The sequence below is a fragment of the Trachurus trachurus genome (assembly GCF_905171665.1).
Source record: "Trachurus trachurus genome assembly, chromosome: 5".
NCBI classification, from domain to species: domain Eukaryota; kingdom Metazoa; phylum Chordata; class Actinopteri; order Carangiformes; family Carangidae; genus Trachurus; species Trachurus trachurus.
Window position 1 is genome coordinate 13,810,464 of NC_139896.1, and position 288,358 is coordinate 14,098,821.

The 288,358-nt window shown below is 42.1% G+C and overlaps 4 protein-coding genes across 4 annotated transcripts; 2 read left to right on the plus strand and 2 right to left on the minus strand.

Moving 5' to 3' along the window:
* Positions 1-3,930: 3,930 nt before the first annotated feature.
* Positions 3,931-44,764, minus strand: shq1 (SHQ1, H/ACA ribonucleoprotein assembly factor). The gene is made up of 12 exons (XM_083972522.1): positions 44,704-44,764; positions 43,430-43,596; positions 43,252-43,316; positions 40,453-40,581; positions 40,181-40,344; positions 39,974-40,086; positions 39,784-39,881; positions 33,119-33,276; positions 32,528-32,581; positions 25,773-25,896; positions 14,793-14,913; positions 3,931-5,037 (listed from the first exon to the last, which is right to left on the minus strand). The coding sequence occupies exons 2-12, from the start codon at positions 43,570-43,572 to the stop codon at positions 4,359-4,361; spliced, it is 1,848 nt and encodes a 615-aa protein (XP_083828648.1). The 5' UTR covers positions 43,573-43,596; positions 44,704-44,764; the 3' UTR covers positions 3,931-4,358.
* A 1,302-nt stretch (positions 44,765-46,066) lies between these two features.
* On the plus strand, positions 46,067-70,930 carry gxylt2 (glucoside xylosyltransferase 2). The gene is made up of 7 exons (XM_083972523.1): positions 46,067-46,443; positions 53,486-53,684; positions 63,623-63,754; positions 65,922-66,173; positions 66,518-66,641; positions 68,327-68,499; positions 69,770-70,930. Exons 1-7 carry the CDS (start codon positions 46,142-46,144, stop codon positions 69,944-69,946), a joined length of 1,359 nt encoding a protein of 452 aa, XP_083828649.1. The 5' UTR covers positions 46,067-46,141; the 3' UTR covers positions 69,947-70,930.
* An 896-nt stretch (positions 70,931-71,826) lies between these two features.
* Positions 71,827-79,234, plus strand: ppp4r2b (protein phosphatase 4, regulatory subunit 2b). Its single transcript, XM_083972053.1, has 9 exons — positions 71,827-71,957; positions 72,629-72,710; positions 73,058-73,228; positions 75,947-76,040; positions 76,137-76,174; positions 76,290-76,364; positions 76,502-76,642; positions 76,741-77,045; positions 77,679-79,234. Exons 1-9 carry the CDS (start codon positions 71,924-71,926, stop codon positions 78,047-78,049), a joined length of 1,311 nt encoding a protein of 436 aa, XP_083828179.1. The 5' UTR covers positions 71,827-71,923; the 3' UTR covers positions 78,050-79,234.
* A 17,638-nt stretch (positions 79,235-96,872) lies between these two features.
* pdzrn3b (PDZ domain containing RING finger 3b) lies at positions 96,873-201,150 on the minus strand. The gene is made up of 10 exons (XM_083971309.1): positions 200,309-201,150; positions 192,905-192,991; positions 191,446-191,550; positions 103,737-103,987; positions 101,608-101,695; positions 99,676-99,774; positions 99,432-99,494; positions 99,174-99,275; positions 98,901-99,017; positions 96,873-98,572 (listed from the first exon to the last, which is right to left on the minus strand). The coding sequence occupies exons 1-10, from the start codon at positions 201,020-201,022 to the stop codon at positions 97,061-97,063; spliced, it is 3,138 nt and encodes a 1,045-aa protein (XP_083827435.1). The 5' UTR covers positions 201,023-201,150; the 3' UTR covers positions 96,873-97,060.
* Between the last annotated feature and the right edge of the window lie 87,208 nt (positions 201,151-288,358).

Consider the following 288,358-nt stretch of genomic DNA (forward strand, 5'->3'; position numbering starts at 1 on the left):
TGCATACGCTTACCTGCTTGTCACTCCATGCAACGAGGCCCTTGATTATACAGAATTTTATGTTTTAAACACAGTACAGTTGTGGAGAAGAAGGAATTCAGCCATAAAGACCATAAAGCATGTTTCCTACTAGGCAGTAACCTTGTTGAATTGGAACATTTTAGCATGAGAGACTGAGTCACTTCTGGAGCCAAAGTAAAACAGCCATTTGAAGACTTGCAGTTTTTGTTATTTCATTGTTGTCATCATTCTCCAGCCGCGGAGGTTTGCTGCTCGGGGGCACTAAGTGGAAGATTTTATAATGTTCATTCAGATCTCAGCAGGTCAGGGTCTGTAGTCAAGGCTACTCTTCCAGGTGATTCTCCTCTACCTTAACACTTTAACAATGTCCCTCCAACCCCCCTTGGTGCACTTAACAAGGTGGTATAACGATGAGAAGCGTTCCTGCTCGGTCTCTCTCTCTCTCTCTCTCTCTCTCTCTCTCTCTCTCTCTCTCTCTCTCTCTCACACACACACACACACACACACACACACACACACACACACACACACACACACACACACACACACACACACAGCTCCAGCATGGCAGAGGCAATTTGCAGCATTAAGCTGCCTGATAGCACATGTCCACTGAGAGTTAGGGAGTGATTTAACGGACATTGCTCACACCAATTAGAGTGAATCAGCCAGGCAACGCTACCGACGACAAGTGGATGCCGACGCTGTCAACACACACATGCTCCCACAAACTGCGGATAGGGGCTATTTCGCTGTTTCTTTTGTGATTAAGAGCATGAAAATAGCCCATTTAGATAATCCCTCCCTGTCAGCACTGTCAGCCCGACAGACACTGACACATCCCATGCACTCGTTTCCCTCATTACCATACACCAGTCATTTCAAGAGGGCCGACTACAAAGCGCGAAGAATGGAGCCGAAGGGAACGGGCCACCTGCTTCTCTTGCGTGTGGCACCGGAGCCGCTGTTCGTCTCTTCGCCGGCCAAGCCTGGAGCGACATGACACAGCACCAAGGCCACAAAAAGAAAGGGAGAGCTGAGCCACACCGGGCGACACAGCTGCTGGAGAAAGAGGGCACACAAAAGGATTTTTTATTTGCACACCCATTGGACGAGTCAGGCCCTGGAGAGCACCTGATTCATTTCTTCTTGAGGGCTATTAATCTCTTCAAGCACCAGAATCACTTTGCCTCTCAGGAGCAGGAGAGGAGATTGAGTTTTCTATTACTATCAACCAGAGGCAGTGTGTGGCGGGGAGAGGGGGCGGTGACGACACCGTCCTTGCTGCTCCCCCTCTTGCCTAAAACAAACACAAAGGAGGGGAACGCATTTTCCCATCAGTGAGATGATTCTGAAATTTCTATACACAAGCGAGGCAAGCAAGGTCACAGTGTATACGACTCCAATTAATCTTCACACACGTCCAACCTGAATGATTTCAAATGAGTCCATGTGTTGGTCCATGTGGTCAAATTCCTCTTCCTCTACACATACAGCAGGTGGCATTTTTATATTAAGAGAGATTCACATGCCTTTTTTAATTATTTCTCTGAGAGTGTAAATTTACCAGAAACCTAAAATGTTTTATTCAGTCACTCAGGAAACATTCAGCCAATGAGAGGAGAGGTTTAGAGTCTCTCTTCTGATTGGGTCTCAGACTGGTTGTTAATAGAACTGCAGAGAAGCCTGAGAGAGGAGTAAAACAACATTACTGGTGGTTTTTAGTTCTTAAAGCCACACATATATCTTCTCATGGATCTACACTTACATAGGAAACACCTAAAATAAGACAGAAAAGTATTAAATATGGCACCTTTAAGTTATATTTCTGTCATATACTGAACTGCATTTTTCTTTCTTGATTCTGAATAAATAACATTGGTTGAAACTGTGTTGCTTTTTACTTCAGTTTACATGTGTAGCTACATGAAGTCATTCCATGAGGTAGAAAGCGACTAAAAACTAGAAAGATAGACTAAGAAAGAAAACTCTCTCCTAGATGAATTAGATGGGAAGATCAATATACTCTCCAAACCTATCTGTTGAATATGAAGCATCAAATTCAGGAGATGGTTGCTTGGATTGCTGTGAAGACCAAAGGAAAAGGAGACACTTACAGTTAAAAAAAAAGAATGGTTTGCCAATAACAATAAAAGATTAAATTTGTTGAGGCTTTTTAAAAGCTGATTTATTTATGGTTATTTTTTCAAACTAATATTTTGGATATTCATTATTGGCTCCCAAATGCAATTAATGATTTTATTTCCACTGTGCAAAATGTAAAACCCTCAGAAAAGAAAGACATTGTGATATCAGCCAGAGATGATCTACGTCAGCTTCTCATAAAATACAGACTCCTTTGTGCTGCACGTATGGGTTGCTCAAAAGGGAATATATCATGAGGCTTGGTAGAGCTCACCCTCATTATTGGACAAGTGCTGCTGCTAATGGGCTAATTTCCAAGGTGGCCTACATGAGTCCTGGACACATTAGTGCAGTTTCTGAGATCCTTGAAGGTCAAAGGGCACACTCAGTACATGGATAAGGAGCTGATTTATCAATCTGAGTCAAAATAGAGCATAAAGATCACATTAATTACTGCCTTGTATAATTTATCAGCTACATTCATTAAAACATGGCCTAGTCTGTTGGAGAATGTCAGCTGCTGAGGGGTATTAATTGCAGGAGAACCAACTGAAGTGCCGGGCCCCGACCGCGCATCCCCCTGGTCAGGCTCCGAGACGGCTGCGCTAATGGAGGAATATGGAGGCCACTTTAAGATGAAAAACGGCAGTGTAGCCCAGTGTCACTTAATCAATGTGAAACCCCAGTGGGGAGAGGGAACCACTGCCTGCGGGGGAAGCTCAGTCCCCGGACTCGTGTCCCCAGGAATGAAGGAGGGGGGGTGGGTGGGTGGGTGTGTGGGGGTTTAAATGGGCTGACGATCGCAGCGTAACTCATCTCAGTCACAGCGACGATGACGCTCTCTCCTGAGGGGGCTGGTGCAAGGAGGTTGCCTCTTCTTGGGAGGTGCTTAACAACACCATCCATCTCAGTAACACAGAGCTACAGACAGTGTCTACCTAAGGAGCCATCATCCCCGGTGCCTCCCCGAGCTGCTTTCACTCACGCTGGATTGAAAATTCCCTTTTTGAAAAGAGCCTGAAGCAATGCAGGGGCCGTGCTTCATCAGTGGCTCCCTCTGCCAGTTATGACCCATTTGGATCAAAAAACCTGACAAATCCTGCTAATTTGGGTCATTTCTGCATTTCTTTTTTCTTCTCCAGGGAACACAGAACTGTGCACCCACCCTCTTGCAACAGAGGAGCTGCTTTCTGCCGCTGCCATCTCCAGCAAACATGGACACGAGTGAGCTGGCCGGAGTGTCAGTTTGCCTCCGCTGGCTCTCTGCTGGCCTTCTGCTCTTCTATCTCGCGGCTGCCTCAGGCCCCAGGGTGCTCTTATCTCTCAAACAAACGTCTGCCGTGCCGCAGCCCCGCTCGCAGCCCTCATCTATCTGCCTGACATGTGCTTCCTTGTTCGTTTTCTCCTTGCCTGCTAGACGCGGCCGATGATATTGAGCTGTGTCGACGGCGCTCCTCCATTCATGCCAGATGAATCAATCACTCCGGCGTGCTCTGCGGCCCTGTTTAGTGCCGACAAAGTCTTTTCCTCTTCAATCAATGCCAGGGCTTTAGGAAGGGGTTAGTGCATTTCCTACTATTTATTAGGAAAAGAATAGCTCTTTCAAAGTAGCACTGCCAGCCTCCTTGGCTGAGTGATATACGGCAATGAACAATGACAAACGTTTGTCAGCTTCCTTGAGAAGACATTCCCATTTGGTTTATTCAACATGAACGTGCAGCTTGAAATAGCTCATGAGTACAGAAATGTAGATGGATAGTGGATAAGTTTTACGTTATTAGCGGATGTTCACACAGGCTTTTCAGTTACTTTGAACAATTAAAGAGAAGAATGAATAATTCATACAAAATCAAGCAGAGTGTGTTCAGAAATTACAAGTGGAGTTGTAGCAATCGTACAAAAGTCAAATAACACAAGGCGAAGAAGAAGGAGGAGGGAAACTAAAGCTTACACATGCTTGTTAAAATCATCTAAATATGAAATAAGATTTTTAATGAGGCTTAGTTAGTGAGTCCATCAAATACGAAAATATAATCCAAGATGGAAAATAAGGTCCTTTAGAAAAGAGATAAAACAGAAATCATTCCCTTGGTCTCTCAACAAGAAGCAAAAACATTAAAAAATTTCCAAAAGTCCAACACATTTTCTAACACGGAGTCAATAGTTCATTCCACGGCTGTCTCAGCTCTGGATCAGCTGATGAAGTCGCTGTCATCAGGGTCATCCTGTGTCTGGACGATGAGCAGAGGGTTTCTTCGAGGGCTCAGCTCTAAAAAAGTCCCACTGCTGCTCCTCCCAGATGTTGCTCCTGTCTTTGCCTCGCCGGTGCTCAGCTGTGAGCCGTCTCTCTCTGCGTTACAGCCCGAGTCATGAGAGATTTTCAGCTCCTCCGCCACCCGCTCCCCCAGCTCCTGGATCAGCTGTCTGGTGCCGCCTGAAGCCGAGGGGAGGGCGTCCACTTTCCTCTCCGCTGAGAAGGCTGCGCGTGTTGGCTCCTGGGGGATGGGAGAGGCAGCAGTAGTGGAGGTGGGCTGGGGCTGGAGAGGGCTGTCCTTAGACGTCTCTCCTCCTCCTCCTCCTCTTCCCCCCTGCTTGGATTCGGTGCAGCCTTGCCCTTCAGCCTCAGATTCCTCGCTCTCATCAGACGAGCTGCTGCTGCTGCTGCTGCTGCTGCTGCTGTCACTGGAAGCGCTGCTGCTGTCACCGCGGGATACCACAGCGCTACTGGAAGCTCCCTGCTTTTCATCTCCTTCTTGTTCCTCCACCACCATTGTTGCTGCCTCCTCCAGCTCCTCCAGCTCCAGCTCCAAGTCTTTCTTCTGCAGGGAGGCTTTTTGTAACATTGCGCCAAAGGCTGTCACCTTCTTGGACCTGTGAGGATGAAGAGGAAGAAATGGAGACAAGTTAGGAGAGAAGAGAAGTTGTTGAATTTTTCATAGCAAAACTGGTGAATGACTACACAGAGAAGGAAAAAAAAAAAAAAGACATCCAACTACAACTTAATCAGTGGCACTGGAGAGGAGTGAGGCACAAGGACTGACTGATCGACTGGCTCTGCGTACTAAAGACATAGCCAGAGGATAACCATCTACAAATCTAATACCCATTAACCAAATCCCATTCTCATCTGAATGCTAAGTAGACCGCGATTTGCCGAGGCGCGGGGGGCTCAATGAAATATGGAAATATGGATGTTTAATAATGTAGGGAGAGGAGTGCTGCTGATACACAGGGCTTCTCCTCCCCCTGCTGCTGCCGCTCTCCCTGCGAGAGGTGATAAGAGCCTGAGAGGGATTACAGAGAGAGGCACACCCCTCCTCCTCCACTACCTCGGTCCACACACACACACACACACACACACACACTCTTTCACCTCCGCTTTCTGCAGTGTGAGAGGAGATGTAACGGTGATTGGTAACAAACAGACTAGGCTTGTGTGGAGGGTTGATATCAAGCAGGGAAACCTTTCACACCAGACAAGAAGAATGCGTTTCAAGAGCAGCCTACAAGGACGGTGAATGTTTTGACTCAGAGATAAAAGAAATAAAAAATAAAAAGATTCTCTATTAAACTTTGGATGTATTACCCAACTATCGGGGGGGGGGGCAGTGGGATGTGAGAGAACAAACGGGTACAGAGAAATCCTGCTCAATAGGAGCAGAGTTGGACAGTGGACGGCTAAAAGAGTTTGTGCTGCAACACGGTCAATAAAAAGCCTGGACGGAGAATGGCTGTGAGCTGCAGCCCCACAGCTAAATGTCTCCACAGATTAAGATTAAGAGAATGGCCTCATAGAGCAGTACATTACACAATGTTCCTCTCCCGTAGCCTCCCGTTTTATAGCTGTGTCACCGCAGAAGACACAACAGACTCCTTGAAGGGAGAGAGGTGTTTTATTGCTGATGAATGTCCTCCTACAAGGCCCCATTTGTATAAAGCCATCAGATTGTTGGGAGGCCCCCGTCTGCACATTATTCATGCTGGGGATGCCCGCCATGCTGCCAAAAAAACTTAAGTGGTTGCTATTCGTCTCCTCGGTTGCGGCTAGGGCGTGTGTGACGCCCCCATTGCCATGGCGATTATGGGCTGACCTCTGTGGGTCACCGCGATTCAGACGACGTCCATTCAGGGTGGGATAAAAAAAAAGTGCGCGGAGCTGTGCTGGTGTGTGTGTGTGTGTTTATGTGTAGGGGGTGGTGTGTACGTGTGGAGAGGCTACTCCTTCCGCTGCCATTCACGTTTTCACACTCGGCTCCAGTTGCCCTCTCTGGCCCAATTAACCCACTGCTGAGCACCGGGATGGCTCCTCATTACCGTGCAGCCCTAATGAGCTCCCTATTCTGGAGAGTAAAGTGTTTATGGAAGCAGCATGTGGAGGCTGTGCATTCATTTAAGACCTCAGGAGAGGCTGTGTAAACAGATCTTATAGTTGTGATATATCATCTGGATGCACATTCTTCTCTGTTTACTTAGAAACAGGAGAGAATAAAGTGGGGGAGGGGAGGGGAGGGGGGGGAAGGGCTCCTGCATGCAAAAAAATGTTTTGGCAGTTTTCTCTGTCACTGTGAAGCAGATTTTGAAAACAGTAGCTGAAGTCCATTTTCCTGCTAAGATGCTTGGGCAGCTTGCCAGCTCACAACCTTTCAAGATCTCTAAGAAACTTTTCCCCTGTGGTTTCAGTCATGGAGTTGTGCGTGTGGCTGGAATACACAACACTACTCAAGCAAAATACACTCTGTAAGATCCTATTAAATAAAACCAACACGACACATCAAAGAATATGATATATAAATTGAAAAGGAGGTGATCACATTGATTGATTTATTGCATTAAGAGATAAGTAAGACATTCTAATTTCTCTTTACGGTCAATAAATCACCAAAAACCATTGTTCCTATTAACAAGTGGAGTTTTACATACATTTTATTCCTATGTCGCTGTTGCTTGTTCCTTCATTACCACAGTGCCCAGCTGATGGAGAAATAAATAAGTCTCACAACGACAAAGAAAATGAGTGTTTTTGGTCTGTTTACATCTTCAGTAGGAACCAATGGCCCTGGTGTTTAAGCTGCAAAAAATCCTCATACAGTTTGAAACTGCTGTGCAGTGGTTTGGCAGCTGTCAAGCCTTCACATTCACAGATATACGATACTCATACTGGACTTCCTGGATCGTATTTCATGTCTTTCACCAGTGCCTGAAACAACACGTCCCCTCCAACTCAACCCCAGGCATTGTTTTAACACGGGCCTGATTGAGGTCTGAATGCTCGGTGCTTCGGGCTAAACGCTGCTGTCGACAAGCAGGTACAAGCTTTACCAAATTCACCTGATGGGAATACCATTAGTTTTGTAGGAATTTGGTTGTAGATGAAAAGCTGATCATGAATGTGGCTGACTTTTCATGGCAAAAACATTTTTTTTGCCTAAAACTTCAAATGTTAACCTACATTTTAGAGTATGTTTCTAAAGAGACCCCAAGGAGTTTGCTTTTGGTTATAAAAGAGTGGATGATTCTACATTACCCACACTTGTTAATGGGTCCATTTTATAGTCATTTTGATATTATTATTTAGTGGTCGACTCGCCCAGCATTTCCTAGTTTCGGGTTTCCGGACACTGACCGGCGGGTCATGGGAATAACGCTGCTGGATCGCTAGTTGGCAACGTTTATGGTCGTAACTACGGCGGTATCTGATCGTCTTCGAAACTCCTCCATGGGAAATGTAGTGTGAAAACACTTTGCTTTCCAAAACCCCTCATAGTCCCTTTAAGGTAAGAAATTGTAAACTGGGTGCGGTGTGAAAATAACCAAGATTTATTTTCAGGCCACATTGCCCAGTTCTACTTCAACTTCATTGTGGTGCTAAATGAAAAGTCAGAAGTGTGTGGGCACCATGAATATCTACAGCAAATGTAATGTCAACAGTTGTTAGTTGCTGACGGATTTCAGTCCAAACACTACCATCCTTAGATCATAGAAAAGAGTATGATTGACACTTGAGAAGAAGAGGAATTTTCTGTTTACATACTCTTCAAACCGTGCAGTACAGAAAAGGAGAGTACTGGAGGCACTTTATCTCATGTGAGTGATGCCTCATCTCTACACACAATCAGATAATGTGTTGACACACACTCTGTCTGAAGAGGTGATTACATGTGAATAACAATAAACCGGTGCATTCTTCAGATAACTGACTGTGGCGCGTTTGTGAAGTCCCATGTGTGGATGTCGTTAAAGCTACAAGCCACAAGTCCGACACAACTTCAGCGAACCACAAATGACTTCTTCAAACATTACCAACAGGATATCAAGACATTAACACAACCTGGACTAATGATGATGACTGTGTGCAGGCTGCGTGGAGCCTGCCGAGGTCCCAGGCTCTATAAAATCCATGCGAGAGCTTCCTGTAGCGAGACTGGGGCAGAAGAGGCTCCTGCAGCACAGCCACTTCAAAGACCACCCCGTATTCCCTTTCCCCCGTGGGAAGTCATTATTGAGTTAGCATTGGAAAGGCGCGCTTGTTTTCTCTCCCCTGCCTTGCTCTGTGGTGGGAGAAGCTCGGCCTGCGGTGAATACAAAGGCTCTGTCCAGGAGGGGGGGGAGGGATAATGTTGTACACAATCCAGTCATTACTACACCACTGTTGTGGCTTGCCTTCATTAAACTGAGGAGGGGTGGTGTTTTCAAGGTTGGAAAACTTCTGGCGAGACAAAGACGCCTCCATCTGCCAGGGTCTTTAGATGAAAATGGGAAGAGTGCGTGAATGTGTGTGTGTATGTGTTTGTCTGAGTGTGTAGGTGAAAGAGGCGAGCTAAATTACAATGTGACATTTTTTCCATCAGGCTCGTGTTCAGTGAAAGAGCAACTCATTCGGCGTGTCTGTGCTCTTGAAAACATTTCAGATAAAGCTTGTCTTCAGATGTATAAATCTGTGTAATATGAGCACCAGATTTCCTCAGTGTAACTCACAGAATGCATCATTCACTAGCTGAGGGAGGATAAAAGCCGACACCGGGAGATGTGATCCGTCAGTGTGACTGAACACTGGAACGGTCCGAGGCACTGGATGCCACTCTGATTCCAGAAACGAAAAACACAGATGTATTTATTCAGTGTTGGAGGCTGTACTTATAGCTGCCTAGAAAAAAAGACTTACTGTACTGTAGGGCCGCTGGTTTTGAAGGAAGAGATTTTTTTTTACAACTTGTTTTTTTGTAGGTTTTAGTTGTCAATGTCATGAAATGAGGTGAGAAAAATACTCAAGATTTCTCTCAGCTCTTCTGTTATTTGTTACACAAACTGCTTGTGGTCCTACACATGTGTCTTTCATGAGATATTGTTCATAAAACAGTGCTGTTATCTTATCTCATATTATATAAACAGACTTGCATGGTGTGCACATCCATCTCTACCTAGTGTAGTGTTACATAGTTATAGTGTATCGTCTCTTCTCCCTTATATTAAAATATCAATTAGGAACGTCATCTGGCAAAGTGTGTACCACTTGCATCCAGACTGCTATGTTTCCATTTTATGAAGACGCATCTTTTTGCTACATTGTCTACACTGTCCGCACTTCTTTAGCATTTTAGAGCCTTGAAATCAGAGAGTTCTGAGAAAACCTTACTGACCCCCTTCGCCTTGTTTGAAACCTCCGAAGATCTTTGTCTTCCCTTGACCAGACAAAGAGCTTTGGAAACGATGACGTACGCACCCACGGTCGCTCCCTGATTGGATTTTCTCAGCCTGGTCTAAAGATAATGAGATAAACTGTAACTGACCTTGGTGTCTTGTCTAGCAACTGTTGTCCAGTTAAATTCTGCATTTTTAACACTGCAACTGTCTGCTGTTCCTCCCTCACAGTATTTTCTGCAGAGGATAATCTGCCCTGTGTCTACAGCGGCGTGCATGTGCCCAGTGACCATGAATGCTCACTGGGTATGCATCATGTATGCATTTCAAGGTGTGATAGTGTTGATGCAGATTGTCTCTGATGCGGAGCTAAGTCACATATCTAAATGGATGGACGGTTTTTAGGAAAATGTAGTTGTGTGGGTGGCGTGCAGTCTAAGGTTTAGTCCTGACCACAGAGGCCCTGGTTTGAGTCCCACCTGTAACCTTTTTTGCATGTCATCAATCTCTGTCTTATGCCAACATCCTGCCTCTCTCTCTCACTATGGCTATAAAGACAAAAAATGCATGAAAAAATAACTAAAAAGCAGAGACCAAATAAATGAAACAGGAATCTTAACCAGTAGAAAAAAGGCCATATCTACAAAGATAACACTCGCATTGTGGAAACGAAATTTTGCTTAAAGGCTTTTGTGGTTGTGGTGGAACTTGAGTCGGGTTGTAGTAGAACAGAGTATGCCCCAACTAACAAGGCTCTGTTGTATTCCCACTTCATCATTTAAGTTTAAAAGTTGAGCTGAAATTTTCATCAATATACAGTAGGTTGGCTAAAAAAAAGTTAAAGCCCCTCAGGCTTGGATTTGAGAGTTCCTGTTTTTTTCTTCTACTTCTTTTTAACAATGCAGCTTGAAAAGTTTAAATTTTCAGGTCTGAGCTACTCCACAGTTGAGATTCACTACAAACTATGTTCAGCTCTTCATCATCTGCTGTTACCGTCTCCTCTCTCACCTTTTGATCTGTGAAATCCTTCAGACGTTCGAGCCTTGAAAACTTGTCTTAGCTATTCAGCCCGCCTGCTTTATCTTCAGCTGTTACTCCCGTTACATCTCTAAAAAGGTTGTAGACAGTTGTTTTACGGGGCCTCGGCTAAATACGCGAGCCTGTGAAGCTGCAAAGACAAGGAAATCCCTTCACTCTAATCGACTGTAATAACTGCAGTGGGCACTTGAAATGTGCACAGAGGAAATTATGCAAACATACTGTGTAAGTCTGTGTTTAAGATGAGCCTGTGTACTCAAGACAAAAAAGCTGGAGTGGCCTCATGCTGGGAGGAAATCTGTACTACTTATCCCTGTTAGCTGGGAGACATTTGTGCCTTTGTTCTCCCCAGCGGGGCCTCGAGGATCTCCTTCAGGGCTGAGGCTAACATCAGATAGAGCAGCACCATTATCTTTCAAAGCCTCCAGTTGTGCAATGTTTTCCAGGGAAGTCCTTTCCAGCACAAGTCTGGATGTCGCATCAGCTGTGTGGACGGTGCTAGCGGTGGTGGGGGTGGAGGGGCAATCCCAGGAACAGCCTCCAACACCTCATTTTAATTCCCCAGAGAAAGCCCCCAGGCACAAGCAAAATGAAAACACCTATCGCGCTAAACAGCCGGTGGGAAATCGGGGTAATAAGTGCCTTGTGCCTTACAATCACAACATCAGGTATGCTGCGCTGCGGTGAACTGACCCGCCATGCTCAGCGGCGGGGGGAATTGGGGGTGGGGGTGTTTACCACGCCACCACGCACAAGTGCACTTTCAAGACGTTTTGAGCGCGGGTATGCCGACACGCTGACCCCCTACGCTCCGACCTCGTTGCCCTCGGACGCTCCCAGCTGTTGGAGCCCCAGATGCTTTTCCCTGCGGGGGGAGCTGCTGCTGACAGCCCTCCCCAGTGGCATTGTCATGCAACACAATGCAGAGGATGAATGAGACAGGCGAGGAAGAGAGTGTGTGGAGACCCCGAGGGCTGCTTCGTACTCCAAAAATAAAAAGAAGGAGGAAAAAAAAAAAGATTGTTGACAACTTCATCTTTGGCAGGTTCTTTTGTTGTTTTCATACAGAGCTGCGCACATTCTTCTTTCTGTCATTGTACTCCTTTTCTTCGGTGAAAACAACACCCGGTGTGTTTTTTCGGGGACTGCTCCCTTCACACATAACCCATTAATGATTATTTGAGTCTGTCAAATAAGCTGTTATGGTGCACAGCTCAGTCTGTCCCTAAACCATTTTCCACCCTCAGGAGCTACAGTATGTGCGATTGTCCAATTCACACATCTAGTAGACAAATTCACTTCACAAAAGGAAAAAGAAAACCCAGAGAGCCACTTTTTCCCCTTTAAACTAATGACTTCATATGGAAACATGAGTCTTGCCTCACTTTCCCTCCTCTCAGACTAACCCTGGAGCACTTTGCTTGAATGCTGCCATGTTATTTCTTTATTTTTTTTCCCCAGCTCGAATCTAATTGACCCAATTAATAAGGGTGGGTGGGTGGTTGTGAGTGAACCGCACAGAGAAAGGAAGTTGTAGCCCTTCTGATTTTAACCGAGGTACTGCAACACAACACTGGGCCTTATAAGCTGTTTCTGTACTGGCTGCCATGAATCTACACTGGCGTCTCTCCAAGCTTTTTGATAAAGGGAGGAAAAGAGCGAGGGAGAAAGTGAGGCAACTCGTGTCTTTCTCTGCAGTCCAGAAGCTCTGCAGGGGCTTTGGCATTTGAGGACATTCTTAAGCACACACTGAGGCTAATTGACTGGAGAGGCTGTGGCTCCATTTGGAGCAATGCTTTCTGCTAACAATCCAGGGATAATTAGCCCTGGACCAGGTTGCGCTTGGGACGAGTTAAAACCGTGTTGGTGTTGAATTCTGCAATGATGACACCAACAACAACGGTGAAAAAGAGAGCCAAGTTCCACGACGCTGAGCAATGTGTTTTGTGGTTTCACTTGTGACTCCAGTGCGCAGGGTCCTCCTCTGACTCCGTGTGTGTGAGAGTAAAGGGGAAGCGCCTGCCCTGTGGCTTAAATCACACTGAAGTCTTTACGAGGTTGTAAATTCGAGAGCCATGTCTCGGCAGTCAGAGGAACTTTAGGAGTAGAAATGCATGTGGGGACAGCGAGGAGATTAAATAAATCAACCCCTCTAGCCAGCAAACATCCATTAATCGCTGTGTCCATCATACTGCGCTGATCGCGTCTGTCTAGCCGGCAGCACGGAGTGACAAGATACAGGGATTGCATGGGGGTAGTGGGGGTAGTGGGGGTGGTGGTGGGGGGGGTATAGATTACATCTCATTTTACCCACCCCGGCTCCCAGAGACGACTCACTTAGCGGTGGATGACAGATCCAGCACGGGGGAATATCTCACACTGAAGAAAACAATGCCTCCGCGATCTGTCATCAAACCTGTCAGATGACACAAAAGGGCTGCCACAACAAACCGCATGTGTGATAGCGGAGGCCGGTCTGCGGAAACCGATCGTTCCAAAAACCTCACACAACGGGGCCTGGATCTCCGGTGCTGCTTTGCATTTTGACTGCAGGCTTCTTCTTCTTTTTTTCTTTTTTTTTTTTATTTTTTTACAATGTTTCACTCCAAACATGGGAACATAGTTTCACAAACCACAAGTGGAGACTCTATGGAATTTCTGTTGAGCCCGAAAAACCCCCACCGAGACAACGAAACGCTAAACAAGCTATGCCGTTCTCTCAAGTGGTTGGAGGTGACAGAAGTGGTTTCTGCTAATCTGAATGTCTTTTCCACAACATGACAGCTTTATATGGGAGGAAAAAGAAACCTCTGTGAATTTCACTCTCTTTATTGACCTGAGAAAAAAAAAAAGAAGCAAAAAAAACACAAAAGGGGAAATGTAACAATTCAATCACAGGTCAGACCTACACGAGTACGGGCTAATCCATCTAATGATCGATGCGGGGCGTAGTAGGAGTCAGCGCGTTAGGTCAAGTGTTGACATTTAGTTCCAATGTAGCGCAAAGGAAAGAGAGGAGAAAGAGTGCTCCAGTGCCCCTGAGCCAAGAAGAGACTGATTGAGTTTTTCAGTGAGTTGACAGAGATTCAACAGCTCCATGTGCTCACGGAGTAAGATAGAGCGTGTGTCTTCTCTCTGGTCACTGTCTGGGAGAGACAGAGAGAGAGAGAGGAGATCACACCAACACTAAGCTTATCTACTGATTTGTCCCACACACTGAGATCCTGGCATCCGTAGCGTTTTTAAGAGCAAAATTCAAGACTTGTGCTGGAAAAATGTAGAAATGAGAATGTGAGGAGGACGGAGGGGGGAGAAAAACAGCACTAAATCCCCGCAGACCTTTTATCGTGTCTGCATCTGGGCGCCGAGCCTACAACATCAGGCACACATTTTTCAACTGGGCTTTTTCCAGACGAGCACACCACTTGGCTGAACTCTGGCCAAGAGTAAAACAGAGCTCATTACTGAGTAATGCGCTTGCAGGCTCACATTTGAAATGTGTAAGTAATTGTAAAATATGTGCTAGGAGGAAGAGAGAGTCTTCAAACCTATATCATTTCTTGCAGCTTTGGCATGACTGGCTTGAAATGCTGGTGGACGGTTTCATCCATGGAGGATATGAGAAGCCCCAGCATATGCACACACGCACATGTGCGCTCTTAAAGTTTAATACAAAGCGAATCTGCTGACTGCAGCTGGCTCCTTTGAGAGTCAATGATGGTACTTTTGACACACGATAATGGAGACAAGGGGGATTGCATCTATCGCTGGCTTTGGTCGTTCAATTGGCCCTGCTGTGACAAGTGACTCGTCTAATCCTCTCCTCTAAAGCACCGATGCATCGTGGGGGCTGAGTGGCACTTCCCTTGGCTCTGAAGGTGGCTCTCTCTGTGTTGAAGGTCTCTGAGGTGCGTTCCCGCATGAATTCATGTGTGCGTTGCTGAACTTACTTGACCCTCTGGATCCAGATGCAGTAGTCTGTGACGTACAGATCGTTCAGTATGTAGGCCGGGTCGTTCTCTCTGAAGACTTGGTGAATATCCAGCAGGCATTTGAGGACACAGGCTTTCCCTGGGCACAGGAACACACCGTGGCAGGCAAATGGAAAAACAGTGTTATTCTCGCGCGGTATTAAGGATGACAATGTACTCCAGCTGCTGGCAGACGCAGCTTGAATCTAAAGGCTTGCACTCATTGTTCCATACATAAAAGCCAAGGTACAGGATCAGAGGAAAATCCCAGTGAGCAGCAGTGTAATTTGATCCGGACGGTTTGAGAAGAGTTCCTGGTTAAGAACTGGTTTATATGAGACAAAAGAACCATAGACTATGGCTCTATTTCTGGCATTCAATCCGTCAATTTAATGGTGGTTCTGTTCTGAATTTGTCAAAAAATATGGTGTGCCTTTATCTGTCATAAACAGGACTGTATGTCTCTGATGATCTTCCACTTGACATCTATTCTAGTCGGTCCATTCAGCCATTGTGCAGCCCCACAATTGTCCTAATCTCCATCCATTATTCTTGTGATCTGACAAACACGAAGGTCTGATTTACACACTTAGATGAGATCAATAATTCAATCCAGCAAGGAAATGAATGTTATTCTAAAGGCTCCAAGGCTGTTTCAGGTCACTTAACTACACAGTGTGAAGCTTTTAAAAAACGGCTTCATTTTTGTCTTTTGTTCAAGAAAATAATTTTCTAAAAGTGCTCTCTGGTCTTAGGGGCCTCATATTTTACTATTTTCCAGTATTTCATCTGAAGTGTTGATATCTGTAAGAAGAAGAAGAACAAAAAACCCTCTTTATATGGTTTTACATCTTAAGCTTCTCTCTGGGGTTTTTGTAACTACAGGGAGGGTCTGAGCCTCTCTTCAGATTGTTTTCTGAGAGGTGGAATAAAAATATGTCAGATTTCAGAGAAACTAAATCCTTAAAAGTTGGATTGTGGGTCTGGGTGGGCGACGCTTGGGGCCAGGTGGAAAGCACTGACTACTTTATGAGACCTTCCACGCCTTCATCACATCCTGCCTCGATTACTGCAACAGCATCCTTTATGGTACAACCTCCAAACTCCTCAATAAACTCCAGTGCATTCAAATCTCTGCTGCACGCCTCCTCACACACCACATCACCCCTGTCCTCCAGAACCTCCACTGGCTCCCTGATCCACAACCGATAGAATTTGAAATCCTCCTCCTCACCCATAAAGCACTCCACAACCAGACCGGCCCCCTGCCACCTCTCAGACCTTCTCCACCCTTACATCCCTTCACGTACCCTCCGCTCTTCTGATGTCATTCTCCTCAGACAGAGCCTTCTCCACTGCTGCCCCCTGTCCTCTGGAACTCCCTCCCCAAACACATCCAAGACACCACTGACCCCACGTCATTTAAGTCACAACTCAAAACTCACCTATTCCGCTCTGCTTTTAACATGTAGTACTTCTTGATATATTGTCGTATTTGTTTTAATCTGTATTCAAATGTTTTCTATGTTTTAATGAGTTTTCCCCATTTTTTCTATTTTACTTGTTTTATCTGCTGTTTTTATTGTCTGCCTGAAAAGCGCTCTATAAATAAAATGTATTATTATTATTAAATGTATTATGATGACATCACAACGTTACAGAAGTCCTGATGGCTCATTTTAAGGCTCAGTTTTATGAATATAAGCTGTGTGCATCCCCCTGCTGACTGAGGCTTTGATACTTTACAGTATTAATATTGAACCAAGACCTACTTTACAATTTAAAAAAATACATGGACGTAATCTACCTTTAGATGATATGAGACGTTTAATTTAGGAGGATAGATGTGTTAAAGTTGTTCCTTGAGTGTGAAAGCAGCTTGTTAGTGTTGAGTCAGAAGCTCTCAAATCCCCCACCCCCACAACTGCCTTAAAACTAATCTGGGTAATTTGAGTGTGCTTAATTTTCTACTTATCAGATACAGCTACACTGAATCAGTATGCAGTATGAAATATGGACACAGCTACTGTGTCGAAGTCTGGTGTTTGAATTAGCCTTTGTGATACTTAAAAACTGCCCCAGACAGACAATTGTGATACTACCGGGCTAATGCTTGATTTTGATTTCTTAAGAATGGGAGATAAAAAACTCTATGACAGCAATAATAATCAACAATGCTAACTTAACTTAAACTCCAGAAGACAAAAGGGCTTGAGAAAAAAGTCTGTTGCCCAACCCTCCATACTGTTTAATGCAAATGTATTCTGCCAACAGACACATGTTTATGTGTTTTCCAAACCTCCATTTTTGATGCTTTGAGCAGCATAAACAAAATTCCATTCACCTCAATGGAAGAGGGGTGGAGGCAGCGGACGTCAAGATGAATGTCTCTGCACAGAAAACTAGAACTACATCCAGAGTTAGATATCAATTACATGTGAGTAAGGAAATATGTCCACCTCAGGGACTTGGGTGAATTGATGCCTTAACAGCTTTAAATAAAAACAGCACAGAAACAACTGTGTGGTTTGGTTGAGGCAAAGACAAAAATGTGCAATACAATGTTAATAAATACCTACATGTTTTATTAAACTTTGCATAAAAGCTGTTTTTAGGCTTTATGAAATTTAAAACACGTATTAAGTCACCTTTTTTCTGAATGTTCATGTGCCTTTTGGGATTTAATAATTAGTGTAGAGACTGGAAAGAGGACAGGCCACAATTTACAGTCCTACAGTGGGTACTAGTTTCATTTGGACGTTTCCCTCACGGAAAGCGTGATTCACGCGTTGCGTGAAATTGTAGGTCACATTGTAGCCACTAGGTGGAAGCATCGTACTGAGATGCAGCTCAAAAGATTTGGGGGTAATTCCACGTTTGACCACAACGTAGCTGCAATGGAGAGTGGCGCTGTTCATATGCCATAATTTGCAGCTGTGGTCGAGAGAGCTAGAGAGTGGATGGAGAGAGGGACCGCTACGCCGGTCAATCAGATCAATGTTGTTTTTTTATTGTTTCACAGTGGTTACAGTAGCCTACGTTCAACAGGATCAGTGGTTCTCAGCCTTTTGGGGGTCCCCTGCATATTTTTGATCTCTCCTGTAGCCTGGCTGGGTGGCTCCAAGTTTGAGTAGTTTGAGTTCTGCAAGTTCTGGTGAATGTAACAATCCACTCATAGCCCACGATCGCTACGTCTGTGCCAGCAGCCTGGACCCGATGCTGCTGGACTCACGAGCGGAGCAATAATGCACATCTGTCAGCAGCTGCTCTTGAAGGGACAGATTAGATGCTGATTTTGTTAACAGTGACTTTGTTGCATCCAAACATTTAGCATATCTGTCGGGTGCTGTCTCTTATCCGGTACAAAGTGGGAGATGACAGAACTACTTTAATCGAGGGAAAGCTACATTGTTGCGAGTGACTCCGGCCGGCGTGTGCACATGCACTAAGCCTGTGAATATTCTCATTTGTCCCGGACTCCCGGTCATAGTTATCTCAAGGAAATTTAAATCGAATGCAACTGGACTTGGTTATTTGTCTAGGTTTCACCTCTCATCCAAGAGGCTGAAGCATCTTGGATTACAAGTTACAGTTGCATTCGATTTAAATTTCCTTGAGATAAGTGCACACTGTTTCTGCTGTCAATTCGGTCATAGTTCATTTGTAACGTGTTTTCTTCATTCTTCATTAGGCTAATGTTAACACTAGAACCACCCAGATGGTCTCACACAGACGTTTGTGTTTTTCTTACGTAAATGACTTTGTTTACATTAAAACTACAGGTCTCTCAGTCCGTGACTTTTCCATGTGTGATGGTTTCTGAAGCTTACAACTTACACAAATGAAACATTCGATTTCTGGGCATTTATACCTCGGGCCGACAATAGCTTATTTTTTTCTTCAATTATTGTTTTCATCTACAGTTATATTTATCATAATATGCCCAATTCGGGAGGGAGGGGGGGGGGGGGGGGGGGGTCACGTTACATAATGTAACAGTTTCCAGAAAAATACAAAACAGGATATTTATTCATGTTACCCTCTGTTTAGGTAGATAAAGGTCTCAGTCACATTTGAATAAAAATAATGCAATTAGGCTAAATATCATAGGATCTTTTTTTTAAAGATAGGCCTATTTTATTTTTAGTTCCATAATTCAGAGATGATTTTCACTTAACGAAATGAAACGAAACAATGAAGCCTACAGTTTTGTCCTCCGGCTTATGAAAAGTGTGAGGAGAGGTATATTGTAAGAACCGGTTTTTCTAAGCTGACTGAACAGCTGTGTGAAGTTCTGTGGGGGGCAGGGCTGTAGCCTACTTGAGTGAAGTATCCACAAGCACACCTATTGATCAGAGATAAATGAAGGTGCTAATGTGTCGCTGATGTGTCTATGGTCCTACAGACCGCTGCATATAAACCCCACTGTAGCGATTTTCACCTATAGCCTCACTTTCAATAAAACACACACTAGCATTCTATAGCCTAATTGCAATCAGTGAAATATATGAAATCAATATAAAACACAATTTAAATATGAGAGTTGCTGTTGCTCTAGTTTAATAGCGCTGCAGCTGCATTTGCCGTGCGCCCCTGTCTGTATGTGAACCTGTGTCTGTCTATGTGCAGGCAGAGATCAGAGATGGTGTTTTTTTTTTAATAACCATGCACCATCTCTCATCTCCGCCAGTCAGCCTCTCAACCTGCCGCCTCTCTCGCGTGCGGTGCCCGCACGTAAACACACGTGCCGTGGACACATGTATTTATTTATTTATTTTTTCTGTGGGAAACACTGATCAAGCTGTGCGTACGCACAACTCTCCGCAATATTCCATTGATACATCACACCGGACCCAAGAATGGTGCGGACATGAACACACCTCATATTCCACCCCCAGAATGCCTCACAACCATATATGGTCAGCACGTGCATAATTAAGTAGCCATGTGCGCTCTGTGGAGCGACAACAAAGTGACAACAAAGACAACGGGCGGAATGATGCTTCGGCGGACCTGCCCTCGCTTTTGAGGTTGGTTGTGAGAAAAATGCCTGCTGTCCAGACAACTGTGTTTTTTTTAAAGCACCCCTGCATTACACAAACACACACATACGGTATATATAGCCGCACATATAGGCTATATCAGTGATCGCCTCTGGGCTGGTTGCTCCTGCCCGGTCTGTACACTCCTCTCATCCTCACTTCAGCACCTGTCCTGGGCTGCACAGTGTCGGCTCGGCTCGCTCCTCGTTTTAAATGACTTTTAAAAGTAGCGTAAACAGCCTACTGTTCTCTGATTACTCATACGCATATTTAGTTAGGCTAAAAGTTGCATTATTATTAGTTATAGGCCTACTTCATTCAATCAAAGAAAAAAAAGGACGGTGGAGCGAGCCAACACAGATGCTGAAGTGGGGAGAGGAGTGGAGAGACTGGGCGTCCGCAGGGTTTTTGCAACATGCGGATCAGTAAGGGCGGAGGACCGACATGACGGGGGGTCTCAGTCTCCTGATACCTGTGCGGGCCAGGACCGCGGAGGTCAGCGAGACAGAGAACACGTCCGCCCCGGCTGTAGTAATGCCTTGAGGAACGCACGTATCATTCCACCGCCGCCTGCCGCCACAGAGTGAAGCCTCTTTCCCCAGAAGGAGGTCCAGGTTGAACACAATTAATAAACGCAGGTCCCTAATAAACGCCTGTTGATTTGAGCGATTTAAGCAAATAAATGCCCGGGCCTTTATTTGGTGTTTTACGGTAGGCTATTGCCCGTTCATTCATGAGAAATCATCCAGCTACACTCTCAGTCAAACAAGGTGGGGAATGAACACCTACTGTAGCCTACAGTAGTTGGCTCATTTTAAAAACACACCGGCAGCATCACCCACTGAGTTAATTAGCTGCTGTGTAGAAAACCACGCTGTGGTCCGTAATCGCGGTGCAGATGGGTGTGTTTGGAGCTGACAAGAGGATCGATAAAAGAGAGTGAGACGTATAGCTGCCGTCGTTACATTTTTCTCATGGAAAAACTATAGGCTACTGTATTATTATTATATTGCATTCCCCATTCGTGTTCACTTCTCCGTGCTGCTCTCTTATAGAGGCGCTCTGCTGCTCACAGATGCCACCTGGCGGTTGTTTGGGCACATTGCAGCTTCTGGTGAAAACACAATTACTCCTCCACAAAAAATCCGCGTGAGCCTCCCGTGACTCACGCGTGAATCTCGCGTGAAACCGTCCAAATGAAACTAGTACCCACTGTACATGTGTGCAGAAGAGGAGGTAACCCAAGAGGTTTGCTTTTCTATCCCACCATCAACATAAACAATGTCATGGAGATGGATAGACTTGAATTACTGCTTTCATTTATTTAAGTTCATCTAATTATACACATACAATGGTATCATAAGTATTATCATACCATCTACGTTAGCCATTGTGTGGTTTCCTTAAAATTACTCGACTCATTTCATCTATGCCTTAAGTTAATGTGGACATTGTGTGAACAGGACTGTATGGTAGATGCATTCAGCATGTGAGTTGAGCCAAATCATGATTTAAATAAATCATCATGGTAACTATCAAATGAGTTTAGCTGCTAAATGGTGGGAGCTTTTTAAGCTGTGGTCCATGTGACGTGGATTATGGTTGTCACCTGCACTTTGGCAACGTGTTTTGGAATTGTTTCAGCCACCATTCAACACCACAAAGGCTAAACTACACTACGCAGAGTCTCCATTTGTTATCCTGACAAATGACTTTTCCCTTAAGTATTCAACAAACCAAACTGCCACAGCTCCCCCCTCCTCCCAAATCAGGCATATAAATAGCCTTATGATGTGGCCAACAATCCACTGAGGGCAAGAGAAAATGCTGCTCTCCACCTCTGCAGGGCTGGTTGGCATTGTCCAGAGAAATTCCAGCCCAATCAAAATAAACAGCACACTTGCAGAGAGGAAAACCTTAAACAAACATTTGGTTCTCATTTAGACATGGGATCGTATGCAGGGAACTCTGCCCTCAAATTCAGGATCTTGGATCATGTGAAGAAAAAGCACACTTGCTTCCAAGATTTGACTTTTCTTTTTCCTCACAAGGAAGATTCATGAGTTGTTTGCAGAAAACCGGAGGAAAGGTTGCTCTCGACACCAGTCCACCTTTTGTGATTCTTGGTGAGATGCCCATGTCAAGTGAGAAAGTTATGTTAATGGCTGAGGGAAAAACGTGCCCACGGCTGCTGAAAAATCAGGCCTGCATTGATGCAGCAGTGGGAGTGAGGACGACCAAAAACAAAGGCTGCTGTTTCCCCTGGACAGAATTGCTGCAATGCCAAAAATGCAGAGGCAGAGAGTTGAAAATGACAGCTCTGAGCTCTGTGGTTTAAGAATTCATAACATAATCAGCATGACACACATGATAGGAGGACCAGTGCTGTATCATTACATTAAGTTGAGGATTATATTATGTGTACCAATAAATGTCTCATATGCCACTGATGTATTAATTCAGTCTAATGCGTGTGCCCATGCCTCCATTTACACTGTCTAACAGACACATATTTATTTAAGAGAGAGTGGATTCACAGTCCTCTGAGTGTCCTGAAAAAAGGTCATTGCAGCAGCTTCATAAAAGATGCAAAATGTTTCAGTAAAAAAGAACAGTCACTTTTAATTTCATTTTGGGATTTGATCATTTCCATCTGACTCTGATTCTGATCTGATCTCAGATTACTTTACAGTAAGCTTTACAAAACAAGGCTGAAGGGGACAAAACTAACATTTATTCTGGCTAGGAAATACATTTGATGATGATATGGAATAATACCCTCAGACTACACCTCAATGAATAGTGCTGGATTATTTGCCACAGTCTTTTTTAAAGAGAAATTTAAAGATGCAGACCCTGTACTGGGTTTGCAACTTTCAGACACTGCATTTGAAGACTGATTGTGTCACAGCGGTGTGACCAGGCTCTCACATTTTAAAGGCTCCTTCAAACGTGGCCAAGAAATGCAGCCTTCCTTTTCCTGGGAAATGAAGCCTCCAGCTCGTGGCCCAACTTATCCAAAGATTCATCCTGCACCATGAATACAATTTATATGGCGGCAAACAATGACAACAGAGCCAGAGGATTGCACTTTCAGTTGTAAGTATTAGATTTCAGTTGAACATTTAATAACATTTCTGGGACCATCTCGTGGTTTAGCTTCTCGGTAGGATACAGTACAACTACAACCAGAGCTGACAAGGTTGCTGGATGAAGGGCATGGCGCTCTGTGGTGGACATGGTGCTGCAGAGAAGAAATCCTCCATAGACCAGACTGTCTCATTTCAATTCCACCATTCTCTAGAGGATATGAACTCACAAGCTTTATCCCGTTGTATTGTATACAGATACTACTCTAGAATGTATGGATTTCATAGTAACCTAGGATGAAAGTTAAAGTACATCATCTGAAAAAAAGAAAAGAAAAAGGAGAGTGGAATATGTGCTTGTTGGTATAATAACTGAGCACTATCTCACTGTTTGAACTAGTGGCTTCGTTGATAAAATAACATTGTGAAGAAGGGATTGTTCTAGGAACAGATTGTTTTAACTCAAATGGACCACTTTAATTCTAACTTTTAAGTTTCTGAGAGTAAGAGCAGCAGCAGCCTGCAGGAAAAGCAGCGGGATAAAATCTGTGTCTGTCTGATTTTGCCACTAATGATGATGCACTTCAAAAGGCAGTAGAGACATATCTTCAGCCTCCGTCGGCTCTAACATCAGCACTGCCCACTGACAACACAATCTTCTTCACTGCAGTTCAATTTTCTCGACTGGCTGAGGGAACGTAACATGAAGGGAGACCACGTCGAGGTAATACTAAAACAGCTGCTTACAGCCAGACAGGCATCACAATAAAAAACGGGGGGTGTGGAAGTCACTGAGTTAAACTATAAAAGCAGCACATAAAAAAAACTGAACTGTGCCACATAACAAGCGAGAACATAGGCCAGCTCTTAGTATAGAAGGTGAAGTACATCAGCTGATGGCCGACTGCCTGTTAAGACAACCTCCAAGGAAGATGTGTGTTACCATTCAATAACACCTTCCTTCACACACATGAAATGTATCTAATCCAATAAAAGATCATTAGCACCCTAGACCTAAAGTGTTCACACCCAGACCCGACAACAGAATGTCATTACTCTCCCTTGATTTTCCATAAACTAGGTCAGAGCGCTTATTTGACCTAAAATTTGACTTCCGCTGATTAAATTCCCAAACTTTCCCTGCTCTCCCAGAATCCCAGAGGAAATTCCATGACCAGCGTGAAATGTCCCCATGTGAATGGCAGCGGAGAGAGACCCGTGGTGGATGGATCTGTAACAGAGGACCACGTGTGACAGTGCTCGTCTTGTCCTGTCGGCCCCGACGATGACAGCGATGGGACCCAGAGGCTTTCCTCCGCCGCTTTGTTGCCTGCGGGCTCCTCTGCCTCTCCGCCCCGTCTGTACCTGCCCAGTGGCTCTTTAGTTACAGACACTTAGGAGGCAGGTGGAGGAGCTCCTTGAGAATACTCGCCACACTGCCAGAGGCCTGTTCAAATATTTACCTCTGGATAACATTTCCTCTAAGGCCTTAACCTGTGCGCCGCCATTAATGGGTTTGTTTTACTAATTCCTATGAATGTTTGCTTTCACAGCCACTTAAATGGAGTGCCTCAAAAATGGAGCATGCATTTCCATTTGCCTTATCCTGACAAATTAATTAGTGCGTGAAGTAATGCTGGGAGGAAACACACCCTCAGACACACGCCGGCCTGAAAAACTGTGTTACAGTTCATTAAGGAAAAGCTCTATTACTCATACATCCCTAATGCCTGCAAATAATAACTTTTATGAGTTGGGAGTTACAATTATGAGCAATAATAGTGAAATAATTGCCCCACATCCTACCCCCCACCCTTCCTTATATTGAAACAAAAGAAGAAGAAGAAAAGAAAAAACAGCCTCTTGCTAGTTGGCTGTTTGGACCAGTGTGATGTGGTGAGTTGTCAGGAAACACTGGAATTTCTGGCGTAAGATGCACATAAAAAAATCTCATTATGTATGACAGGAGGTATGAGAAAGAAGGTGAGGGAAAGAGCGAGTCAAACTGCAGTTTCCCTGAATCTCCTGATCAACTCATCTTTCTACTTAATGATGCGCAGAAATGCTAATCCAGAGCTTAAAGGGCCTTTAATTTGCTGTCATTTACCAGCATTAAAACCATCACAAGCTGGATAATCTTGGCCCTCACACATCCTGAGTGTGTTTACACTGCAGAGTTTCATCTGTCCGCAGGGGCTTTTGATTTAAAGATTACTCAGGGCTTTGAGATATCAAAGTCAACAGTCCCTTTTCAACTAATCCACATTTCGCTCCCTGAAGAGGTGGGAGTCGGGCCACTCTCTTGCTTAGCTGGAGGAATATTACTTTCAAACACGCGCCACAGTACACTCGTGAAGCACTTTCTCCAAACTCGGTGCCTGTCCAGCAGGCTGTTTTTAGCGAGCCAATGAACCACGAAAGCATGCTGACTTTCAGGCTGTCTCACGATCGACCTGCATCCCACTGCTTACAGGCGGGCAGCAGGCGCTGTCCGACTCCACGCTCCAAAGCCTTATTTACATATAAAAACAGTGCTCGGAAGAAACCACAGGGTGGACAAAATCAATTAACACTAATTAGTGATGATCATGTGTTCTCAGTGGAGTGAAATGAATCCACACAAAGAGGATTTGATTTAGTTGAAGCTGCTAGTGTTTAAGCACAAAAAAACCCACAAAGCCCACACAGACTGCACACTTGTGAACATGTGGCAGACACTGTGGGGTCACGACCAGTCTGCAGAGGTGAAAGGTCACTGTGGTAATGTGTGTTTATGAGACTGTGTGTGTGTGTGTGTGTGTGTGTGTGTTGATGGTGGCCACACTCACCTGACAGAAAAATCTTAGTTGTGTCACGAATGGCGGCAGAGACCAATGCAAAGTGTCTGTGGAGCGGGAAGCACAAAACCCTCCGTCCAAACGATACCAGGACCTCCTGCAAGGAGCTGTACGTCTGCAAAAAAAAAAAAGAGAGAACATGACACTCAGAAATCTACCCAGCACAAAACCACGGGGAGACAAAGACATGAGAGGGAATCACTAAGAGTCTGAAAACTGAACCGCTTTCACATATGAAGTCTGGACAATGGCGGGAGAATCGGGTTCAGACGCTGTCTGGAGTTGCCCACACATGCAGCACAGAGCCGGAGATGAACCTACTAGAAATGGGCAGAGCGTGCTGAAGAAATGATGGCCATTAGTTGGCTGTGAATTCTCTGCACAGTGACCTATTCTATTCAATCAGTGAGCCTGCAGGGTGAAATCCATTTAATATTCGCTTCGACTGCTTTGTGCATTTGCGTTCACACGTAAAAGCCGCTCCAGGTAATGCCTGAAAAAAAAAAATCCAGGGTTGGTGTTGCATGTGTGAAAGCAGCTTGAAAGTTAACAGTTTGGTTCAGCAATAAATAAAAAGGAATTTTTCCCTCCTGTCTTTTTTGTTAGTTTGCAGGCTGGTCCCCATTGGAGTGCATTGCAGTCATTGGTGCTCTAATTACTCCTAACAACTCCTCAATTATAGAGCTGGCAAAATAGGGGCTCACAACTCTTAAACACCTCTGCAGCCCTGGCCGGTTAATTGCCGCTTGTCTTTAATCACTGCCTTTGCTTTCAGATTTTCTCCGCACTAATGGACACACACACAGCCCCGAGACAGAAACAGAGATTTTTTTTTTTATCCCTCGTTTCTTCTTTTCTTTGCAGCTTGTTAAGGATGTGTTGCGAGCTTGCGAGTGCGTGTCATTGGGGATCATGCTCTCCCCTGGGCTTGTTTAGTAGGAGTGTAAATAAGGTCTGCTGCTGCGGGGGGGAAACTCACAGTCAGTCACACCAGTGCAGTTGACTGAGGACAAGTAAACATACGGCAGATGGAAAGGGGTGGGGGTGGGAGACCGAGGGGGGATAAGGTGGTGGTGGTGGTGTTGGGGGGATGTTAAGAGAGGCAAGGGATAGAGACAGCGAGAGAATAAAAGAGATAGCGCAGAGGGAGAACGGAGTGAGGAAGCAGAGCCGATATCAGCAGTGACACACAGACAGGCAGGCAGGCAGTCAAAGACAGAGAGGAATTCATTGTCGAGCAGAAAGTGAAGGATAGGAGAGGAGGGGGAGGCAGGGAGCAGGGGATTAAGCGAGGTGGCCTGTCAGTTATGGATGGGAATCGGGAACCTGTTCCAGTTCAGCACTTGGGGTCGGTATTACAGAAACTTCCTACTTGCAGATCATATGTAAACAGTTTGGAGCCATGGTAATTAGAGTTAAGACTGATTTCGGGGAAATGCCATTAAAGAAGTTCTAAATGTTTCTATCCTTTAAAAAAAAAAACCTCCTGTTAGTCTGTCCTCACTTGAACTTTTCCAAAACTTTTAGATAACTTGTTAAATCCATATCTCTGCTCTTTTATTGCTTTCACGCAACCTGAGAAATGGATGCGGGCAGAACTTAGTCACTGAGAAGCTTGAGACACATCCTAATGATGTGTTTGTTCGATGATAAAATGCTTGTTAGTAGAAACCAGTTCCTTACCCTTTTATCTTCTGTGTTACAATTGTTGTAAACTTCCCCAAAAAAGAACATTTCATTATTTTTCCTCCTGATGTAACCAACACTTCTAACTTGTGCTGTAGCCAGGTGTCCAACATTGTTTTTGAGTAATTATTTTGGACGTTTCATTGAGATGAGAAAGGTTTTGTTGGTTGCTAGGTAACAGACATATAAGTGATGCCCAATTTCTGATTGAAAGTATTTTAGGATTTTTCTAACCTGAGATAAAAATAGGATGAAGTAAGATAGGATAGATGATGATTGTATTTGTTATCCCAAATTGGGACAAGTCACATCATACTCTTTCTGTCTTCCCAGGTTTCAAATAATCTGTACTACTAGAATAGCATGAGCTCATCGTGACCTTTTATTGATGCTGTCGAGTTTTTTCGGACAGTTGTAACATGTAATCAAATGAAAAAAAAAGCCAGTTTATGCACCATGAACTTATCTTCCTGGAGCACCATGAGGGTAAATATCCTGGTATCATAACATTACATAAACACCACACACTAGGCTCTAATGTTATTCCGCCCACACAGAAAATTGATAAGCAGAATCAATAATAGCAGTGTTGCCAGTAAAATCCTTCCAGCTTCCATCCCTACAGTCAATAGGAGCCAATAGCCGACTGACAAGCAGCAGCTGAAGACTGTTCTCTACTCCAGTGTCACGACAGTAGAACCACTTCCTCTTAAATGTGGTTGAGGTCGGGGGGAAGCAAACTCCTCCAGGCTGCTTCACTGACTTGTTTGTAATTAGCAAAGGAAAGCGTCTTGGGTGTTGCGATCACAAGTGGTGATCATGTGTGCACCGCCCCAAGACCTAATGAGGACGCCCGGGGACACATTTCCCCAAATCTGTAGTGCAGTGTGAACTCTAATGAGTCCCTAACAGGAACATGAATGACGGATTGTGTATTCGACTGCAGCGTCTGTCAAGGCGGCTGTATGTGTTCATGCACAACTGATGTCACTGAGAGTAACGAAGCAACAACCACAGGCCTCCTCGGCACCTAAAATAATGAAGTACAAGGTCTGTATTGAGCAGTGGTGTAGCCTTTATCAACTTCACAACTTTCAGTTCACAACTGTGTCATTTGAGCTTGAAGCTTGACTCATGGCTGTTCATTTGTCGGGGGGTCACTGTGTTACTGATGTCAGCCTCCTTAAAAATGTCACTACACTTTGGCTTGGCTGGGCTACAGAGATAGAGCTGCAGAGAGGAAGCAGCTATTTCGGTTGGCCCTAGTTCTAGAAATAAAGTCATGTTAACTTTCTCAAAGACGTGCTGTCGGAGCACTTACACAGCTCAGACAGGCCTAACACTCCTGGGTATTGTTTAGAATTTGAGGTACAAGTCCGCGCACAAATTGAAGGTAGTTTAAACAACTAAGGAATTGAAATAATCAAATGTATACGAATGTTGCATTGTTGGATATCCTAACTCTGGAGTATCTGAAACTGAAGTAGAAATACAGAATGTGTAAAACTCTACACCAGGAGACATTGTTTTGTTTCTTTTTTTTTACGCCAGTAGACACTGTTGATGGTAAGACTGTTCCTTTTCAATGCCACACATTGAGCAGAGACATCCGTTTCTAATGTTTCTGTGAACAGCTGTGTTGAGCTCTGTATTACAGTGAATAACTCAACTACTCAATACGCAATGAGACGAGTGAAATATTGAATAAGCCTAGCATTGAGGTTGAGATATCAATCCACAAAATCGCTGACGTCTGAACCTTCGATGCAGGTTAATGTGGAGGACCTCATGGTAACCCTGTGCATGAAGAATGAATGTTACTTTACATGATATGCAGTCTGATGTCAGATAGTCAGAGAACTGCATTATATAGCAACTTGTTAATCAATTTAATCTGCAGCAATGAGGTAATTATTAACGGCTTTCACTTCTTCAGGGAATGCCCACATTATAGGTATCAGTTTGTCAACAGTAAGATATTATCAAGTGGATAAATCTGAAACAAAGCTCAAATATTGAAGAACAGACAGAGAAGCCACATCATTTTATAAATATACCTACAAAGGTGCTATCTAACAAAAATATAAAATCCCTATGATCAACGATTTCGCATAGTAATGTGCTAAATTGTTCTCACAGTTCGATGCCCTGTTCTAAGAACCAGGGTAACAGAGTAATCTGGAAAACTCTGCTGAGTAAAAGGCAAAGTCAGGATCATTATCTGACGTCAAGTGTCCTACTCCTGAGTGAGATTTTACTCAGCAAGGTGGTCCAGATTACTCAGTAAAGATTACTGGTCTTCTTGGAACAGACTCCTCATCACATGTTACCCAAGAAAGAACAGTTGAACCAAGGACAACTGGACTTGGATAACCATGTGCAAAGACATGTCACCGCTTAGCCAAGTTTTACCTGAAGTCTAATAAAAGGATAAAACCAAATGTCTCATCAGTGATGATGAATAAAAATATCAAATGGAGCAACAGTAAGAGCACATCAAGCATGCTTACCTGAACAAAAAATACTAAAAGAAGTAAGAGCAGGAAGCAACAGAAGAAAGGAGCAATGAGACTGAATAGAGAAACTCTGTGTGTGTGTGTGTGTGTGTGTGTGTGTGTGTGTGTGTGTGTGTGTGTGTGTGTGTGTGTGTGTGTGTGTGTGTGTGTGTGTGTGTGTGTGTGTGTGTGTGTGTGTGTGTGAGAAAGTGGTGCATTTTTTAAAAGCACTTGTCCTAGATGCAGCCTTCATCAGCCTGGAGAAGAGGGAGAGACTGAACTATTTCCTGCCGTTAATGAGATGGCAAACTTTCAGCAAATTATCTAAAAGCACTGGCTCAGTTTATAGCAACATGTTTATTGTTCTCCCTGCTGTGGACATGGGCTAAGATGTGAGACTCCTATTTCTAATGTCATTCACACACACATACCCTCAAGTGGTTGTTCAGTGGCAGTTTGTGAGTGGACAGGCTACACACACACACACACCACCTATCATTTACTCTTTGAACTGGGAACACCTGTTACTGCTATTGTACATGTCCTGTGCCAAGTCCGACAATTGACAACTTCCTGTAGTTCACATTACAGGCTTGTGGTAGCGCCATGGAGAGAGCCTGGACCTGGACTGTTTTGTTTCAGAGCAAGTAGCAGTGATGGAGTCATCTGGAAAAATCAGCTGGAGTCTCTAATGCACCTTCAAACGTTACTGTTAACTGTCGACATATTTACACAGAGTGGAGCTATCTGCTTATTCACACACTGATAATCACCTCAAGTGCCTCTCTAATCACCTTGTAACATTGTCCGAGCTGTAACACCTATCACAGACACGCCGGATATAAACCTACGGTGAAAAATAAACACCAGGGTGTTTGGTGAGAAGTTTGAAATGGTCAAAATTCAAGTAACGCAACCAGTAGACTGGAACTACACTATAAATTCTGCTGCAGTTCTGACGCCTCCGCATTTACAATCTTCACAAGTCTTAACGGTTGTTGCTAAAAAAGGACAGATTTCAAACGGCTGTTCAACCATGACCTGTCTCTATATTTGTCTCCCCTCCGGCCAAATAAGCACTTGTCCATTTGCTGGCTTGTTGAAACGAGGGATGGGAAGGAATCAAACAGAACTTTTACTTGCTCCTTTTTCCAGTTCAGTAGGTGATGTGTCACACTCTGCTGAAATTTTCGGCGACCGGAGGGAAAATAAACAGAGCAAAAATATCCAGCACGTTTGATAAGGATACTCCAAGTGCAGTTACAGAGTCAGTAATAGCAGAGTGACGAACTTTTCACAGCAGGGTGGTGAAAAGACCTGACAACACGTGTTCTACATTCACATCTGTAACTTAATGGGAACCAGTCCCATCTGTTAATGAGCACCTGTCCTTTGTTTGCCACAGGCACTTTCAAAAGCAGGAGCACTGGGGCTGCTACTCACTGGCATTATAAAACCAGAAACAACATCCAGAGGAGGGATGACTGAATGCAAGATGAATGCTAAGATGAGAAACTTGGTAAACAGAAGCAGATCCACACACCACAGGGGATGTTTAGTAAAAGATACATAGCGTTTTGTAGGGCCCTAACTAATCAAACTGAGCCCATCCCTATTTCTACCAAAGGACAGCACTATGTTTAGCAGCACCTGTAAAATAACTCAAGCTGATAAATACAATGGACATCAGACTAGAAATTTATACAAACACCTTCAGCGGCTGATTTATCGCTGCAGACTGAGCAGTGCTGGCTGAGGAAACTGCATTAAAAGCACCGTAGCACTGCAGCACTGTTAAAGTGGACAGACACTCAGGGAGAGAGAGTGAGAGTGTTGTGAGGAGGAACAGTGAGAGAGACAAAGTGAGCAAGGAACCAAATTAAGACACTTTATAAAGTAACTTCACCAGAGATCTGCACAGAACACAGAACAATGGGGTAGCAATGTTTTTGCATTTTCCTGCTGGCTCCTGATTTATACTTTTTCCTAACTTTTAATGGATCTCAGCAGCTCCAGTGACTGGGCAGGTTGTTGTTGTTGTTTTTATACAGTTTTTTTGTACAGTTGAAAAGAATGGGCTTTTTAATATTTCTGCATATGCAGTTGTTTTCCTGTGGGGGAAATCCATACTTGCAGATCTAAAAGTATCCTATTTTAAACCAATTTGAAGTTGGTTTAAAGAGGAAAAGCTCAGAAGAAGGAAACACTTTCTATTACTTTCCAGACAAGTCTCAAAACAGCCCATCATCAGATCTTATTTGCACAAGGCTGATGAACTGCAGCTGGGTTTGTTTACATCTGTAATCTTAGTAAATGCTCTGCTACGCTGAAAAACTGTAGTGACACAAAATGATGTGGCCCTGATGTTGAGCTGTGGTCAACTCAGTAATAAGAAATCCCACTATGTGTCAGGTATTAAGACAAAGTGTTGGAGTCTGATGACTTCAATCCAGGAGCCACAGATGAGAAGTTATAAGAGGAGTGTTGGAATCTGTGCTTTCTCCCTATTTAATGAATAATATGAACATGCTGCACGTCTTAGTTCCTTGTGCACAGTGAACTCACCTCCAGCCAGCAGAGAGTCCCGCTGAGTTTCCTGATTGTCCACGGTGACTCCACCTGCGGGGAGGGAGAGAACTATTCATCATCACTGCAACACACAGGACAGACAGGAAATACTAGAAGAACATATAGCACCATAAATTCTACTTTGGACAAAAGCACGGAGAGTAGCTGCCCAGACGTCTGTCTGTTCATGGTAAAAAAAAAAGAAAAAAGATACAAGTTGAAATAAAGCGGGGGGACTTCTGGACCCTCTGCAGATAAGAATATCTCAAATGGAGATCCGAATACTCTCACTCGATAGAATTTGTTGGCTGTGATTCAACATTTACTGCATCAAATATCTGCAGTGTTTGACATACACATACGATGAAGTGTCTTTAACAATGAAATCAGCCTCGCTCACCTTGCCTGTGTGTAGCTACCGCACAGGAGTGACACAAAGAGGCCTGGACTGAGCTCTCGGATCGGCTGGTAATCTCTTAAGGCTCTGAATGGAATGGAAGGGGGTCTAAAGGATTTGAGGATCGAGGGCTTTGTCATCCAAGTCTAAGTGCCGCTCAGGAGGAGTTGCCTCTTCACACATACACTCACATTGTGCTCTCCCTCCGTCGAGCGCACTTCATAGGCGTAAGCCAGCAGGGTGTCCACGAGGCCGAGCCACGCGTGCTGACGGGACGCCTTGTCCAGCAGGTAGGAGCGGTTGGTGAATTTTCTCAGCTGCTCCTTCTCATCATCGGTGAACGACACAGCTGCACGAGAAGAAGGTGGATTCTACAGTTAGAGACGTGTCATTTCAAGTCACCACAAGTCACTGGTATATTTAGAACGGGCCGAGGCGCAGAAGCGCAAAAGAATCCAGCTGTGGGTGTGAGAAGCAGCGGCGGTGGTTAGGTGGTTGCATGAGCTCCTTTGTACACATACGTTTCAGAGGGAGTGTATGACTTGTACAAACTCTCTGTACCACCAGACCACCGTCGCTTGAGCACGATTTTCTGCCACAAAGTAGGAACACAAATCAATGATTTTCTTACTAAAATCATCCCGAAACCATCAAATGTCAAGATAAAGGGCACAATGATCACATTATAGTGCCGATGGGATAAAAGCAGCTTAATAAAGTGGGTTTAATATTCTGAGTCTTTAAGATTACATCCATACTAGTGCAAATTCCACTTACAGTACATTTGAAGTCTTATATTTGGGAAAAGAGAACCAAAAGATTACAAGGTCAGGAGAAAAATACGTATTTCGAATAATGCTGGTGGCAGCTAAAAAGCCATCACCAGAAAATGGCTAAAAACTGATGCACCAAAAATGGAGGATTGGGTAGAGGTAATGCTCAATATTTACAGAACGGAGAAGCTGACTTTCTCAGCTAGACTAAAAACAGAGACTGGGTTAATTTTGTGTCTCCATTGAGAGCAGACTTTGTGCAGTAAGGACACTGTATGGTAGATTATTGATCCCCTTGGTTCAGGCCACAAACTTGCTCATTGTTCATATGTTTATTTGTTATGTTTACCCTCCAACAGGAGAAAAGGGACAATGCAAGAGAGGTGTGAAAATAAGGATAGGAGTGAATAAGTGTTTCTTTTTTCTTCACATTTACTCTACTGTAACTTTATCTGAGAATGTATGTCTATCTATGTCTCTGCTCCCCGGTGGAGAAGTATAGGAATGTTCTGTACTGTTGGAAATTTGTATATGTAAAATGTTGATTGAATATTGATATGTGGAATCAATAAAAAAAAAAGTTAATTACAAAAAAAAGATTACGTCCACACTAAGTCACTTGAATCTGAAAATGCATAATTTTCTCTGCATTGTGCTACCAGCCTCATGTTTTAGTTAGATATGAGAAAACAGACCTTTTAAAGTGTGGTTAAATGCTGAAGATAAAGATCCTGGTATTTCCCACAAATTCTTGCCAAAACTTGTTCCCATTTCTTAGACAAATAAGTGCAGGAGGCTGAGGTTTTTAAGCATGTGTGTATCTGTGTGTGCTTGTGTTTCTGGGTGCGCCTGTGTGTTTGTGTACCAAAGGCTATCATGTGTAACGAAACGAAGACGCCAGAGACATTTGAGGCCGATACCGACAATGATGATGATGTACAGTCAGCCTAATGTTCTTTTCAGTGCAACAAATATTATAGAAAATGTTGATACAGAGCTTTTAGACACACTACACATTATAATGGGGACAGGTCATGATTGCATTTCTCTCTGTGCTGACCTGCTTTGGCATTTCTTGTAACTTATGAGCCAGCACAAACACCAGCACAGACATGGCTACAATAAGCCAGTGTGTCAGCCTTGTCAATATATCAAGTACTGTACCGTGGCGGGAGAATATAACCTTTAACCCCAAACATCAGCATGCAGAGCGTTTTCAATAATTGGCCATCAAGAACCAATTGAAGTCTTAACATTTCAACTACACATCGAGGATCTAGTTCCTCAAACTGAAGAATAAATGCGCCGAAACAGCTGCATGTAATGGCTCCACCTCACTAGTTCTAGTTCGCAGTAACATAGTCAGACACCATTTCTATTGCAGATGCATGACAGAACAGAAGTTATGTCACTGTTTCTTCTCATAATTAAATCAACATGAAAGACGGACACCTGAGGAAGTCAGATCCTGCCAAATCTGTGATGAATCATTTTAAAATCACAGGTAATCTGTCATCACCACTTGTGTAGGGGTATGTTTCCTCTGATGAGAATGTGTTGTGTGTGCGTGTGTGCGTGTTGTTGCAGACCAAAAGGAAAAAGAGAGGACTTGGCCATTTTCCTGTTGTTAAGGTGTTTCCACTCTTGGCCAATGAACTGTTATTCTAGAGCAGTTGGGGGCAAAGTGCCTTGTTGCAGGGCACCTGACTGAGCTTGATAAGCAGCAGGAGCAAAACAGGCCAAACATTCAATGGACATCAAACCAGCATAAACGAGTCAATCAGATACCGGGTTTTTTTTTTTTTCATCTGTATGACAGCTCAACAGCTCTGCGTTGAGAAAACGCAGAGCTCTATCATGAAAATAACTCAATACCTCTATTTCCTGCTCTTCGTAAAAATTCACTAACTCCAGCCTTTTGAAGGAGACATCTGCTTAATGAGGATCTGTGGCAGGCCTAATGGGGCAACACAAACAGACTTCAATCCCATTTAAGCTATCTGCATCGTTCAGTATTGAAAGGCACAGTGAATGTCTGCAGGAAAATGCTGTAACTCAAACAGTCTTTTTTTTTTTCCTTCTCCCAGCAGCTTATAAAACAGCTGAAAGCAATTCCTCTCTCTGCATGAGGAGAGGAGAGTCCCTGCACTGAGCCCCTGATGAGCGAGACGTACCGGCGTGTACTGGCTGGAGCAAGTACACAAATACACAAACACACACACACACACACAGGCGCACACACATACACACACACGTGCAGCGTTTCAGAACGATCTCTCTGGCTGCAGTGGGAACTTGGCTCTGCTGGGAGGGAGATTCCCACTGCATTACGTCAGCTTTTTAGCTCCCTGCAGATGCTACCTGAGTCCCGCGTCGATGCAGCTGCAGCGGGAGAGCGCGGCCGAGCAGAACACACACACAGACAAGATGCACAGGCACGCACGCAAACCAGTGCCCCCACACATCTGTCTGCAGTGCACGCACTCTTCTTCAAAAGACACAGAGAGGAGGGATGAAAGCGTCGTAAAAAGCACACATGCAACACACAAATCTGCAGAGTCACAAGCAACTGATATCCAAGCAAATGTCCACACACACACACACACACACACACACACACACACACACACACACACACACACACACACACACACACACACACACACACACACACACACACACACACACACACACACACACACACACACACACACACACACACACACACACACACACACACACACACAGTATGAAATGCACAGGCACAAATGAATAAAAAGACAAGAGAAACAAATGTTACTACAAAGCAAATGTATGGCTGCACTGACACACAAACAGTCCTGGAGATTTCTGTGGATACATGGGCCATCTGTTTTAAAACAGAGCCGCTGCACAACACCATTAAAAACTAAATGCAGAATGTAAAACGGAAACAGAGCACTGACTCACCCCCTTGCAAGGCCACGGCGGCCTAATGACGCTGATATATTTTCTATTAACTCTGCAGCCGAAGCGGTGAAGTGAGGTGAGGTGAGCAGACCTGATAGATTTACCCAAACGCCGCGCTCGTTCGTCTCCACTGTGGAGCCAATCAATCCTAGCCAGCGTTAGCGAGCGGTGTATGAGGGCTTCTCCTGATTGCAAATTAATTTCCGACCTAATTCCACCAGTTGGAAAGGCAGCCTGGCTCGTCGCTGCTCTCTACAGGTCCAGATGGCCTGATGGCATGGAGTAAATATGCTTCGTCAAAACACTGTGGAGGGCTGGAGAACGCGCCCAGAATTTCACCGATGCAAAGGGGGTCACCATGTGACCTTGGCATTGGCAGATATGGTCGATTTTGTGTGTGCATGCTGTGATCATGTCAAGTGGAAATCACAGGGATATTTAACGATGCAGTCTCCTCAAAGTGTAAACTTTTGGTGGTGCATAAGGAACCTGAAACAACAGCAGAAGACGATCTTGGTCAAAAGGTCGGATTTCTAAACTCAGCCGTAACAAAGTGCAGCAGGTAGAGAGACCGAGCTGTCAGAATCACTTAGCCTGAGCCAGTGTGTGAATTCAGGCCTCCAGTGGGCAGCTGTGGCCTGTCAGCACGCTGGCCCCGACACTGGAGAGCACAAAGGGGGCCAGTTTCTACTTCATTAGCACTTGTGACCACATCCATCTGTCACTTGACATATATATCAGACTTAGCAGAAGTGAAGGCGCAGAGGAGGGGGGGGGGGCGGGGGGGCACGTGGAGGAGTTGTAGTTCTCCGTTTGAAATTTATTACAGTTAAAATCACAAGCACGCTTTCGAAGATTTGATGGCAAGCCGCTAAAATCTCCTGACCGACGCCATTCTTCACACTCAGCGGAGGCTAATGCTATTCCACTTGTCAATCAAGCCATTAAGTTTAATTTGGCCCATTTATCTACGCCGGGGCTCCTGACTGCAGCGCTCCGTCTCAGAATGCAGAATGAGGCGAGGGAGCCGGCGGGGCTACAGAAAGCCGTAATGTTCTTGGGGAGGCTAAGCTCGGAGTGCGGCTAATGGCCTCTGCATTTGCTGACTGATGGCTGCTCGTCAGCGGTCGGGAACCTTGGTGCTGGTTGGAAAACGTGGCTGCCAGCGCTCCCTCCTGTGATAATGCTATCTGTTTAATCTAAATCCTCTCTCAAGCGTACAGCACCCATGCATTACACATATGGCTGTGAGCCACTCGCCCCGCTTAAACAGTGGAAGTGCTGGAATTAGCAGGTTGTTAGAGGAGCTGGGGTGGCACAATTAAATCGTCTCTCGCAGTGCTGAGGCATCATGAGCTACTGCGCCTGTACGAGGGGCTGGGCTAAGATGTGAAGCTGCGAGGCTCCAGCCAACAAGCAGAAGTGCACAGGTCATTTATTTGAAATAGATAGGGAGGAAATAACTGCAAAGAGGAAAGCAACAATTGGGGGGAAAAAAACACTAACACTGCTGCAGGAAGGTGGAAATATAGGCCTTTTAAGTTGTGACATTCAAACTCAGCAGTTGCTGTTGTTTAAATTGGTCAACAGGCACCAGAGAGATGTAGTGATTAGGGTAGGTCCAAGTTCAATCTCTCATAATGGCAAAGTGTCTTTCCTGTTGAGGAGCCCTGAGGCTGTTTGGCAGGGAGTGCAGCTCGGGCCGACTCGCTGAGCTCTGACCTTCCTCTGGAACGGGGGCAGCAGAAAGACTCATGTGTCCTTTGGGGATTAATATACTGTCAGAGAACAATGTCTGTGCCTGGCAGACAAACAGTCCAGCCAACACATTCCTGTTTGGATCTCCGCGTACGCACTTTTATTCTATTCATTATTCAATTAGTGGAAGTTTCGGAATTGGTGCAGTGGGAATAATAAAATGGTCATCAAGAGTGTTTTCATTTCGTCAAATCAAAGACAATGCTCGATTGCCCTCTCAATGTTTGCAACTTCATGCCACCTTCTGGTAGCCTTCAGTCACTACTTTGTTGGTTACTTCCAGTTTACTTGAAAAACTCACATTCATTCACAAAATCAACATTGTTAAACATGTGTTATATTGATGTAAGATATAAGGTTTATAATGTGTTTTACTAAATCATTGAGCATTTGTGACAAATCAAATTTAAAACAAGTCCCATGTGATCTTCCCATGTTTACTGTGAAAACAAACACACAGACAGACCTACTGACCTACACACAGACGTACTGCTCAGCTCTTATCAGTGCTGGACTTGAGTATAATTTTAAACTATATACTGTATACTTCACTACTATACCATTTTTAATTAATGCTACTTTACGATTATACTTCGCTATGTCTCAGAGGGAAATATTATACATCAATTGTACTGCATTTTCCTCAGGTAGCAGTTAGATTGCAGGGTTAAGACAACAATAACAGGTGTGCTTCTCAATGTTTTATAAGGTCATTTTAACTCATACTTAAATCTTAAAGGGATAGTTCGGCTTTTTTGAAGTGGGGTTGTATGAGCTACAAATGCCCGTTAAGTACACCAGATGCAGTAGAAAGGTCTCTGCTATCCCCAACTGAGAAACACCGGCACATCGCGCTGCACCGAGACACAGGCAGTACACTGTTGTCAATGAGGGACAATTAATCAGCATATTTTTGCCGCCTACGAGAAGTCCCGTCTCAAAATAATACACCGGTTCAAGAGTACGATCTAAAGTAAAAATTTACAATGCATCAGTTGGAAATACGTTTTTCTTTTTTATCTGGAACTAACTAACTCACTCAGTACTCCTCGGTACTCCTTCGCACAAGCAGGCTCCACACCGCTGATCCAAACAACTGAACAGCCTTTCTACTGCATCTAGGGTACTTAATGGGCATGTGTAGCTCATACAACCCCACTTCAAAAAAGCTAAAAAAAAAAAAACACGTTTATTTCTATCTTTCTCTTTTTCCGTCTCATCATTTAGCGGATCATCTTTCTGCCCAGTGGGAAATGATAATATAGAAAAAAGAAATAATCGTGTACTGATTTTAAGGAGGCTAGTCTAGCAACACTAGTCAGTCAATAGTCCACACAGACACTTTCAAGGATCATGGCAGGAAAACGTGAACTCACCAGCTTCTCCCTCCTGCTCTGTGGAAGGACTCAGCTTTGTCCACCACGGTTTAAACTTCAGCAGACCTTTCACCTCATCATCCTCAAACAAATCAGCTCTGCAGTGACATATAAACATAAGCTGACAAACACAGCCCAAAAAGTAACATTCAGTAGTGTTGGCGTTTTTTTTCCTCACTGATAAACTCACAGATAGTGGTCAGGTGAAAAGACAGATGCCTCGGCCTGCAGCCTCGCCTGCCTCCTCTCTGCTGCTGTTGTTCCCTCTGGGTTCTTGATATCAATCACATCACTCAGTTCCTCCTGTGAAAACAAGCCAGCATCGTGAAAATAAACATTCATGAGGAATGTTGAGTACTTCAGAAATCAGGGAAGAATCTTTTTTCCATGATCTTACCTGTAATCGGACAAAAACGCCAGACCTCTGATTCCCAAAGCCGTACTTGTTTAGGGCTCTCAGCTCCTCTGCAGAGCCCTCCGTGTACACCTCCTGCTCAACCTGCCAGTCAAATTCTTCCTCTTCTTCGTCTTCCCCATCATCTCCTGTGCTTTCACTGCACCCTTATAAAACATAAAAAATGTATGGTTGGCTCTAGGTGTACACTGCACACTTTCCATGTTGCTTTGATTGATTTTCAGTTAAAAACCCACGTGCAAAAATCGACATACCTGGGTTTAAATCCTCTACTAAAGGTTGTGCTGAACGGGAGCCTTTTGGGGCGAGGAGACTTGTCAGCATCTGGAGACCTTCAAAGTGCTCCCCAGCTGTCTCCTTAGGGACCCTAAGTGTGAAAAGACCTACAGCAAGGTAGGACATGAAGGGATGGTTTTTAAACAACACATAGGGATTTCATGCATTGTTCACCCAGCTGAATCAAAGTCTTCTAGATCACAGAATTTCATTTAAAACTAGTTTCGTTATCATATCAAGCACGTATGGAAAACCAGGCCAGATAATATTGGCATGAATTATTTATTTTTTCAGTTAATCCCAAGAGAAAATGACAATAACTCCTGATAATTAAATTAAAGTGACCTGGAGCCTACAAGAGGGACTGATGGATATATTAACCAATTAAAAATGATTAATGACATCTTTGATAAAATCAGCTATTGCTCATTTTGTGAGACACTGATCATCTGAGTAAATGTGTCGAATGGTAATGACAGTGTCTGGTGATGCTGACTGAAAACTGGACTGAGAAAAGGACTGAAGAGCCTCCTGCAACACAATCCACTGTCACAATCCCATTTTTCAGTTTAAAGGAGTGTGACATCTCCCTACAGCTCACAATTACACACAAAGACGTGTGATAACTAACACACCTGCCACCTGCAGGTAGAGGAAAAATACTCAAAACTTTCTAAACTATTTAAAAAAAAATAACTTTCAACAGAAAAGAGAAGTAAACCACATATGCAGTTATCAAACAACTTTGTGGTTATTAATCAATACAAAACTTTAATTTATTTCCATATCTGTAGCTGTGAAAAGAGAGCGGTCATGAAAAGTTTATGAACTAATGCTTGTTCTGACCTGTCATGACACAATTAAAGTCCAGAGTCTCATCCTCATGTTTCACATTAAATTAATGACTATGAAGTCATTGACAGATTCAACTTCACTACTCGTTTAAATCCCACAGGAGAAAAAAAGTCAATGTTGATTGATCAGTCATACATTTGAATTTGAAAGTGAGCATCTCTTTCTACAAGCAGCAGCCGATAAATCAGACCACCCGCACGTGCAATACTTCAAAATGAAGTAGTTACTTTATAAACTGCTATTAACACTGAACAGATGAATACGAATGATTTGCCTTCACTACACATAGATGATCTGATGGTCGCCTAAAGACCTCGTAAAATTTCAATGCACCCAAGTGTAAAAGCTTACAACCACTTTACGATAGAAGCTGATTAATTGCTTGAGTTGCAGGCCTTGCAGAGTGGAGAGCCTGAAAGAGGGATCTTAATGATTGCTCATTATAAGTCTAAACAAGGACACTCATTAGCGGAGCTTTATTAGCAGATGTTACAGGCTTATTTAGACACAGCGTGTTAACCGGGGCCATGCTGACAGACGGGCAACGAGGTGTCAGAGTCCATAAGGCAGACGTCTCCATAAAGACAACTTCATTACAACTGATTATGGGCAATGGAAAGTCAAAGACAGATCACAGTGACAGAGAGTAGTGTCTAGACAATCGTGCCAATAGTCATTATCATGTTTCAATTGCTTGTTATATATATCTAAAGTAAATCCGGTGTGAGCTCCCTGTCATTGGGAGAGGAGATGTTACAGGGAGTCTGCAGGCTGTGATCATTATAACGTTACAGATGGTTCCAGTGGCCCTTTCAATGGGATGAAATAACATGATCAGTAGGTTCATTTAGCCTGGCTGATTGACTCAAGTATAAACTAAAGACACCCCAGGGATCAATCACTAACTGCAATTAGAAACAGGCTTCAGTGTCTTGCAATAGTGCAACTGGTCACCAATACCATGCAAGGCCAGCACAGCCATCTGCTACAGAGATCTGCTATGTAACAACATCAGTGTATGTTCTCATTTTCACCAAATGTACAGGTTTATAAAGAACCACCAATGTTGGTTTTCAAATGCTTTTAAAAAAATGTTGGTTTCCAAATACTTAAAAAAAAAGTGTGTTTTTTTTTTTTAGATATGCAAGCATCCTTCTTCACGCCTTTAATGCTTATCTTCCTTCGCTACTATTTACAAAATGCACAGTGAATTTAAACATAAAGCTTTAAAGTTAAACCAATGTAGGATGTCCTAGACATCTAGTACTGCAATTATGGCTAAGGACTTTTGTTGCATGTATTTTTCTGTCAATATGTTCACTTTCAAACTAATAACATTGAAAATTGAAAAAAGGGGTCTCCAGTTCCAAAAGTTTACACACTTGAAATAAACTGAATGAAAAGTTAAAAACCCTGTTCAGCATTTCTGTGGATTGTACAACTCAGCATGTTGACATAGCATCTGAAACAACTTAGTTGTAAGATCCTGGGAAGTGTTTTCCTCTGCTGAAAAAAAAGGTCAGCACATTCTGACAAAGGAAAAAAGAACAACAGTTTTATAAATAACAAACATATCCAGGAAAACAACTTCTTACCTGTTACCAAGTCATTATTTTGATTAACACAAGTAAAATGCAAACTGGTGAGTAGATTGGATCCTCAATAAAAAATGTATTCCCTCTCAGGGAATCTTTTGTATCACTGTTAGTTAGGCTAATTATAGAAAAATAAATGAACTATGGTGCCACCAGATTATACAGACTGCAACACAATATTGTCACAATAAGTCACAATATTGCAAACCTGACCTCCCTTTAGTGAAATAAACTGATGACATGGTTACTGTAAAACATCAACAGGCAATTTGCTGCTTTTCAGCCGTTCAGCACACATTGTTGTCATCATATAATAATATGACCTACCTTTATCAATGTCAAATTTGGCCTTTTCTCGTCCATCCTCCACTATTCTACCAGGAAGCGTTAATCTGGAAATGATATAAAGATATCAAGTGTGAGGCAGATAGATGGTACGACTTCCCCTCAGTCATCAAAGCTAGGTTTAAACACATTAACATCAGTCCGTGGATGGTTAACTCACCTTAGGAAGTATGGTTTGGCGTAGAACTTGAAATCCGTCCCATCAATATACAGGTCAAACTCTGATGTTCTGGTGTATGGCACGCGGATGCTGAGGATCAAGTAGTCGGGGTCTTGGCTCAGGTCAAAGGCAGGAGTTATCATTTTGGACAGTGCTGTAGTACAGACCTGGAAAAGTCAATGATGGCAACAACTTTAATTCCAGTCAGTATGGGATCACAGTACACAGCAGTGTAAGCAGTGGCCGTAATGAATCGTGGCCCAGCTGACTAGAGCATGCCACCTTGTGGCTGACTCTATTAGACGTTGTTGCAGTTGATCACATGTGTCCACGAGCAGGAGCCCACATGTGCCACATTGGCGGTGACAACTGTAAACACAGCTAACAGTTTCATACAATACTGTTTCCTACTGCAAGAAGCTAAATACAGTCTCCTTTAAAAGGGACCCGACTCTCTCTCTCTCTCTCTCTCTCTCTTTCTATTGCGGTATTTCTATAACGTTATAAACATCTTTATACCATGGTTTTAAAATGCACCAGTTTTTTCTTATGTAGTTTGCATAGGCTACATATATTAAAAACAGGTTCAGTAAAATTAGCGAAATGTACACATCTGTTTCTAAGATCTGTCAGACCTGACGGTCTCTAGGCAACCGTTAGGTCTCTAAGCAGCTCTAGACACGTGTGCATTTCGCTAATTTTACTGAACCACTGTTTTGATTGATTTTAGTTGATTATAAATCCATGTGTTTATCTCCGGGATCGCCCCCACCTTCAGGTATGTCACTTAAGTCGTAAAATATTCACTTGAAACTAACAGTGTTATTATTGTGTGACTGTTTCGTCAACATTGTGGAGCTGGAATAAATTAAAAGCTACAATTTCAAATTGATAAGAAAAACAAGCTTGTTTAATGGCGTCCGAGTAACGTATCCCCATTTATCCAGACGCCCTAAAACCGTACAAGAGGGTGTCGTCTTTTGCCGCGAACAAAAGTTGTAGATAAACTAAATGCAAGGCTGACTTAGCGGCTGTTTCGAAGTTTTGTTTTACTGCTAACTCGCTACCAGGCTGTGTAGTGAGCTAACACATGACTGCTCTCCTCGTGTGTTTCGGCTAACATAGCACAGTAACGATGCTAGCTAACGGACACTAACAGCGGCTATTTAACGCTACTTTCCATTGTATCCTGTCAAAACTGTCTGTTTGGATATTCTAAATGACAGCCGGAGAAACGGGGTACTTAGGCTACATCTAAAATAATATACACTCACCAGGAGAACAGTATTCCCACACACCACAGTCAGCTCTGAGATGTTGCGACCATGTTTTACCGTAAAGTAGACACAAACTGCGCAGTTACATTTTATTCTGAGAAAATTCAATTAGACACTGACGTTTGTGGCCAATACCGATATGATATGTTTTGTGTTTTAGAATATTACTTGTGATTAATGTTGTAATATAATAGTTGCTGGATCATTTTTGTCATCTACAGGGAGACGGGCAGGCATTGCACAAGAACAAGTTTGAAAAGTTAGACTGCATACTGAAACATACTTTGGTGCAACAGAGATGACTATTTAACCCTATCAATATCTTTTCTCCATACTCTTTATGCAAACACATGCAGCACAAGTCAGAAATGAGGCTTAAAACTTACAGTAAAGACAAGGCTGGGCTCAAGATCAGTATGGAGTTAATGCACTGAACACCTGACATGACACCTCAACTTGACTTGCTGTTATTTGGACTCTGCTGCTCATTACCTTAATGCATAATATGCACCAATATAAAACTTTTTTTTTGTTGCTTTTAAAATAATAATAATATCTCCTTTACAGCATACAGCTATATTTTTGCATGCGTATTTTAATTATCCTATGTCATTCTCCTCTTTTTTTGTTGTTTTTTTGCTTGTTGTTTTCAAATTGATGTCATGAGTGCCTATTTATGTGTGTTGTATCTAGGCCTACCCTATGTGCCTTGTTTAGTTTTATGACAGGATTAACCAAAGAAACAATGCAACTCTGCAGCTCTGCATAATCACTTGACCAGGCAAATGGTCAATACTTTTTAGAAGTCTACTTCAATAATAAATGCTGCTTAATGTAATGGGAACTTATTGTGTTTCTAAAAAGTTTCTTAAAGAAGTAGTGAAGTAAACTTAATCATCTTCAAGGTGATATTAATATGGCAGCGAGATAGAAGAGATTTTATTCTCCATATGTGCACAAACCTAACAGTCCAGGCACCTAGTAGTAAAAGACACTGAAAGGCACATAGGCCTATCGTCTATAATAAAAAGTGCTTAAAACAAAAGAAAGTAGGCTAAGTTAATTTTTGAGTGCTACACTGAAGTGTGAACATTTGTAAACATTCTTGCCATTATACCAGAGATATAATGACGCAGGTAAAAAAATAATGATAAAAAGATTTAAAAAAACAAAGAGACACATTTCAATCTGAAGTGGTGTTACAAAATAACCGTGCGTTAATAGTCCCGTCATTACGGTAGCGCTGTAGAAGCCACGCCTCTCCTGTGTAATCCTCCATGGACGATGAGGAGCCCCTCTCCGCTCTCCATCATCATCTGCAGAAAAATGCGAGCGGGGAACGGTAACAAAATGTCAACTCGAGCTGCTCTCCCCCACTCGCAGACATGAGCGGAGTCCTCTCTGCCTCCTGCAGCCGCAACAAGTCGCCCTCACCATGCGGATCCACTGCAAAGTAGTTGTGATCGCCGTGTGTTTCGGAGTTTTCCTACTTTTGTACTTTTTGGGGGGCAACGCCGCGGACGATCCGCTGTTGAAAGAAGTTGTAGATGAGGTAGATGAGGAGGACAGCAGCAAGTCTTTCCCCACGTCGCCCCCCAAGCTTCTCGGACGCGATGTTGCGTCAAAGTTTGTCAGGAAATCATCCGCAGGAGTCGGCGGCGTGCGTGCGGAGGAGCCTCTCAGGGGACGGAAAGAGGGGAAAGCGATCAATAGAGGTGCCAGCGTGAATGCAAAGAGGTGAGGGGAGTTTCTTTCTTTCAGCCTTTTTCCTCCACGCCTTATCCCTTTTTTTTCTTTTTCTTTTTTTGCTCAGACAAAAGCATCGTTAACTACTTGGCACTGGCTGATTCTCATCTTTGCCGTGGCCGGGAAGTTAAAAGAGTGAGTGTGTCAGCGTTTAATCGCGCTTTGAAGCAGACGTGCTCCCTCCATCAAACTGCCTACATTGTGCTCAAGGACGCTGGCTTCCACAATAGCCCTAATCTGTCAAGGGACACTTAAACATGCATATGGGCTCGCATCTTGCTTGGCTGCATTTTTATAACCATTATTTCCTCATCATTTATTGAACTGTGAATCACACTGTTGCAATCAGAGGGGGTGACTGCTGAAATGTGAGTAGAGAGACTGAGAGCATGACTAATGTGATTAGGTGCAAATGTTGACAGTGTTTCCAGAGGACATCAGACAACAGCACAACAGAATGATAAATCATTACCTGACCTCTAAATCTTGATCATTTGACCCCTGGTGCTCTCTGCCTTTTTATGAGCCAACTCTCAGCTGTTTAAAAAAGAAGGGCGGGGGGCAAAGGTCACCTTGAAAGACATAAATGGCAATTATTCATGGTTACAAATGTGCCCAGAGTGGTTATGGCTGCTTGTTAAACAGTTTGACTGGAAATGACACAGAACGGAAACCCATCCTGTTGACTTTTCTCCCGTCAAACTCACTAACAAAACACTCGTTACGTAGGAGTGACAAGATTGTCAGCTGTGATTTCCCTTTTCTGTCATTAAAGGCAGGCTGCTCTCTGACAGATGATCTGATTAAGTCACCATCTCCTCAAAGATTTAGACAAAGGGTAGAGTTTTTTTCAGGTGCTATTTCGGTCCAAGGGATGGGAGCATGTTATTGTATCTTCCAGGTTTCCAGTTCCAGCTTCACACATCCCCTTGTGTTTTTTTTTTCTCCTGGGTTGAATGCCAGTGATGCCACAACCGCCATGTTGTGTGCTTGTGGAGAGAGATACCCACTCCACAAAACCAGGCAATAATATGTATTCTACTCCAAAGCCAGACTGAAGGTTGAGGACACTGTTCGCTAGATAAAAGCCATCAAGGCGTTCCACTGAGAAAGGACCTTTACATCCTCCCACAAACCACACTCCTCCATGTGTGCTCAGCACTGATAAGGCGGATGGGGGTTGGAGGGGGTCATTCGTTGCTGTTTGGGGAAAAAAAGAAAAGAAAACATGAACAGGTTTGGAAAATGCTCAGAGCTGACTGCATGTTTGCCTTCAAAAACTTTCTCCTCTTAAAAGCATTACCTTATCAGATGTGTTTTTTTTGTGTGTGTGTGTGTGTGATGTTCGGTGTCGTTTTCTGGTGGTTAGCAGACAAACCTGGGCTCTATGGTCAACACCAGTGCTCTGATAGTTGTATCACAGGGAAGACGAGGATACGTGTTCAAATAAAGAGCTGATTTTGTGAGTTTTAGGGCAGATGTTTTCGCTGTTGTTTCTCACATCCGCTAGTGTCGACACTGTGGTGGTCATCTGTGAATCTGGGCGCTGGACAGATTTCCTGTGCAGCATGCTAATAGACAAACATCCCTGTTTTTCCTAATCATATCATTTCCTCTTGACACATCACACTACTTCCTGTGGCTAAAAATAGAAAATAGAGCTCCAGCAAACGTGTCGGAGACAAATGATCCGTCAATTAGTCAAGCGGTTTATGAAAGTATCATCTGAAAAAATATTAACGATTAATTAAAAACTGTCTCTGGTCCCAGATTCTCCATGTGAGGTTTTGCTTACATAGAGATTTTGCTTTCTCTATTTTGTATCATTTCAAACTCAATATTTTTGGATAATCTTGATCAGCATATTATTCAGTATCAACATAATGACAGTGTTTCTTAGTTGTGTAATGTTAATTGCTGGCAAATTGTCGGTATGTATCATAAAGCCGTGATGTTCTTATCTGTAAGATTCACATTCCTCCTCTCTTTATTGCCTTCAGCATGTGTGTCAAACACACCATAATACAGACATATCTGCAGTATTCGATGCTGTTGATGTTTTGTATTGAAACAAATCCCTTGGCCTGTCACTTCAAATATAGCTAAGCAGCATTCCTTGCAGTAAAAGAAGTCATACTCTCGCAGGGGCATTATGCATAGCTATAAAAATGTCATCTTGCATGAGTGAACACTATCTCTGCTCGCAGTTTGAAATCTCCCTTCGTGCCTGTGTAGCCTGACCTGGCTGGAGAGGGTGTGCTTGTGTGAGCCACATCAGGAGCAGAAGTATTTGTCTCTTACATTGGATGAGTAGCTTTTAAATTACTGGTGAATGAGTCACGGAGGGCGTGGAGGGAGAAGCCATGCAGAAATGTTTGAAAGACCTCCGCTGGGATAAAAGCCAACATTGCTGAGGAGCAAGATTTGGAAGCCAGAGCATAGCAAGTGTCAGATCATGCCTCAAAATGCTAAAAGGTTTTCCGGGAAGCACTGAAGATAACAGCGAGTGATCCAGTAAATGCTGAAGGAATTTGTTTTTCAGTTTAGTTGTGTTCAGCAAATCAAGAGAAACTCCAACTTCAGCATTGAGGTCATCCATCATGTAATTATATTTGGTTTTTCTGTGTTAGGTTATTTTTGGAAATGACAGAGTTTTGGGATGATGCACCAACACAGCAACCAACAGATGTCAGCTCGGTGCTATGATTAATCGGGAGAATTTTTAACACACTTTTCACATTGATTTATCGAACAATGATCAATGACTTAAAAGCATAGTTGGAAGACTAATCATTGTGGAACGGTTATTAGTCATGAACATTGTGTGTCTTAAATTCTGGACTATTAGATCACATGGCGCTGGTGCTGTGAGGTTCACAGTAGTCTGATGCAAGTTTTTGCACATTTGGAGCTTGTTTGATGAGCTGGCACAACAGACCGATGCAAATGTGAAGGAACACTGAAGTGTGGCCCCAATCTCATAAAGGGCTTCTCTTAAAGATTTATAGCAAAAACGTGGGAAAGCTGCTGTATGGGAGAAGAAAGCAGGGAAAGCAGAACACAACTGTCTAACTCATGTGCAGCATGTGTCATTTTCCCATGCATCCCTGTTCTTCTCATCTATGGGTTATTTAACAAGGTGTGACTTCTGAAGGGCAGAGGAAGTAATGGGGCGAGGGGGGTTGCACAGACCAATGAGTGAAACCTCAACAACGATCGGTGTGCACTCAACAGATTGTCCAAAAGCCGTGCGTAGTTGCACAGCTGCAGAGGTTTGCAGGTTTGCATGCATTTGGTAAGGAGCATGTGCAGGAACCATACATCTGCCCTTGGGATTTATTAGGCTAATGCAGCTGTAATTATTGGGTTTACAAGGTGTAATAAACTTAAGAGAGTTAGGTATCAGGCCATCGTTTAGCTCAGCGGGTAGAGCAGGCACGCCATATGCAGAGGCTATAGTTCTTCTCGCTGCAGCGGACCCGGTTCGATTCCACGAGCCCTTTGCTGCAAGTCATTCCCCTTCTCTCTGTCTCCCCATTTCCTGTCTCTCTACAGCCGTCCTAGGCATACAAGCCCAAAAAACACTTAAAGAAATTGAGAGAGAGTTAAGTATTGACCTAAATAAGTTCCAAAGAACAGGTTGGGCAGAAGAACCTGTGTATCATAACACCTTTGATATCGTCTGATATCCAAGACACTGGTCGATGAGTCGATGATTAGATCTTTTTGTTATGTATTTCAGTAATGTGAATGTTACTTTATTCGAAACATGCCTATAAAATTCAATCAGGTTCTTTCAGCACATCTTGGGTGAATTATGATTTGGACCCGATATCACACGTTTGCTTGAGGTGATTCAGCAAGAAATCCCGATGATTGCAATTTGCAAGTCATGTAATGGGTCGACTGAGATAAAAAACAAATACAAAAAAAAACGTTTGATGTTTGATTCATTTGGCTGCAGCCGCCTCGTCGACTGTTGATTCGCATATGATCTGCAGTCAGTTTGGAGAAGGATCTGTAGGTTTTTTTTCTTTGTCACACAGTCTGACATTTTAAGGTTGTTATGAAGAGCTGAATTTTGTTTGCACCCACCTAGAGATGAAAGGCGTAATGGCAAACATGTTCAATTTAAAGGCTCTGCTATCCACTGGGCCAAACCAAAGCGAGCAGCCAAAGCAATGACACAGTTATATGCCTTCAAGGTTCCCTTTGGTCTCGTTTTAAGTCTGCCTCTTTCTTTCCTGTGCATGTACTTTTTTTTCCTCTTCGACATTATCTATTCTCTCTCCTTCCGTGATTTCAAAGCATTAGCTGTGGTGTTTTGTAGGCAGAGGGCTCCTCTTATGCTCACTCTGCAGCCAGTAATGAATTCAGTCCTTTTGTACCTCGTCTGTGCTTTTTTGACTGTTTCCAGATGTGGGGAAGGCTGCCATGACACTAAACATCATGTGCGCAGGCCATGCTTTATGCAACAAAGAAAATAGTTTGGTTTTTTGTTTTGTTTTGTCGTCCAATTTCATGCAGATATCGTTTCAAGGGCTTTTATTTTGCATGACTAAGTGCAACATAATTACACTTGTGTAGGGAGATATGGATTGCATTTTTCTGCCGGAAAATAAAAAAATTGCGTGTTCAACAACCTTGACAGAGCATCAGCCTTTGAAGCGTGGCAGACAGATTTCTCAGCACCTTCTCATTCATCCTAATCTGCGGTTCATCATTGTCCCGTAGCCATGCAGAAAACGAAGTGTCACGCTTGGAGACAGCCCTGTACCCCACCTGTCAAATTTCACTCCTCTCTTCTTCCCATCCGTTTTATGGTAGACCCTTTGCCTCCTAAGGGCTCAAAGGAAATCCATGCCTTTATAGAATGGCGCAGTCTTTCGATGTAAAACCGTTTGCCTTCTACTGTTCTCTCAGAAAACATTCCCTGCTCTGTGTTTTTTTTTTGTGTGTGTGCCAGTCTTCTCTTCCTATAGGCTATAATTTCTTTTTTTATCTTGACTTGAACATGTTTTATTATAAGCAGCCCCATGTAGTTTCTGCATGTACACATAGGGGACAAGGAGATGATATTGGCCGTAGCTTGAGGCTCCACCGTTGTACAAATGTTTCCTCGTCGTAGCGGGAGATGCTCTGCACTGCTGAGTGTGTTTTAACTCTACACAGCAGCACAATGTCTGCAGAGAGCGAGTTTTAAACATCACATAAAAGACCTCCTTGCCTTTTGAGCATGGAAGAACAAAGTCCAGTGGGAACTTCCAGCGCTGCAGAGAAGAAGTATTTGTGTGTCTATGTGTGTGCGTGTGGAGGAAGTGTTGAAGACAATGCAAAGGCACAGATGTCGTGCCCTTCGGAGAAATCCTTGACATGGCGCCATGTCTATCTGACAGCAGGGTGAATGTGGTATTTTCTTCAGACGTTCTTTCCTCTGTCTAGATCCACATTTTTGAGTCCTGCGCCGTTGACATATTCACGAAATGACGGGCCATTACTGCTCAGCGGTGACATGTTGGCAGGTGAGGAGGGAGACAGCTCGCATGTGCTGCTCTGCTCTGAGACAACATGCATTCAGCCGCCGAGGGAAGTGTAGCTGATGGATAGATTTGCTCAGTATGTGATGCAATACAACCCAATCTGTGTTTACCCAGTGTTAATATTTGTTCCACAATGAATCAGAATTAATTTTGTGAATTGTCTTGAGAAAGGCTGATCTGAATTCATTATACTGCAAGACACTGGTCAGATTCTTGATAAAGTATCTCATGTCATTAAAGCAAGACTGTGCAAACTAACATTTTTTGATTTCATATTTCAAGGCAACAAACAAGACTGTTCAACTCTATAAATTAGGGATGCACCAATGCATCATTGGTATCAGCCAATATTTGCCTCAGTGGCCAATGTGTTATGTCTCGTGGCATATTGTGCTGACTCAGAGGAGAAGCCTGTTTTTTTTTTCTCTCTCTCTTTTTTGGAGGGACGTGACTCTGCCGAGACACCAGAGGGCACGTGTCTGTTCAATTTTTTTAACGTTAAGTGAGTGAAAATGTCATATTTTTTGTGAGTAATGAAGATTTTTTGGTTTCCTTTACACAAAAGAGGAATTGACCACAAGAGAAAAAAACATTGGTACCACCAGCATCGGCCATCAGCCAAAGAGTTATTTAAAACGTCAGTGTCGGCCCAGAATTTCACAATCGGTTCATCACTACTATAAATAAATGGGTGATGCAAGCTAAGCCCATTCACCCAGTTATCTGAATAATAATCACATGGTGTTGAAATGCTGTTGCACAGGCTTTTTCACCATAGTATCATATAGTGGGAAATGCTTAATTGCTATAGCACAAAAAATGATATCATGCAAGAGCGTATAATAGTGTCCAAATAAATATGAAATGTTGGTGTCAACATTCAAAGTTACGTTTTGGTCAAACTTACTATGGACGTTTGTTTCAAATTGCACCATATGCCTCAGTGCTTTAATATCCAATGTATATTTTGGCTTGGCTGTTAGTCCACTACATCTGTTGTGGGGTACAAATTGCTCTTCAGCAGTTCTGCAGCACTTGAGCCAATTTGGAAGCGACGAGTGAGGGGAACGAGGTTTGTGTAATAAGTGATTGTCAGCGGGTCCAAACCCCGTCCGCATCCCCCACACACGGCCTTGGCCCATTTAGATCTGACAGCGCCGTGGGGTGGAGGCCAGAACTGCACATCCTGCTGCACATCATTTGCTTGATTAATGGAGCTCATTTTGCCCTTATTGTTACGTTGCACTGAAAAAGATGACATACCACTGTAAAAGTCGTCAGGTTAATTACTTTTTTCCACCTTAATTTAGCAGTGAAGCAGCTCCTATGGGGTAAGGCCTTGCTCAAGGGCACCACCTCAGTGGGCTTTTCGGGGGTTGGATAAGTGCTGCTGCTCTTTCATTTTTCTATGCTTAACTGTCTGTATTCTGTTTTCTTTTGTGCTTAACGGTCCGTTCACTTTTCATCCTTTTGTCTTTTCATGTCTTTTCTAGTAAACCACGGAGTAATGTGGCCCGACCTGTGATCAAGCGCACCCGGGCTGAGGAGGTCATGCATTTGGCCGTGGTGGCTTGTGGGAACCGTCTGGATGAGACCCTCACCATGGTCAAATCGGCCGTCCTGTTCAGCCTCAAGAAGATCAAGTTTCACATTTTTGCTGAGGACCCCTTGGCCCCAAAGTTCGAAGAACGGGTAAGACGCTTTGAGTTTCCTGACACCTGAATGTATGCAGTGCGCTTTTTTTTTTTTTTTTTAACAAATGGTACAAAATCATTCCTGGCACGGCTAAACACACAGTTTATTTTATGTATACACCTCTCTAAAGGATGCTGTGATTTCTCTTTTAATGCAGCACATATTAAACATTCCCCCTCTCTTTTGTAATGGATTACATCAAGATCAGAGCACTTTCAACTCTGCCTCTCTGACTCCCTCTGGTACAGTCATAACCCTTTTATCTCAGGGCTGCAGTGTAATATATCACCAAGACACCCTGCTTTTTCTCCAGTAGCGTATATCACTTCAAAGTCACCTTTACAAAGGTTGCTTGGCATGTTTTTGATTAGTTCCACTGATAGTGTAAGGAACAGTCTATTAAAACTAGAAAATTTCCTCTCGGGAAATTTTGAATGGGCCACGGGAGCTACTGCGGGTTGTGCCATCTCTGTCAACATGGGAATCAAACCCACGATCTTAAGGTCAAGACAGAGCTGATCAGACAGACACATGATCATCTTTCTATAAGCACTGATATGGAGGAGCTGTAACCACATTAGGTTAACTGTGTGTGTGTGTGTGTGTGTGTGTGTGTGTGTGTGTGTGTGTGTGTGTGTGTGTGTGTGTGTGAGTGTGACTGTAATCACATGAAGCTGGCTCTAGAGTCTGTGTGTGTGTGTCTGTGTGTGACTGACTTGACACATAGTTAGTTAGTAGCTGCATCCTGTGTCAGTCTGATTTAGCTGTGTCTCTGTTTATAAACATTTAAACGAGCGCCAGGTGGATTGTTTATGAAGTTAACGAGCTCTGGCCTGAGGATCAAAGAGGTTACCACGGCGATAGGGGCCCCCGCAGGCTGAGACAGACAGAAACGTGGAGAAAAAGAGCCATTTTCTGCCTCTGCACTGGCCTCACAATTAGGTTTAGCATGACAAAACGGTAACTCCTATCAGAACAAAACACAGATCAACGTTGCTCTAAGGACTTACTGAAAATGTTGGTACGATTTGGTGTTTCTACAGTAAATATTTTGGCGACGCTGGCAGTTTTAAAACATCAGGCCGTTCTGCTTCTCTCAGAAAATATTTATATTGGAGTCAATGAGGAGCAGAGACAGACGTGGCCGCACTTAGAGGCTCAGAGTTTAAATTCTGTAAGTCTCTCTGATATTTTGAGCAGATGATAAGAGAGATAACAAGTTTGTCTTACAAATTCTGAAAAAATTATGTGTGTAGAGTGTAAATTGTGGCCGGGCCGAGTTTGGAAAGAGAAAAAATCTGGAGTTTTTCTGGCATCTCTCCCACTCTAACCGATGATGTCACGCACTCTGACACGAACATTCCATGCAATACACACCCATTATAATCTCATAATTTCTCCAAAAATGATCATGGTCATTGATCAGGGATTGATCAAAAACTATATGACCTATCAAAACGTGGAGTAATACGACAATACACAAGACTTGTGTCTACTGTTTAAAGTTTAAATGGAGTCTCTAGGTGAAAGTATGCCTGAGCAGTAGACGTTTGTTAAACTCCAATGATTGGTCTTTTTCGCTCTTTTTTTTTCGCCCGTCCCATTGATTTACATGCAAAATTTTGCGTAGTTTTTCGCGACTTACGTCGCGAAAAATTCGTACACTGTTGAGAAAAGTAATAGCATACCGATCCCGATCAGACCGCACGTTTTGATATATAATTTGGCCTGCAACTCTTCGAGTTGCAGGACTAGTAGCGAATCGAAAATCGTCCGGAAGAGGAAGGAGAACTAGAAAATTTCCTCTCGGGAAATTTTGAATGGGCCACGGGAGCTACTGCGGGTTGTGCCATCTCTGTCAACATGGGAATCAAACCCACGATCTTAAGGTCAAGACAGAGCTGAACAGACAGACACATGATCATCTTTCTATAAGCACTGATATGGAGGAGCTGTAATCACATTATGTGTGTGTGTGTGTGTGTGTGTGTGTGTGTGTGTGTGTGTGTGTGTGTGTGTGTGTGTGTGTGTGTGTGTGTGTGTGTGTGTGTCTCACATGAAGTTACCTGTGTGTGTTAGAGTGTGGGAGAGGAGTGCGCGCTTCCGCGCGCATTTGTATGTTACCTGTGTGTTTTGATGTGTGTGTAACTGTAATCACATGAAGCTGGCTCTAGAGTCTGTGTGTGTGTGTGTGACTGACTTGACACATAGTTAGTTAGTAGCTGCATCCTGTGTCAGTCTGATTTAGCTGTGTCTCTGTTTATAAACATTTAAACGAGCGCCAGGTGGATTGTTTATGAAGTTAACAAGCTCTGGCCTGGTTACCACAGCAACTCCAGGTGGTTACCATGGCGATAGGGGCCCCCGCAGGCTGAGACAGACAGAAACGTGGAGAAAAAGAGCCATTTTCTGCCTCTGCATCGGTCTCACATTTAGGCTTAGCATGACAAAACGGTAACTCCTATCAGAACAAAACACAGATCAACGTTGCTCTAAGGACTTACTGAAAATTTTGGTACGATTTGGTGTTTCTACAGTAAATATTTTGGCGACGCTGGCAGTTTTAAAACATCAGGCCGTTCTGCTTCTCTCAGAAAATATTTGTATTGGACTCAATGAGGAGCAGAGACAGACGTGGCCGCACTTAGAGGCTCAGAGTTTAAATTCTGTAAGTCTCTCTGATATTTTGAGCAGATGATGAGTGACAGGACAAGTTTGTCTTACAAATTCTGAAAAAATTATGTGTGTAGAGTGTAAATTGTGGCCGGGCCGAGTTTGGAAAGAGAAAAAATCTGGAGTTTTTCTGGCATCTCTCCCACTCTAACCGACGATGTCACGCACTCTGACACGAACATTCCGTGCAATACACACCCATTATAATCTCATAATTTCTCCAAAAATGATCATGGTCATTGAACAGGGATTGATCAAAAACTATATGACCGATCAAAACGTGGAGTAATACGACAATACACAAGACTTGTGTCTACTGTTTAAAGTTTAAATGGAGTCTCTAGGTGAAAGTATGCCTGAGCAGTAGACGTTTGTTAAACTCCAATGATTGGTCTTTTTCGCTCTTTTTTTCCCGCCCGTCCCATTGACTTACATGCAAAATTTTGCGCAGTTTTTCGCGACTTACGTCGCGAAAAATTCGTACACTGTTGAAAAAAGTAATAGCATAGCGATCCCGATCAAGACGCACGTTTTGATATATAATATGTCCTGCAACTCTTCGAGTTGCAGGACTAGTCGTGAATCGAAAAAGCGTCCGGAAGATGAAAAATAATAAAAACTAGAAAAAGCATTTCCAAGAATGGAAATGGTGTGACTGCTGATAGCAACTGAACGCTGTTGCAGAATTAGCAAATAGTGCAAGCAGTGATCACCATACAAATGTTTGACCAAGGTCGGAATCGAACCCACAACCTCATTGTCATTAGACTTCCACTCTGCCTCTAGGCCACAGTGCACACACAGTTGCAGAGACTGTTGTCTGTTAATGATCTGCACACTGTCAACATCAAGAAAGCTTGAGAGTCAAGCTTGAATGACTTAGAATGAAAATTTCTGTGAATTTCAGGCTGAGAGCAGCAGTTTCAACATGAAGCAAGTTATCAGAAGTCAACAGATGACGACTGGGAAAATAATTCACTATAATTGTTGTTGAGGCAAGATTTGAACCAGCAACCTTCAGGTCTCCAGACCAGCAAGCTAACCACTAGGCTACAGACAGAGACAGTATGTGAGGGGTAAAGAAAACCTTTGATACAATGAGCTTTATACTATGAGGAATCAAAGACTGTCCAATGACAGCTGAATAATTGGAATCAAAAGTCAAGCAATGATGTGAAATGACTAAGGCAGGAATCGAACCCATGACCATATGATCACTAAACCTTTACTCTGCCACTCAGCTACAGAGAGCACACTGCTTTCAAGACTGTTGTCATTCATTGTAATGTGATGATGTGCTGCAAACTGGTATGAGTAACTAGAAAAAGCATTTCCAAGAATGGAAATGGTGTGACTGCTGATAGCAACTGAACGCTGTTGCAGAATTAGCAAATAGTGCAAGCAGTGATCACCATACAAATGTTTGACCAAGGTCGGAATCGAACCCACAACCTCATTGTCATTAGACTTCCACTCTGCCTCTAGGCCACAGTGCACACACAGTTGCAGAGACTGTTGTCTGTTAATGATCTGCACACTGTCAACATCAAGAAAGCTTGAGAGTCAAGCTTGAATGACTTAGAATGAAAATTTCTGTGAATTTCAGGCTGAGAGCAGCAGTTTCAACATGAAGCAAGTTATCAGAAGTCAACAGATGACGACTGGGAAAATAATTCACTATAATTGTTGTTGAGGCAAGATTTGAACCAGCAACCTTCAGGTCTCCAGACCAGCAAGCTAACCACTAGGCTACAGACAGAGACAGTATGTGAGGGGTAAAGAAAACCTTTGATACAATGAGCTTTATACTATGAGGAATCAAAGACTGTCCAATGACAGCTGAATAATTGGAATCAAAAGTCAAGCAATGATGTGAAATGACTAAGGCAGGAATCGAACCCATGACCATATGATCACTAAACCTTTACTCTGCCACTCAGCTACAGAGAGCACACTGCTTTCAAGACTGTTGTCATTCATTGTAATGTGATGATGTGCTGCAAACTGGTATGAGTAACTAGAAAAAGCATTTCCAAGAATGGAAATGGTGTGACTGCTGATAGCAACTGAACGCTGTTGCAGAATTAGCAAATAGTGCAAGCAGTGATCACCATACAAATGTTTGACCAAGGTCGGAATCGAACCCACAACCTCATTGTCATTAGACTTCCACTCTGCCTCTAGGCCACAGTGCACACACAGTTGCAGAGACTGTTGTCTGTTAATGATCTGCACACTGTCAACATCAAGAAAGCTTGAGAGTCAAGCTTGAATGACTTAGAATGAAAATTTCTGTGAATTTCAGGCTGAGAGCAGCAGTTTCAACATGAAGCAAGTTATCAGAAGTCAACAGAGGACAACTGGGAAAATAATTCACTATAATTGTTGTTGAGGCAAGATTTGAACCAGCAACCTTCAGGTCTCCAGACCAGCAAGCTAACCACTAGGCTACAGACAGAGACAGTATGTGAGGGGTAAAGAAAACCTTTGATACAATGAGCTTTATACTATGAGGAATCAAAGACTGTCCAATGACAGCTGAATAATTGGAATCAAAAGTGAAGCAATGATGTGAAATGACTAAGGCAGGAATCGAACCCATGACCATATGATCACTACACCTTTACTCTGCCACTCGGCTACAGAGAGCACACTGCTTTCAAGACTGTTGTCATTCATTGTAATGTGATGATGTGCTGCAAACTGGTATGAGTAATCAAGGAGATAACAAACACCTGTGACCAATTGAAGGCGGGGGAGGAGAGCAGAATTCAACATAACATAACAAGAGTTCTTCCCTTGGATTCGAACCAGTGACCTTAGGGTTGGGAAGCGGCCACCCTAACCCCTACACTACAGTGGAGTTGTCAAGAAGACTGTTGTCTGTTAATGATCTGCACACTGTCAACATCTAAAAAGTTAAATATTTTAAAAAGTATAAAGAGTTAAAAAGAGAAAAGTAATGCCAATAAAGTCCAGAAAAAGCTGCACGTTTTGATATATGAATTGTTGAAATAGCACAAAGTATGAAGGACTAGAAGAAGACCGTAAAAAGGCGGAAGAAAATGGCCAAACAGAAGAACAATAGTGTGACTGCTCAGCAGTCACACTAATGAAGGAGATAACAAACACCTGTGACCAATTGAAGGCGGGGGAGGAGAGCAGAATTCAACATAACATAACAAGAGTTCTTCCCTTGGATTCGAACCAGTGACCTTAGGGTTGGGAAGCGGCCACCCTAACCCCTACACTACAGTGGAGTTGCCAAGAAGACTGTTGTCTGTTAATGATCAGCACACTGTCAACATCTAAAAAGTTAAATATTTTAAAAAGTATAAAGAGTTAAAAAGAGAAAAGTAATGCCAATAAAGTCCAGAAAAAGCTGCACGTTTTGATATATGAATTGTTGAAATAGCACAAAGTATGAAGGACTAGAAGAAGACCGTAAAAAGGCGGAAGAAAATGGCCAAACAGAAGAACAATAGTGTGACTGCTCAGCAGTCACACTAACTAGGAAAAAATCCACACAATAACAGTAGTGCCCGGGCTTCGCCCGGGCACTGGTCCCTGCAGCTATTTCATAGCTGTTGGGACCAGTGCCCGGTGCGATTGCCCGTGGCCCTAACTAGAAAAAGCATTTCCAAGAATGGAAATGGTGTGACTGCTGATAGCAACTGAACGCTGTTGCAGAATTAGCAAATAGTGCAAGCAGTGATCACCATACAATTGTTTGACCAAGGTCGGAATCGAACCCACAACCTCATTGTCATTAGACTTCCACTCTGCCTCTAGGCCACAGTGCACACACAGTTGCAGAGACTGTTGTCTGTTAATGATCTGCACACTGTCAACATCAAGAAAGCTTAAGAGTCAAGCTTGAATGACTTAGAATGAAAATTTCTGTGAATTTCAGGCTGAGAGCAGCAGTTTCAACATGAAGCAAGTTATCAGAAGTCAACAGATGACGACTGGGAAAATAATTCACTATAATTGTTGTTGAGGCAAGATTTGAACCAGCAACCTTCAGGTCTCCAGACCAGCAAGCTAACCACTAGGCTACAGACAAAGACAGTATGTGAGGGGTAAAGAAAACCTTTGATACAATGAGCTTTATACTATGAGGAATCAAAGACTGTCCAATGACAGCTGAATAATTGGAATCAAAAGTCAAGCAATGATGTGAAATGACTAAGGCAGGAATCGAACCCATGACCATATGATCACTAAACCTTTACTCTGCCACTCGGCTACAGAGAGCACACTGCTTTCAAGACTGTTGTCATTCATTGTAATGTGATGATGTGCTGCAAACTGGTATGAGTAATCAAGGAGATAACAAACACCTGTGACCAATTGAAGGCGGGGGAGGAGAGCAGAATTCAACATAACATAATGTTCTTCCCTTGGATTCGAACCAGTGACCTTAGAGTTGGGAAGCGGCCACCCTAACCCCTACACTACAGTGGAGTTGTCAAGAAGACTGTTGTCTGTTAATGATCTGCACACTGTCAACATCTAAAAAGTTAAATATTTTAAAAAGTATAAAGAGTTAAAAAGAGAAAAGTAATGCCAATAAAGTCCAGAAAAAGCTGCACGTTTTGATATATGAATTGTTGAAATAGCACAAAGTATGAAGGACTAGAAGAAGACCGTAAAAAGGCGGAAGAAAATGGCCAAACAGAAGAACAATAGTGTGACTGCTCAGCAGTCACACTAACTAGAAAAAGCATTTCCAAGAATGGAAATGGTGTGACTGCTGATAGCAACTGAACGCTGTTGCAGAATTAGCAAATAGTGCAAGCAGTGATCACCATACAAATTTTTTACCAAGGTCGGAATCGAACCCACAACCTCATGGTCATTAGACTTCCACTCTGCCTCTAGGGCACGGTGCACACACAGTTAACACCAAGAAAGCTTGAGAGTCAAGCTTGAATGACTTAGAATGAAAATTTCTGTGAATTTCAGGCTGAGAGCAGCAGTTTCAACATGAAGCAAGTTATCAGAAGTCAACAGAGGACAACTGGGAAAATAATGCACTATAATTGTTGTTGAGGCAAGATTTGAACCAGCAACCTTCAGGTCTCCAGACCAGCAAGCTAACCACTAGGCTACAGACAGAGACAGTACATGAGGGGTAAAGAAAACCTTTGATAAGAGGATCACTGGCTTCTGCTTAAAAAAAAAAGTAAGGAATCGTGGCAGAAAAAGTTAAATATTTTAAAAAGTATAAATAGTTAAAAAGAGAAAAGTAATGCCGATAAAGTTAAAAAAAAGCTGCACGTTTTGATATATGAATTGTTGAAATAGCACAACACCTAACACACTAACCATATGGCCACAGAGAACCTGAGTTACAATGAGCTTTATACTATGAGGAATCAAAGACTGTCCAATGACAGCTGAATAATTGGAATCAAAAGTCAAGCAATGATGTGAAATGACTGAGGCAGGAATCGAACCCATGACCATATGATCACTAAACCTTTACTCTGCCACTCGGCTACAGAGAGCACACTGCTTTCAAAACTGTTGTCATTCATTGTAATGTGATGATGTGCTGCAAACTGGTATGAGTAATCAAGGAGATAACAAACACCTTTAACCAATTGAAGGCGGTGGAGGAGAGCAGAATTCAACATAACATAACAAGAGTTCTTCCCTTGGATTCGAACCAGTGACCTTGGGGTTGGGAAGCAGCCACCCTACCCCCTACACTACAGTGGAGTTGTGGTGAAGAGAGGTTGAGACTTTGATGAATGTGAGATTTTTCAATGATGCTTAAAATAAAGAGAAATGAGTATAAATTAGCCACACCAAGTAAGAAGAGGACTTTTTTGTGACCTGTGACTATTTTTTGGTGAATTAAAATGAATTAAAAAGCACTTAACAGCAAGTTACAAAGTTGAGCTCCTTCTCCTGCTGATGTGAAAAAAATACATTGAGCTGAATGAGAGCAGAGAGCTCCCTGGCTGCATTTAAAAAATATTTAAAATTATTATCTAAGTCTCTTTGCATTTTTGACCAGAATTTTAGCCAGAAGACAAGTGTGGCTACAAAACTGGAGAAAATAATTTGTCTAGAGTTTAATTTGTGGCCGTGCTGACAGTTTAGCCAGAAAAACTCTAGAATGTTTTTTTGCCTCTATCCACTCTGACACCACTCTGGCTCTGCTCGTTAGACGCAATACACACCCATTATAAAGCTGAAAAAAATCAGAAAAAGTTAAATATTTTAAAAAGTATAAAGAGTTAAAAAGAGAAAAGTAATGCCAATAAAGTCCAGAAAAAGCTGCACGTTTTGATATATGAATTGTTGAAATAGCACAAAGTATGAAGGACTAGAAGAAGACCGTAAAAAGGCGGAAGAAAATGGCCAAACAGAAGAACAATAGTGTGACTGCTCAGCAGTCACACTAATAACTAGGAAAAAATCCACACAATAACAGTAGTGCCCGGGCTTCGCCCGGGCACTGGTCCCTGCAGCTATTTCATAGCTGTTGGGACCAGTGCCCGGTGCGATTGCCCGTGGCCCTAATTACTCCAATTAACAGACCTCAAACAGCACCTAAAAGCGCCTTAAACAGCTTTAAATCCAAACCCTAAACCTGTGAGCTTGCCGCCGTGTTTTGTAAATTATTGCCATATGTAGAAAATCCCCTCATGGAGGACGTGGAGTCGTGGTAGTCAAGGCCCTAGATAATGTAGCACATGTGCTGGGGTTTGTACAGCAAGGAGCTTATGTAGAAACACAGTGTTAAGAGACATGGTGTGTGTGTGTGTGTGTGTGTGTGTGTTTTTTAGAGAGGTCGCTCACAATCTCTTTTGATCACTCATCCTCGTCAGCATCATCCCTGCCAAATGCTTGCAGCGCTCTCACTCTTTCCAGGGCCAAACTGTTAAATGATGATTACAGAGGGACTCGGTGTCTAACAGGTTAGATAACACGGACCTCCAGCCTTACACCATGGACTTTAAGAGGGTGCCTTGCCTTGTTTAGACTATTAGTTTCTTAATAAAACAACAGCTGGCAGCTGCGTAGCCTCAACGCAGAAACAGCACCACGAGACATGACTTCATTGTTTTAAATGGCCGGCTCTACCAACTATTCTATGTTGACAACTGTGCGAAAAGAGCAGGAGAGAGGTTAGCTTTCAGAATAATGATTGTTTATGATGGCATTTTCCCCCCGTGCTCAGCCTCTTAACAAGTCCATTAGACACTTCCTCTTTTATAAAGTGTGATATGTTGCTTTACTTCCAGCTGAAGCAGTGGCCTCGCCCCGTTGCGGCCAAGTTCCAGTACAACATCTACCCCATCACCTTCTCTGTGGGGAACGCTGACGAGTGGAAGAAACTCTTCAAGCCCTGCGCCGCTCAGAGACTCTTTCTCCCTGTAAGGCCTGCAGCACTTATCTCCCCTCATATCCTCAGACACCATGTATAATGTGATTAACCAGCATTTAGAAAAAAAAATGTCATTAATCCATTTCATTTTCTACTCAAACAGCGTTTTCCCACCCTTTTTATTTTACCCAACGTATGATTATGATTAATTACTAGCGTGGTGATTGATGATTTCACACCATCTTTTTTGCAGCACTTACTTAACAAATAAGCAGTCTCCAGAGGTTTAACCCAGTAATTGCATCAAGTGAAGGTTGTGCCTGACTATTGATTTTCCTCTTCTGCTGGCGTCGGTTGAAATAGCAGCCAGCTTACTTACCATGTAATGAACATATTGCAGGTCAGACAGATCCATAGGTTGTTTTCTCTCTCTGTTGCTGCAAGGCGATCAATGAGCATTTACTATTCACTTTATTAGCAACGCCTCCTGCTACTAAGCATCACCACAATACCCTGAATTATTTAATGGATGGGCTGTTCTATCTTGATTCAGTACCATCAGGTACTTAATCAATATTTGGGCATTTGATGCTGACATATTTTTCATAACTTGAAGCGCAGCCAGTTAAACAGGCTCTGCTTTTAGTTGTCTCCCCACAATGGAGAATGACTTTCTTGGAACTAAATCACTGCATCATTTTTTTCTAAGTAGCAGGAAAGTGCAACCAGATGCTCAATCACTGTATTTTATTTTCTCTTGAAATAAAGCAAATATATAGCTCAGAAATAGTTTCACTTCAACCCTTGTTCTGAGTCAGGAAAGAATCGTAAAGAACGTGAAGGTATCGAGCAGAGAGGGAGAGAGCAGAGCCTCTTCTGAAGGACGCAGCTGGCACCACAGATCTGTTCAGTGGGGTGGAAACTCTTGAGTCGGTTTTATTTGCTCACTTTGCTCCACTCTGTCGACTTCTGACTGTAACACGAATGTCATTGCATGTAAACCTAATATTAGAACCACTTTTTCCTTTACTGTTTGCCTCATGACTCCACTCTGTTCCCAATAAACAGGGCATTAAAATGGTCACGACATCCAGAGATTGTTAACTTCAGTGGATTTTTTTTTCCTGGATCAATAAAGGTTAAGTAAGAATAAATAAAATGGTGTTGGCCTCTCAATTGGAACATTTCAAAACTCTCTATTTATCAAACACGGTAGAGCCAGGCAGTTATTGGTAACTTTTGCTGCATAGCTAACATTAACATTACCGGTTGATTACTTACAGTACCAGTCTAGAGGGAAGTGATTTCAGCATCAAACTGTATTCCTTTACTCACCAAGAGCTGTCTCAAGCAGTGCAAAGCAACTCCAATATTAACTCATGTTGGTTTGCATGCTTACAAACCGGCCTTGGCCTGCATCAACACTTTCTCATTGTTGCCTCCAGTCTGCCTAAAAGACTAAATACCTTCAGATTATATTGTTACCAAGAGAGCCTGGCCTTGAACAATGAAGATTTCTGTTGAAAAGAATCATTTCTTGTCGCTAGCACACAAATACTGACACTGAGCACTACCCAGTTGCTCTCCAATTACTGACCATACAGTATGTGGTAAACATGTTCTATACTCCTTATCCTATATGGTGAGGATGACTTTGTCAGAAATGTAAAGTAAACTGTTAAAGTTTCTCAACTTTGAAAACTGTCTCCATGTCTACGAAAAGTAAGACATATTTTGTCTTTACCAGACTCTTAGTGTAATTTATCTGCCTTGCACTAACAGCGAAATTCATCAGTGGATACTGGAAGCAATTATCAGCGTCAGTGTTTGATGATGTGTGAGTCTAAGTTGCTCTTCTGCCGACCACCTCTGTCTCAATACTGACTCTTTATCAGAAACTGCAGACACAGTAATGGGAAAAAACCCCAGGTCATCAAATCTCTCTGAAATACTGGAACTGGGGCAATTGAATAATTACACTCTTCCACACTATAATTTTAGTTGCTAGAACAACCCAATTCTGCAAACAGGGAGGCATAGTGAGACACTGTCAGAGAAATAATTTACTGTTTTTTCCAATCAGTTTTGTTTGATTTTAAAAAAAAAACACTTTATTAATTAAAGATTGTTGAGTTTTAAGTAATTTTCTTCATCAGCTATTTCATTAATTAACTAATCTTTGAGGGTTTACTTATAAATTCCCATTGTACTTCCAGGTCATCCTGAAAGATGTGGACTCCTTACTCTATGTGGACACAGACGTCCTGTTCCTGAGGCCCATGGATGACATGTGGAGTCTTCTGAAGTCCTTCAACAGCACCCAGCTTGCAGCTATGGCTCCCGAGCACGAGGTCCCCAAGATTGGCTGGTACAGCCGCTTTGCACGTCACCCTTTCTACGGGGTCACGGGGGTCAACTCTGGAGTGATGCTGATGAATCTCACAAGAATCCGCAGCACGTTGTTCAAAGTAAGGTCAAATCGTCGCCATCATATTTCTCTACACACTCTGAGAGGTTGAAAGCTAAAGTGAGCTGTGGTGTCTCTTTTGCATTCTGAAAGGTTTGTTTGAGTTGAAGTCACAGGCTGAGCGCTCTGAGTGGGCTGTGATTGAAGCTCTCTGATTACCATGCTAGCATCACAGACTTCTGCCCTCAGAACTCAATTTAGCAGCTCTCCACTTCTTAATACCGCCAGCAGATTGGAAATGGAAGCTGGAATGTAAATGTGCTCCTCCTTTGAAGAAGGAAAAAAATGGCTGCTTGAGCTGTTTGTGAGTGTGTGAGTTTTTGATCATTGCTGTTGGTATTTCAGAACAGTATGATCTCCAATGGCCTGTCGTGGGAGGATCTTCTACATCCACTCTATCAGAAATACAAGAACCACATCACCTGGGGAGACCAGGACCTCCTCAACATTATCTTCCATTACAATCCAGGTACAGCCCCTTTTTTAGTAGTGTTTTCATGTCACCTACAGTTATCATAGGATGTATTACTATCACACTGAAAACACATTATGTAATAGCATAACACAAGCATAGTGAAAGGCATAACCAACACATCACAGTGTATATGAATGTAATTCAAAATATTGGTTAACTCAGTATCTGTGCATTCACATAAAATGTGTCTTATTTCACTGTAGACATACAAGTCTACCTTGTGAATGTTGATCAGTAAACACATGAGGATGTGGCTATAGGCAACAGCAGACTTGAGCAGCAGCCTGGGTTCCAGCTGCAGCGGCCAGATGTGGGCATTAAGGGCTCAGAGCCATCAGCGGAGCTGGCATCGCTGGTGTTTGCTTGACAACACAGCAGAGTGGAGTGTTTGTTTTACATGCCGAGGCTCTCTCTCCAGAGGGATAGTCATATTAGTCCGTACTGTAAGCATCGCTCTGACGTGTTTTTGCTTTCTACCACAACCAAGGGAAAATATCTGAAGACTTCAGATCTCTTCAGATCAGGATTTGAATCAATGTAAAGGGAATCAAACGGAGCTGGTTTCTTAAATCGTGTCCCATGCTAGATCATCAGCTCATTGAACTGTATCATACAGTATACTGTTAGACTGTTTTCAAATGAACCGACAAATCAAATCAACCACATACTGTATGTGCATCCATGCTATTGTTTAATTAAATGTTCACACATAACAGCATGTTCACATTCCCGTCTCCCAGCTGCAGTACAGTCACCAGCAGCCACTGAGCCGCTGCACTACAGCAGCTGGAGGTTGATTTCTTTGCTCAAGGGCAGTATAAACAGTTTACAGTGTTTGTAGATGTCCTGCTCATGGTCTTTGTTTGGTGTAGGTACATACAGAGATTGAAGAAACAATTCAATCTTTGCACTGGCAGACTATAATGTAGATATCATATAGAATGATGCAGTTCTCCTGACTACATAACTCCTAAATTTTCCATTCACTTTATTTTGTTGCTATTACATTGTTCTCATTGTTAATGTGCAGGACACAAACTGCTGGAACAGCACTGCAGGAATATGTTTTGTTATCCACTGTACACCCGTTACTGTGAGCATCGCACACTCATTGAACACTCATTTATCACTGAACCATCAGGTACACTATATATTTAAAATCCCATCAGTCTGATGATCATGTATGTGTGTGTTATGCCTGTGTGTGGCCAGTCAGAAAACTTAAGTCAGAGAAAGTCTGTGGAGCACCTATTGCAGTATTTACACAGCGTGAAGGACTTTAATTTGACTGAATAGGGTGGTACTGTAAAAAATATACATCTCTCCATATTAATACATCTGTTATCGGACAGCATATCCTCCCACTGCTGGTTGTGTAGTGGCCATAGATTCGGCTTCATGTTTTGTGTTCTCCACAGTCATTTGTTTTCTATAGAATCATTATATCATACATATGCAGTCTAGTTTGGATGGTGGTACTAGGTGAAATGTAGGTTCTCTTTTTCTTTCAAACCTCTGTTTCATGAGGAGACATTCAATATTTTTTTATCGAGACTCTTCTCTGTGAACTGGAGAATTACTTTTATCACACTCTATTAACCACTGTCCTCAATTTGTCCTCCTTGCAGTCGCGGAGTTGAAGTGCATGAGTCACAGTGTGTGTGTTTCTTTTTTTCCAGAGAGCCTCTTCATCTTTCCCTGCCAGTGGAACTACAGGCCTGATCACTGTATGTATGGGAGTAACTGTAAAACGGCTGAAGAGGAGGGCGTGTCCATCCTTCACGGCAACCGTGGAGTGTATCATGACGACAAGCAGCCGGCCTTTAAAGTAGTATATGATGCGATACGTGAGGTGAGTAGTCCAGGGGGGTACCCACTTCTACCTGCCACAATGTGGTACTGATGCATAGCGCCCTCTGTTGAAATCCCACTCCCAGTGCAAGATGGTTGATGTACGTATGTGTGTCAATGAACACTTTATTATGAACCCCATTCTGATGTTAAGACAGGGATCTGGTTGCTCTCAAAACAGCCTCATGTTTTCATGACATGGAAATACTTGTGGCAGATCAGGTCCATGTTGACATGACTGCTCTTATCTAATCTACTCTCCTTTACGTCTTTAATGTCTTTGAACCTTCTTGGAATATTTCAGGAATACCTGGTGGGAATTTTCTCAGATTTCATACAAATGCTCACTTGGACCTGAGGTTGAATTGACAGAGGTGTCAGACTCATTTTAGTTCAGAGGCCACAGCAGCGCAATTCGATGTTGAGTGGGCTGGACCAGTAAAATAATGGCATGATAACCTATAAATAAAAAGAACTTTGAATTCCCTTTGTTTTAGTACATGATTAATATGTTTACACTTACAAAACACATTATAAACAACCTGAAATCTTTTGATGAAAATATGTGCAGTTTCAACAATATTATGCCTCTTCTGTCTTCAATGTAATTTTCACACTTCACAACGGATTGGACCCTCTGTCGGGCAGGTTTTGGCCCACTGGCCGCACATTTGACGCCCCTGGATTAGAACAAAAGTCAAAGACACTGTGACCTCATATTTACAGCCATAACAAAATAATTTTAACACGAATTATGACAACATTTCACACAATCATGTAATAGGACAAAAATATGAAATTGTGACATTTTATATACAAAAGGTCAAAAGGTCAGCTTCACCATGGCATCATAATATTCTGCAAATGCATTTAATATCGTCTGAGTTCTTAAGTCTTTACTATTATGTTATTTGCGTCAGACCGACATAGATGAAAGCAGCAAAGAAGCACATTTCCCAAAATGTTGAACTGTTCCTTTAAATACATCACATTGCAAAAAGAGCAGCTTTGAATATTTTCTCTCATGCTAGTTGCATTAAACAATCTGGGTCAGTTTTTAAATTTAGAATTTGTTTTCTCCGGCAGCAGAGTCAGTTCCCCCTGCACTGTTGAGATAAGCCTCTTAAAGATGAGCTGTGTCGTAATTTATGATTAATAGAGAACCCACCCTACCCTAACCCGAACCCTGCTGACGAGTTTTGTAAATACCATTTAGTCTGTGATAGCTCTGGGACCAGAACTGATGCACAGTAATGTCTCTGTCTCTGCAGTTTCCCTTTGAGGACAACATGTTCCAGTCGCTCTTCTACCCCATCCAGACCAAGTTCCTGGACACAGTCAACACCCTGTGTGGCCGGATTCCTCAAGTCTTTCTCAAGCAGATAGAAAAGACCATGAAGAAGATGTTTGAAGAGAAAGTGGTCCGACACGCCAAACCGCACAAATAACTGATGGAGGAAGAGGACTCTGTCTGACAACACTAAGGACTCTCTTGCTGTGCACAATGTGTCAAACCAGCATCTTCCAGATAGAACTGGCGGCTCGACAAATGCAGTCTGTTGACTACATGACACTTCCTGGAAATATGGTCTAAATGACATTATGTTTCTCAAGTGATGGTATAAGTAACAAGCCTATGTATACACAGAAGCATACAGTGCTGGTCAGTGGTGCCATAGAGTAGGTTTGCCTTATTGCCATCTTACAACTTTCACATCCCCTCATGTAGGTGGTGATGAAATGTATGAGAATGTTGGAAAACTACATGGAAAAAAGACTGCATGGACCCTTTTTTGTCGAGAATAATTAAAGCATCAGCTCTTCATCTCAAGCGTAAAAGCGAAATTGAGGACATGTTCTTTTTCCAACCATGATTTTAACAAAATTATGTACTTTATTTTTCCTGATGGACATGGTATTCACTAAACAAAGTCAATTTTGGACTTTTGGAAAGCATCATAAACCACTCCTTTAAAAACATGTGAATGTTTTATCAGCAAATAACTTGAAATGTGAGCCTGAGTGAGACGATTTGTTGTTGTTGTTGTGAGTTATTGGTCTGTTCTACAGTTGCCAAATGCCACTGACAGTATTACGTAAATACAGTACAACAGAGGGAATATGGACTTCTATGTTACACACCAAATGTTGAAATGCACTTTCAGAATGATATTAGGACTGGATGGGTATTTGTACACATGTCCACATAAGATGCTACACTGAGTAAAACATCACCAAAAGTGCTAGTGTTTTTTTTTTAAAGGTGACATACTACATGCTACAGCTGATTATGTGCCATATAAATATTCACGTCATTCAATGTTTACTATTGAGTGATATAGGCATGTGTGTGTTTGAGAGGATATCTTAGTTTGTAATATAATGTATGTTATGTTGTGAGCAAATGAATTGAATGTTTTAGCAACATTACTTTAAATGTGGTTTGATTGTCGAAACATATCAAATCTTTCAAACTGGAAACTGAAATGGCTGTACAGTCATCACGTGTTTCTAAATAAAACAATGCAATGTACAGAGTCTGATTGAGCCTCATTTGAAAGTACAATTGGACGCCACTGCATGCACTTTGTAGGAATGGTAACTTGTGAAACAATTCAAATGGATGAAATGTATTTCTCTGAAACTGCAACTGCAATGTGGTACAAAGTCCTCCCATTCTACTCATTTAGGATTTCAAACAAATGTCATCTGTTGAAACCACTTTCAGTTGTTTCATCTATAAAATTACCTTTTATATAGTAGTAGTTTTTTGACATGGAAAGATGAGAGGAATTAGTGTAGGCTGAATGTGTAGCATTATTATTGTGTATTTACAGGATTAAGCTTAAAACTATTATACTGGTATAAAGGGCTACAAGTACATTTTTCATCTACTTGCGCATGTGCAACCAGTTAATTTGCGGTTGCTTTTAAATCTGGAATCTGTCATTACAGGTGGCAGGCCAAGGTGTAGGAGGATTTAAAAAAAGGATGTGAATACCGGTTTTTGCTTTGCAAGTTTATTTGTGTCCCTAAATTTTGCACTCCTAAGATTTTAAGGGCCAATGTACTCTTACACTTAGTCTGGAGCCCTGGTATAATTCACATATTTCGTATGTTTTATGTTACATTTTATTGTTATCATTGTCTATTTATTGTTATATTATTTCATTCATTTTATTTTATCTTCTATAGCTCCTATCTGTTTGAGAGAACTAGACTCCATTCATTGGGTGTGTGTAGCTCAGCTCTTCTTAGTGCAGAGCCTCGTCTGTTCCTGAACAGGCAGTGACCTCACGGCGCCATATTAAAATACTCCCTCCTCCTCCTCTTCGCCTGTGAGACCGTAGCTTAGCTGCAGCAGCTACTAGCCGCCAGCCAGTGTACTTTATACATCCACAGGACTGACAGAGGGCAACGGCGTGATGGAAATTGACTCGCTTCAAGAGGCGCTCAGAGGTTACTTGAGTTTATTTCGATCGCTTTTGCGTTTACTAAAAAGCCACGTGTTATACGCGTGCTTCCGTGATAGTTACACAATAAAATTGTTGTAGCTGACAGGCTAATGTCGCTAGCTAACGTTGGCTAAAGCTAACAGCTAATATTACAAGCGGGTTACACGGAAATGGGTTAGCTGTTCAATGCGTTAGCAAGGCAAAAGAAGCAAACTAAAATGACAATTCCATCGTTCTTTCCTCTTAATATGTATGGGTTTACTCTCTGTATTGACAGTTTTCTGATCGATATCTTTGGTTGAGAAGTAGATTAAGTCACTCGTTACTGTCACCGGCTGTTTGCCGGTTGTGCTACTGCGGCTAACTTAGCATGCTACACGGTGTGCTAAACTGACGCTAGTTGTTAATTAGCTTAATTTTTTAGCAACACTAGCCCGATGTGTTATGTAAATAGCTAGCGTTACTGACAGAATGTGGTTGGCTTCAGTTTAAGACTGGTCACAGACCTGCCAACAAGCTTTGCTCAGTCGGCTAAAGAAGCAGGTACCCACTGACTGCAGGTCAGTCATGAGCAACTGTGAACTGGTTAAGCTCAAAGATCAAAAATCAAAGCCTGTTGATCCCTGGTGTGGCTATAACCTAACTAACACTGTGGTTTATTGTTTCTATTTTCAGATTTTGATAAGAAAGCAAAGAAGGAGGCATGTCCTCTACTGGAACAGTTTCTATGTCATGTTGCCAAGACTGGAGAGACCATGTAAGTGAAAATTACAGGCCTGGAAAATGTCCCCCTCCTTTCTACTACCACTGTTACTTCTATTCTTACTACTACTACAACACAACACGCACACACAGACAAGCACATTGTATTTCTGTTGTTGTTTATTTATTATTTTGATGATATATGTATTTGTGTCTTTGTAATTGAGCACTCTGAGTATTTCTATAGAGCTGACTTTGGTTGCTTTTAATAATAAGTTGATGTTTAGTTTATGATACCTATGGGACCTTATTTTCAGGTCTCCTTTTTATAATATTACCGTAGCCTATGCTGCTATTTGATTTGATGTGAGCTGACTCTGGTGTGTTTACCGTTCCCTCCAGGGTTCAATGGTCTCAATTTAAGAACTACTTCCTGTTTAAATTGGAGAAGGTGATGGATGACTTCAGAGCCTCGGCACCTGAGCAAAGAGGTCCCGCAAATCCCAACGTGGAGTCAATTCCATTTGAAGACATGAAGGAGAGAATCCTCAAGATTGTGAAAGGATATAACGGGTAGGTGTTCAGACAAATGAGTGTGCTTCTGTATGACAGTGATAGTGACAGGCTTGACTGGAAGGACTGAGAAGTCGGGACAAAGCATGACTTCTCTCCACAGACATCTGTGCTCTATGATGTAGTGATTATGACATTTTCATAATCTGTTATGACTACAAAAGTCTATATTATGGCTGCTGTGTAATTTTTTTAGACATCTTATGAGGCTTTTCTGCATGTCCTTGCACAAGCTCTGTCCACATTGATTAAAGTTATAATCAATCTCTTTTATTTATGGAAGGCATACCTATGTCATACAACTATTCTAGATTCTAAAAGATGTAAAATTAAGTTTGACCAATGTTTCATTAGCGCTGTCTCACTATCACACACACACCGGCCTCGTTAGTAACAACCCCACCACTAGTAGATGGCTGTTGTAGACTAGAGTAGACTGCTGTAAGTTACTGACAGTCATGGGAAATTACCACATGTAAATGGCAGGGGTGGTTAATCGGTCCGATTGCCCGATTCAATTACGATTATTGAGGCCACCCGATTTTTTTATTTTTTCCCATTTGACAGTACCAGTAAAACAAAATACACCACAAACTTATTGCACCATTAAAAAACTGTCAGCTGCTGAATTACTTCTCTTTTATTGTGTTAGACATCACTGCACCTTCAATTTGTGTAGTATAGATGTAACTTCCAAATTATTATTATATTTTTTAATTATTTTCTTTTTTTGTTTTTTTAGATGTAGCCTTTCACAGTCAAAATACATAAATAAAACAAATGTCCACCCTTGCAAATAAAAGTCCATATTGAGTTTTTTCCTACAGAACAAAAATCTAGCTTTGTAACTTCAGAAATTTAACACAATAAAATCATCATTTGTGAACATTTAGTCCATGTCATCGGTCCTAAAGCTAAAGCTTACAGGACGTTATGGATGGAGAAAAAATAATAGTGGAGGTGGAAACATTTTATGATACAACACATCCGCTCTACAAGAGAAGGAAAAAAAAACATGGAGTAATGTTGAACAGCACATCGACCTCAGAAAGGAAAAGTAATCTGTTGTTTACATCTCACTTTACACACGGCTGTTATCACGTTAGCGTGTTCTCCCATGATATGTGATCTTGGGTCTCCAGCTGCTCTGGGCTCTGGAGACGGAGCGGAGAGGCAACGTGTCCAGCGGTCAAGAGTTTGTATTACAGTGAAAAAAACACAATAATAATCAATTTTTGGAAATTTAATAATCGACTCCATACAATAATCGCGATTACCCAATAATCAATTTTTTTTCAACACTCCTAGTAGACGGCTGTTGTAGAGTAGAGTAGACTGCTGTAAGTTACTGACAGTCATAGGCAATTGTAGAGTGCACCACAGAGGGGAGATAAGATCTCAGTGTTTTCCCTTCGGTTTTTTTGCAGCGGCAGGTCAGTGTGCACACTACAACCCCCTTACTCACTTACTTACTCACTGCGCTGTTCACCAAAGCAGCTACACTAGTCTAACTTTGAAGAACGGGAAGGTACGGCCAGTGGGACTTGTTGTACTCATCAATAACTCGAAACAGTTTCAACGTAACGTCACGTGTTGTCACGCTTACACAGTTGGCAAATATAATAATTTGTGGCCTGTTGATATTAATGGTCAAGTGTAATTTTAGCATTGATTCTCATAATCTAGCAGCAGCACTGCACAGCCGCTGAATGACTGTAGGGAATGAATGAAGCCATAGAACTCAAGGGAAAGTGCAGCGTGAGGAAAAAATTGATAGATTTTTCCACATTTTTCATTGTGTCTACAGTGAACGAGGAGGCAGTGTGTGCGCTGAGCAGAAAATAGTAATTCAGATTAACATTTATTTATTTCTACAGCGCATCCACACATCAACCACCATTGCACATGAGACATGATGCTGTACAACCCTCGTGTCAGTGCCACTTTGAGGCCGCCACAGTTGTCATTTGGTTGTCTAGCACCACCTTCTTTAAATACACGTCTGAACTCAATGGCACAGTATGTCGCTGATATCTTAAGGATGTAGTATCAAGAGAGCAATACGTGCGCAAGTCACACACACTTCTCAAAAGGCACTTGAGCTGTTTGGTAGAACACAGCCCACAGAAGGTCAGAGCACTTCTTGTTGTTAAAAAGAAATCCATGAATCACAGAGCTCTGCCAAAAAGTCTTCTTTCTTACTGCCCAGTAAATCAAGATTTATTCACACTTCTCACATAGGCATGAACCCTTCCTTGCTCCTCAGGGTTAATGTAGTAAGGAGACAAAAACAACTTATAGGATTTACACATAAATTCGAGGCGCAGATATGAAAAGGGAAAAACTGTGAATGGTGCATAGTGAGAATAGTGTTTGCTCTCTGACATCAGCTGCCTTTATGTTCTCTGAGGGAGAAAAGTAGAAACCTCGGTGAACGCCATTTTCAGCTTTTATACACACTGGCACTTTTATTGTGGGGCCTATGCATAGTCGTTGGGCTGTATCCAAAATCACTCCCAATTTACTATGTAGTAAATACTGTAAAATAATCAACATACAAAGTCAATCAGACCTATAACTGTAGGTCCTATCATTTACTATTGACCACATAAAAGGATAAACCAAATGTCAAGTTGGGGCAGTGTTTTATTTGAAGATTGCCTGAATGGGGTGTTTTGTACTTGCTGTATATCGACTCTGCTGCACTTCCCTCCCTAGAATCCCCTTTACGATCCAGCGCCTGTGCGAGCTGCTCACGGAACCTAAGAGGAACTACACAGGAACAGATAAGTTTCTTCGGGGGGTGGAGAAGGTAAGTCCAAACTGGGCAAATTATGTTTATTCCTTTTGTTGTCTCATCAACCTCAGACTTCATGTCACTCATATGGAAATCCTTGTTTCCTTATAGAATGTAATGGTGGTAAGCTGTGTACATCCAACCTCAGAGTAAGTGTCATGTCCAAATGAAGCGGTTTTAAATGAATAAATTATAAGTTTAACATGGATTATTATTTCCACTGGACTAAAAATTCTGTTCTTTTTCTGAACAACATTTGTACAGGAAAAACGGATGCAGTGCCGTCAATAGAATGAATGGAGTTATGCTTCCTGGGAACACATCTGCTTTTACAGAGAGGTAGCGTTGAGGACCGACTTAGGTTCTTGATTTGTAAAATTCATATACAGTATTTTAAATGACATTGCATGATACTTTTGGTTTTTTTTTTTAATCCTCTTTGCAATCCTTCTGTATCTCTCCTGGCTCTCTATTAGGAAAGTGAACGGTCCGGGAACTCCCCGGCCGCTGAATCGACCAAAGGTGTCTCTGGCCAACTCACTAGCAGCTAATGGTCTGCCAGACAGCACAGACAACAAAGACCTCAACACAGAGCAGGAAGACGACAAAGATGCCAGGTTTGTTAAGCTGCAACTCCTCACCAAATCTGTTTTTTGTGTTCAACATAAATGAAGCCTTTGGTGTCATATCTCTATCTGCCATTCCCTTTTGTCAGTGAGGTTTCAGCGTCGGGAGCCTCCCTCGGGAGCTCATTGAAGAACAAACATCCAGACGCAGAGGAGGACATGGAAGCTGAGCAGCAGGAGGTGAAGAGACTTAAGTTCAGCAAGGATGAGGAGGAAGACGAGGACGAGGAGGATGAAGATGAAGAGCAGGACGTGGACACACTGAGGCCTTCACATGCCGCCTGCCTCTCGAAAGAGGCAGAGGCCATGGTCCAAGAGGATGAAGAAGAGGAAAAAGTAGCATATTGCAAGGAGAATGAAGCTTCCAGCAGTGCTACTGCCACTGAAGACCAAGGCAGGTTTTATTTTTTATTTCTTGTTAAATTTATATATATATATATATATATATATTATTTTGCAGTTTTAATGGCTGCATATTATTCCGCTACACTGAACCCAAGACAGCCATCTCTGAAAACAGTTGTTTTATGCTGACACATCATAGCAGGTGTGTGCAAAAGTCAAGTACTAATGGAAGCCTCCTCAGAAAACCAGGTCAGGCAGGAGTGGGTTCAGTTGTTTATTGTGTCTGTGTCAGATAGATGCACAGACGACAGGTAGACTTGTACAACAAAACACATTTGCATACACATCAATATAGTTGACCAGTTGACCGGTGATCAAATTTTGTGTGGTCTTTCTTCATGCTGACATGAACTGTTGCCCATGATATAGGTTTAAAAGTATTTCCGTAATGTAATTATGAACCTGGCTTGCCTGTAGTAATGAAAGGGATTTGGGGATTCATTTTGTAAACTATTTTGACAAGTTTGTTTAATGACAAATTAAGTACTCTGTGTGAATATGCGTTTGCTTCTTGATTTTTCTTTTAAAAAGAAAGCAAACATACTAGTTATTCATCTGTTTGTAAAGATCAGTGTAAATACTTTTAAAAGCCTTTTAACATGTTTCCACCTTTTCTCCACAGAGCCGACAAGCAGCACACAGGCCGAGGTGTGTGCAGGCTCAGGTCCGGAGGCAGAGCAGGCTGAGCGGGAGGTGCCGTGCGGCTCCCAGGAGGAGGGCAGCGACATGGATCAGACGGAGCAGCAGGCGCCCGCAGGCGTCCTGGAGAGTCCAGAGACCAGCAGGGACAGTGAGGAGAGCAACAGCGACCCGGTCAGCAGCAGCAGTAGCAGCAGCGGCAGCAGCTGTAGCATAGAGGATAGTGCAGAAGCGGCCAGAGAAGACGTAGCCCTAGCTCCCTCCAGCAGTACGACTGAAGCTCCTACAGAGGGCGCCATGGAAAGTGCCATCTTGAACACTGGGACCACTGAGGAGCCTATGGAGCAAGACTAGACTGAAGGCCCCTCCCTGCAGCCACGTGTGACCATAAACCAGCTTGTCCTTGATTCCAGCTTGACTGTCACTGGGAACGAGGATAACTGCACCTCGAACACAAGATGAACGCCTCGTCCCGCTTTTTGGACACTCCTCCAAAATGGCTACCTGGCATTGATGTGGGCATAAAAATAAAATTTCATTTAAAGTTAGTTCTTTTTTTCTTTGTAACTGGAATATTTTATTGATTCTGTATTTTTAAGTTTCTCCCTAAGAGGGGGTCGATACAGCAGCCTTGAGTTTGTTTGCAGATTTTTTTTTTTTTTTTTTTTTTTTTGGCGGTCTATGGGGTTGTTTGAGTGCTGTGGTGGTCAGGTTCTTTTCTTATGCCACTCTCTCCAACTTTTCGGACATTGTGACAGGATCGGTGGTCTAGGTTTTGTACCCTTTAAGCCCAGTGGACCACACTACCAGGGTCAGAGCAGAGCCATACCAGCCCTCATTTGTTAATGAGGTTGTTCAAATATGAGCTAACTTACCACCACTTTCTGTTCCTGACAGGAGCTCATGTAAAAATATTCTTTAGTCAAGCAATGACCATTACACCCCACCACTGCTGTGTTGTAACCCCACCAGGCTGCTGATTAACACGCGTTGTTTTCAAAAATTCACATCGCCATCCCTGTGAGATGGGAGGCCATTTCGTTCCATTGTGTCTTTATATTATTTTAGCCATATTATTTTGCAAAGATACACTACCAATCCCACTGAACAATACTATGACATGCTACCTTGTAGAGGCGTCCTCTGTAAAATGATATATTTTGGATGCATAAAACCACCATAATTTATATGATCATTTCAATTCAATGAGTTATTTTGGAGAATGTTTTTTTTTTTTTTTTTTTTGGTTCTGTCTGCCAGTTGTAGTTTCCAAAACCAGCTGTAAGTACAAAGATGACCTCTGCTTTCTTTGTATCGTGATGTCACCATGTTGTTTCACCGACCGATATCCAGAGCAGTTTCTGGTTCCAGTTCTACACCTGTTTCTGCAGCTGTACTTTTTGATATTTAGAATTTTAAATTTCTGTAAAGTAGATTTTTGTAGATTGTAATACAGTATGTGTTCACTGCCTTTGTGAAACCATATATAATTGTATAATTTCTGTGTATACTCTGAATGCTTTTGCTTTCAATGCGGTATTCAGAATCAGCAATAAATGTTAACATTTTTATGCGTGATGGTCTTGCTTACTCGCACATAGCATCTCACCGACTCTCCTCACTGCGTGCATTACTAATGCCCTTGAATTTGATGGATTATACTAGTTCCCGCTGGATACAGTGCTTCTCCAGCAGACCAGATTCACTGCAGACATTTTGACTTGTAGCAGAACAGCACAGGTGTAATTAATAATTTTGGTCGCACCTAATCTACGCTGGCTGCTGGCTCTCTGGCTCTCTGGCTCTCTGGAACAGGAACTGGGAACAGAGCAGACCCATTCATGTCGTCTTTTCCTGCCATGAAAATGTCATTTCAGAGTTTGTTCCAAGTTTTACAACCATCTTTTTCCTTTGGAATTACATCATTAATGAGGAAATGCAAGAAAGAGAGATGGATGGAAAATGTTCGCAAGACCACAGAAAGAAGACAGAAGAGCAAGAAGACAAAAGAAAGAGAGGAGGGTGTTGAGTGCCTGAAGTTGGCACTGCCATGGGTGCAAGAAATCTCAACAGAAACCAGGCGGACGTAGCAGCTCTTCAAGAACTCAAACCTGAAAGCACAAAACAGCTCATGTCTGCAGGAGGAGGTGGTGGAGACATGGAAAAGGTCTGAGCTGAACCATCACAGGTGGTGAGACCATGTGTTGAGCTGCCTCACCTGCCAACAGAGGAGGACAAGGCTCATTTAAGTCTTTTCACTTGTTGCTCATGTCCCATTGAAGAGGATGAAGAACCTTGATGTTCCCTTTCTCTCTCTCCCTCCCTCTTTTACAGACAAGCTGCATTGAGAACAGATTTGGTCATTGATTTTAAACATTCATATATTGTAAATGACATTGGGTGAAAAAATACTTTGTGTTCTACTTGTCTTGGCTCTCTGTTCGATCAGGCTAAAGGTGTCTCAACACGGCAGGAAACTCTGCAAGAACTCTGTGGCTTGGCTTTGGAGTATGCTTTTGTCACTTTTCCAGTTTGAACACAGTGCAGTTTAAACCTGGTGGACCAGTATTTTATGTAGCATGGATGGTTCTGATACACCTTTTATTTATTTATTTATTTATTGTGTTTTGGCTTCACAAATTGGTGCCTAGATCTCAAGACTTTTACCACATCACAGACATTATTACTTGTCATGCCAGGAAATACACGGGTATTACAAGGATAGTTCAACAGTTTGGCAAATTTACCTGTTGCTATGATCCCTATAGTCATAGGAGTAGGTTCATTACTCATGGCTCATCATACACAATCCGGCAGCTCCAAAATGCTCTCGTGGAGAAGCTGTGACCTGCACATTCATCATGCTATGAAATAATCATGTATAATTCTGTAACATTATGACACATGAAGCAAATACTTGGAACTACTCGCACTTTTGAAATCACTCCATAGTTCCGGCTATGCATTTACCTTGAAAACAACTCTGTCGCGTAATGTTACATTATTATTTCATAGCGTGGTGAATGTGCAGGTCACAACTTTTGGTGTTAGTTGACCAGCTTGCGTCTCTGCCCCGCAGATCTAAAAACAACATGCACCGGTAATTAAAGGTAATGAATCTACTCCTATAGGCGAATTTGCCAAAATGTTGAACTATCCTGACTGCATTATAAACCACTGTGAGTCACACTGTGGTAAGAATGGCTCAATGGCGCCCTCCTGAACATTGTTGTCCCCTCTCCTCTCTCTCCCTTACACACACTCTCTCTTTTATGCAACAATATATAGTGTGCATGCACAACACCAGGAGGACCCTGGCAGTAGCAAAGCATTAGTGCAATGCAGCCACTTAAATCTTATTAGCTATACCTGTATGTTTGACAGGCTATTTCCCATTACAGAATGATATATATTATAGTATATCATCAGCTCTACACAAGCAGGTAGAATTGGTGCTACATAAAAATCCCATATGCATGGGGATGGATACTAGCTACTCTCTGAGGCTTTATCTCTGTTTGAAGAATAAAGTAAAAGTGTTTTGCTTAGATCTTCTTGCAGCATCTTTATTATTGCAAGTGATGAGCCCATCAGCAGCACTGCCTCAGTCACTGACAGAGGACAAAGGAAAGGTGTGAAAAATAATGAAGCACGGGCCTATTTGAGCAGAGGGCAGCGTGAAAATCTGTCGTATGGTTTTGGTCACATTCAAAAGAGTAGCTCATTAAAAAAAGATGACTTTAGGTGTCTCTTTGTACATCAAAGCTCAGAGAGGAGTTCCTGTTGGTCAGTTTACAACACCATCTGTCACTGCTGTTGTCAGACTGCTGAAATTTGCCCAGGCTCTCAGAGGAAATAAGAACTGGACCGCATTAATCCACGCGGTGCTGTTTAAGGGCTTTGAAGACTCGTCTCTAGGGAAACAAATGCCAGGTCGGGAGGGATATTAAAAGCAGCTTGACACCAAATGATTTCTAATCTGACACCTGCTTTATGAGCAGCAGATGATATGGACTGAGGAGGAGGAGGAGGAGGAGGAGGAGGATGGCCACTTCCACTGCCTTTTCTCAGGCCTAGAGAAATGTGCCTTGACTCTTCACACTTCTTCTAAAGGCAGTTTATACTAAACCACTATTACTCCTCAAGTTCATGTGTCATTACTGCACTCATTCTCCTCTGTCTGCAGCCTCAGGGGAGCGAGGACTGTATTAACGGGGGATCAAATTTGAGAAAGGTAAACAGCAGGCTGCTGTCAGAGCTGCATGAAAAAATGCCTCTGGCTTCCTTAAAAAAAAATCAAATAAAAATTTCAACTGCACAAAAAAGACACCACACTGCTGGAATATATCCTCAAATGACAGTTGGATTACTTGTTGTTGGTGTTTTTAAACATGTTTTTTTTTTTTTTATAAAATGCGCACATGCTGTAAATTGCACTAATTGCTACAGATGTTAGCCGTTTTGGAGTTGTAGTAGTAAATGAAGCACATCTGGAGCAATAGCTGCAATGAGTGAAGTGAAGTCTTTGATCAAACTCATAAAATAACTATGAAATTAAACTCTCTTTCATTTCTCTTGCATCTGTCCCCTCACTGGACCCCTGGAGGAGGGGGGGCTCTGGACTGTCACTTAAATCCCACAAGGCCTCTGGATCAAGTTCTCCTTGAGTCTCATGCATCGCCACCTGCCTCAAGAGAAGAACTTTTTTAATGGAAGTGTGGTCAGCAGCAGCGCGTAACAAATCACACTAATTGTCTCGAGTCATCATGTTACGAGGAGGCACTTGAGCGTCGGACACACTCTGTGGCTTTGACAGGATTAAAAGAAGAAATATATACCAAGTATTAAGAAAGTCATTAAAAACACAGGAGCTGCTCTTGAAGTGCATCAGTTGTGAGATTTGAAACTATAATGTGGTTTAACGGGGATTGAAAAAGTTCACAGTTCACCACCGGTCGTGTCCTCTCCTGACACACGCAATCTCCGTGTCATCCAATAGAGGGTACTGTTTAGTTTCCAAGCCAGACCAAACATGCTTAGAGTCTGCCCTGAAATCAGGATGCAGGCCAAGTCCTGCTGCTGCTGCTGCCACTGAATCCAGGCTGTGACACATTCTGCACGCCTTCTTATACGCTGCCTTGAACGGCCTGCAAAGCATGTGCACACAAACACGCTCACTCACACACACACACACACAGAAATCATGACCTCCTTCCATCTCCATCCAGCACTGTCCGCAGGATGAACCCTCTCTCGTCTAATTGTGGTGTCTCTGGGAGGGGAGACGTTCAGAGCAAAGCTGCCCCGTGCATGCTTGTGAAATGAGTATGAGATGAGATGACTTGGCCAATCTTTTCTCTTCTCTCTCTCTCTCTCTTTCTCCTCCAAATGCCAGTGAGAACGTAGAGTGTGTGATACTGCTGCTCGGTTTAACCTGCGACACATTTGTCACGCCTCTTCAAAAACCACAGACATGAGATCGACTCCCACGCGTCTCGTTTCTCACAGGAGGTGGGAAAAGAAAGATGCTTTTATCAGAGTGATCTAGAAAATGCTGCTTGTAAATAGCAGCTTTGAATCTTGTGGTGAATTCCAAGGTAGTGTTTGAAGTGTTAAGACAATAAACAAGGTGAGAAATTGATTTTCTCTACCCTGCTAAGAAGGTTTGTTAGTATCTCTTGCGGTGGGGGGTGGAGGGGGTGGGGTTTGGTGTCAATGTCACGTTACATTTTTTTGGCACGCAGCAGGTTCACACATTCTGAGCTGCTCTGACAAAATGGCAAACACCAGCAGTGGGTGGGTGGGACACTGTGTTGGCAGACTAGAAAGGTCTGGAAGGAGCTGGGGTGGTGGGGTGGAAACATTTATTTCCCCTGTAACTTCAAGAACATCAAGCCAGCACACCTAAAAATGGAGACACCACAGGAGGCCTCCAGACAGGCTTAACAAGTCCCGCCTTTGCAAAGCGGGGACAGTGAGAAATACTGTGTAATGTTCTGAAATGGTCCAGCGAGGGGGGAAAAAAGGTAGAGATTGGATTATTCTGATGTTTGGACTCTTGTGAGTTCCAGGAGTGTTTTTTTTTTTTTTATGAAACTCAATGTGGGGGTGGCTCAGATGCTCAGCGGGATCAGGCCTTAGGTAGCTGCTGTTTTGAATTTCCACTTCTCTGTAAGAATGGCATCATCTCAGAGAGAGAGAGAGAGACAGTAAGTTGAAGAATGCTTTGATTTAGTCGGTGCATTTGTGTCACTTCCCATCAGATCAGCTTCCAGTCCTGTCAAATGTGCCAAGATGATGAATTCGCTGGAGATATATAAAACGTTATGTGAAGTGGTGACATTTGTGGTTGGCAAAGTGTTGTTTATAAGTTATGACAGGGGAAATCAGGGCAGGGTGAGAAGCGTTGTATGCAAATAGGGACAGTGCATTTGACTCACACTTAAACACACCATTAACAACACAAGCAACGTCACCAATTCTGTGTGTAATCCTTGGATTAATGAGAGGACCTGCACCAGATGACCATACAGGTCACAGATGTCCTGTAGAGCTTGGTCATGTTAGGTTTTACTGTCTAAAAGTAAATATTATCACTGTTACTGTTTTTAGTTCAAAATGTTCTTCAGACTAGTGAGAGACAAATCAAATGTATTGCATTTGCCATGACAGGCATTGTCTTTGCCACTTTGTTTTAGCCACATTAGGATAGTAGGGTGGAGCTCTGTGGATTTCACTGTCCAGCACTGAGATTTATACAGAAAAATGGATGGGTTTAAATTTTGTATAGATACCCACTGTGCCCATCCTCTAATGCCACCATTAGGTTGACAGTGTTGATTTTATGTGAGGCGGACAATCAATTTTTAATAGAATTTGGACATACTGTATGTCTCTGACTAGCATTGCCCTCTGTCAAATTTCTTATAATCAAACATGGCAGCACACAGTCCAAAACCACCATGGAGAAAGACACTTTCTATTTTGGGAGTGTTGATGTGTGGGGATTCACAATTTCTCAACTTAATATATGTCCAATTCTTGTCCACAGGTAAAACCCCTCTGCTAAACTTCATGTAGTGAAAATAAAATAAATGGAATTCCTATGTTATCTAAAACATAGATGTTTTGTGTTTGGCTGAGTTTTTCATTCATGCAATGCAATGTCTTGTTTGTAATTAAAAATCAACCTTTTCTTGCAATGTGCTTTTTGACGAATTGGCAGAAATGTTCCATCACTCTTTGCTTTATGGCCAAATACCTGCTTAACAAATGACACCAGCACACAGTGAAGCAAGCAAACATGGTAACTTAATTAATATATGAGCAAAGTCAATATTACACTTGCTAATTGTCAGCATGTTAGCAATGAAGTACCCGGATATGTTAAATGCAAGAATTTGCTGTAAGAGGCTCACCTCCAAAAAAAAGAATCTCTCTCTTGCTATTGTTAAACTGAAGAAAATGGTGCAACATCCGCTTGTTTAAACCTCTAACCTGCCATCATGCACCACAAGTGAATGAATGGAAGGTTTTCTCCTTTTCAGCCACAATGTTGTGTCAAGTCTCATCAACCTCTGGTGTCTCTGTTCTGATACTGAAGCAGTGACAACACTGACATTTTATTTATGTCCATACTAAAATATCCATCTAACACAGGAAACATGACCAGTATTCATCAGGTAATAGCCTCCCTGTAAGTTTACTACGCTCTAACGAAGTATATTAATTGACTTTCCTGGCTGTGCTGGCGGCGTGGGGCCTGCCTGCTTCCCCCAGCCACTCAGTCTAATGGCACTGAAGGGCCTTGTTTATAACAGACCCATGCTTTTAGAGGCCATTTCCACAGATGCGACCTGCTCTTTGCACCAGGTTGTAATAAGTGTGAATGGGAGACTAATAAAGGTGCAATTACAGCAATTGTGTGTGGATGTGGTGATACTGCTGTTGAGTGGGTTTGTATCTGTGCATCCTGCAGCTGAGGAGGCGGGTTGCTCTGATGCTTTGTGATGATGATGATAATGGATTGTTAGGCCACACTGGAGAGGCTCATGGGAGCATGTCTGTCTGAGCTGCTGCTCTCCGTCCAAACAAAAGCTGACATATAAATATTCATTCTTCAGGTCTTTGGATAGCCTACAGGTGACATAGAAATAAACAAGAAAGAAATCATGCTCCTTGCACTGAATATAATACATTTTAATTAGTTCCATGTACAAACGCAAGTCACAAAAAATTGCAAAAAAAAAAAAAAAAAATTGCTTTAGAAATAATTTGGAGGAAGTGAAAAAACAGAATATTTATATTATATTTTAAATATTTATTGGACTTATTCAACCTACTGCTTCAGCAAACTTTCACCAAGAGACTCCGTTTGAACTTATTATATTATCATCTCTTTTACAATGTGCTCAAATAAGCAGAAATACTTAAACAATTTGAATTATGAGCCCCTGAGTGCATCCAGATCCCTTTCAACTCCAATACAAAGATTTTTGGAGAAAAGCAGAAGTGCTCCCAGTTTTTAACTTGCATGGGTTTCCAAAATATACTCTGGAAACTCCACAAGGATATGAATGTGTTTGGAAAGGCCTCTGGCCACTTATAGCCTTCTTGTTTTGATAGGAGCTACCTACCTCTTTCTCTGCCTTTTTGCCTGCCTCCGCCTGTGGTCCGTCTTTGCAGCCCTTCGAATTGCCATGGCAACCTCTGAGCCCCAGGCTAGAGCCACAGTGGAGACCCGTTCATTAATTAGGGAGTCCTTATCTAATAGTTTATCAATTATTTCAGTGATATTTCTGTCTCCCATACATTTACATGAAATCTTTGTGAAACACAACCACACACACATAGAACTCTGAGGTGTAATGGAAATCTTTATGTTTATTACCCTTGATTGAACTTTGAAGATGTATGCTCATGAACTTTAGGTGAACTTCGGAGAAAGTGCAAGTTGCACTTTTCTGCTGTGTATAGGGCAACATGCAGGTGTCCGTCTTGGTTCCTGTTATTTTGTGATGATTACACTTAAGCAAGCAGTTGTCTCCATATCCAAAACCACGGTGAGATGTCGATGAGATGTCAACATGCTGAGGTGTGAAAAAACCACAACAAACCTTCAGTTACAGACAACCACAAGCTTCCTGCCTTTACATATGAGTTGATTTTATAATAGCCCAATGATATGTCAAAAGTGCTGAGTGCAAACTTGTACTATGCTAACCTATTCTGCAAGAATGCAATAATGTTATTGGACAATGTTTGATGCCGCCTCCAAGGAGGAGCACATGGCTCCCTCTCGCTCTTGTGCCTATGTAACCTGATGTAACCAAATCTCAGTGTGCACTCTTGTACAGACTTTTGTGTGTATGACAGTCCACCTCTTGCAAGACAAAAATAAAGTACTTAAACTTTACTTTCTTTGCTGGACTTGTGATTTTCTCTCTCACACGTTAAAGGACATTTCTACAACAGAGGGCAGGCTGACACACAGGTGTTTCAAATCAGATCTGGGATGTTTGTGGTATCACTTTCTTTACTGTCAACATCTAACACATACACACATGCACACAGACAGGTTGACAGCTCCTTCATGTCAGTGTTCAGAGAGAGTGATGATCGTGTGTCTGTCTGATTAGCTCTGTCTGTAGACAATGTCGTGACTCCTGTTAAGGTTGTGGATTTGATTCCCATGTTGAGACACATCACACCCTGGCAGAGCCTACCAATTGAAAAAAAACTAGAGAATTTCCTTGCAGAAAATGTTCTAGTTTTTTTTCTTGCACCCTCAAACCAGCTAAATAAAAGACTCCTTTGTGGTGGCCACTTAAACTGTATTGATTTTACTTTTAGCCTGGGGAAGATAAAGTTGAAATGTAGCTCATGAAAACATGCTATGGATGGTTGAAAACTGAGGCCACAAAAAGAAAAGAAAAACATGGTGAGCCATAAGTACCGTTCATTCAACAGAACAACAGACCTCTTGTCATTTTTAGAGCTGCTCGTTGTTTTCTAAATCAATAGGCACTAAAGAGGAGTTACTGCCCATCACACCAGCATATTACGTGGACAGGACTTGAATTTCTAGTGCTACGTCATGGCACATACATTATAAATGAACAAGAATGATGTAGATAGTAAATATTAAAAGCATCTAAATAGTAAAAAAGATATCAAGCCTTCATAATATGAGAACTTCTGCCTTACCTCATGCTCTCAAGAGATTTTAATAAACGCTAATGGCTCAATAAAAGCCCCTCTAAACTACATGCATACACACACGGTTTGACCCCGAGTGTACACATACAGTATACCCCCACACTCACACAGGTACAGTGTGCTTGTGCAGTATATGAACATTAGCGGAGTGGAAACCCATGTAAACAGGAGAATGTGAGTTGATTCATAAATACTATGGCAGCAGAGGCAGGGAATGAGTTCAGCAAGATGGACATCCAGAGGGGAAGAGGGGCTGGGAGATGAGGAGAAAAGGCCTGAGGCTGGGGTCTTTGTAGAGAGAGGGAGCCAGAAAAAGTGGATCCAAATGAGTCAGGAGGGAGATGGTGACGGGTGTCAGATCAGGGAATGCTGCAGGGAGAAGGATAGGACTATTAGCAAAAGGCTAAAGCTAGAGAACTGCTGAATAATAAGAACAGCTGGAACGAAGCTGGATGTGCAACAGAGTCTACGATCAGGAAGAGTGTTGAGGTTGGAACCAGGTATTTATGGCAAGGCAGGTGGTGATGGTGATGATGGAGCAGCTGGTGGGCTGATCTCCCACACACCTCTACTCCTGTAGTCACCTGCAAGTGCACACACACACAAGCTGAGGGTCTGAGAGTTTGAGTTTGTTTTTCCTGTGACTTCTGACTTGTGTGCATGTCTGAAGGAACAACTCGTCCACAAAGAGGTCTGCAGTCCACCTGACTGACACAAGCTTGGGCTTGGGAAGAAAAATAACAGTGGTTAAATCCTTAGTTGGAGGGAAATGGGTGATGAAATACAAAGGAGTGTGGGTATTGGGGGGCAGCTTGGAGTTCGTGAAGGACAGAAAGGGCCAGGATGAGGACAGAAGCTGAGGTGAGGCAGCAGTTTAAGATTCAGGTGTCCAGTAAAAGGGAGAGGTGGGGTCCATCTGCACCTGCTGCAGTACCTGTTGTATGTGCTGCTGCTAATTTGGGGGTAAATTACAGTGTTATTCAGGTAGGCAGAGAAAACGAAGGTGACCCTGTCAGGAGATTGTTGACCATTAGTTGAACCAAACGGCATTACCAGATATTCAAAATGGCTTAGGTGAGATGAGTATTAAAAGCTGTTTTACACTCATCTCCCTCATGGATGCAAACAATGTGATGTGCATTTCACAAGTCCAGCCTAGAGAAGACAGTAGCACCATGGAGGCAGATGAGAGGCAGTGGGTATCAAGGACACAAGACTGAGTGGGGGAAAAGGAAAGTGAGAGTGGCCCACCGCCCGATACTCATCATTTTACCAAAATAAAGAGACTTTTTCTTTTTTCTTTTTTATAATTAAGACTTCAGTTTGGGCACGTTTTTCTTTCTGCATCTGCAAATGAAGTGTAAGTGAAGTCTTTCAATTACAGCGTGTATCATGCTGGGATTTTAATTCCTTACTCCAGTGGTTCTCAAGTGGAGCCCTTTGGGGGGAGGTCGTTTGAAAACGAGGAACGGTTTAATCATTTCATGTAGCACATGACATTGTTAGCTTTAATCTTTGGATTAACATAAAAAATTGACGTGGTCAAATTAATCATCTCGGGCTTTGAAAGGCTTTAAGCTGTGTATCTGCTCTATTGTTAACCTTGGACCAGGAGGCGAGAAATACTCAGTAGTGAAGGTCTAGTTACCGACAGTATTTTGCAGCCCCACTTAGATGAAGGCTTCAAAGTCCAAGACAGTATAAAAACATGCTGGAGTTTCAAGTTTTTGCTGCGGGGAGGGGCAACAGGAAAGAAAAATTGTTTGACTTTTGGGTAATGGCTTGATGAGAAAATCGATACCAATCCCACTTCTTGGCGTTAAGTACGGAACTGGACCTAGGAAGCAATTAGCCTTAATATAAAGACTGAACATCAGTTTAGCCTTGTCCAGAGTCTCAAAACACCTACCAACACATCTAAAGCACAGTGTGATCTCTTGTTTTATACTGGACAAGTAGACATGTTAAAAACACCAACTTATGGTTTTTACACCAGTTTCCAGTTAGGCCTACTCCCCACTGAACTGAGTCATAGTGCTAATACCAGCTAGTAGAATTCATCTCATCTGATGGTGTTTTCACAAATTATACATTGTTTTATTTTTCAGCTAGTACGGTCTGTGTTCACACATGTTTGTCCAAATGCCGCACCACTGGCAGAGTGTCATGTTTCCGTGATGACCGACCAGAAAAAGACGCATGGTACGCATAGACTGTAGTGGTACTGGTACGTCAAGTTTACATGACTCCTGAGAAGTAACGCTATAGCTACTTTAACAATGTGAAACAGGCAGTTTGAGTAGACCAAGGTGCGGCCGCATTCACATAGGAAACGCTGCACCAGAGTTCGACTCTGACCACCCCAGGCCAGGTCTCAGTGCAGCCGTTTTGGTGCGCATACATTTTGGGGCCCAAAGTTCAACTAGGTTGACCTACCCCCTAAACACTGCCTGTGTGAAAGCACCCTATGACTTGCCAGGAAGCCTAATATACACTTTTCCAAAACCTATGAACTTGCCAATTAGAAAATGAAGATTTTTATATTGGGCAGAAAGTTAAAAGAGCCAATTATAAGTTCTGCTATTGCTACATAGCTAGTATTAACATTAGCAGCTGTTTACTAAGACTACCTGCTGTGAGTTCAGAATCAAACTTAATTTCTTTACTTATGAACTGCCTCCAGCGATAGAAAGCAATGGAAATAAAGGAAAGTCTCAATACTTTCCCATACCAACCCAAGACCTGTTGCTTCTCAGAGGAAATACAGTAGGCTATAACCTGTTTGCTGAAGCTCCTGTCAAGTCCCAATCACCATCACTTAGACGCTCACGTACTCTGCTCATTCCATTCCATGGCAATCTGGTGTTCAGATTGTTACTGTTTCTCATGTGTGCAGTGTTTTTGCTTAATGATGGTTGAGGAGGTTAGAAAACAAACATAATACTTAACCATGTACAGTACCAATACTGTTGATATCAAGAGTAGGAATGTTGCCAGATTGTAAACTGTAGCCTACAACCTGTAAAAAGCTCAGTGATGACAATCTGTTTTGACATGAGCACAAAGGTTTTCATCTAATTTGTTCTGTCTTTCAAAACCAGAGAATATGAAGGTTACACCCACACTGACAGAGTGTTTAGGCTGACACTTTATATTGGTATAAATGTCCCCAACCTTCCTGTCTCTTTTCCCTCCACTCATCCAGTCAGCCTGTCGTGATAGTGCTGCACTTAACACTTAATGATGTAGGTGTTATCACGCACCTCGCTCTCAGACTCTTTGAACACAAGCACTGTCTGATTCACTCCACACAACCACAAGATAAAACATTTGGATCCAGAGGGAGATGAGGTGACACAGAGGAAGGACAGCATGTTTTTTTCCTCTTATTCACTTTTTTTCCTTCTTCTTCGCCTTCCTTGTTCTGTTGCTGCCATCCTGCTGAACGAAACCTATAATTTGGAATGTGGATAATGGATAAATTAGCTGTCAACCAATAAATCTGCAGAAAGGGAGCCACAGAGGTTCATGCGATCTGACCCAGGAAACGGCGCTGGGAGAATGGTTGCAGAGCTAAGAGGGACGAGCTGTGGGAGGACGGACCGCCATGAATTATGGCTCCGCTGGGCCATAAACAAAACACAAGCAAAGGGGCCTTTGAAGCTAACAAGACCACGCAAGGGTCAAATACGTAGTTAGAGACATTTATGTGTCTTTGGCATTCAAAGAGTTGGCTTGCATTTTGCATTCATCAGATGGAAAATACAATGTTAGATGAGAAAGAAATGTGTTAAGATGAAGGAGAAAAGATAAATTCCACAAAACGAAAAATCTCTAAATCCTATTATAGAAAATTGTTTCAAAAATTATATCACACTTGGATTTTGTTGAGTGAAGAAGGATATTTATTTGTAACCACTCATGTTACATGAATGTCAGTCCCGTTGCTGCCACTGCCTGGTTAAGGGGACAGTAATATGTTATATGTGACACTCACACTTGCACGTCGGGACACCCTCTGTTTATTACCTGTCCTGACCTTTTTATCAAAGTGCAAAGAAATGGCAGATGCATCAACACCCCCCAAACTGGGTACAGGTAATCATGGTGCAACTGTTTGCTTGTTTCAGAGCTCGCTGAAGGTCGCCTGGAATAAATGGGGAATCTGAACTTTAAAGTCTGTCACTTGATTTTTCTTTTCCTTCTCTATCAATTTTTTTCTTGGGCACTGTAGATCTGCTCACTGTTACATTCGTTCATCCATTACCAAAGCTAATGACGTTTCCCATCAGCCTTAGCAGAATTTGGTGTGAAGTACTAATTAACAAAAACGATGAATGTTCATATGAACATTCATTGTTTTTGTCTCATTCATGTAGGCTATATACAGTATATGAAAAAGAGTGAACCATAAAGTGTGGCTTTTTGTTTGCTGCCCGTTTTTCAGGCAAATAAATGTTGCAATGGTTAGACTTGACAGGATGGTATGGCATGTATCAAAATGGCCTCGCGGCGAGTATTGTTCTCCTGATCCTGTACAGACTGATAAGACAGGTTCCTGCATGTTGTCCAGGCTTCTGCGCAGTTTTATCATATCTTCGTTGAACAAGATGTTCCTGTGTTCTTTTCCTTTCATTAATCATTGTAATGTTTCTGTGTTGTTCCATCTCACACTTGTGATAAATCAAAACAGCACATGGACTTTATTATTCATTTTATGTATGTGATATATTTGGTTACCTTTGGAGACGGTCTCATTCATCCCGCTTGTCACATCTGATTTCACAGCAAACACATTCATCTGGAAATTTGAATTAAGAGTGATAAAAAGCGACACAATGTAATGCAGTTGTCAGTTGTTCTTAGAAATAATAGCTGATCTGACACTTGTATTTCATTGTTGCCAAATGTTACTGCAGCAGCGTGAAATATGAAGTCTGTCAAGGTACAGATGAGAATAATTTACAGCTCCTCACAGAGCTGCACATAAGCACAGGGGGTTTCACTGTCTCAGACCAAAGCTCACTCAGAAAATGTTTATCATCATTATTATAGATAATAGAAAGGTTTTGTTTCACTTTTGTGTATAATACAGTAGTAAGAATAATATGAAAATAAATGATTTGATGATTATAATTTCTTTATGCACACAAACTGCAGAGGTTGTAGTGCATTTTCTTCACCAGATCCATTGCTGTAAATATCTAAGATATCACTTTGATTTTAAATACCTGCAGCTCAAACCACTGATTATTGATGCAAGTCAAGGTCAGACTGTTTATTCTGAATACAAATATCAACTTATTAAGGGAAAACATATAAACAGACAAGAAAACACTGATTACTATTGATGCTACATGGTTCCAATTAGTGTTGGAGATGTACTGCCTCAAGCTATACACCATGTAAAGTAATATTTTTTGCCATGTTTTCATTTTCAGTGTTTCTCATCAGCAGGTTTTTTAGGTGCAGCTTTGAGTTTCACTGTGAATATCACATATTTTGGAATCAAACTTAAAATAGAGTTCAGAGACTAAAACGCTCCGAGGACATGGCTCCACATCTAAGTACAAGGTTGTTGACTGATGCTTCAACATGATGGAGAGCATGAATATGTGCTTCAGCGTTTCTTTCTTGTTTATCCAGCAGCTTGTTCTCTTTAATCCAAGATGTGAGATGTGCTAACACCGGTCTCTGCACCTGCTGAACTTGCTGGAGTGTTGGGTGCCCCCCAGTAAAAACGCAATGAGGGTTTATTTTAATTGATGTCATGCAAAAAAAACAACAACCTTGCACAACACCGTGTTTCACAATGAATATGATAAATATGACACTGTAAAGCATATTGTCCAGGCTTGTTTAGCAGGTACAAGCCCTTCAGGGCATCTCAGTCTCCACAGTGAAACAGCATCAGAGCCAGCGGTGCTCGCAGCCAGCGGAGGAGAAGCCTCCTTATCAGTTAATGGATGAGTACACAGGAATGTCGGCCTGTTCTCTGGGCTGACATTTAAACTGATGACTCCTGCACTCCGGCTCCAACACAGGACTGTCAGACTGGTGGGGGGAGACCAACACTTTTTTATCCCAAAGATAAAAATACATGTGGGTAGCAAAGCCAAGTATGTGATCGGCTAATCTCCTTGCTTTGTGTGGTGATGTGGGAGTTTTTCTTTTTTGCTTTGCTTTGCATGCCATGTTGTTATCTCCCATTAAAAAGAGTGTGTACAGAGATGTGTACCCAGACATAAATCACTAGGCTTGGGTTCGGTCAGGCTTAAGGAGGAGTAATCAATTATACTCTACCAGACGTGGAGGAAGAGGCTGAGCTTGCACCCCCAGCTACTCTCATTATCATAATCATCCCCCTTAAGTGATGCAGACTCCGAGAGACAACAGAGGAATTCATGAACTACCTGACAACTAATACAAACTGAGAAGACAGCAGCACCTTGGCATTCATGGGGGAATCATAGGCTGTTAGCATACAAGAGAATTTGTTTTGAATAAGTCATGTAAATGTTGTACTGCAAGCTGCATGGATAAGAGTCAGTCTGAGGTTTGACTTTTAAATCATAGCAGACAAGATTTATATGAACTGATGAACCTGGATCGTTGAGTGAATATTTTAAAGGAGCACCTCACCATGAAGATTTATGAAACCTTCACCCTCAATCAACAATTGCTTAGGAAGTAGATACTGCTTTACAACATGTATTTTTGGCCACTTGAGGGCAGCAGGTCAGGACAAGAGGAAAACTCAACAATTACACCATAGGCTACTGTTGTTGTGGCTGAAATGCTATACCTAACAACTGCTTATTTACACAGCTAGGAGTGCTGCAGCAACATTACATTTTTAAACCGATGTTCCCTGTCTACCAGCTCGGTTTTTTGGTCTCTGTCTAACGCCTAAGAGACATTCAGGGTCTCCAGTTGCTAAATGCTTACTTGTTTGCTATTTAGTGCTGGTTTGCAATGGTTTATCAGACTTTTCTCGCTAGTATTACAGGCTGTTGCTGGAAACAATGGCAAGGCAAGGAAAGGCAAGGCCTTTATTTGTATAGCCCGTTTTCACAAACAGTTTGTCTCAAAGGGCTTTACATGGCATCATAACAACATCCTCTGCCCTTAGACCCTCACATCGACTGAGGAAAAACTCCTCAGTCAATGCTGACAAGAGAGTGATTTACAACAGTACAGTTGTAAATAACAACAAAACATTAGCTGAAAGAGGCTGAAATGCTTCATAGAGCTGAGAGCAAGCAAGCAGTGTGACGATTTTCCGTGGATGTGACACCTTTCCCATTACACATCTCACAACTATTTGATCCATCGTTGATGCAAGTCAGTTAAGTAATGAGAGTGATCAAAGTACCGTATGTATTTTGGAAGTGACAAGGTCACACTGACTCACCTAATTTAAAGATGAATTTAATTGTGAATACACTAAACACATACTAATGCTGGCCTTGGTTGTTGCCTCATTAAAAAACAAAAACAAAATATGTGTTTGATGGAAGGTGAGATGATACAAGTTGTGTATCAGCAGAGAGAGCTGCCTTTGTCCCCCAGTAATGAGTCTCTGAGCTGCTAATTGAAGGATCATAACGGGAGTGAGGGTATGAGGTCTCGCGAACAGATGGTAGGAGTCTGGAGTCAGATAAATAAACCATTAGCCCAGCAAGGAGATACTGCCATGTGAGGCAGCCTCACGCCAGCATCAACAACTCTGCGACAACCACACAGTGCATAAACTGACGGGCCACTTTTCCTTGGGTGAGGAAAAAGCGATGATGGACGGATGCCACCACTGCAGTACCCATGTGAGGGAGAGGCTGTCCTGATGACAAGACAAACAAAAGATAAAGATCTTTGTTGTTGGCCTCAGCTGCGTCAGGTCTGGACAGCAGGGATCATGGCTGATTTGGATTGTGTTATGTAATGCCTGGCTGATATGCTGTTACCTCAGGATCTGACGTGAATCACAGACACATAAATAGACTTCTTTTTTGTCTCCAATCTGTTTCTACCATTACTGCAAATACTTAGTGACCCCATGTTCTTTGAACACTATGTATTTGACTTATATAACTCCAGCAGAGCCTCATGAAAAAAAAACTAAAATACTAGACCAACATGTTAAACACAGTTTGTGATGTGCAGTGTGAGTATATTTGGATTCTTCTTCCTCTTTGGCATTTTTGGGGTTCAGCAACTCTTAAAAATGACAAATCCCACCAATGTTTCAAAGCTCATCATATATAAAACAATAATTTATTATTTCTCTCATTTTACAAGACATCAAATTGTGTGGCTAAGGATTTTGTTAAGCTGTTATTCTGTTCAGTACATGTGAAACCCTAATAAAGCAAAAGCGACTACAATGTGTGCTTCAACAAACACAGACATTTCAATATCAACAATGTGAGAAACACCTTTCTCTAAACATACGTACATACACAATGAATATCACGCTATGATGTTGTATACATGACGTAACAGGTGGCACATTGCTGGTTGTATTAACTTTGGGAGATCAGCACCGAATAAGAGAGAAAATCAACTAAAAAAAGTGGATTTGTTACAAAAGTTTTATTTTTTTAATTTACAAAAGTCCTTTTGAAAAGGGTAATATGTTCTACCTTGCAGGAAAATAGCAATGTTTCCATAAAAGCATTAAGTATGCATAACAGTAAAATACTGATAAGAGATATATAGTACGAACAAAATAATGTAAGATAGTGTAAATGCTGGCTGTTTCTGTATGGCACACGGTCTTTACACACTTTCCAAAGCCTTCTAAAAAGTCAAATATTGTGTTTTTTGTTTCCAAAAGTTATTCAAAAGAGCAAGCACAAAGGTAGAAAAGGTTATTGACAGAATCTGAAAAAATGTTTTCAAAATCATCCACGTAGCTCATGTCAGAATCACATCCAAGTCCAACCATCATCTACAGGACCGTCCCTTCACCACAGAGGTGGGAAATGTCCGTCCAGAAAAGAAATTCCTTATTTCCTATTTACAAAAATGTTGCCACATTGAACGAGGCAGGAATCTCTACCCCAACTGGTAGCGTTTCTATGTACAGTCCATTACACTCCAGTCTGTCCTCCTCCGGCTGGCCTGACACTGAACTCAAAGAAGGACTTAGACTGTAGTCACAGACAGGAGTGAGTTGTAAACCCTGGTGCCATCTGGGGACTTGGTACCGTGGGTCAGCAGTTCCTGGATCGTCATCCAGTTGTCAAATATTTTCTTATTCCTCTTTTTCATCATCTTTTTGTGGCTGAGTTCGATGATGTTGGGCTCCTTTTTGTCCTCCGACCCGCTCTGCTCCTTTAGACAGTCGGCTCGGCTCTGCTTCATGAATTCGCGGCGCTGTCTCTGCTCCTTGGCGCGGACGGCGTGCTGCTTCCTCTCCTCCTTGCTCCAGTAGCGGCCCATCTTCAGCTCGCTGATGGCGTCGTCGTCCGTGGTCATGCCGCTGCGCTCCTCGTGGATCCGGAGGGCCCGCTCCCTCAGCAGCTTGTCCCGGACGGGCCGCTTGGTGATGTAGCGCGTGCCGTCGCTGCGGATCTTCACCTTCCACTCCATCTTGGGCTCCAGGTCGCTGGGGGAGACGGGGTCCCGGCACATGCTGACCAGGCTCATCTGGCTCTGGGCGTACTCCACCGCTGATTTCTGCTGGATCAGCTGCATGTAGCTCTGGTAGTGCTGCGCGTGGGCGGGGATGTGAGCGTGCTTGTACGGAGAGTGCGGCTGGGAGAGGCTTCGCCCGGCCTTGCTGGACTCTCCCAGATTCCTCTCCTTGCTCTCTCCGTCCGGATCCTTGGAGGAGGATCCTTTGCTCCGGCTGGGAACGCAAACCTCCTGGACGGGGGACAGCAGGGGCTTGAGCATCCTCCCGTTGGAGCCGGAAGAGCCGGCCGCCCCGGCTGGGCCCTGGTTCTCGGCTCCTCGGCGGAGCGAGTTGTCCGGAGACAGCTCCAGAGTCAGCGGGGTGCTGCGGCAGCTCTCTCCAGTGTTGTAGGCGCTGGAGCTGTCCTTGTCCGATTTCTCCGGCAGCTCCGTGATGTCCGAGAGCTCGTGGCGGCGAGCGTCGATGCTGGTGTTGTAGTTGCGGAAGCCGCTGTTGTGGAGCATCCAGGACTCGCGGCACTGCTCCCTCAGCTGCTGCATCTTGTGAGCGCGGACGATGTTGAGGCACTCCAGCTCGATGGTGCGCAGCTCCTCGTTGAGCAGCTCCAGCTCCTTGTCCACGCACTCCGAGTCTTGACCTCCCGCCCCGCCGCCCTGGCAGTACAGACCCTGGGCCCCGCCGCTCCTCATCTGGCACTTGAGCTCCAGGAGTTCTCTGAAGCGCTCGCACTCGTCGGCCGGGATGCCCAGGAAGTCGGCGTCGGTGTAGTCGGCGGAGATGAACGACTCGCCGCTGAAGGGCAGGTCGGCGCTGCCCAGGGTGTCCTGGCTGTAGGTCAGCTTCCTGCAGCTGCCCAGCGTGTTGGAGGCCGTGGTCTGGTCGTCGCCGAGGTTCTCCTGCTCCGAGCTCTCGTCGTTCCGCGTGCTCTCGTCCGTGCGCCCGACCCCGCTGTCCTTCTCGTGGTGGTTGGACAGCAGCGTGGCGGTGTCGGTGGTGCCTCCGTCCTCCTCGTGCTTCTTCTGTGAACACGGACAACAAATGGCTCAATGAACAGATCATTTTGGAGCAAAGCGACTGAATAACTCTTAATATAAGAGTTAATAGCAGAGTCAATCATAGAGGGGAACTACACTGCTATTAATAACTGTTATATTTGTTATTTTTCAGTTTCTTTTTTGAGGAAACACGAATTGTTGCTAAAAACGAATGAACAGCTGTTCGACTCAGCAGAGCTGGCTCAGGCCAAAACAAATCTATAGATGAACATATGTGTTAGTAGAGATTGATTGTGCTAGTTCGCCTCTACATGCTGTGAACGTCTGTGTGTGTGTGTGTGTGTGTGTGTACCTGCTGCAGCATGCTGGCAGTGAACTGCATGGCCTGATGGTGCTGCTGCTCCAGCATATCCATGTGGAGGTCATCCAGGAAGTCGTTCCTGTCATCATCCATCCAGCCCTCGTCCAGCTGAGACGCAGTGGGGAAGACGAGACGCCTCATTAGACGCAAATACTCAACTGCAAAGTTTTACTATAAAATATGGACCTGCACCATCTCCCACTGACAGTCCTGCTCCAGCTTTCTCTTGAAGACAGCTTATACCCACAGTGACATCCTGATTACCTGGATCTCTGGTCTGGCCACCAGCAGGGAGATGTTCTGGTTCCCCTCACTGGTCAGCAGAGCCACGGCATCTTCTCGGTTCTGGATCTCAACACCATTGATCTTGACGGAGACAGAAAATCTCCTTAAAAAGCTGAACTTTTTAACATATTGTTTGTAAATTTTAATGTATACATAATTGGCTTTAAGTATTAAATGCAGAGGAGTAAAAAAACAAGTGGGTAATTAAACAGAGTGCAGAGATGACAGAAATATTACCTGGATGATTTTGTCCCCCTCTCTAATTCTGCCGTCTTTTGCAGCAATGCTGTTCGGATCAATCTAGACAAAGAATAAAGTCACAAGACAATAAGATGAACATCCATCTGTGTGTCCACTCACATTACCTGCCTGTGTTTTACATTTTAGGGGATAATGCTTACATCCATGTGTTAAAGTGAATATCGTCAACGCTGACAGTTGCTATTTATTTCCTGTTGAAGTAGATTTGTGAATTACATACCTCACTAATGTAGATCCCAGCCTCATCCTCATCATCCGTCCTGTAACAGATGGTCAGGCCTAGTTTGTCTTGGATATTGGCTCGGTACAAATCCACCTCCTGGTAAGACAAATAGAGAAATTAATCTCACATACATGTGGATTTTTTGATTGAAATTGAGAGTATAATGTTTTTCTGGATGGACTGAAAATGGACAATGTAATGGGATCACGGAGCAACAGTGATCCATCAATCACTGTAATGAATCTTTCAGCTGGACTCGGGGAAGCCACTGGCTTTTTTTTTTAAAGGCCCACAGACAGAATGAGAGATGATGCAGCCGACTGTGGACGGGCAGAGTCCCGTTTCTCACTTGTCAACACCTGTAATCTCACAGATACAGATAAAGATACGAGCAGCACTGTTCTTGGAGGGCAGAGGATGAGCTCTGAGGGGGTTAACGAAAACTGAGTTTCAGCTGAAGAGACGAGACTGTCTGAGAGGAATAAGTTGACATTTCGCTAAACGAATTCATGATTTTTTTAGGAAAGAGTTTGATGAGAAGATTCACACTGGTCATGTGGGAAGCTTGTTCAAAACGTGGCACAAAAAGTCTAAAACTCACTAGTTACTGTACCACCGTACAACTAATTAAATTTGTACAAAACGACAGTGTAAAACTGACAAATTGTGTCTTTACAGGGGTAAAGTCCCTCTGAAGTGCTTCATAACCATTAACTAGGTTCAAACCAAGGAAAATGACTAAGCTTGTAAAGACTTTACTCATTTGTAAATTTGTCACTGGGAAACATCTGGAGCGCTGGTGAACCAGATGCAATCAGGAAGTTAACAGAAGGCAACAAAGGCATCACACACTGTCACACAACAACTAAAAACCTGGCAGTTGCTGGCTGTAAATATTGATTTAACAACTTGGTGACTTTTGTGAGTTTGTGTGTTGATGCTCACATTTGCACCTCTCTAACTGTAACACCAGGGCTAAGTCTGAACTTGTAAATAGTGGGCCCTGGAGTGTCACATGGTTGCTTAGCAACCTTGTGGTGATGCTACATAAGCCACAGCAAGTCTATTTTTCAAAATGTCAAGCTACATCACTGAAAACTAGATGTTTCACAGAAGTGGACAGAAACTAGAGCTAGAGAAGATTTGTACTTGTTTAATTCACCACTAGTACTCAACTGTATCTTTTACTGTCATTTTAACTTTATTGTTGTGTGAATAAGAAACATTACAGTGTGCACTGAGTCAAGATGGGGTATTGAATTCAACTGGCCCAATGTGAACAGCTCAACTGGATCGTTTGTCAGCCATTCTTTTGTAAAACTGAGAGTTACTCTTCAAGGACACTTGGTTTATTCAGTGTTTGTCTTTTGTGCATCTGCCATTGTCCACCCTGGACTTCACCCCTCTCTTCACAGCCTCACAGTTCCTCCATGGATATTATTAATATGAAGCAGTAGGTGGTTGGGGTTTAAGTGGGGGAGGGGGTGTTGGGGATGGTGGAGGTCACTGGGGGAGCACAGCAGAGGCTTGATGATGGCCTCATCCAGTTATTGTTAGCGAGCATCATTGGATTCATCACTACAGACCTATTATCTGTGCCATCTAATTATCCACCGGGCCTCATCTCCACCACGCCGTAGCCAAGGAAGACTTATTAGGCCTTGTCACTAATAAGTAATGATGTCACCGTTGTGCATCTGCTGGAACAAACCAACAACTCAATTCCTGTCTGGCCTACATCTCGGCGTCTGTATGGAGGGAGAGTGCCTCATCAATAACCACCATATATCAGGACTTGTGGTCGCTAGCAAGGCCACTGGAGTGGAGACACAGAGGCAACCTCGGGTCTGCTTATGGCCTAATAATGCAGCGCTGTCTGAGTGTAGATCTTCATCGGGAGAACAGTGGAGGGACGAGAATGATGTTTACCTCATATTCCAGCTCCTCACGTTCTATGTCCTGCTGAATGCCCTCCAGGAAATCATTGGGGTCAAAGTACGCATGTCCTGGAGGATGCCTGAGAAGAGAAAACGAGCGTAAGATAAATTGGAAACAAGTTGAAATGCTAGTTTAACATATATGCATGAAAATGGAACCAGAACGTAGTAACTCATTTGTCAATCTGGGTTTAATTTTGCCCCAGAGTTTGAAAAATAAATGAGAATTTAGAGAGGAAGTAATAAGAACTCAGTGTAGAAATCACTCTTGTATCAGATATGTTGAAGCTACACCCGGAGGCTAATCACAAATTAACATGCCGCGTTATTAATTTGACTCAGAAATCAATTAAAGAAATCCAGATTATTCATTATGGGCCGACTGCTGCTGCCACACAGTGTAAAATGTAGCCAGGCTCTTCAACACACACACACACACACACACACACACACACACACACACACACACACACACACACACACACACACACACACACACACACACACACACACACACACACACACACACACACACACACACACACACACACACACACACACACACACACACACACACACACACACAATGGCTGCATTTTGGGAATATGCAAATACAAAAGCTCAGAATCATCATTTTAACGTGGCTGTGTGCCCTGGAGGAGCTGTCAGCTCCCAGAAGTGACAGGGACATTTTCCCTCCAAACTTCACATCCTGTGAGATCACAGCAGCGACGTCTGGAGTAGAAGATAAGGCGTCACGCTCTTAATTAACTATTAGGGTGAAAGGTCTGATTGTGTCTGAGAGAAAAGTGACCTTTTCAACATTGCTGAGTTTTTTGACACCAAAGATTTCCTGTATCTTCTCAATTAAAGTGGAGTTTCTGGAAAAAAAGGCCCCAGATTCATCTTGGTGCTATTATTACAACACTAATTCCACTAAATAGTGTTTTTAAATCTGTTTTACTTCCCTTAATTTTTTGGTGGTATGGTGAAAAGGGTTTTCTAATGAGCAGATTGAAGTCAGTGTCATAAAACTCTGCTGTGAGTACTATGTACAGCCCATATTAAGATCCTGTGGGTGAAGATTTGATTATTTTGAGCTCAGAATCATAAAATATATGGCGGTGTGTTTGTGGGCCGGCTTATTGCTTCTGAAGGGAGGTGTAGGTACACTGTGTATGGGTTATAATGCTCTGGGGCAGCATGTCACAGCTTTGTTTTCTGTGTTTTTCTCTTCTCTAGTTGAACGCAGCCATTGGCTTCATTCACTCCCATGTTGACATGAATCCAGCGGCCCAGGTGTGCCAGATTTAGGTCACTCATGGGCCAATAAAATTTTGGCTTCCAAGGAAATCATGAATTTTCATAAAGATGGATGGGAGCATTCGCCTCGTTACGAAACATGGGTTAGAAACTAAAGCCGCAGATATTTCATTTTTAAATGTTGGAGAATTGTTGTGCCGACCATGAAGCCGGTCTGCAGATTTAGACATAATGTGCACAGGTATTTCAGAAAATGTGGGATGGCAGTTTATTAAGTGCACCTATTAAAAACTAGTGGAGTTTAATCCAACAGTCTTGTTATACAATCTTAACCCCATATGTTATAGTATTCAGTTATACATTACACATTTTTATTGCATTCTTCACATTGACACACATTTTACAGTCTCATAGCATACACATCACATTATTAAATGTTAACTTTATCATATTCTTGTTTTGGTCATTATCTACATGATGTCCTACATATCACATCTATTCAAAAGTTATTGCAAATAAAAGAGAAGGGAAACAGAACCTTTCCAGATGAGTTTGTTTGATTCAACTACATTGTTGGTGATTTTGGTGGCTGCAGTTTGCGAAGGTGTTGAACTCAACTGTGTTTTACTGACAGTGGTGTTTTGTCATATTTTATCAAGCCATTTGTAATAACAGGGGTGGCTTAAACACTTCTTACAGGACTTTTATATAACAGTGCATAATAAACTGATAACAGAGTATTAAGGAGCATGGCTTTTCATAGTATATGACCATGTTTCCTTGTTGTGTCTTAACTCTGAAGACAGATTATCATGTATTGAGCGATACACTGTGTGACAGAATCTGTGTGGTACTCACTCCTCTGTGAGCAGATACTCCTCCAGCTCCGTCATGGGGGGTGAAGAGGGGGGCAGCTTGGTGAGGGCCATGATGTGCTGAAGGGTGATGTCGGTCTGAGTGCTGATGTCTGAGACTTGGGTGTCGCTTGGGCTGACCAGTTTGGGGTGAGGGGTCCGGCGCAGGACCTGGACCATGATGGGCTCCTTGGCGGTACGGAAGGCCTCCACCGCCTGGTCGTGGGTGGCCTTGGACAGGTCCTTGCCATTGACCTGGAGGAAGGTTGACAAGGAGACAAGAGATGACTCAGCGATTTTTAGCTAAGTGGGGATACACTGATGCACGATTTTTTTTTACACTTGGTGTTGTGGTTTCTCAGAGTGAAGAGCAGATTCATTACATTAAACTGGTGTCATCGTCATCTCTGATGGTAAAAGGCCTCACATTAAAGCACCGCGCTCGCACAAACTCAGCAGCGATATTGTGTTGTGAAAAAATAACTCATTACTGCCTCGGCTTGTTTTACAGGGTCACAGTCAGACCAAGCAGAATAAGACCTTAATTAGGCGGCGTCTCTCTTTAATTAATCAAGGTCATTAGCCGAGGCTGCATGGGGGAGCCTTCATTTAGCTAACTAATTTCTCAGCAGACGACAAATTTGACCTCCCATCAGAGACAGTGGATTGGGTGCGGTGTGTTAACCTGAGAAGATTAATTTGAGCAAAAGGCCGCGGTGTGTCGCGGGGAAGAGGCTAATTAAGTTTGGTCGAGGCACTTAAGGCCTTTGTGTGCTGATGAAAGATGAGCGCCGACGCTCTTGCGCTCTACTGCAGAATGTGCCAATGGACTCCGAAGAGACTTTAAATTAAATAAAGAAGATTTAAGTCTGAATACAGATCTACGCCATCTAAAGATTAAATCTGAGATTTTTTTGTTGTTGTTGTTGCTTCGGACCAAATGCCATTATGTCACTGGAAGTTCACACAGAGAGCAACCACTGTGGGAACGCAAACAGGAGATGTTAGAAGACCAAACAAGCAGTAGCCTAATGGACTTTATTAACAGCTGCACGCACACATATTGCATCCTGGATCCTCCTGTGGCCCCTCGGCTTTATCGGGATTTACCCAGAGCTGCTGTTCTGCTTTCAATCACCACATCATACAGAATTTGTTGGTTTGTGATTTCTGGATGTGTTGAGATATCTGATAGGATCTCAGCCTGGGGCTCTCCTCTCCTCTCATTTCACTGGCTCCCTCCTCCTCTATGCACATACACACACACACACACACACACACACAAACACACATGCTCTCTTGCCTTTTACAAATAAAACCACTTTCTAGCAGGATGAAGTGTTGCAGGTCATTAGGCGTGTCATTAATCTTTAGCTTCCCTTCTCACTCCCTGTGACATCTAACATACATGCGAGTCCATCATGTTTGAGGATTCATTTTCTGATAAACATGTGGCTGGTCCGGTGCACCTGCCTCCAGCTATGGCTGTCTCATTCCAATTCATGTCATAGTTTGCAGACTTAAATGTGGTGCTGCGCATGAGGAGTAGCAGCAATCTTAAAGCACCTCCAGGGGAATGAGCGCAGTGTATGCACAAAACCTGACTTTGACCCAGACAATTACTCTCTGAGAACACATCTCTATAAAGGTATATGTATAGAAACCAAAGGCGGTGTGTACGTATATATGGATGTGTGCATTGGGGAAGGACATGAAAGGTTAGAAAAGGAAGGAACTTAACATAGAAGTCAAAAGAGGCATTGCGCCTGTTAATAACCACAGCAGATTAATGCTAATCCTGGGCCTGCAGTATAATTGGATCATCTCAGTGGATTTAAACTTCTACTTCTTCTACATCCAAACTTGCCCCCAAAAAATTAATAGCTCATCTAGTTGCGGTTTGCTCTGAATAATTCGACACTGAGGAAAGCGAGTTCCCACATCGCAGAATAATAATGCATGAAATCCTTAAAAACAACCTTGAGATTTTAAGACCACTGTCCTCTCATGCAAAGAGGAGATGGAAAGCTGGCCTCGATTGTGAGCGAAAGCCCAATCAAAACAAATAATATCACTATCTAAAAAAGACATCTTCACTCTTATTTGTCCGGTATCAGCAGTAAGCCTTGGTTAAAAAAAAAAAAATGTTGCAGGACCTCACATCCTCAACCATCTTTGTTTCCCACAGCGAGCCGTGATGTTGCACATCAGCTGAGGAAGACAAGCGCCTTTGTGCTCTCTTCTCTCTGCGTGCAGGCTCCAACAGTCAAACCTGGTTGCCAGGAATCCCGGGGCTAGTTGAAGGCAGTGAACCAGAGACAAAGCCTTTAGCCCCCGTCTTGTTGAGCCCATAGCATTCTGCCTCAGCGCTCTCAATAGGGGGAGTCTCCTCCCAGCTGTGGAGGGGGTCCCACGGCCCCCATTCACCACGCTCACCTCTGACACGGAGCAGCCCTTTGCAGCACACTGAGAAAAAACACACAACACTCCCCCGACACAATACACAATGCTGCGCCACCGCTGAGCTCTCCAACTCTGCCATGTTAACCCTGTGCCTCGACGCCGCTGCGGTTCAGCTGCTTTTGATGAACAGAAACTGAAGAAGTCTTGAATTCCTCCTTAACTGTAATCAACAACTACGTTTGCCTTTACAAACACAAAACACTCCAGCTGTTATTTGTGTTGACACGATGCAACAATGATCGACACACAGGACTGGTGCATGCTCCAAGAAAGAGTCTATGTAAAATCTGTTTAAATGAACAGAGGACAGAGACAACACACTTACAGGAATATTAATTAGGTCTAAATCACACGTCTGCTGTGTGTGTGTGCGGTGAGGAATTTACACAGCTGTGGATTTGTGTTATTCAACGCCTATTTCCTTTCATTAAAATATCACATCTGACCTGAACAACAGTGGACTCAGGGACTTGTATCCCTATGTGCACATTTCTATCAGTTCAGGATTTCAGTTGTTCCCTCAGTGCCTTGTGATAGTTGTCAGTCTTCAGGCCTCTGGGTAATAATTAGGGGCAGCAGGGGCGACCTGCGCTGTGAGCCCTGGAGCAGCATCAACCCTGGAACGCAAATCAGGCTGGACTGAGATGTCGAAAACGAAGTCTCTCTTTGTGCATTTGTGTGTGTGTGTGGGTGTGTGTGGTTATCTGCTAAACAGCTGGGTCTCTCTATTTTGTTATTATCGTTATGGTAGATGACATTTCATAGATTTCCTATTTCATTATTTCTTCAGGTAGTTTTATTGAAACTGAGGCTTTATTCATAAGAATGCCAATAACAACAAACTGAAAACCAGTAGCTAATGTGAAATTGTTTTTTTCAATTGTGTTTCAATGTCTACCTTCTCTCCAGTATGCTACATTTTACAATGCCATTTTCAAGGAGATCATGTTTTCGCTCTGTATCAGAAACCATCTCCATTCAGATTTTAAAACCCGAAAACACTCACTTTCCTGACCATTCTCATATTCTGGCCAAAGGTGAGCCGGTGTAAACAGGAGGCAGATGGTCTACTCTGTAGTTGATTTGTCACAAAAAAGTATTACAACAACAAGAAAACAAGAAACAGCAAAGACAGTTGCAGTGTTGATATGCACAACAACTACTGGACAGTTACTGGTAGTCCAGGCTGCTAAGACCCAATCAGGGTGCAGCTGAGCGATGTCATCTTTTCCAAAAAAGTTTTTCTATGTCCTCACTACAACCCCAGAGTTTTCAAACTAAACAGGCCCAAGATCATTTTCTAAAGGTCTTTGTTTTGGGCATTCAAAAACTGTGGACAGCAAGGTGAGGGTAGGAACAAAAAGATGAATTTTAAAACCAAAATGTAGTGTGGATGCAGCCTCAACATATTCAGTTTACGATGGAGACTTACTACTTAAAATTCCCAGTACATTTTTTTTTTGAAACAATGGACCCTTGATGTCAGACAGGGGTAAACAAAAGCAGGTTACAGCAGACAACTGCTGATACTTCTGCTTGAGTTTGGCTGAGTTCAGCAACACACAAGGACAAAAATAATAGCAGTGGTTTGCCTTCCCTGTTGCAAATGTGAATCTGCTCGAAAAACTTCACTGACGGGGACAAAACTACCTTCAAAAAAGTCCCTGCGCCTCTGTATCACTGTTAAACAACCCACAGCTCTAATCATTATCATACAGAAAAAGGCTTTGCAGGATATTAAGTCAATTCACTGCCTGTGTTGTATAACATTAGTCTCTGATACGGCCATTCAATCACCACATAATCCTTTAATAAAGAGGAGAAGAACATCATTAAAGAGCCAGTGTTTCAGTTCCTTGGGGAAACGCAGTGAGGTGAACAGAGTGGAAACTCTGCCAGGCAAAGGAAGGCGGAGGAAACCCTGGGAACCTCGCTCTATAGACCTGCATTTTAAAGAGCCTTGAGAGTCGGGCCGCTCGCCTCCTCCGTCTGCTCAGATTCACCTCTTAAGACAAATTCTTCAAAGTCTACATTTTGGAACAGAGAGGAGCGCTGACGTGATTGAGGGCACGAAGGCTTGACGGCTTATTTTTTCCTTTTTTTTGGTGTGGGGAGGGGGGGGAGCTATAAAGCATTTGAGTGGCAGTGTGGATGTGGGTCATTCTACTCAGGGACGTGCACATGACTATAGAGGGGCAGGGGCTCAACATCAGAAAAGGGCAGTATGTAAAATTTTTTCAGGCCTTAATATCAAAATAAATAAATTAAAATAAATTACAGTCACTATTTAGTCGGTAGAGAAAGCCTGCACGCCTTCAGGACTGCAGTCAACACGCTGGACCAATTTCCCAACTTCCCGAAACAGAGTCATGACTTCTGAACTGGTAGGCTAAGGCTAATATTGTATTGGGTGCACATTAACATTGCAGGAAAAAAAAATGCAAAATAGAAGTAGGCTAAGCCTACAGGCTACACACACAAAACCAAGAAATGACTACTGTGACTGCTACTGTGCATATTTCAGAACAGCAGCAATATTTACCACAGCAAAGTCACAATTACAAGTAACTCAATATCTGGAAACAAATTCAAATAGTCAGTGAAATCAAGCTGAGTGAGTGATTCCTCCTGTTGCTGTTGTTGTTCACTACATTCAGGTGATGTTAGACAGAGGACGGGGTGGGGCTTAACTCTTAACAAGCAGTGAGCTAAACAAACACAAATGGCGCTTTTCTGAAATATGACTCATATTAAGCTCATTGAATAAGTGGACGGCGACTTGTCAGAACCGACAAGGAAGTTATGTTGGTGGATTTACAACTCACGAGATTCGACACAAGTCGCTCCACTGTCACGTCTCATCTGGATAACACAGAGTTATCGATGAGGCAGCAGCTTCTACTTCTCTCTCTCTCTCTCTCTCTCTGGACGTGCATGTGAGGGAGCGCGCACCGCGGGGCAGCCCCCCCCCCCCCCATTTTTACAGCGCGGTTGTTTACATCCTCATGCACAACAGGAATGCATTTATTGAAAAAACATTTTTTTTAAAAAGGGCACTTTTTAATACGAGGCAAAAAGGGCAGGGGCTCAAGCACCCTTTGGGCCCTATGTGTGCACGTGCCTGATTCTACTTAAAGAACACAGTTAATCCTCCTTTTATTTAATTTTGAACCGTTTTTTCATAAGAAATAGATAAATTCAAGGATGGACCGATGACAGCGTGTGTGGATGTGCACGCTTTTTGGAGATTTCGCAAACATTGTTCTTTCGACTGACTGGACAGAAATCTCTCCGTGGTGTGAGGCTCGAAAACACAGCAGTCTTTATTTACCACAGTGGTGCGAGCTTACTGAGGATTACAGAACAAACAGCTAAAAACTTAATACTGGCTGAAAGAGACACCACTGTTTACTTCCACCTAATCTGATTTAAGAAGGGGACATTCTGTTATCCAGAGCTGATCAATTAAGAACCCAAATCACTTCCAGTCCGTTTTCTGCCGCCTCTCTGTCGTCTCATGGGTCTACTAGGCACCTGTGAAGTGTGTATGTGTGAGTGAATTTGCCTCTGGGAGCTGATGAACTTTACTTGACTTCGAAAACCGTTTCTTTTACTTTCTAAGCCCTTCAACAATCATCCGTTTTATTCAGCGTTTAAAATGATCTCTCAAAGGGATGAGAAGGGATTTATTAGTGAAACTCTTGAGCCCATCAGCAGTAACCTGTCATCATTCAGAAAATAACACAAACTCAAATTCAATATTAATTTGCAGGAACCTTCAACTGAAAGCAGACAATACTTTTTTTTTTTTTTTGTCTTTTACAAGTTTTGGTTTTAAACATTAAAGGACCAGTGCAGCCTGAAACCACAGAGAGGACCACTGCACAGCAGATCAGTAACAGGCAATATCTTACATAAAACTCAAAACCAGATTGAACAGGAATCACAATAAGCCAAAATCTTGTTGCCCCACTTTATTCTGAAACACATGAACAAGTGAACAAATATCATTTGCTGAAATAAACAGACAGAAAACCGTCTGCCTTAACAGCATCAAAGCTGCACTTAACATTGTTGTCATGCTCTCCCAGGCTGATGACTCGTTTCATCTCCGGGCTGCCTGATGGAGGCTGTACAAGGCTGTCTGACCAGAGCGCAGCCAGGCTACATAACCTCTGAGAGGCATAGAGTGAAATTAATGGTGGAGCTCATGGGAGAATATCGGCAAATGAGCCGAGATCCAGGGTCATGTCATCCACTCCCAGCGAGCCGCCACCTCCCTATCCCCCCATGCACCCCCCCACCCCCCGCTGTGCGCAGCCTCAGCAGCTCTGCCCTCACCTATTCTATTCCCTCTGAGTTATAGAGACAGTACATTCAGCTCTGTGCCGGGGACAAGTCTGTTTGTTCAAGTTCGCAGAGTCAAGTTTGCTCCGGCGCCAATCAAACAGAGCTGCACACAGATGTACTCCGCTGGAGGATGGGGAGGCTAGACATCGATCACGCACACACAAAGTACAATGAAGCCACCGAGAGTCTCCTGGAAGTCCCACGTGTTTCTCAGGTTAAGTCTATATCGTATTCCTGTCTGGGAGTAAAACACATCTCTGGCAGACACTCGTTTTTACAGCCTGATAATGAGACATAATCATCCTCAATCATTCAAATGCATCCCATAAGTTGAAGCTATTGAACAACTCATCATAGTCCACATGGGACACACATGTTTTATTCATAACCAACACTAGCACACACATACACACACACACACACACACACACACTAAGCACTTATATGGTACGAGAGCATTTATTTTGTAATTACAATCAGGAAACTCTTAATTGTGCATCAACGATCAGATTAATGCACTGCTGCTCTTGCATGAGAAAACTAACGGAACTAGGAGCTCCATCCTACTGACAGACAAACCTCTGATTCAATATGAAATATCTGACGAGGACTATTCAAGGATACGTCACCCTGATCTCCTGATGCGTCTGCACAAAGTTGAAATCGTTCCATTCATGGCTTCTGGCAAAAAGATCAGAGCCTCATCTGTGCAGCACACCATAAAACAACATCTGTGACTTCTTCAGCGCGGGTTAGGATTGTGCTGACTTTTCGATTTTTAGCCAGTGAGCGTGCAATGCAATATTCTCTGTGTCACTAACCAACACCATGTTGTAGTGTTTTGCTTGTTAAAGGGGGGTGTGAGAGGGCAGGTCCTGTCAATCACGATTGAATAAAACTCAATTTACGAGACGTGATGAATCTGAGTGACATCCATGAGTATAGTGACACTGAGACATGACATCTATATACTGAGTGACATCTCTGTGTGGTACAGATGAGCGACTCCTGTCATGGTGTATCACTTTATACTGTGAACTGGATTAAATGTGACTCCCTGGATGTTTCCTTTAAAAAATAAAAGTTTTTTTGCCTAATTCACTTTATTAAATACCTCGAAAAAGTGAAGATTGCTTCATCACTGATTTTAAAGGTGACAATACTGTATTGAAGGTACTCTGGTGACCACTCCCAGAGAGGTTAAATACCTGGGTCTTACTCCATTGTCTTTGTCTAGCTAGTGCGGACTAGAGGGACTTGTTGCATACGAACTGATGAAGCCCCTTGGATAAGAGGCGAAACCTCTTCCCATACAAGTCCAGTTGCCTACGATTCAATTTGCCCAGAAAAGTAGGCTACTGTATTGATACCGTATTGATAATGTATTTGAGAAACACAGTGATTCAAGAGTAGGTTTGCAGTTGAAAATGTTGATTAATCTATGATGTATGGATAAAATAAGATCATCCTTAATTTATCCCACAGTGGGCAAATTTACAATGACAACTGTAATGTAATGAAAATTATGTCGGCCAGACAGATTTACCACAAGAATAGGTTGAGATGACACAGACATACCACATTTGGGTTGAATGAATGAAGTGAAACAAACTATTTCTCAGTATCTGTTGCCATATTTCCAACCACTAATATGTTGTTCATTTCTTTGTTTGTCTGATGGTCTTTCCCAGTCTGGTCAGGCTGTACAGTCAGATCTTCTCACGTCTCTGTCATGTCTGTGATTCCTCTCTGTCATCTGCTTTTTCACTGACAGTAAGTACATGGGCTCCTGTGACTGCTCCCCTGTGGCAGCCAGCCACCTGCTCCAGAGTTTAACAGATGTGCAGGGCACCAGGGCTGGTCTTAGCTGTTATTAAGAACACACAGTGTCAAGCTCCAGTGGCCACGCTCGGAGCTGGTGATCCCTGCTTTGTCTCTGTATGCAGTCTGTGTCAAGCCTCATTACAGGGGCTGAGACAGATCGGGAAGCTCTATCACTAAGTGCCCGATTTCCCCCTTTTTATTCTTGGTAACTGCTTTGATTATGGGGGTCTACTCTCCAACAGTGGAATGGGAGGGGGCAGAGGATGGAGGGGATGGGAAGCTGTCTTGTACAGACATTTACATCTCATTTTTCTGTCTGTCTGGTCCAGAAGATGTCACACTGAGACCATCTGGTGCAATGACAACATGGCTTCTTGAGCCGAGTGTGACATCTCTGCAGCCTTCAATCAGAAACAGGGCTAATTAGGCAGGGGCATTTGGAAAGCTTCAGATAGGAAACGTTCCAGCGGGCCCATTTGTAAATGTCTTAAGCTCAGCAGATCAATCGTTTTTTTTGGCTTTAGATGTTGTCCCTCTGCAGGAGGAAAAATTGAGAGAGACAGATACACAGAGAAAGACCTAAGAAAAGCAAAAGACTTAGCAAACAAACAATAGGCCGATCAGTTCGGCGTGGATCACAGCCTCAGTGGCCAGCTTGTGCTGAGGCTCTAATTAAGCTCTGGGTCCTGTAAGAGCCGCAGCACGGCGCCACAGCCATTACAGAGTGCTTCTAGAGAGATTAAGAGCCCTGGGACTGTCAAACAGAGTTTCCAAGGCCTCTACCTTAAAGTCCCTGACAAAAGCAGTTGAGCTCACATCTCCACATGGCGCTTACCTTTAGCTTTGAAGAAAAGACCAAGGGGTCCGCCGCTGTCAGAAGGGTCAAGTTTAAAAGGGAGCACTGAGGCCGGTGCAGCTCAGGCCTTTAATGATTATAGTGAAAAGGGAAAACACTTATCTAGGACGCTGTGTTGGCTTCATTTAATAGCCCTTAACAGTGTTTGATCTCCTGTACGGCTCTATTGACACTCAGCGCTGCAAACAAAAAAATCTGCTAAAGTGCAGTTCCTTTTGAGAAAATAATGTATGCAGACACCACGGCTCTATCTAAACAGAGTCAAATTACCAAGCCAGTCGAGTGTTTCAAATTCTGCCAGGACTGGAAAATTCCTCTATGTAAAAAAAAAAAAGAAAGGAAAAAAGATGTGCAGTCTGCTGACTTTTATAAAACAGTGCAAAGCCATATTTTTCATGCTTCCAACATGGGAGTTAGAGCTAAGGTGTTTAATGAACTGGAAAGATTTCAAGTGTTCATGGATTATTAAGCCCTCGGAGGGATGACGGGGAGAGCGGGAGTGGGCACTGAGCCAGGCTCTGTGATCAGGAGGATCTGCCTGTATTATCAGTAAGGAGGAATAAGACCTCCCAGAATCCCAACCTGCCAGTGGGACTAGAGACGGAAATGAGCCTATAGACTACAATCTCAAACATATTTACATGAAAATGTTCATTAATATGTACTATATGTCCCATTTGAATCTCTCTTAAATCCACCCTAGAGGTACAAGCTAAGGATGTGCTCACACAGCTGAATGGCCACACAAGAACATGCACACAGAAAATGTTCTGTATACTCACTCAGTGGATTGAACAGGTGCACAGTGAGTGGGAGGATCACACCAGCAAGGAGAAATACAATGTTTAATGGTTAATGAGCTCATCACAGCCTCATTCAGAAACAGACTTTTTCAAGACATCCCAGTCTCAAGTCTTCATGAGCAAATTCAACAAGACATTTTTCAGCTGACCATAACCATTAAAACTGAGATCTGATTGACAAAAGTTGAACAGGGTCAGTTACAGCACAAGTTGTTATCAAGCAACCTATACGCCATATTACTTAGGGTTTTGCATAGCTCCTGCCCAGGGATCCACCAATCCAATCCTCCAATCATTGTCTTTCTCTATAACAATAACTCAACTCAGGCTAATGCCAGATTTAAAATACGTGTATCACACTGTGTGGGACTCATTGCAGTGCCAGGAACTGTTTCAACCATGACTAAATGAATGGCATCATCAAGGAAACTGTATTTGATGTGAACCTGTCATGATGATATATAATGCTGAATAAGGGAATCAGGGCTGATACCTCTGCCTTGGATCAATACATCCCTGATTATTTCTTATACTACCAAGCCTTACAGTAACCTGCAGGAGCTATGGTGAACCCAGATGTGGCCATTCATGAAAAATGAGTGTGAACCCAGCCATCATTAACCAGTGCAAGTAGTTAGAGGCTATGGATGCACATCCTAGTGGGGATATCTAATCATTAAACATACAAAGTGTGTCAGAGGGCTGGACTCCTCTATAATGTGTAATGTGGGTCTACGGCGTCTCAGATTGATCATTGTGGTATAATTGACCAAAGACCATGAAAAAAACTCAGTTCCTGCCTATTTTTAGATGAATGATGAAGCACCTAGTTGTATTATTACTGTTTTTCATGGCTAAAAGGAAATAATTACACGTTGTGATCAAGATTTTGCCTGAGAACTAAATCAATTCACTGAACGTGCAGCATTGAATCAAGCAGATTTACCAATTATGGAAATAATCATTAGTTGTTGTTTTTTTGGTTTTGAGATGTTCCACCTTCAAAAACCAACTATGATATGATAAGAAAACATGTCCCAGTTAAAGCTTGGGTGGCATGACAAGATTTCTTTGGAAGCCAGACCATCTATTTGCTGCAGCAGAAATAATCTGTGCTGCCTTGCCTGCTGTCATATGTGGCGGCTGACTGGCTTGTTTGAGGGCAGCAAAATGACAAGTGACTCGTGATGGTAAAAACCCACACACCCTCTGTGTCTGCGGTGGCAGACAGAGTAACTGACTGCTGTAAGATAAACAGAAATAAAGTGAGAAGGGTCTGCCCATCCCGGAGGACTGACAAGGGAAGAGACCACAGAGAAGCCGGAACAAAAGAAGTGACAGCTCCACTTCCAAACGCTGTGTTTTTTTTTTTGCCGTTAGTCGACGGTTGGGTGGTGGTGGAGGTGGGGGGTAGAGGAGTGGAGAGAGCTTTGTGACCCCACTGTTAGCACCCATAATCCATTTATTATGCCACTGCATAACACCCATCTTTTCTTTGAGACAAGCCAAAACCTTTTAGTCCTGATCAAAGCCAAAGTATTTGCAGGCACGATGTCAGACACCCCCTGTTATCTTCCTGTGATAGGAGGGAGATGTTTTTTTTCTCTTTTTTTATGGGGGGTGTGGGGGGGGGGGGTAATGGGTGCGATCCACAGAGAGCTTAATAATTACGTTCATTTAAACCAGCCACCAGCAGCCACCCGGCACCCTGTGCAGCAAATGGAGATGTAATTTGGTGCGATAGGAGGGTAACTCTTGGCTGGAGTCCACTATGGATGAAAAGATGGAGTAAATACAACAACAACAAAAAGAGGAGTCAGTTTTGAGCATATTACAGAGAGCAGTCCTCAAAGACGTGCAGCACAGTCTCTCTGAGCTGTACGCTGTCAGATGGGTCAGTGTTGTTTTCACTCATTAGAACAGACTGCAGCTCGAATCCAAACACTGATGAATAAACCAGCACTCCGAGTGTGTTGTCTCAATTAAGGTTGACAACGCAGCAAAGTCTGGGAAGAACACAAAGTACAGTAGCAGCGTTCTGTAGGTTTTGTTCTGATGCACCACATGTCACTCACAGAGCAAATGATCTACTAACTCTTCCCCCACTCCACTATAATCTGATCCTGACTTCAATGTGAAAACTCTTTCTTTTTTAATAATCTATAACAACTGATGATTTTTTTTTTAGAGACGGAGGAATCGGGTTCACACCGAGTTCATTTTCAGGGCAGACAGGTGGAAGATGCTTTGCTGCCTTGAAAATAATGAACAACTTGCGTGAAAATGTGATCATCAACAGAAATCCATCAAAAACAAAACCTCAGAGTTCAGTCTTTAAATACATGCAATATGCAAATTCAAATAAGAATGTATTTTGAGTATCCAAGTCCTCTTATGAATATCTTTCATTATTGACTTATCTGTTAGTTTTGCAATTAGAACCATGTGGAAAAACCCATATCACAAGGTGTTTTTTTTTCCCTTTTTCCTGCCCAATATTCAATATGACACCACAAACTTCAAAATGAGTAATGGAAAGATGTGGATTTTGAGAAGAAAAAAAAAACTAAAAAAAACTGTGGCACAAAATACTTCCACATGAAAAGAAAGAAAACACAGCTCTAGTCACAAAACCGCAACAGAAAGCTGACAACTGTCTTCCAAACTCCAAGTCGATGTAGTGAAGACGACCAAGATACCAAAACCAAAAAAATATTCAATTCACATTGATGTAAAACCCCCCCAAAAAAACTGTAAAAAAAAAAAAAGTGAGTTGGTGAATTTTTGTCATTCATCGTGATAAAAGTTGATTAATGTTTAGTCAGCCAAATGAATCAATCAATTGTCTCAGCACTAATCGAGTATTGTTTTACAGAACCTTAGAAAACAGTGAAAAGATGAATGACAAAACCAGCTGTGGTCTCTCATGTGACACCCTACATGTGTGTTAATGGTGCATCTATAACACGTCTGCTCTGTTTTCTTTGTGGGGGAAAAAAATGTGCCAAACAGGCAGCAGAGTGTTAAATATAAACTTAAGTGAAAGTCAAACAGGGGTTAAAGCTCGGAAAAGCTCAGAGTCAGCATTCAGTTGACAATGAGGAGGTGGGCAGCGATCGGCGCACACTAACAGACGCATTGAGAGAGCTGTCACCTCTTCATCACCCCCTCCTTTAAGCACGGCGCGCCACCTCTCGCTGACCCCTGCGACCGGAGTTCAGGCTGCTCAGCTGCAAGGAAGCTCCAGCCGCTAACAACTCCACTTTATTTTCCTGCTCTTACTCACCCACTCAGCCGGTGACCCCCACTCACCTCGCCAGAGACACGAGACACGGCTACGATTCCAACAAATCCCAAAACAAAAACACACACAGCACAGTAAAGCAACATAAACAACACAAAGTAAAGTAAAGCTCAGAAACTCTTCCTGAGGCTTGGTCACAGTACCTGGCAGACTTCATAGAGTAGTTTGTATTGCTCCTGAGGCTTCTGCAGGGTACAGAGGCTGCATCCCATGTTGGAGGAGATCACACCATCCAGACTCTGCCTCCAAGCCACTCAGGCAAGAAGAAGAGAGGACGCAAATATTGTCTTCTTCCCCTCTCTAAACTGTCTGCTCCACGTCTTCTCTTCCACAGCCACGCTACCACTTTGGCTGACAGGATTGACTTCCCCCCAGCTTGTGGCTGTATCTCTCTGCTCAGCGTCCTCTGTCTCTCTCTCTCTCTTTCTCTCTCTCACACACACTCGGTAGTCGCCCCCCCCCCAAACACACACACACACGCGCACACACACACTCCTCGCCTCACATGCTCCCTCCCTCTACGTCGCTCTCCAGCCTTCTGCTGAGCTTACGGAGGCCAGTGCTGGAGCTCAGCTATATATACACCCCCCTCATGTTTATTAAGCAGCCTCTTGTTGATTATTCATGAGGGAGGGGAGGGGTGGGGAGGTGGGGGGGCTTACTCATGAATGGGGTAGGCTGGCATCACGCAGGATAAAGTCTTCTTAATTAATAAGCATCATTACATCCATTGTGCAGCAATAAGCCGAGTGATGGAAAGGCTTTTCACTTCATGACAATATGTTTCTCTCAAGGGACCCTGGGAGCTTGTTTGTTAACACTTCCAGACTTTTTATTTGAAATCCGGCCTCCATATGGATGAGCGCTACGCAAAAGGCATTTATCTATGACAGCGGGTTAAGCACGAAATGTTTGTGACTTATGCGTCCGGAGCTATGCACTGCAGCTTTGCGCGGCAGCATACCCTTTCCATGCCCCAGTTAAATTAGCACTTTGTGACCTCTGGTTTACTAATCCAGCACAACGAGACAATGTGCATTCTTTTCCTCGTGTATTTCTCTCCAGATACACAAACCCAAAGCCAGCAAAAACAAATAAAACACATGAATATTTATGCTGGCCCTCCCCAGTGCAGCCAGACAAACTTTGCCCAGCGGAGCATCTTGTGCATAGCGACATACAGCACAGTTCTCTGGGTCCTTCATGGTGTCTGCTGCCCTGCGTTCAGACACACTGAGTATGGCTCCATAAGCCTGACCTGGCATCTGTCTTGGTGTTTACTCTGGTGCCACGCAGCCAACCAGAGATAAAAACACCAGGGGTGAAAACGCTGCCGCTGGTTACAATCTGTTGACTTGTAGAGGTCAGAGTTAGAAAATGTTTTATTTTCAAAGGCAGACGACGTGGTGAAGCCGTAATGTCACTGCAGTGCGGGGTCGAACCACCTACGCAGGATTGTTTTGTTTTCGTTTTGATTGTTACGTTTAGTCCACACTGCTAAACTTCATACCTGGATAAGATTTTTCCGACAGACTGAGTGGTGGTGGGGGTTTGGTCCTGGGGGAGAGAACCATGACTGCTGGTGATAGTGGTATTTATTTCCTCCCACCAGATGTGTCCACTGATCCCTATCTATCAGCACTTCCACAGCTCCAGCACCAGTGCAAGACAGCAGCATTATTTCCAAGGCTCAAAAGGTTTCCAGTCAAATGTCACGCAAATTTTATGTTAATTCTTTCAAATGCCATTGAAAGCAAAAATGTAAATTTTCGACAAAGGTCAAAACTATTAGAAAAACCAACCAAGTCGACCAGATTTCAAACTGTACAGGTTAATGGTCCTGCATCAACATAGGCTTTACATTTATATTCATATCGCTGTTGCATTATTTTTTTAATGCACTGCGACAGGTTTTGTGGCATGATTTATGTTTTTCCAAAAAAAAAAAAAAAAAAAACCTCCTGCCTTAAGGCAAACTTCTATACCATCCTGTTTTTTTTTTCTTTTCTGACAGAACACCTGGATGGGAATTCAACTCATCAGGTTTCACTATGATCGTTTTTTTGTCCAGCTGCTATTAATTAAAGCCTGTCTTCAAATGAACTCTCATCTTTTTTTTCCCACAACCATAAGATAACTGCACTACTGGACAATCTTTAAAAAAAAAAGGAGGATATCTTAAAATAAGATCTTTGAAGCGGAAGAAGTGATGGTGACAAAACTCTGCCTGAGGCCAACTGCAAAATATCTGTGCAAATTTAACAATCATTCATAAATACTGCAGGCTTTGCTTGTCTGGGCTTCAGGCTCAAACTTTCATCCAGTGTAGCATGGAAACTAATTCTACGCTCACATTAGTCGAGCTATTGTGCCTGGGGCTGGGATCAGTGGAGAGTTTTAGCCGGCGCTCTTGCCCAGCTAATCTTTCTTTCACACTGAGATTATCCCATTCACTAAGTCAAAACGGAGACAGTGCTCTGATACGTACAACTGCACTAAAGGTTATGGCAGTTGTAGCTGAAAAAAAAAGAAAAAAAAGTGTGTTTTAATGAATAATCAGCCGTAATGAAACGCAGAGCAGAGAAGTCAGACTGGAGGACCTGTTCAGCCACAAACAGCAGGTGAAGAACTGTCTGTCATTGTGATCACAGATTTAATTTGGTCGCTGCTGATTAAATTTCTTGCTCTCGCTTGCGACAAGACCTCTCTCCTCTGTCTCTGTGGTGTGGGCTGATCCGGGTTCAGCAGAGAGAAACACACGCTTCAGCTTTTGTTCATTACTGGTCTAGACGGAGGTTCCTATCTCAGTGGGAGCGAGACCAAACGATAATAATGTCATGCGGTTTGTTATAATAAACATCAACATTTGGCTTTTTTTTTAATAGGGACAAGAGGGCTAGAGGTTACCGCATCCACTCCCAATTAGCAATGTGGTACTTGGGCTCTGTGCATTTGATGTATGCTTGGTTGGATCATTCATATTCATGGGGACTGCCTGGTGTTGTTCCTGCCTGTGTCCCACTGGGCCCAGTTTAAGAGTCATGGCTTTAACAAGAGCCACAGCGGGATCAGGTGGTGACCGCTGCGGCGTGCTGTTCCTGTGCGGTTTATAACTCCATAACATGGCATCTTTACTCCGTCTGAGCTTTTTATGCAGTTTGTACAACTTCAAGATTGGACAATTTCATTTGGAAGCCTACTACTTGAGGTTGTGAGTATTTACTGCCTTTCATTATCCTTAATTGTTTACCCAGAAAACGTCCGAAAATTTGTGAAACATTCCCAGTGCACATGGTAATGACTTTAAGTTGCTTTTTTTCTCTGTTTGACTGTCTAAAACCCCAAAATATCCAGTATACACTGTTGGAAAACAGAGAAAAGCATGCTTAGCATCCTCAAACTTAAGGAGTTGCAGAGAGGATCGGTTTGGCATCACTGGTATTATATGGCTTAAAATGACAAAAGTTAAACTTTGAAATTTTGGGAAATATGCTAACCTGCTTTCTTGACAAGAGTAAACTAATGAGATTGATAACACTATTATGTCTACGCAGCAAATATGAGGCTGGAGCCAGCAGCCACTTAGCTTAGCACTAAGACTATAAACAGGGGAAAACAGCTTGTTCCACTCGATCAAAGATAACAAAGTATATCTACTGCATATTATGCCTTATTTGTTTAGTCCCCAGAAAGACCCAAGCATAAACAGGAGAATTTGCAGTTTTATAGGAGTTATGTGCTGGGCTGTATCTTGGCTGGGACCAGTTGCCCGGCAACCAGCGGAGTTAGTGGTCCCACCTGAAAAACAGTCAGGGTTAAAATCCCTCGTCAAATGCAGAATTGTTATTTGGTTTTTTTTATGGATTATTATTCAACTCCATGCGAGGAAGTACACATAAGCGAATTCCCTGACTGTCAAATTAGGCCTCTAATGGATTATCTAGAAAATTACAGTATGTGAATAATTGCATTCATGACCCTCATTGTCTTCAGTCCATACAATGGCATGACTGCAGACCCATTAAAATTAACATTACCTGACCTCCACATTTCAGCCTGCCACGTGGCGAAATGCCAAGCTATTCAGATCTCAGTGATCAGAGTGGGGGACAGGAGGTCTTAACAGGGTGTGGAGGCAAAGTCTGCAGAAGGTGACGACATGGCAACATGTGAAGAAACAGAACACCGATGGCTGAGAGATAAGACATGGAAAAAAGTACGATGTCCAGGTCCTTTCACACGTCTCTAATGCGCTGTCCAGACGACAGGATGAGGTGAGACTGGAGGGAGGAGGGGTGGAAGATGAGAACCGATAGAGTGATGGGGGAAACTAAACTATACTATAAAATTGGTTACATATTGGAGAATGTGCTGGTGTGGCTTATTCATTTAAGCTTAGTCATTTCACCTAATATTACCTCCATAAAAAAAGAGGACTTCCTATTGTCCTCATCTGTTCATATTACTGGATGACATAAACAGATGATACCTTTTCTAACAATACTGGCTTTACATGTCAGCCATTTTTTATGATGCACACTTTATGAAACTGTAACTGAATTGATAATTCATGTTTTCACAGGCCAGTCTGTGATAAGTCCATAACTTATCACAGACTGAGTCATGGGTGTCGACAGCAAAGGTTTATAAATATAAAAATTATGGTTTATTGGTGCATTGTGCAGTGATATTGTAAACATTTATTATCAAAATGCAGTGGCTGTGTCCCCGAGGTTAAATAAATGTGCTAAAAAATGTAAGAAACAACGTAATAAAACATTGTGTATAGAGATTTGTGGATGTTTTGAAAACTCCACCTACGACTGAGACCTTTGCTGGCAAATCACAGTGTGTCTTTGTGCATTTTGTGCATTGCATTCCCTCTGTGCAATAAAGAAAATAATTATACTTAGTTTTCTTTATCACAACTTGGCAACACAAAAGTTGTTTCAATGAATGGTGTGTAACTGATTTAAGAATCATTAGTAAATGTTGTATCTGACATTAGTTGACCCATCAGTTACAACCTTCACACAGGGTGCCACATTAGACAGTATTATCAAGCAAAGTTTGTTTGAGAGCAAACTGCCAAAAAGTAGATATACTAATACACTTGAAAAAAAATAAATAAAAACTTAAGCATGAGTTTTCTTCTGCAGCAGTCAACAGGTCTGGCTCACCATAGACAGGGATTAGAAAACCTCCACTGAGCTGATTTTGGCCATAGACTCCCCCTCTATTTGGCTCCTATCAGCCCTCTAATCTGTCGAGGATATGAAGGAGGAGGGAGCTACAATGCCACCGTGTTAATGGAGATGCCAGATGAGTGAACTGGAGCGGTGAGAGGGAGTGAGAACTCACACAAGGGATGTTAAAAGACAGACACATGTGACAGGGTGTGTGTGTATGTGTGTATGTGGGGGGGGGGGACATGCTGAACACACAGAGGACGGAACGGGACAGAAGCAGAAACTAAACGTGCGGAGGAGTTAAGAGTCTCCAGCTCCTCTCAACTGCACCGCTGGGACCCGAGCTCACAAGGATTAATGTGTATGTGTGTGCGTGTCTGTGTGTGTGTATATATCCACCTCTGAAACACTAGGCTGTGCATAATTTATCAGACAGCTGTCAGCTTTGTACTCCTATTTACTCTGCGAGCTAGATCCCGGGCCAACAGAGACCCCAGCCAGCAGCAATGACAGCCCCCCCCCCCCCCCCCCGAAACTGTTTAATTGGAGACTCAAACAACTAATAACGCCATCACTATCACTTCAGTTTAATTAGACAATTCTTAATAGGACTGATGTTCGAAGATAATGCCCAAATGTACATCGCTGGATATTTCTGGGGTACAGCTTTTGTTCTCTTTGTTAACAGAAGATGTAAATGTGAAAGGATGTTTGCCTCCCCCCGCCATCTCTTTGAGGTTTCCCATTATCAGCTGCCTTGCAGTAAAATGCACATGATTTTGCTCTGGGCTAAATGAAATCACCTTCACTTTTTTGGGGAGTTTGGGAAAAAAACAGCTTCAGGCATTTACTGTGGTGAAATCACTGAGGTGGTTTACACATGCATTCTGAAACAAAGGCAATTATTGTTTTTCTTTTTTGGTGGGTGTTCACAAGAATGGGACTTCTGCCAATGCCTGGGAATAGTCATCACTTTTTTCAAAGAAAATTTAGTTAAGTTCTTGACATACAAAACAAACATCACTCCTGACACAACTTTTCTGGTTTTCTAAATGAGTCAGTATCAATGCCAAGTGGATTCAGGCACGGGCATAATGAATTTAAGTGTAGATGAATTAGTGCTGGTGAAGACAGACTAGCTCCTGCAATCATTCTCCTGGCTTGGTCCCCGGCCGACTGCCCTGAACCCTACCACCAGCTATGATATCAGTGATCTGTACTTAGCTCCATAATAGGGCTGGTTAAATTACCACCTAACCTTTGCTATAAAAACGTCTCCACTTCTGTGTGATGGTGAGGCATAATAAAATAGTATTTACAGCTAATTATCCAAATGCCACGACATTCCTGCAGAAGGTAACTCATGGTGCTTGTCAACACAGTTATTAGGCGGGATATTAAAATGAGTTCATATTTCATGCCCCTCTCCTGTGGCGAGAGTGGGGGGCTCGATGATGTGACGGCGCTCTACGGCTCCTTGTAGGGCTCTGCCAACTCTGGAGTCCACACAGAGTTCCTGTCACCGGCTAATTCCCCCATGCCTTCATCACTCCTGGCTGCTCCAGCATGTTGGCAGCCAAAGAAAGCCTCTGGCTACACTTGGTGAGGAAGCGTGTGTGCTTACACTGCTGATACAGTGGGAAGAGCTGGAGGCTTACAAAGCAAAAACGGCTCTGGACTGAATCTGTATGATAACCTAGACAAAGGCTGGGATGTAACAAGTATGGATGGCCATTGTCCAGAGATAACTGGTGAATGAAAGGCAAATTGTAAAGCGCTTTGGATAAAAAACTACATTAAGTCCAACCCATTTACTTCCTCAGGAATTAAAAAGCTGGACAAGAGACTTTCTGTTGTCCTTTTTTTTGTAGATTTGGGCACTTTGTCATCCATCTTTTTGACCCATATATCACAACTTGTACTGTCAAGAAAAGAGCAAGACTTCAACATGCAGGGTCAGGCTCTCAGGTTGTGAGAGGATAACTTTGGATGGCAGGTGATGGTAACACAAAGTTGTGCATCTTTTGTGTGTCTTTGTAATCATCGTGTAATTCGTCTGACAAATTGGGATACCTAACTATACTTTTCATACGCTCATACAAAAGATCTTTTCATAACTTTCGGGAAGTTGAGAGGCTTTGCCGCAAGGCTCTGGTTTTGGATTTGAGTTGTACTTTATACAAACCAGAACACTTGCTGCAATTTCATCTGGAACTGCACAGATTTAATCTCCCCATATGCTTTTGACAATTTTACTTCAAAAATCACAAATCGCAGCACAGCTTGCACCTCAGAAGCAATCTGCAACTTGTTATCACCTTGAGCGAGGCTGAAATGCAAAGAATCTCCCTGAAGCTACTGGATATGGAAGTAATAGCAGAACCCCCTCGCCTATGTCTACATCTCTGAGTGCATTCGATTTACTTCCTGTGGTGGCAAGAAGGAATACGTCAACCTGTTTGAGCGACAGGGTGAATGAGTGAGTGAGTTATAGCCACAGATCCATGTTCAGAGCTCAATCTCATTACATTACGGCGCTCTTCCAAATGAAAGCCTCCGAGTGAGAGCTCAGGTCATTGAGAGGTAAGTGACTGACACATCGGTTGACATCATTCAAACGTCTCAATACCCAGACGGATGGCCGGGGATTTAAGTGCCCAAAGTCAGCTGTGATAAATGAACAATCCGCCCTGGAGGGGTGGGAATATTATTTTTACACACATTCCCGCCTTTAGCACTCCACAGGAAATTTGATGAGATTGCTAGCGATGCTAACAGGGTGTCTTGACCAGTCACTAAATCTCTCGACTTCGTGACCGCCCCCACGGCCCATTAGTCAGGCTGGGGCAGTGACCTCCCAGGCCTTATGGGCAGCGGAGACCGATTCGCAGCCTCCCTGTTGTTTTTGCTGAGCCAGTGAACATTTTCAAAGCCAAAATGTCCAATCCTCTTCAGATGTGTCAGGCTCCAGTGGGCTGCCGGAGGAGACAAACTCCAAACATCATTTTGACTGACAGCTAACCATTTGATATGTGGCTGAATAAACCTCTACAAAAGGTAATGCACAGGCAAGATGTAAAAGCTTTAGCCAAGTTCTCACCAAGACTATTTGATATCTAGGCTTTTGAATGGTAGAAAAATATTTCCCATCCTAAAGAAAACACTGATGTAAATTCAAATATCTGGCGCCTGCAATATTAATGTAACAGCTGGCAACATTGTGGTTTAGCCGGACGCTGTCTCTTTAACTATTCTAAGATATTTCTGAGGTGTGAAATGAACAGGTTGTACATCGAATATCATCATTAAACAAGGAGTCCCACAGGATACGTAAGACAATCTTGTTTGATAATGAAGGCTGACCTTTTGGATTAAACGTACTACAAGACTAATTTTCTCTAAAAACATGTCTTCGGGCAACAATTTTAGTTCTGATATGGTGAAGATTCTGCTTATCTGTCCTTGCTCTTTATCCTCTGTTGTTTCCACACAGCCCCAGGGCTGATGTTTTAATGATCACATGTTCTGAGATTGTTCTCACAGATCTAAAATTTTGTCAGATAGAATTTTGTGAGATTTAAGACATTTTTACAATTCTGTACTCAACTTTGGAAAAAGAACTTCTCTGGCAAAATGAAAAACATTGTATAACTGATACAGCAAATTGTATAATTGCTACAGCAAAAACCCGGGTTACAGAGTTTTAAGGATTTTACATTAGTCATTGCACAAACAGTCATGAGTGGTCTTTAATGAATTAGATTTTACCAATAAACTCTTCTCAAATGCTTCCCATGACACATCTGCTCTTTACAACACAAACCAGGTTTGGCCAAAGTAAATTTAATTATCAACTCCCAGGAAATTCGAGTCTGCACAATGGCCACTACCACTGATCCAATGATTACCCAAAACAACAAGGCTTTTAATGAGGAGAGCGTTAATGCCATTAGTCTAAATGGAAAATGAATTTGCGACATGTCAATAAATGTAGTGAAATGGTTGTGCAGAGTGGTTTTCAGAGTGCAAACAGAAGCATTTGGGGTGCAAATGTGTCATTCAGCAATTGTCCTAATGCTGTGCAACATATGCACAGAATTGTGAGTTAAAATGGAAATATGAATGCAGACTGCTCATGCTGTTATTTCCTTGTTTATTTTCCAAATAAACACAACTATTAGGGCCTTTACCAACCAACACAGTTGTTCATAATAAAGCCTTGTTTTTAGCATGTATCTTTCAAAATGACAGACATTACATCCTTCGGTTATTACCACGACAACATTTCATATTTTCACGAGAGAGATCATTTTCATGTTACTGAGGTCACTGTATTTCACATCAAACAAGGGAAGTGGAAAAAGACCCCCAAAAGTGCAGCTTTCTCATTTGATGCTCGGAGCATCATTAACACAAATATAATTTCTGGAGTGCTGTTTCCACCAACACATCTTCAGGAGGGGTATGTTTGATTGAAAATAACAAGAACTGATAATTCAGCCTCTTTCCCTCCCCAAAACACCCACTCACTCACTCACACAGGAAAATAAAAGCGTGCTCTCAAGGAACCCAAGCCCATAATTTCCATCTAGTTCGAACTTCATTTGCACTGAAATGTACCCTCCGAATGCTGCCTTTAGAGCACAATGCTGCCGTGATGCTAAGAGGACCCAGTCCATTAGAGAGGGAGAGCGAAAGAGAGCAAGAACCATCTTCTCTTTCAGGAAGAGTAGCAGAGCAAGGGGAGAGAGAAACAAAAGATCAACAGACAGAGGGGAATGGTGGGTGGAGGGAGCAGGGAGAGAAAAGAAGGGAGAGTGGGGAGAGATAGATGGAGAGGAGGCTGTAGTTTAATGAGGAGACAGTGATTTTAGGGAGTGAGCAGGGGGGGATGGGCTGATCTTTGACCTCTCAGATCCCTTGGTGTGTGTGACAGGCCTGAGTTCAGACAGAGGATTAAGGTAATCAAGGGTAGTAATGAGAACAGAGCACACATTCATGAGCCTGGACACTCCCCAGAAGCAACAATTATACGCCTCACCTTACCCCCCTCCTATCTCTCCTGAGTGTGTATGTGTGTGTGCCTGTACCTAGACATCATCTTTGCCTGTGGTGGTTTCACTTGGGTATGACAGAAGGGGGCCAATTCTGACAGATATAGATGTGTGATCACCCCCATCCCCCTTTAATAGAATAACTAGCCTTTGTCCCACTTTACAAGGACGCATGTCTTTTAGCTTGTGCAGATGACACATGCGTCAAACTTGACAGGATTCAGTTATTGGAAAGTGAATGTTTGAGATACAGAAATCAGCTGCAGGACCAGAGTGAGGCTGTACTGTTAGCTCTGAAACAAAATGTCATAAATCAAAAGAAAATTGAATTAGCAGCCAATTTCATAATCAATTAATCATTTTTATCATTTAATTAGAAGAGATGACAAACATTTGTTTGTTCAAGACACTATTGTAAAGTTACTTACTTACTTACTTAGTTATCTGCCTGTCATTAACATTGACAGGTGCCAGACCAATGTTAAAATCCACCCCACTGTCTATACATCGTACAATTCAGTTCTTATGATCAATAATAATGGAATTATTCAGTTTTAATTGTTCAGTATTTGTTGTTTTTCTCCTGAGAAAAAACTCAAGCAGGTGTACTGGAGCTGCATCAATACGTTTAAAATTGGATAAGCCACGTGAACAACCAAAACCAACCTAAAAACATTATTTCGGCACTCTGTTGAAAACTGGAACATGGTTTGTGGTTTGGTTTAATTTTGAGTGGTGGGACTTCGGTATATTAAAAAAAAAAAAAAAAAAAAAAATCAATACATTTTAAAAAGACATGTCTCAGTGAGTACAGCAGTGAGCAGAGGTACAACAGCCCTCTTTATCCCAGCAGACACCCTGACAAGGCCAAGAGTGAGGAGGCACCTTAAAAGGCTACGCTCTGTCTGCAGCCGACTGGTGGAACATGACTTCATTTTGAGGTCGGCAAATCCCTTCAATCGCTTCAAAGTCCTGGCTCTGCTTTTTTACACCTACAAAGGGAACATTTAAGTCTTCATAATGAGGATGCCACATGCCGATATCATCTTTCACAGGCTCCATTTGACCGGTGCTCCTGTTGGATGGAGTCATGTTCACTGGAGCACATCCCTGCTTTCTCTTTTTTTTTATCACATGTTTTCAATTACTCCAGGAGTGCACAGAACCAACTTGTACTGTAATTCAATAAGGAACACAAAGAGGCAGGTCAGGGCGGGTGGGAGCCCCCGCATTGTCCTGGGACAGCTGAGTGACAGGGGTGAGTTTGGGACCTCGGAGCACACAGTGGTTACTTTGTACCTGTCAGTCAAGCTGTGACACGGACAGGCTGCCGGGGGACCGGGGGGGCGGACGCCTTGAGAGGTGAGCGAGGTGAGAGGTCCTCGACCACAGGGCAGTCCCCCCACCAGCAGATGACTCCCACTCTCTGCCCTTAAAACAGCACTCAACAATAAGAGGGGCAGAGCAGCTGGCTGAACAGACATTCACCACAGATCCTTCCAGACTTTGAGTCGTGCTACAAGAGCAGCAGGGATTACACTCATTTCAACTATGGGATTTAAAGATGTTTGCTGAGCAACTTTATATTGTTGAACATGTTTTGTTCCAACGTGTTAAAAAGGACTCTGCACCACAACTGTTCAGCCATAATAGACAGAATTAAATCTACTGTTTTATAGACACTGGCAACTTTAGAGCTGGCCCCACAGCCATGCTAACAGCAGTGAGGCTGCACTTTTGCTTTTGATGTAATCGTTAACAATCATTATTATTTTAAATTGCCCCTGCCAAAATAATACAACATATTTCCTGTTGCAGATTTATCTATGATGAAGTAAAATCAACGGATAATATCATGGGGGAAATGATACGATTTACGTGTATACACTATCTGGCCGTATAGTAAGTCTACATACCTCTGTGCACTTCTGGTCTGGGGCTTTTTCCAATGAAGAGAAATGTTAATGTAGCAACACATAGCGGTATTTGAGACAACAGTGTGCTGCCAACTGGCACCAGTTAGTGGAACACCCTTTTTTTTTTAAACATGACAATGTCCTCATACTCAAACCTGGGTCTAAAACATTGGTTTGGCCTGGACAGAGCCCCGATCTCAACCCCACCCAACACCTCTGGGATAAAACTGGAAACAGAATCACTGACTGTGCGACTGGCGGCTTCATTGCCCAATATTAGTCCCTGACCTCATTAATTCCCTTGAAGCTGCAGCCAGGTTCCACAGTTGCCTCCACATAAGACTGAAGGCTATTGTGGCAGCAAAGAGGGAGCTAACTCCATATGAAAATGAGGTATTTTGACAGTCATATGCAAATTCTGTCTACATACTTCTGGCCACACAGTTCAGTGGTAATTGCAGCAATAGAAGCTCTCTCACTCAACTAAAATATGCCAACCAGATAATTTGAACTTTTAAGCTAAGAGCAATCCAATTAACTTTTCTTTTTACCACTGCAGTTTAATATTTTGCTGCTAAAACCATCTGCATTTGCAGTATCCGAATGCACCACTCTCTGCCAGAGGAGTCTGAGCTTTCGCTTCCACTCAGGTTCACCCTCCGAGCTCTTTCAGGCCTATCTATCTCTGTCAAAGCTTCTCACTACAAAGTACTCTTTCCTCAGTCCACCACTGACTACTTCCTTATCTACCGCTCTCAGCTAACACACCATCATTCAGACTGCTTCCGAGCCAGTGGACGTCCCTCGGTCCAAGGGGGAAAAAAAAAAGGATCGATTTTTTTCAGCCGAGCGGTGGAGGTGAGGAGGTATTATGTGCCAGTCACGGCTGGCTGTGCTGCCAGCTGGAGTGAGCGGCTGCGGACAGATCACACGCTGCTGGATAACGCTAACAAACCTGGGGATCAACACTGAATACACAGGCTCAATGTAAAGCAGAAAACTGAGAACACACTGGCTGATATACTGCTGGAGATTCTGCCAGCTTGTAGGATTGTGATTATACGGGCATGAGAACTGAACATGATAACGCCAGTTACAACTCAGACTACTGACGTGCTTATAACACAATGACAAGCTCTCAGAGGCAGCTCCAGAAAAAGGGCCGTCATGCGTCTGATGTTCTTATTTTTGATTGCGTCTCATACATACATGGCCAAAAGTAAATAGTATCTGACGTTATATTATTCACCTTTGAATATTCAGTACTGAAAGTCCCCTAAATGTGCAACTTTAAAATACAGTCAACAAAAACTGAAATGCACACCAGCGTTTTGGGGTTTAATAGATGTTAATATTCTGCGTCATTGAATGGCAATTTTCATGCCAAAAAGGCAGGTTTCTAAGGATATGCTGAATCCTGATTAGGTGGATCAGGCATCGGCCATGATGTAACAGTTCCACAATAAATACAGCTCCTTTTGTTTTTCTGTTTTCAGTCATGGCTGCCTGCGGTGCCACAGCACTCCCTGGCCTTATGTTATTCCAATGAGTTCCATGCAGTGCGGTGATACAGACGTCAACTGTGGGAATATAAGAACACTGGTCTCGGACACATACTGTGCCGGCAAGCACAGTGAGAGCAGGTACTGGAATTGGAGATGGAAAAACTGGAGTGCCTCAGGCGTTTCCTGTGTTGTATTCTTGTTGTGGAGAACAATCCCCTGACACAGCTTTGAAGACCACAATGAAATCTACTTTAATTCTTTCAGTGTAAGCTGCTCGTATGGGCAGAGACGATCAACTATGTATTCGTTGACAGAATAAATCACATACTTTAAATCATTTTAAGAATCTCTGGGACAACGTCATATATAAGCTTCAACCAAAAGCACAAATCAACCCAGAAAAAAAGGATGATTGTATTTATAACCCACAGTCCCCACATGGCTCTCCCCTCCTCCTGCTCCCAGGTTCTGGGCTGTCATTAGCCATCCCTAGGGTAATATGTCCCCCTGCTTCTAACAGAGTCACAGGTTGACACAGTGTCTCACTAACCCCTGCTCTTTCATGCTGCTGTCTCCCCTTCACCTGCCAAGACAGAGGCTCCTAACAGGACGAACAGGCGAGCAGAGAAAACCATTATCCAGTGTTGGATAATGATCATAGACCATGACCATAGCTGGAAAAAAAACAGATGAAAGGTAAAGAAATTGAAAATAAAATAGAATAGACCAAACCAGGTTAACATAGGCAGGAAATAGACCAGTCATTTTTCTAATAGAAACAGCCATAATAACCTTGGTGAAAGTTTTCTTTTCCAAGCTTTGTGCACTGTCGGGTCTAAATCTGTGTCTATGTGTGTGTGTGTGTGTGTATGGGATGTAGAGACGGTCAGGCAAGGCAGCATCTCGGAGAACAGCAACAATGAAGTTAATGCACATGCCAGGCAGGACCCCTGTTGCCAAGGAAACGCTACCTGTTTCTAACTGTCACCACAGCAACCTGCATCCCAAAAGTGTCAAGCGCTCTCCTCAAGGACTCACGTCCTCTCATGAGGATATTTTGTCTTCATCAGCGGGCATAAAATAAGGTATTATACCAGCAAACGAGATTTTCCATTAAAAAAACTGCACGATTAAAGATTGTGCAAACTCAACTAACCCTCTGAGGTCACACCATCCTTTCAACTGTATAATAATCTGAGATAATCTTCAAATTGCAGGAAAATAATTCAAATGCTAAAGAATGACTAAATGTTCCAAGGAACGCTGCCTGATTCTGACGTTTTTCATGCCTCTCCCCTTAAATGGGGAATGAAAAGCCGATGCTCGTTGGGCGGTCAGTACAAGTCCGTCTACATCGGTGCGTTTAGCCTTTGAGCTCGAGCTGTGGTGGCTGTTCAACCAGCCCGGCTACACGCGTAGTCTAGTTATGCAACTCGAGCTGGGTCGAGAATGTGATTTACTCCGTCCGGCAGGCCCTAATGCTGTTCTTGATGTGTAATGAGTACGAGGGTTCAGGTGAACTGGAGCTTTTGTTCTCTCTCGGTGCGCTCGCTTAGCTAATGAGATTATTGGTTCAGATGGGAGTTGGAGAGGCTGAAGGATGGCAGAGCTGCAGATATATGGAGTGTGTGTGTATAGCAGAGTGTGTGTGTGTGTGTTTGAGGTGGGGGGGTTGGGGGTTTACATGCATGCATAGGTCGGCTGCCCTGAGGGGCTGATCAGCAAGCACCAGGGCAGAGATTAACTCTCGATTACATCACAAATTTACCCCAAGCCTCTGTCCTCTGCCAATACATAGTGCACTAGGGTTGTAGACTGCAGCCCTGCCGACATGCACACACACACACACACACACACAAACATGTGCTTTCTCTCTGGCATGTACATAAGCTCTGATTCCATCACCATTGGGGAAACAACAACAAATAGCCAGCACATGGAAAACATACATGATAAATGAAATCGCTGCGAGACAAGTGAGGCCGTTTAGAGTTCAGCCATAGTCCTTACAGGCAAATCCCTCTGCAGCCGTCTTGGCAATGACCTTGGACAGTTATTACAGTCTAATAACATCAGGCTACCATCTAAACAAATGGGGACAGAGCCATAACTGCATTTTCAGTGGCGACACAGAAACTGCACGTACAGAACCTCCACTCAAACTTGATGAGAATAACTTGAAAACTTTAGTGACTTTGCTTCAAAATAAGATTTTCCCCACAGGTACTTCTAGCAACTTACCAACCCTAAACCTAACCCAATCCAGAGGGTGACATGATGTGACACTGTCAGAAAGGCTCAGCAGAATACTTACAAATACAAGTTTGTGTCTGATGTAGAAATCGTAAAAGTGTTCGTTTTGATGATGATTTTCCCCTAATAACCAACACACAGTTTGACAGTACACCACAAGGTTTGCCTCCACTTGCAAGCAAACAAGTCAGGTCTGAGTTAGCAACATTGGTTAAACATGTTTCCCAGGACAACTGACCTTTTGCAGGGAGGGGCAGCGCACGTTATTCAACCTCCATCTTTGGTTCTAGGGACACTTCTATTCATGGTCATTTGAAGTGTTGCCTCTCCTCCATTATAACTTCACTGCTTCAGCTGCTGTCCAGACTAAACAACCCTCGGGAAGCTGTGACCTGCTCTCGGCTCAGGGGAGAGGTCATGGAATTTGAGAGGGACAGAAGGAGACATCCACCTAAGGGTTACATCCACAGGGTCAGGCCATTCGACAGCAAGAGACCTTTCTTCTCCTTCTATCCATTTTTCTACCATATCTTTTCTGCCTTAACGTTGATCTTGTGATAGGTGGGTGAGGAAGGTGAAAACCTAACAAGGCGCTAACAAGCTGGATTCTCCAGGGAGGGAAAGGGTTTCCTTTCTTAGGGCCAATTCAGTTGACCTGAAGACTTTTATGGCTGAAAAACTGGAGTTGATGCTATTGCAAAACTCTGATGATGTCTACCCTGATGAGTGTACATGTATACACTGTAAAAAAAAAAAAAAAAGAAAAAGAAAGAAAAAAGATGTCAAAATATGCATGTGTGAGTGATCCATGAAGTCATTTGTCCGCAAACACAGTTGGCTTCCCCTTGTGTTGGTCTGATGAACGCAGAAAACCACGTTTGATGCTCACATACTTTCCATATTTCCAGAGCTGAGGGGTACTGTATGTGCTTCACTGTCAAATACATATTCATCTATCTCATTACAGGCAGACATACGGCCCAACAAAATACAAAAAAAAAAGAAGGAAAGTCTGTAAATTTTCTGAAGCATCCATTTTATCTTTCTTAAAAATCACACAAAGGAGAAATTGTTTTTGCTGAAGGGGAGTGAGATCAAATAAGGGCGAGGAGAGGCTGTTTGCTTGTTAGAGGGAGCTTCTGAAGAGTCATGTCGCCACCTACTGGTCATATTTAAAAAAGGCTGAGAGTGAGCACAATGCAGAGCGGCACAGACGGCTCATAATGTACAAATTCTTCTTGCTTCTTTCTGAAATGTTGGACTGGGACTCTTCTTTATCTCTAAGAAAAAAGAAAAATGGAGCAAGAAGAGGGGATGTTGAGCTGGACGGAGGGGGTTCAGGTGAAAAACGTAAACAAGTCGACAGGCATGAAGTGAGTGTAAGAGGGGGCGTGTGGCTTTTAGCAAACAGAGAATTTGTGGAAACAGCTTCAACAAGTGGCCTAATCTTAGAGCGCTGTCCCGTGGGGGAGGAGGGGCCACGATGGTGTTTACCTGCTAGATTCAACAGCAGCCCATCAATCTCAATGAGAGAGCCACGCATCGCCTGCCTCTACTCCTTCTGGCATTTCATCACTCCTCCCTCCCTCCCTCCCTCTCCCTCTCTCTCTCTCTCTCTCTCTCTCTCCCCCCTCCTATCCTCCCATCAAGTACCTCTCCAACACGAGTGTGTGTGTTTGGATGTTTCAGGAGAGCAGCTGGTTATGTCGGCAGTGGGAGGAGAGGAAAGAGGAAAAAGAGGGAAAGGAGCTTAAGGAGCTGGAGCCGTGGCTCCAGTCTAGCATGACTCAGTCTGGGTGCATCCATGCCCCTGGGGAAAACACACAAAACATGTACCAAAAACACACAGCTCTCACCCCTCTGTAATCAGTGTGTCCAGATGCTCACTTTCCCCCTTTAACAAGCATTTTCCATGTCTCTTAGCCCAGCTGCTCAGAGCAGTAATAACAGCAATGACAGGAGGCTGACTGAAAAAGCATTAGAGCAGGGTCTGTTTGGGCTTTCCTTCACAGAGGGAACTGGGAACAAAGATCTGTGCGAGGCTGCTTGAATTGCTCCAGAGGCAGCGCTTTGCGGTACTGCGAACTGAAGAATGCGACGCCCAGGAGAGAGAGCACAAACTGGACGACATGAGAGGGGCTGGAGCGTTTACAGCCCCGAGGGGGGTGGGGAGGATGGCCCACCTGTTCAAACAGCCAGCGCTATCCTGAGGAAATGAAAACTTCCATCTTAGCAGAGCTGCACACCAAATCCCTTTCACTTCCTCGCTGGCTCACTCACTATCTTCTGTTTCCACAGCTGGCTCCGGGAGCGTCTTTTCCTTTCCCTATCTGCACATCAACACCCTGCACAGGACCAAATAAAAATTACTCAACTCGTTCAGGTGGAAAATTAAACTCTTAAATGTCAATGTTTTCTGCAGTATGTCACATATATGTCTATAAAAGTTACGATTTGCAAGCCAACTTTAAAGTGGGTCACAGTTGCCTGCCCCAGTGCAACCGCAATTATTCAACAGCCCCCTCACACACACACACACACACATACACACCAATAGGGGGAACAGGGGACCTGTCGGGCCAAGCTGCCAAGAGGGGTCTTATGTTTACACTTATTTTGAAAAAACAAACATGGAATATAACATTTACTTTTAAGGTATTTTACCATAATATTACTGAAAATGTGACTTTTAATTATTTTTAAAGAAATTGCCAAGAGGGGACTTGGATCTCTGAGCGACATTTACCTATCAAAGAGTGGACCTCCACATACTGCAGTGGAGCTGTCTGCACCCATTCATTCACCTAACGACCCATTCATTCACCTAATGAGTCCTTGTTCACAACAATGACTTTCTCAGTTTCTTTCAAAAATGGATAATATAACTTTAGAGTTATCATTACTTATTTTAAAGTCTCTGTAGTACAAATTGTATATAAATATATAATCATGGCCACATTTGAGAGTGAATATTTTTTATTGAATTGCATGCAGTTCAGAAGTAACATGACTGCATGCACTAATATCAAGTTCTGCAGTATAAGCAACAACATTTACTTTAAACCGGCTTTAATATAGATTAATTCTTTTTTCTTAACAAAGATAATTTGCTCGTCCGTCTTTACTCATCCATAAATGCGTTGCCTCTGTCATTCTTAGCAGTCCAAGAGGGGATCTACTATCATCTCAATTTTAAATAGTCAAAATGCTCTAGACATTTGGTTTCAACCAATTAATAGGAAATAGGGATGCATTTTATTTATTGTTTCGCATTGCAGAAAAAAGGTCCACACTTGGTTCATATGGAATGACAGGGGTCCACTGTTGGCTGGTACATAATGACACAGGTTCCCACTTAGTTAGCATGGAGTGACATACACACTCCATGTATGAATGTGAAAGAAATAAGCAAAAGTGATCATTCTTAAGATATTTTTTTTTCATCAAAACTTAACACAAACATTTGTAATAAAGTAGCACCAATAATGTTTTCATTATTTTTAAATGTAGGGTGTACTACTGCAACACACATTTCTACAGTCTATTAATTTTTCCCCTACAAGAGTTTTATACTCCTTGACTGCATTTTTGTTATAGGAAAAAATATTTGAATTAAAACTAAGGGTTTTAGGTCATTTTAATGTACTTGCATCATGAATCTGTATTTATGAGGATGTATTTTATTTACTGTTTTACATTACAGAAAAAGGTCCACACTTGGTTTATATGGAATGACAGAGGTCCACTGTTGGTTGGTACGGAGTGACACACACACTCCAGCATGGGTGGATAAGCAGAAATGAGATAAATTGCTAAGTTTTAAGATACATTTTTAATCTAAATTTAATACAAACATTTGTAACTATTAATACACACAACACACACACACAAACACACATATTTAAACTAAAGTAGCACTGGTGAAGTTGTCATTGTAGTTTTTTTAAAACATGGAATGTACTGTGAAAACTCAATGGCAACCTATCAAGATACTTAAGGGAATATTTCAGTTATTGACATTTATGGCTCAACAATAAAACATGTATGGGAAAATAAAGGAGGCGCTGGGGGGTCATCAGTTTGTCTGAGATACAAGGGATAATTCTTCTAGAGGATGGATTAACCTCACTAAGTAATATACCACTGCAACACACCTTTCTACAGTCTGTCAAGTTTTTGACTTAATGAAGTTTCATACTCCTTGACTGCATTGTTGTCATGGGAAAACTACTTTAAATAACTAAACTCAGGATTCAACATGGTCTGATGGCCCAGAGCCACAAAGTGTTATTCTGTAGTCACCTAATGTCCCATATAGATGAAGCTCTGTGGTGGCCACCTATTGTCACTCTTCTACTTTTTAACAGCACATGGTTTCAATCAATTTTAATGTACTTGCATTCTAAATCTATATTAATAGGGATGCATTTTACTTATTGTTTTACATTGCAGAAAAAAAGGTCCACACTTGGTTTATATGGAATGACAGGGGTCCACTCTTGGTTGGTGCATAATGATACCCACTAAGTGCCCACTTAGTTAGCATGGAGTGACATACACACTCCATCATGTATGAATAAGAAAGAAATAAGCAAAAGTGATAATCCGTAAGAGAAATGTTTCATCACAGCTCCACGTTACACTTGTTCCAGGCACTGCCCGTCGTTTTTCTCTAGAAATAGAAACTTTTTCCAACTTTTTTTTTTTATCTCTGTGTAGCGATCGCACTCGTCTTCTCCTTCTATTTCACTTCTTGCTCTGATCTACAGTCTCATTCGTTCTACACATCCCAGAAACCCCAAAATGACTCACAGTGTGGGCGACAGCGTCCCCATTTACCAGCCGCAGAAAACTGCGTTTGACGTATACAGTATGTACGTCAATGGCACTCAATGAGTTAAGTGGGAGGTACACAATAAATCTAATTCTAATCAAATTTATTTTGAAAACAAATAGTAGAATGGCAATCTGATTCAGTGATTAATTTGTTACACATTTGGGTTGCTTCCTAATGATTTTTTGATGTTTTAGTACCCAGCTAAACACAACAACAAGTGTGTATATTCCTTACTATCTACATGATGTATGTGCCTTGTAGGCACTTTACTTGCAGTGTTTTATAAATCTGAATATTTTTTGTCACATCACATCTACCCCGACACTTTAGAGCGCTTCTGTCTCGACGCCGTGTTTGCCTTCGTTCTGACCTGAACACGGCATGTGTTGTTTGGGTTAGAAACATGCACATTTGCAAAGGAAAAAAAGCAAAAACGATAAGCGGAATCATTAAGCATGCACGCACACAATCCCAAGGAAATGATCACGTGGGAACCAGTTCTGAAGAGGAACCGGTTCTCAATTCCCACCCATATACTTCAGTCTATGATGTGGACACAAAAGCATACCTCTACATTGAAGTAGTGAAGTCATCAACACTCATGTATTTCACAGATCCTAAATCCTGGTACACACATAAAGATTCTCTAAATTTCAACCAATTTTTTATCTGTGAAAGACCCCACACGTGAAGATAAAAAATCTGTGATTGAACAGTTTTGATCGTATTGTGTGTGGTGTGCTGTGATATTCCAAACACAACACACCACACACATTAAGATTTTTCAGAGTCGTGACCCTCCGGTCAGAAAACTCAGAAAGAGATCAGTATTGTTGTAGCTACTCTTTCGGGTCTATTTCCGGAATGGACAATGAGAGCGATGCAATTTTTTTAAATGAAAGCGGGACACTTCAGCCTTTACAACGATACCATCTGTGTGTGTCTGTGGCTTCGGAGGCCGAGCAGTAAAGCGGCTGTGAGCGGCGGTCACATGGTCATTTAAACATGGCTGCTCTATTGCTGGCTGTTGCTGGCTATGATCGCTACCGTCTTTGCTATCGGCTATCAGGAAATCTCCCGTGTATGCGTGAATGTCTGTGTGAACCTCATGTAATGCCAGGGCTGCACCGTGGCTCTCTGTGGGATTACCGGTGTTGTGTCGAGAAGTGGCTTGCTGCGAGCAGCATGCAGAGCTTGGCACTTCTCAGCACAACACCAGCTTTCCACATGCAAGATGACTTTTGATTTGTAAATATTGAACATGTTTAATATTTACGATTATCAATTCAGCGCCGAACGTTTTCTGAGGCGATTGTTGTGAGAATTTTGACTCTTAACACACCACACACTACAAGATAATCTCATAAAATAATCTTAAAACCTTAGGATAATCGGCCGATTTTTGTCTTTGGTCGGAAGGGGGAAGATCGGGGCAAAATCAGCCCGATTATCTTTATGTGTGTGGTAGGCTTAACTCTACCTCCACTCTCCACTCTAAATGTGGAACTGGCTGAGAAGTGAGTGAGGGCTTTAAATCTGTGCCAGACGACTTGTGTCAGTCCTTGACTGTCGGCAGTGTGGGGGATGGTTTCTTGTAGCTGACGATGGTCGTTAGCAACTTTGAAGGGCAACCTGGAAAAGACTAGCATCCCTCAGCCAAGATCTTATATCCAAATCAGACTAACAGACAGTGGAATTCCCCAGTCCTAGGTTGGCCATGTGCTACACACCTATGGACTTCTGTGGCAACTGTAAAGAGTGGGTGTCCCAGCAATAATCCACCCTGTCAAGTCTTTGATGAGTTTTGTAAAGGTGTGTGATGCCTTGTGATCAGTATAATATTTTGTCAGCCTTTATATGGCCAACCATGGTGTGCCAGTAGAAATGTTTCTGAAATTAGGATTTATCAGATTTCCAGAGATACAGGGGATAAATCAGCTATAGTGGATGGAATAACTCCAAAATACCCACTGTTGAACTACTTGCAACACACATTTTTACTTACCAAACTATTAGCTCTACTGGAGTTCATGTATACCTGTCTGCATATTTTTGGTCCACAACAAAAGTTAAAACTAAAACTAAATTTGTGTTCTTTTTCCTTCTGTATATTACACACTGCATCACATAGTCATACACATCTATAAATGAAATTGGTGTATGAATTGAAACCTAATTTAAAGTTGTCAAAAGGTACAGGATTGGCACAGGGTCAGAGAGTTTATACTAAGTGGGAAGTACACAATAAAAGCTGTATTCAGTTCACACTGGTGCTCAGCAGAAATGGGTCTGGTTGCTTTCAGGATGTGTGGATTGTACATTCAACAATCCCATATTACCTTATTCATAGCATCTGAAGTGGATTATAAACAAATTCAATTAATTGTGTTCAGAAGATGGTAAAACGTTATCTAATGTATTTATATTTTAAGTAATTCATTTGTTATCTATTTTGGTTGTTTCCTAATGATTTTCTTTCGTTTCAGTACCCAGCTAAACACAAGTGTGTATATTCCTTATTATCTAGGTATAACCTTGTGCATGTTGTAGTAAGCAATGTGACTTCATTACATTTACACACAGTTTTCTAAGTAGAGTTGAACATTTTTAATGGGGTTTCAGTCTATGATGTGGGCACAAAACATTCCTCGACATTGAAGTAGTTAAGTCGCCAGCACTCATGTATTTCACAGGTCCTAACTTTAAGGTAGAGTTGTTGAACTGGGATCTGAGAAGTGAGTGAATGGAGTGAGAGCGGAGTGAGTGCCAGATGACCTGTGTCAGTCCTTGAGTGTGGGCAGTGTGGGGGATGGGTTGTCGTAGCTGACGATGGTCGTTAGGTATTTTCAGGTTGGGCTTCAGAGTTTCTACCTTCTTTCAGCCAACATCTTATATCCAAATCAGACCGACTGAGACACAGGTATTCCCAGGTCTTAGGTTGGCCATGTGCTACCTACGCACCTATGGCCTTTGGTGATTCAACTTCTGTGGCAACTGTAAAGAGTGGGTGTACCAGCAATATTCCATTTTGTCTAAAGAATTGTCAGTTCTTTGATGAGTTTTGTGAAGGTGTGTAATTACCTGTTATAATATTCGGTGACAGGGCCTTTATATGAGCCACCATTGTCTGCTAGTAGTAATGCTGTCTGAGAACAACAATTAACATGGAATAAGAAATTCGGATTCATCAGATTGTCATGGATACAGGGAATATGTCAGTGTGTGGACGGAATAACCCCCCAAAAAACCCTGTTAAACTACTCATTAAAAGGTATTTAGAAAATCAAGGGAAATAAAGGAACGCATAAATATAAAAACACATGCAAAGCCTTACAAAGCCTTGTAAAGGACAATTAGGACACAGCAAGAACTATTTCCTCAGACACGGTCCACACCACTGTCAACTTTTTTTATTTGTGTTGCAGCAGTTCAACATTGAGCTATTTGGGGTTATTCCATCCACACAATGCCTTATCCCTTGTATCTTTGGCAATCTGATGAATCCTAATTTCTTGTGCCATGTTAAGTAAGATGTTGTTCCCAGACAACATTTCTGGCAGAGAATGGTAGCTCGTAAAAATGCTCTGTGACTCTATATTGCATGTACCCATGTTTCAGTCAGTCTGTTTTGAATGTAAGTAAGTGGAGTGAAATGCACACTCCATCATGTATGAATAAGAAAGAAATAAGCAAAAGTGATCATCCTTAAGAGAAATTTTTCATCAAAACTTAACACAAACATTTCTAATAAAGTAGCTCAGATAAATACAGTGGGGCCAGGCCGTTAAGTGCTTTAAAAACAAACATTAAAAGTTTAAAATCAATTCTGTAAGGGACAGGGAGCCAGGGAAGGGAGTTAAGAACAGGAGTTATGTGCTCACTTCTATTAGTGTTAGTTAAAAGACGGGCAGCAGCGTTTTGGACAAGTTGGAGGCGACTGAGCGAAGACTGGGAGACGCCAACATAAAGTGCATTGCAATAGTCCAATCTAGAACTGAAACATTTTGACTGTGTGAATGTGTGTGGCAATAGTTTAACATAGGGATCCTCTCAATGAATTATCCCTTGTATCTCTGACAAACTGATAATCCCCCATTCCCTCTGTATTTTCCCATATCAAATTGTTGTATATCAGTACCTCTTTGATGGTTTACTTGTACATAATATATCATCGTAGGTTGCCATTGAGTTTTCACAGTATACCCCACATAAAAAAACACGACATTACCGTTGCTACTTCATTATAAATGTTTGTATTAAGTTTTGATGAAAGTTTTGAGCTTTTGAGGTTAATCCATCCTCTAGAAGAATTATCCCTTGTATCTCAGACAAACTGATGACCCCCCAGCTCCTCTTTTATTTTCCCATACATGTTTTATTGTTGAGCCATAAATGTCAATAACTGAAATATTCCCTTAAGTATCATGGACGGTTGCCATTGAGTTTTCACAGTAACTAACCCTAACCCCATGTTTAAAAACAAAACTACAATTACAACTTTACCAGTGCTACTTAAGTTGAAATATGTGTGTTTGCATGTGTTTGTGTGTGTTGTGTGTATTAATAGTTACAAATGTTTGTATTAAATTTAGATTTAAAATGTATCTTAAAACTCAGCAATTTCTCTCCTTTCTGCTTTGCTGGAGTGTGTATGTCACTCCGCACCAACCAACAGTGGACCCCTGTCATTCCATATAAACCAAGTGTGGACCTTTTTCTGTAATGTAAAACAGTAAATAAAATACATCCTCATAAATACAGATTCATGATGCAAGTACATTAAAATGACCTAAAACCCTGAGTTTTAATTCAAATATTTTTCCTATAACAACAATGCAGTCAAGGAGTATAAAACTCTTGTAGGGGAAAAAATAATAGACTGTAGATATGTGTGTTGCAGTAGTACACCCTACATTTAAAAATAATTACAACATTATTGGTGCTACTTTATTAGAAATGTTTGTGTTAAGTTTTGATGAAAAATTTATCTTACGGATGATCACTTTTGCTTATTTCTTTCTTATTCATACATGATGGAGTGTGTATTTCACTCCATGCTAACTAAGTGGGCACTTGTATCATTATGCACCAACCAACAGTGGACCCCTGTCATTCTATATAAACCAAGTGTGGACCTTTTTCTAAAACGTAAATCAACAAATAATTCCTATACAGATTTATGACGCAAATACATTAAAATTAATTGAAATCACATGCATTTAAAAAGTAAAAGTCTGACAATAGGTGGATCCCAACAGGGCTTTATCTATATGAGATGTACGTGGCCAAAAAGTAACTTTTTGTGGCTCTGAGCCATCAGGCCATGTCAAACTGTGTTTTCCCATGACAATAATGCAGTTAAGTAGTATAAAACACCAGTACAGTGAAAAATTAATAGACTGTAGAAATGTGTCTGGCAATAGTTTAACATAGGGACTTTGTGAGATTAATCCTCTCAATGAATTATCCCTTGTATCTCTGACAAACTGATGATCTCCCAAACCCTCTGTATTTTCCCCAAAGATAACAAATTGCCGTGCCAATACTTTAATATCAGTTACTCTTTGATGGTTTACTTCTACATAATATATCATCATAGGTTGCCATTGAGTTTTCTGTAATATAAAACAGTAAATAAAATACATCCTTATGAATACAGATTTATGATGCAAGTACATTGAGATTACCCTAAATCCTAAAACCCTCTATTAAAAAATGAATAGACTGTAGAAATGTGTGTTGCAGTAGTACATCCTACATTTTAAAAATAATTACAACATTATTGGTGCTACTCATTATACATTTTTGTGTTAAGTTTTGATGAAAGTTTTCTCTTAAAAACTATCACTTCACACTCACATGATGGAGTGTGTATGTCACTCCATGCTAACTAAAGCCGTTTTCCCACTAAAATTAGCGGGTCGACGCGGGTTTTTTAAACGCGGGTCGACCCGCTAACAATCGGCATTTGGCCCCTTTCCCATTGACCAAAATGAGCCGAGTCTGACCCCCCGCTGAGGGATCAGACAGAGCATAAACCAGTCGCCCCGCTCTCATCCGCGGTGCAAGAGACACACACAGCCATGCCACAGCCGCCCGCCGCGGAGTGTCCGTCCGCCGAGGCAGACTCTCTGGCTGGCTGACCTGGAGCACCAGGACCGCGGAGGACAGAGAGTCTGCTGCGGCCGGATGACGGACGTCCGCGGCACAACACGTCAGTTAAACAGACTGTCGCTTCTTTTCTTTTCTTTTTTTCTACCGTTTTTGGTCAGTGTTCTCTGATGTTTTGATCCCAGTCTCGGATGAGAGCAGAGCGGAGCAGAGCTTTGTTTTGGTGATATGAGACGCGACCGGCGCGATGACGTAGCGTCACGTAACGTTCAGTGTCATCACGTAAATTAGCGGGTTGACGCGGGTCTGGCGTTCCCACTGCAAGCCGAGCAGAGCCGAGCCGATTAAAGGCGATTTTAACCCGCGTCGCTTGCCGAGTCGTTTGACCCGCGTTGACGTGGGTCGACGCGGCTCGGTGCGCCTTTCCCACTGCCACCAAAAGCCGATTGTTAGCGGGTTTAAACGGGTTTTTTGGCCAGTGGGAAAGGGGTATAAGTGGGGTCGTGTGTCATTATGCACCAACCAACAGTGGACGCCTGTCATTCCATATAAACCAAGTGTGGACCTTTTTCTGCAATGTAAGTCAACTAATAATTCCTATACAGATTGAGAACACATGTATATTGTAAAATTGAAACCTTGTGCTTAAAAAAACTGGACAAGCAACAATAGCAAGGTCAATTATTTTTAATGTTTAATCAGAATTCAACAGAAATGATCTAAATTACCATTTTATTTAAAATTTTGTTATGGGTGATCAATTTTTTCAATATTTTAAAATGTCTATTATACCTAATACAGTGTTGAGTTTAAACTTAAGACATCCATGAAAACAGAACCTTTATATTTTGTTACAAGGTACTGGTTTGTTCACTAAGGAGCCTGTTTGATAGCCTCTCTACAGTCTGAAAGGCTGCCGGGGCTGCAAGTCGTTCACACTATGGAGGAGTGTAAGAAACGACGTGTGTGAATGAGTCGTTAAAAACCCTGCTCCAGCCTGCCGGGGCACTGCTGAATATGGTATTTTACACACACACACACTCAGGTCCCCTCTTGGCTAAAGTTAAAAAAATTAACCAGAAGGTTTTTCACATGATTTTTAGTTGATTTAAAGCATGTCCAAGAGGGGACCTAAAAAAAGTCCCCTGTTGGCTGCTTGGTCCCCTGTTGGTGAATGTGTAACGACGCCGATGTCCCCTCTTAGATAGGTACAACAGTGCACACACACACACACACACACACACACACACAGACCCCAGTGGAGGTTTTGGTGAACTGACTGAACCTCTGCAGAGGTTGAAGTCCTAAACAAAGTGCCATGGATGGGTGGCAAAGAGGAGGACAGGGACAAACGTGAACTGTGACTGACCTTGGCTAGTCATTGCTCAGGTCACTGCTCACACTGAGGTGTGGGATGACTCTCAGGGTCATGCAGGGTATGACCCATCTGACCTTTAAGCGCTGTTCTCTGTGCTGTTTTTCAGACAGCAAAGAAAGGCTGCATTATGCAGCACTGACATATAAAAAAATACTCACTCTGACTGTTTTATTCTCTAATATAAACAAGAAAATTGATATTTAAGAGAGAAAAAAGGTTTTTTTTTATGTGATAAAATGATTTGTTGCTTAACTTTTATGATTTATTAAGTGCTGCTGTCCTTGCCATAAACTAGTTCACAAGGCTGTAGGGAAATACAGCAATTTACTCTTCTGTTGCATTGGACAAATGGGAACAAAGTTTCTTGCACAACTTTACCCTAAAGCAAAAGCAAACGTCTCCCAGACTGTGGGTATTAACCTTGAGTCGCTGTCTCTCCCCAGCCAGTCTCGGCCTTATCAGCAGATGCAGACTCCTGGCGTCGGACGGGGCAGACTGCCGTACCTGGAAATAAACACCACCTTAACTGCACCCATCGCCGTGGAGATACCCTGAGGGGGAGGCCAATCAAATGACTGACAATGGGGGAACAGCCTGCCAGCGAGTGCCATCAGCTCTTTTTTACGAGCAGCTAATGTTCTCTCATGCCTCCGTCAGGGGCTGTCCGTTATTACCGCGGCTCACTTAGTCCCCTCACACAGACTCATCGGGTGACTCATAATACAGAGCAGGAGAAAGAGATGAAGAAGGAGAAGAAGAAGAAGAGGTGTTGTTAATGTACTCTGTCACTTCTTCACTTTACTGTGGGCTGAGAAGCCTGAACCCGCGGGTGTCAGCGGGGGAGAGGAGGCAGATGATCAGAGCTCCCGCTGGTCCCTGCATGATTTGACAGCGGAGAGACACCCAGTTTTTTTTTCCTGAGCTTCCACCAGAAACCTCAAATTACACCTTTCAGAGAAGTCATAAATCAGAGCTTGTTGGTTAAATGCTTTTGTGTTAGACATGAAGTATAAGCGTGACAGGTGGGGAAAAGTGAGTCAGTTAGTAGATCCAAGCGAATGGATGTAATTGCGGTGGAGCGCCATCACAGTGAAAATTCTCAACAACTGAAAGCAACATGCTCCTTTCACTGTAGGACTTATTATTTTTGACAAGCTGCTTGGAAGGGTGAAAGGACTGTGGAAAGAAAAAGTGCAAGTGTACACTGTGGCCACCAGGGGTCGCTCTCTCCCTCCAGTGTTGTGTGTTGCAGAGCAGGGCAAGGCCAGCTGGACAGGAGTCAAGAATGATCCTTCACAGAACTGAGCCTTGATCCAGATACAGAACCCAGTCTGTAGCTCCAGCAGGTCGACCTGCACTCTTTAACAGACAACTGCTCCAGTTACATATAAAATACATATTTTAGGGAGCCTATAAATTCTTTATGGAGCTGCCGCAGCTGGCACTGACACTTGTAAATCCCCTCTCATTTGTGAAATTATTTGCCAAAAATGTTCCTTTGTCTTGTAGAAATACTCCAGGGTTTCTTTGGGGAAGAATGAAAAAAAATGAAGCAAACACAACACAATACACTGTCAGGCCGAATTAGAAGTTAAGCAGTAAATCTGCTCATTTTGTTGGGAGTAACAGACCGCACCTGAGGAGACGGAGAAACAAACTCCCCCCTTCACATTTAACTATCTCTGCAGATGTTGGTGACAAATGTATCTCTTTTATTAAAAGTCTAAGAGAACAGCAGAGAGTGTGGGAGGTGGAAAAGTAGAAAAAAAAATATAGAGAGATAGAAAGCTGTTTAAAGTCCTTTTGCTGGTCTCACAGGGCATTGCAGGAGCCGCAGCAACACAAGGCTCATGGCTGAATTGGTCCATCATGGGCGCATTTGGACTTTTCCAGCAGGCGGACAGGAAGCACCTGGGTCCAAGGGCCAGAGAATGGCAGGGGGGGGGCCCCCGACCCCACCCAACGCAACACATCATCAGCTTGACTAGAGGGGTCCTGTGCTAGCTCTAAAACGGCACTGCCTTGCTTGCCTGTGTGTAAACAAACATACCTCGGCTGTATGTATGCAGTAGCGGCACAAGGGAGTGCGCTCTTTCATTCTGCTTCAGCCCTCAGGCACAGACAACACAGAGGAAAAGAGCTTGTGGAAGAACTGTCGGCTCTGAGACCTGCCTCTTTACTCTAAAAACCTTCAATGATTTAAATCCAAACTATATAGAAAGCTGCCACTAGAAAGAAGAGGGAGATGAGGGTTGTATGTAGAACATGATGGAGCTCTGTAGGGTTTTGGGAGGAGCACAAGTGGCTGGGTGGGGGCCTGGGTGATCAGGGCCTGGCGGGCTCTGGGCTGTGCTGGGTTGAGTGTTGGTGACTGTGTGGCTGCTCCTGCTGGACTCGCTGGGGGGATGAGAGGCTGGCCACAGCAGCCAGAGGCAAGTGGCCCAGTGTAAACAGCTCATTCTGGTGGTGAGGCTGAGGAGCTGCTGTAATTACCGCTGGTCATGAGAAGATGAATAGCGATTTAGGGGAAGAAAGGAGAAGAAGAAGACAAAGAGAAGGAGGAAACGGGTATGAGAGCTGGAGCAAAAGGTTAGGGGCAGGGGGCAGGGCTGCAACGCTCACATCGATCTTTATCTATCACTGATTCCCAGGGAAAGAATTATACAGAGAACTGGCCTGAGGCGAGGAGTGCAGTTCACACCAGCGCTGCACTCTGAAGCCAAGCACCTCTTCTTACATTCTCCATTTCAGAGGCCCTTGGCAAATCAAGTCCAATGCTACAGACAGCCAGGGTGTAGAAAATTAAGTCAGTGGAAATGCATTTGCTTGTTACAATGGACTTGCATAAAAACATATTTTCCAAGTTCTGTCTCTTGCATTTATATGCCTACTGTATGTCCTCAAGTGCCTTAAATAAAGCTCCATGCGGCCCGGGCCAATACATCCTCTAGTATTCCCCAAGGTGGACTCAGGAAAAAGAAAATAGCCCATGTAGGAAGTGGAAGTGTTTATAGTTCAGTACTGTCGGCTAGATCTAAAAAGCACCCTGACTTTTGCAATAATGTTTATGTTTCTCTGCTCATCCCTCTCCTCAACAACTCCCCACAATGCTTTCTAATTGGAACCTACATGTTTTACAGGGGCAAACCTTTATCTGAGGCAAAACAAAAAACAAAAAACAAAAACACAACAAGCGAACACCAGGTTGGTAGCAATCAGATAGCTGTTACTCTTTAACTTTGAGTAACAAGTTACAACATCCGTGTGAAAAATACAGGAGCATTTTTATGAAACATTTCTCTGAAAGCCAGTGAGTGTTTCAAATAAATGAGCCATGAATTGAAAAGAGCAACAGAGTTTTCCTACTGATCAGTAGTATCTACATTAAAGCCAAATCTAACAATCGTTTTGCAGACTAATGAATTGTTTAGTCTATAAAAGGTCAGGAAATCATAATTTGCCAGAACCTAATGCAACGACCAACAGTCCAAAACAGCATAGACAAATGAACTGACCTCAACTAAACATAGTGGCAGGATAAAATCTATTTTTACACTTTGTCTTTCTTTTTCAGTAATCTATGACTAAATGTGTCTCTATCTGTAATGTATGGCCTCAGGCACAGGTCAGAGGTAGTAGCTCCCTGTCCGACTAACAACCTCTCTGACTCATCCTCTGATCCTTGCTGGGCCTTCCCTGTAACCCGGCTCTGATTAACAAATTAATGAGCTCAGGTATTTATCCACGCTTCAGGTGGAGGTGTAAGAGAGCGCGACTGGACTGTGGAGGAGGATTAAAGCTACATTTATACCCAGATTACATAGCATTTAGCCACCAGCCCCCTCTCACCTGGTTGAAAGACAAGGTGGGTCGGGTGTATGTTCAGTGAGAATGGCAGAGGGGAGGGGCGTCAGGTGTGCCCTGACAGATTAGTGCAAAGCTCCTGGTAATGAAAGAAAGGATGGCTACCACTCCCCTGCACTGCCTTTGAAGTCCAATAAGACGGGGGGAATAAAAGCTTTTCCCCCTAAAAAGGAGCCTCCAGAGGGTCAAGATCCACACACAGCTTCCCAGAGGGTCGACAATGATAAGGAGGGTCGGGATTAGACCCATCTGACCGTGAGTTCTCTCACTCTCCCTCACGTCACTCAGCCATATACAGTCCTCTTGCCGTTGTATCCACTCATTTCTCATATTGGAGCAAAAGCCTCCAATAGTCGAAGGTTAGGAGGTAAAGAGATCTCGTTCTTAACTTTCCTCTCTCTCTTGATTGCTTTTTTTCCCCTTGCTGCTGTAGAGAAAGTGCTTGGGTGTGGGAGAGAGAGTATGATAGAAACTTTAGGTCGATCTACTTTTTTTTTTGGTCCAAAAACCCGGCAGAAAGAGAAGGTCAGGAACAAATTCCCTCCACTGCAGCATACATTATATAAGAATTACAAAAAAAAAAAAAAAAACAGTGTTAAGGGTCTGCGAAACCTAGAGATGCTTTATAATCAAGTTTTACTCTTCGTTATTGCAAGGACGTGGGGGGAGGGGGGAGAGGCTGTAGATGGGAAATTTATAAGCTAATTGAAAAGAAGAAGCCTGGAGCACGGAGACGGGGGGAATGGTGGAGGGGGGTGAGGAGGTAAACATGGCGGGGAGGGAGGTGAAATGTGCGTCAGAGCTGCGGGCGGCTCGCCTACAGAGCAGTGAGGGATGTCACTGATGGACATGTCCAACATTGTACTAACAAGCAGCCTGTGGATTGCACACATATACACACTGGACCACATGTGCTGGTAAAAAAAACAAAACATACAGCTCACTGACACGTTATTGTATTTTCATCTTTGTTATAACCATCTTTAGACCACAATCATCGACGGTGAATAATTTCCTTTCTTTTTTTTTTTTTTGCTTTCTTTGAGCATTTTACAGTCACTTCATTAAGTTTCACTCAGTTCTCCATAAAGCAGGTTTTGTTGTTATTGGCACAGTTGGCCACCAGTAACCTCAGTTGTTGCCATATCAACCGGGACTGAAATCTTCCATAAAGTGCACAGCACCGATTCTACACATCAGGATCCATTTTCTTGACACAAGGAGTGTCAGACCGTTGGCGTTATGTGGTGGGTTTTTTGTTTCTTTTTTTCTGTTTATATAGTGTTTGTATGTTTTGTTGCACATATCATTCTTAATCAGTCGTTCCCTCTATTTTCAATCTTTAACAGTTCTAATGAGATGAAGAAGAAGATTTCATTATAAAAGTATCTGGAAAAAACTCCAGGGTTATCTTGGCTTGGACTTAGGTATAAAGTATTTACAACAGAAAACCTGGGTTACAAAGCTGAGGCTTCAAGACCACATGAGGACGGTCCAATGAGAGATACTATCAACTTTTATTATGGGAACTGTATGATCCAGCATTTTTTGGAGCTTAACCAGTACTGGGGACTAAAAGTCATTTATTATTATTAGCATTTGGGCTTTGGATTTTCACCATGGGGTTTTAAATTTGTCTCATGCAAGTCCCCTTGTGGTATAATGGCTTTTTAAAATTCAAACCAAGGCTTAGTAGTGAACTCACTTTCATTTTAAGCCAAGTAGAAATACAAACAAATCCTAACTCTCAACCCCAAAAAGTACCAAGAGCAACATGGACAGGACAGGTCCATAGGGTCTTAACTTCATCCATCCTTCCACTTTTGTACGTTCTTGTGTTCCTCATAAAGACAGCAAACAACAGAGGTACACACTCATCACTCACCTGATCCAATAAAGCACCGTTCAATTGCTAGATAGAAGGTTTTAAATAGAGCGAGGGATTCTCCAACCAATCCCTGTCCTAACAAGAATAAGAATGTGTGAGTGGACTGTCGTAACAGAGGATTTGTATCCAGAGAACAGGGCTCCCTCCAGCTGTGCTCCAATCCAGCGGGGTTAAATTAAAGGCAAACGACACAGCTTGCTGTGTTGGCACTCTTGTTATACCCAGGATCTCCTAGTAACAACAACATGGCTGATTTCCAAAATGATTCTTCTCCGGATAAACGTCAGTGACCCTGTATTCACTTCCAAAATACTTTAACTAATGACATTTTATTGACTCTTGAAGCTGGGTAAGGCAGTTTTCAAGGGTAAAGTGGTATTTGAGCCAGTTATGTCAGTATCCTGCCAGCCAGTTACGTCTTGCCGTCACTTCACATTGATGCCTCCCCCCAACCCAGATCTACAGATGCCAAAGCACTGTCATAATTCACCCTGATGAGCTGGAGCTGCTAGCTCATCATGAGCCAGAGCTGTAATCCCTGTTCTTCTGACCCTTTGAGAAAGTCATCAGCTGATCAGCAAATGCCCCCGCATCCCCTCGAGATCTTCACTTGACTCCAGGCTGATTGAGGGGATTTGGAAAGAGAAGGGAATGATGGAAGAAGAAAAAACGAGACAGAATACAATGGGCAGAAAGAGAGAGGCTGATGAAGAACACATGCTCATTCACAGAGACAACCCAGAGGGGAGAGGAAGGGCTGCCAGCCAGTTAGTCACTGGTACTGTAGATGAAAAACAATCAGAGCAGCAGATGGCACTGATAGAGTGGAAGTGTAAGGAAGGGTGGGGGGTGGGGGGGTATGTGGAACATTAAGACAAGGCTCATTATCACCTCTCTCTGCATCACATGGAACATCAAACCCTGTTCCTCCATCACCGCCCGCACCTCTCCATCTTCGTCTGATAACGGCACGTTGCTCCCCCCAGCATGGCCTCTTGCCTTCTGAGCAGGATGGAGCGTCGACCTGCTTTCCCCATCATCTATACTTTTGCCCACACTAATTAGACAGACTGTAATTCATTCTTCTAATCTGATCTGGCACCTTGAGAAGTCATTGTAGATGTCTTGATATTCCGGGGTATAGGGATTTTCAAAAATTGCCTCTCGGAGAGTTTCCCCTCTTATTTGCAGATGAATTTGCCCATCTGTTTCTGTCTTTCACGAAATGCAATACATGCCTCCTCACATGGTACAACTTAATTTTAAAATACACAACTTTTTTGAACAGGATCACTGCCATCTCCTCTTATCGTGACCCTGCTATCATGTGCACAGCATAGGCCTGATTTATCAGTCGTGGAAGGGCCAGGCTGTGCTCTTTACTAGCTGCCCACATACGGTTTTATCATGACTGCTGCAGCCTTCTGTAACCTCCTGCTCAACCCATCCACTGTGCATTTTTACTGGCAGTCCAGCCAACTCCAAACCGCATAAACAGCGTGAGTTTAGAATAAGCAATGCAAATTCAGTCTTCTTGACAGCCATGTTTTTTGTTGACCCTCCAGAAAAAATACTTATTTCAGATCATTTCATTGAGCAAATGCGATCACAACTGTTTATAAATACTGAGGGGTACCTCAGGATCAGCTCAGTTGTAAACCCCCAATGCAATTGGGGGTAGTTAGCAGCCAAGCAAGGCTGAATGTGATCCCTATCTGAGGTCGTGACTGCGTGGTTGTGTGTAAGGGAGAATATGAGCAAGCCAGCAGAACTATCAACGTTTAAGGATGTGTGGTCTGGCTAAAGTGGATGAAGGTTTGGAAGGGAAATGAGCTTCAATGTGAGACTGCACAACACGCTCTGCTCCCTGATCCCAACGGTCGGGTTGGCTGGCCCTCCAGAGAAACGAGTTCAAATGCACTATTTAACCGAGGAGCCGAAATACACCCTTTAACTGGGTGACGCAGCTGTTTCTTCTCAGAGGAAAAGCTAATGGGCAAAACAGTGATGATGTCAGCCCGTCACGGGCAACACGAGGACAGAGTTTGGTCGTGAAGAGAAAACATCCCCGGCTTTGAAATGCGGTGAGGTCGGAGGTCAAAATGTCTTAAAACATTGTTCTTTACGGTTCAAACGTATAGTGCTCTTGCTCCTGTCCTTGGCACCTTAGTGAGAATGAAAAGACATGTTCTGGTGGAGCAGTAATTTCCGCTTCTGCTCTTGAGGTTGTGCACAGACGGCACCATCAGGATTTACTGTTCTGACTGTGAAACAGCACTACGTCACACCACTGTGCAAATACCTCATCTGCCAATACAGGAAAGGCCTTTGACTTTTGTCCAGTGGTGATATAAATCTATACAAAAAAAGAGGACAACCTTGATTTAATCCATTATAACTGTATACAATGAGACTTTTTGATGCTTTGTATTTTCCTTTTGTATTTCCTATTGTCTGGTTGTTGAAACTGTTGCAGATAACCCAAAAATGTAGCCCATTCCAATGTTGACTTTGTGCATTGTTCATGATAAGGATGTCTACAACTTCCCCACAATGTTAGAGTAAACAGTCTTATCTTTAACAGCCTCTTGTCATCCACCCCTCCTCCGCTCCCTGTTGCTCCCAGGATGTGGTTAAGGTCGGGGAAAGGCAGGTGGGTTATGTAAGCAGGAGTTATGGATTTGTGTGTGTGCGAACATGTGTATGTGTGCGAACTGCGAAGGTGATGGAGATTCGCAGTGGTCTCTCTCTGCTACTATAAACCCTCTGGAGCTTCCCGTCCCCTCTGGACGGATACCGACAGCGTTCCTTTTATGTTTCAGACATTTAGCCGACACTTTTATCCAGCATGACATGAAAGAGAGGTTCAACAGAAGAATTACACTTCTGGATCACAAAGCGTGGTGTGGAGAAAGCGTAGAATAAGACAAGAGGGTTTTCTTCTGTCCTGAAATCTTCAGTATAAACTCCCTCACATTTTTGATGGACAATGTGAAGATCAAGTCGCCCTTTTAGTATGGATTACAGCTAGTGTCACTCATTTGTTTACCTCTGCGCTATTAACTTGTAATAATCACACGCACACCCAACTGGAAGTTACTCTTTAGCACTAGCTTAAGGATTATGCAAAGGAGTAAGTCAATACAGGTTAAGTCTCTATTATCGTGCAGCCAATACTCTCCCCCCGGCGCTAAATTGCCACTGGTAAATGGCTCCTTTTGTGGCGTCTACACAATAGAGAAAGGAGCGGAGATAGCATCGGCTTGTGCCTGTAATCAGTGGCCAGGTATGACTGACAAGCAGCATTATTAGCATGACACAGGCGAAGGAATGGGATCTTCCAGATTACAATTTACTACGCTATCTTCTAACGCTGCTCAAGTCAAGAGCCTGTCATAACAACAGGTTCCCGGAGGATATTACCCACACACGCCAAATGAACACACACACGCACACATACATACACACACTAAAGGGAAGAGGAGTCAGGACGGAAGGAAGGAAGTGTAGAGAACCTAAAATTGTGACACTTTACTTACATGGCGGAATCACAAAGGCTTTTTTAGGTCTGGAAATCTGTCTTACCTGCAGAGAAAAAGAAAAGACAATGATGGAGAATGTTGAGTGTGTCTCTTTAGCACAGAGTGTTCATGTCACTTGTCAACCAGCTGATCTGGGTTCACCCCCTCTCCTCCTCGCAGAGACAGAGAGGGTGAATGGATGTCCATATTTGGCCGTGTGGGTGCTCCTCTGTTTAATAACACAGTGCCTGGTCTCAGCTGGTTGGGCTCATGGGCATTATTCCTCTCTCGCCAAAGATAACTGACAGACTCACATTCACACACACACATGCACACACACACCACGTGCCAACGTACAGGATTCACTTGAGTAAAGCTGGAGTGAAACTACAAACTTCTGCAACTAGCCTACTCCCACCACTCCAATAAACGGAAAAATGCAAAAAAAAAAAAGAAATCAGATGCAACATATAGGAGTTGTCATGGTAACAGAAGTAATTTGCAATGGAGCCAGAGTCACGCTTCAGTTACATTTAGACAGAGGAGACAGCGGTTTGGGTTTAACCAGGAACTTTGTTGAGGCTACAAGACCTTTGTTGCCATAGTTACAATAATAACACACAGGTAAGGTTGAGAAGAAATGAATCGACCGATCCGTCCACCTGACCTATTTGTAATTTATATTATGACATCTGACCTATATTTGATCCAGTGGCACAGTTGGATGATGCCAGATAACAATTGGCGTAGACCAATCATTCTAAATACACAACTTGTTTCGTGAACACATCACAGTGTTATGATATTTCACTGTTGTGGTTATATCACCGGGTCTATTAGCAATGATTGAATTAATGGTCCTTTAACACAGTGTTGATGTACTCACTGTTCTTGTTTCCGAATATATTATCTCATTAGAAGGATTTCTGATTCAGTGACAAGTGAAACAGGTCAAGAGCATTTGAAACACATGGATGTTGGGTACCACTGCGTCTAATAACAATAATATGCTACTGCTAGAAACTATTTGACATATAAATAAAATAAAACGCACCACAAAACACAGTGCTTTTCCAATGCAGAAGCACACAGTTCACGAAGGAGAGATGGGGAGAGGGGCCGTGCTTCCTCTTAATTCCCTGTCTAATTACTCGTCCCCGGCTCACCCCAGGTCAAAGACCCTGCAGGTCCCACTCTAATCCGTCTCCTCAGCCCACTTCAAAGGACCCTGATTACAGGGAGCAGAAGAATGGAGCAGGAGAGGGGTAGAGAGAGGGAGGGAGAGAGAGAGAGAGAGAGAGAGAGAGAGCGGACAGGATGGAAAGATGGGGATGACAGAAAGTAAGGAGGAGAGGAAGGAAGGTGGACAGAAGCTGAATGGAAACATATCTTGTCTGTCTCTGAGCTGTCTGGCTTGGAGGTCCATTCACCAGCTGATGCTTCTCCGCTGGCTTAGCTCAGACCCTGGAAGGCATAAGCCATGTGGGACTCCGTTCAAATTTGCTGCATTTTTAGGGCAGACACACACACACACACACACACACACACACACACACACACACACACACACACACACACACACACACACACACACACACACACACACACACACACACACACACACACACACACACACACACACACACACACACACACACACACACACACACACACACACACAAAGGCGTGCATATAGGCTCAAAGCTCTTTTTCCGTTGTCACATAAATGGCAGACTGATTCTCAGTGCAGCAATAAAACCAAAGCAGACAAATGTAGCATAATAGCAGCACTGTTTCTGTGAACATCTGTGCATGTTTCTGAACCTTTTCCAATCTTCCACTGAGGCTGTCCAAACTCTCACATCAATTACATGATTTGAGGAAGCCAAAGCCTTCAGAGATAAGGAAAGGCTGTGAAACTACATCAGGGATAGAAATCCATTGTTTTCCAGGGTAAAAGACTACTATCATCATAACCCCAGACAAACAAGTCTAGTGCATTGTGTCTTTGTGCCTGGGTCAGATGACACAGCTCCAGAAACAAGCTGCTAATAATTTGGAAAAGATGCCATTTACTGGAAAATATCACACGCTTTGTTGTGCTCTTCTTTGGTGCATCTGCTAATGTCAGTTGCTTGGACTTTCTCATGATACCAGTCATTTCTCTCTTCAGGCATGGTGACAAACACGGCTGTTCCCTCAACATTTTATACATTGGTATTCCAAACAAACCAACTGGGCTCCAGCTGAAACTATAAAACACATCACTTCCAGTGCGCCTGAGGATTTTTTTTTCCTCCCAAGGAAACATCCTCCCAGGTGCTCGTAACAATGAATGAAAACAGCTTTTGTACAGAATCTGAATCACTTTTGTGTTCAGAAGCTGAAAGAAGCCAGATGTATTCACAGAAAAATATTGTAGATAATTAGTTAAAATGACAACTTTACAAAGCCAAAAGCTCAGTCCTGAAAGGATTGGAAATAAAGGGACGCCTGCTGGCACACTATACTTCACCTCAACAATGCTCTAAGTACTCCAATATACGTGGGTTTTCACCCATTTCTTTCAGTCTGGAGCCTGCAGAAAAAAAATACATTTAAAGTGTCATTTCAAAGCAGAAGTTTTGAGAACAAGTGAGGGAAGTGAAGGAAAAAGAAGAGGGAGAGGGAGAGAGTAGTAGGAGGACAGACTTAAAAAGGCCTGGGGCTGTCTCCCTCTCTTTCTCCCTCTCCCTCTCCCTCTTCCTCTTCCTCTCTCTCTCTCTCCGTTTCCCCCTTTCCATGCAGTGGATGATCAGTGGCTGGAATGAGGCTGGCCGCTGGCTAGACTTGTCTGTCCTCAGGTTTAAATTTAGGCCGGATCAGACGCGACGCCCCGGCCCTCCCCTCGCAGCCAGCCGACGAGTTACCCGGTGGAAGCCATCACTGACCACATTATTATTTCTCCTCACCTCCATACGCGGCCACCCAACATTAAACAGGCCTTGATGCATGCAAAGATCTGCCCCCCCCATCCACAATCGATGCAGTGATGAATTCAAGTGAAAGTGTTTCCTCCGGTAAAAAAACATTACCTGGACCTTTGCTGACTGTTTACAGCTGATGAATATGTGCTTTGGGACATTTGCAATGTTTAAACTCTCGTGTGTCATTTTGAGTAATAGTGGTTTAAAATTGCAAGCATACTTCCCACTTACACATCCAAAATCTTAGCATACTGTATACATTATACTCTTAAGTTCTAGACCACCAACTACATTTCCACTGCATATATAAACACACAGAGGGTGGTTTCGGTGCTAACTTTCTTTGTGTTCATTTTTTGACAACACAGGGAAATTAAAAATAGATATACAGTATATACATGATATATATATATATATATATATACTGTATATATCACAAGGCATTAACTTACTACAATGAACAGTTCTTCCTCTGCATCTGATTCTACAGTGTGCAAACAACAGTTCAAGCAGAGGTAATGATAACAGTGAGATGTCTTATCAGAGCTTCTGATGTGGAAAGACTGACCAGCATTCAAATCAGCAAATAACGCATAATTGCAGACGGGCTCATTCAGGTCTTTGAGGTACACATCTTTTTCCATCAAAGAATACGGGCCGGAGAGTATCTGTTTACAAGCTATTACTCACTTCCCTCTCGAGCTGGCTTGTTGTCCACATTGTGCTATCTTTTCTGTAATTGCGCCTTATTATGCCGGAGCGATAAGGCAACGATGAAAAAGGGACACCGCCTCTCATGTAAACATTTGGATGTGATTTTGGCTCGAGTTATCTTAGCTGTTCTCCCTCACTGTCTAATGTGTGTTGTTGGTTGTTGGAGGGGTGGGGGAGTGGAGGAAGGGGGCGTGAGGGGAAGGTGGAGCGGCGGGGGGGTGTAAACCTCCGACGGGAGACGAGCCACAACCTCCTCAACAACAACTGAAGAGAACAGACAGCGTGGAGTCTCTGCAGCTGTTTCTCCGCGGCCGCAGAGGGGAGCTTTTAATTGAATGTGAATGTGAGTTGCAAAGGCTTTTAATTTGGCCTTGGCTGGAGAGACACACACCAGGGGTGAGGTGGGGCTGGTGGGGGAGCTTTGAAGCAGGGGGGGGGGGGGGGGGGTGAGGTGACGACAGCCCCTGCCTCATCCCCACCGTCGCATCCCAACCCAACTTAACTCACCGCCCGCCCCCCCCGTTCTCCAGCCCACACATCACACGCCTCTAATTACTAGCCATGGGAAAGCTGGGAAAACAACAACATTTTACAACACACAACAACAACAACAACAACTAGACATTGTGATGTGCAAAGATCAAGCTGTAACATCAGCCGAGCCCGAAATCAAATTAGTGAGCACAGACAAAAAAAAAAAGGCAGAAAAGGGGGGAAAAGGAGGCTCAGCTGTATCCTTGCGTAATGAGCAGAGGGATGGAGACACGTGACGGCTCCAGTGAGGCAGGGGCGGACGACGGGAGAGAGAGAGGGGGGGGGGGGGGGGGTCACTGTGTGTCGGCCGGCTACATTGCAAAGCATTTCTATGTATAAAACAGCTGTAATTGTGCGATAATGTTATCGGCTGGGTGGTGACGTGGAGCAGCTGAGGAGGTGCAGCCTCTGCTCCTCTTTCTGTCCCCCCACCCCCCTCCAAACACACACACATCTGTGGACCTCAGTGGAAAACATCGCATGAGGAATAGATGGAAATCCAAGCATAGGGTCATTTTTCGATTCAGTAACTCACAATGCCTGTGCAATTGGCATATGGGTTTCATTTGTGCTCTGCTGTAGGTAAGAGGGGGAGAGGGACAGAGGGAGGTTCAGAGTTAATAGCCTGAGATAACTAAACTCTCATCAATGAGTTCGATTCTGGGTTTAATGTCCTTGCGGGGGGAAAGCTTCCTCGAAGTGCTTGGCTGACTTGCATGCACTTGTAAGAAGTGCAAACACAGAGAAACAGCCAATACTGTTTGCCTTCTTCCTGAAGCATGGGACTGTTTAATGTCACTGATGAGCCCAGTTTGTTGTTGTAGCAACCCCCCCCCCCCTTAACTTGCATGTGTGTGTGTGTGTGTACACATACATAACCACACAAACACCAGCAGAGCAGGCAGGGGGAATGCAGGCCTTGTGTACCGCTCCGTGAAAAAGCACACACACTCAGCACTTCTCCGCACCGCCGGGCTCCGAGACAGAGCACCTTTTCAACAGAAGGCACTAACTCATGGGTTTTGCAGTTAAACTGCCCCGGGCCATGGCAGTTGTGTGAGGGCCAAAGGCATGTAAACACCAGACGACAATGAGCAGACTGACCAGAGTGCACGCTTCTGTCATTCAAACCCTCTTTACAACCCTGTTCCCACAAGCCACAGAACTGCTTTGGAAAACAATACGCTTACTTTGCATCACTCACATTCTGTCAAGTTAGCTTCACTTGGGCCAAGCCGAGGGGATCGCAACAGCTCCAAACTGGAGGAAGGAAATTTTTAAAAATCCTGTGCATGAACCCAGTGGAATGCTGCCCTGCTCGACGAAGACAAGGCTTTGAGGAGTTTGGGGTTTTTCAGAGTCAGACAAGTAGAGAAAATTTACTGTAAGGCTTATCTCTAAAATATGGTGCATCAGTCTGCAACACAGAGGAAAATATCATCTTTAAAGTCTCATGAGGCATTTGTTTGGACCTTTTTCAAATTACATCTGGAGATGTTTAAATGTCATTAAAATATGTGCTGGCTGAACGGGTTGGGCTCAAATTACAGCCCCAAAAATGGCTGGAGAAACATGCAAGCCTAGCATCTCGCCTCATCATGAGTTTTTCGACAATCAACCCGAACCACTGTGCACAGCTTTATCATGCAGACATTTACACTCCGCTGGTGCGAAAACTAGTTCAGTGGGAAAGGCAGATAAAAGCCTTGTTTCCTTGTAAATTTATGAAGACGAGAGCAGAGGTGGAGAGAAGGGGGCGAGGAGGGGAGTGGGGGGGAAAGAAAACAGAGGTCGTGATGGTGGGTGGAAATGGTCGGGAGCCTCAGTTCTGTGTGAGTGTCTGTGTGCGGCCCATGCCAAGAAAAACAAGGCCTCAGCGACGCTGGGATCTGATTTCAGCATGGAGGCATGGCAGGAAACTGGTTCCTCTGGAGGAGGAGGGGGGTGGGGAGGGGGGTGGAGGGGCGTGTGTGTGTGTGTATATACGTGTATGTGTGTGATGGTTACACTCCATGTCCTCTCAGAGAAATGAGAGAGAGAGATTTAGACACAGAACAACGTCTACACCGTCCATCCAGCGGTGACGGCGAGCCTGCGTAGGTGTTGTGTTCGTCATCAGACGGGCACGAGCCCCTGATGCAGATCCTTGTGCCACGGGGAGGTCAGCTCAGTTCAGAGCCTTGTATCTGCATCTGGATCACAACTCCACAGCTTCAGAGCCGGGGGGATACTACTAAGCACATGTGCAGAGAATTAGCTCTGGCTACGCAGTGTTCAGGGGCTTTTTAAAACCCCTTTGTTACTTAGCCTCCATGTAACACGCTACTCCGCGTGTGTACGGCCGTCTTGAACTTATTTGTCACTGGATTTGATTTTACTACTTCTAGGCGGCTTCGCGATGACAGTGACTTCCCAGTGTGCACTGTGGTAGCAGCAGGCTGCTGCACTTCACTGCAAGGGCCCGGTTCATCTACAAGTGGTACGACAGGGAAATAAAGGAAATGAAACTGATGGCAAATAAAGATCCTGCAACGCTGAGGATGTTTGGTATCCTGCAAGGCTTTTTTTTTTTTTTTTTTTAATGAAGAGACTCTTGTATGAGGGAGTATGAGAGATGCCTGTCAGATGCTTATGTCAAAGGAAAGTCTTTTCCTACATAAACAAAGCAAGTAGTCTCTTGTTTTTGTTTTTCTTGCACCATATTTCATGTTGATTGTACTGGTTTCCCACAGGAGGTTGCCAGTTTATAGAGTTGACACAAATTCTAATTTCTCTCTCTTTAAAGCTGAATTACAAAACACTACAACAAACACTCGGCATTAGGGCAGGGTATTGTTTGAAATCATTTGAACTAAGCAATAATATGACACCTGGGTTTCATTACCAATACCAAAACCTAATTTATTTTAAACCTCATGTTGAGAAATATAAATATCTTTCTCTAGAAAACCTTTTGTTATTTTGCCAAAAAAAAGAAAAAAGCCAAACTCCTAAACAAAAGCAGCTGAATAAGAAGTTTGCCTCAAGAAACGTAGAGCTAAGCTGATCAACTGTGTGTGTTTCTACAAAGACTGCTTAAACCCTCATATTAATATTAGTATCTGTGTTAAATAATCCAGTGCTGTTGGTCTTAAATCTTTTCATTGAATATGACAATCAAAGCCAGCTTTCAGAACTTAGAAGATTTCAGTACTTTTGGCTAGATTTCATATATTGGAGAGGTGCTACCAATTGTTGTACACTTTTGAATATGTGTAAAAAAAAAAAAAAAAAAGGGAATCCCATCAGCCACCTTGTAGAAACATTCAGTGCACATTTTTTTTTCTCCACAAAAGCAATGAAATACTGAAGTCAAAGCTTTATACTTGGCTGAGGTGGAAGAGACGGTGTATCAATAGAAGCGAAACAGGTTTAGATTTTATAGATTAGATTAGAGTAGATTAGAGTATGTCATTCAAACATCTACAGAGCCCCCACACTGCAGAGATGACAAAAAGGAAAAGACAGTTCTGTATGGAGCAATGAGGAGTCTGGAACATCCCCACATTTTGTGGATTAAAAAAAAGCCCACAAAGTGTCATATGAAATAATACCATGCCATCATATTTTCCAATTTGGTTTCATCTGTTTTAGGTTTGATGGGCAGTCTATCATTGACATCATCTTGCCACACCTCTTCACCTTCTTCATCTGCGCCTGCAGCGCTACCGGCTGTTTATCTTGATGCTATATTCCCTCAACAGCAGTGGATTAAAACATTACTTGATTTGTGTCTTCTTTTGCAGATTTTCTTGAGATTCTGTTAAAACTTGGCTGATGGCGAAAACATATTGAGGTTTGATTCCCAGCCCTGCCTACCATAGGCCACTGGATATCTGCCAAAGACAATTTTGCTGTGTTTTCATCACTTAACTAGACCAAACGGCAATTTCCCCCAACACTCAGTGCATTAGACCCCACACCTCTGAGGAAAGAAATAGTGTTGCACTGAAGTCAATCTTCTGGCCCAGTGTGCTGGAAGACACGGAGGGAGCAAAACACAATTGAGGAGGAGGGGGTGTTGGCCAACAAACACAAACAAGGCCATGCTGCCTTTAACTAAAAACCTTACATCCAGCACCACCGCCCCAAGGAGCCCAGCCCCGTCCACCAATCCCCTGCCCCTCCTCCTCCTCCTCCTCCATCCCTGCTGCACGCTGGACAACTCAAAGGTGGAAGTAATGACGCCAGATGTGACCAATCAAGCTGATAAAGAGCAGGATCTGCTGCGGACTGACGCACAGCTGTGTGTGCAGCTGTGCATGGTTGTCAGGCCAGGTCGCTTGCACAGAAAAGAGAGAGAGAGAGAGAGAGAGAGAGAGAGAGAGAGAGAGAGAGAGAGAGAGAGAGAGAGAGAGAGAGAGAGGTGAAAGGAAAGAAAGAGAGGGATGGAGAGGGATGTACAAGCAACAGCCGTACTGTCCTAAAATAATCTAGTTAAAGCAGAACATGGACGTCTCCGACAGATTCATCTTCCACACTCCCGTCACTTTAAAGCCGATAAAGACTCGCGTTGACTTTGTGTTTCTACATTCCCCCTTTTTTCTATCCTGTTCTCCTCGCCTTCTTCTTTCTCCTCCACCCACACCCTCTGTCTCTCTTCCTCTCTCTTGTGCCGAGACAGGGCCTGCTCAACACATTAGCAAGATATCCTGTTCTGACAGCAGCTTTAGCCCAAATCCAGCCATCATGAAGAGTTATGCCATCGTAGCAAGCTGCGGATTTGGGAGATATAATACAAATCAAACCTAGAGGGACCTGTGGGGTGTGGGGGGGTGGGGATGGGGGGGGGGGGGGTTGTGAGGATGGGAAAAACCCGCTCTTGTAAAAACAGCATAAGTGACGGAAAACTGGAGGAGCCGCAAACTGGGGAACTCGTGGACGACGTGCCGACTAGGTTTGCATGCGTTCAAAGCATTTGATCTTAATCTGATTAAAGATTGAAGCAACATTGTTCTGAATAATGCATATGTTTGTGGGAAAATATGCATCTGATGTTCACTGCAACAATGTCTTCGAGAGTTTTCTTATTCATCCCCCCTTCACAGAATTTTACTTTGAAAATTCGGTGAAAAGGGTCAGATAATTCCCTTATGCCCAATGTGCTGCCACATATTTCAGGGATTTTCTAGCAGCAAGGGAGCTTGAAACAAGTTAAAGGAAGCCAGATGCCTCCACTAGTATGATCAAAATGTCACTTGACTCAGAGAAGTTCTTTAAATAAGTTTTGTATTGGGGGGAACTTTTCAATTATGTGACCTCTAAAAGCAGATTTCTTCTTTTTAAAAAAAAAAAAAGAAGTAAGAAATAGTTCCAGATGAAATGAGGTAAATGAATTTTTATTGCAGCTTCTCCTGGCTTTAAGAAAGGAAAGTCGCACAGGCTTGCTTACTTCTCCTCCTATGTTTATTTTCCTCTTGCTTTTGTCCATCAGTCTCCCTCGTCTTGCGTTCCCTTCCCTGTCTCAGAGTTCAGCCATCTTATGAACAATCTGCCCAAATTAAGATATAGCTGCAGCCGACTGACACGGCAGCACGTTGCCAGACATTTTAGATCAAGTCATGTGATGTTTCCTGCGGCAGATAAAAAGAAAAAAAAATCATAATGTAAAAAAACCCCCAAAAAAAACCTGGAAGCCGGCAGACTGACTCCGATGAGATGGATGATTCTGTTGACAGATTTTTAAACGGACCTGCTTTTGAAGGTGTGCATGTTATGAAAGTCAGTGTCACGCTCTCCTTGCCCCAGTTTCCATAAAGTAGTGAAGTAGGTACGTACAGTATATACTTAATTTTCAAGGCATTTACAGTGACTGTCATGTTGTTGCTTTAATCTAACTAAGGTCAATATAAGTGAGAACACAACCTGATTAAAAACACCCTGCTTTCAGCTGCATCTTTGATTTGTGTGTGTATAATTAGATATATCCAGATAACTTCCAGCTTTTCTTTCCTTTTTCTTTTTTTTTTGAAAACATGGCAAGTGGTGACAAACAACATTTCTTGCAGCAATAACAAATTGGGCTCATCAAAGTAAATGAAAAGGAGAGATCAATGACTCTATTTCGTGAAGGATTATTGAAACATGAACACCAGGTTTTTGTAGCTACTTCAAAACATGTAAACATTTTAAATGAAATCTCAGCTTAATCTACTCAATCAGAGTAATGATACCATTGTGGGCATGCAGATTTAATCAGCTAAGATGCTATGCGCCTTCTTTTTCCTCAGGCTTGGAGGCTGGGATGAGTGGTAGGACAAGCTTTTTGGTTTTTCTGACATACAATAACAATAAAACAATTCTTCAAGCCTGAAAAATCTTGTCCCTTAAGAACTAGCACCATTATTTTATTCAGGCCTGTTGGCCAAGCTGTGCACACGTCATTCAGATTGCTCATGATTGACTCAGTAGCCTCAGAATCCAGGCTTTGGGAGGACTAAATGTTGCATACAGAAATTGGATTCTTGACCCAGGCGTTTTTTCTTTTAACGTCTCTCCCAAAGGAGCTGACACAGCTACAGACCAATCACACAACAGGCACTCTGTTGTATGCTTGGTGAGCTCCTTGCCACCACTGGGCCTCACTGGATGAATGTGGACCTTTAAGCATAAACCACACACACACAAACACACACTTATATATACACACAAGCCGAAGACGAAGCTAGGCAAAGAGGCACACACACACAAAAAAAAGGCAGCTACAACTTTTCATAATTAAAACCCTGTGTCACATGCAGGATGTTTGGACGTGAGCGGCACGCCACTCACAGCTATCGCATAAACAAACAACACAAAGTAGAACCTGAGCTGTGATGGGACAGAGCAACTTTCGCTGTACGACAATCTGGAGGAGAAAACACTTCAAACGTTCACACAGAGCCCTCTCTCACTTTCGGCTTTGCTGCTAAAAGCAGGCCTCCGAGGTGTAAGGATACAAATGACCTAATCCAGGATAAACATATAGCTGGGCGGTAGAGGAGAAGGTTTATGTGTCTGTGCGACCGAGTGAACAGCATGCCAGTGTTTTAGCAGGCAAACTACCCAGAATACCTCCTGGTTGCTTCCCGTGCAAATGGAATACCGACATCTGAAAGCGCCGGCTATTAATAAGGCCCGTTTATGAGCCGCTGCACCGCCTCTTGGATATATATGTGTTTTTTATGCACTCAGCACTAGTTTATGCAGGTAGTTATCAGCGGAAAACCACATGAAGGCATGTGCAGGCTGGAGATGAAGTTACACGTCTGTGTGCTCATCAGTGCTATTAGTTTCCACCGATGCTGATTGCTTTGACACTTCGTGCTGTCCAAGCGTGGTGATAGGAACAGATCAGTTTCGCTCATGCCAAATTAAAAGGCTGATATACAGCACCCCCCTTTTCATGGCCAGAAATCGATGCCAGGGCCGAGAGCGTGCGAACCGGCCACAGACTTGTAACTTCAGGGTCTGGCCAAGACAACTGACGTCTGAGAATGACAAAAACACACAAACCTACCGACTTGGTGCTCTGCCATAACATGCAAGCCTGATCATGATGGAGCTGCCTACACTGAGAATAGTAGTGGCACCTGTTAGTGGGAGGGCGTCTTGTCCCGCATGGGCCTGGACCAAAAACAGAACAGACCCTGGAGTCACGCTAATGTCATGTCAGGTTTTAAATCGTAACTACCATATGTGACTTTTCAAACAGGACATTCTGTCAATTACAAGCAAATTAAGCTCAGAATTAATAATATATGTTTGTTTTTTTTCTCTTTTTATAGCCGGCAGCTTTGGTCTGGTCTTACTCACTTCTAGCTTATGGCAGCTAATGCTACCAAGTTACCAGTCTATTTGGCACTTTGTGGTCCCAGCATCACACTATCACTTTCTTGTAAAACCAGCCCTGTGTGGCAGAGTCTCGTAAGAAAACCCTGAGCAATATTTTTATATAAACAGTGGATCAAATGACTTTGCATGATATGTAAGATCAACAGAGAATTATCAGCAAACTCTGCAGCTGCATAGATCTTTTAAGCTGCATTTAGCCTTTACCAGCTCATTGTTTTGGTTTCCCAGAAGCTCTGCTGTCAGCAATGTCTCCAACAGTCGGCAGCTGATTTTAGCAAAACAAAACAAAAGCTGCATGCTGCCTGCTGAGCACCAAGCCGACAGATAAATTAGCAGCTAGCACGTAAACCTATTGGAGCATGTAGTTGCTAAATATATATTACTGGTTGTTAGCCACAACATCTTTTTACAATGTGATAATTTTCCATTGTTGCGTTGACCTAAAAAGCAATTAACAAAAATTAAGAACTCCCACTGGAAAGAGTTTAACATCCCAGACCCAGCTAGTCTGCTTTGTCAAGTCTTTTACTGTTTCAATCTGATTGGCACACAAAAATAAAGAGCATCACCTTTTCCAGTGAGGCCTCATTCACTTAAAACCAGTGGAAAAACAAAATTACAGAAATCTCTCTTGTGAAACCATACAGTACTCCATTATACCAGGAGGAGTTTGCTGCAAAAGAGTGAAGATTTGAGTCCACAAAGTGCAGAAGTTTTGTTTATAATCAGGAGCATTAATTTGAAGGGACAGTTTTAAAAACACTAAAAGGAGATTTAGGTCATCACTGGAGCCACTAGACATCGCTCTCCCTGATTGACTGATGATGTCTAACTCCAACAATGTGACCACACAGGGCTGGGAGATATTAATGATGTCTCTAAATACAGTACACCTCTCCCTATCCCACGCAGATACACACACACACACACACACACACACACACACACACACACACACACACATCATCTGCTCCTTCATTCAGGCCTGAGTCAGACCAGGGAGATGAGCTCAGCTCCAGCTGGATGCTGAGGCAAGCTTTAACTCAGTCAGCCACTTCTCTGGCCCAGCACAGCTCAGCACAGACCAGCACTGCCAAGTTTACCATGGCTGCCTGCTGCAGCCCCCGAATCAGATCCACTCTAAATCAGCAACGCTCCTGAGAAGATGCAATATTTCATCTGTATGCTGTTTCCAGCCAGATCGGCGGATAGGGGGGGGGGGGGCTGAGGCTGTATACATAGTCTGCTAATGAAATTAGAATGGCTCATCTGTGTGGACGTGAACACCACTACAGTACACAGTCCTCGGCAGGCTGCCCGTGCGCTGACTCGGCCGGCTTTAAGCAGATTTATGATCTCCGGTGGGGGAACAGGGAGATTTTTGGTCCAGACCTAAATCATGACTGAAACGACGAGAAGCTAATTAGGAGAGCAGTGGAGCAGCAGTCTGGGGACTGTGTGGTTTTCAGTAGGTCCACCACCACTGAGCATTGCGCCACATACAAGAAGCCTCTCTCTCTCTCTCTCTCTCTCACTGCCACGCATGGTAGCTATAGCAGCAGTGTAAAGTGCGCTGAAATCCACATTGAGCTTTGTTTGGAATTTGAGTGCTGAGTCACCTCCAAGTCAGATTTTCGGGTGGTAGTGAACTAGCCATCTGGGCAGCTTTCAGTAGGCAGAGCATTACCCCGAGTACTCAGAGCAACTAGCTGTTCATGGTTTTGACAAATGTGTAATGTACTCTGGGACTTATCCCTGCATAATGTTAAATGGCAACGGGTCTCCTCTTAGCTGTGCTATAGTCTTCTGAGTGCAGAGGAAAACTGGTTTAATCTGCACTGTGGCAAATCTTGCATGTCTGCACGTCTTTCAAATCGACTTATTTCCTGAGGGAAAAAATCCATCAATCAATTACAGTTTTGGTATGTTGTTTGTTTTTTTAACAATAGCTTCACAGCTGAAATGATAACAAGCCACAAGTGCTAACAATCAAAAGTGCAGGATATTGACTGAATCTCAGCCCAGACACTCCCGTAGCTGAATAATGCTCATCAGCCGGTCCCCACCTGCTGCACCAAACTCAGCCCTACACTCTGCTCTAACTAGGCAGCATGTGTTGGTAATTTGCAAGCAGTTGATGTTGATTAGCTGGGTTATGACATTTTGCGACCTCGGCTGTAGGCGAGCACATAGACACACATTCTCCAATTAGTCCTGTGGCGTTTGGCTATCAGGCTTTACGGGGCCGTAAGAGGGAGTTATGTGAAAAGTCTACAGGGCTTTAGTTAGAGCCTCACACACAGTGATACTCATGCATACACACACCCACAGCTATGCTACACAAGCTAATATAGTTTACCACACAAAATCCACGCATGACAGTGGTAATGCTGTTTTGTATTCAGTTATTTACATTGACGCATCCGAGCAGGTACTCTTTAACTTCACAGAGAACTCCCCAAGCATACAGAGAGCTAATGATGTGCACAGCATAATGTGCTCTTCTTTTCATTACAAGTTTCACAACTCCCCACTGAACCGCTGTTATCGCCTACATAAACAAAATATGAACTCGTAACAGCTAAATTGTTCTTAGGTAACGTTGTTTTTGCAGGCATACTGGTTGCTGGGAGTGTGAAGTAATTCAATCTGTCAGTTGGAACAGTGGTGTGAAACAACAAGAACACGAGGCTGAGCACCACCTGATACAACTGCTTTAGCAATTCACTAGCTTTTGTATGCTAATGGTAAGGTATATATATACAGATTATATGAATGACTTAAGACCTGAAATGAGCCGAGCATCAACCCATCAGGATTGTTAGGATAAACGTGACCCCTCTCACACTAGGCTGCAAACACAAAGGCCTGAAATGATTTGTCTATTAAGTGATTTGTCAAACACGAAGGAAAGGAAAATTACTGCTATTTTGATTTCAAATTGATCCGTCTGCAGAGCAAGGTTTCGGTTCTCCCTTGTGAAGAATATCTGTTTTATAAATTGTAAATTGAATGTTTCTTTCAACTTTCAAGTCAGACAAACAACACACTGTCGCATTGAATGTTGTGATGGCCTTTCTTCCAGTATCTACCACAAATTAGAAACCCTTAACTGAATAAAGACTAAATCGTCATGGAAATAAATGTAAATTGAAGTGTTATATACACCTCCAGATTACAGTACATTATTATTACCCCATTTTGGTTAATAAAAAGGTTTCAAAAGCCATTGTTATTTATGAAAATTCATTGTTGTACGTTCGCCTGGCTAACGTCTGTACACTATGCTGTTAGACGATAAAGTTCAATAGTTTCACTTCGACCAACAAATATCAATCTCATGGAGGCACTAGAGGAAAACTCAGGTGATCTAGAGTCAGTAGGATACATCCTCTGGGAGCCATGAATGTCTGTGTGTCTGTGTAATATTCATTAGGTAAGCAAGTGCTTTGTTCTCCTGGAGGTGAATCACCAAAACCAGTAGGACTCATCCTATCGACTCTGGACAGCACAATCAACCTTCCAGCCACAGCTATCATCAGCAAATATCATACAAAAGCCTTTTTCCCCTCTTTTTTTTAACAGTACTTTGACTCTGTGTTAGTGATTTAACGTTCAGGTAGGAAAATGGTTTGCTGATGCACATGGCCAATCTTATTAGTGCAAAAGTTCTTGTGCTTGAGCTGGGCAGAGATAATCTAGCAGCAGTAAATAATGTTGTAATATCCAATATCTCTCATATCTCAGGTCAGGTTCGCAGTAAAAACAGTGAATACATGATAGCAGATAACAACCAGCAGAGTAACAGCTACCAGATCAGATTGGTGAGTCCAACTCCTCAGAGAACTGAGGCCGGCAGCCGTCTCCCCCACCTTCATTCACTCCTTCGAATCGACTCCATTACCGTGACAAGAGGTAATATTCTACCAACAGAGCTCAGTGCTTTCTTGGCCTGCATTACCGACAAGTGACAGATTTACAGTAGTGCTGTTCTTGGACCCTATGGGACTAAAATGACTTAATAAAGTGAAGCTGACATTTTGAGTGCAAAAGTGGTAGCCTGAAGTTGAGAGGTTGGAGCAGGGACGCCAGGACTGTTTCCTATCCAGTCCGACGTGTGCGTGAGTGTGCAGAGCAGCAAAACCACAAAAAAAACCCTGATCTACAACAGTTCAGGCAGTGATTGTCAGGACCCTCTTCTATTGGATGAGGACTGAGGGGGGAGACTGAGGGGTGATATTACTGTGGAGACAACCTTGGCAAGCATTACCAAGTTCTCAAGTCGGCTTCCTGTGTGGGAAGCTTGAACAACCAGACAGACCAAAATGAAAGCTGAGACCGTCGTCCACAGGAGCCACCACGGCCATTTTGGGACCTTGATATTACATCATGATGTGAGAGCTCACATGTCTGGGCTGATGGATGCTCAACAATCATGCAATCTTTGCTAAAACGCAATAATAGTAGAAATAATTCCCTTTGCTGTGGTATAGCTAAATGTAAGTTGAACCTAAACCCAAAGCTTAGTCCTAAAATAGAAGCTCACAGGAGTGGAAACTGTCCAAAATGACTTCACTTCAGAAAACTTCCCGACTCCAAAAGGTCTAATGCTGAAACTGGCTCAAACAAAGATGAAAACCCAAGAACACACACTGACACAAACCACACACAAAGAAGATTTAATTCGCTACAGTTACAGACTCCAAAAAAAAGAAGAAAAACAGTCTAAAAGAATAATATTGTGAGCCAGTTCATTGGGTTTTCTTAGCTTGCCAACAAGCTAGACCAGTTTTTTTTTGTGTGAGTGTTTGTGTGTGTGTGTTTGTACCCCTTATCCACCCCCCCTCCCTTGTCCTACTACTCCTCTCTCTCCCAGACATGCTCTGATGGAGAGATAAGTTGAAGGTCATCCTGAGAGAACAGAGGCTCTGCTCAGGAATGTGTGGAATGACACTCTCTTGTTCTGTGGACAAAAAGCATATCAGAGGCTGGTATGGTGTCATATGGGCCTGTGTCATCACTGCAATCAATATGAGCCTGGGACTGACGACTTGATTTAGGAGAGCACGCACAGTCAGCAGCTATAACAACCCCAATTTTCTTTGATGATTCGCTTTTATTATGCGAATTCAAAAAAGAAAAAAACATGAGAGAAAATTTTGGGAGTTAAATCACTACGCTGGCGAAGCATCAATCCAAAACTGAAATTATCAGAAAACTGCATCTTGTGTGCAGCTGTGTGTGCAACCAAAGCACTTATTGTGGTGCTAAAATGTTCTGAATTGCAGGAAAAGCAGGAAAAACAAGTGCATAACACTGGAGAGAAAAATGGGATGCAGCTCTGAAGACAGAATCTTGTAAAAATTAAATTCCTTTAACTTTATGCCAGGGTGATTTTTTTTTCCATATCCTGATATCACATGAGCTTAACAAGAACCACTGACTTCAAACTGATGAAATATGAACACATTACAGCTTATCTAATTTGAAGACTGTTGTTTGAATAGGCAACAGAACATGACTTTCTTCCCCACACCATCAATCACCCTCATTACTCAAAACTATAAAGAGATCCAACTGATACATCAAGGATATGGATGCAGTGATAACTGAGATCTCTATTGGCAATGTTAGTCTTGCTCTGCTCACACACATTAATAATGTGTTTTGTGACATGTGAGCCGCCCAGCTGCTCCCATCCAGAGCTCTGGAGGCTGGATGAGTCAGCAGGGCTGGAAGTAAATGAATACGGCTGGAGGAGCTTTCATACAGCACAAGAGAAGCTCTGCCAAGTTCACTGCTGACATGTAAAGATCCAGCAATGAGAATGTACAAGCACGGACATTATCATGGAAATCACGCATGTATAGCTGGCTTCAGGCTTAGGAATTAAACACGATATGCCATACGTTATCTACACATTTCTATCTATCAGCAGGGATGAGACTCTTTTTTTCTCCAAGTGGAACAATAGTGAGTTTATGTATATGATTTCTTTTCATACCTGCAGCTTAAAGAAGTCGTGTGAAGACATCGGCCGATCGCTGTGCTGATTAAAAAGCTTTGATGAGCCATGTCCAACACAGAAAGGCTCATAAAAAGCAGGATACAGATTTGTGTCCAATTTATGCATGCTATAAAACACTTTGAGGAAAAGGAAGATGAACAGGAAACACGAAGACAAGCGACCCAGCAGGAGCCCAGAGCGCTTGTCCACATGCACAACTGTTAACGGTGTCAACTGTCAAGCCAAGTAAAATGAATAACCGTCGGTGGCGTCAGGTGATGAGCGAAGTCAGCGCCTCGTTTCTGATCAACTGCTATTCGTGACCACCTCAAATGCTAAAATATGGTGGTGGTGAAATAAAATCTCATCTGTTGCTAGCTCGACTTCCACATCAAATCGGCCCTTTAATGCGAAATGAACGGGGCATTTACTTCAAACATTGGCCATATCCGCCAACTGAAAGGGAATCTACATAACATTGGTTTCAAGCTATGAGACTGTAGCAAGACGCCAACAGAAAACAAGGAGGAACTCGATATGCCTCGGTTGTCATGGGCTACAGCTCTTGGGAGATGCTTTGAGCAGTAGGATTTGTCTCTAATGCTTCTTGGTTGCATTTACAAGTCATATGGCAGAGTGAAAATGTGATATATGTTTTGCTGTGAATAAAAGAAGACGGAAACTCCATGGGGTAAACTAAAATATTGAGGACATTACTGTTAATTGTCTTTTCAAAGCAGATGCACAGATATAAGATGACATTTCAAATGATGACATTTGGTTTCTGGTACGGGCCTCGTTGGCCTCCCCTGCTGATATGGGCCACTGGGCTTTTCCTTCACTTTGGTGGTCCCTGTGCTGCCAGTCTTTTACCACACTCACAATGGACCACACATTCAGCTCAAAGGAGGAAACATTGGGGCTGTAAGTGAGCAGTTGGTCAAAAAACTCTGGACCAGACTGGATGTGCTTAGATAAGCAGAACCGTAGGGATCTGCCCCTTCGAGTCAACCAGCAGACAGGGAGCCAGCAGACAGCCTCCAGGCTCTGCAGCTTGGACTGGAATAGCATGATCCTGTTTTAATTCCACTCCCGTCTTTGTCTCCGTCATATTTACTTTCGCCGATATGGTTCTGCAGCTCTTTTTTTCTTCAGTGCTCCAGATGGGAAACTGCAGAGGAATGTTTTCTCAAGCCTTCTTTGGGGTAACCAGACGTACGCCATCCCCTCCTTTGTCCCTCCTTGTTTTACACTGTACAAAGCTTCTTTCAGTACCTCAACATGCTTTGTGCAGCCTTGACAAGATGGTGATGTCACACTTGCTAATCAGTGTGCAACTTGCCGACTTAGCGCAAGCCTTCACAGCTGAAATGTTGCACCTCAAAAAACCTGTTCCTGTTCTCCTTGACGAGAAGCCAACGTCTTCTTGAGCCAGCAGTCTGAAACCCATGTGAGTTAGAAGATCGCACTTTATTTCCCTTTTTTTTTCCACATCGAAAAACCAGCAATATTCTCTGAAGGTGTTAACAAAGAATATGCTAACAATCTGCAGATAGCATTCTCTCCAATTTTTCAGATCAGGGAGGTGCACTGACACTGAGGGTGCTCCCTTTGTAACAGTTTCTTTTTATTTTTCTCTCTAGCACTGTTCCCCATACTCAACATGTTGCGATTATTCTAAGATAACAAATCCTAAAAACTTGGGCAATGGACACAGACTTCTTTATAGTTTCATAAAAACCAAATACCTACATGATGTATTCCTTGAGCACGCCTCGCCAGAATATTTCCATACTGCCATACTTTGGGGTTACGATGAGGACAAATTAGTTATTAAGCTTGACATACAATGATATTTTTCTTTACTCTGTACCAGAGACAAAAACTTCATTTTATACACACACAGTCCAAAGCTTATGGTTAAAAAGTGCAGGCTATAAGTTGTGTGTGCCCGAGAGAAAGAGAGAGGTCGGTCTGTGTTCTTATCAGTCATTCAACTCTGAATAATTCATAATTCATCTCAGGTGCTGCAGGATCTGAGCACCGAGCTCTGTCCTCCTGAGCTTCGAGTGTTCTTGATCACTTTCACCTGACATGCAAACCGCCTCCTTTCTTTTTGTCAGGGCCCAGGGCTTCTCCTTTAAGACACGCTTGTTTACTATCTGGAGATTAAGCGCTGGAATGAACGGCACAAAGGCAAGATATTTCGGAAGAGGGCATAAAAAAGCTTTGTGGAGTGAACAGGCTAATTGACTAAAGTGAATCATGTGTTTTGCGGGCGAGCGTTCCCCTCCTCTGGTTCCAGCTGGATGACTCTTGCTCTTGTGATGAAGGGGAGAGCGCTTTTTTTTTTTTTTTGTTCTCCACGTTGACTTCTACTCCGTGTAGGAGCCGGACAAACAGATCAGTCAACTGTGAAAGCCACGTGTTAACCGTGTTTCCTTGGGAGACACGACAACAAGTGAGAGAGGCAGAGCAACACTACAACGAGCAGGTGATGCAGGTTGAAGATTACTCCCCGTTTAAGTGATGTAAATTAGATGCAGCTGACTGGTGGTTCTCCCCATATGAACCCTCTGTTTGGCACTTTCAACCTCTTGCATGAAAGCTGGGTTTTTTTTCCTCCCACAATATGTAAAACAGCGGAGTTTATGGAGAGTCCTGAGGAGCGAGCTCTCAGACACACGCTGGGAAAATCACACTACGCTGCACTTCATTACCAAGGTGTACTTTTTAACTTCCACATCATGTGTCTGTCAAACTACAGCACAACTCAGTGCCATTTCTTTGGTTTTTACATCACCCACTGTGTTCATTCTGAATACAAGACATAACAATGACACCATTCACAGTGCACTCTCTCATCAGGATGACACTCATCCCCCCTCCCAACCATCACCTAAAGTCCAGACTTAATATTTAGCCCCAAAGACTCCATATTTGGACAGGACCCACTCGAAACGAAGCATCAAAACCACTGAGTTGCATTTTTTCCTCAGAGAGTCATACTTGATTAATCAGAGGTTCGGAGGAAAAGAGAGAATAAATGTGTGCTCAAGATGAGGAGAGAACCATCTGAGCAAACACTGAAAGAGACACTGAGGACTCGGGGAAAAGAGAGAGTGTGAGGCTCTCAAAGTCAAAAGCAGCTACACATTTCAGCATGATGGCAGTGAAGACTCTTGGAAAAGGCAAACCAGGAGAAGTTATTTCACTGCCTCCCCACCATCACCACCACCACCACCACCGCCCCACACCGCTGAGTGAGTGGAGTCTCCAGTCTGGCCCCCTAGAGTTTCTGCATCATGTAATTTAATTCACGAGCTGCAAAACACAGCAGAGAGAGAGAGAGGATGGAGACACATAACCACAGAGGCCATTGGTGATTTTGTGCTTTTATTGCCAGACAAATAAGAGCAAAAAAAAATTGAGAAAACACTTGCAATGAACGCAAGAGAAAAGTTAATCCTTTCTCTAAGCCATAAACACACAGAGCTAGAAAATGAGCTTCCTTTTAGATAGCCCCTTCCCATACCAGTGCCAGTGGTGGCCTTTTATAGCCCTTGACCTAATGGTGCTGGCATGCTCTTCGTAACACAAAAAGGTGAAGATTTGTTTTTTCAACCCAGCAGAGCCACGTCTCAGCTATTCTTAGAGATGTTACGGTGACATAAATGGATTGTTACATTTACTGGAGTACAACGAAAACAACTAAAGTTACATTTAACTGCTGGGAAATGGTACCAACAGTCAACTCGAGTAAAACAGCGCACAATCTTTAGTTGAATAATTGATTTTGAAGCCTTTCGTGGCCACACAGCAAAGAATCTGGCAAGAATTATGTGTTCTCAGTGGATATGAACTCTTCGATATTGCTCCTCCACTCCTAACCCACCACACTCCAATCTTCCCATTCCTGTCCTGTCGCTTCATTCCTTACTAGTTATTGTACTGCTCAGAGGAATTATACATCTGTCACTGCAGTGTGTCAGAATGAAGTGAAAAGTCGAGGGCCGTGGGATAGGTAAGCCACCGGAGAGGGTGAGTGTGTGTGCAAAAAGCCTTGGCCCCTCATGTATGAAGCCGTGCTCCAAAGTCCTGGCGCACACCAAGCCTGACATCTGATTACCCCCCGGCCTAGTTAGAGGCTTCTGTGAGTCAAGTCAGAGGAAGGTCACACATGAAAGAGGCGTCTGATCAGAGCTCCGTCAGCCAGCCCCTAATGTACGCGCTTACATAAATATTGACTGGATTATGAGGGCTGTGTAAATTGTCCAGTGGTAGAAAAGCAGGGAGATAGCTGCGGCACGCTCGACAGAATCCCTTAGGCTTTGAACATGTTTGAAAGTGTTGACTTTCACCACTTGATGAATCGCTCGCCCCTTCAAAGAAATCCCATCATAATGACCCATATTTGCCCACTTGAATGGATGTGTAGCATAAATGCTGATGTTGGTGGTTTTAACGCGGCTCCACTTATTTAACACTTGCAAACGGATGGTGATCGATGAGGAAGGTATTTGCCTAGACACATTTTGAAGGGGCCTTCAAAAAGTTTGCCTCGAGCGAAGATTAGTATATTTGTCTAAATAAAATCTGCCTGATGACTCCTTGACAAATGACGCTGTGTAAATAAACGTAAGTGCAGATAAAGCGCGGCTCTGTTCTTATTGTTGGAACGTAACCGGCCGAGAGAAGCTTAAGAAACAGTGATGGTGGGGGAAAAAAATAAAGTCTATTGTCGCTCACATCCAGGCAGCCACTCAGCGCGGTAAAGTCTTTCAACAAAGGTTGCAAAGCGCAGCACATTTGGTTCAGATCAGCGAGGTCATGACCCACGCTGGGTTTATTTGGACCTTTGCACCAAAATAATCACAGGGAGTGTGGAGCCTCTGACAGACATTAACAGTCTGGAACCACTTCTCTGTCTAACCTTCTACCTGAAACGTGAACTTAAGGAGCTGGTCAGTGCTGCGAACATTTCCTAATTATTGTTTGAATTATGTGAGTTTGGAAAGTGGAAATGTTTCTCAGAGGAGGAGAAATGCTTTTCTGGAGGATTGGGGGGGGGGGGGGGGGGGGGGGGCAGTAGTAATGTCAGTATTATGCACTGCTGTGGTTGTGGTTTGTCTGCAGGAGCAACTTGGCTACTTGGAGGTAAGGGACTGGGAGGAGATCCAGATGAGACAGAGAAGCTTTCATTTTGCTTAACCTATACCTTTATGTACAGAATTGTGCCAGACATGTGGTTCCTGTTTTTATAGAAAATTTCACATGTGGTGATAATATTCAAGAGTATGACTGCCACAATCACATTTAGTAGTGTTTTTTTCTGAAGTGGAGGCAAGTGATTATAAACATGAACATAAGAGGCCAGTAAAATGTAGGGGAATAAAAAAAAGGCCAAAAGGGAGTTTGTCCTGGCAGCATTTGTCTCATTCTTATGTCGTGTTGAAGTCTGTGAACAGACTAAGCTGCAATGCTGTTCAAACGGCACCAACACAAACTCTCACACACAGACAGAAAAAAAAAAAAAAAAAAATCAGATAACGGCCTTGTCTTGATGTGCCAGGGGACAGCTGGGAGAGCTTACATTTCTTTGGCTCTGATTCAAGGAATTTGAATAACGGAGCACAACGCAGAAACCCCTTTACCTGAGATACCTTGTTTAAATCTTCAACTCTGGAGCTGAGGCAGCAACTATGCAGCACAGCAAACGCTATAGATTATCCTGACGCTCAGGGTTGCCCGTTAGACATAAATAAATGTTTTTATTTATTTTACTAATAAAACCCAAGATAGAGCTGGGGTTGTGTTCTTTTTTTTCAAAGTCATAAGCCCAAAAATAAAGGGCCTTGTGTAAGATCCGGTGTGTGTGTGTGTGTGTGTGTGGAAACCAAGCCCCAGCAGTCAGCATGCCTTTGCTGAGAGACAGCAGCTGTTGGCCTGATATAGCATTGCTACACAGCAGAGAGGCCACAGTGTTACAACTAGCCTTGTTCTTTGACAAGCTCTCTGTCTCTTGTGGAGGAAAGTCATCCCTAATGATGGCATAGGAAAAATAACAACATTTACATTCGGATTTTTAGTATTGTTGCAAAAAAAAAACAACTAAATCAAACCCAGGATACTAATAAATTAATCATGTCAAACTGAATGGATTTCAAAGCCAAACACAGCAATCCAGTTTTCCCCTTTATGGCCCAATTTTCCTTTATCTACATCAGTTGTGCTTCAGGTGGCTGGATTCCTGAGCTCTCATCATATTTTCCATGTTGTTTTTTCTTCTGTTATCGCCAAGAGTGCGTGTCCTGGCAGAATAAGGCTAGATGATGCCATACGATATGAAAACAAAAGAGAAATAGATATCTGGTGTGAATCTAGGTCGTGTCTGAGTGATGATGGTGACCCTGTGCTTAGTGAAGCTACGCAGAGCAGAAGTCAAGAATTCAAGGGGAGGGCTTCAGGTGGGTTAACCCTGACCCAAACAGACATGGAAATAGAAAAACATCTATTATTCTGAGGAAACTGACACAAATCCAAGTCCTTCCTGACCACACCTGGAGCTTAAAGGGACAACGAGGAGTTTTGGAAAAGCGAAGCGTTTTCACACTACATTTATGAGCCTCCGCGCGCACCGTACATTTCTTTGACCGGGCGCAAGACGGACTCATGTTTTCATTCATCAATAATTAAAGTCAGAGGTTCAAAGAGGTTCACATACCACCGTAGTTCCGACCATAAACGGCGATGCGGCTGCGTTATTCTCATGATTCGCAACGAAGGAAACTCTGGTCGGCTCGACCAGCACTTCCGCCACCACTAATAATAACAAAATAACGATAGAGACAGAACGATATATTTATCGAAAATGGGCCCATTAACAAGTGTGGGTAGCGGAGATTCATCCACATTAACGTGAGACTTTTTTATAACCGAATAGAAACTCCTCGTTGTCCCTTTAAAAACCTCATCTTTGTGCCAGCTATGTGATTGCATCCAGAGTTTCTCCTTAGCTAATGTGGACTCACCGATGCACATATAAACCGGAACACCTCCGCAGCACACTGCAGAAGAAGAAAAGGCTCCCTGCCTTACTCCCTTCAACAATTTTCCATCCTCGTTCTTGGCACTCGCAGCCAACTTCCATCTTTTTTTCTTTTTTTCAAGACAAACTGTCACAGGAGAAGGGAGTGTGGAAACTCTAGTGACAAAAGGCTTAATTTCCTTGTATTTAAAAGTAAGCCCAAGGCAGCTGGGCTTATGGTGTTATGAGCGTTTAAAAAAAAAAAAAAAAGAGCCGACAATGGGCTTACAAAGACCTTTTGTCCAGCCAGGATAGGCATGACGTTAGAGACATTAGACGTTAAATTACACTCCTTTTTTTCTTCTCCTTTGGCCTGCTCCAACTTTCTTGCTTTGAGACTACTGTTTTCATAAGATGGCAAAGAGGGAACATATTCTCTTTCAAGTTAGCTGGGAACTCTTACACAGGGGGATATATTACCACCTGCACATATCAATCATGCATTTGCAGTGCAGAGGGGGGAAAAAAAATCTGCTTGGATCTCACTTCAAGATGCAGACAAAATGGCTGCCACTGTGCGTCCACTGTGCATACCTCTCTGATTAAATGCTACATATTCATGCTGAGGTTTCTAATCAAAGCAGCCCTCTGTTAGCAGGGAGTGAAGGTATCTTTATTGACACCTTGGCGTTGACCTTGGCACAGGGCTGCCTGCTCTCAGCCGGTGGTCCGGGGCTTCTCCTGAGCCTGCCAGTTATTTTCACTGCCTGAGCACTATTGTATGTCCTGATCTACTGGAATTTGTGGACACAACCTGCTCAACCCCATGTACAAGGTGTACCATTTAAAAAAAGGGGGGGGAGGACGCAATGCACAGTGGATCAGGATGAATGGAAGAGACAAGTTATTAAACATATGCTTTTCATAAAACGGTGTAACAGAACTGCAAGCTCAGGCTGAAATACAGCGCGGTATTCAGTTCTTTCACTGAGCACCTATTCACAGGTGGGCCCTGAATGGTGTCATTCAAAATTATAGTAGCTTCTTTCAAGTTATAGAGAAAAATGCAGAGATGGGGGAAAAGCTCTGATTTCTTTTTCTGGTTATTCTGTAATACAGATATTTCACTGCATATATACAAGTGGAATTAGGAGACAGTGAAGTGTGCACTTGCAAGCAAAGCACCTGTACATTCTCAAAGAAAAGGGAGTATGGGCAGAAAGAACACTTTACTTCCCACTATAGAATAACTCATCCTCTGAGGGTAAGGGAAGGAAAAAAAAAACACATGAGTTGGGCGGATGTCTGTCTGTGGGAGGCGGCTGCAGAACATCTCTCTCTCTCTCCTTCTCTCTATTTTTCCTCCCCGTCCCTGAAAAGCCTGCTCAATGATCCAGCTCCGAGCCATTCCTCCAGGCTGTTTGTCAAAGGGGGAAGAGGAAGTCTTGAATGAGGCAGAGAGGTAACACTTGAAAGGGAACATCTCTCTCAGGGGAATAAGAGAAAAGGCCAACGCAAAGCAGCGTAGCAAGACTGGAGAACCACGCTTATGAACAATGTTTTCTATTTGCACACATTTGCATGAGAAAAGGCGGCACAGCGGCGGCCGCAGCTCCACGAGCCTGGCTGCTTGAATGGTAGGGGTGCTCTGGACCATCTCAAGAGAGGCTGGGGAAACATTGGCAACTCCACAGAGGGCTGTATCTTTGGATTTAGTCAGCAAAGAGAAGAAAACATCTTGATAATGGACACCAGGCTTCTTCTCTTCTGGGGCTCCTCGCTGCCAGTCCAACCACAGGCCCGCTGCACCACAACAACAAACAACTGGCAGCTGACTTTATTCACTGCACAAAAAGAGAGGGATGATCAACATGGTGGAGCTGAAACAGCAGGTGTTCAGATCAATTTGACCCTGCAGGGCTACTGTATACAAATACTGTATGTCAACTTAAGGCACATGTGTAATAGTTCTTTCAAGAAAATGTGTGTTGTGTTCATGTGGTCCAATTAGCTCAGATATTACCGAACATCTGTCATGTACAAGAGGGACAATTATGTACGGTGATGTCAACCCTGTGTGTTTTGCATCTGTTAGGTCCTAATGGAGCCTTACAGAATGAAATCTAACATCTGCTGGCAGCAGCGTTGGCCATGGCCTCAGTGCTGCAGCGTGTAGATCCTGATTAGGCTTGCCTCAGAACAGTTTCACACTGATTCTGAAGGTCAGATAGGCACTTCAGATGTAAGCGAATGGTACACTTAAGAAAAGTCAAGTTATTTTTCCCATTATGCAGGAAGGAAAACATGGAGTGTGGTGAATGTTGACGTGGTTGAGTAACTTCTGGATTTTTAAAGGAATTTAGTTAAATTCATGCAAATGTTCAATGTTGTGTGGAACATTATAAACCATGACTACGGGGAAGATGAGTGGGGAAACTGGATTCTGACTATCCTTATTAAACACAGCAGCTTCAAGTCATTATGAATCTCAAATAAACAGATATAACAGAGGACTAGATGGATGTATCACAGTGTAAGTTGAATGATTTTCTTTGGCAGCTACACATAGTATTCCTCCTAAATAGTCCATTCAAATGTGTTCTGAAATCATTTGCGGTAATAAATAGGCAAAAAAAGAATGTATTCCAAGTCATTCTGAAATGCTGAGGCTGACAGTTGATGTGAGTTTCGTGAGCTGAACGCGCTGTGCTGGTCGGATTCATTCGCATTAAGTCGAGATTGAGTGCAGCAGACTGCAGAACGCGCCGCACAACTCGCCGCACCACATTCATCACACATCGTCGCTGCACGGCTCTACAGCGAGGGCAGCAACCTGAGGCACGTCGTCGCAACTCACTGAGAATGTAAAGTAGGTTAATGCAAGCAAACAGGCTGCATTAATGCTAAAATCATTAGCTCTGACCCTGGACTGCTGTTTATTACCCTGCCTGCCCTTGTTGATGGCCAGTCTTGCACTTTTTGAAGTTGTGAGGAAACATTAAGTTTAATGAGTTTGGAAGTTTAGATTCTCCAGGATGGCTTGTGTGGAGAGCTTAAAGGCTGGCAGAGTAAGAGAAGCGTTGAAGGGCCCATGTTTTACACATCTGTGTTTTATCTGAAGTGTTGATATCCATAAGAAAATTGGTTTTAGGCACAAAAAACCATCTTACTGATTTTTTTGATTTTTTTTATCTCCTGCTTCTCTCTGGAACTCCGGCAACAACATGTCAGTGAGCCAATCAGAGGTCACGGGGTGATTGAACAAAAATACAGCAGGGTCCAGGTGGGTGGAGCTTTGGGCAATGGTTAAGAGCAGTGACATCATTGTTGTGACATCACAAAGTTACACAAGTCCAGCCAGCTCATTTTAACAGACAGTTGTGAATTGAGCACTTTGATAATTTTACAGTGTTGATATAGAGCCAAGCTCTGCTTTAAGACTGAAAAGACCATTCATTTTACTTTATACAATATGGAACCTTTAATAAAAAAAACTTTATGGACTTCATGAAAAACTTGTAATGTCACTACTAGAAGAAAATAAGAGTTGAACCTACTGTACATGTTTAACCACAAGTCGAGATTAAAGTCATATGGCGGTGGGAAAAGAAATGAAGTCCACTTCATCATCTCATGGAGCAACAACTGTAATGGTTCCATATGAGAGGGAAACAAGCAACCTCTGGCATTTTGATTGATGAATGAAATCTATAGCCTATAATCTACCAATGCTGGATCATACCGTGCCACACAAACCATGTTTAAATCACTGTCAGTCTATAACCATTTTCATAGAAGCGGCCATCAGCTGAGTCGGAGATGGAATCCGTCAAATAAAACAGGAAAGTCCCTCCGTGTCTCATCATTAACATTGGCACTGGTCATAAAACAGACTCACGAGAATCCAGTTGTTGTGTCAGAGGAGATTCAACAGTGCGCCTTGCTCAAATGAAATTATATACAAAATCAGTTTTCTGTAAAATGTAGCAGTAAAACCTCAGCAAACAAAGCTGCATGGTTGTCAGCATCTTGTGATTTATTCTGAAGTCGACCACTGAGCCTTGGCAGGCTGTTTCTCCACTTAATTGATTTCTCTGCGTGGGACAATCCCTCAATCACCAGTTCCCGTTTAGTTTTTATTTTTGCCATAATGTCCGTATCTATCAGTTCTAAGTGGAACGAACTACCTATACAGAGGCCTGAGGTTAAGCACTGCAAGTTCATTTGATCAAACCACGACAATAAAATATTTTACTGTCTGGAGTTGTTTCTGCCGAGTGTCCCTGCAGCTCCGACACAGACAAGCCTTCAACATTTCTGACTCGTGTGCAGCAGAAACCAAAGAGAAAGATTTACAACTTTTTAAATGTAGTAACACAAAGTTTTAAACTGTGGACGACACAATGGAGGATAAATCTGGTGAAAACTGTCAACACTTTCATTAAGCTGACGGGTTTAGGACTGTGCCACTGTTTCCCATTTCCATTTTGTTCCCTTGTGAGATTCATGCTGTGATCTTCTCAAACACTGAGAAAGCTACACTGACATGTTTTGCTATTTTTGGTGCAGTTGCAGAAACTCTTCAGAAGCTGCGGTTATGAGGGGACTGGGATAAGACTAGACTGCAGTACAGACACGCATACTGTACATTAACTGTAGTAGAACGACGTGGCTGCCAATTTGAAAATCACTTATTTTATACTGTAGATGTATATTCAAAATATGTTTTAGAGCTTCAACTAACTACTGCTGTTTGATAGTAATTTTCTGATGTCCAAATTACAAAAAACATTCAGTTTACAAATACCGGTATTAATTACAAAGAAAAACATAAACAGAGAGAGAGACTGAAATAATTTATAATTTATCAAACTGGTTGCAGATTAACAATAAAAACCTGCAGTGCCAAGATTTTTTATCTGAGTAGAGGACTTTTTCTATCACCTCAAGGACCCCTGGGGATTCCCAGACCTCACTTTGAAAAGCAGTGGTATTGAAGACCAAATAAGAACCTGACAACTCTAACCGACAGCTAAATCTCACCCTGGGGTCTATTTCGTACCTAGTCAGGAGAAAACAAATTGACATTTGAAAGACCAAGTGTTGGGAGAGAAAGCTCCAGAAAGCTGCGACTAAATGGACATGGAGTTAAGCCTCTTGAGTTAAATGATCTCAGGTCAAGAAGGATCTTTAAAGTTCAGCTCTCTAACTGCTGCTCTGGGATCAGGGGGGATTTTTGATGTAGAAAAAAATGGTCATGGAGAAGTAAAACAATGCTGATGCAAGGGGTTTTGACTGACATTAGTTCCTATTAGTGTTGTTCAAATTCCAATCATATAAAATTGTCAGAAACTTTCATAAAACGAGTACATCTGAGCTATTTATTCATTCCTCTCCTGATTGTGCGTCCTTCAATTTATTTGTCTAAAAATGGCACCAAACCCTTTGTCTAAGGAATTCAAGTCTGCTGAGCCAAATCCCTGCCCAGTGAGACAGAGGGAGGGGGGAAAGGGAGAGAGACATGGTGGGGACAGACAGAGATGCAGAGAGCGAGTGGGCGGTGATAAACATGCTGCACTCAGGATGCATTTCAGAGGAGCACTGGGAGGAAACGACGGGCCATTACAGCACAACTAAGGGTCTGTTAATCAGCCTATTAGGGTTTAATTGAGGGTAGTTAATTAGGAGTCGGTGGGCAGTCTGTGCTTGGGGGTCAGGGGCTGACATGAGAAGCAGCTGGTGGAGCAACCTGAGCCGATTGTTGCTGATCCATTTACACAAGGCCAGTGATTGATTGGCAGGAAAATTAGCCTTAATTACACCTGTCTATTTCTGCCCCCCTTTAAAACTTTTAGGAGCCATAAATTAGCCCACGAGCTCCAGTGAACAAGGAGCCGAGCTGAGACTGTGTTGGAGCAGAGCAAACACATTTACAGTAGGCCCAGACTGTACGTCTCCACAAAAATCATCAAGTGCCGCCTCGCCTTTGAGGACGCAAGCTGTTTAAACTGAGTGGAAAAGACAATATTCTGTGTGTGGTGAGGGACAGAGACAAAAGCAGCCTTCTGGCTAGAGCCAAGCATAAGCTCACCTCACACCATCTCTAGACTGAGACGACTCCACATCTTAAAAATCTTTCTCTTTTTTTTCCTCCACCCCATATGGAGCAGTGGAAAACAAAGATGTGCTTGTCCTCACTTCTTAAAGCCAGCTCTGCAAAGGGCAGCAGCAGCTACCACCAGAAGCTGATTATAGACTCTTTAAAGTTAGATTTGTTTTAATGTCCTGTTCCTACCTCAGCTGGACCACGGGGCACAGGAATGTGGCTCGCTGCTAGGATTGGCCCTGCTTAGCCTGGGGTGGATTCATCCTGTCTAAGGCCAGACAGGAGCAACGGAGCGGGGCCACATTCTGCTTGCCCATCTGGGGAATAAACACATTGCCTGCACAAGGGCCAAAATCTAATAAGGGGCCTGACAAAGGTCTGCCTCTTGCCCCAGAATGCCAAACAACATGTGATCCCCCTTAGGGAAATAACTTCTATGCCTGTTCCTCATAGCCCTCCGGGTCAGAAACAACGCCTCAGGATAATATCTGGAATGTCTAAAAGGAAAAAAGCGATGCACTTAATTTGCAACAAAAGGCAGCGGTTTGCTTCCAATTTCTCAAACACCATTCAAATTTCTAACTCTTTCTTGCTGTGAAAGGGACGCCATAGAAGAATAAAGGTTCACTGACATGCATGCTTCAGACACGCCTCCAACAGGGGCTCACTTCACATTTCTGTCAGTCACTGCTAAGTGCTATCTGGCAGGGGTTTTAAGCTGTCTCTGGCTCTGGTGACTTGATACCTCAGTAACTGCAGAGAGGTTTACGGTGTTTAGTGGCTCACTTTGAGTAACCTCGCAACTCATGTAGCCAGTGACATGTAAAAAAAAAAACTGCAAATGTGCTGCTTTAAAGAGCAGCACATTTACATACAGATTCAAATACAGATGTGAAATTACCCATGTTAATTTAAAACAACATGTATTGTTTTGCATGACCAATGAAATTAAGCAATTTTGTCCTCAAATGTAATGTTGTTGACTTTATGCTGAAGGCTAAAAGCCAGCTGATTCTTTGATAATTAGTATAAGCTTTGCTTCATGGGAGCAGGTTGTGTCGAACATAATAAAGCTGATCTTAGGTCTAGTGTTCAATTTGATATCCTCGCTGCCAATGAAGTTGCTGTATTTAGAGCAGCCTCTTTTGCATTTCAGACACGTTTGATTGTGACCTCTGGCATTTTTCCACCACATTCTCTCTTCCTTAAGCTAATCATGCAAAAAAAAATGCATTATGCATCTCAAAGAGGTTAAATGAACAGAGGTAACTGCCAGCTAATCCAACTTGCATCATCTGTTACAAAACTGTGTCGGCACAAACACGCCAGCTATTTTTGGTCCTGCGCCCCATCGCACTGGAGTAGTTGACACTGAATAAAAACATGGTTCTGATGAATTTTATCCTTCTAATCTCGGCTTTCCAATTCAAATGACATGCAGTTTAGGTATTCATATAAACATTGTCTTAGCCCTGGACACATTCCGGCTGGTTAACTCCCCCCCCCCCCCCCCCCCCCCCCCAAAAAAAAAAAACACACATAAACCTCCCATCCTCCATATTAGAGCTGGCATCTACCAATGTCAGTTTATTTTAAAGTAGTTGTTGCTGTTCACCCTCTGCGACCTAAGAATGTTTGCTGAGGATTTACAAGGCGACATTTACAACAGCAGCCCAGGCGTCTCCATTCTCTTCCTATTTTCACACTCAGAAGCCCGCACAGAACATCTCCTTCACCCCGAGAGCTCAGGCACAGTCATTCCAGGATTGTGACATTGGCTTAGTCATATTGCACAAGCAAAGAGGCTTGAAGAAAGTCATTTTTTTGTGGGTAAATACACAGCAACAAACTCTTGCTGGACCTCCAAGCACAGAAGACAAAATGCGGGGATTACATTTATACGGTCAATATGTGAACATTTTGCTAAGTAACACGGAAGTACACCATCAATCAGCTATCTAAAGATGTGATTAGAGAATAAGCCGTGGCCATTGAGCTAAGCCCTACATACCAGGACCGACCCCACTGTTAAACTGAATCAGAACTTATTTATCAAATCCTGGTGGCAAACACGGGCAGATCCCGACCACAGAGCTAAGATTTTTCAGCTTGCAGAGCAGAAGCAAACACACAGCTCAAGGTTTTTTTTTTTTTTTTATGAGAAAAATGTCTGACTGAACAAGGAGGCATTCATGTGCTGAATCATACCAGCCTGTAGCTCGGTTAGAGGACAGCCATCTGCTATCACACTCCCCCGCTAAGAGCCTGTTGTAGAAGGACGAGCTGTGGATCACCATGTACATGTTACATCCATATAGACTTACTGGAACTAACACCTCTACTACAGGAAGAGAAAACAGCTCTTTGGCTGTTGACAGCACTGTGGTTTTCTGCCTCCTCAGGTGAACGTGCTTTTCACTGCTCCATGTAATATGATTGTCCTTTTTCCAGAGCTGCTGATCGCCATAGCAGCGCTATGCTATGGTTTGTGAATCGCTGTTAAAATTATCACCTCTATAGGCTTGTAAGCCACATTTAGTGTGTTCGAGAAATAAAGGTAAACATTTTCCATTCCACTCTGTCATGGAAAATTACACATCTGACTTTAACTCATCAATGTTGTTTATATGACCAAAAGATCTAATGGCTATGTGCAGTGTTAAACGAGTCATAACAAACCCTTTCAAAGTCCACAGAGTCCATAGCCTTTTAGCTCATCATTAGATTGTCCAGCCAGCGATGTTACCTTCAGTGAAAAAGCCCTTTATAAACCCACTTTACATTACATACCAAGAACCTAATGGCAGTGAAAGATAGTAACTAGATAATGAACACAGCAGAGGAGTTTGCAGATAAAGAGACAGATATCTCCCTCAGGACTTGGTTTACACTAAAGAAGGGGTAAAAGAGGGCAAGCAGAGATTGCATTCTTTAGGTCTTACTCCAAATGAATGCAAATGTTGCTCTTTGTTGGATGAATAAGAAAGCAACTATTTGAGAACACATTCACAACATCTACTGTGTAACCAAGTGTCTAAAAACTAAATAAAACACCATGCAATACAAGGTTGGCATTTTAAGTAAGAGAAGATCTGACCGATCAAGATACAATTGACTGACAACAATTCTTCATAATTGGACTCTGGTAAATTTTAGATGATGAAAAGATGTCAGAAAAGAATTTAAAAAAAAAATCAACATACTGACTGATAATGAAAGTAACTGCCATCTCTGCATCATTCTGAATCAACAGAAAACCTCAAGTCCTTCCAATTACATGCTTGAGGCAGTGATTTTTAAAAAGCTCAATGGATTTAAGGATTTTCTTATTCAACTTTGAAAGATTTGGTAAACTTTGAAAATATCTTCCCAGCAAACATCATCAACTTTGTTCCAGCACTATTTCTATAGATATAATAGTTGACAGATTGAGTGTTTGCCAGACAAAAGCAAAAAAAAAAAAAAAAGAAGCTTCCTGTGAGATGTGACAAGAAACAATATTTGAAGGCTTCTGTTTTTCTAACGCATCACTTCCCACACAGGATGTTAAATGGGACAACAGTTAACAACTGTTGGTATCAGTTCAAAACATGATGATGAAACTGCCTTTGGGTGCTTGGGATTGAATTCCTTTGATTCTCCACTGTCAGCCACAGAGTTCACAGATCCAATCACCCGAGGTCAAAGATGTAACCCACTCAGCTGCGAACATGTCGTTGACGCTGCACTTCATATTGCCGTCTGACAAAACCATGACATGGAACTTTTTCTTTTGACTGAACCAGCTAACAAAGCAGGAGTCTTGGAAATATGAACCACCTCCACTATCAGGTTACCCATCCCATGAAAAGCAGCAATGTGGAGCAGCAACTCTGAACCGTGTATACATTTCTATTTCAATGGCTGAATGATTTATTTTGTTGGTTTTTGTCTAGTGATCCCCCATCTCTTCAAAAGAAAAGGTCACTTAATAGGGAGCTTTGCTACCTCCTTAGGCTCTTCAAGTTCTTCCTTGTTAGAGAGATTTCGTGACTTTGTTTGCAAAAAGCTCAAAAGCAAGACGAACAAGTGGAGCATTATCCTAGAGCGAAATGGTTTACTTTTTCTTTTAGGTTAAGGGTTGGCTATCTCAACACTAAATCCTACAACCAGATATCTCCTTTAGCAACCAAATACAGCAACATCTGGCCTGATAAGATGACTCCCCAACCAAGCTCATCCAAACAGACACTGCAGATGAGACACAGTTCCACTCGTACACGTTCGCGCGACATATGAGCCAATCTCTCATCGACCAGTGGCCTCAAGTCACCAGGATCCCAGTCAACTGCCGGCTCAACTCGTCCTTTGTCAGCCGATCTCATGACAAATCTCAAGTAGCAGAGAGCTTTGAGTCACTTGATTGTGTTACTCGAGGAGATTATAAATGAGGACTAACATGTCACATCTTAGTTACGGTGTTGCCATATTTACAAACCACATTATGTGGAACCACATGGATGAGGCTTGTGCCAAAGGACTTGTGGCATTTTTGTAAGTAGTTAACATTTCGCCTGCATGAATGACGGGATAGAGTGATCAACGGAGTCCAGATGTGGGAGTCTTCTTTTCTTGTAAACACTCTCCGCAAACATTTCTGTGAGCAACACATTGGTCAAAAATGCTCCGGGGCAATTTCACTGAGGTCTGACAATAAAGCCTGCGACAAACCATATTTGTCATCCTGTGGCACGTGGTAATACACACTTGTAATCCACATAAACCTCTTCATTCAGTGCAGCCATTGTGTAAGATTCTGGCTGACAACTGTTCTATAAAAGCAAACCTTTGTGATGCTGACTTTTTCAACGCATCCTTCAAGTTGACCTCGGGGTGAGTTTGCCTTTCCACACGTGATTCTGTTTAAAGGCGAGAGGAAGGATGCTACGCGGCAGCTCTGTCGTTGGGGATTTGTCAGCTAGGAGGCGAACACAGGACTCTTTCTCACTTAGAAAAACCAGAGACAGACATCCTCGCCTCAGGTTTATCTCACCACTATCTGCACCGATGTCCCACTTAACAGAGCCGTCGCCTGAGCGTTGAATGGTGCGAAGGTTGGAACTTGAGTTTCCTGCAAGATTTACTTGACCTTATATAACAGCCCTAAAATGTTAATTTCTCATTCAACATGTCACATTTGCTGCTTTCAGATGGTGTTTAATTTTCAGAGGTCACAGAAATACTGAGTGACGCTCTCGTGCTTCCTCACTGTCGTCATCTTAACAGACCAGACAGCAGCTGTCACTTAATCCAGGCTCCACATCAACAGTGTTTCAACTTCTGTCTGTTTTTTTCCCTCCTCCAGGAAAAAACTGCTGCGTAAACCACATACCTCTATTATTCTGTCGTGGATTTGAAGGCCTCCTTCCTTGTCAGCTGGACCATTCTCGACAATCTTGGACACAAAGATCCCTTCATTAGTGCTGTCATTATCGTCCTGTGGAATAAATAGAGCAAATAATAAAAGCACTGTGTTTAAGTAATCAAAACCTTAGCAAAGTTATAATTGACATATACACAGAATAAACACAATTTAATAAACCAGAGAAACTTTCTAGAGAGTGCACACAGTGTTAAAGGGACAGTTCACCCGAATAACAAAAAAAGACAAGAAAAACTTATGTTACATCCCCACTGGAGTGGAACAGAACAGAACAACAGCATGAAACTGCAATTTAATAGGATACTTAAAGACATCTCAGTCACAGTGCTAACTCTAATTAATACTTTACGGTCTACTTCCTCTATCAGGGACATCATGTACAGCGAATTTGCAAAAATGTTTCTGCAGGCTTACAATTACACTATCTTGAGAGCTGTGGACTAACTAGCCCTTTTGGAGACCACAAAACCTGGCAGCTGATTGGTCTAACCAAGCCATGCCAAAATAACAGCCACATGAAACACTTGTGTCAAAGGCTACAGGGATATTAGCTATTTCCATTTTTAATGAATAGCTTCTGACACAGATTGGTGATTGGAGGCTGGCAGCGAAAGCAAAAGCCATGCATTATCTCCGCTCTCTTTTGGCTGAGTTTGATACATGGTTTCTGTCACAACAGTGAGAAAGGTTGCCAATCTACAAGACCACAGAATCGGGTAAAAAAAAAAAAAAGTAGGAAAAAAAAACTCTTTTTATAGTTTCCCGCCATAAAAGGTTTTACTGTGATAATCTATATCGTTACAGAAGAGTGCGTCACTGCGGCTGTGGAAAAAACAGCCCTGTAACAGTTGAGTACAGTTCCCGTGAAACAGATATGGGGGACACCATTTCAATAGGACCTGCAGACAGAGGATGTACGGAGGATAGAGTTGCCAGTAAACCAATGTTGAGATATTTTCAACCCATCACTCAGCAGAGCAAGTGGCATCATTAATGACTTTCCCTTCACAGCCTCAAGGCAGAAAACATTGTGGCTGTGAAAGGTTCAGGACTGGATAAAAGACCCCTTTCCTCTCCTCTGTGTTTACCTCACCACCAAAATCCCCTCAATTAGAGACAAAACAACTGCGGTCAAAGCCATAATCCCAGATTTAACTCTCATAAAACTAATTATAGTTTTTTTAATCTGTGATGCCAAATCCGCTAAACCAGACCAATATAAACACAATAAAACTTGATAGATGCGGTCCATCTATCCACATGCACGGCCGTCTCAAAGCTGTGTCAGTCAGTACAGAGAAAGCTTGTGGTGCTACAAGTATGTGCTATTCATTCCTGGGTTGCCATATGACACTGGTCTGATCAATGGGGGGGAGATGAAACCTTCAACGCTCGGCTTTTAACCTACCGCGCATGGCCTTCCTCCTATGATGTTAAAACCCAGAGATCCACCCTCACGCAGAAGGACAACCGTCACGCTTTTAGTCTCGCCTTCCTACAGACAGACAGAGGAGAAACATGTGAACAAAGAGATGGCAGGAGGTTATTCATAATAATCTATTATTAACTCCAGGTGAGCGACAGAATGATTGAACTCGGTACTTAAAGGGGAAGAATAGAAAAGGAAAAAAAAAGATCTTCTTATTGGCAGATAATAGGGAGTTAAAACATATAAAATTACAAATAGCGCAAAAAGTACGGACGTGATAAAGTAAATGACACCATTTCTTCAATATTAAGGGCTGACATAAAAGTGTTAGAAAATGGCTTAATGACACCTCTTTCTTCAAATCTTTACTTGGGTTGAGCAGTTAATCAATTTTATAGCAAAACTGCAATTTGGAGTAGGGCAACTTTCTAGCCAGAAATTTCACTCAGTTTGTTATAACACTATCTTGCAAGCTGCAGAAAATGACAGGTTTACAGATGACTATAGTTTTCACAAGCTATAGGCCTAATGACAACTGCTTCTGGCAAATAGCCTTCTCAACTGTCGCTAATTAGGTTAATTCTGTGAATTTCCCAGACAAAAGGGGAGACTACCCAAGGGGGTGGATCAGACTACATGCTGGTGTAGCTCAGAGTCGGCCATAATGGAACGGGCAACTTACTCTGACTCTGGCTGCAGTTAGTGCAGGTGATCCAGTCATCTTCACTAAAAAAACTATTCATAACTCTGTGAAAAATAAATCAGTAGGCTATGTAGCTATTACTTTAACTATTTGCACAATGTCACAATGATGCTCTGGTCATTATAGCAGAATATGCACCATACAGGCTTAATGCTCTGTGGGAGAGAGTTGCCCGTCCTACGATGGCCACCGTACTGGCTACGCCGTGTCATTGGGCAGCAGCGGCAGGTGAGTCATCTAGTCTTCTTATACTGTATCTGAGACTACCTACCTCCTCTGAAGTTCTCTGCATGCCAGTGTGCGTGTCAAGATAGCTTAATCAAAAGACAGCCTTACTAAATAAACCTCTGTGATCAGGGCCCGTATTCCTAAAGATTCTAAGAATCCTCTCAGAGAGCTCCTAACTTAACCTAAAAATTCCTAGCAAGGAGTCTTAGCTTAGGAATGATTCCAGAACACTCTCAGAGAACTCTGAGCAAGGAGTGGACAGAAACTCCTATCTTAGTGAGGAGGTGTGGTTGACCCCCGTTGCTAGGTATGAGTCATCATTTCAAACGCTGTGATTGGTTGATCCATAAAGTTAGATAAAGAGCACCCGCCCCATGTGTTGAGGCTATAGTCCTCACTGCAGGTGGCCTCCTGTCTCTCTCTCAACTGTTCTGTCAATTAAAGGCCAAAATGCCCAAAAAATATACTTTAAAAAAAAAGCTAGATAAAAAATATACTTTTGATGATAATGGGCAAAGGATGGACCCTCAAATCCATACATTTAACAATAGAATCCAATCTTATGAAGACTGTGTAATTGTAAAAATTATTTCACATAAAAGAAAATATCTGTTAAATGAATAGTAAGCTATACTTTAAAATTATCCTACAAAATGTGTGAAAACTTGAACAGTATCCACATAATGAAACTTAGATTTATTTGCTTATATTAATTACCATGCTGGGAATTCTTGCACTTTCAACTTTCAACATTTCAACTCAATTTGGTATTAACAAGGGTAAAATGGCTCAGCTTTCATCAGTGTCTGTGATTGCTGACCGGCCTATAAGAAGCAGTGTTGGTTGGCTTTGAAATCTACCACAAACCAGTGAACAGCAATGGAGAAGAAAAGAACAACCCACTGGAACAGGAACAATCTGTAGCGTTTCATTAATTCACTGTCATCCAGTGTTTGGAGAATATCTCTCCTGCCTCTTCTGTCCACCATTTTGTCCTCTGCTTAGGGAACTCCTAAGCCACTTAAAAGTCCTCTTCCCTACTCTTAACAGATCCCACCTTAGGAGCTCTCTTAAGAGCTAGGATTCTTTAGGAATAGCTTTTATCTTTACTAGGATCTACTCTTCACTTTTAGGAGAAATTCTAAGAAAACATCATGATTCTAAGAATTTTCTTAGAATTTGGCCACTAGGAGCAACTCTTTGCACTAAGAATCTTTAGGAATACGGGCCCAGGTTTCTAACGAAGACAGGTAGGCAGCTAACGGCTAAAGTTAGCATGCTAGCTGACAAATGTAAATGACTGGGAACCAGTAAAGAGCCAACGTTAGCATGCTAGCTGTCAGGTGTAAATAAGAGAGAGTTGGTAAATGGCCAACATTAGCCTGCTGGCTGTCAAGTGTAAATGACTGTGAGCTGGTAAACAGCCAACGTTAGCCTGCTAGCTGTCAAGCATAAATGACAGAGTGGTAAACAGCCAGTGTTAGCTTGCTAGCTGTCAAGTCAGTGTGAATGACAGGGAGTGGTAAATGCTATTGTAGTTTGAATCTCATAGTTGTTGTTGGGTTTTTTCTCTCTTTTTTTGGCTACATCATCTCACCTTACACCTTGCTCTGAATCTTGATCTATGAAGCAGCTCATTCCGTCAGTCACTGAGGTTAATGTTGGCTTAAACATGATCCTGCATTTTATTTCATAGGAAATAGTTACATTTCTAATAATAACAAAAGCCATATGATATTTTCCTACAGAAGTTCAGACCTAATTTCCTTCCTCTAAGGCCAAGACCAGAGGTGATCAGTTCAAAGAGGAGCCACCAGCCCTTCCCTCTCACAAACCGTTGTCCTTTGTAAATGAATACACCATTGGACTTCTTACTCAGTAGCAACATGACATGAAGAACTCTGGGAAACTCGCAGACTCAGCTCCTAATCTGTTTTCTGAGCAAGACTTAGCGGGGAGTTATGAGGTAACATAATTTCAGCTGCCACTCCAGTATGCTGCTGCATAGTGGGACTAAATATAAAGCAGATATTATTGGCATGTACAGTGTCTTGACTGCCATATAGGCTAAAAAGACCGTCATGTGCATGTCAGGCCGCGCTGGAATGTGCACTCCTGTACCATGTCATGGCAGCATTAGCAGTAGGCTAACACATGCTTTCAAATGATACAGCCGTCATTGTCAACAAGAAGACTGTTATCCATTAGGCCTACGTGAAAACTGAGTTGAATATGACTGAGAATTTGACCCAAAATGAATTAAATTACAAGATGTTCCTTCCACTTGAGTTAAACGGAACCTGCCAGAAGCCTCAAAACAAATTGGATGAATTCTGAAGGTGTTTTCACATTTAGACTGCGTGAGCCATTAAAAAGAACTCAGAGTAATTAAGATGAGTTTTCTCCACATCTGCAAACACTCTAGCAAATGCTCTAATCCCTAAAAAATTAAACGAATCCCCACAGGAGGACGTGCATTTACTAAAACATTAGGTACGCCTAGGTGATAAAAACAAAATGTCCTCGCAACCAAGAGTGCAAAATGTGGTCATGCGGACAAGAAGGGAAGGGAAAGGAGGGGGGGGGGGGGGGGGGGGCACGTGGGGTCTGTGTCAAGTAAACAAATGTTTAACATTAACTTTACTGGAGGAAAAAAGTAGCTGAGGAAAGAAAGCAAACTTGCAGTGAAACTTTAGTCTGCTGCTCACTGGTTGGACTTGGCAGACTGAAAGTGAGCCTTCACCTCAGCACCAGTCACACTTTCCGAGTCTGTCCTCCATCATCAAACTGCCTTCCCCTACGTCTGCCTCGTAACATAGAGCATCTAATTATAGTGTAGGTACTGTAATGCAGGGTGAAAAAGGAAAATATTGATTCATGAACTATTGGCCTATGATCAAGAAGCAGAAACTCAGTGACCTGGTCATCTAAGGCGTTTCAGCTTGGGCAGCTTGGATAGAAATAGATTTCAGATCAATAAGAGGATAATTACTCAGTGAAGCTGAAACAGGTACACAAAAGAAGTGGCAGCCTAATCAATTTCAGAGTTTTCTTGAAGGGTTACTTTCTGTGACATATAGATGACTTTCATTACCACGATCTCTGTCATATTCAATTGGCAGCCAAGCACAGAATTAATTAATGGAGTAGCTACATTATTCAATTAAATTATCTCATATATTCATGCTTCAAAATTAGTGCTCAATTAGTCTAATCAGATTACCCAGATTAAATTCAATGGAGGCTCAATCTGTCTGATGTCTTGTGATTTTGATAGATGCTCTTATCACATCATGTAGGCTACAGTAGCTCAAACGCCATCATCTGCAGCAGCTAAAGAGGAGCTTGGTTCAAAACAAGAGATGTGAGGCTTAATGGAAAGTGTGACAGCAATTCCAGCAGCCCTGAAGTGAACCTGGGTGAGATCAGAGCTCTTTGTTTTCGCTTTGTTTTATTACTCTTTCTGGCCCACTGAAGAAGCCTGAGATGTGTTAGGCCTATTATTGGAAACTTCAGTCAGTTATTCCACATAGCCAGGTCATCCCTCACAGTCGCAGCCTGGTTATTATAAGAAGACATTAAAATCCTCCATCTGGCTGAGGAAGCATAAACTGAGCAGTGACAGAGACAAAAAAAAAAAAAAAACCTAAAGTAGGTTACCCGTCAAACGTTTCATGAAATGATTGGTCTGTTCACTCTTTGACAGTGATTCAAAGAACAAAAATGTCATAACAAATCTGTATTAGGCCCCTCTCACCATGGACATTTTATATTGTGAAACACAGCTAGTAACGGATGCACTTCATTTAGTTGTTCCAGCTCTATGGTGCTGTGAATCCTGGCTGACTAGCATCGCTTCAAAAGGATGTCAAAACCTGAGCTTTTTTCCTGCTATGACAAGTCAAAAATATTCCTCATGAGAAAGGTTCAACAGACCCTGAATTCACTCAAATCAGGTTGATCAACTGATCACAGGAAACACGAAAAAGGTTAAGATGGAGGTTTTAATTTACAGTTAAGAGTCGGTTTTCACATAGGCCTATTGAAATAATCTCGACAACACTAGATGCATGTGCTGGATATGGCCAGGCTGTATTGTGTTTCGTATTCCCCCAGAGTAACTGTGTTTATATTCTTTCACTTACTTGATGATAGAGAGCAACACTGAGCTACACACAAATTTATAGGCAACTTCATGATGTTATTTTGCTGTCTTGTTAGTGGATAGCAGACTACCGCTGTGTAATCACTGTGTTTATGTCCAGTCACTCATTCAGAGCTGTGATCATGGTGAGCAGAGGCTTTGTAGTATAAGGTTACACTAGTCTTTAACTTCCTTAATGTTGTCTTTGCTCTTAACAAACATCAGAAACATGTATGGGAAAACACGAGCTGCCAAAAGGAGGAGGCAAATGTCAGCTGCGGTGTAGCCTGGAGCATAACCTTGGAGCCTTCACATGTAGCCGCCGTAGGTATGCTGCACACACAGCCCCTCAAGGCAGGAGTATAAATCCAGCCACAAGCTATGAGAGAGTTTTGGTGGCAGCCTGCAAGTCGCCTGCCTCCCACCGCTAATCTCACTTGTGACGCTCAGTTTCATACTCCCAATGTGTGCTTTGAGATTCTCCCTCCAAACAATCCCATTCGCTGCTTGACTGGACCCAGTGAAAGATCCTCCTCGGAAGAAATGAAAGCTTTCCAACTAACCACATCACCCACAAAACGCTGCTGCTTCTCCTCTCAACCTGCTCTATCTACCTAGGCGGATGATTTCTGGAACAGTTCCAGTGTCTTTTATGTAGGTGTGCCCATAGAGGGGACTTTTATCTCTCTGTTTACATTGGGTTTCACTGAGGAATAATGCACTGGATGTATATAACTCAGCAGTAGGACTGAGATGCCGCTGTCAGATGAACTATGATAACCAGCTGTGCTACAGGCCCAGCAAGCTTCTTTAAACCAGCATGAGCGATTTCACCATTTCCCCGCATCGGTGCTTTTGATGCGCAATTTACCAGTCTACCGGAACACATTTTGCTGGGAACAGAGCCCATAACGAAACAAATGAAACAACCAAGCAAAAAAAAAAGTGAAAAGGAAGAACTTTTTGTGAAAAAAATTAGAAAGAAACTTCACAGACAAAAATATAGAGTTAAGAGGTGTAAAATTATATAAGCGCAACATCCAAGAAAAGTTGCCATTCATCCAAATTTCATTATGTAACACTGTCAGCGGTGTGTGTCCAATCTGTGCAATTTGTCGTGAATCAAAAGCTCCTCCTCTTGTTCTTGGACAGATTTTCATAACTAAGCCTGATTACAATCTGACCACTCCCATCTGCTGATCACAGTGCAACCACCATTCACTAATTCAATTCATTAACTGACTTATTAAGTAGGCTACTGCACGCTGATACTTGGTCATTGGGTTTTTTAAATGTGAACCATCCTCACACCAGTTTCCTTCACTCTTTCCCCAACAGAGGCCTGACTTAAGAACAGAGATTTAGATAACATCACTAACCAAGGATTTAGAGGTGGTGCTATAACCCTGTAAGCAGAATGGAACAAATAAAAAAAATCTCTCTCATCATCATAGTATAAAACATCCCCCAAGACATTGTCTTTTTAAGGCCTTTTGGCCCCTCAGAAGTCCTTCAAGCCTGTTGAGGCTCCTATTGAAAATCAATATCTCCCACCACACTCAACATTTTTTGGTGCCAGTAACTCTGCGAGATCCATGATTTTAATTTGTTATGACTGTCTCGAGGGATGGGTGAACATCGATGACAGAAAGCCTCAAACAAGCACGCTGCGAGCTGGATATATTACTGGAACCTGGCTCTTGTTGTGTACAGAACTGCAGTAAATATTTGGCCCTCCCCCATTGACTGCCAGCTGGCCAGAGACACAGCTGACATCCATGCCTCAAAGCAGACAGTGAAGAAACAAAACCTCTGAGCACTGTGGGGCTCTTGAAAAGCTGAAATTGTCTGGCAAAGAAAAAAAACAACATTATAACCAGTTGGACTTTCATTTTCATCTGAGGTTAAAAAAAACAACTAGCCTACTGATACAAAACAATATGGAGGCTCAGGTACCAAGTCCCAGCATGCAAACAAACAAGATATTTTAAAGCCTATAAAGTTAGCTCTTAAAGGGTTTGCACAGGAGGATGCCACTAAACATGGGTCAAGCTGTGTGTTGCTAAGAAGAAACAACTCCTTCCAACTTTGGACGCTCAAGAATGAAGTTGAAGCCATTGCAAAACATGTATTTTGAGATGTAGGGGATGGTTAAGCTGTTTTCTTTTCATATTAGGCTATCTACTTCAGTAGAGTAGGCCCTAGGATTCCCCTCAGCAGCAGCAGCAGCAGCAAGAGAGAGAGAGATAAAGAAGTGTGCAGAAAAAGCTGCCTGTGCTCCCTGGAAGCAAGAAACTTTGTTGCTTACCTTGCAGGAGAAAGCCACGGTCTTGGTGAGGGAGTCGATCCTCTCGCTGTACTCGGTGAATTTCTTCTGATATTTCAGCGCTGTCATCTGCAGCTCGCTGTGCACGGCGGAAAGTTGTGCCAGGAGTGTCTTCTCCCTCTTGTTGGCTTTAATAGTCTGCTTCTTGAACTCTCTATCCAGGCTGATGATTTTGCAGTGCAGCGCGCTGTTGTGCGCCTTCAGGGCTCTCAGGCAACAGTGGCTGTTTAGTTTCTGCTCTTTGTGGGTGAGCATCAATCCGCAGCCGCTCTCGCATATCCCCACCGGTCTGTAGTCGCACGTCTCCCGCATGTGAGCATCCATGTCCCGCAGGTTGAGCACCTCGTTGCATCCTTTATTCCTGCACTTCGCCGGGGAATAGTCGCACATCTCTGCGTGCTCGGACAGATGCTGCAGCTTCACCACCGCATCGCAACCCCTCGCGTGGTTGTCACATTTGATCTCCAGCTTCAAGATGAGGTTTTTCAGCGGCAGGACGTGGTTCAGCTCTTTAGTGGAGATCCGCTGACATTTGACGGGGCAGCTGCTCTGCTGGACGACCCAGGGCAACACGCAGCCGGAGCAGAAGACGTGACCGCACGGAGTCGTCAGCGGGTCCTCCAGGACTTTATTGCACAAGTTGCATTTAAAATCCGGGTCCACGGTCCCCTTGAAGCGGTCCAGTTCGAATCCCATGGTTTTCAAAAGTCCAAATCCAAACTTGTGTACTCCCCACCCCCGCAGATCTGAGTCGGAGCAGTGGGGCGTTTTTACGTGGTCATCGGCGGAGCGCTCACCGACAGACTACAAGCTCTCCTCACTGTCTAAACTCTACTAATTGACCGAGACTTTTGGTGCCTTCAGGTGCGCCTCGTAAACTTAAGTCTAAAGTTCTAAAAGTTTGTAAAAAGCTACAAAACAACAATTTGGTGAACTTTTTGAGTAGAGACAACTTTGTTGTTGAGCTGAAAAATAAAAAAGACAACACATAGATGAAGTAGGTAGCATAAGTTACACTGTAAGGATGAAAAAAGAAGCACTTCTTCTAGTCAGTGAAGGCATCATTCCTCAGGCGAAAGTGTGTACCGTAACTTCTTTATTAACTGCGCGTGTGACATTCAGAGTTTGGCATAGCCTACATATTTTTTTCTGTCAATATAGGCCCTAAAGTTTTTAACAATTGATATTTGGCCACTGAGCACACCATGGTTATGATCCTATTAGTTCAAACTGACAAACAAAAGTGAGTAATATGGGGCAATGTAAACTTGACCTGTGGACTAGCCTAATTTACTTTCATTCACAGTCTCTAGTTGTAAAATAGTTAAGGCAGTCTACAGGAAGTTATTATAGTTTGACAGTGTAGAATATGCTACTCTATATTCCTTATCTTACCTTCATATTTCTGAATGATAAAGTGTCCAACTTCAGTGCAATGGCCTAAATGGGAGACAAGGTGACATGACAGTTAGTTTCAACACAGTGGGTGAGCGTTCAGGCATGCACAACACTTGTGAAAACAGGAAACTTTGGAAGGACATTACCGGCACAACCACAAGTGAGACTTTCAAGTTACAACACACTTTGAGCGAGGAGGAGACCAGGTAATAGTTGGGAAAAATCGACCAGGATCACAGTGTGTGGTATGAAAATGAATATTTCAGGCACCACTGTGGGATTCGTGTTTGAACGCACCTCTCACCGCTCTTCTTATGTAAAGATAGTACGGTATTACTCTGTTTTACCACTTTGACACTTTGATTTGAGTGCATTTTCAATCTCAGCTGGAGCTCCCATAGTATTGGATGTATTTGAATTGTAAATGAAACTCCTGTGGGCACAGAGGGGTGTGCTCAGCGAAGGAAAAGAATAGCTTCTGCCGCTGAGGCAGAAACAGCATCTGCTGGGTCTGACCCTGTCTTGATTAGATACCCATTCCTACCGGTTGCCTCGTCTTTCGGAAATCCAGTTTTATGCAATGCCATGCTCAATAAAACCTTTCCATATGTGAATTATCCAGAACTAAAAACAAGGGCTTATCAAAGACTTCATGGACAAAGTGTGACAGAGAGAGTCTGAGCTTGCGGGTAATCCTATACTGATGTTGTGGGATGTCTTAGATGGGGTAGAAAAAACGCCCTGTGCAGTCACGCCAAAGGTCCTTGTTCTGTGTACAGCCTGTTTCATACTCATCGTGCGATTACACATTTTTCTTTGCAGGTACCCTCTGGGTCATGGCTGGATTTTTTTTTTTTTTTTAAATAACCTTTAGTGCACTTAATACATGGAGTGTCAAGTAATGTTTAAACAGATGTGGAAATATGAACAGATGACAAATGAAAGAGAGGGCTGCTTTTGTATTTTAGCACCTGTTTCTTCAGTCAGTTTTCAAAGGTAATTGGATTTTTTTTACTGATGTACATCGGTTATATTTGGCAGTATATTATTTCACAGTTCAGAGCTTGAGGCTGCTATCACATTCAGCACTTTTGGTTAGGGTATCTTTGGTGTTCTGCTGGAATATTGTGTTCAGCGCTGCAGGATCAAACCAGTAACCTAGCGGCTACATGCAGCCTCTCGACCTCTGGGCCAACCTGCCGCCTGTGATTTATTATTTCAGCCTAGGAACAAACAACCTGCCTGTCTGTGCATGGGTGTTTACTGTGAGAGTCAGTTGTTTGGTCTGCTCGAGTTGGAGAATTGTTTGCTCTCAAAATGGAGTCAGAATAAATAAGCAGTTGTTTTTATAGCCCGTGTCAGAACGAGCAGGAAGATATAGGACACTAAAGCATTTGGATTTTTATGATACAGTTTATAAGGAAGCTGATACGGTATCTTCAGGCCTGGTTTGTTAAGGAATGTTTTCCATGAGGCCGCGTGAAGTGGCAACAGAGGGGGCTCAGACAAGTCCATGTTGGGTCCAGCCTAAAGACAGACAACATCCCAGTGGAGATAAGAGGTAATCCCACTCCTCCAACCTAAACTGTGAGTGAAGGCTCATGACAGACTGGACTTAAATGCTCCAACCAGACCTGAAGGACAAAATAGCATCTGAAGATAATTTCCATTGCAAGAAATCAGGCTTCCAGTTTTGTGGCTTTGGCTGATTCTGATTTGAAGACATTGTTCAGCATTTTTGGCAGATAGACGTATTTGCTGTCTTGGCCAGAAGTAGATGAAAACCTTAATATAACACACTCATGCCTGTGTGCTGAATATGAAGCTGGAACTAACAACAGATTAGATCAGATTTTCTTAGCATAAAGACTAGAATCAAAAAGACAGTTGGCTTGATTGTCTGAAAAAATAAACTTAACCAAAAATCGAAAGTTATTTGTGTAACTTTGTACAAATATGCTGAGCTGATAGACTGCTAACTCTAGCTTCATATTTAGTATATAAACATACGTTATCAATTTTCCCATCTAACTCTTAACAAGAAAGCAAACAAGTCTATTTCGCACAAGGCAAAGCTGCTACTCTATAACATGAGGATGTGCACATGTGGATGCATAAACTGTATCAGCAAAAAAGAAGAAAAAAGTAATGCAGTGACATGAACAGAGTGGTTCTGGGTTTCGATGTTGAACCATCTTACTTGAAGCCTTTGTTGTAAAGCAACAGAGAGGTCTCGGTTTCAGCATGTGTGATGAGGGTGTTTTGTATATGGCTTTGGAGTTGAGCCATTTAGTAATCATCACCACTCTTCTTTAGATATGTCAAAGACATGAGGGCCATGTGGGAAACTGCAAAGATGAGTTATTGCTGCTTGGGATGCCTTTTCATGTTGCACTGAAACATGATGTACTTACAAAAGGAATACACTATCCATCTCGCTGTGGTTTCCCATGTGCCTGCAACTCCCTCAGGAGTCAGTAATAATGTCAAAACTAAGTCTAGCCCCCAAAATGATTTATATGCCAATAGTATAGTTTGTTTTTCTTACAAACATCAGTGACTTATTGTGCCGTTCACCAGGGGAACTGGAGTTGTGTGGCCCCACCACCTTGAGTGAATGAGTAACTTTACAGGCTGTTTGGAAAGGTCTCAGGGTGACCTCACGGACATGTCGGGCTTGTGACTTGGAACCGACAAAGTTGCATTTGCCTCCTCTTCTGACAGATGGTGTGATCCAAACAACCGCTCTGGCTCCGTCAGTCTGTTATGACAGAGAACAGCAGCTCAACCATCACAACATCCTCGCAGGCGTAAACATGAGAATGTGTGACTGGTAATGATTGCACAACACAGGTGTTGTCAAACCGAACTCGTCTTTAATAGTACACAGGTATGAAACTCCCCATGGATTGCATGCTCACATATCGTCCCAGGCGAGCAACATCTCGCAAAAGGCAATTGATAATCAACTGCAGGAAAACAAAACAGATCCACAGTAGCGATAGCGACGTGCAAAATATTTGCCGTTGCTGAAAAGATCATTATCACTAACTCCTCTGTGAGCAAGGAGAAAAGCCAATAAATATTTGACTTCACTTCTCACAGCAGACTGTTTTGAATTCTCTCTGGGGGGATAAAGACAGGATGTAGGTCAGTGGGACCCCGATTTAACCCAAAGCAAAACTGCACAAGGAGAGAAAATCCCCGTTTTATATGCACTAAGTCAAAGTCTCAGAGCAAAATCTGACCTAAATCTGCAGTCACATACAGTAGCTAATTAAATCGTCATGGCAGAGATGTGCAGACCGAGTATACAGACACTGCTCCTTTGCCCTCTTTGGCTGACCTGCCCTTCTACACCACAGAAAGTAATAATTAACATTATCACCTTTTGGCAGTGTCACCATTACTACTGGTGCTGCTATAATAACAATAATTATTATTCTGTGAAAACATTCTTAGGTTATACATGAATGAACGTGTAAGTTCTTAATTATTATATTCATCTAGTAGTTTTGTTTGGTTTTGCATGTTTGCGTATTTGTAATTTGTTTTAGCAGAATGATGTAACAATGTAAAGGCTTTTTCCCAGGCTTCTCTCAGGCTTTTCCCAGGACTTGAATACAACATTTTGTATATAGTAATGACTGGTGTTACTTTTAATCTTATTATTATCATTTTTGTGCACAAAGATTTGGGAATTTTTTTTAAATCATTTGTGGCACTGAGACTGGCTTGCATCAAAGTTTTCTTGCACCCAACACTATGAAAGCTAAATGTTTATTGCGTTTATATAATTGTAGCTTCATACAATGAAACTACATACAGTAAACAGACAAAAATGAAATATCCAGCTTTTCACAAACAGTTCCTACACATTTTATCCTCATAAAATTCTTTTTTGTTGCTTTTCCTAAAGTTGGGGGTTAAATATTCAGTTTTATATGGCCTATACTTTGCAAATTAGTTGCTAACAACAGCATAAATGGACAACATATCGGTGATTATATTCAATAGTATAAATCTGGAGAGGAATGTGTGTGTTTTGTGACACAATGAGTGTGTGCAGGGGGGATTAATATGACAACACAAATGGTTATGTATATGCAGCAGTGGTAGTAGTGGCCCTTGGGCCAAATCTGGCACCAGAAAAAAATTGGTCCCTTGATCAAAGCTAGAGTTTTCATTTCACACTTTATATAAAAAATTATATATGTTTTTTTTTTTTTTCCTAAAAGAAGATAATAATAGATATACATTGATCATGTACAACCCAGTAACTCATGTGAACGCCTACAGTACAGTTTTGATTCCACAGCTTTAGCCTATTGGACCTCCATCTATTTATGTCAATGTCTGCACTTTTACTGAACCATAAATAAAGTAGGTCACTGTTTTTGCTGCACGAATGAACTATCAATCACATGTGTAGTCTTGCAGTGCAACACATAATATACATTTCAGTGTATCACTGTCTTTTATTTTCCAAATGAACACATTTTCAAATAATGATACCGTGTAATCATTACTGCATCTAACAGCAAAGTGTGATCTGCAATAGAGCTCGTATAAAGCCCTCAGCATTTCTTCTGACGAGCTGGCATAATGTATTAGTTACAGAGGTTTCCAAGGCACAAGTGTGCAATATTAAGAACAGATGAGTCCCTCTGCAGGGGGGAGGAAGGGAGGGAGGAAGGTACTTGAGAATCTCCAATCAAAAGTTCCTTTCTGAAGCTGCGCAGCTCTGCTGGTTTTCTAGAAGCTCTGTTCCCACCGGGTCCATAAATAACATCCGAAGTACTGTATACTTGGCCCATCTTATCTCTATGGTTTATTAAAGAAAATGTTTAAGATATACCATACAGAGTTTAAAGGGATATTCCGGCGTAAATTGGTTAAATTTACGCCGGAATATCCCTTTAATTCACATCCATATAAAGCACATCTCAAGTTCATTTCCTTTCATTTATGATTTCTTAAAGCTGTACAGAAAATAAAATTGAATTTGAGCCCACTGTGGGTCTTAACATTAGTGTAATAACTCAAATATCAGACGATGTGGCGCCAAACTTTGTGCAAAATTCAATTTTCGAGTAAATCCGGGATGAATGTGTGGTATTTTTAATACTAATGCAGGCACATGAATTATACGTCACCCTGCTCGCAATTCATCAGCCACTGATATTGGATCCGTCATCTGTCAATCAAACGTCTGAGACACACACACCGAGCTTGGTCTTGCCCTGGTCTCGCCCCAAGCATTGAATATCCCTCCCGCTCGATAACGACCAATCAAATTTGTTTTCCTTATTCGGGTAAACTTGTGCGGCAACTCGTGGAAACTCGGCGTGACAAACAGGACAAACGGCCATTTCTGAACACCTTTAATATTAATGTTTAATTTGAGCTATGCCAGACCCAATGTTCTATCACTATAGCCCCACCAGCAGGTCGACACAACCACTTTACCATTACATACACTGTAAAACACTATAACTTTTCAGATTTTTTCCTGCTGAGCAAATCAAATATTTTGTCAACTGTTTTTTGTTTTGTTTTGTTGCAAAAGTCCAGCATCTAAACAGGGCTTGAATATGGAGTACACCCTTCCCTGGCCCAGTGGCCAGCCACAGTACTGCAACAAAAATATCCTTCTGGCTCAAAAAACATTTAGCTATCATCTAACCACCGAGAGGCCACACTCCCAATTCTGCTTCAGTGTTAGTAAAGTTGATAAAATGTCATCAATGTGACCTCATTTCATCAACAGGTAATCTGTTATAAACACCACAGTTTATAGCATAGAGGGCACTAACTACCGTGGATTTATCCTCTTTGACTGGTACACAGTACCAGAACACAAATGTTTACAAATAAGCAAATATTTACTCCCACGGATGGTATTAGTTAAAGCAACAACAATCAATATTCCTACACATTCTTATAGCCTTGTGACAGAAAAGGGGTCGCTTTAAGGTGTTGAGCCTACAGAGAATCCGAGAACTCGCTTTAGTTCACTCTCACTTCTCTTATCGTCTAATTTTTGGCAACAGCAGCAGCTGGTTTCGGCAAAAAAAAATCTTTAAAAGCCCACTGCACAGCACCAAACAGCTGACAGACACAATTAGCATCTAGCTGGCAAACACAGTGGAGCATTTAGTGGCTAATGAGTCAGATATTTTCCTCAGTAGTTGATAAAAATCTAGAACAGATCAAAGGGGAGAGAGAATATTGGACTTATATCTCCACCTGGCCAGAAACACAACTTAATGAATGATAACGCTACTGCCGACTGTGTAAATAAACAGCTGATCAGCATATCAACTTAAAAGGCGATGATGTGCCAGTGGTGTTATTTCTGCTGCCTCCAAGTGGCCAAAAACTCAGCTGTTGCTGGTAAAACTGCAGGTTGTTGATGCAACCTGCCCCAAACTCAATGGGCTCTATCTCTTCACCAAGTTCAGTGTAAATCAATTCAGTCCTTTATCTGTCAAACACATAGTGAGAACATAACCTTCTTGGTACAGGCAATGCTTGACTTCCTGATGCTGTATCTCATTCACTGTTTAATTTAACTGCACATCTCTATTCATTGAACAGTGTGTGGTGTTGAAGACGCTGTTCTTTGCTCTCACCTCACACCTGAAGAAGGGTGACAGCAGCCTGGAGCTGCAGATAAAAGCTGCTGTGATGAGAGTTTGTTGATAATGAGAGCAGCGATCATGAACCAGCAAGCTGTGACTATCGGTGCTGACAGGTCATCCAACAGCCATAGTTCACACTTGCACACTCCCACAAACTGTTCATGCATGGTTGATGAACATGAGAGCAATGTGAGCATGTTCTGAGAACGCTACAGAACTACCTTGTTGCTTTTACACCTTTAGCCTACATAAATCACAAATTCTGACAATTGTTAAAGTTGAGGTACAGATAAAAACACTTAGAAGCACAGTTAAAAGAAAAAAAAAATGGGAAAAGAAACTTGAAAACTCATGTATCAGAACAGATTTTCCAGTGAGGGTTTCATGAGGTCCTGCGGAAAATGAAATCTGATTTCATTCCAACCGAGACAGACAATCTGACAGTGCAAGTGGAAGTCATATTTCTGTGCCACTTGCTCACCACAAAGTCTCTAGGCTTGCTGCTCAGTGGACACTCCGCCTCCATTTGTGTCACATCATATGAGGGCAAATGCTGGCGACTGTGACAGCGTGCCCCCGCCCCTCTGTAGAGCAGCAGGAGTCAACGGGATGGGACACGGGCAGAGGCTTTTCTCTTTTAACCCTGCCATGCAATTTTTATGCGTCTTCAGCAAACACAGACAGCAGTGAATAAAATTACTGAACACTGTCCACATTTCTTTGCTTATATTAAACGAGTCTGCTGGTGCCGTGTTTATGACTCATATTTGAGTATGGTTACAGTAATATATAACAAATTAATACAAACACAGACTATGATTGTCTGTTCTGTTGTGATTATGTGTTATACTCATATTAAATCTCTCTCAGCAACAAAAACCCATTTTTTCCTCTCTGCACATTAAAGGGCCTTTTCCAGTTGCAGTTCATATTTATCCTATTTCCCAGGTGTACAATGCAATAATGTTCAAAATAGGCCAACTAAAGATTAATATTTGGGTACTTTTAAATGTAGTTTTCCACAGACCTAAAAAAAAAAAAAAGGGGGAAAAATGTTTGGTCTCTTGCTAAATTAGTCTCATGAGGATACAGAATATGTTTTGCAAATAAAGGTGTGAGCCTTTGTTTTCAAACAAGTGATTAATTTAGAAATGGATTCAGCGATAATCAGAAAATACCTAATATGACCTGTGTTTACATTTCCTGAGAAGCAATATCTTGTGAAGGTGGCTTGATGTTACAGGTATTAGGTATATGGTATTATTTTAAAGATGCATTATACCTGGCAGTGCCATTTAAGGATGTTCACTTCCTAACTTCCTAAATTGCCTAAAGTTTATTTGGTTGTAATTGCATGTCCATGTCAAAATGTGACTACCACCACCACCCATAAAAAAACAACAATACAACACTAGATATTGCATGAATTCCTGATTGTTTTTGCAGCTTGTTAGATTCCAGAAGAATGACCACATCTTAAGGTTTGTGGTTGGTGTATGATTTGGTGAAAGTAATGAAATCAATTATGCGGTATTTTGTCCACTCCAGTCACACAATGATGTATCCTAGTACTAGATATCGACTTTGAATTGGAGAAGCACTTGGGTTGAGGCTGATGATGTTTTACAAGTTTGCAAGAACACAACAACAGAGAAAAACCCAGATTGAGAAAATAATATTTCTGCCTCTACTGCATCAATTCTTATCCTTCTTTTTAAAAACCCTATTGTGTTGCACAGTGTATAATACTAAATCAGCATAGTCCTCTTTAAATATTACAACAAACCATACAGTAGGAAAAAGTAGTGGTAAATCCATTGATTGGTGAGGCCAGAAATCACAACAACAGTCACTCACTTCATAGAATAATTAAAACCATTCATCCAAATATCAGTTGTTTCTCCTGAGAGTTTCTCCAAGATGTGATTAGCTAAACAACATTTATTAGGTGACAAATACAGGGATTCAGAAGCAAGAATAATGGCCTGACATCGTCATGATTGCATATGTGATCAAGGACAAAAATAAACAGCCTGATTGGAGCGGCCAAACCAGTTATTCCAGCAGCACACCAACGAGAGGGGTTTACTGAGGGATAACTCAATATACACGGAAACAAGGCAATGGTCTGTGTAAGTAACATTAGGAGCTAATCGGAAACAAGCCCCCTCTAATTAGCCATTGCCAAAATAACAGACTGAGGTCATAGTTATTGCTTTCCCTTATGGGGAACACTGGTCTGGGTTTGACTAATTTGAACGGTTGCTGAACTGAAGTATTTTTAGACACAGAGATTTAAATGCAGTCTTCATCTTAACAGCTGCCCGGATAATCAAATCAAGTGACTGTTGTGATCTTATTTGATGTTATTTATTGTCATTTCAGATTGAATAAATACAAATTAAATGTGTGTTTTTTTTTAAGTTATTTTCTCTGTGTCATTTTGGTGAGGAGATCACTTGTCAGGCAAGTGACACATTCAGGAACCCAACACTGTGTGGTTTGGTTTTGATTAAGTTGTTTAAAGGCCCTGAAAACCAATTTTCTCAATCAGTTTATTACTATGAGAATTGTGGTTAAAAACACAATTTTCTGTGTCAGAACAGTTTTTGATTATTGCAAATGAGAGATTTCTGTATTTTGTCTTTTTTCGTTGTTTGGGGAAAAAAGGTGATGTCATGTACATCTGGGCGCCAGGCAGGATAGCAATGTTTAACAACTGGTAGGTTTTTGGAGTTTTTCTCTTTTATCATCTCTCAAAATCAACCCATCTATTTTTGATTTTAAGAACCAAAAGTTGCTGAGCTGAACATTTTGTTCACTGTATCAATATAGAAACTATAGAAAAAACATATAGCTAGTAATCCCAGTTTATACAATATGATACCTTTAAGTTCTATTGTTTCTTTTTTGATTGTGAATACATAACATTACAGAATGAACTAACTGAGGCTACGTTTCTGTAGTTCAGTCATGCAGTCTGTCACTGATGATGTTATCTACTGATATTATTCACTGTTTTGACATGGAAGAAAGCAGCCCGTCACTGTGCAAAAAGGATTTTTTTGAGGAACAATACCACACAGCTGTAGCAGGTGTAAATTCACATTATGTAATGAATTATATTTAATTCTTTTTTAAATTATCCTTTTCTGATGGGCAATCTGATCATTTTGCAAAGAAATAACTTCATCAAGATCACATCATCGCAGGGAGGCTTAATACATCTCTCACTGTCCTACTTCAGATGCCTAAGAGGCAAATACCTCAACTCCATGTGGCGCAAAGGAGTCTTCGCCTGCGAATGCTGCTGCAGCTCTCCCTGGCCAGATCAGATGGGAATGGAGATAGTGTCTGTGCTTATGTTCTCTAGAGCGGTGTGAAAGCAAACACATCTCCACTCTGAAGACAACCTTCCTGTAAACATTGTCCAAAAAAAAGAGAGAAAAAAAACTACTCTCTTTTATTTAAGTATTTTAGATGCTGGTGGTTCTACCGTAGATCTCGGTGCAAGATAAATTTCACAAAGGAGCAATGTGTGGGCTAGGCCCAAAATAACACCCCATAGCTTTGGTTTAAAAATATTTTGTGCAAAAATATGTTAATTCTTTGTACCAAACACAAATATCCTATTTAGCATTCTGCTTTCTGACCTACTTGTTACACACAAATGAGCAAGGCCTGAATAACTTCTGTATTTTGTAGAGAAAAAGGAAAATTAATTAATTAATGTTGAGGCTGTCCTGGTTTATGTCTTTGTACACACTGTGCATCGCTTTTGGCTGGTGTAATGACATAATATAGAGTAAATATGTGGATATATATTTGGAATGCAAAGTACTTCGCAAACAGTAAAGTAAGGAAGAAAGGCTGGCGGGAAAATGGGAAAGCACGGCCATGGAAAAATAAACAAACCCTAACTGGGACAAATAAAAGGAGGATAAAATGGGTCAGATGAATCCATCCATCCATGGCACCTTTCCTGCCAGCTGGACCACTCACTACCACAACAGACAAATGCATGGTCATCTCAGTTTTGAGAGGAAGCCTGAACTCAATCTGAGCCAAACTCTTAAGGGCCCATATTGTATAAAAGTGTCATCATGTCTTTTGATTTTGTTTGTACAGCAAGTCTGGATTCTATATCAATACTTGAGGACGTATAAATATGCTAAGCTCACAGAGCAATAGACACATTCTGTACTTAAACTTACAGTAAAATACTTAAAACAAGTTGTCACACCTTCTGTAACTTTGTGATGTCACAAACAAGCAACCACCACTCCCAGCAAAAGCACTGGAATGACCCTTTAAGTCCTAGAAGTGTAAGCCATGTCAAAAACCTAAATAACCAAATGTGTATGCATCAAAAGTTTAACAGACACTAGCAGACGCTAAAGAAAATGTAATGACATGAAAACGTTCACAGTTAGGAAATGTAACCTGTCATGTACCTATTGAGGATTTAAGCCACATTGACTTTGCACATGTTTTTTGATTGCACGATTATGTTACCACTCCATTTAAATGCCCTAATATCTAGACAGGGCCATACATTTGGACTACTTGGACGCATTTTTACATTTAAAAAATGGTGGAAAATCCCTTTGCTGGCTTGAAAACACTATCCAGAATCATACATATATAGATATATGATATTTGATTTGTTGTTTAATCAATCAATCAATCAATCAATCAATCAATCAATCAATCAATCAATCAATCAATCAATCAATCAATCAATCAATCAATCAACCAACCAACCAACCAACCAACCAACCAACCAACCAACCAACCAACCAATCAATCAATCAATCAATCAATCAATCAATCAATCAATCAATCAATCAATCAATCAATCAATCAATCAATCAATCAATCAATCGATCAATCAATACTCTTCTAACAACAATGATAATATTGATAGAGCCCACATTACTTGTATCTCCCACTGGAAATAACAGAAAATTGCTTCTGCTAACATCATTGCCTCCATATTTTCCACCTTCAGATTTTCCAGATTCCAATATGCTTTTTACTTTGGATGGTTTCACTGGAAATACTTTGTACTGAGGAAACGGTTCCTGTTCATAGTGTTTTCTCTGGCTTATCCAAAACAACTCCTGATCTATCAGAGTTATGTATCGAGACAAGTTGAATGCTTAGGTCAGCTCAAGCAGAACTAACGCTCCTGCACAGAATCCATCGGGACATCATTAGTAACTTTAAGAATGGTAGTTTGCTGTGATGCTTATTAAAACCAGACTTTAAAAAAAGCAAGAAAACCGTGTGTGCAGCAATCAATCAATAACATTATTCATAACACTTTAATATATATGACACCTTTCCGAGACACCTCAGTGGTTTTGTTTTCCAAATAAAATTTATGAGCATGTAATGAGGTTGATAATGATCATTCAGGAAACAATCTGTACTCTTAAGGAGTCGCAGTAGGCCTACTCTCTTCTTTTTTTTTGCATTTTGTGTGCTTGAAATTAAAGTTCCATCTGACTTCTTTTTGTGTTAATCTAAGCTCTGTTATCAACACATCCATATTCATGATGTTGTGCGGTTATTTTTACTTTGCTTGTTTTTTTCATGATATGACATGACATGCAAAATCTCTGAAGCTGAGTATCCCACAGATACTTTATAAAAGCAAGGGATTGGCAGTTTTATACACAGCAGAGATGTGTCTGCTGGTCTGTGTGAGCTGTCCGTCTGGCTGCCCCGGTGCCCTCCAGGTCAGATGTTGACTCTGCAGCAGGTCCAAATCTGTGATCTTCAAGGGAGACTAAATAAGGCGTTGTGCTGTAATCCTTTCATGCCACATATAATAAAGCTCTGAGGCTGCATACACAATCCTCACACCAGATGGGGCTTAAATAGCTTGCATATCCTGCCACTTTTATCTGGACGTTCTCCAGCATAGCTTTAAGTTAGCCCATGATGTCATGCCTTTCAGTGTTGTGGCCAGACAAGAGCTTTTGTTATAAAAAAAACTGTGTCAACATCTTTGCCCGTGAGAACATGCTGAAACCACAAGAGACGTATCATTTTGACATAAAACAAGTTTCTACAAAGTAGAACAGCTCCTTGGTCCTACTTACAAATCTGCTTAAATTCATCAACTTTGTTCTTTGAGTATCGTTGCAAAGAACCACTCAGAACATCTGTGGTAAATTCAATGTTTCTGGCCTATATAAAATGGAAAAAAAACATACATTGTTAGCCTAAATCACTGTGATTGAGATATGACGGCTGGTGAGTTAACCTCTCAAAAAATTATATTCTCTTAATGAGAAAAGGACCTACATGAATAATGTAAAGCTAACATAAGACTAAAATTGAAGATTAAAGAACCTCTCCACTGATTTTACACAACATAATCCGTTCACTGCACCAGAAACATGAGTCACCCTGTGGTGACGCTACAAGGGAGGAGACAAACCACGTTTGGTCTATAGCGGCAAAGATAGTGGTATATGACACATGTCTTGCCCCTCCCCTGAAACAGTCAATTTTCTGCTTTATAAATAACAATATAAATGGTTTGCTGGGCTGACACATTTGCACAGTTGACGTTTATGACACACAGTAGCAGGATAGGGCAAAAGGAGTCTGAAGTTGTAAGCTAACTGACGGAGATGCCAAGATGGCTGCCAAGTGGGCAGACTTGCTGTAGCAAGGACTTTGATCTGAGTTTGAGAAAATAACACAAATTCTGTGATGTTGGAGACAATGAACTTATAACAGAAAGTTACAATTTGCAAATGTCATGTATAAAATGTAAAATGTCAATATTAATTACTAGATAATGGGTTATATCCCAGAGGATGGATAAATATGGGATGGCTGGCCTGAAACAGAAATGACTATTTCCATCAGGCTGAATTGCAATAATTTGGTGTTTTTCTCATTTGTTTACCAAATACCTCAAAAAGGTGATATTGCAAGCATCTTCGAGGGCACTTAATGTTATAAGATAATTAGCAAGTTTTAGCATACTGACATGTTTATGTTTATTAAGATCCCCATTAGCATCTGCTTAGCATCCGCTATTTTTCCTGGGGTCAAAATGTATGGAGACAATAAAAGAGTACACATTCACACTGGACAATATAGTCAATATACTGTGGACATGAAACATTACAAACAATAGACAATATAGACCATATAGAGATATAAAACAACATTACATACATTTTCAACACATGACTGACACAACAATGAATTAACAAGACAAGACAGCTCCAACTAGGTTTTTATAATATAATATAATATAACATAAGACATAACGTTACTTTGCAAAAAGCACTATCTTTAACAACTTAGTTCCCTCACTTTTTGGATGTGCAGTATAAAATGAGTGAAATAAACCTCTTGAGATGATAGAATACAATAATAGAATCCACATAATAATTGAATCTGTTGCACAAATGTACCATGACATTTTGTTGAATGTTGCTGTTTGCAGTCATGTGTCTGGTCTGAAGAGGTTAAAAGGTGAAAAGTGGGTTTATCTGACTCTCACAGTATGACGTCAAAAGCAAATCTAATGTTACTCATCACATACTGTGGCTATGATTATTCCACCACAGCTTCTCGATGGTTGATGTTTTGCAGATAAACATTCATGCCACTTTGAAAGAAAAAAATCACCGTCAAATGGATAAAGTAAACCATGTTGCTTGAGTGTGTCAACAACATTAGATGAGCTGACCAAAATTATAGAGAAAGTTTCTGTGTATGATCAAGTCACATTTTGTAAGCAAACAAAGTGAAATATCATATGATGTTTGAGTTATCAATGCCAGAACCAACAGATGATGATTTTTCCAGAGCTTCAACTGATTCTGTGCAGCGAGAGTTTAGCCTCAGCTCTTGCAGCATCTGCAAGCTTCATAATAATAGTTAATGCAGGCCTGACTTGAACACACTCTGCTCCCATAGGATTTGCAGAATGCCTAATATATCTTACCTGCAGGATGCAAATCAGTGTTTCCAACAACAGAGAGGATTTACATGGTGGAAACCTAATTAGGTCATAAAGACTATTTACACATTTCCAGGGACGTATGAGATTTTATTAATAGTAAATTGGTTCATGTTGAACACGCCTGCAGAAACCAGATGCAAATTAAAGAAAGGTCACATGTTATCAGACCGTAGGACGAGCTCACTGTGAAGAAATTGGTCTGCCACAAATCAGCTCCTTTCAATAATCCCATTCAATTTAAATATCAACATGAGTTTCACAGATGTGAGTAACACCATACAAAATCAGAAAATTAACTACTTTCACAGTTGTTGAGTCACGCATCAATTCTTGAAGCAAGCAGTGGAGAGGAGAGGGAAAGAATGATTCCTGCAGAGCATGCTATTCTTCAGCATAGATGCTGCCCTGCAATTAGTTTTTGAGATTTGGCAGCCCCCATGCCCCCCCTACTTCAACATTAAACCACATAGGACGTGCTGGAAAGATGTGGAGTCCCCGTGGTCAAAGCCTCATCATTAACCTTCTGGAACGGCACCGACTGTCCACTGTTGCTTAGCAATGGACAATCAACTCTCACAAAACAGACACACAAATCAATAGAAGCTGGTGCCTCATTTCAGATGGACCCGCTCCACTTTCCCCCCAAGATGCTTAGTAGCAAAGACGGTTTTTCAATGAGTTGGTTAAAGAGCTAATGAATAAATAAAAGTGTAACACTGAGAGCAAGGGTTGAAAAGGGCGAACATTTGTAACCATTTTGGAGCTGCTGACGGTGGTGGTGTGTACGTGCACGCAATCCATTAGAAAAGAGAGGAAAGAAAAAGAGAAAAAAGTAAAGAAAAGAGAGATTTGTATTCTCAGAAAAAACTTGTTTGTGTGTGTGTAGTTTCAGCATCAGCCTCTGGCGTGTCTCTCAGATGTACCCAGGGTTAACCAGACTGGTGAAAGCACCAAACCTCCAGCCCAAGAGTTTGTAAACTATCCCAACCACACGTGTGGAGCTGGGCATCTGCTGCTGAAATGTTGGCCTTGTCATGTGCTAAGCCCTGGGGTGATAGCATAATTAAAAGGGCCTTGATGAACACATGACATTGGTTCAAAATATTGTCCACAAATCCTCTAGAAAAATATACGGAGTGAATGAAGATCAGCGTCTTTGCTTTGCATGTCACTCGTGTTAGCTCCTTGCTGAAGGAGCCGGCTGTGAGCAGTATGGGATGTGGGGCTCCCAGGGACCTCTGCTGCATGACATATGTGTTCCATTACGGTTCATTTTCAAACATTTCTTCAGGACTTGTGGCTTCACAGTCTGCTTGAGAAGGAGGATTAGGCCCTCCTGAAATTGATTTATTTCTGCGCCCTAACTGTTTATTAAATATAATTGACCATCAAAGTTGTCACAGAGAGGAGGGAAAAAAGGAGCTGCTGCATGTACCGCAAAAAAGGGGAGCTTTCTTTGAAAAGCTATTTATCTCAAGAATGTCTCAGTTAGAGGCAGGACTTGTAGGCAGAAAATAGGTCATATTTCAACCACTAATACTACCACACTTGGTGGCTGCAGGATTAATTAGAGCCAAAGTCATAATAAATATGATAAGTTGTCTCGAGTGAAATAGTAGGCTTATACAGTGCTTGAAAAATGGGTTCTCTAAAATAAGTCTCCTCTAATATTCAATGTGAAAGTTTCCAGTGTATGTTGCATTATGGTAATACCTTATCATCTTCAATATGATAAGAAAACTGACCAACATTTAATCAGATGAAAGGCCAGAAAGTCTCTGCAGACTGGTGTTGACCATTTTTACTTAAAAATGGTGACCAGACTTGAGGCAGGAACATATCCAGACTGACTGACATCAGCTCTATCAGCACTCAGAGCGTGTCACTGCCCTGGTGGTCTGATTGCCATTATCTGTGTTTTAAACAGACATGTGTCTGGTGTCTTTTAAATGCCACACAGATACCAGACACTCTACGAAAGGCCAAATGACTTCTTTTTGTGTGTCGTAAGCTGGCATTTTATTGACAATCCTTTTATTTCTTAAGGGCAAAAACTTTGAAACAACAGTTATTATTGCTTATATTTTTCCCATCATAAGATTGCTATGGATGTATTTGGTTATAACTTCGTTGACATGTTTCTTCTATTAAACAAGACAGTGAAATAAGCAGTCAATATAGTGACTGTATTTCCACCTCAAAACTTTGATAAAACCATAAACCAATCAGAACAGGTGATTCAGACAGTCAAGGTTTCATAATGTGGTGTAACTGATAAACCATTCCCATCAATTTGCAGGGAGATGGGGCAGGGCAAAAATAAACCAGAAACTTTGTCAGCACAGAGAGTGAGAGTTTGCATTGTGTTGTTGCTAATCAGCCACTACCAGTAAGCTAAAAAGCAACACAAATGAATAACTGTGCTTACCATTTAGATACCTCTTCTAGTGGTGCACAACAAACAAGTGAAACTTCAGCAAACTCTCTGGTGTTTCCTCTAACCATCTTCATCTGTCCTGTCAACCAAGTGCAAGCAGTAGGGGGTGGGTGGGGCCACAATTTTTTAGAAGTTGTAGCTGTGCTTCCACCCACTTTTTGAGTGCTATACGCAGAGTAATGGAAACATAATTTTAGTCTAGTCTGTTACTAACTGCAGTTACTTTGAAATAAAAATACTGTTTACAGGCTAACCTGGCGCTAACTTTAGCTTATTATTCGCTGTTGAGTGCTACGCTGTAATATGAAGCCTTTTTTTTCCCAGATTCCCTATCACATTATGCCTTTCCAAAACAGAAAGATAAAGTTAATAACAACACTTGTATTGTGTTACACATGGAGATGCTAGAAAGTAAACTTCTTTTTTATTACTTTAGAAAGAAGCCCTTGCTTTCTCCTCAGTGTGTCCCTATCTGTTAATTGAAGCATGCAGTGCAGCTGAGAAATGAAGGTACGAAGCGAGACTATCTTTAAATGGCTCTGGTCCATTAGCAATACCTCCCCGACTTAGAGGTAAGGTTGCTTAGATGTTAGGCTTTTTTGGGGAGGAGGGAGGGGTGTGTCTGATTGATGAGAGCTAATGTGCCTTTGGGTCACATTAAGAGGAATCGAGTGGAGTTACAGAAAAGCAACGCTGTTTAGCTAACACAGGTACTGTGAACCAGAAATAGCAGCAGTGAAAGTGATGAATTGGGCATTACTTTTTTTTGATGTTGTTGTGGTGTCCATTTAACCATGGCTCCTTCTTTAAGGTATTGATTTCTGTAAGTAGAGAAACAGAGTCTCAGCAGACATATTGTGTATATCAGAGCCCCTCGATGCAATTGAGGCTGGCAAGACTGCAACTAAAGCAAGTGTATTTCATTGGTGGCGTGGGCTGAATTGTTACTGGCATCTGTGACAAGCAGTGAACTCCTTTTTTTTAACCTTACCCTGTAAAGACTGAGTTAAGGTAAAGGCAGGCCGCAAGAAAGCTTTTCCCCCTCATTTTCCACTCCTCCTTCAATTTTCACCCTGTCTCGTACTTTGGCTGAACCATGCTGAGCATCTTGTGCCGTCTAGGGTGACAGGAGAATAGATAGGGTGTCCATGCCTTTGAGTAACACGGTCGTCTCTTTGGTCGTAATTATCTGCCTGCAGGACACACGACTGAGGGGGACGGCATATCAATTCAGCTCATCTCTCATCTGCTCTGATGTGGTCAAAATGAACTGGTACTCCTCTGAAGAATCACCCTCAGACAGAAGATAATCAGTGTGATACATCCTTATCCATCATCATCATATAAGTTAACATTTTGTGCCTTTTTAGTCGACAGAATCCACTCTTAGCGATGACACAGTAGCAAACTGGAGCTGTAATGATCTGTGTCATTGATGAAAGCTCTCCACATAACTGAGCTGCAAGTGATTTCTCAGAACACTGATTCTCAATCATTTCCAACATCTGGAACAACTATGGAATACATAAACAAGGAGCTGGGGTAGAAGTTGGGGTTGGGTGCCATCATCACAGAGAATTCAAAGGGGAAATGGGGCAGTTAGAGACAGAGCTAGTTGAGAGTTTACAAGAGGGAATGTAAACAGGACTGATGGATGGGTCAGTAAAGTTCTCTGTTGTCCTGAGGAAGTCTGGTCAAGAGCTGCAGGACCCCCACTAACAGGCCTAGATTATGTGGAAATGGGATCTGTGCTCTGAGGAGAGCATTCTTCTGCTCGTGCTGCGCTCTTACAGTGTATCAAAGTCACATCTGAAGCTTCCCTTGTTGGTTTTCTTCCCCGACGTTCTGACCTTCTGCCTCGCGTGCTGCTGAGTTTGTAGATGATGTACAAGCGATGTTCAAACAAAGCATTCCTCTTTGCAAAGCTTATTTCAAAGCTCACCTCACTTAGCCCTGCTGAGGGCAACAGCCAGGGGACTTAAGTCAAATAACGCAGTGGAGAAACATTTGAGCCTGTTGCCAAGTTGGAAATGATGGATGGGAACATGCAATGACAAAAGAGATTACTAAAATGATATGGCACTATAAAATAACAATGGAGCTTCAAAGACAACAAATACATACGGTTGGAGCACAGGGAAATCAAACAAATTCACAGGTGCTGATCATTTGGGGAAATTTTTACAAGTTAAGAGAACAAAAAACAAAAAAAGTACACACTTGAATACACGTCCAAATGTAATGCCTAATAACACCCGGCAGGGGGACTGGCGATGTGAATCAGCCTAAGGTTGCAATTGGGTACAGCTGCACCCCCTTGGAGGGAGTGCTGAATGCTGTACACTGTCCTCCAAAAACAAATAAATAAATTGAAATTAAAGAGGTGAATGAAACAGTCTATCAATACATCTTTTTATTAAAACCAAGATTTGGCACTGCAGTTGATGCTTCAACTGATGCTTCTGCAGTTTCAGTCCTCTCGGTAAAGACCAGACAGCTGAGATAAAACTGCCATGAAATTAGGGACATTCATTGTTACAAGATGAACTATCCTAAATGATTTTGTGTCTTGACTCTTGACTACTTTTCTGGCACCACCATCACATTAGGATTTTGACCAAATACTCAAAATATATCCTGATATTCCAATCAGCCTTAGCTGACATTCAAATTAAAAAGCAGCACTCAATCAAGTCATGTTGGTGCCCAAACTATTTGTAATTTTGCTATTGCTTCATATCCAGCATTAGCATTAATTGCTGTTAATTTTCTGTACTTAACTTACTCCACACCACAGCAGTGTTAACTCATCTCCATCATGTCTTTTCTTCTACTCGGATTGCCATGCTGAACAAACCTGTCCTGTCTCTTCACCATTTGACATGACTGTAGCCTCCCATCTGTCCTAAAGATGTGGTGTTACTCAGAGTATGTATTAACCTCTCGTATTATGAAGTTAAGCACTGAAGCTCTTGTCAAGCTTAAAACCATGGCAGACAAGCCAACAGAGAGGACATGGTAAACAGTCTACCTGTTAAATATCATTTTAGCATTGTAAGTATGGTAATAAGCCTAATAGCTGACATGAGCATAGCTCAAAGCACCACTGTGCCTAACAGTCTCACACAGTTGCTAGCCTGGCTGCAGACTCTTAGTTTTGTTACGATTGAATTCACTTGTAATTTTCCTCAGATACAGGACTCTGCTAAATCTCATGTTGAATGTTTTTTTTTATTTTTTCAACTTGAAAGAGACCTCCTTCCCAGCCAAACGGCCTCACATTCGAACTTGAATAGAGGGAGATACATATTTATATCCTTGAGCTCTTGGTTCTATTTACATACCCTGGAGATGAGCTTTCATGTCAAAAGCTAATTTCCCCTCTAGATCTAAATCAGTTCGCAGGGTAATGTAAAATCTAACCCTCAGGATGACATATTAAACATCAAGCTCAAGAGAAAACAGCATGCTGGAGAGGGTTTTTTTTTATGTGGCTGCTTCCTATTATCGCGTGTCTTTATCATAGCAGGGTTTTTTGAGAAACATCAACACTCTCTTGTTCCCAGGCCAGAAAATCAAATGGCTTATCTGTGTGCTGGCTGCATGCTATCCACACACACAGATGCAGGGATGCATGCGGGACAACTGAGGCACGTCTGCTCCTGCTGTCTGAGTGCTGCTTGTCAGGTAGGAGAGATCTGGGAAACAAGAAGCCATCAGTCAGGTCCTGACCTGTCTAATGAGACATTTCTGCTCCAGAGAAGTGTCACTGATATGAATGATGAATAATGTTCAGTGTCACTGCCCTATTTCATAGGCCTTGTCATAATATAAAATGTGGGCTACAGGAGATTGGAAGTGTTTCCTGTAGACTTCACTGTGTGTAACAAAAGATTACCCGTTGAACATTCACGTTAAAGACATTTATGATAAAGTTTTAGTGGCGAACCACAGCAGAAATGTGTTTTCCTGCTGATTACATGGCCTTTAGAATGTAATAGCAATTTACCATTTGCATATAAAATCCTGGCAATCCTTGTATTATATCCCATACTGTGCTCAGAGCCATTCTGAAGCAGAATTCATATTTGCAGTTCACTTTTCAAATACCTCCTGATTGTTTTTTTCTCAATACTTTGAACGAACAATTCTCTCCAAAAATTAGAAACCAGAAAAAAACAGCCTGTTATCTATGAGACAAAACCTGGAGCTGCTCCACACACACAAGAAAAACAGGGAGTGTTTGTTTGAATTTGACTTCAAACCCAGCTGTACTTTCTAACAGTGATAACACTCATGGAAATGGATGTGTTTGCTTCCTTGCAAAATTACAGAGGCTATGCTCTCTCCACAACGCTCTCAACCCCTTCATCAAGCACAGACTACCATCAACAGGGTCTTGTTGTTTTTTTCTGAAAATAGACTCAGTTGTCCAAGGTGATGAATACAACAGTCAGAAATTGCTCTCAAGTTTTATTTATGTTTTCACTACACATCACAGCTCTGTTGTGTGAGATTCAAAAAACAAGTATGATTTTCTTTTATCTACCATCTTTGGTGAGTTACCATGCAAGCATTTGCTTATTAGCAAAAAAACACAAAGATGATGATAACAATAACAGTTTTACAAATCAATCCACTCCATATAGTAGATGTTTCACTCAAAACCACAAGTCTTATTCAAACAGCGGTGCTATAGAGTAAATTCAGTGGTTTATCAAAGCAGCCTGGATTCATCATCTTCGAAACATAAATATAAAATATCTATATATGTCAGTCCATCTGGTTGATGTTGAGATATGTTATTTCACAGGATAATTCCCAATAAAAAATTGACCTGTTGGTGGTAGGCATGGGATCATGGGAGTCATTCATCCTCTGTGGACCTTGAGTGTCTGTCTAGACAAACAATGAAACAGCTTTTGATATATTTTAGTCTGGATGTATGTGACGGACATTTCCATTGACTGAGCCTCGCATGGTTAGAAATGTTAGTTTTAGAGATGGCATATTGGAGCATGAAGAGAAGACACATCCTCAACATGGTCTTTTTAAACAGGTTTTTCTGTGGGTCACTATAAGTTAAACTCTTCATTTTTCTATTTCCGACCTTCCCCACCTAGTCCCCTCTAAAATCCATAACACTCACAGTATGAAGCTTACATCATAAATGCAAACAATCTCCTGTGTCAGAAGAAAGGAAGCAAGGGTAGATGGGAAACAGATGTGGCAAGAGTTGAATACTTTGGTCAGTGAAGTAGTTGACGACAGCACTGAAACTGGGTGTAAGCCATGTACACTGACATACTGTATGCTGCTGATAGTAGCAGCAGAATGAGTCACTATCACATCTTCTACTATTAAGGGTATCCAATCTTGTCCTTCAGTGACAGCGAGAATAATGTACTAGTCTGTTCAGTATATATGAGCACAGTTGTATTACACCTCCCCACCCCCACCCACAAACATAAAATGTAGAAACAAAAGCCACTGTGAACTTTCTGTGTTAAAAATAGACACATGGATATCATGGCTGTTTTTGATCACTGTCTTGATTTGAAGAAAGCTTCTCATGATCAACACCCTGAAGGAGTAATCTCTAGCAGATGTCCTCTAATGCCTTGTCCAAAAGTGTTTCATTTGACTCTTCGACAGAGCTAAAATAAAACATCTATTGCGAGCAATGAAAAGGGTGGACTCAAAGCTGTCTTTTCTTTTATGGGGCAGGTTTTTCCTTATTCTTATTCTTTCTTTTTTTGAAGTACCTAGCCTTGATCAGACCTCAGTCCTCCCTCCTCTTCAGTCTCTGGAGTGAAGTCATTTCTCTCGTCACTAACTTCAATTTGCCTGCAAAGTCAAGGGCTTTGAGCCAGGAGGGTGTAGTGAGCGGAATCACATCTTAGGAAAATCTCTCCTGTCAAAGACTAAATTTAATGTTTTTTTTTTAATTTATGTGAAATGTATGAGTTAACTCCACTTTTTGTTCTTGTATCATTTGTAACATCTTCTTATTTTAGGCTCTTGGAGCATTTTCCTGACCACTAGTAGCACTATGAAGCAATGCTTTCATGACAGGGTCTGTGTTTTGCTTGCATCATGCCTGCGGGCAAAGCCAACACATTTCCGCCAAGAGGTTCACATTGTTCCACTGACCCGCAGTTGTTGACAGTAACACGCAATGAAACATAGTGAAGTGTAGACAAACGCACAGAGGAGGCAAGTAAACATGGATGTAAACAATGCAGGAATTATAATAACACTCATAGGATTTGCTGAGTGGTGATCGTATGATTGCACTAACATGACGTACGTGTCCTGGAAACCTTCCCAGCATGCACTGGATTTGATTCATTGACCTGAACCTCACTTTATGTCTTGCTATTGTCTGATTTTCTGTATATCTTAAGTTCACTCTGAATTTGGAAAGACCACATTTGGAATTAGTACTTGAAAGACATGCCGCAGACAACTTAAAGAACGGATAGACTAGATTATTTTAGAAACAAGAATTTCAACCCTCCTGTCACAGAAGGTAATTCTTTTAAGTGATGAGGCTTTAAACTCAACTCCAGGTGGATGAATGGCTGCATCTTAATCTTGACATTGACACATAGTTTGTTATTTAAATTGTATTGGAATTTTTTTTTTTTTGGACTCTGTTCATGAGTAAACAAGTCTCTGAAATGTCTATGGAATATGGGTGAATTTCAGCAAAATTTGGGTTGGTTCTCTTTATTCCACCGTTTAGACTATGTACATTTTATCATCAAGTAGTTCACACTTTATAATGAAACCAAAATGAGATAATTAAACCAACATAAGTTTCTCAATAACCTGATTGTTCTTATCAACACCCTCTCAGAATAATTATAAACAAGTGAGCCATTTTAATCTGAAAATGAGTTTGTGCTCACTCCAAAATGACTCATGATGCATGAACTGTCAATAACCCACGATTCGTCAGGTTTGCCTTGACAATAGTTCCAGATGAATTCAAGCAGAAGCTTTGGATAATTTACTTATCCATGTACGAGGAACTGGGCTCACGCCCACATGTTAGAGTTACCTTGATCTCCATTGAGCAGGGTATCAAAAAATGAACCAACCTTCCTTTAAAGTGTGAAACTTCGCGGGCCAGATGCAGAGGGTGTTGACATTGCCCAGGCAGTTTTACCGGTGCGAGGTGATGTGATCCCCTTGGGCTTAACACCGGTACGACTCTGCTTCCTGTGTCAGCTCCTCAGCATCTGTTCCTGTTTAGCATCAATACTCGTGGGCTTCCATCAGCCATATTTGACTCTTGGCTACATGTACGGCTTAGGCTCACCATTTTGATCACATTTCAGCTTCCAATCAAGTCAAAAAATAGCAAGGATTAAAGGCGTAAGCACAGCGGGGGCAGAGGGTGCGACCACCCCAGGGTCGACACTCAGCAGGGGGCCTTACGCAGCTACTTCTCGGTTAGACCGCGAGAGCAGATGTCTGTGCCTATCTGACTGACACTAACTGAGTGATGAAGTTACTGTACCTGAAGCACTGAGTGGTGGGCCTATGTGAGAAAGTACAAATCAGACACAAATTGAGCCAGAGAGTAAAAAGAATCACTTACATTGCATGTTCTTCTTCCTCCTTCCCATTTTGATCAATGATAATGAAGGATTAGTTAAATTAGTTTAACATTAGATTTAGCACTATAGCCTGAGCGAGTGGCATGGGGAATGATGTGTTTTTGTGGTTTTAGCGTCACCATGGCCTCCCTAAAAAAAAAGCTTAATTAGTTTAAAAATAAACTGGCAAAACAAAAGTTAATAACAGTTACATGACTGTATATGTTTTGTTGATGAGGATAATCTTTATACATAAACACCACTTTTATGTTTTCTGAAGCCTAAATTGCCAAAACTTAAAACAAAGGGCTGTAAACAAACTACATCATGGTTTCTGTCTTAATAAACATGAAAATGCCTTTAGCTTGTGTTAAGCACAGACTTTATTTCAGTCATCAAATTAAAACATTAAAACAAACCCAGACATGGGAAGTGGAAGCGCTAAAATGCAAACTAATTTCCTGGTTTAAGGACTCATTCCTGCAGCCTTCCACTGGCTAATGATGAGGCTATAGCAGCAACCAAAGCACAGCGGGATGCAGATGAGGTTTCAAAAGAGGCTGTGATAGTTTGTTAACTCTTTTGGATCATTTTCGTCTCTGGTGGCTGGCTGGTGGAAAAGACAAATGGTCTATGCTAAAGGGACAGTCTGTGATTGAGACATGTTCACATCATGTGCTGAGAGTTGGCACCGCACCAGAGTAAAGGTGTTACTTAAGTTCAGGAATGAGATTCAATTTGTTTCTGTTTTGACTGCAGCCTTTCTCAGTCTGACAAGTTGCAATACAAGATCATACTTGCGCATTGTTTTAAGAGCTCTTAACCATAATAGACTACAACTCTGTTGCCCTTTGCTCTGGCACAATACTCAAGTTGTCAAGACAAATGCTGCTTTTGTCCTCTCAGACATCAACCCAGTGGAACTCTGATGCAAAGTGCCTTTCTGTTATTTTGTGGTTGCGTGTGGAAATGTCATTCTGTATTCTGTTGCACTGTGGGTCAGTTACGCACCGGGAGTATAACGACAACTGAAATGACCTGAAAAACTGCAGAGAGGTACTGACCATGGCCTCAAAATGTCTCTTTGGGTTAGTCTGACCTGACACGTCTCACTGCAGGTCATGGTGCTGATGAGTCGGAGGCAGCAGGAGCAGAAAAGAGCCCGAGAGATTGGTTCCAAAATTCCTCTGTCCTTGACTTTGGGGACTCTGTCAGCGTTGATTCATTCTGTCATGCTAACTTGTCTAATCTCCAAAAGGACGACTACGCTTCTGTTCTTTCTCAGACACCACCTGGCCCGTGTCCTTGCTGACTTCATGACCTATGGCTCAGACTGCCACTGGGAAGAGGACGCAGGCTGCTGTGTTCAGAACATACAGTATTTGGTAATATAATAAGCTGTCTTAGTTGAGTTGGCCTTAATCTTTGTTAACATGTATTTCATATATGAATGCAAATTTGAGAAAAACAAGCATTCTTCATGAGCTGAGCGGCCGCATTTACTAGAAACCCTTTGTAGGGCTTATACACTGAGAGGCTTAATCAAAGAAGATTTGCTGCTGTTACTTCACCGAGGCTTGTACATGAACATCCAGGTCAAAGTCGGTTCCTCCATCAAGCTCCCTGATGGAGGCGCTCTCATGAGAGCAGAGATTGGACAGAGTAAAGACAGCTAAATTAGACCCTGCAGATAGCGGTGGAGGGACTTTCCTTTCAGAATCAGCAGGGAAATGAGGAGTCAGAGAATCAGATGGAGTAGATTTGCGGTGCAGAAGCCAGTGTGGCTGGGGAAATATGTGCCTCTGATGATAATGAGTCTAACAGGGCATCCACTATACACCCTCGCCTCCGCTCTGCTTCCTCAGATCGTTGCAGCAGGGGTATTGACTACGGCGGGCGGTAACCAAAGCTATATCCTTCAGCAGTCATGTTGTCGCTGGTACTTGTGCTGCAAATACTTCTGTCCCCGGGGCGTCAAGACGTCTTTTTGCATCACTCTTAGTCAAACAGCATGGGACTGACACCATCCAGGCATTGTTTACACTTGTCTCCTATCAGATGCAGAAGGGGGAAAGAAGAGAAGACACACTGTAAAGTGAAGCTTATCAGCAAATGTTCTGTGATTGTGACAAAGCTTGTTTTCTCCCGCCCTCCTCCAGAAAGCTCTCAAAATAAACAACTTCTGGCCTAAAAGCATTCTCCCTGACATCCCAGACATCACACGGCGCAGCCCAGGAGAAGTCCACAAACCACTAAATTACATACCTAATATTCCCTCCGCTGGACTGTTGAATGTGTTGTAAATGAAAAATCAGCAAAATGTTTGAGAGTCTGAGACAAGCAGGCACCAAATAATTGAACGTCGTGACTCAATTAAACGTCTAAAGTCATGTCAGTGTAGGTTAGCAGCCGAGGAGCAAACTTTGAACATAACAGGCAACATCTGGACGGGCCGCGTTTTCTTGTTAACATGGATTCTCCGCACAGGTCTCGACTTCGTGTTGTTATTTACAAGTCGGTCAAAGTAACAACAAGTATTGCGCAAGCCAGCATGAGAGCACGAGCCCCATAATTGCTAAACCGCTGGAAGAGGAAATGTAATCATATACAGAATACAAATTATGGCCCAATAAAGATTAGGTAACAGCATGAACAAATTAAAGTGCTGTGAAAACGGAAGGATTAGCGCAATTACACTCATTACACAACATCCATCTCTCTGACCTGAGTCTGGGCTGAAAAACAGAGAGAACAGGAAGGCGGAATCCATAAAAGTGGAGGAGGAGGAGGCTGAGTGGAGGATTGCGAGGAATGCTGGAATCTCTTAATGCACACATCCAGTTCGGAGACGGAAAATGGCAACATGTCTGAACAGCAGTTGGAGGAGTCATAAGTGGAGGTAAAGACACAGTCGCCGCAGAACTCCCTCTCGCTGCGGGGCTGCAATAAAAACGATGAAAGTAATACACACCTACCGCACAAACACACATATACGCACAATTGAGAAATGTCAAGTGAGAAGACATTGTTTTTGAAAAGGGAACATCCGCTTCATGAGTCAAATTGGAGTCAACAAACACGCTCCTCAATCTTATCTGGGCCAGGTTACTCGACAAGCATCCTCTCAGATGATGATGAAGAAGAGGCTCGGAGAATAAAAGCCTCCGTTGGCGTCGAGCCAGCCAATTGTTGTTTCTTCAAATTAAAATCAGTTCTGCACAGTTAAACAACAGGGAAACCTTCCCCGTCAGCAACCGTAATGACAGAACATTATCTTCTATTTACTTTTGCAACTTTTGAATGTTAATTGCACCACCGGCTTCGTGGCCATCCATGCGAGGCGCAACTTCAAAACAGCTAAATTACGACCAAACTCTTCTGCAACTTGACTGATAGATCAACTTTGCTTTTCGGGAAGGCGCTGACGATGCTAATGACGGAGCGATGACGATTGCAGGTATGATGATAATTAGGCTGTGGGCGACAGAGGTGGTGACGGTGTCAGCGGTGGCGATTACAAGTGCTGATTGGGATAATGAGGATGATAATGATGATAACAACTATTACAACAATTAGCTTAAAGGGGGAAGAGGGAGACAGACACAAGGATCAGTGTTTTGGTATGACCTCATCTCATTAACGTCTCGTTAGGGAATATTAAGCTTTTTCGCACTTGTGTCAGGGCAATTATTTTGAAAGGTTACGCACACATAATGAACTTAGACAGATGCAAGAGATGACTGCAAGACAGAACAAGAAAGAATCATAAAGTCATCTCATGATTTGCTGGATGTTTTTTCCGTTATTTTAGTGCCTTTCCACAGTGATCAGCTTTTTGTGCCAAAATAAAAGATCTGGCTTTGAACACGTGTGATGAACAGGCACATTTGTTTCTCTGTGAATATTCTGCTGCTGCTTTTAATCAGCACAATTCCTCCCACAACCTTTTCATTCCTTTCTATCTCACTGTTCTCTCTACGTGTGACTCAGTGAGATGACAAACCAAAGTCAAAGTTAAAGGCAAACAGCAATGAACACAGAGACAAAAATTTTTTTTAATGCTCTGCTGAACCGCTGGAGCAAGAAGACGGTGGGAGCTGGTTTTTATGTTTTAACCCTCTTACGAGCTGCGGCGTTTTAGCTCACGCACATCCTTCAGAAGTTCAAGGGGAGAAAAAGTGAAAGGAAATCTGAACACATGACCCTCTTAAAGGATACGCCTCAACTGGCCTTTTGTAATGGCTCCGCTTGACAGACACCAGGTGCAGAAAGAAAAATTCTTTTGGGGGGTGAAACGCGGCCAGATTTTAATGGCTCTAAGATGGGTTTCACATTAAAGTCAGCATCGCACAATATCAGACATTTGGAGGAAAGATTTCAAATCTGAGACGAACACACAGAGACTGTTTTTTTTTGTTCTTTTTTCTTCAGTGATAGCGCCCTCTAAATTTCTTTTCACAGGAACCTGACTGATATTGTTAAAGGGATAGTTCACCCAAAATTCAAATTTCACTCATTATCTACTCACCCTCATGTCAACTAAGAGCTGTGAGAATTTTCAGAGTCCTCCGTTCCTTCTCTGAGTTACGGGGGGGTCTGCGCAGCAGTATTTGTCCATATAATGGTTGTGAATGGACACCAGAGCTCTTCGTCCAAAAAGACACACCAAAAAACATCCAAATACCTCCATACTGCTCGTCTGTAATGTCCCTCTTGTATTGAAGCCCCGACATGAGAAATTGTTCCGAAAAAAATTAAATAAGTCTATATTTTAAGCTTGTTTGTAGCGGAAGCTCCCAGTGTCTCAGTTCACTGCTCTGCCTGTGTAAGTGCAAATCTCACGTGATTTGCACTGACCGGCGGAACAATTTCTCATGTCGGGGCTTCAATACAAGAGGGACATTACAGACGAGCAGTATGGAGGTATTTGGATGTTTTTTGGTGTGTCTTTTTGGACGAAGAGCTCTGGTGTCCATTCACAACCATTATATGGACAAATACTGCTGCGCAGACCCCCCCGTAACTCAGAGAAGGAACGGAGGACTCTGAAAATTCTCACAGCTCTTAGTTGACATGAGGGTGAGTAGATAATGAGTGAAATTTGAATTTTGGGTGAACTATCCCTTTAACCATTGCTTAACCACATATGTGATTTATGTGAATTCTTACCTGTTCCAGGGCTGAGAAAGGCAGCCACCATAAGAAAAGTGCCAAAAACTGTAGTTCCTCAAATTGCCACTAGAGGCTGGTTTCAAAAGTGAGACACTGCCCTGAGACTTAAAGGACAAATCCGGGCAAATTCAACCTGGGGCTATAATACTGATAATTTAGGTCGAAAACAATGAATCTGAAGATTTTCTTTGTAATTGCTCTTGTTATAGTTCTGTCTGCCCCCGCATCGCCACAGCAGCATATAATGGGAGCAGACCGTACGCTGTTTAGGCTATTCACATTTCACAGACAACGTCTGATGGGTATTCAAGCATACACCGATGGACGAAGTCTTGCACAAGAGTTGAATTGACCGTCTCAGTATTTACAGGTGACTGAAGCTCTCCCGTTTGTTTTATCAACAAAGTATCAACTCGGCACAAGGCACAACGTTTTCGTAGCAGTAAGAGTAAGTCTGGATATTGTTTATTCTGCCTGTAAACATACTGAGCGCATCAGCTTGACTCTCCCGTGAGATTCAGCAAGACTAAACCATCACAGTTACTCCAAAGCTGTTTAATGTAGTACTTTACCATAACTTTGACCAAAGTTATGGTAGAAATCCTGCATAGTTACTCTTTAAGGCTTAAATTTGTGAGGGTGTCCCACTTTGAGTGACAGGTGTGAGTTTATGCTTGTCATGCTACTGTACGTCTATCTTTATTTACAGTCTGTGGTTGACAGTCTGGACATTTGATAACCACAGCCAATGTCAGATAGCCACCTATCCTTTGTAGCAACGTGGGACGAACACAGCACTGGATGTGTGGGAGGTGGTGATGACTCAGCAGGTGGTGAAATAACACAAGTGAAAAAATAACATGTAGTTGGAAATCTGTACTTACACCTGTGTTCACTCAAGAAAGCCTAGCTCTCTAGTTTGCACGTTTTGAGTATAACTATAGCAAAGCACACCACCCTTCCTAGTGGGAAATAAACTGGGTTGTTGTGAAGAGTGGGAGGGAGAGGCATGAGAGGAGTCTGTGAGACGGTGAGGAGTAGGGATGTCACGATAATAGATTTTCTTGGTACGATTATTGTCAGAGAAATAATCACGGTATTACGATTATCACGATTATTATGCATTAATTAATTTTAAACAACACTATTAATGTGTATAATCAAATATAGTTAAAATATACAAAATATTTTAAATATCTATTAAAATATGACCAATTATTAATCCAGCAGGGGAAGTGTTTGAAATATTCAAGTCATTAATTGTCATCGATACCAAATGTTTAAATTAATTTTAATCTCTTTTTTTTTTATTACAAATGACACTCTAGCATTTAAATTCCTACCAGTTCAATGCTACGTTAGGTAAATGGACCAGTATCTGTGCATTTCCCTTTACTTTGGCGTCACATCTGCTGACACGGTTCTTACATAATCTTTTTTTGGAAAGTGACGGTATTTAGGAACCTTTGCGATCAATTAATTGTGTTGTTTAATACCATGATTAATTGTGAAAACAACTAATTGTGACATCCCTAGTGAGGAGGAACAGGAATCAGGTGCAAACTCTCTGTCCTTAGATAAAGGATGTGGCAGGAGATAGACTGCATGTATAAATAAAAAAACAGTCATCCTTAGCTCATCATCATCATAATAATAATAGTGTGGCGACCCTGTATGGTCGCTGCTTAGTGGAGTCAGAGTATAGACTCCTGGCTCACTGCAAATAAACAAGATGGCATGGCGCCAGTCAGAGTGCTCTCTGGTGATTGGTGGAGCACATGGGGGGGGGAGCCTTGTTGAACTTTGTTGTGTGAGAGATTGGCTGCTGATATTCTCTGTTCACTGACCTTAGCACGCCAAGCTGTACCTGTGTGAAGCAAACGTTACAGGAGGTAAATATTACACAAGTAATAAACTTGTTTTTGTAACATGTTTTTTAACAAAGATATTACATGAAGTCAACATATTAAATGAAAAACATGAATGTAAAATGAGGCAGAATAATGACATCGAGAAAATAGACAAATGGATCATCATTCTCATGTGTAGTGATGTCACCCCAACATTTGTCTTTATAACTGTTTTTGGTTGTTAACACATTTTAAATCACTAGCAGCTTGGTTGGCTTGTCAAAAGAAAGAAAGAAGAAAAACAAAACAAAAACAATAACCGTCTTATTATTGATTATTACATGTTCCACTCAGTAGCACATAACAGAGTGGGAACATGGAGAAATGCCAAACAAGGGCCTGAAGCTTAGACACTGTTTTCACCAAGATGTCTAGAAACAGTTGTATCCTTTTTCCAAAGAACAAAATATGCACAATAGCTGAATTATCATAATTCATATTTTATTAAATAAAAGATTCCAACTTTTAACAGTCAGAGGGATTTTCAGCGGTGAACTGACAAAAACCATCTGCTAAGTGTTCACAAAAATACACAACCACTCAAAAGGGAAAAGAAAGACAGGCTCTAATAGGAGATAATGGATTCTGGGTCAACACCTGGTAATCCTTACATCAGTGAAAGGCAGGGCCCTGACATTTTCCAGAATGTGCCATACAATGTGCCTATAATAAGAAGGTCAACTAAATTTCAAACAGGGGCAGACTGGAACAAAGCAGGCACACAAACAGAATACGTGAAACCTTTAGATTTGAAAGTGAAAATGAACATGTTACTACTTTCAGTAACAAAGGCGAGGCAGAGAAGAAGGAATAACTTGTGAAATCAAATTGTGTGTTTTCATCCATCCATGGCGGCGACAGACTCTGATGGAAATTCTGAAGAGATCTTTTAATCACCGGGTTGGTGATTTGAACTCCTAACCAGATAATCTCATTTTGGCAAAGACAGTAAAATGTTCTGCCTCAGCTGCATTTATAGGTTGGCTTGTGTGTTTGCATGTGTGCGCGCGCTTGCGTTTGTGCGCGTGCACAAGCAACCTCAGTCATTAAATGAAACGGCACATGCAGTCAGTGTTTCAGATGAGTCCTCTATTTATAGACGTGTGGAGGACATGGTTATGTTGACCCAAAAGAACCTCTCCTTCAGGAGTCTGCCTGTTCTTTGTCCAGAGACAGCACATTCAGTTTGAGTCCTTTACAGGCAAATTGAAAATACCAGTGTAATGCAGATGCCAAATGAGACTGAACAAGCTTAAAAGCACAGAGAGCTATAGTCGTCTCAGCCAGCGCGCAGCGTTATTTTCAATCCCCATCCCCAATCTGATCTGGCTGCGATACAGAGGGGAGAGTGAGAGAGGCCAGAGATGATAGAGGGCTCCTGTGTTCTTACTGAGTCTGGCAACACAATAACGCCCCCTGCTGTCTCACTGACCCCCACCCCCCACCCACCTACCCCCCCCCACACACACACACACACATCATCACATACCACACACCCTGCATCAGCTCCGACCCCCAGCATGGCTGCTGGCTGTGAGATTCGCTTGGCGTTGGTGAATGACCTCACGGCTGCAGACGCTCTTCATGTAGACCCATCGCAATAATGAACTCCATCGACCCTTTGACCCCTCCTCCTCCTCCTCCTCCTCCTCCTCTTCCTTTGTAAGAAAAAAAAAACCTTCACCAGAGTCATGCATTCCTCACGGTTTGGCTCTGAGAAAAACCCTCCGAACCACATCTGGTTTTGCTTTGCTGAGATCTCTCCCCACATTCAATTGGGTCTTAAAAATACGGTTTCAAGTAATAAATGGAGGGTTGTGCTGCTTATTTGTACACTGTACAATGAAATGACAAGGGCTGTAATTGGTTACTTCCATAATTGCATTGAAAGTAATTTATGTTGTGCCTTGGGGACGCCAAATGAGATAAACTGAAATGATGATAGCAGTGAAGTAAGTAAACATTTATTGGATCTTCTCTGTGGATCCTGTCATTTCAGCTCCAGGAACATTTGTGCAAGCAAGCACTGATGGAATTGGTTAGGGCGGTGGCATGCGAGAGTGAGTGTGTGTGTGTGTGTGTATGTGTTTCCATGTCTGTGTGTGTATGTGCATGTGTGTGAGTGACACTGAGTCGTACTATTATTAGAGAGCCACTGGAGGGCAGTGAAAGTACTGCATGTGGCAGGCAACATCATCACTGTTTAAGTGTGTGCATGTAAGCCCAGCAAACAATCAGCAGGGTGTGAAAGAGAGGTCACGCATCATTGGCCTAGAAACACAAACATGGAGCTCTGCCTTGTCTGTCCCCCTTGTGTGTCTCTCCTTGGGCTCTCCTTCTCTCTGCTTTCCCCGTGACCCGCTGCTGTGTAAATTTAGGGAAGCTGCTGTTGGTGGAAATATTCAGACTGTGATAGACACATTGTGAAATTGGCTCTCAGCTTTTGTTGTTTTGTGATACAGCAGGTAGAGGCTCAGGCAGTGTATGATCTGCAGAAGAAAAAGGGTTCAGCGCTCGCAAAGCCCCAGAACACAGCTTTAACATTATGGCCTGTACAATAATAACAGCTTGTTGCTGATGTTTCTTTGGGGACCGGTTCTTTTGTATGTAAATTAACTGAGACAACTGTAGAAGGAAATAATCCCGCTGCAGTAATAACAACACAAATGGAGCCACGGAAGCTAAGCAGAAGTATAGCACACAATGCAACTGCTCAGCTGAATATATCTTTCATCAGGCCTGCATTGTCTGTCCAGACTCTCCAGTGATTGGCAGGCGCACAAAACAGTTTTTGGTAACAGCAGTAATTCAATGAGAAGATGTGAAAACCCACGAGCAGGCTTACAGCTCTACATGCAAAGATTATCTTTTTTACAATGGAGGAATATTACAGAGTGCACCAAATGACCAATTACAATAGCACCACATTTTGAAATGAAACTCTCAGTTTGAAGGTTGAAAAAGAAATGATAATATAATAATAAAACCACTTTTACTGGCAGATCACATGTTCAGGATCACACTTCCACAGTGAAGAATGAAACCCCCATTGTCTAAAACAGTGGTTCCCAACCTTTTTCTTAAGGGACCCATATTTTTACCATTGAAAACTTTGGTGACCCCCCCCCCCCCCCCCCCCCAATGTAAAAAAAATAAAAAAAATAATAAGGAACATCATAACTTCTTTTACATGAAATACTTTATTATATTTCAGTAATTTAATAACAGCATGGAACAAACAATCAGGAGAACCTGTGTATGATTACAACATATTTCTTCAGAACTTGTACTTTTAAAAACATAATTGTGTTTTTAAAAGTACAAGTTCTGAAGAATATGTTGTAATTTTACACTGGTTTTTTCTCATTGTTCCATGCTGTTTTTCAAATTCATTGTGACTGATATTGCCCTGCTGTATATTATGTATTTAATGTTTTAAAACTGTTGATATTCAATCATCTATAGGCCTATAATTTATTTGTTTATCTATTTAAATACACAAATAAATGTTTAATGTGGCCCTTGAATTTAGTTGATTTTGTCACATATATGAATTAAATGCTTAGCCTACTCATTTATTTAACATTTTAATTACATAAAAATTATTAAACCCCTTAAAATCAAGAGGGCTTTGCGACCCCCCCTGGATCTTTGGCGCCCCCCTTGGGGGGTCCAGCCCCCCAGGTTGGGAACCACTGGTCTAAAACATTCAAGGCGTGCGAGGTGAAATTACATTTAGAGTCAGAGTGTTGCCGGAGCTCAGCAAGCGTGGGGCTGCTTTGTAAACGTCATTCATGTTAGAAACCTTTAAGTTAAAGCTTAAGCTCATTCTTGTGTCCAACACTTCAGAAGGAAAACGTGTCTTCCCTTTCGGCTCAACACAGCTCAGGTCACATGCCGCCAGTTGCGAAAGGTCACACGTGGAGCGACCTCAGCTTTCACGAAAAGCCTCGCTTTGACAGTGGTGGACAGCTGATCAAGTTGACACCGTTCTTTTCTTTTTTCCCCCCCTCCTGCTGTCATTCACCTGTTTATTCACATTACATCAGTGGGCCAGCCCCTGTGGGACTGCATCATAAAGTTGACAGGTAGCATCACTGTTCTCCTCCAGTTTTGGCTAACCTTGTTCATTCCCACCCCGTGAAACAGTGTTTGCATTGATTTCTCAAAAAACGTAAATGTCCTTCAGAGTTATCTAGTTTGGGTTTTTTTTATTAAAAAAAGAATTGTTGGTGCTATTACAACACACATTGCCCGAGGTCACCCCGTCCAAGCAATGACCTATAAATAAGTGAGCGGTGCCATCGTGCAAGCGGGATATTGGAAAAATATTTTTAAAATCTCCAAGTGTGGTTATATAAGCCACATGCAGTGATGCTCTGTGTTCATCATAAAGTTTGGCAGCAGGGCAATCAAGTCAAGTTCTCTGAAGTGGACATTAATGCTCTAGAAGTCGAAGGAAGTGACAAACATGCCACATTTTTTTTTGGTGTCCAAACCTTCTCAAAGCTAGATTTAGAAACACAGGCTACATGAGTAGCCCATGTTTTTGACATTAGTAGGAAATTAGATAACGGTAGTAACAGTGTTGGTTTCTCTTAAAGTCTGAAACAGAGGAATTATTATGCTACGTGCATCACGCAGAGAACATGTTGAGATCAACAACAATGGATTGACAATGGTGCCAAGAGGATATCTGAGGGCCAATTTGCTGAGGAAAGATCCGGCATCTGAGCAGCTGATCCCCTCAGATAAGAGCCCAAAGCTAATTTCCAACTCCTTACAAGAAAATATTCCACAAACCCTGCCTCTGTGTTTTTCTTTGTCTTTTTTTCGTATTAACATCTTATCGGGGTGGAGGAGTGAGGGGCTGTTCAAGTTTAAAACGAACAGGTTTAATGGCTAAGACAATCTAAAATCCATAGTTAGTTATGGAGGAACACAATGTGAAATCCAGTGTGTGGAGAGACGTGTTTACACTCCCACTTGTTCTCCGGGGAAGGGAACAGTTGTTTTCCAGATATTGCAATAAATCACACATATTCGATGCAGTCATAATTTTTTTTTTTTTTTTGCATCCACACATTCAGGCAAAACCTTACGGTATGAATATTTTGTATCCAATTTAAATTCCTCTGTTGTATCAAAATGAATTAATGAAGATAAATAACAGTAAGATGGAATTAAGAAAACACTGTATCTTAAATAACAATGAAAATACTCAAATTTTATCTTCAATATTAAGTTTTTACTGTCTAAAGCAGCCTTGTCCTGTGATTTGATTTGTTCTGCCACGGAAGGTAACAACTTAAACAGTAGCCACTTAGCCACAGCAGCATGAACCACCACATTTTACCTAGACATGCTATAATTTGCAAATCCAGCCGAAATAAAATAGAGGCACATTGGACAGATGTGTCATTCTGAGGTTAGAGAGAGCCTGCATGTTGTCTCAGATACAAATTAGTGTCTCAAGCCTTGTGTAAATTTGATGTAACTCTGATCCTCTGGTTTGAGCAACAGCAGCGAAAAGGTTTTTGTTCACAAAGCGGAGAGGCTGTGGTGGTCAGCTCACATTTCCGTCACTCACATTAGATTTAATTAGCAACAAATTTTAACGAGGGGAAGAAAATGACATGAGCTTCTCAAACCTCTCCTGCAGAATAATCCACTTCTCCATTGTCCATTGGTATGATCAGTGTGTTTCAAATGGTCATTGTTTTCTCAAATGCGGCTAAATTACCCTCTTCAAAGCTTTGCAAGGCTCTGTAGTGTATGTTGCCGTATTTTAGCTGAGCAGTGACAATTGGATCATACTGAGGATATGGATGAAAGGACAAATGGATTACGCTGCAGTAGCACTTTGAGAAGTTTTTTGGGGGTATATTTTAAACCTTGCTGTGAAGACTTGTTCTCACAAGTGACATTATGTTTCAAAAGAACATTGTTTTGCCAAAATGCACTTATTCTGCCCTCTTTGATGCCACGCAGCTCCATTAGAAGCCTGCATTTAGTCATATTTTGGCTGAGCAATTATTGTTGCAATGCACTTTACATACAAATAGAGACAAGTCTGTTTGGGAGAAATTTCCACAGACATTTTAATGATTCCCTCCACTGTGAAAACTTGTAACTGACACTAATAGAGAGCTGAGCTGAAAGCACAACTTCTATTCTAGAAAATAAACAAGAATGAAAGCCAAAATTGCACTGACATGTGTAATAACATAAATCAGTAAAAATGTTGTACTGCTGAGCCGAATGGCAAGTGGTGATTTAAAAAACGAGCTGAATGGATTATGTCAGTCTCATTAATGGTAAGAACTGACGTATATGCTAGCTCCTGAGCACCTTGACTCAGTGCCTTTATTCTACCTGCAGTGCACGTCATTAGTTGATGTCACAAATGAGTGGTTCAACACAACATGACACTGACTTCAGTACTAACTCTACAAACTTACATAAAACAAACCAACTTTCAAGGTCTCCTGGTAAAATATTATATTATATCAAAACTACACTCTTTCAAACCAAATAAAGTGTAAAATATAGTTCAGAGTGAAAGTATAAACACTTAGGGGAGAGTGGGGTAAAGTGAGACACTTTTTTACATTTGCTCCCCTCTAAGCGAGCTAAAATGATTTATCAGTAAAATTTACACATTTCCCATTAATTCAGGATGTTGCCTAGCAATGGAAATTATCAGAATGTATTTAGGACGAAGGGCAGTGAAAATATGATTGTTTTTAAAAAAGTGGTCTCGTGTCTCACTTTACCCCAGGTCAGGGGTAAACTGAGACAAACCGGAGAAATCAATGGGGTAAACTGATCCACTTACTTTTTCCACTCTGAAACTACCATAACAACACATGTTGGAACAGCTAGAGTCCTGACAGCTAGCTTGACAACCACACTTCCCAAAACTAATGTCGGACTAGTAACAGAATCATGGGGATTGGTCAATTAAGCACTTTTGTTTTCTCAACACAAAGTAACTCAAAACCAAAATCAAATACAACACAAAAATGTTTTAATTAACATTCAAATGACAGATAGAACCAGTTAGATTAGTCTGGGGGTCAGATTGTAGGCCCCGACAACGTGACCATTTTGATCAAAAGTCCTCTTGTGTGTGGGGGGAGCCGACAAAGTGGAATGTGACTAAAATTGAGTTAATTAACCAATAAATAAGTGAGGTGACTGAGAGCACATTGCATAACAAAGCAGTGTGGCTACAGATCATTGATAACGCAAGATTTCTGGCTTGGGGGACGAGATTCTAGTGTAAATCTTTGTGTGTGGTGTGCTCACAGTGTCTCACGCATGGATTTATTATAATACATCCATGGTCTCACTTTACCCCACAGCATTTGTCTCACTTTACCCCAACACCCCCATTTTAGAAAAAATGACCTCTCTTAGAAATTCAGGCTAATTTTCAGCCAGCATCATCACATGGTTTTATGTGTTGGTAGTTCATCATCATGTATCATATAAGTTTTTCTACCTGAATCAATTTGCTTTGGCACAACAGTTGATTAAGTTGACAGCAAGAAAATTTACTTTTACATGCAAAAATCATATTTTTGTGAAAAAAACATGCTTTCCACAGCATCATGAGGTCCTCTCCTTCATGGCCATGGGGAAATGGAAGGGGCTTGAAAACATAATGGTCAGATGACCATAAATGTGTTCCGTTTTCTAGATATAGGGGGTGTCTCACATTACCCGGTGTCTCACATTACCCCACTCTCCCCTACATGTATTAACCTCATATTTATACAGGAATCACAGCTCAAAAGTTGGAGCAGATTGTCCACTAATTGAAAGGTTGAGGTTTGATTCCCAGCCTCTCTGGTAGAGACTGAAAAATTGTTTATAGGGGTTGTGACAGGAAATACTAAACCAACCATACAACGCTACAGTTTTGCAACTTTCACCAAAATGTAGCCCCAATACTTTAAAAACATTTGTCCACTTAAACTCAGTACAAATTATGAAGTCCATCACTCTTGTTTCTTTTTTCAAAAACTGTAAAACTTATTAAACCTTTCTTGTCCCACAATCTTTGCTCAATTGTCACCAAATTTGCTACAGAGCATCTTCAGACCGTCCTCCACAAAAATACCTACCGGCGTTTTGATATTTGAAAAATTGAGCCTATGGTGCATGAAAACATTTGACTGTAAACATATAGGCTACCAGCCAATTCTTGATTCAATCTTCCTGAAAAAAATGACAATATTTTAGAGTCATGGTCGATGAAGTTTGGCAAATATCTCAAAAACTGAATTTTTGAAAACATTTTGAATTCTGCTCTGGGAACAATTGGAGTCAGAATGGCATTTTAAAACATTTGATTTTCTCTTGAAGCAAAACACTTACAGTATCGTTAAAAACAAATCACCAACATTTCCATGCTGCCAAACTGCAATTTATGTATGATCAGATTTTTGTCTTGATAACAGGATTTTTGACATTTTGACAACTGCTGCCTGGAGCCGATGTTCTTGTTGTCTGCCTATTTGGTCTCTTGTTACTCAAAATTGCCTAAATTTGTCCAAAATTTCCTGGCTCCAACCATTGCTGTGAAGCAGCTTTAATTGTTACCTTGTCTTTTTGATTAAGGAGGCTTCAACAAAATTCACCACACACATCGTAACCATGTGGACAAAGAACATAAAAGGTTGAGGAAGTACCTAACCCTAACCTTAACCCCTAGGCCTATTAGCTGTCTCCCAATTTAGGGTACGCAGCTAATAGGCCGTAATTTAGGATGTAGGCTATGTGGTCAACATCCAAACGTCAAACATTTGAAAGTGGTGGCTCCTACACTTCCAACGGGTACTCAGGGTTATACGGCTAGCCGCAGGCCAGGGCTAAAATGGCTACAGTGTGGAGTCACTTCAGCATAGCTAGCATAGGTGGCTAATAATTAAGTATCTTATGGGAGGTCATGAAGGATAGGCGTTGTGTGTCCTCCTAGAACAGGCAAGACAAGGCCGGATTTGGGAAAGACCTGTGGCACTGTGATGTCAGCCTTTAAATGCATCCACCGAGGCATGCAGCCCCTGAATTGAGACATCATGACCTTTAGCTGTAGTAGGCTAATTGTTGTGTCTGTACTACAACAACAGTAGTACATTGTTGTGTTTATTATGGTAACTATGACAACCTGTATCAACCTGTGTAACTGCAGGAATGGTATTTCAGGAAACCAAGGGGTTGAGAAGGTACAGTAACATGCTGTCATTCAGTTTGGAGGATTTGTTGAAGGATACATGGGCAAGAGTGTGTGAGTGTGTATTGTTGAAAAATACTGTATGTGTGATGGAAGAAAATGCAGTATGAAGGTATGTGAAGAGCTGTCTAAGTGCAGTCCATCAAGTCAGACTGACCATCAAAGAGGTCAGTGGATATTTTAGATTTGGACAAAACTGATGACTGGTGCCTGCACAGAGGTTTTCACCGATACCAAAGATCATCAACTCTCATAAAGTCTTCAGCTCTGAGTTCCAGTTACCCTACTCTAGTTAAAGTGCCTGCTAACAGTTTTTTTTATTTTATTTTATTTTTTTTTTCACCACAGATCTTTTGAACTTACAGATGGTGAGTGTCTGACACTCAAAAGATAAAGCTGACATATCTCCTATAAAGGATGCTTTAATCTTTGGATAGATTCTCTAACATTAGGTCCATAAACATGTTTACACTGACTGCAAGGGAACTGGTGGATGATGTGTAGTGTCCTCACTATTTTCCATCTTTGAAGAGCTGTTTGCACCATCAGCATCTTTGCTGTATCAAAAAGTCTGGCGATAGCACAGTACAAATGGATATCCACGGGAAACTGCTATGCCTTGGCCATGCAGAAACCCTACTGGTACCACCAGATGATACTGGTTTACCAATGCTGTTTGATCACACACACACACACACACACACACACACACACACACACACACACACACACACACACACACACACACACACACACACACACACACACACACACACACACACACACACACACACACACACACACACACACACACACACACACACGCATGGGAGATGGTTGAGCTACCCCCTTCATGTTTTATCTCAGGTTGCCTTAAACATGCATCTGCCACACTATCCATCTTCTTTCTTCTTAACCAGCGGCAGCACTGGGGGCTGTCTGCGATAGGAGCACAGAGCCTCAATGGAAGAACACAGTGAATTTGTATGTGGCTGAGTGGGTGTGTTTGGCTGCATTCAAACCGCAGACCTTCCTGCTCAGTTTTGAATCCCTGCTTATATCTGATGTTCTTGGATCAGTGTTTCAGTCTATTCTGGGATGCATCTGATACCAATACGAACTGACAGCAACGTCAAAAAAGATATCATTCCAAAAGTTGTCACATATATGTTTGCACTTATACATCTCCTGCTTGTTTTGAACACATTTCTGTGTTACAGTTACCTTTGACCTTTGATGAACTATTGCCTCAGATCAAGGCAGATATTTGAGTTTGCTGCATCTTGCGAATACATGCATTATAAAGATCACCACTCATCAAATACAATTCCATTCAAATACAATCTACATGCAGGCAGCATGCCCCTAGAAAGTGATTTGTTACTACATTTTATGGAAATCAGAACTTCTCATTATTTCCAGGATTTATGTTTCTACATTTATGTTTCTACCTAAATTGGAGGATTTATTGGTGAATTTATTTTGATTATATTTTGAAAAAGCAGATTAAAAAAAAGAGATAGTTTGAAACTCCAGCGGAAAACAGAATACTTTAAAACATCACTTTAGAGTGTGTTTACGTTGTTCTTTTATCCACTTAATATTGCTGACAGTGTGATACATCAGGGGGAAAAAATCTAAAGAGAGGAAGCTTTTTGCTACACTGTGAATGCATAGTGGCATGCCAGCATGTGCAGGCGTGTATATGGTGGCACACATTTCAATAACAGAACGTGACTACCCTTTACTTTACGCCCGACAAAGTCCAAGCACAGAAATGTAGGGCACAGCTCTTAGCCCTTTGACAGGCTGAGTTGGTGCACATCAAACCGGCTCTGCTTTGGCACAGTTATTGAGAAAATGTGAGGAGAGCGCTCCTCCCCTATCTTTTAAAGTGTCCAAATTATGATAGGGGGGGAAAAAAGCCCTCCCAGGCCTGGTCTGATAACATAAGATTGAATCCTTATTGATTTTGGGTTACTTGAAAGCAAGATACTGTATAAAATATCCTGAACTGGGAAAGGACTCGAGCAATGCTGAGCGCAGTGACTGAGATGCTGGATTCCTTCCTCCTCTTGTCACAGCATCCTTCTGTGCCTCGGGCCTCCTATCGCCACGCACCGTGGTGCCGGCAGTTAGTGCGACAGCTGGTCTCCATGCTTGCCTTCACTGCCTGTCCCAGAACACCCAGCGACTCTGGTCTCTCATCAAGTCCTGTGAGCCAATCCGGGCTTTCATCTCCTGATAGCTGACAGCTGATGTGCCTCTACAGATGCTTGTCTAAATCATTCATATAGCTGTTCGCTGCTGAAGAAGCATCATGATCATGGAACGCATTGAGATGTGTTTCCTAGTTGTTGTTTTTTTGGGTGCAAGTAGGGGGAGTTGTGTGGACTGGACCTCACCTAGTTCATTAGTCAGACAGAGGGGGTATTTTCGGAGTGGTGCAGCTGTAATGCAGATATGACACAGTGCTCATAAGCCTGATGAAGCCTTGGCTCATTGCAATAGGCTGGGAGGCTCAGGGAGATTGCCTACTGCAGAGTCATGGGGCTTTGGTAGTTTCCACTTGATTAAGCCTGACTCAATGCGCTCGGCTTTCGCTTTAATTTAAAAACTGCAAGGGGAAAAAATGTAATGAGAAAGTCAAATTCATAGATATGATGTAATTGACTTTGCTGAACATCTAGGAATTCAGAGGAGTTTGATTAGTGGAACCTAATCATAGTTTAATTAGTGGACTTAGACTAGATACAGCTTCGGCAGAAGATCCCGTGGAACAGCGGATCAAGAAAGCGGCAAAGGAGAGTGATTGAGATGTCATTTATGTTAACATCTCATCCTGCTGCAGCTCTCCATCTTGTCTTGCCTGATTTGATCTACTTCTCATTCTCCGATTTTTATTCACCATCACATACTCTTCCTTGATTGCAAGCTGCTCCACTAATAGAGTACATTGTGTCTCAAGCTGCTGCTGACAGCCAAAGAAAGCCCTCAGCCTTACTCTTATCTTGTCATTATTTTGCTGCTCCATCTTTACCTCGTGCTTGTTACATACCAGCCAGCCTTTCAAGGTCTCTGCAAAGCTTTCTGCAGCATCATCTGCTGCTGCCGTCTGGCTATTACTATTCTGTCTGTTTTCATCTCCTATTTTCTATCTGCCGATGTTCTCGTGAGAAGAGATAAAAGGAGCCATTTATCACAAGCAGTATTTTTGCTATGTGACAAGTTTACTCAGAATTGGGTTGCATTCACTTGTGGTTTTTGAGCTTAAATAAAGATTACAACTCACACTTATTTTTCAGTTTTGAAAACATGTATTCACTGACTCAAGTATGTGCTCAGACAAGTTGTAAATAAGCCGACAGTTTGCCTAGATTATTACCATTTTATTTAAAAGTGTAACTCAGAAATCGAGCACCTGAACAACAACAATCTGCCTATTCAGGTGATAATTATCGTAAAACAAAGTTTAGCTAACTTTAGCCCCTTATTTGTAACTGCCTAATCACATAGACAGCCAGACAGTTAAGTGTGGTTATGCTTGAGTTCTAGCAGTTAAAAAAATGCACATTGTCTTTGTCCTCATCTTTTGAGGTCTGTTCTTTTGTAAACAGACACATAAAGTTTGAAATGACTGCACAGAACACATCTTACTTAACTTTTCAAGCTTTTGTGTGCCGTCTTCTTTGTACGGTGGCCCTGAAGCTGTACGCAGCAGTGTTAAACAAATTCAAGAAACATTTGACAACACCGGCACTGCAGAAAGAGCACAACCAAATACACAAACAAGCTGCAAATACCCACAACAGAACAGAAGTTTCTCCAGGGAACAGTAAAACGTGGTAAACCTGCCCAGGTCACTTACTGTTGAATGCTTTGCGAATTTTGAAGTTAAAGACATAGGTATTGATGTACATCCACACAAAAGCATACAACCAGACTTATCTTGGGTTGTTAGTATGTTGTCAAATTAATGAGGACATTCTCTAAATTCATATTTTGTCCATTTGCATGTGAGTTGTTGACTTTGAATGTGTCAGAGAAGTCAGAGAGACAACTAAATGGTTTGCAATTGTACCATACATGTGTGTCATAAACAGAGGTTGAAATAAAAACTATTATATATCTATTCTATTCTATTTTAAAAACTATTTGCAACACTATCATCAGACAAAAAGACCAATATTATTTTGTGTCCCGTGCCAACATTTTATGACAACTGGTTGTAAACGGATGTAAGCAGTAGAAATATGGCATTCACATTTCTGTGACCAGGAATGTTGCTTGTATCTGACTGACTGGCTGGAAGATGTCATGTTGATTTGCGCTGCAGCAGAAGTTGAGCACGGTTCAACTGGAGCTCTCTGTGCTGGCATTACCACTGTGCCGACAGACTGGCTCCATTCAAATGAATGACAGGGCTGTGTTTTAACACACAGGGCTACTGTTGATCTGACGGCGGCCTAGGGTGACTGAAACATTCAGTTGTGGATAGAGGTTGGTTAACCTTATCATATGATGCAGGTTGTTGTTACATGAAAGTTTACTCCAGTCTTTCACTTACTAGTCTGCTTCACTAGGATACACTTTATTTGCCCCAATGCCACAAAATCTTTGAATTAAATGGAAATGTAAAAATATATTAATTGTATATCCTGTGCTGCTTTTTGTGATCTCTGCAGTTAACTGGTCGCCAAAACAAGCCAGGTTGCATGTAGTCATAGTTGCCCTATCAGTACATCATACACCCAACTCCTTTCGTTTTATTATTTTCACATCCAAACTCCTGAAAAACACCTAGATTTCACTGTATTTCACTGTATTGCATTTTTCCTTCATCAGATGAGACTAGCAGAGACCTATGGGGATAGACAGAGGGGATGACCTGTGGTAAAGGTCTTTTGCTGGATTCCTGCCCAGGATTTTTTTTTTTTTTTTTTAGCTGTAACATAGTTACGGAGAGTACGTGCCTGAGACCACTGGGCCACCATAACTCCCCCTTTGTGTGACATTTTAAATTGTGTAAATGTTGTTATCCACAGGCAGGGGACTGCGAAAGGTCTACAACAACAAACCCTGCTTCTGATGCTTTAAAAACATATTTATATATGCAACAGAAAAGAATAGTGCAGCCTTCTAATTTACATTTACCCAATACATTTGCCTCTCTTTCATCCATGATATGACACTGTTAATCTGTGTCACAGCATGAATATATATTTTTTTCTTTCTATTTTTCCCATTATGATTGTACACACGCCATAGATAGCTAATTCCAAGCCCAGTGAGGTGCAACAGTGCGCTGCTGCTACTCAGTTAACAAGGTTATTGATTTTGGAAACCACCCTCTTAGTATGGTCGCTCCTCAGAAAACACACTAATTGCTATTTATTCCTTGCTTTCGATGTGCTACAGTGACTGATAATCCTCACGAGATCCAGCCGACTACTTAAAACTTGGCACGTCAAACTGAGGGTGGAGAATACTTCGAGAGGGATCGACTGATGAAAAGTCCCAAACTTCAAACAGACACGTATTTTTCTTTCCTTTTTTCTTTTCAAACAACGGACCACCTGCCTCTGCTTGAGGAAGAGGAGAATATGGCGCTGCTGTGAGTAGACGAGTCTCCCACCGATAGGAGAGCACCCCTGTGCCTCTGAGGTTCTCTCTGCTGAATTTGAACAAGCCCGAAAAATATGTCCCAAATACACAGAGCAACAATCATTTACCCACACGCCTCCAACAAGAGATCATAAATCTCAAGCCTCTAGCTGCTTCAAGAAGACAACACACCAATAGAGTAACATCCTCCCTGGTGCTCCCTCCTCCACTCACATTAGTCTACCTGCTTGTGCACCATGCGTTATCCCCTATTAACAAAAGAAAACAAAGCCAAAAACCGCGCTGGCAGTGGCTCTCAGCGAGACATCGTCTCAACAACATGGAAGGGTCGCTCAGTAGAGGGACCACCAAAGACGCAGAGAGCACCTGCAGGCGGTATAATCGAGAATGGGAATGAACTTTCAGGTGATTAATCCATAGGCGCCCTGCTTCCTCCAGATGGCATTTCACCAGGGGTTGTGCATTAAAGTCTATGGACCTTGCTGTTTCCGCTGCTGGTCTACTGCTGCCTCCTCTGATGCCGCCAGCGCCAGTCGAGATCCATTCACCCCTTGCCCTAGTGATGTCACCACTGCCCACTCCATCCATACAGATTAATGCCTGTGCACATATGAAGGAGGTTTTGACATTTAAATCAAGCAGGAGGATTATCGAGAGCAGACAGCTGCTACTTAAGATAGACACTTGTATCCGTATAAACTACACATGTATTACCGAACACCAATATTCAGAGTTCAGCTTGAAATCTACGCCTTTAAGAAATGTCCCTACTGTGTGTCATGCTCCTTATATATCCATATTTTCCTTGATACCTGTGATGCACATACACATGAGGGGATGAAGGGTACCTTTTGATGGAAGGTTTAATAATGAATCGCTTTCATATGTTGTTTATTTGAGCTGTGTGGCCGCCTGTAAGCAGAGTGGCATTTGTCATGGGAGTCTACACACGGAACCCGATCATCAGCACTTTACATGATCTCAAAAAATTGCTTTCCATCCAGCTGAAATTACAGACAGCTTATCAGGCGCATGCTTCATATAGTGTTGGCAGAAGTGGCCGGGTAACCCTATAAATCAACCGACACTCACACAGCGAAGCAGCAAAAGCTCCCCATAATTTGTCTTGGTGACAAAGTAAGATTTTTGTTGGAGGGAAAACCAACTGGACAACCAGACTGCAACTGTGGCCCACACAGCAGTTTACTACTTTGCAACGGCTAATACTGCTGCCTGAATTACATTTTCATCAATGTGAAGAAACACCGTACATTACATAACACTGTTGGCTCATGTATGAAAATATCAGAACCATTGAAGTAGTTAATCATAAACACATCTGTAAAACACTGTCCAATGATGTATTTAATCAGTTTTCTCTACATTATCAGTGGAGAGCATGGCCACTGTCTTGATGATCGTGTTTGGAGAAACTTTAAACCTTGATCAAAGTTATAATTCTTCTGAGTATGTTCACCTTAATAACCCAAATTTTGAAACTGATGGATGAGCATATTGTGCTATAGCCGTTAAATGTATTTATATTCTTTAGTCAAGTATATCTTGCAGTGCACTTGGCACTCTGAATCCAAATTCCTTGCACAGAAGGTAGTCACTGGAAAGTAGAAATATACTGAATGAAACTCAGAAGAATAGAGCCTGCTCATGCACACTTGAACATAATAATTTGGGCTCATTAATGTGCTCATAATGTCTGCAGGAGAGTGGAACAGACAGTTTTGGGCAATTTGTGGTATAACATATTTGCATACCTTTATTCATATAATAAAGACGCCAGGTTTATATCATGGCTGACCAGCAAAAGAAAATACACCAGTGGCTAATTTTCATCTGTTATATTTTAGACAAAGTAGCAGCTTGCAGCAGCTTTTATTTCAAACACAACTTGTATTGGGACTTGTACTCTAACAGAAAGCATACTGGATGTATGTGTTAACATTAGGAATTAGGTGAAGTTGTTCTCAATGTACAAAAGAGATAAAGTTCTCAGGAAGACAGAAATAGACATGTAGCTAAAAGCAAGGACAGCAAAGCTAAATGAAGACAGGTAACTGTGGTCTTCATATAAGGTGGTGCAGTAGTAACTACTTAAAGAAAATGAATGAGAGCAATGCGTAATGTTTCTTTTCAAGACCTCTGTTTCTGTAAACAAGAACACGATAATGGCAGGGCAGAGAGTGCAAATAGTTAGGGAATAAATATTGCATAGAAAATATGTTGTTACTTCACAGAGTGGGTGGTTATGTATGTACACGCATATGCTACATGTGTGTTAGATTCATGTAGTGACGAGACATATGTTATAGCACAAAGTGAATTTATACGTGTGAATCTATCATTCATAATCTGTGGGTACCGCAGATGCTTTAGTATTTCAGCTTTACTGAACACACATATTTTATGACACTATAATATAAAATTATCTGTTTTTGTGCCTGGTAGTTTCAGTGCACAGTATTCAGTGGCATCCACCAAAGCGGTGTGCAGGTCCTGAGGGGAGGATGAAAGACAGGACATGGTAACTTACGTTAAACCACAAATTAACAAGCTACTTTTGCTGCCTATAACAGCAGGTGGAGCCTAGTCCTTGGTGTTAATGTCATGCGCTGCAAATTTAGGCGGTACAAAAATGTCACACTACCCTGACTGGAAAAAAAGAAAGAAGAAAAAAAAGCTCAACATAATCCAGATAGTAATTATGATGCAATATACAGGTGACAAGGGTGCAAATAGTCTTCTCTTCATTTAGAAAGTCTGTACCACAGTCAGCATGAAAAACACCACACGCTGGCATAATTTATCTTTTCCTTTAGTTTCCACCATTTTAATAATGCCCATAAGGAAGGCTGCCTTCCTAATGAAGTCAAAAGGTGTTTTGTGGCTGAACACAATCCTCTGTTGACTCAGAGGGTGAATCCAACAGTCTCATTTGTTGATGTTATTGTGTGGTTTGGGAGAAAACACAGGTGTGACAAAGAAGCTGATTCTAACACCAGGGGATAGAAAAACAGCACAGCTGCTGTGGGTCACAGTGTTGTCAAGCAGACAGACCATATGGGCTGCTTCCGCTCAGCACCAGCCATATCTCAGCACCACTAATCTGACAGGAATGACACCTCCGGAGAGGCTGTGAGCTATGTTTTAATGAACATTGTACGTTATTAAACTCATTATGTCTAGACTCTCCTTGCCACTAAGTCTCCTACAGACCGCTCTTCCATTGTTTCTCTCCCTCGCCCTGCATGCATATGAGTGAGCATGCGTATGCACTCGCCTTTAACCTTAAGATGACAACACGCAACAACATGTTCTGTTCTCAACAGCCTCTGTTACATGGCTGATTGCAGATTGTGTAATGTTGGGGGCATAGCCTAGCCTGGCACCTTGAGGCACCAGAATGCAAATGTTGGTATTTCCCAAACAAGGCACTGAAGAGAAGCGATGCTAAGCACATTAGCATTCATAGAGAATTGCACACAAATGCATATTTTATATCTTGTACACATGTCATGTCAACCCTGACTGCTTCATTATTCCATAAATCATTTGATCAGTGTCATTAGACCCTTGAGATGTATCTATACATTACAGAATCTAAGAGAGAAATAATTACCCCTGTGGATTGGTCGATTTTGGCTCCGTTTGCCGGCATGTATGGATTTTCAAGTGGAACCTTGTTGTAATTATCTTTGCAAATTAAAAGACATTAGCAGGCATCTTGGTAGTTGTGCAGGGGCATATAACTTCATTAGCCCAAAAGAGGGAATCAGCACTACGAAAGATGTAATTTGCGGTGATGGATATTTCAGGAGTCATTTCAGTCGGACCCACAGCTCGTTGGACGTGTGCTGCTTTGCAAATCAGAAAACAGACAGGGCTCTCCGGCTATGAAGGGAAGAGAGAGATAGAGCATGACACTCAGAAAAAAACAAACAGGCAGGAAATGAGAAATAAAGAAGGGCTGCATCATATGGCTGAATAGGTTGTGTGTCCATCCAACCTATGCTGATTAACTCACTTCTATAAAGTCTGTGGCATTCTGGCCATAAAATGAAGCTCTTATCTTGATTGTTGTTTACATAAATCAGAATCAGGCTCATGACATTACATGCTAGGTGAAAATGAAACCCATGCAGCCACAGCAGCTCATTCAAGTTCAAACTGCTCTGCTTGCTTAAAATGAACAAACAAAACTAGCTGTCATCACTTTCTATTTTTGAAGTTACATATTAATTCACGAGTGGATTTGAAAGATACTCCACACATCAAACAGGGCTGTGTTTTGTGTTACTCAAAGTAAAGACTCTTAGGATTTTTTGGTATAGCATCCTTAAAGAAATATTCCTTCCTCTGACTCCTTTTCAAATTAGTAAAAAATAGACTGAGTTGCTGTTGTGTCAATGATTTTCTGATCCCTGAGCTCATAACAGTTGAATCAGGTCCAAATGAGCTTTAATAAAACACCACTATCATTTAGTCCAGATATATTCTTTCCTTTCTGCCTTGTCTTCCTCTTTGTCGATACATCTGAGTTAGACTCGCAGCTCCTGGCGTTTCAAGCAGCTCCTCTGTGCTGTTGGGACTGTGAGCTCTGATCGCTTCCTCTCACACCTGCAGTTGGATAATCAAAAAGAGTCCTTGAAATTCCTGTACTGATTGCACAAAAGCTCAGAGTACGCTGCTTTAAGGCATAGAAATACAGATCTCTGATTTTACTGTCCTTTTGTTGCTGTGAAAGTATCTGAACAAATTTGACCTGTGCATCATAACAATAAACCTTGCATATAACATTATTTAAAAAAAAAAAAATCATCTTCTGGGGCCGATATATACATTATACTCACTCCTCAAGTACGTGTTGTATTGTGTGATTTAGTCATTATCTGAATTATTTATTCCATTTTAGAGTGGAGAGGATTAAGCCGCTTGTTGCCTTGGGCTCTATGAGGAAAGTTCTTGAAAGTCAGAGGCAGACAAATGTAAGACATGGGAAGAAAGTCTGCTATTTTGAGCTGTTGAGTTGTTCAGGTTTCAAGTGGCGCATTTGTGCTTTTGTTGCTGCCTGTGTGTGCTTTGCTTTCTGCCCATTGGATGAAGCCGATACAAGTCAGAAGCAGTTGCCATGCAATGTGTCGCTCGGTGTGAGGATATTGATCATCAGCCAAGATGCAGGTGCCAAGATTTCTTTTCTTTTTTTTCAAATAAAAGAAAACAAAACTGTAGAAGCATGCACATACATCCAATGCAGTCACATCCATGAACGGCGTTTTGGTCTGAGACAGCTGCGATGATATGCAGGGGCAGAACCCATTTCTTCGCTTCTTGAGCCGTCATGATTTTAGGTTGCAGTGTGATCCTGGTTTCACACACCATCAGGGTATGAAAATTGATGGCTATCATACATACACATACATTTGCTTATAACCAGAATAGAGGAAAAAAGGCGGAGAAAGAAGACTGATCTTCACTGATCTTCATCCCCTGAAAAATATTAAAACGGGATTACTCTGTTTATCCCAAAAACGATCTTGAAACGATTGTCCATGAGGTTTTGTGTGGGGTTTGAAAAATATGTGGATACGAAGATGTGGCTGCCAAAGAAAAAAAAACAAAAAACACATCCAACATGTTCGGCCATCACCCTGAACATGTCTCTGTGTGCAGATCAAAACATGTTTCCTTTTTGTTACTTCAATCTCAAAAATAAACCAAAATAAATCTCTACATCTGCATCATCTGTTTGTTTGTTGACCTCTGACTTACTAATAGACTCACGCTGACCCTGATCTAACCCCATAAAGAAACACGCTCTACCCACTCAGAGGGGCTGACATAAGAGAGAGTGTGTGTGTGTTAAAAGGTCTGGACACACTCCGTCTGGCTCCACTATCACGCACCCTCAGTAAACATGCAACTATGTTGATAACCAACATTTTGCCCACTTGTGATGACCATTTTCAAAAATTAATCAAACCAGTTCACCCATATTCACAAACGCAATCAAAATTTTAACAAACAATTCAAACAATCAACAAAGGAAGTATAGGGTAATAGCAGATAAAAGAATCATTTCCTAAATGCTAAATCGAAACATAAGACCCCAATTCTTAGCCTCATCAAATTTAGCTGAATTTACTTGCAGTTCATGTTCCAACTTAAAATTATGGTGTTTGATTTGATTTAATAAGATGCCTGGTATGGCACTAAAATAGGTATAGCCTAATAAAACAACTTTAATAATCATTGACATGATTTTACAATGCCGATACATGTAGTCAGCTAACTGGTACATTATTGGTCATTGCTTTGTCTAACCAGTAGTTCAGATGACCTAGATCACTGTTTGTTTCACTTCATATAATGCCCAGTATCAGATTCAAATCCCACTCATAATGTGAGAAGAATCAAAGCCTGTAGCCTATTTGGTAAGGTTTAGGAAAAGATCATGGTTGGGGTTAAAGTACTTCCTTAACATGTGATCTTCTTTGTTGTCATGGTTACAGTAAGAACAACGAGGTTAACGCTCCTTTTTCATGCCATGTTTTGTTGACACATCAGTCCTACTGCAGGCTCATCCTGATTTTGTCGCTCTATGCGCTTTGTCACTGCACTTTTTCTTTTGTTCCTGTCATAATTACCTTGGCAGCAAGATGTTGCCTAACAACAGACATAACAAGCTGCTGCACAGACGAAACTACAGGCTCCTTAACAACACTATCTTTCCACCTGGAAAGTGTGTTTTAAGGCTCAGAATGACAGTTCTAGCTTTAATAGACCCTCTAATGTAAACATGTAAACACTGTGTAGTATGTACAGCAGATGTGAACATAATATGAAAAACTTTTGCATCAAGGGGTCACCATCTCATTTTGGTCACAGTTGTCACTGAGGCAAGGCTGAAAAATTCCATAATGAAGGTAAATGATGCAGAGTTTTTAAACTTTGAGGTTTCTGATGCTACTTATATATTTGTAAATTGAACCTGTTTTATTCAGTCTCAGCCTGAACTGCAAGCTTCCTCTTTCCAAATGGAAAACATCCAACAGCAGGGTGGGTCCAAATGCTGAATGCTGTGAAGGGACAGACTGTTTAAATTACTAAAATGTTATGGTTGTGATGCTATGGATTTGAAAAAAACAACAACAACCCATATCACTGTTTGTAGGATATTTGATTACCCAGTCACTACTGCCTCAAAAAGTGCATTAGAGTGAATAGCATGCTCACGGAAGTGCACAGAATGAACAGCAGAACCGGACCTACAGTAATAAAGATCCCAATATTATTAAGTCGTCGTTGTTTGCCCCCCATGCACCCCAACCCTGTCCTTGTGATTTTGTGCTGTACTGTACAAGATCACAAAAAAAGCTAGAAAAATGCCAGTGAACATAATCCATGTAGCAATTATCTAAAAACCTAGTAGGTAAAATAATTTAGCGCTTAATGAATATTCCTGTTAGTGAGACAGAGGTACCCCAAAATATCATAATTCATTTAAATAATTTTGAATATATTTATTGGAGGCCTGAAGAGGGAAAATTAGGGCAATTAAATTCATTCAATTTAAAAAAGGAAAAGGAAAAGAAAAAATTCTGAAGCAATACACAGTTTTTGCAGCCAAATCACGCTGCCTCTGGGTTTAGTCTTTGCGACCCCTTGAAGGGGTCCTGTCTCTGGATGGATCATTTATTTATCCTATCCCAGTGCACTAAATAAAATGGCCCTTTCTGAATATTTCACCAGGATGCAGATAGGTGCCATTTTGTCCCCAGGTTCTACCTATAATAATCATGTTTTGGTTGATGGTACCACTTCTTCTGTTATTCTAATACGTTCTCTTTATTGACACCATAAAAAAGCCAGGGTGAAAATATTGTTCTGGGGGAAAAAAATAAATAAAGGAAAACTGGAGCAATAAAAAGACAGACAAAGCGCTGCAGAAGGTGAAGAGGCTGTTTCTTTAGATGGACAAAGAAGGAGAGGCAGTGTGCGGCAGTAAGAGAGCAAAATGCTTCATAGCCTCGGGGGTGTGCGCTGCTGAAAGAGACAGCCTAATGGAGGGTCCCTGTGAGGAGTGTTGACAGTCTGTTTGCTTCAACCCAGTCAGCAGCTCTGCATACAACCACTGAAAGCAGGTGCACTGTAAAATCAGTACAGGGGAGATGTTATTCTTGCAAACAAATACTTCCTAATTAAAGGTAAATATACATATTTAATGAGACTAAAGTGGTCTCATCTTCACCTCCCATGGAGGTGTGTGCATAATGTCCATGCGGCACTAATTATTAGCAGAAACACTGGAGGCGAGAAACACAGAAACAATGAGAGGCTGAGTAAATCCCTCCAATATTAGAAACATATCATGCTTTTACTAATAATACTTCACAAACAGCCATAGTTTATGTGTATTCCCCCAGTGCAGCACTCAGAGTATGTATCCAAGTTTTGACATAAGCCATTATTGTGTGAAGTGCTTAAAATGTGGGTCACATACCGGAGCAGTAACCTTGGAATCTGGGGGAGAAAATAAAGGCCTCTTTGATTCCGAAATTCACAAGAGGACCAGTACATAAACAGAGGATTCATCTCTTAGACATATGCATCCATAATGCATGAAGATAAAAAATATATATATACGTAGTGGACATTCAGAAATAGATTTCAGGCAAGATGGTATTTGAAAGCAACAAAATTAATATCCCTCTCTGTATAGAATACATATCAGAGATATGCTTGGAAGAATCTTTGTGTAATAGTTTAGTGGCCACATGCTGCCTGACAGGTACACACGCTAACCGATTAGAAAAAAATGCAACACTTCCTGGCACTTGAATCCCTGGCACCCAAAAGCATTTTGTCCTCCTAAGGCAGACCTGCCTCAAGAGTAAGTGTGCACAGTAAGATAGTGACTGCAGCTCCTTTAAGACCCCTGTAGCTATATTTTTAAGAAGAGCTTTCTATTTTGAGCAAACCACCACCGAGCTACGCTGCATGCTAGTCAGTGCTGGATGTAAAAAAAAATAATAAAAAAAATCTACAGCTACAGCTACTCTGTGGGCTCTGCCATCACTTCCACTATCTTCCCTCCCACCGCAGAGAGAATAGTCTGTAGTTTGGAAGAAAGCAAAAGTAGAAAAAAAGAAGAATTTGAGCAATGAAACATATTTCAAGGAGAATTTGAAAAAAACAAAACAAACAAACTTGTAATTCAAGGCAGTCATCTTCATCCTGTAGGTGAGCAAAATCCTTGAGAGATCTTTGAAGGATTACATTTTGCTTCTGGTAGCACAATAATTTAAAATTTACAATTACAGTGCATGTCTGTAATAACATTGGAAATTACAATTCTAAAGTCAAACTAAAATGTACTGTAGTTTAGGCCTCATTGGGGGTTACCATAAGAACGGTATGTTACCATAGCAACAGTATACCAGTTCCCATTAAATTCCCAGTTTGTGAAACATTCACATTTTTCTATTTCCATATACATTTGACCCTTGCCCTCATCACCTTTCATCACATCTTGACAGTAGATAAACCAATTAACTCTTTCGCGACCATTGACGAGTTAACTCGTCACAGCCTGCCGAACGTTCACGACCACTGACGAGTAAACTCGTCAAAACCGTTTTTTTACAGATTAAGATAATAGACACTCTGAGGTACCCTGTGTGTGAATATGGTAGTCCTCTGATATGTAAAACTGTTTTAAACTAAAATCAAAACATAATGTTTTTTTATAAACTGTGTGATCTTGGTTTTGTTTGAGTAATCGTTCTCCTTGAATGCTGCTCTGGGGACAGCGTGCAGCGCTGTGCGGCCGTCGGCTACAGTGTTGCAACTTTCTCGCTGAATCTGGCGACTTTCCAAACCCTCTTTTGACAAAAGCGACCGACGACAAATCTGGCGAGTTTTTCCGGTGTTGTTTACAAACGTTTCTGGTTTGGAGACTCGGATCTGAAAGCCCGTTATCACAGCTGTTTTCACGGTGCAGCGGAGCGGGCGCTCTGCAGCGGGGGCTGCGACCGGCCGCCCCCGCCCCGAAGCACCCACCGCCGGCCAGTCACACAGCAGTGTCCCGGAGCTGCTGCGCTGCAGCCAGAGACCCACACCGCTGCACCGCTGCTCTCCACACTGCTCTCCACGCTGCCACACCCCCCAGATTTACCTACAAATATATTTATTTAGCCGTAGAAATGATTTGGGAGACATGCCACACCGCAGGGTACCGGTAAAATGAGCAGATTGCCACTTGACACAAAAGTGCGTTTTTCTCTGAAACTAGAGCGGGAGCTCCGTTTTTGGAGAAACCCAGCTCTCTTCTCCTCCTTCGTACTCACGAACGAAACGGCGGAAAAACTCGCCGTTTTTTCGAGAAGCACGTTGTAAAGTCAATCTGCAACCAAGTGAAGACCGTTTGTTTCTAGGTGACGTACATAGTTCGGTTCGACGTGAGATAAAAGGTAAACAAATAGCCAAAAACATGTGGTCCTGAGCGGATGTGCTGAAGAATTAGTGTGGTCGCGAAAGAGTTAAACACGAGACAAAACTTACACTGTACTATTTACGTATTGATGGAAATTGTAGAAAATGATGTATCTGAATGTTTCCTGTAAATGTTGAGTTTTAGCCCCTTCCAGAGGAGCTTTTACTCAGAGAAGTTGGTGGGTTTCCTCACATGAACTTCTCGCTTCAGGTCCTTCCACAACAGTTCAAGTTGGATTAAAGTCAGGACTTTGACTTGGCCAGTCCAAAACAATAACTTTATTTTACTCTAACCATCCTTTGGTAGAATGACTTCTGTACTTAGGTCTTTGTCTTACTGCATGACCCGTTCTCTTCACAGACAGATTTGCGTTCACTGATATAATTCAGAATTCACTGTTCCATCAATAATGGCAAGGCGTCCTGGCCCAGACGCAGCGAAAACTTGGCCCAAACTAGCACCACCATGTTTCACAGATTGAGTTAAGTTTCCTGTGCCGTTTAGTGTTTTCTATTCTCCAAACATAATGCCTCCCATTAAAACCCAAATATCTCATTTTTCTCAGTAGCCTTCTGGGTTGTTTTGTCCATGATCGTGAGCAATTTCCAGCACCTTAATGTTGTTAGAATGGTTGAAGATCAAATGGTCCAAAACTTATAGATTGTTTGGCAGTTAACAGACAAATGTAATACAGTCTTGTACCATTATATTATGAAGAATTATAAATAAATATGTACATTGTACGTGATATTTCTGAACAAATCATAATTTGTCCGTGTCTCCCAAAACAGTTTCAAGTCTGTTCTGAAAATACATCTCCTGTGCTTGAGTCCAATATTCGGTTGACACATTTACCCACCTCAGCCTCCTCCATATGCAGACTTGTCGCTCTGTAACAATGTCACCTGTCATTGCTTCATCAGCTGCTAAAGTGTTTTACCACTTCAAGTGCTACTTTGCAGTTCATAGTCAGAAAGATTTAATGGTTGTTATGGTCTGGATTCAATGTGCTTTGTTCTCACATTGTTAATTAATCCCACTAATTTACACACCTAACTCTTGTGAGGCAACTGAGTTGTTTAACATGGATGGCGTGTTAGATAAATATACAGGGAAAAGGATTAGCCAACATAGCTCAAGGGTTGGGGTCAGACAGACTTCAATGAGAAAATTTATGCTAAAGTCTATTACAAATTGGTCCAAACAAGGTCTGAAATTTGAAATACATGTGTGGAGGTGTGCACATTAAAATGCAACATTTCAGCATACAGCTTGGTGTGATCTTCTCTCTTATAAAAGAGAGGAGAGAGACAGACATGGAACAATGTGTATCGGAGGTAAGCCAGCCTCAGTTTTCACAGTCTGCTTGGGCAAACACAGAGACTACCCTCTGCCAGCCTTTTGTACTCCTTTTTAACTATCACCATTTATGGCTGTGATTGGGAAGGCAGTGTTTTGGCCACCTTTTAAAAATGTATCCCACTAAAGAATATTGAATGCCTTTTTAAATTATAATCAGGTAACTGATTGGTCCACTGTTTTAAGCTCCAGTTGGGATCTTGAGGTTCTTCCTTTCAGATTAATTAACACCACAGCCCCATGTTTCTCCTTTTTTTGTTTAATTGGTGGCTGTGATCACAATCTCCACTTCTGGTACTGAGATCTATCCTTTCCACATATGATAAGATTATCCAAATTAGAAAACCATCTGGTGTTCAGTGCCACGCTGTTGATAGTTATTTTTAAAGTGTACAAGAATACAAATGAGTACAAAAAGGTACTCATCAAAATATCATTTGTTGAAGGATATGAAAAGACAGGATGTTTTCTACTTAACGTGTGGCCGATGCTTTATGTGTTTGACATGACACAAGTGCCCAAATGCAATCAATCTCAGAAAAGCAGCAGGAGAGAAGCCAATTGCTTAAGTGTTCAGATATTCCAATTGGAGTCCCAGGTGACCGGCGCTGTCAGTAATGAGATATAATATGTGGAGCCCTGGGAGACCTCCATTCACAGAATGCCTGGGGAGACAAGAGTTGTGATGGCATTTGAAATCTAATTGGAAACACTCTCGCAATGAATAAAGGGGGACACCAGGATAGCATAGCAACAAGCATAACAAAACTATTTAAAAGAGTCCCAGCATTCAGTGTTTTAGTCCTCGCTGAAGCAAAATAAAGCCAGCTGTTTAAACAGGAGTTGGTAGCCATGTGTGGAGCATTTCCACTTATAGAGGATTTTACTTTAATCACATGCATCATGATTAAATTTTTCTCTTCATTTGCACCAGGAGTAAATTCACGTTAGGGAGCAGAATTTCTACTCTTTTTTGTGTCCTGTGGAATAAGTTACGAGAATGCAAATCAATCAGCAGTGGTGTCAGGCAGTAACTCAGTATATCTACTGTGTGCAAATTGTTTTAGTGTCTTGTTTTTATACCTCTCTCTGTCCCACTCATGATTGCATTTTGCTGGATGGACATCATCATAACTTTAAGATGAGGTCTCACAATGCAAAACTCTAGAGGTACAGTAGGCTCATTAATACAAACTCGGCCTGCAGGTAAACAGGCAAACAGAAGAACCAAGACAAAGTGGCACAGGAGACAGGGAGCAGGGAGCACACAGACTAAATACACTAGAGGAAGACACAGGACTGGACACAGGTGCAACACGGGGCGGGGCCGACAATCACAGGAGTGGAGAAACACACAACAGAAGGTGCACATCTAAAATGAGAGGTAAAGGACAGACACACAAAAAAAATTGAAGAAAACAGAACACATGACCAATGTGCACGGCAGGACATGATGGAGATAGGTTTCAGAAAAAAAAAAGTTCAGAGCAAAACCCTCAAATCAAAATGACTTTGCCCTGAATCATGCTGAATTTAAAGTCTTGATAAAATTCAAACAGGTGAATTACTATAAAATTGTTGTCATAAAGAGGAAATTAGGCAGGCTGTACCAGATTGAACCAGACTGTTGACATGTTTATTGTTGGTATGAATGCTGTGTTCAAGACAACTCGCAACTTGGAACTAATGAGCTCCGAGTTGTGAAAAATGAATTGAATGGCGTCAAACTCGAAAATTAGGAGGTTGGAAATTTGGGCATCATCTCAGAGCTCTAGATTTCCGACGTGATGTCGGTGACACAACTTGACGGCCCTCATCATTAATGGGCAATTTTTGGGCATCCATGTTTTTTCTCCTCTGAGTTAACCTGTAGCGTGAACATACATTACACTATGATATCAGAAGTTGAAAATTTCCGAGTCGGAGTTCCAACTTCTTTGTTACTTCCGAGTTGTCTTGAACACAGCAGAAGTTACACAGTGTAACCTGGGAGTTTGTGGGGATTGATTCACAGTTGAATCCAGACTCAAGTGGCCATTTGAGAAACTGCAACTTTTGACTTAGTTGATTGATTTTTCAGCTGCTTGTAGGCCTATTCCACATACCCAAATGGAATTTGTTGACATTTTGGAAAACACTTGCATGTTTGTCATTGAAAATCAGATGAGAGAGTAAACGCAATTCTCCTGTGAGTCTATTCAATTTGAAGCTACAGCCACGGGGATAAATAACTTGCGTGGCTCTGTCAAAAGGTCAAAAAGAACCCAGCACTATGCTCCCGATAGCTCAAACAATAATTAATTAACCTGTATCTCATTTGTTTAATTAATCCAAAGGTAGCTGTTTCCCATGTCTTCGCTAAGCAAAACTAAGTTAATTGGTGGAAGTGGAAAAGCATTATCCTTAATTGTCAAAATATTCCTTTAGGGTATTGACAGTCCATGTCTGCAACAATTGCTTAAGCCTGTCAGCTTGTATAAAACATTAGTTGTACTGATACTGAGCTGGTGTTGTTGAATGACAGATAGAAAGAAGCCCTGGATATCAAAGGAGCTCTTTCGGAGAGTGTTTATTGAAGCTATGAATTACAAATTCACCCTTTATTGACAAAGGGTGAGGAGGTCTGCCACAGTAGAAAAGTCAAGTAGCTGTTTAAGTACCTATTATCTTTTTTTGTGAATGTACACTGCACTGATTATTTGTGCTTTAACATATCTAATTGTCAAGAATCCAATTTGAAATCCAACTGGACAAAGGTTCACATGTACGGCATATACAGTATTGTATTGATTATTCATTAGATGTTGACTAAGGCTCTGATTCGGGCTTTGAGTAGGTTATCCATTCTAATAAATGCTTAACCTGCTCATTTACTACAGGTCAAACTCACATGGCTTAAAGGGCAGTGGTGGTAAACCAACCAGAAAGGAAATAAAGTAAACCATGATATTGGTTATACATTTAGTGAAATAATAGGGTATTCATCCGTTTGTATTATCCCCTTGAAACCATTACCTTCCACACAATGTAGTGTTTATAGCTGTTTTCTATTCAGTGTACTTTTTCTTCTGCGTTCCCATGGTTCTATCTGCAGATATGTTCCTTCACTTTCTTTTCAGACTTACTTGCATTGTACAGTGATGCGATGTACTGTATGTTAAAGTGATTTTCTCATAAGTTACAGTGGTGATGAGCTCTCATGGCCAGTACACCTACATTTTACGTATAAGATCATTTTTTCGAAAGTCCAGGAAATAGAAAAACATTGTCAATAAATAAGAACATACTCTTCTATTTAAAGACATAAGATGAAGAGGAATTAGCTCATAGTTTCTAGTGTATGTGGACAACTTTCTGTCACAACAACCTCTCTGCATCCATTCAAAAGACAGCTGGAAAAACAGCTGTTTGTATTATGCTTAGTGATAAAATGCTAATTGTAGTGTCTAGGATTATAATAACTGTGAGAAGGGTGATGCAGTGATTTCCAGTGTTTTTTAATGTGGACATTTTACAGTGTATTACTAGTGAGGAGGCACTTCTATCACTGTAAGCTACTGAACATTTCAAAGAGAAGTCAGGCTCATACAGGCCAAAGTCCCATTCATATTTGTTTTTATCACTGTCCTACAAGGATGCAAGCCAAAACATACTTTAGACGGTTACAGTGAAGGCAGTCTCTTTTCCCTAGAGCCCACAGCACTTCACTCTATATTTCCACCTGTCTATAAACACCATGGCACATTGCACTGTGGGAGGATACTTCCAATCAACTTATGTTTATCTTCTGCTGAGCCACGAGCAGACACATCTCACACGTTACAGCTCCAGCAGCATTTCTAAAGCCAGCCCTACTTCTACATCACATTTCATCTCAATCTGTGGCTGTGTTTTTTTTTTTTTCAACCACTGCTCAGCAGCCTCACTCACTATGTTAATATTCAAAGCATGCATATACGCATGACTGTCACATGCCTGATTTAAATGCATCTCAGTGGGCATAAGAGCCCAGAAACTACTTTCAGTCTCAGTATGGCTATTTGAGAGAGTGATGGTCAGGTAAAATGTGCAGCTGTTCTGTGGGATGGGTTAAGTGCATGTTTGGGGCTCATGCTGCTGGGGGGAGGGGGCTACTTAGCATGGGTGGGTGGGAGTTGGGGGATGCTGCTGGTGACACACGAGATGAGGTCACGTCAGCATTCGGAGCTGGAGTCATGCTCCAGATGAAGCGTTAATGTGAAAGACCATACATGTGTGGTTCAAAGGCCTTGGTATCCAATTAACTTCCCAGACAAAGGGACAAATGCTCTGGCTTTGGACACCAAAACTATGGCTTTTATTTTCTTTTTTCTTTTTTTTCAAGGTCCTCCTGCAGCAGCCCTGTCATTTTCGCATGTCATACTCCTTTGAGAGCAAATTTATGTTTAATATTCTGCATACGACACGCATTAACTGAATATTGCATTTAAATGACCTTGGAAAGAATTGTTTTCCTAATTTGCATAGCGCACAAAATATAACAGTCTGTAGCCCTATAAAGTATGAAGATCATTAAACATGAATTTTCATATTCCTAATGCTCCACTTTATACTAGGGAGGATTCTTTGCACAAGCACTTATGAGATGGCAGCTGATAAAATCCCAGGCAGGGGAAGCACGAGGGGCGCTCAGCTTACTTCATAAATGGATGGTCTAGTTGAACTTTATTTTAAGTGGACTGCAGGTCAAAGCTGCATTTTGCAACCTTGAGCTGGAAAATCAACCTTGACAGAGATTTTTTTCATAGAAGTGCACTTTGCATGAGGATGATTTGATACACTAACAGATGTGTGGTGAATGCAAATGTTTGCTAAGAGGAGGCACACGGATCCTTGAGAGTGCAGTCTGGCAGGGTTCCTTATCTCAAAGGCATCTACCATACAGAACTCTCCGCTGATTACAACATATGACATCTACAAAATAGGATGCTTTATCTGAGAGCGCTGTGAAAGCCATTATTCCCAACAAATCTGCACTTTCAGATCAGATTCTTTCCTGCTCAGTGCCGCAGAACAGATAGCACTGTCCTTGGTTATCACATCATATTTTTCCCTCCATACATCACAAATGGTTAAATGTCAGATCACATCATTTTGACAGCCTACTCAAGCATTTATAAACCTATTCATACCATCTGTTAGCAGCACACAGCACTCTCTACTAGCCTCGTGTTTAGTACCCTGCTCTGGCCCACAGCCCCCATAGTCATGTTCAACCCCATGCTCCCATTCAGCCATTGTTATTTCCATGGCTTACAGAAGATCCCTTTGGACAGTCAGTTGCCTCGACAGCAATGGCTGGAAATGACAATGAGGCCACCGTTGACTGGACAAGAAGAGCTGCTGGTCTGGAAAGCATTCTTGGCGTTTTACCATGTGATATGATTTGACATCTCTGGTCAAATACTAGACAGAAATAAAATGTGGAACTTGGGCTTACACAATCAGTGCATCCTCCCCTGTGAGTACAAAAGGGTGATATCTCACACAGACCCTGACATTCACAGTACAGCGCATGGTAAAACACATGCATTCAAACATGCATCAGCAACTTAAAAGCAGATGCATGCATAAGTAAACAATATAGTCTGCAGCCATGCTAGCAGCTCTCTGAAGCTATACTCACAGTGGAGCTCTGACAGAGTGTTGCCTCTCTTTCACTTTACATCTGACCTCAGAGCATATAGGAAGCATAGTCTCCTTAAGCTATGCATATATTGTTTTAGGTTAGGAGCAACAGTTTCCCTCCTCTAGCTGCATCAGCTGGGACTCACCTCTCATATGAGATCTTCCTGTATTTGGAAATAAAAAGCTGGGCTCTCTACAGTTTCATTGTCTCCACATGCAGCTGCTGAAATGGTTAAAACAGATATATAAACATCCATTTAATGTTTGTGGCACAGATTCAGCCTTGACCTTGTGTCAATGGTGAAAGATGTCCTTTTTATTTAATGCCACTGCTATTGCATTTCATGTGAAAAAACAGGCAAATGCTGAGTTTCTCGATCGTGCAGCGTGTCAGCTTTAACCCCTCAACATGTGCCAAAATAAAAACAAAGGTGGGACGTATCCAGTGTGTTCCTGGCCTAAGACCTTTAGTTCCTTACGGTTCTCTCTGCCAAAGAGGATGCTGTTAATTTATCTCCTCCCTCTGACAACTCATTTATTACGCATGGACACCAACACCAAAGTTCCCATCTCCAGTTACAGAAGTGAAGAGCTCAGGCTTTTTTTAAAGAAGTGATGCTTCCTCTTCTCATTTCAACACGGTTTCCCTTGTTTGTTTGTTTTTTTTACCACAGTATTCTCAAATCACAGAAATAAAAAAGTGCAGCTTTAGAAGAAATTTAATATGACTTGTTCCTTGTCCTTTTCTTTCTGTCTTTATAAAACATTACTTGGATTCAATTTCATGTGTCAAAAGAGTCACTATATAACTTATCAATCCTGTAAATGTTTTACTACAGTAGCAACAATGAGAAAAGCAATTATATATTTTAATGAAAAAAGACAGGAACAGCTCAGTGGTTTATCTGCATTACGTTGTGTGAACAAACCTGTCGTTCGGGCACAGATGTACTGAACTCACTACAGGAATAAGAATATATGCTATTTTCCTGTAGTCTTGTTATGTTCCACTCCTGCAGTAACATTAGGTCAAGTTGAAGTCAAATGTCAAATGCACCTGTCCATTCGTGCAGCACCGGAATTATTATTCACCATTTACATTTGTTGATCCATCCTACAGTTGTGAAGCTACTCCATTTAGCAATAGGATCCATCCTCTGTGGACAGAGGCGGATTAAGGTAGTCATGGGCCCCTAGGCTATTCTTTCTGTGGGGCCCCCTTATGCAGCAGCAGCGGCATATAAAGCTAATAAAGGCCAATAAAGCTAATAAAGTTGTATAAATCCATACAAACACACCTGCAAATACCTTAACCTAGACGGCTGGTACTTGCGCCAAAGTCGCATTATTGCGACAGGCAGCATTCCTGGTTAAAACAGCCCATATCTTTAAATTTACTGCCCTATATTGTTACTGCTTGGTACCATTAGTTGGTGAACACACTCAGTTTCAATCCTGACGTCATTTGTGGGTATGTTTTTAAGCAAAATATCTGAGAAAAAAAGAGTTTGACTGGAGCGCAGCCACTCCTCTTTCAGGGGCTCCCACAGCTCGAAGCTGAACAGGAAGGGATCTTCAGGTGTTGAGAAACACTGTGTGTGTGTGTCCGTGTGGCAGACTGTAAATGTACAGAAATATTTTTTTTTCCTGTGTAAATAGGCTATGTTTCAAATTCAGTTTTACTGAAAGTCACGTAATCCAATGTGGCTGCCACCTGGTGATGTCACAATATGCAAATTAGAATGGCTTTTAACACCATTGCCAGGAGGACTACAGTCGGAAACTAGCCGTTGGCTAACACTGGCACCTTTACATTTTATTATGTTCATTAATGTGCATTGTCCTCCTTAAATAAATAAATTTAAAAAAATAGATGAGTAAATTTACTCCCAGCTATCACAAACTTTAGGTCATTATGAATATTTTTCTCATTTACACCATAGATGTATCCCTCACCACTTGCAAGCTACAGCCTTGTGAAATCTTGAAATCCAAACTTAATATTTTCCTAAATAAACTCTGGGGCCTAGAGGGTTAAAAAGATGAATTTAAGAAAATAAGTAAAAGTCAAGAAATTGGTCTCAGACCTCAGAGAGTTAACACATTAACATGTCTGTGTGTGTCTGTTCATTCAGTTGTAAGCAGTGTGTGTGATTTGGTATTTGCACTTGTTTTGGGGGCCACAAACAAGATCATGTTTAGGGCCACCAAAATCCTAGGGCCGGCCCTGTATGAAGGACTCGTGTGTGAATAACTGAATCCAGGGGCGGAGTGGCCATCGGGAGGACCGGGAGATTTCCCTGTCGGCCGGCGGCCAATAAACTCAAGTGAGCCGGCCCGCAATCTGCCCTGCGTGGCCGTGTGGTGTTCACGAGTTAAAAGTAATTTTTTAACGCACGCCCCCATGATGAACTCCAAGCTCTACCTCAACACCTACTTAGAAAGTCCAACCATTATTTGTGCCCCTTCATGTCTCTCTACATCTCACTCATGGTTGCGATAGTGAATCAGACTCTCATCAATCCAGCCTACTAAATGATTTTTGTTTAGCCTCCTATCTTTATCTAATTATTTCTGTTCAATGTTACAGAACTTTCATGACCACAAAATATAAAATAACCAGCAATTTAATTTGTTTGTTTGTTCTTAAACTAATGTAGAATGGTGCAAAGCCTCATGGGAAACGGTGAATGCGTTAGCCTATCATCAAGTTATCATTAAACTAGCGGCTACGGCTAAAAACAGATCGACTCACGGAAGCTACCCAGCAAACCTTATCAGTCCTGCCCGTGTGTTACGTAATCTATAAGTTATATTAATTTAACAAGACAACACAGTCCGTGCTTTACTGCAAGTGGGCCAGGGGGCGGCGGTACGCGGACCGCGGTACCGTTACGAGCCGGACCCTCTCACATCACAGCAGCAGCCTGCTCTGTCTTCTCCATGGGCACTGAAGCATCTTGGTGAGTAGGACAAGACGAAACCGTGGCGTTTGCAGCGCGCTGTTAGTAAAATCAATTTGCAGAGTAGAGTAGTTGAGAGGGGGAAATAAAGGAGTAAACATGACTGGATGTAATGTTATGGTCAGCAGTGTTAAGTAGGCTAAACTGCTTGGGAGGCACTAATTGCAGCTCTTTCACTCTTTTTTTTTTTTTTGCTAGATAGAAGTAACAATGTGTTAAAATGCACCAGAATATGGGAAATGGTGTAGCCTTTATAAAAAAAATTCTGGGGGAGGACCCCCACACCCCCAATTAAGTTGTTTCACCCACATTTTTTTTTTTTTTTTGCTTCTGGCACTCATATATTTTGCCATATGGAATGACACATAGCTCTGTTTGAGCGGTGAGCGGTACAGAAATATGTAAATGGTGTGTGTGTGTGTGTGTGGGGGGGGGGGGGGGGGGGGTTGGGCCGATGGTGGGCCGGTGCGGTCAGAATTTTCCCGGTAGATTTTGGTGCCCCACTCCGCCCCTGACTGAATCAATAGCCTAATAGCTGGACTACAGAACAAGAAGGCACTGCAAACGGATTTGATTTGGATAAGTTTCTCTAGAGACTTTCTATTCTTGCATATTTCTCTTCTCTATTGTTTAGAGACAGCAGGCATATACGGTTGTTCATAAAGGGTTACAAAAAAACAATTAAACATTAAACATTAGCGCGAGTAAGGACGGCAGGTGAAAAAAAAGGACGGCAGCGGGAGCAGCGCTACAAGAAAGGTAAATTCTCTGGGAACATGAGGAGCAAAAACACATCCTTCACATCATAACACTGAGGTGCACAGTGTTTCTGCCCCCTGCCCTGCCGAATGAACGGGCAATTGAAAAAAAACAACAAAAAAACGGCATGTAACCCAGCTCTTTACTACAACAACAATAACAATATCCTTCTACAAATGAACGATCGCCCCCGTATAATCGTGTAACTTCGGCTAATCATGATTTCACTCACTCTCAGTGGCCATCAGAGACAGGTGATTGAGTCCGTTTTGGCCCATATGGATCTCAGTTTATAGGCTAGTTGTTGGTCTCTTTTTTCTTTCTCCCACCTTGCGCTCTGCTTTCGGGCACCGCTGTTTTTTCTCTAACACTGCGGCACCGTGACCACATAATCTGACCAATCCCGGGGCCCCTACACACGCGAGGCCCCTAGGCTGCAGCCTAGGTCAGCCTGTGCATTAATCCGCGCCTGTCTGTGGACCATGAATGTTCTCACAACCAGATGGACTGATCAACAACACAATATTAGCATTGTTAAAAAAACAAGCATACACAGACAAATGCTCATATTAATAGTTATTACTAAAACCTGAAGGACAAGTGAGAAAATCTCCCAATGTAGTTCAAAGTTGTACATATCTGGGAAAAGAAATAGAATAAAAAAAACAGACAAGGACTAATATGTTTTCCAGTGTAGAATTTAAAAAAAGAAGAAAGAAATGAAAATGTTGCACTGACATTGAGTGATTCACACAGAAATGTCAGCCAAAGTGCGTCTTAAGAAACAGGAGCTTGCAACAATGTAGAATATGTATATTTAACAGTGAGAGAAAGTTCAAACAGCGCTAAAGGTCATTGCAACGTATCTGGAGGCCAACTGGATGACATCTGACAGCATGCTAATTATACTGCTACTGCAGCTGAGGCTGCAACACCACTGCAGTGCTTGGGAACAGATTTCAATGTAGCCACTAGTCAAGGACTTTCACACTTTTAATCTTTATAGTAGAATGTTAACATTTAATTCATGGCGGTTTTGTAGTAAATAGTCCTAGAATTATTGGGAAATAGACACTGAGTTTAATCATGGTGGAATATTACTCAGCCTGTGAATGTAAAATGCCTTGGAAGAGTTTGAGTGAATGAATAACCCTACATTGTCATCAGAGTTATGTTAGTTGATGATGAGATTACACATCTTTAATGGAAAGTCTATTTTATAAATTACTGGCGGATATCATGGACCTGAAGGGACCAATTGTTAGGGTATCTCAACCTCTATGGCAACCACTTGCTTTTAGCCATTGTGTGACCATGTGCAGCTAACCCTCACCCAAACCCTAGCACAGCACCACATGTTTGGTATTGAGACAAATCTCAGCAATAGCACTTTTCAAAAGACAGAAGTCATGAAATCCTTTACAGATTCAAAAAGACAACAGTTCAAATCAGTACAAAAACATAGAAAACACACAACAAAACAAATACTGTTACTTAATGCCTCGAGAGGATGAATTCTATCTGGTGACTCCCTCACACAGCAAGACAAAACTATAAAAGTTTCCTTTATAAAGAAATGCTTGGGTTCTTCATTCTTATATCCATACTGTAGGCAGCGTCATTATGACAAAGTTATCCAGTGAAAAATCTGGATATCTTTTTCATGGATCAGACCAAGTACCAGATGGGAAAAAAAGACTCTGATGACTTGACTTTTTTTTCACTTTTCCTCTGGCAGGTTTTTAATTCTTATTGGATGCCACAAAATTGATAGAGATGTTCCTGACTCTTGTAATCACCAACTCATCATTCCTTGCTATTATGAGGTAATAAATTCAAAATTTCAAATGTTTCTTTTATAACCAAACATTTGCAAAATAAAGGAACATTACCATTATCATTTTGTTCACGATGAACCACCAATTAAAATTTCAGCCATAAATTGTTCTACTGGGGCGGTGTTTAGCTCAGTTGGTAGAGCACCTGCCCCATGTGTTGAGGCTATAGTCCTCACTGCAGGCGGCCCGGTTCGAATCCCGCGTCGAGCTGCCCTATCCTGCATGTCATCCCCCCTCTCTCTGCCTCCCGTTTCCTGTCTCTCTCTCAACTGTCCTGTCAATTAAAGGCGAAAAAGCCCCAAAAATATACTTTAAATTGTTCTGCTGCAAAATTCACTCTGCAAATCAGCAGCGATTCAGACATTCGCTGCGTTAGATTTTTACCTGTGATGCTTTTCTGACATTGTAACTGCACAAACGTATGGTGTGTTTCCGTTTTCTTGTAATATAGCTGGAATAACTACCAGGATTGGAAACCCTTCAGAACTGCAGAATTGTATTTTGAATCCACTTAAAATATGACCCTGCATTAGATTTCATGGTAACAATCAACATACAACTTGTTACAAAGAAATAAATGAACACTTAAAAATTTCAATGCATTTGTAACTGCGTTATGTGTGTTAAAATTAAAAGGCATGGATGTGAATTTTATAATTTGTTTACAGTAGGAATTGGTGCTTTTTTTTCAAACAATGCTTTCGTTGGGAAACAAGCTATTCACAATGCAACAAAACTTTGGAAAGATGGTAAACTGTTGTTTTGAATAATGGAGTGTTTGGCTGAGGAGATCAAGACAGGATCAGTGCAGCAGTCAGCCATATCTCCCAAAGGAACACACACAAAAAAACACAAACTGTCTGTTAATTTTCTCCCTGGCTCACGCCTCGGGGGTAGAGCAACATTTGCGAAGCCTACCCTGGAAGTGTGACCTTGGGCCCTGGCCTAGTACTTCAACAGGGAAGGCTAAACAGGTTTTGCATACCAAGCGAGGTGCCTTCTTGTTTTCACTCCAGAGGGGAGCCACATAATAGCAGACTGAGGCAAGTCAAACGATCCCTCCCTCCAACTTCCCCTCTGTTTACCTTGTCCTGAACACCTGCTGTCTCTCAGCTTGTAAATTAGAGGGTGCAGCACAGTCGCAGTGTACTGTATATGTGAGAGTGCAGCACACAAGGATTAATTGCCGGTGCAGTGATAAGAGCCCTCCTTTTTCTCTGTTTCTCTCTACCATCTCAGAAGTCCTACTTCTAAAGCCCTCCAAGCACCACACCCCCTCTGCCAAAACAGATCAATGGGAATGAATGAGGATACATCTGTGGTGACAGAAAAAAGCTCAGGCCTTTATACGTCCCTGTAATTTATTTATCTATTTGGACATCGGCTGGCAAATTTCAGTTGAGTGAGCGAGAGGTGGTGAACTGTAATCGCTATAGGGAGGAAGCTGAGAAGTTTAGAAAAATGGCAAGACGACATGATTGTCTCACACGTCTAATTTGACAAAAGTTCACACAGTGCCTAAATATAACTTCTGCTGTCATGTGTGGTTTTAATTTACATACAAATTATTTGTCATAATTGCTGCAGGATCGAAATGTCTGCATTTCCAGAGATGAAAACAATCTGTCTAACACTTCACAGAAAGGTTTTGGAAAATCTAAAAAGGTCTTGAACTATAAGTAGAGGCAGAAAGAGGCAAAAACTAATTGTATCAAATTAGATACACAATGTCACTATTTCAGGTTGAAGACTGGTTAGTTCTTGTCTCAAAAACTAAACTAGCAACTTCAGTTAACTTTTGTGACTATTCATTGTGTTCAAGTCAGTAATATCTGGCTAAATGTATTCCTAAGTGATCAACCTAAGGGTTGGGTGCAGATGTTGGCATTTTACTCTGATGGGACAGCATTGCCAACCAATTTGTGTAAAAAGCAATTTAAAGCAGTACTAAAGAACTTTCAGTTTTGGTTGAGTTTGGCGGCGCCTGTGGACCAAAGCGGTAGTGTTTTGCCTGAAGGAAGACTCCATTTCCCATGAACACTAGCGTGAAGCCCTGCAAATATCCTGCATTAAAATTAACAGAAGACATCAAAACTAAGTTTCTGTTTCCAGTGGATCATTTCAAAGTGAAAACACAAACATAATTGCTAAAGTGCCGTTTTGCCTGTTCCCTCCTTGTTGTGACTCGCAAAAGTGAAAGTGAAACTTAAGTGAGAGCAGGGTTCCTACCATGCTCCTCAAAGCTGCTTAGTGCCAGAGAAAGAGATACAGACCCCCTCAGGCCACGACAGAGGTGTCATTCAACTTGTTGTAAGTCGATGTATCATCACAAAAGTTATGAAAATATTTTATGAAGGTTGAAAAGTTACTTAGTGCTGGTTTAATGTCTGCTTTTTGCTACACACAGTGATTTGCTGTAGATCTACATGTACTGGATAAAAAAAATGAATGAATAAATCAAGGATACTAGCACCGCCGTTGGACACTATATAACGAGTCGTTCATTGGACGAACTGTAATAAAGCATTAATTAGTGCTGTATAGGTGTTACATTTGTCATAGTCTTTTAACAGCTACTCTGGGCCCTGAAGTAGGCTCCGCGAGGCAGGGAGGGGGGACATACCGTAGGAAGTTAGCAACCCCGCCCCCGCCTGTAAAGCCGGGTTTCCACCGTATAAACGATCTTTTTTCTTTTCTTTTACGGCAACATCCATAGTCCATAGTGTTCTTTGTTTGATATGTCCGGTGGAGCTGCCCATCATACCGACGCAGGATGAACGGCAGTTGGAGGTTCTAGTGTTAAAAATATTTTTTTGTTTGTCACTAGGTGAAAAATAAGTCTGCAAGTAAAGTAGATATTGATAAAGAAGTGTAAAATAATAAATTGTTTTATGAGTCAATCTCAAATGAAACAGGAAACATAGTTCAAGTGAGTTAAATTGACTTCTGATACTGACAGTTTATGTAGCCTACGTATGTGACCATCAATAACCTACTGACACCAGCTGAAAATTAAATAACTTTTACAAAGCCCACACTCAAGTGATGCTGTTGTCTTTTATTATCATGAAGTCAACTTGCCAACAGCTTTACAACCACTTATAATTTGATTTTGGAAGCCTGCAGATGTCTAATTTACCCAGACACCCACATGCCAAACATTTGATTTCATTTCTGAATCTGAAATGAAGCAGAAACAAACATCACTAGACACTGCTTGCATGTTCAAAGTAGAAGAGGTTATATTTGACTTTTTCTTTTCTTTCTTTTTTCCCATATAGTTGTCCACAGAATTCTGAACTTAGGTTTTGTGTGATTGTATACCCTTCCAGCCACTTAACTGTATTCATCAAGTATCATGGTTAGCATTTTTTGTTGTTGTTTGTTTGTTTATATTACAATACATTCAACATCACTGAATTTCCTCAAAAACCAGGTAAAACGATAATTAATACTATTCAACAGCAATAAATAAAGACAGATCTTCATGTATGTGACATTAAGCATGATACATATTTGTGTTGCATTAACTGAAAAAGGCAATAATGCAATTCTGAAAAATTATTATTTTACATTATCAATTTATTTTTAGCAGAAGTAAGCTATCCGGTCGTTTTGGCTAACTTTCTGTCAGCTGATGGAGTTAGCAGTCCCCGCCCTCGTCCCTATACGTCACCACATTCACGCGCATCCCTTGGCTGCACACACAGAGAGGACCACCCCTTTATGCTGTTCTCGCTCCTCATTGGATAAAGGTTGTAGGATACAAGGAAAGTTTTCTCCTCGGCTTACAGCAGAGCAGAGTGACTGACAGACCCGTGTTTCAGACCAAACACTCTACTGTATATAAGTGATTGCTGTCGGAAGATATAACTATTTAAGACTTATATTAACACAAACATTCTGCTTACTACTGCTTTAACACAAATTCCAGTCGTGTTGAACCCAGGATACTGACTCAAACATTTTGTTACACATCACCTCAACTTCTTCTCTGTACTCTGTTCTGACTCTTTCTGTCCAAATTCACTTTGAAATGATGATATACCAGACTTTTCATGGTCTGGTAATGGATTTTTTTCAGTGAGCGTTTAACTCCCCCTTCTCCCAAATGGCCTTTAGGATCTGGTGGTTTAAGTCTTTTAGCTGTTGCAGAGTCCAGGTTACAGTCGAGAGGTGATTGAGGTGTTGCTGAGCTGGCACAAGCAGTTTCCTGTCTCTGTTCAAACCCTTCTCTAAATTTTCTTGGGAAGATTTCTTTCTGATTAACGGCTGTTCAGTTGTTGCATAATGGTTTCTTTTTCTTTCTTTTTTTATCATGCTATCACATCTATCCCTTGGTTTTATTGTTGTGATTTCTCTTTGTACAAAAGTTGTTTTATTCCTTTTGTTCAACAGATGCTTGTATGATTTTCCGTACTTTGTAATTGCTCTTTACTGCAGTCCTCCGCTTCTAGATTGAAAAGTGAAAGTGGTTGCTATTATTACGACTTGGGACTCAAGTTGTCAACATCATAAAACTCTGCATCTTTAACAATGCAACAATCAGAAGTGGTTTTTATGCTGATACACAACGGCAATTTTGAATAGATGGTTGAGCGGAATTCGATTTAAGTGATCCAACACAGCTTGCTTGTTGGTGATAATGAGGAGCTTTTTGAGCAGTGTGGATTCTTTTCCTCAGATATTTAGAGCAGAAAAGATGGAGCCACATCAGTCTTTGTATTTGATTAAGGGATCGTTTAGCAAAAGGCAGCATTACAACTTCTCCCAGAATTGATTTGACAGCCCTAAGCCTGCCTCTTTTTGCAGCTCGCACATCCCATCTGTTTGTCACCTCTTAATATGAGCGGAGTCACTCAAGCTGAAAATGTGTTGCAAGACTAATATTTACAGAATACCAGTTATCATAATGCATGCTAGAGCTAGCAGCATAATGCCTGAACATTGAGCTTATGGTGCACTCTGCATGAGAAATATGCGCTGGTGTCAGTGATACATGTGATTAGAAAAGGCGGATCCCTGGAGCATTACACCGTCCTAATGGAGACGCAGCATTCAGGGCAAAAAGGCTGCAGCATGTTGTGACAGTATTTAAAGCAGCAATGATTATGTACTGAAAAGTATTGCTGTAGCATGGACAGTCAATTCCATTGACTAGCATCATTAATAGGTCAAAGCCACCTAATAGCTACACTCATGTCTCATTCATCATTTTAACCCCTTAGGTCCCTGCAGCATCATTCTGTGCCAGCAGCTGCTCCCATCTATTCATTTATCATTCTAGCAAGAAAAGATAGACATGCAGTAGCTGCCTAAACAAAATGAATCAGCACTTTGCATGCTAATTTCACATGATGGTCTCTTCTAGGTGGAGAAAAGGGATTAGAACACAAGTTACTTTCCAGAATGTACATTACTCAGTTCACTGTAGCTGAAAATGGTTAGTAGTTAATCATCTGAAAATTGATTTTGCATTTTTTCCCCCAGACTTACTGGCTCTAAAACCTCTGTGAGCATTTTAATGTGACTGTCATCAGCGCTTGGAAAAGTGTTGTTACTGCACCAGGCCCAAATTGAGCTTTTCAACAGTGCAAGGAGATATTGAGACCTGACACAGGCAAACCACAAAGCCAGAGGCTTATCTCATATTGAATTATTTACAGGCAAAAAGAAATCAATTTTCAAAGGTAATGGCAAATCTCTTCTCCTGTCTTCTGAAGTACAGTGCCCATCTTGTGTTTTCAGCGCACTGTCAGAAACAGTTGAGAATCACATAAATATAAATCAGCATGTGTTTTTATAACGGCGCTATTGGTGCACTAAGATCAGGGACGGTGATATTGTTCTGATTCTCTCCTTCAAAGGACAATCCCATTAAATGTGCTAAGAGCGCTGTCAGAACATTTTTAAAATCACATAAATAAAAAATAAGCAATGGCTGCTCCAGCTATCAGATTGTAGAGCTGCTGCTGATACATACAATTAACCTAATATGTTTTTCTCATGTTTGTGTTCACTGAGGCAGATCGTAGATAGTCTGCACTTCCTGCCGGTTTTCAAGTACAATCTTAAGAGATCAAACATTAACATAGGGAAGAAGGTTTTTGCTGTTTGACTGGGTGCATCATAAAAGTAAAATGTGATCAAATGTTATGGAAAAAGGCACGACTGTCCTCTTCCTGAACTGCAGAGACAAAAACATCAGATCTTTGTCACGGCATGAAGAAACTACTAATACACCACTAAGTCTTTTCAAAAGCTTTGTCTGACCCTAATGAAAAAAATCTTTGGCTGTTTGTGATGCTCCAAAAAGGAAAAACTGTTGTGTTAATCCAGTTGTGGCTGTGCCCATCAGACTTAATTCTGTTTGTATGCACAGGTAACTACTGTAGCACTTTTCTTTCTTCTTGTTAATAAAAGGTGTAAATAGGATCATACAATGAGGTGGGTGTCATGTCTAGATCGCTACATTATGCAAATGTGACTAACTTTAATTAACCATGTGTCGGTCTGCTTCTTTATGTGCATCTAATCATCTCACTCGTCAGGTTCACACATGAACTCATACCAAAGTGAGACAGTCTGAGAGACACTGAGTAAATGTTATCACTTAGGGACTAGTGGGACATTTTTTACTTTTGTGTCTAAATTATTAATGGAGGAATGTGCCACTGATTTTTATCTACACGTGAGGGATCGGAGTGTTAATTAATTAAAGAGCCCGGTCTCTTTACTCGAAACTTTAATTACAAGTGAATTAAACAATGCCCAATGTGAATTATGTCTAATCAGAGGGATAGATTTCACCAATTAAAGTGCCCTCCAGTCTGGAGGTGAGAGTAAAAATACATTGCAGACTTGCTCATAAATCCAAGTATTGATTTGAACGCTGAGGCAGGGTGATTCAATAAATACACCCCAGCCCTCTCTCTGTGCATTGCAATGTCAATTCCCATACACAGACAGAGACAATGACTGGGAACCATTTAGCTGACTGCTGATATCATCAGGAGCTCATAATATTGTTGTTAATGTCAGAGAAGTTGCTGCAACTTTTAGTGTAAAAGTTTTAATGGGAGACCTTGGCTAGCATGGCAACATTTTATTTTCAGTTTTATGGGAAACATCACATCACACACTGAAGAATATGGCTTAATATGATATATTATTTATTTTAAAATAAACAAGATAACAGCTACTTAAATATCATTCATTTTGTTTATTTGTGATTGTCATTTGGGTTTGGAGAATATTAGATGATTTCATATGTAGCTTGAATTCAAAAGGGTTATCTATAACATTCTTGCCAAGTGCAGGTGGTGGAGATCATACAAATACAAATAGCTCATGTAGGTGTGACGTTAAAAGGGACATTGTATGGTAAAAGTATGGAGGGTCACACTGATGCTGCATTCACATGGAATCAGGCAGACGGCAAACAAACCTGATGTCATTTTAGTCGACGAGAGAAAGCCGGTAAAACGTGGGTAAGGTCAACAATACAACATTGTCATGACAGTGTGTAACGTTTTGCCTCGTGCCGACAGACCACTTGTTTACACAGATGCTTGTTCATCCCATTACATGCAGAGGCTGTTGTCCGCCTGCCGTCTGCCTGATTCCACGTGAATGCAGCATAAAGAATACGACTGAGTTGGTTGTGATATACAACCGCCGCTAGATTCGAGTAATGTCCCTTTAAACAGCACCATACATTGCCCTTTGTTTGTAAGAGGGATTTGAAAGAAGAATTGTGTTCTAAATGTATTTGTTAATGATGTTGAGCTGAGTTGTTTAATTTCATGCATTGTGTATCATTAAATTTCAGCCTTCACAGGAATCTATAATATGGCATTGTATGTGCGTTCATTGAACAACGGTGACTTGATTTCATTATTATTTTCATTGCTGTTGAAGGTAGGATTTAATATTCCGTGTATATGCTCTTTTTACTTTAATTGTTTAAGTGAGAGAGCTATTTCTGGCGTGTGCTGCTGATGAGATGTCTTAAAGATGGAGGGGAAGTCAGAGGACTTATACAGACATGGTGATCAGCTGTACAATATGAAAAATCACCTCACCGCACCTTCTTTCTCAGTGAATACAATTTAAAAGAAACAAGCGATTATGTCTGTCATTTTTGAGCATAGGTGTCATTGCGAATGTGGCAAGGTGAATAGGGCCCGGGCGGGGATTGAACCCACACCTCCCGGGTAAGAGTCATGCGCGCTTGCCAGTCACCCAAAGGGACATCCCCTTGGCCAAGTAGCCAGGGCACATGATCAATTGGAGGCATAGTGACAGGACCACCACTGTCACACATAGACACAAAAGGAACAGGTTCAGCAAGGCCTGAGTTGCGAGGTTCGACGCAGGGAGGTAAATACGGGCTGGACGGAACAGAGTTCTGGAGTCGATGGAAAAACAGGAAAGCCGGAGGAATGGACCAATAATCACTGAGGTGAGCAGACGATCTGGCAAAGACTGGAAAGTTGAACCAGGCTTTTACGAACTGATTGACTGCAGGTGTGTCACAATGAGGAGAAGCTCCAGCTCCGCCCAACTCCAGACCAACATTAAACGGGGACAAAAAACAGACAAGACAGACTCACCCACAAAAGAGAAGGAGGGAGCGGCTGAAAACAAAGGGAAAACCCAAGGATCCTGACAATGGGAGACCGGGAGTTTTAGCTTTTGGTCCAAATACAGCACAATTCAATAGGGAAAAGTGCAGTGAAGTGTGGTGTCATGGCTCCTGTTGGATCCTATATGTGTGTATACACTACAAAAGATGGCTCACATTTTGCCCAAGGGAATTCAACACAGATCAACATGTATTTTCAAACTTAGAAACCAAAATTCACATTATTCCAGAGTGTCTTAGTTTAGCACACAGCTACGCACTACTGTTCTGCCATGTTCAGCATGTAAATATAGTATAGGAAAGAGCTGAACCCAGAACGGACCCACAGAGGATATCACAGAGCTGATCTGAACTCCTCTGCGACCTCAGATAAAGTTCTGTGCGGCAGATAGAGAGAACGCAGCCTAAAGCAAGTGGTGAAGATGCCAATCCAGAGAGTAGGAGTGAATGATCGTCTGTGTCAAAAGCTGCACTAAGATCCAGGAGAACTAAAACTGGATTTTCCACCTTAGTTACTAAAAGCAAGTCATTCATCACCTTGAGAGCAGCTGTCTTGCTGCTCTGTGGGTCATGAGAGGGAGACTGAAATTTCTTCAGAGACTATTACTGCTCAAAAGAGTAACTAATCAGTTTGATACTTTTTTTCCCCCAAGAACCTTGGAGCTGAACGTCAAGATAGAGATTAGTCAGTAGGTGATTTAGATTAAATTTATAAAGCAAAGATACAGAAAGTATATAATACATTTAAATTATTGGTATTTTAAACAAGGCTGCCTTTGAAACACACGCAAGCACACACACACAGTAACATCAGTGATGAAACATCAACAACAAAACCTAAAAACAAAGTTTCACGGAAAAAAACGATGAGAGAGATGATAATAAACTCCCTGAGGACAAAACGCATGCAAGAGAGAAAGCGCAGACATTAAGGGAAACACAAATCAAACAAAACAAATCCAGAACTGCAGCAAAATACCTGAACAAATAAGGGGAACACATGCAACGAGAATTGCTGCTGGGCTCAATTAGGATAAGTAGCAAAAGCATATTTCTAAACAGACTTTGTTGGTGGTTGGGCGTGTAATTGACAGAATGTAGTAAAATATACAACTATTATCTAATCTTTTATGGATACTGAAATAAAAAAATAAAATAAAGCAAAATTAAATACAGAACACACTGTCTGATTGTTTTAAAATACTGGTTTACAAAAATAGTATTGTTCTTAATCTGTCCAATAAAGCACATGGTTTATTCATTGATGTTCAACAGGCATTAATATATAAACTGACCACATTGAAATCTAAATGGTCATTTTCAATACATGATGAGTGGTAAACAGCACACAGATGAGACGTTTTGTTTAATACAAAAAGAGATTGAATTCTGATATATGAACACAAAGAAATCACACAGGATGAAGCATGATGAGTCTTTCATTAGAAACAAAAACACAATTAGGGAGAAGGAATTTTTTTTTTTATAGACGGGAGAAAAGAAAGGCCACCTAAAGCAAAATAAATGAGGGAAGGACAAAGGGGAGAGGTAAGGTTACCAAGGCTACTAGCGTCAGCACAAATTTGATGGGGTTGAGGTTTTTCTTCAATTGAAAAATGTAATGTGACAACTTACTCTGTGATGAGGCAACATGTCACAAATGCACATTCAGTACTTAACCTTTCATAAGTCTATTTGATATGTAAGAATAAAAATGGCACAATTGTTCACAAAAATGTAATCTGATATATAGAAACCAAGAAATTGAAGTGAAAGTAAGAAAGTGTGAAAAGACGCTACCATCAGAATCACACCTTATGTTGCAATTCTTGTTGCAGGTGTCCCCCCAACCCCCTATTTGATGTGCTTTGGGACCAAACAGTAAGCTACACAAGCAGCATTACTGTTGACGCTTTGGTCCAATACTTTTGTCTCTTTACAGCTATTAGTGGATCACTGTCAAATTAAATAAAGCAAATAAGGCTAAATAAAACTTTAATGAAAAAGGTAATGATCCGGCTGGGACACACACTTATTATCAAACGCCCTTAGCTGCAAAAGTCATTGTTGGGCATTGAACAACAGGTCCCTGCCAGGTTCATCACTTTTTAGTCTCCTCTGTGTTGTATTAATTTGCGGCGCATGTGTTGTCAAGATGTTTTTTGAATTAGTAACACATTAATATCTTATGATTTCTGAAGTTGTAGCGTGTTGCACTCTCAGGGTCATAGTACTTATTTGTAACTGGGGCTGATGACAGAATACATCGACTAATCACAAATTCCAGTTTGTCTTGGCTGTACTTAGGGATTAATGCATATATTTTGTGCTAACTAATCCCATTTGTGACCTCAGTGCGTAGCTTTATTTTTTATAGCATCCATTTCACAGTTGAGAAATCAGGTGTGCTCTCAGGTCGACACGTAAGGTCATGGTGACACCGTTTCCAAATGAGTATTTCTGTACAAAAATGTCTTGATATTTATAAAACACGGAAATATTGATATCAGTAATAAGCTGGTGTGACAGAATTAAACGGCAATATTTGTAGTGCTGAAATCCAAAATTGGAGTACATGCTAATAAATGGTTGGATGCACCAAACATGCCTACTACCACATTAATGCTAACTATACTGTTAGCATGCTCAAAATAATAGTCTTAAAAGTCTCAACTCTAAAACTGAGTGACTAAAAAAAAATGATAAATTTGGTACTGTAAGGTGGTTTTAAAAATGTAAAGAGATTTGCTTTTCTTCTCTCTCACCTCTTTTACAGGGTTGTCAGGGCCCATTACAGCAGGAGACAACTTTCCAACCTCACCTCCCAGAGCACTTGTGCTGCTCTACAGCACAGCAGTCACCAGCCATGCCTTTGCTATCTAATGCATAATTTGGTGCCTAATTTGACATTCTTCACTTCAGCCTGTTTTGCCTGTAGCTTCACAGTCAGCAGAACAAGCTCTGCGTGTATTGCATGCTATTTTCATCTGAGTGCACATCTCTTGTTGATAGGTAATTGTCGAAACCCTTAGTCTCATCACTATCAGAGTCTGGGGGCCTTACATGGTATTGTTACCTTATTTCTTCTCATTGAAGAGATTTTTTTTCACAACAATAATGTGGTCAAATAAAGGAAAAGCACAACAATGTTCTTTTTGTTTGTTTTTTAATCTAGTTTGAATAAGGTAGAGAAAGATATCTCGAGAGATGGAAGCTGAATCAGGGCGTTGCATCAAGTGTTCACCCTTGTACTGTATATGTCTGCATCTAATTTCAGAAGCGAGTCCAATTACACACATGAGCTGGGGAACATGAACGGGGAACTGTTGCAGAAGACATGTGATTATCCTTTTACAGTCATGAACCTTCCCAATCCTATTTGTTGATAACCCTCGTCTGTGCTGCCTGCTAAGGAGAAATATGAAATGCAACCTGGAAAACAGGACCCAGTAAAGTCGCTGCTCTCTCCAGTCAACACAATGCCATTATATCTGTCTGTAATGAAATCGACCAGCGGAGGTTACTCGGTCTCATCGGCAGTCATTGCTGGCAATCTGAAGATGGACTCCCTGCACACATTCACTGTGTTGAGTGTTTTATCAGCAAACAATGATTCAATGCTTTGTGGTCTACCACAAGCTGGGCTTCTCACACATCAAGTGGAGTGCTATTAGAGAACACTTGGTGGGGGGAGGAGAGAGGCGGGGGTTGGCGCCTCGGGACAAAGTCTCTTTGCACCGCAGGAATTGTGCTGACTGAGCTACTCTGATAGACGTGCCATGTCTGTATTCGGAGCTCAGCGAGGTTCAGGAGCGCTGGGTGACAGCAGCACTGTTTGCTGAGGGGGGAAAGGCCGTGGCAGAACAAACAAGCTGCTTTAAGTGCAGTGGAAAACTGAAAGCCGGTTCTGTTTGTCAAACTCCTCACCTCGGTTTTAAAATTGGTTTAGACGTTTTTCTGGAAAGAACCACATACTGTAGAGACGGGTGACAAATTAAAGGATAAAGACAAATTAACCTGGATGAATGAGTGGAGGAATATAACAAATGCTGGTTCCACACAGTTGCACTGCATGGTACAATTAAGCAATTAAGATTCAATCATGTTCTGTGGCTTGTGTAAAAATGCTGAGGCCCAGTCTGATTTTCTACCTAGATGGGAGATGGAAGATGATGGAAAGAAGGGAAGCTCCAAGTGAAATTGAAAGAGGCTTCACTATTGGGGCTTGAACGTCAGCTCAACTGGCTTACTGTATGTCTCAACAAGAACAGTGACATGAAGATCTATGGGAAGGATGTTGGTAAAAACAAGCCCTCCAACCTGGACAAGCATGTTAGTGGTTTGTTCCAGACATGGCACAATGGAGTGTCTCCTGAAACAGTGCCCCTGTGCCCTTAGGGGTCCTGGTTGTCATGTACTAAACTGTCATGGCTTGATTAGATTTAGGCATCTGAGCTAAATAACTTATTTTTTAAACATGATATTTGTTGTTATGGTTACAGTAAGAAGCAACCTACCTACACCACAGTCACTAGATGTCACCTGACAAAAATACATTATGAATCAACCTTTTACATGTACAACCCATGGGCCCGTCCTTTACAGCACTGCCTCATAAATAGGGGTCAGTAATTGTGGTCAACAGCACACATTTGATGACCATGATGCTTGTACATTAGTGTGATATCTGAGGGAAAGCTGGAGAGCAACTCTTCCTCAGGAGACTGAGAATGTCAATGCAAGACGTGATCAGACTGTGTCAGCAAGATCGGGCCGGTGACAGCTACATAGAGAAGGATATTACATGTATAGTAGAGTTGCAGTGCATAGCTAAACTCCACATTTGAGAGAGTTCAATGGTGTAAAAAAAAGCACAGGCGCTGGTTTTTAGAGATATGGAATATTATGGTCATAAGTTGTCCTTCTCCATGTTCTCCAGAAGTAGGTGTGCATGTGTGGTGTGCAGCAGGAGAACAGCACAGGTCTGAATGCTTGACCCCAACAGTGATGGGACCTTGTGTCTATACGTCTGCTGTGGGAGGCATTTTGTTGGCATGGTTTGTGTCCACCTGTCCCCTTAGAGGGAAGGGTGACTGCAAATCAATACAAAGTTGTTCTGAGTGATCACCTTTATCCACTGGTGAAACGCTTCAATCCTGATATTTCTCTCCTTCAGGGATGGAGATTCCTTCTCCACAAGGCATGAGGGGTCACTGAATGGTTTGATGGCTATGAAAAAAAAAGCTAATCCTAAAATGTGGCCTTCGCAGTCAGGGAGATTTTGGATCTGTGTTTGAAGACTAATTGCAGCACAACTAGACAGTCCCATTTCCAATTTCCTGCCTTCTTTTCCTATGTCAACTAAAGGTGAAAAGCCCCCCAACAATATTTAAAAAAAAAATGTGTTGTGTGAATGTACAGTACAGCGATCTTACACCTTTAAAGTCATAGGGCCCTAATTTCTTGGCGCAACTCACGGGGGCGCAGCGAAGCGAGCCCTGACGCAGCTGGCGCAGTGGCATTTTCCTCCAGTGCAACAAGGTGCGCAGCGGATTCGGTAAATTGGCAGACTGCTGTGCGCCGAGATGGGAGTGGTCGCGCAGCAGGGGGAGGTGTCGACAGATTCGCCGTGGCGCAGTGACAATTTGTTGCCGATAGACCGCGCGGAGAGTGCGCCGAAAGCTCGCCAGCTCCAACCTGGTCTAATGTCAGCGCAAGGCGAAGCGCAGCCAGCGCAGTGGCAATTTGACTGCCCAGCGCGCAGTGCAGACACGTCACCAAGACCTCACAGGCAGATTTCCACAGTTCCAGGCACATTTAAATGCAATTAATAATAATAATAATAATAATAATAATCATCACAATAACCCCTATTTATTGTATCTGAATCAGCACATACACCTATAGATTGTCCCGTCACACTGATGACCATCAAAGGCTTGCTTAATGGAAACTCAGCCTGACTGAATTAACACAGATGAAACCAGGGAGGGACTGAGACAGCCGTGGATGTCCCAAGAGCAGGTGTTGACACTACACACTGTGCCGTTGCAGATGATCAGCTATTTATTTATTTATTTACTTATTGATTTATTAGGGGCCAGCGCCGCATCGTCACGCGACCATAACAAATACAACTGAAAACAAATAAACTATCATCTCTCACAGCAAACCACAATCAGCCTCGGCACCATAGTGAGCAGATATTAACATCTCCCATCTCAGGTAAATTCTAAAGAAAAAAGAAAAAGAGAGACGCTCCGCGATGCCTCGTTACGCACAGCTGTTTGTTATGTTGTGATCTGTGCACACGTGTTTAAATATAGGTTACTAAATATGAGTGTCTTTATTAATGGAAAAGGGGTGTGTGTGTTTTGTTTTTTGTTTTTTTTTACTGGGCAACAGCTCTCAATCTGTCAGAGCAAACATCATAACCTCCTCCCTCCCAGACTACTTTTGCACCATCAGCCCGTGAGGTCTGTTCGCGTGACCGGACACTGCCAGCTTGGACTCACACCCCTTTTCCATTAATAAAGACATATTTAGTAACCTATATTTAAACACGTGTGCACAAACAGCTGTGCGTAATGGATGCATCGCGGAGCGTCTCTCTTTTTCTTTTTTCTTTAGAATTTACCTGAGAGGGGAGATGTTAATATCTGCTCACTATGAGCACTATGCCAGGCTGATTGTGGTTTGCTGTGAGATATGATAGTTTATTTGTTTTCAGTTTTATTTGTTATGGTCGCGTGACGATGCGGCTCAATAAATCAATAAGTAAATACATAAATATAGCAGATAATCGTGTAGTGCCAACACAGCAGTAATCCATCCTCATCTTTCATCTGTGCAGCCTTTGATCTGTCATCAGTGTGACGGGACAATCGATATAGATGTGCTGAATGTGTATGCTGTATAGGTGCTGATTCAAATCTTCTCTTCCACGGTGAAATCAAACGTCCGCCTTGCGCGCGCGGCGGATTTAAAGGCGAGGAGAGGAGCTCATTTGATTGGTGAAGATCTGACTCGGCTGTGTCAAACCCACTCCACGCCTTCTCTCCTCCCTCTATGCCATTTGCGCCGGTGGGAGGGAAGTAGGCGGGATGCGCCCCGCTGCGTCTCGAAGCAAAATCGCAATCTGCTCCTGGCCACTCCCCGTTGGCGAAGCGAAGGCGAGGCGCAGGCCTGATCCGCTCCGCCTGCACCTAGTTCACGAAAATAGAGCCCATATAGTCTGAACCAGTGGCGGACTGGCACCAAAAAGAGGCCCTGGCATTTTTGACAGAGAGGCCAGACATTACACAACCACACACAGACTGGAATATAATCTTTGCTTACAGTGAGAGCTGCTCTATCAGGTGAGCTATACCTCACTTGTAATATTCATGTTATTGTGTCTTGAGTGTTTCAGAATAGGCCGGCCGTAAACCAGCTGATCCCGACCGACTTTTTTTTTTTTTTTGCAGTCACGTCAGCACGGTTGCATCTTCACATGGCTGCCTCGGCCGCGTCTTAAATGGTCTGTATTTATATAGCACTTTTACTGTACTATAGGCGGCCGGTGTGGCATTTGCCCATATTGCCCTATGGCCAGTCCGTCTCTGGTCTGAACTTTGGTCAGCATTTGGTGCGTTCTTTGTGTCCCAGCCTATCCCAAGATTCAGTACACGCTGGAAACTAAAAGTGATATGGCAGAAAACAAAACAAAAAGACAATGCTACAGTAAGCCAGAGGATTACACTTTGCATTTAGATTTGTCAGCTCAGTTGAACAGCTATTGGTACAACTGTTTAAAAAAGTCTCCTCAAGATTTTATCAAAAAAAGTTGCTTGTACATGTCAAGGTTGCTGGGTGCAGGCGGGGCATAGAGAGACATAATGGGAAGGGCGGGGTAGCTGGAGATGAAAAGTGAAAATCCTCCTTAGGCCAGACTGTTTCATTTCAGTTAACCTTCATAGACCACATCCTTGAGAGGATGCAGCCCCTGAATTGAGACACTGATTTTATGTTGTTTTCTTGTCCCTGTCTGAAACTGCATGGCACAAATGTTTCATTATTACTTAGTTTATAATCTTAAATGTCTGCAAGCTCCAATTTTGACTTTTGACACATGCATTTGAGAATAATATATGGAATAAATTTCAGTGCAGCCAGATCTTTTGAAGTTGGTCTCAGACAGCAGTACAACACAGTGAAGAACAATGTTTTGTGTCTGCAGCTGCCATTTTATTTGACCTTGGAAAGTCTTGTGAAAAAGAC

Bases quoted from the DNA above. Each gene is read 5' to 3' on its own strand.
- gxylt2 (XM_083972523.1), top strand. From the start codon at position 46,142: ATGCGGATCCACTGCAAAGTAGTTGTGATCGCCGTGTGTTTCGGAGTT. The intron at 53,685-63,622 runs GTAAGACGCTTT...CTTTACTTCCAG, and splicing joins CCCCAAAGTTCGAAGAACGG to CTGAAGCAGTGGCCTCGCCC. The intron at 66,174-66,517 runs GTAAGGTCAAAT...TTGGTATTTCAG, and splicing joins TCCGCAGCACGTTGTTCAAA to AACAGTATGATCTCCAATGG.
- shq1 (XM_083972522.1), bottom strand. From the start codon at position 43,572: ATGATAACTCCTGCCTTTGACCTGAGCCAAGACCCCGACTACTTGATC. The intron at 32,582-33,118 runs GTGAGTGTATGT...CCCTCCCCGCAG, and splicing joins CGACGGAGGGAGAGCACAAT to GTGGAGTCACCGTGGACAAT. The intron at 25,897-32,527 runs GTGAGTTCACTG...TTTTTTTTGCAG, and splicing joins GGACTCTCTGCTGGCTGGAG to ACGTACAGCTCCTTGCAGGA.
- ppp4r2b (XM_083972053.1), top strand. From the start codon at position 71,924: ATGGAAATTGACTCGCTTCAAGAGGCGCTCAGAG. The intron at 72,711-73,057 runs GTAAGTGAAAAT...CGTTCCCTCCAG, and splicing joins GCCAAGACTGGAGAGACCAT to GGTTCAATGGTCTCAATTTA. The intron at 76,175-76,289 runs GTAAGTGTCATG...ACATTTGTACAG, and splicing joins TGTGTACATCCAACCTCAGA to GAAAAACGGATGCAGTGCCG.
- pdzrn3b (XM_083971309.1), bottom strand. From the start codon at position 201,022: ATGGGATTCGAACTGGACCGCTTCAAGGGGACCGTGGACCCGGATTTT. The intron at 191,551-192,904 runs GTAGGTTAAAAG...TTTATTCCACAG, and splicing joins TAGGAGGAAGGCCATGCGCG to GACGATAATGACAGCACTAA. The intron at 98,573-98,900 runs GTACACACACAC...CCGTGTTCACAG, and splicing joins CTGCCAGCATGCTGCAGCAG to AAGAAGCACGAGGAGGACGG.